The sequence below is a fragment of the Solea solea genome, chromosome 3, assembly GCF_958295425.1.
Source record: "Solea solea chromosome 3, fSolSol10.1, whole genome shotgun sequence".
Classification (NCBI taxonomy): Eukaryota; Metazoa; Chordata; class Actinopteri; order Pleuronectiformes; family Soleidae; genus Solea; species Solea solea.
In genome coordinates, this window is record NC_081136.1 from 9,448,018 (window position 1) to 9,736,375 (window position 288,358).

Genomic DNA, 288,358 nt, shown 5'->3' on the forward strand with positions numbered 1-288,358 from the left:
TTCCTTTTTCTAATCTCACTTGCTACCCTGATCTAATCAAACTAATCTAATTAGCAGTAAGGTCATTAATATGAGTATATAAAAATATATTTTTATAAAATGCATTGTATGCAGGTTATGTATCATTTTGAACGATGACGAACAAATTCACTGTTTGTGTCAGGAGAGCGGTATAGCAGTGTTATGTGAAGACTGAAGTTCTGATCCGAAGTCAACATACAAGCATACTTATCATATCAACGCGGCCATGCACATTAGAAGTTTGCGAACCCCGACCCCTCATCTGGTTTTAGCATATAAACCCTTACAAACTAACACTATACACATAGTAGAGCTGAGGGCGATGGGAATTAAATTAGATTTTCAGTTGTTAATTGTTAAAGCCCAGTAAAAATAAACCTGATGGTTGCACACAAGGGAAATAAAAGTGAATAAATGTATGTAAGTTTGACAAATGTCCTTTCATTACAGTTAATCCAGTAAAGAGAATTTGCTATGAATCAATAAAATGAAGAAACCAAAATTAATGCCAACATACATATCTGGATGTAGTCATGTCATGGGAATTTTTCAGGAAGGAACCTAAGTGGACTAATGAATGGAAAAACAATCAAATGCATCAAGATTCATTGATCATGCCTATTTTGGACAGTAGATGGCAGCATTTTGCCATCTGTATAAAGCTGTATAATTTTTTCAGAGATAAAGATCAAGGATTAGTTAGTGTAAGCTGCTTCCTCTTACTTACTTTACTTAACTAACTAATATTTTACCTCAGTGTTCTCCTTTTATTTAGCGTGAGTGTTTCCTGCCTCTTCAGCTGAAGATGTAATTTGACTGTTGAATGTCATGACCTGCCTCTGTAGCAGTTACAAAAAAGAGGCAAACGCATGTTGAAACTGTAAAGATGGGATATTTATTAACTTCATATGACATTGTCCAGAGTTCACACACTTGGAATTTCATTTCATTCTCATTTCAACTCTTAACAATGCATGTTGACAACACCCCACATGAAGTGAATAATCTTTTAAGATAAAAATTAAAATTAAAATATTTGGTACGAGAAGAAAAAAAAAACAGAGATCCTGCATTTAACATTGAAAAAATGCCTGAAAAATTCTGATGTTACGGCATCCATCCATCTATTGTACTAAATATGTCTCAATAATTATGATGAATAACACAGTACAAACTTTATAATTTTAAGAGATAAACAACACATGTACATGATATATCACAGAAACAAAAAACATCATCTTGCATAGGATTTATAAAAAGAAACACATTTTCCCAACAATTAATTTCTTTGAATATCTGGATTGATGATTTCACTGGCAGTATAAGGAGGATCTATCACATAAAATCAAACTTTGATGTGCATGTGGTCTATTTCTCAAACTTTGTACCTCTAGTTTCTTCTTAATTCTTTAGTGACTGTTTCAGACTCTCTTCTGCCTGTGCTCGTGTGATCCATTTCCAGGTGGAAGGAATATCAGCAGGCTCTGCACCATGTGCTTCTGCAAACTTGTCATTGAACCTAGCCATTACATATTTCCAGTAGTTGGATGCCTCAAAGGATCCATCAGGAGGAATTTTCCAGTCTGGAAAGAAATCTGTGTATTTCTTGTAAGGATGTCTTTTTGTTTCAGTACAATGAAAATGTTTGTCACTGTTCACTGATGATGTGCATATGTCGGTCACAAGTTTTCCTGATTTCACCCGTCTGTATCCGCTCAGACCCTGTGGCCTATGTAGTTTAGCCATGTGCTCAGTATGGGAACCTCCTCCTTGCACACAAGCCACTGCACAAAATGGACACTGTTTACCACATCCAATGATTTGACTGAAAAGCTCCAGCTGAGGCTTGATATCAAGACATTCCAGTTTCATGCTGAAGTCTGTGCTTTTAAACTTTTGTCTCAGATTTTGTTCCATGTCCTTCACAAATCGTGTGAACCAGTGAGCAAATTGTTCTTGGTTTGCTTTGTTCAGGATCATGAAAGCACCAAGTGCATCCTGGGGAATGACCAGTGTATCACCAAGTTCCTGACAGAAGTTTTTGATGAATGTTTTCAAGTCATCACTTGTTTTCTTTTTGGCCTTGCTGATTGCGTCATGTACGCTGCCGATGCTCGTCTCAAGATGCCGATCCTCAAACTCAAATGCCTTTGAACCTTTTGTGAAGTGTTTCACTGTTTGGTTGAGTATCCAATCCTTCACATAGCCCTCATATGAGCAGATGTACCTCAAGTAATCTGTATGGCTATCCTTTGAAAGCAAATCCAGTAAAATTTCATACTGGGTGTATATTCTTGCAATGAACTGTGGTTGAGCCTTCATTTCGCGAATGATATCAGGACCCAGTTTACTGTAGACAAAGTTTTCAACTGCAGGCTTCAAGCACTGGTTGGTGAATTCCTCAGCTTTTTTTTCAGATTGGTCTCGTTTATTGAACACATCTTTAAAATCTTTACAAAACTTTTCTTTGTGTTTGTTCAAACATCTGTAGGGGTCATTCTCTTGTAAGAAATTGTTGTGCATTTTCTGAAAGTCTGTGGCTGCAACTCCACAGATGTGTTGTTTGAGAGAAACTTCAAACTCTTTGTCTGCCTTAATGTTCTGATTGTTTTCCAGCCGCTTATCAATCATGTGAAGGATCTCCTGGATGTAGACATCAGAGTAATTGTTGAGCTTTTGAACTTTGGCATTCACATACTCGGTGCATTCAACTATGATGTCGTCGGCCAGGTTTTGTCCCACAGTTAAAGGATCTTGTACAGGAAGAATATTGCTTGCTACATGTTTCAAGGCCTCCATGAATCTTGTGACCTTGTATTTGAAAGGAGTTTTGCCACAATCTTCCAGTCTTTTCTGGCTTAACAATTCACATGCATGACTCCCCTTAAGAAACAGATTTAGTCTCAGGTAGTGAGAGACACTGGTGAAGACATCTGTTGGTCTTTGTTCAGAGAAAGTTAGTTTATTCAATGTTTGATCCCACATCTTTTCAAATTCTTTGTCCAGCTCTGTGTCTGACATCTGGACTTTTTTCTTTCTGGACTTTCGACATTTATCAATCAATACACACACTGCCATTTCAATTTCTTCTGTGTGATTGCGCCTGATTTTGTCAAGTTCTGTCATTCCCTCCTTAAGTTGTTTCACTACTGTGAGCTGACTGTACACAGAGCTCTCCATATCTTTTCGAAGGTTCTTTGCACTATTGACAAATTCCTGCTTGTACCTCTCCACTAGATTGACGTGGTTGTCTCTTTGCTTGAAATACTTCTTTATTTTTTCAAGAAGCTCATTTTCCAACTTGGACAGCTTTGTAGAAGCTTCATTCTTTAAAGTCAAAACAAGTTGATTCAAGTCAGTTATTCCAGATTTTGTAGCTAGTGTACCAAAATTGGAAATTGTTGTTTCAGCATATGTTCCCCACTGGTACATGGATTCTTTGACTTCCCATTCCCATTTGTTGAATTCTGTGCATAACCTCATGTATGCCTCAGCAACTAGACTGTTTCTGAAGCTGAAGATGAAGTTTTCATGCTTTACTGCCTCCCACAGGCTTGACATCCAGCTTTCAAACTTTGAGATGTCATTAGGAGAGGTCTCATGATTTCCCAGTAGTTGGATGATGTTTTTCTTGAGCTGATACACAGCTTCACTGTACCCTGCATTGACTGGTGCCATTGGTGGGTTTCCATTCCACAGCCCAGGAATGTACCTGTTCCCAGTTTCTGAACTGTAGTCCATCACATCAGTGAAGCACTTGTTCTCCTCTTTCTTTTCCATTTTAGCTGCTGCTCGTGTCATTTCGTTTAACTGCTCTAAGAGCATATTCCTCTCTCTCAAGTTGTTCTCGTCAGCTGAAACATCTGACACATTCTGGTGAACAAACTGACTTTTAGGCTTTTTGCCCACCTCTTTCATCCTGAGAAAAGCATGCACAACTATTTGCAGGATATCCTTCATTTGGGTTGAATTTTCCATTGCAATATTGATAATGGTGATGTCACTCAGCCCCACAACAAGTGTTGCAAGCTCATTGTCATGCTCATGGCTGTCATCCAGTTGTGCCAGCTCTGGTGACTTTAAGCCCTCAGTGTCAATAATCACCAGAAAGTCACAGTTGAGGACTTCTTTGACATCTTCATCGACTCTGATGAGTAACATGAAAGCACCTCGAGTGCATCGACCGCTGCTGACTGCAAACTGCACTCCAAACATGGTGTTCAGAAGAGTGGACTTCCCTGTGCTCTGAACCCCAAGGACTGTGACTACCAGAATTTTGTTATATGGAGACACCAATAGGTTGAGCTGAGCGAGAACATCCTTCACCCATGTGAGAGGTATGTTGGATGCATCTCCATCTACAAGCTCAAGTGGAAATCCATCAAGCAGTAATCCAGCACAGATTTTAGGCAGATCCTGTAATTGTTTTCGTGACTCATCAGTTACTGGAAGGAAAACTGAAGCTTCATAGATCTGACCCATTTCACGGAAAAAGTGTTCACTTCCCAGTGAACTGTTGGAAAGTTCTCTATCAATGACTTTGATTGCATCTTTGTTCTTAGAATCTTTGCATTTGTCTTTGTACTGCTTTCTGAGGTCAGACAGTTTTTCGCGAGACTGGTTATCAAGGTTCATTCGCAGCCACTTTAGGAAATAACATCTCTCTATTCCTGGGCATGTTATTGCACTGATGAAACACGTCATGGCATCTGATATGTCATGCGAGCTCTGTTGTTTCCTGAGTTGTTCCTGCTTTCTCTGAAGGCCACCTTTGTAGGTTTCTATGTTTTCAGATCCAAGGTTTTGAAGTCTAAATTGTTCTTTCTCTAATTTTGTCAATTCCTTCCATATTTTGCCTTGCAGTGGAAGCTGACTTTCTTTGTACTTAAAGGTGTCTTGAATTTGTGCAGTAATTTCATCTGCATTTCTCTTGGCAGTCTGGCACTCTCTGCAGTCTTCATCAACCAAGATTCCTAGTTCTTTGGAAATGTCAGCCATCTGCTCAATTGGCATCCTCATCTTTGTGTTCTCAATCACATTGTTGACTGCTTTGCGCAGACTTTGAATAAAATCTGCATCATTTATCTGTTTTGTCTTAATAATGATGTTCTTGTTGGTTAAGTCCAGTTGTGTTGCCACCTTTTTTAGAGCATGAATACTAAAGTTTTTGCTTTGATGGTTGCCTACCAAAAAGATCTGTGCCTTGTGGTTTTTGTTGGACAGCAGTTCGCACTTGTGGTCCAACTTGTCAAAAAAGACAAAAACTGCTGCCGATGTCTGACACAAAAAATAAAACTGAGTTTCAAATGAGGCAATGTCCCCACGAAGATTAGCCACAGCTACTGGTTCACTGAAAATGTCTATGTTTTCGTTTCCACATGGTAGGTACCAAGTCATTTCAGTCAGTCCATTAGATATTCTTCTTGGTCTGTCACCACATTGCATGTCATTGTGTACAAAGGTATCATGGTATTGTTGAGAATTACTCAATATCATGTTGAGGATCTTTGACTTGGACAGGGAGCATTCCCCCAGTCTCACAAAAGATATCATTGGAAGTTCAGAGCGAACAATTCTGGCTTCAACAAAGCCTTTGGATTCTAAGACTGACTGAGGTCTGTACTTTTTAACAATGTCTCTCATGGCCCACAGCATGAGTGTGCACACATTTGTGTCACAATTTGGAAGCAGCAGTGGCACAGAAAACTGGCACATGGACATTTTGAGTGTCAGTTCCTGTTGCAAAAAAACATCAGAACACAAGAAGAGAGCAGTGATGATGTCAAGCGGGTTAACCATGTTATGTGTGTTTGTAATGTCCAGCAGATTATCAAAATTCAATTCAGTATTGTCTGATGCTGGGTTTTTGGCTGATTCACATTCTGTGTTCACATTTCTTGCTGTGACATTAACCATCATTAATTTCTTCAGAAAGTACCATGGAAGATCTGACTGGCATTTGGGAGGTTCGTCACTAATGGTCCTCTTATCAATCTGAAGTACTTTGCCCAGTGAAATCTTCTCTGTGTAGTGGTCCTCCAACCCCAGATCCTTTAACAAGCTCTCCAGTTGTGTCACTGTAAATAAGATAATCATAATTTAATCTTTTTTTCTATTAAAGTGAAAGCTTAGTTAGTCATATTCATGCTAATTGGTCATTTAAGGATTTTAGACTGCTTAAACACAAAAGGACAGTACAAAAGGACAGTTTTTTGATCCATGACACCACTGTCTAAATTTATAAGAACATCAATTGTAGATGATTGGCAAATGCATAATATGCACATGGCGATTTTCATGAATGTGGAGTATTATGGCTGGATGAGTGATTAAGTTATATAAGTGTTGGCTAATGAATTAAGGACTATATAGAGGTAAAGTATTAGGCAGCAGTGTAGTGTTTGAAATGTGAGGACGCCAGCACAACATTAAAAGACAGATGGCAGACAGCGTTTGCTTCTGGCCTGCACGTTCACTGTTTGTCCACTAGATGTCCTTAGTAACTTGCAAGGGAGTTAGTGTTTTCTTTCTAGTTTTACTTTTCTCTAATGTTGCAGTAAAAATGGGGTGGAGTGGCTCAGTGGTTAAGACCAGTAGCCTGTGTGCCAAAGCCTTCATGGTCGCAAGTTCAACTCCACCCCTGGCAGGTTGTACTCAATTCCCTTGTAAGTCGCTTTGGATAAAAAATGTCAGTATTTTCCCAGATACAGATATTTAAAGTAAAGCAGCAGTGGTGGTACTGGCTTGTATGCTGACCTGGGCAGCCTCCCTGGTGTAAATCTCCCCTATGTTTACCTCCCCCCAAACACACGCACACACACACACACCTGAAGTTTCCTGCTCTGGAGAAGCAGCAGGCTCCACAGAGGTGGATGGCTCCTCATCCTGAGGGTCCGAAATCATTTCTGTGGTGGCCTGTGTGACTGAGGAGGACGTAGATGGCTCTTCATCCTGGCTAGCTGCAGAAGGTGCTCCACAATCATTCAGAAGCACCCCTTAATTGGCATTGAAAATACAATATATTAATTACACAATTAGAACTTCCAGTAGAGAAAACAAATGAACAGCAGAGTAAGAACTGTTAACTTATTTTATCACATCCATTACATAATATGGTCTACATAAGGATGACATGGTTCTAGACATTTGCCCGTTTTCCTTTTCTTTCCCTATTTCTATGAAATTGTGCACCTTGATGACCTTATATTTTCCCTGTTTGAGCACTTTGACAAACAACTATCAAAGGATCATTACCATGATCCCCCGACACCTCAACCAACAGTCAAGACTAAACCAAATGAAATGTGCTTGACTTTTAAACTTCTCATTAACTTCTCCCCACCCCTCACCATTTTTGGTTTTATCCTCTACATGTGAGCAGTGACGACGCCCATTTGACACACATAACATGATGGCCTGAGCAAGTGAGCACTGAGCACAGATACATATGAATCTTTTTTTTTCTCATTCTCATGGCGCCCCTACAGAATGCCGCCCTGGGCAATTGCCCAGTGCGCCATATCAAAAATGGCCACTGAAGTAAAGTTGCCTTTCCTGGACATATGATTAAAAATTACTTTTAAATACCACTTTAGCCATATTTCATATTTTAATTTGCATTGGTGGGAAAAAGTATCATTGTCTGTCATTTAAGAAAACAGTGGAAATTTCACGGAGCCACAGCATCCTGTATGCAGTCATTCATTTGGATACAATATTCTTTCTTAATAACCACAAACCATAAACCCTGCTCTTCAGGATTAGTTTATCTGAGCACACAAGCACCTATGTCCTCCCCTCAGATTAAATGTCTATTAAGATTTCATGAAATAAACCTCATCAATCAGCTGAGCCTTTACAATATATAGTAAACATAGGGAAACTATAATTATAGTGTTGAATGCTGTGATTTAGAGTCAGACAATTGACTATACAACGCACAAATTGTGTTTAAACTACATCACTTGCTTTTAATTGGCTGTGCATTGTAGAAACAAATCCACAATAGCTCTGAAAAATTCTCATTGGACATAATCATTAACCACATATGTGTTTCTTTATTTTATTTTCCTTATAATTTGGATTAATTATTATAATTACTTACTTTCATGACCTTGACCTTCGCTCCAGTCAGCCATGCACTCGTAAAATTCATCATCGCTTTCCTAGATAAATAAAAAAAACACACATAGGCACAGATGGTGAATCATGATCAGACATGTTAGTTTATTTGAGAAGTGTTTCCAAATTCAATTGTATTTATCATCACAATTTGTAGGAATTAGTCATTTACCTCCATTGTGGGGACGCGCAGTTCTCTCTCACTTGCTCTGGATTAAACAGCTTCTCACTGAAAGTAATGAGACAGTTCTGTAAGGTTCTGTGGGACTTCTGTCGTATTCACACCAGACTTTCTTATTCAAATCCTAGTTCATTTGCTCGGAATGTCCGGTTCATTTGGGGAGGTGTGAAGCACAGAAAAACCAGTTTGAGCCGGTCTAACTTTCAGATGTACAAAGGCGACAGAGGGGTGACAAAGGTTATAAGGATACTGAATAGACAAGTTTAAATTTAAGTAACTGTTGTCAGGTAGATTAACTTTAAAATAGCACTGTTGTCAGGCAAATTTGACGTCGTCAGGCAGATTATACGTTTTATGACACATGGCATAGTCATTTTCCATTCCACCTACAATTTACAATTACAACAATTTAGCGTGTCCAATTTACCTAATCCCCAAGCTGGAGAAAACCCACGCACACACATTGAGAACATGCAAACTCCATGCAGAAAGGCCCTTGCTTAACCAGGGCTCGAACCAGGGTCTTCTTATTGCAAAGGCAAGAGACAGACAATTAAAGTGAAATAATACAGCTTTTACTATTCATTAGCAAACCTACCTTTGCAGATCTGCTGATGACATCACAGCAAACCTTCATCTGAGAATCTGTTTTCTCACTGATGCAGTGTCCGTAGGTTATCTGTCCTGTTGCTGGCAGAGCAGTGCCTAAGAAATACTGTACTGCAGAACCCTTGTGTTATTCTCTTTGTGAAGCAGTTTCACTTTCACTTATGTGGTCATGTGATTTCTCAGAAACTGACAGATATTAAGATCCCCACCCTTAACTGACAGTGGTGGTGAATTTCACCACTAGGATACGCACCACCATTTCTGGGAAATCACATGACCACATAAATGAAAGCAAAACTGCTTCACAAAGAGAATTGTGATTATAGCCAATGTGAAAAAGTGACTTTTGTCAGGCCGATTGTGCCCTCCGCAAAAAAAATGAACCGTCCACCTCTGAATGTAAGAAAAGGAAATGTGCTTCACAGCGGGGGAGGGGGTTAACAGAGGATACATTAACAGATGATTTAGAGCTAAGAAGCAGGAGAAAAAAGTCCCTGGTCATGGGGTTAGTACTTTTGAACTCAGAACAGAACGTACCACATGTTTCTTCTATCTCTTGTTTCAGTGTATTTATCTCCACAACGTTTTAAATTTTTCGCTGGGTTAATCTGAAAATAGATAACAGCAAGTGTATGTTTCTGCTTCACTTCAGCATGTCTTACTCCATTTTTTATGTAAAAAACAAGGCTAATTTGGTAAATGTCGACGTACCTCGTACACCCCAATCTGTGTCTGTAACATCAGTCTTAGTCTTTGATTACTAGTAACAGTTTGAAAAATGTCTTCACAAAAATTCAAGCAGTTGAGGTGTTATGAATTTTAGAAATCACTCCGGGAAGCAAGATTTTTCTGAGCTTTTAATGGCCTTTAGGAGGGTTTTACAAATATGAAACTCCATGAATATAGAATATAAAGATGTCTCGAGGTGTCCTGTGAACAGTGTTACAGGCGTCTCTTTTACTATTGTGGTCAATGGGAGACCACAATAAGACCACTTGGGGGGGGCGCATGAGTATTTTTTCTTGTAGTACCACGAGTGGCCACTGGAAAAATGTCTTCAAGGCAGAGGGGGCGGCGGTCTATCCAGTTGTTATAGTACATCAAAGGATGGACACTGTGTGCGTGGAAACGCGACCATATAACGTGAACGATATTACCCCTGGAATTACAGTTCTGTGAAACGTGAGTGAGGTAGAGAGGCACCGGAACGACCGTTTCAAGAGAACCGACTACGAATTTTTACTTTTCCGAAATAGGGTAATTTTAAATACCAGTGGAACAAAGCCATGACTTCCGTCAGCATCTAAAAGAATAAAATAAAACAGTTTCTCAGTTTTGTGTAAACACTCTCATCCTCTCCTGCCTCTGCAGTGAAAGCGCGGTGTGAAGCCGTGTTGGTATTACTTCCGGAGCACCAGCTGAGCATAAACACTGCGTTTTGCTGTGGCAACTATCGCTGTGCCAGGTGAAACCATGCACCTTCAACACTTGTGAAGCGATAAAGGCAAATTACAAAAACCTTTGGACCCCTTAATGTGCAGGTAAGCGAGTATTTACACGGACTCATAAAACCATCGACGCTTCAAAGTAAGAAACGGGGATATCGAGCGGAGCCGCGCAGCTAATGCTAGACCAGCTGTCGCAGTGACCTCATCTAGACACTGAAAATTGTACCTTTTAAATGTTTCGCTGGGCTAATCTGAAAATAGATAACATTAAGTGTATGTTTCTGCTTCGCTTCAGCGTGTCTTACTCCGTTGAACGTAACAAACGAGGATAATTTGTTTAATGTCTAGGTGTCTGTAACATCAGTATCATAGTATCATAGTCTTCGATTACTCGAACGGCCTCCTGCTACGGATACCCTTACTCATTTTGCTAGTGATGGATAAAATACAATTTAAGCAGTAGTTTTCTGGTCATTTGTGTAGTACATCTGTGTGTCATTGTTAGGCTGCAGCTCGTTTTCATTTGACTGAGAGGAAAATAAGCAAACCAAACCAGAATGATTTAAGAGATGGAGATGAAACTGCATTCTGCATTTTTACCTTTTAAAGTATTTACATTTTTTCTGCATTTAAATGTGTTACTGTATCAGGGTTCTTAAATATTTGCCACAGCAAATGTGTTCACTTTCTCAGATGTGAGGTTCCTTGTGTGCTATTAACCAAAATGTATGCAAATAGATCATTTTAGCACTAAAATCTCATAAAAGGTGCTTTCATGCGCAGCAACAGATTTGAAAAGCCAGACACTCTTGTTGTGGATAAGTTAAATGTCTTTCACTACAAACTTTACAAAAAGATGCACCAATACATTGAGCAAATGCAGGCCATCATCAGTGTGACAAACCTGATGTGAGGTGCAAACAGGTTCTGTATAGAGTAAAGACAAGTGTCCCCAATTGTATTTGGTATATATCCTGTATATATCCATAAGTTTCAAATCTTTTGAAAAAAGTTTATCAATAATTCATGAAATGTGAAACAACTGGCCCAAAGACAACTTCTGAATGTTCTTATGACCTCAAACCATGACTGGCTCTTTACTTACATTGTCCCCCAGCTTCTTCATTTATATACACCAAGAGACACACACCAAAGGCAAGACAGAGCCACGCAATACTGTGATGTCTTCAATCCCTCTGGCAGCTCCACTGCATGCTGACTCTGCTTCCCCAGCTGTAGAGATGGACCCGGTGGAGTACACTCTCAGGAAGCGCCTCCCCCGGAAACTCCCAAAGAGACGCAACGACGTCTATGTCAACATGAAGACTGATTTCCGGGCTCAGCTGGCACGCTGTCAGAAGCTTCTGGAAGGCGGTGGTCACAGGGAGATCTGTGTTCACGGCCTGGGCCTTGCCATCAACAGAGCTATCAACATCGCCCTTCAGTTACAGGCCAGCAGCCAGGGGGCACTACAGCTGGCAGCAAACACCTCTACTGTGGAGCTGGTGGACGACCTGGAGCCTGAAGATCCTGATGAGGCGGGGGAGCCCATGACACGAACACGCAACAACTCAGCCATTCATATTAAGGTGTTCTACCCTGACCCCCAGTAACCTAAGCTGTGCTCAGTGGGCGTCCCCGGTCAAGAAGAAGACATCATTTCTTTCTAGTTTTTTTATGTGATGACCTTTAATGGCAATGACAGAACACAATAGAATGGAGCAGACAAGCAAGAGTACAGCCTATGTCTGTGTCAACAAACATTGGAAATGGACAGCCGTATTTTGGATGTTTTCTGCTCGATTTCTTGATGTCCTGTAGCCTGCCTTTTAGTTTGCATGCATCGATGCCGCCTTGGCGTTCATCTGCAGATGAAGCAGCAGTGTTCTTTGGGTGAAACCTCAGTGTCATTTAATACTTGAAGACATTAAGTGTTTTTGCCATGCATCTTGACATGGCTGTGTTTAAAAAAAAAAAAAAAAAAATACACATTCAAGTGTCTTTTTAATTTTAAGACCCACAGGTCTGTGCTAGTGTTTGGTTCACGTTTGTGTTTTCATAAATAAATAAATGAGAAAACCTGTTAACATTTCATGCAGGTGTTATTGGTGTCCACTTGATGTCAGTAATGAGCTGCACACAGACATGGCAGGGTGTTACCCATCTGCAGCTAACTTCTATGGAAACATCACAACTGGCTTACAATAGGGCTTTGACAGAGGGTCAGCGATATTTAAAAGTGTATTTACTTTTGGCTTTGTATCATTGTAATTGTTGCTGTATACATTGGTCAAAATGGTGCAGTTGATTTGTGGACACAATAAAATCTGTGGCGAGAATCTTTAATTACCGTTTCTGTATGAAAGGCAGATAAGTCTGATCACGGAGTGTTGCAGAGTCTGAGCTAGCAGCTTGTTTTCAGCTTTTCAAAGCCACTGATTTGAAAAGACAAATGTAATGAATCAACTGGGCAGACTTGCATTTGTTGTGGTTTCATCTGTCGCTTGTTTTTCCAAGAATAATGTTTTTGTATTTAAATATCAAATAAAACATTATGGGACAAAATAACAGGAAAGAAAACACGTACAAACATCCTTAAAAACATCTTGTGCTTCCTCAACAAGATATAAAAATAAGGAAAAAAACAAGGAAGAACACTGAAGTAGTCGGAAAAATATAGAGCTTCCATTTTATAGAAAACCTTAAGTTCCCAGCACTAACTGATTGCCTGTCTGCCATTTGACAAACAACAGGCAGTGAGACGTCACGTTCTGGAAAACTATTTGTAATTAGAGCCTCACAGGATGTTAATTGTAAAAGCCAAACACCATATTTTTTTTCCCAGGCAGCGGTTATCAGTGTGTTGTGACTGGCCGTGTGTTGGTCAGGCAGCAACAGTGACACGGATCATGACGAAATGGCTTCACGGTTCTCCTGTAGCCCCCTCGTCACTGATCGACTGCTCCCTCACTCACTGGAACTGAATGTCGGCGTCAGCTGATCAGTCTTTTGCCCCGTTATTCAGCAAGAACATGTCGTGAGAAACGGTGACTGTTAGTCAGGTACGCACAGTCTATAAAAAGGAAGACAGCAGCATGCCAGTGCAAATGGTGTCCAACACCATTGCAAATGTGTTACACATGAGAACAAGGCAAGGAGCCCAACTAAAATCTTCAACATCTGACACAAAAAAATACAAAGACGTGAGTTTTGAAGTAGAAAATCTGTATAAATAGTAATTTGACAACAGTTAAAAATATATTAAAAAAATATTCACTAAAAAAAAACTGAGAGAAGACCTTCTTTGAGGCACAGTTGGAAAATGTTGCTGTTGGGAGAGGCCTCTAATTTTGTTTGCAGTGGTATTGAAAACGGGGTAACCTGTTACAACCTTTCAGTCCTCCATTTATCCTGGTTTCACTCCACTATTCTTCAAAAGACATGAGTGTTGGGGGTCAGTCTGGCTGGAAGCAAACACATGTGCATTATGTGCATATTTTAAACTCACAGTCTTGATTTACACAAACAGAAGTACATCCAAACACAAAGTGCAAGAGAGTGCCAGTAGAAGAGCTATTGGAGCAGTGCTTCCCAAAGGCCTTATTTTGGTCAGTCCTTCACCATGACCATTTATCACATCTATGTTCCAGTGTGCAATCGTCCCCTGTCCATCCACAGTCTAGCTCGGACTGTCCTTTTCTTACAGCTTCCTCTCTGTATGCGAGTATAGCTGTATCTTTCTTTCCACACCACGTACGCCAGCCAGGGTGCAGGTCAACGGTGTCAAGTCCCTCCTTTTGCCTTTGGGAGCACAAATTAGCTTCGTCCTTCGGAGAAGGGAGATCGGCTGATCAGCTGACATCTGGCTGACAAGCCTGTGCACCCGAAAGGAGGAGGTGCACTTTGCCTCGCAAGAAATTGACGTAGACTTGAAACAGATCTGTTGCTGATGATGTCCTCCATGTTCCCTCAAGCCCAACTGCACTTGGGGGTGGGTTATATTCCTAAAAGAGGCAACAAAGGAATATATAATGCTCTTATATTCATTTGAAAAATTAAGCAAAGCTGCAAAATATATGTACTTTCTTAGCTTCTAAATAAAAATAAAAATGTATATCCCAGATGGCCACATGGTGGGAATATTTCCTTTCCATGTTTTTTCTTTTCATTCACCATTTGTCTTGGTTGACATGCGTGTCCAGAAATGTGTTGACTGAAAACATTTATTTGGAACCCTAACACAATTGAGCTCAGCTCAACTGTGTCCTCAAGGCTTCAGGCTTGGACCTGAATGACTTTAAAGGCTGTGTTGCCATAACCTCAGTGATATGCAAAGCTTGTTGAGCAGCTTCCGTGCCCACAGTCTTGTCACAAATAGGCTTATGGTCCCATGACATCCCTGGGTTTCTCTGTTACTAAAAAAGCCCGCCATTCTTTCAATGCAATAAAGTCGTCTCGGCTAGTCAAGTCAAGTATGACCTGAGGCCTTTTTGATCCTACGAAAATATAATGGGTTCAGGAACAGCGTGTGAAATTTAGCAGCATTTATTGGTGACGTTGCATGTTGCAGCTGAAAACCCATGGTGGCCTTCGTAGAGCTGACTCTCGGCTCCTGATATGAATATGAAAAGCTCATTCTAGAGTAATATGCTGTGCTGGATGCTTTAGTTCTGCAGCAACGGTTTCAATCAACTTATACTTGCTTTGGCAATCAAAGGGATTTAAACTGTTAACCTTTTTTTTGGCTTTGTGCAAACAAATACACATTTATATTATTATTATTATTATTGTTATTATTATTAATAATATTATATTATAATTATAATAATATTATTATTATTATTATTATTAATAATAATAATAATAATAATAATAATAATAATAACAAAACAAAAAGATAAAAGTATGCAAATTTAAGTTGCAAATGTAACACTACATTTGGATTCCTCTTGGTGGAGATTACCACAAGAGTGAGGGTGATCTGAATGGATGCTAACTGGCTAAAGAAGATGACAAATCCATGCCTGGTTTTAGTGGGATTTTGTATTCTTCAGTAAGACCAAGAATTCCTGTATTGTGATGTTATTGCATATTGGGCAGCCCGTGGACAAGTGGAAAGGGAACTTGGCTTGTAACCAGAGGGTCTCCGGTTCAAATCCCCACCTGGCCAAAAAAAGGGCTGGGGTACCCCTGAGCAAGGTACCCAACCCCCAATGCTCCCTGTGCGCTACTCAGTGTGGCAGCCCACTGCTCCTAATTCTAGGATGGGTCAAATGCAGAGGAATACTTTCCCTAAGGGGATTCTAATTATATTGTTACTGCTGACCACATATCACATGAGTTACACCCCTAGTTTTTATGATCTACTTTTCATACTGTTGAAGTGACAAAGATGCTCACCTGAATGTTGAGACTACGCAGCACAGCGTTGATGGTGAGCAGGTTTCTAATGGAGTCATCTATGTGGCTGTGCAGTGCTGTGTTGGTGACGGAGGTGCGTAGCAAGCCGAGGGCCTGTTGTAGAAGCCATAAACCAGACTGCACCTCCTGGGCTTTCTGCAGTGCCTTGACAATTCAATGAAGACAGAACAAGAGTTGAAGAGTCTCACCATGGGAGAAATAAGGAGCAAAAGCAGCAGGTATATGCACGTTTGTGATTTAAAAAAAAAAGAAGAAGAAGGAATACATATCTTGTAGAAATGTAGCTACTTCCACACAAATCTTCTGTGATTACTTACATTTTTCTTCTCCCACACATCCAAGTCAACTCTGGTTTGGGGAACAGTGACCGAGTCTGACAGGCTGCATCCTTCTCTACATGACTTCTATGAAAACAAGACGGTGAGAACGCTCAATAAATGTCCACCACGGGTGACTCCGGCAAATTTCGCCTGCTCCGATGTCTCACTGCATGCATACATTTTTCTCTCACCATAGCGACTTCTGCGTCTCGGGCTTCCTTGATGAAGTGGTTCAGGACCCTCAGGTCACAGATCGGCCTCAGCGGGGACGGGAGGCCTGGCCGGGTCCACTCCAACACTACCAACAGCAAGGCAAGCAGTCCTGCACGTCACACACACACACACATACACAAACATAAGGTGTTCAATAGCTGCATCAACAAGTTAGCAACAGCTGTGAGGAAACAGTACGAGTATTGATAAAAGTATTGATGACACGATCTGGAACTGGAAAAAGCACCCGCAGCATAAACCTCTGCCAAGGCTGTTCAGTTCTCTAGAAAATTGCATGAATATCTGTCGTTTTGGTGTGATGCTCACTCGGGTTCTCTTGATTTTCCGTACTTCATTTTGTGCACAGGCGTCAAAGATGTACACCGAAGAAGGCTTAAAGTTTCATGACAAGGCAGAAGTGACTGTCACCATATTTAACCCTGATTCACAGTTGGCAGTTGAGTAACTGGGCCGTCAGATGCTAGTTTATTGCTGAGGATTAAAGAAACAAGAGTCCTAGCACGCTCTGAACCTTTCTGATATACTTGGCAATGGGAGAGGCTCTGCTGTTCATTTAATTTCATGTCATGTGGGCATCCAGCCTTGTTCCCCTCCGTGCCACATGTTGAATGCAGCCTTTCACAGCCGTGAAGTGTGTGACGCAAAAGGACGAGAGAGAGAATGAAGATTGGTCAGACTCGGGCTAGATTAAGTTCCCAGACTCTGATAACAGCACAAATTGAGGTGACTGGTAAAAAGGTTTAGACTGATATTGCAGTATCAGTAGTGGCCCTTTCAACTGTTGAAATCAATATAAACTCCGCACTCCACTCTCTGCAGTCATTGACGCAACTGCACATCCAACTCCTACAGCATAGCATGACCCGTACTCTAAACTGATTGTACTCACTAGTCATAGTGTGCTCCAGTGTTTTGCAACTGCTCCATGCTTATGATAAACGGCGATATAAGCTCTCCTTGTTCCCATGAGTGATCATAGTCCTTTCAGGCTCGTCATTCCGTAAATATGAACACTATTACATAAATAAACAGTGCATGGTATCATCAAGTGTGACGTGCTGCTAGCTCCTTAATATCAGTATCTATTTTTTTTTTTATCAAAGCCTTTGGGAATATGTTTTAATTGCCATTTTATTTGCTTTTATCTATATATTTTAATTTCATTTTTAGTGTGGCCATATCCCTCATGTCAACTGCTTGTTATGCTCTTCATTGTTTCTTCACTTTGTTTTTATTGAACTTATTTGGTTTGTAATTTGTAACTTATAGGGTCATTGAAAAAAGGCTTATAAGTACTTACTGTCAGTATAAGCTGTGACTGCAATATAGACACGACACGACAGGTAATGAAAGCTGAATTGTGATAAATAAATAATAATCTCTCAATCTCTGCACGTCTGGCCTTTTTGCATCATCGTCTCATGGAGATTTGTGAGACGTGCTCGCTTAACTCGCTTGCGGCATTATAGCAGAGTGTAACGACGTTTCAAAGGCAGTGATGTCTGCGCAGAAGAATGGCCTCCTTTCTCTGCACTCCGACATGTGTCTTGTCCAAATTGCGGTCACTTTGTTAAATCTGGGAGTGTGACTGAGCTTGTGGATTAACGGTGACCTTTTCACCTCCTCCATTGCCTACGTGAGAATGCATCATTCTGATCTGCGTAGGCATGCGCATGTGCGCTGGAAACCATGCCAAAACCATGTTGCTATTTTGAATTGGAAGCAGTGGTCCACAAGTGGTAGTGCTTTGGAAAATGGCAAGGTCCAATCCAGATATGTGACGGACGCTTTGGAAAGGTGACCAGATGCTCGCGTGAGATGATGCCTTTGGCATGTGCTATTTTAAAGGTCCAGTGAGGAGGGTTTCTTGGCGTAAATTGAACATACTACCCATTATATTGTTCTTTAAGTCCTTTTTGCTACACCAGCTCTCTGCCCTCATCAATGTGACGCACAAGTCAACGAAAAAGAGCTGCGACAATGAGGGTGGGAGATTGACATGTGGAGAGAGTTGTGTTGAGTCTGGGCAATGTCTGCCAGACTTTTTAAATGGGCACCCTTTCTTTTTTCAACCCAACCCTACACGGAAACATTTACGACACTTTTTACTTTTTATAAACTACAGATAAAATATAGGAAAAATAACCTCAGCAAGTTTGTTTGGTGACCGAAAAAACGCTGATCTGTGGGACCCGAGTGTGGGAATGGCTCCTCTACAGTAAAGGGGTCACAGATTCTTACACACTAACTGACACATGTCAAACAGGTGCACACAAACTGAGCCCAGCAATTTTAAACTGAGTGATCAGGGAGGAGATGACTGAATGCTCCCGCTTTTTTGAACGGGTCTTCCCCACTGACAAATTACAGAGCTGTAAATAAGTTGCTATTAGATGACACACGTGTGACATAATTTCCTGTTCGGCTGTGCTGGAATCAACCTTGTCAGCCTTGAATAACCTTTTCTCTTTTCTGCTGACATCATGACAGTGCCTAAAACTGCACATTCAGCTGTTGGCGCACAGTATCCTCGACTTACCACTCTGCTGTGTCATGGTAGAGGAGAATGACTGGAGATGATATTTTCCCAGTGAACGTGACGGCAGAACAAAAGAAAAACTCAGCTCATCAATTCTCGCAGGGGCCAGAATCTTCAGTGCCTCACAGGAAACACATGTATCATGTGTGTGGGAATAAATCCTGTCGCTCCAAAAACACTGAGTGCTTCGCTCCACTCAGCCAGGTTCAGGTCCAACATGATGCCACGCACCAGCTTCATCAGCGAAATAAGAGGCTGAAGTTCCTCTGTCCTGTTAGGTTTGCTTAATGGCTTGTTTTAAGAGGGGAATTCAATGATTTGTGCACAGAGAAGAGTAAACTTTTGCAGTCTAACTTAATGCGCAGCAGTTTTCAAGGAAGTGGAATTTCCATGAACTGTGTTTAATAAATTCAATTTAGTGGCATGAGAATTGCTGCAGGTCTCAGCAGAAGAATGTGGAGCTGGGCAGAAAGTCGGAGGGAAAACAGGCACAACGATTCAAAGACCCACGATCACAAGACACAAACACACAGGATGTGTCTTTACTGAGCTATACATCCACACATTCATACACTTCCACTAATGCACAGCGCATGCAGCGCGCAGGTAATGTACACTAAGTCACCACGCAGCTCACAGGGGTTGCGTGAAATTGCTCTTACCTCTACCCGATTTCTGCAACATCTACAAACAGGCGCCGCATCTTTTAAAAACAGCCAAAGGCGCTCCGACATATACAGTACAACATACGCGGCCAAGTGCGCGGCACCCAGAGCTGCTCCGGTCCGCGTGTGTGGGTCCGTGACCAGGACAGACGCGTGCTGCCGGTGAGAGCAGTCACCCACCAGAGCTCTGCATCACTGCTGTGCTCTGGCGAAACCTTTTATTTACCTCCCATGAGGATATAGCGACAACGTGATAACCCGCAAGTGCGCGGGCGCATCGCTTGGAGCGATTAAACATCAACCAGCGCATTTGCGTAAAGCGTGAAAATAGAGTAATGACTAAAGGCAGGGTACAGAGGGGGGAAAAAAAGTTATGAAGGCAAGTCTATAACTCACTGGGAAACTCCATAGCAGTATCCTCATAGCCCCTCACTGGCTCCTCGCGCTTTGGCCCATAGGTCCGTCTATTGCCCATTAATTGGAAACGACGCTCTTTTGTGGATCTCTTGCACTTATCCGGTAGGTGTTTCTAAAAACTGATCCTGTTTGATTTTTTTTTTTAATTAATGACTTTAAAAATAAAGTTGCATTGTTTTCTAGGATGACTTGTCTAAACTGCCCCCCTCCCCTCCCCCAGGGTAAAAAAAAATGTTTTCTTTCATTGTCCAAATAATAGGCAATCCCTGTTTATAAACCATTTGCTCTAAAAAGTAAATAATGTCTCAAAAAAAGCCGTGTGGAGACTTCCCATCCATTGTTCGGATGACTGGTCATAACAGTAATATATCAAAAGAAAAGAAAAAGAACTCATTGTTGAATATTGCTGATGTCAACATTCAGAAAGATGATGGAATATGATGGTGCATTCACTGACCACACGCACAATCACAGTCTGTAATAATAACCTTGTACAGGATTTTAAGAGAGTAGTTGATTCACAGCACATGTGTGGATCGATGGACTGCAAACAATGTTTGCATCCTGAGCCTGATGACATGCCAACTTTTATTCCCCCACCCTGCTCCGCCCTCTTTTCCCACAGTGACATCCTCACACATCCTGAATGTCTGTGCCCAGACACTCCTGTCATGTTAAGGTCAATGAAGCACCATGGATGTTGTTTACTATGCAGCTTTCGTGTTGTGATTAAAGGAAATGCCCCTGCAAAATAAATAAAACAAGGATGAGGAAACGGGCAATCAGATTGCCACTTGGAAACTGATAGACTGATTGTCCATGTCCAGTTTTACCGATGGGGGGGGGAAACAGACATTGGTCTGCAGACACCCGTACGTCATGGCAGTGCATTTCTTAATTTGTGTGTCTGGTATATCACAGTTGTTGTAATAATATACAGTGTAGTGTGGATAGAGGCAAAATCATGAAAATGTAATATCTAATATCTGACTAGATAGGAATTGCAATTATTTGATGAAGAAGTGCTTCAGGAATTCACCGGTGAAAAGTTTTGCTGTAAAGTGTTGTATTTGTTCACGGACCCAAAAACAACATGAATTGGACACTCGGTTTATGATGAAAATGACAGTAAAGATTCAAAACTGATTAGTTTGTCATCCTTTCTTTTGACCATATTGTGCAGCGTCAGTGTGAGTGAGTGCAGGACATGAGATCAAGAACACTTTATGTCTTGTAACCCAGCTAATTCACTTTGCATGTGTTGCTGGCAACCTGTGGGACAGTTGCAGCTTCATGCTAGTGCGCTCCACTACCTCCATCCCAGAATGTCATTCACCTCATCATCAGAGTTCAGTCGTAAATGGCAAAGAGCCCTAAAACTGGATTGTTCATGGTGGAACGCACTTCAGGAATCTATATTTATATTTATATGAAGAAACATTGCAAGTCATCAAACGTCACTTCACTTACCAAGAGCTGTCTCCATCAGCCGAAGGCAACACAAATGTTAACTCTCGGTTGCTTCTGTTTCCATCAGCATGGTCCGTTTATTGAGATGATAAATTCTTAGGGTCCGTGAAGTGAAGCCACTGTGGAAGTACCTAGAACTTGTATTCTCGCGAATAGCCATCCATTTTCCTTAGTTTCTGATCTCGCAGTGGAGCGTCGTGCACGGCGACCTGCCAGTCTTTGTGCTCTCTTCTCCCTCGGCTCCACCCTCTCATCCAGATATGGTCTCTTCAGATGATGCTCGTCAAACTGCAAAACCTGAGTCTTCAAAGTTGGCCATTCAAAGCAAGTGGGTTTAACCAGTCCGTTACATCACTTGTTTAAATAGAGAGTTACTGTAGCATCCAGTACACCCTGAAGGACTTTCACTGCTCACAGGCCGTATCATAACCTCTTAAACTAATGATGAAACTAAATCATGATGGAAGTTCTGGGAAAGTGACATCTACCACCCACTGAGCCTATCAAGAAATAAAAAAAAGTTTTAAAACCTTTAAAGTTACTCTCTTCTGTCATCTTTCACCCTTTTCCTTTTGCTCATACAGTCGTGCTTCCTCTGTACTTGCTGCGTCTTCCTCAGTGTATTTGTTTCAGCACCCATAGTAACAGGCGAGAGTGTAACGGCAAGAAATGGAGTGTCGCTGATTGGACAGGGAATGGAGTATGGTGGTGATGATGTTGTCGAGTTGCCCTCTTCAGAATATACTTACTATACTGGAAACGAGGCACACATTGGCTGCCAAATATGCATAAAAGCGATCACATTGTCAGCAACAAAAATGCAGTGTGTTTATAGATCACAATTTTGAGCATTCATTCTTTTTCTACCATTTACCGAGATTCTTGAACTTTCTAGGTTCCTCATCCATTCTCTGTTGGGAGGATTTTCCTCCCACGACATCCTGTGACTCGTCCTAATTGTCAGAAATGCTTGAAACAAATGATAGTGTCAGATGAGCCAAACTTTGCCTCTGGCTGGCATGAAGAAGTGAATGCTGGATTATGCTAGATATCCTCTGACAACCTCTAGTGGATGCTTGACCTGACTGACATTGGCTCTGTAACTAACAGGATGATACCAAATCCTTATAGAGGTATAGTGAAATGAACTCTGAGACTCTTAGGAAATCACAAAATAATACACAAGACTTAAATAAATAAATGGATCAACTAATTGCAATTCATTTTAAAAAAAAAAAATAAATAAATAAATAGTTACGTTAAAAAAAGGACATTTCAGTGAACTTACTGTGAGGAAATGGCATTGACCTTGTATCGGGTGTATGGAGGAACACAAGGACTTACGTGTCATCATAAATTTGCTACAGATGAATTGAGGATCAATCAAGGAATGCGAGTGTTTTCCTCCTAAATACATGTGATTATTCTTATTTGATTTTGTGCATTGCATCATGGTTTATGAAATATTTGTTTATCATACACACAACATCATGGTAATGTGGTTCAACAGGTGGAGCTCTGGAGTTCTGTAAAACCTAGATGATGTGTTGCAATGAATGTATTCATTATCTATAGTGGTGGGTGGACAAGTCTGTCACTCGTTCTATAAAGTAAATAAAGTTGTACAAATAATAAATTAGTTAATTAATGACTAGTTAATGTATGGTATGACTTAGTAATAAAACAACTTATTATCCTAATTACTTTGAGGGAAATACATGAGGGGGGTCCCCAGAATATTTTTGACTTGTTGAGAAAAAAATAAAAAAATCAGGATCCCTGTGTTAAAATATCCCAAAGCATTTCTATTTACTGCCCTGACGTGCTCATGTACTCATCCTGGCCTCTGACAGCCCCCATGGAGCCAGCACAAGGGAAATGTATTGTAATTTCCTGGAAGTGTGGATGTGTCAGTGTGGGTGGCGACATGTGGGGTGGGTGTCTTCCAGTGGTTACAGGAGCCTTTTACGTCAGACAGGAAGTAGAAGTATGTGAGCATATGCATTATCAGGACAAATATGCAACAGCAAGTGACACACTTCTCAAATACAAATTCTTGGAAGCACTGATAAACGCCTACACACTGTTGCCTTTTCACAAGCCCGACTGCGTCGCATGTATGGCACGCACACAGTCATGTGCACACAAGCATGCACACACACACACACACACACATCAAGGGAAATCACTGCAAATATGTAAAATACAACAAGAGAAACAGAAAAGATTAAGCAATCTGTGTCAGCCAAGGAGGATTCGCTAAAAATATAGTTGAATGTTGATGAATAAGGATTTCATATAGAAATGAAATGACTCTAAATGTCTATAAACGTATATCTATATGTTAACTTTTCCTTATATGAGTCAGCTTTAATACTTTATAGTTACCGCAGCATGAAGACAATGTTGACATATTGTTGCAGTGTTTGCTCAAAGGTTTGTTTGCTTTTGTCTGAGCCAACATGAGTGAGAGAGGAGAGAGAAACAAAGGTACGTGCTGAGAGCCATGCTTCATGACCAGGGCAGGGGATTGGGGTGGGAGGTCAGGGATGTGTGAGGAGTGCGGGGGCAGGGGAGTCCAGTCACAGTGACTCCTTGGTTGGAAAGAGACACCGTTATTGAATTAAAGGTGATTTAAAAGACGCTAGAAATGAACCCATATGCCCTTTCCCTATACCACCCTTGAGAACGAACAAAGATGATCATTGATGATGCAAAGAAGCAACTGAGGAAGAGTGTGAAAGTGTGGGGAGTTTGCTTTCATGTATGTTTTGTTTTCTGTCTCAGGTTTTGGGCTCACAGCCAAACAGGTCTACCTCTCTGGCGCGACCAGGGACTGTATATAAAAAGGGCGCGACACAAGACAGGAAGTTGACATAAAAGAATGAAGGACCAACTCAAAGGGACACAGGAGCCAAATCGGGAGCCACTGTCGAGGTCGGAAGTTATTGTTTCAGCTTGCAGGCATCCACAGTGACAGGAATCTTATCACTCCACTGAACTTACGTTGCTCCCGCGGTGATGGCCACAAGTGTGGAGAGCATTCCAGGACAGGAAATATTTAACCCTCTGAATACTCCAGTTAGGCCACTTGCTGGCCACCAACACATCATCGTAGACTACTCCTCTTACAGTTCTTCCTGATCACTGGAAAGAGACATGTTTCAACTTCCCTGGCTAATTCGCTTAACAAGAATAAGGGTCTATCCCTGTACTTAAACTTAAGCACATTTAATGTGCCCTCGAGGTTGAAGGCAAGTACGCCATGATTCATGACGTGAGTAACTGAAGGCAGGTGCGTCATAGCGACACTCAGGCTCAATCCCATTACTTATTTTATACCCCTCTATCCCTAGCCACTTGGAACTAAGTGGCAAGCTGCAGCAACATATTTTTGCAGAAAGATTCCACACGCCACCATCAAAAAAGAAATTGGTTGATGCAAAGAGATGACAGGACATAAAAAAAGTCTCTTCATGATGCTGTATAAAACATTATGGTGCAAGATGGCAGCTTCCATAAAGGAAGGCCCTCACTCAATCCCACCAACACACCTTCCACTGAGGAAGAGTATAGGGGATTTGGAGTTGGGCGCTCCTATCTCTGGGGCTGAGGTTGCTGAGGTGGTTAAAAAGCTCCTCAGTGGCAGGGCCCTAGGGGTGGCTGAGATCCACCTGGAGTTCCTTAAGACTCTGGATGTAGCTCTGTAGGACTGTCTTGGTTGACATCGCCCGGACATCGTGGACAGTTCCTCTGGATTGGTGGACCAGGGTGGTGGGCAGGTGGTGTGTTCCAGCTTCAGGGGGATCACACTTCCCAGCCTCCGCGGTAAGGTCTATCCAGGGGTCATGGAAAGGAGGGTCCATTGGATAGTCAAAACCTCAGATTCAGGAGGAGCAGTGTGATTTTTGTCCCGGTCGTGGACCAGCTCTACACTCTCAGCTGGGTTCTGGAGGGTTCATGGGAGTTCGCCCAACCAGTCTACATGTGCTTTGTGGACTTGGAGAAGCCTTCAACCCTCAGGGAGTTCTGTGGGGTGTGCTCCGGGAGTATAAGGGCTGTTCGATCCCTGAACAACCGGTGTCAGAGCTTGGTCCACATTGCTGGCAGTAAGTCAAATCCATTTCAAGTGAGGGCTGGATTCTGCCAGGGCTGCCCTTTGTCACTGATTCTGTTCATAAGTTTTATAGACAGAATCTCTAGATGCAGTCAGGGTGGTGAAGGATTGGGTGTCTGCTTTTCCCAGATGTAGTGGTCCTGTTTTCTTCATCAGGCTGTGATCGTCAGCTCTCACTTGATCTGTTCACACCCGGGTGTGAAACAGCCAGAATGAGAATTGGCTCCTCCACATCTGAGACCTTAGCCGGAAAAGGGTGGAGTGACCTCTACGGGTCAGGAGTGAGATCCTGCACCAAGTGGAGGAGTTCAAATATCTCGGGGTCTTGTTCAAGAATGAGGGGAAAAATGGAGCGGGAGATCGACGGGTGGCTCAGAACGGCGTCTGCAGTAATGCGGGCTCTGCCTCCTGGGCTTCCCTGGTGAGGTGGTTAGGGCATGTCCCACTAAAAGGAGGCTCCAGGGAAGACCCACTGGAAGGAGATTATGTGTCTCGGCTGGCCTGGGAATGCCTCGGGATTCCCCGAGAAGAACTGGACAAATGGCTGGGGAGAGTGAAGTCTAGGCTTCTCTGCTCAAGCTGCTGCCCCATCTCGGATAAGCGGCAGAAGATGGATGGATGGATATTCAATAATGTGTTCTCTATATCCTTTGTCATTATAGAGCTTTCTTCTTCATTGATATTCTTCCTGTTGCTGAGCTGCTGCTTGCGGTATTATTTGTATGGCTCGCTGCTCCTAGTCCCACACCTTCAGTTAAGCTATTGGCTTCTTGTCACTCTCATCACACTGACTGCTGGAGAATGCAGGTTGAACATTCTTACACAAACTTTCACCTGTAGAGTCAACCTAGACATGCACCAAGTGATTTAGACCTTCTCATAAGTTTGTCTGGTTGGGTTGTTTACATCAGTCAGGGCAGACAATAAGATATTTTTCTGTAGTTGTGATAATCTGATTACTTCAGGAAATGTGTACTTTAGACATTTGCACTTAAAAACAATAGCACATTATTCCAGGCTTAACGTCACCCTTGGGCTTTGCTCCATTTGCACCAAAACAAAAACAATAAATACTGTATTATTTCAATGCAGCAGTGGTGAACGTCCAGCTTCTAACCCATATGACCTGGGAGATTCTTACAATTCATAAATACAGAATAAAAAAAGATAACATAAAACAGCCAGCTACCCTTCTGGTTGTTTGCCCAGGTCACATTGGGGTTAATGTACTTCATGGTAACATGTCGTTGCTAATAAGCGCCATGGCATCTGTCCAAATATATCGGTATTTCTTAGCGATGCACAAAAAGCCAGTCATGAGTGTGGCTACTGTTGCAAACAAGCTGAAAAATGGAATCAGTTATCAGAACAGTGCTCTTGGATTTCTTTTAATGGAATAGTTTGTTTCAAAAACAGCTGTAATACAGATTGTGATCTGGTGCAGGGACAGAAGAAATACAGTTTTTCTGTCAGGCCTGTGATGCCCACAAACCACCCTGGATTCACCCTGTTTCTTGTTCAGCCTCCTACTTAAATGTCACTTTCTTATCTAATCCACCTTGGACTTTTTTTTATTCACAGTATACACGCCACACAGCAGCCCAGAGACCATTGTACTTGCCACTGAGTATGTTATCAACAAAAGTGTTGGGACTTCTGCCAAGAATGAGAACACTGTGGATCACGTTTGAAATGACCTTAGGATTGATCTCAATATTTCAAAAAAATTGCTAAAAGGGTCTGCAGAGACTGTGTTTTTCCATGTCAATTGTTTTTAATGTTGAAAGGAATGTGGTGGTTTTATTTAACAGATCTATTATTGAGTCAATTTGAACCTTTTGTTTGATTGCTTTTTATGACAAACCTATCTCTGCACAACATCATATCCACTTGTGATCATCCACTTCTGGTTGAAATCATTCTTCTTCCTTCTAGAAGGAGATGCAGGCTCCCCAGAGTCAAAACAAAAAAACATTTCCAATCAATGCCATCAACTTGCACATTTCTTGATTGCACCAGTTCTATTGTATTGGTATAGTTGCAGTATGTATAAGGTTTTCAAGAACTGTGAGCCTGGAGTTGTCTTTGCATCTGTACATCATTGTGCATCAGTGGTTCCCAAACTTTTTAGCCCCTAAAACAATGGTGCCAGAGACTCTGGACCAGAGGAAAACATTTTATTTTATTTTTTATCTGAAATTTGACTCTTTTAAATCAATCGTTATCTTGACCCCTACTTTGAGAATCACTGTTCTTGAGTATAGCATAACCTGGGCAGCCGAGAATCTAAGATTTGTGGGAACAACCTTGGTTTTGTCTATTTATATCTTTGTATCTAGTTGCCAAATATGTATTGAAGGGAATGAAACATCATTGCATCCTTGGATTTTACTGTGTGTAGACACTACACAGGAGTATTAGTGGTATTAATGTTATTGGGTGGATTCATAGGTTTATAGTCATAGACATGTATTCATATACTGAGTGCTGGGAAAAATGATGATACTATAGTAATTGTATGTCAATAATTTTGTAATGGAGAGGTAATACTATTGTAATCTAATTTTATTCAGTACAATTCCCAGCTTTGTCATGGTAATGGTGTTGTATAAAGTAATATTCAGGTATAAGCTGAGTAATTACAATTACCGTCATCATTTTTTACACATTATGATTACCATTACCACTGTTATTGCCAACCTGTTAATTGATGACCATATTATTACTTCTTTATTACATAATTATTACATATATCATGCTATTACTAAAGCCTAAACATATTTTGTGTGCATAGTCATAACCGTTATATTCACACAATCTGTGGATGAGGGAAAGATCAGCATACTCTAGTTCAAGAAAAAAACCTCCTCCGAAAAAAGATTTCGAATTAAATTAACACAATGGCTGTTTTTTCGCAGATAATGATCAAGTTATTGTTACTGATGTCATGGAATAAGACACACTGCGCCATGAAATTGACCAGGTTTCCCATTTGGTCCTTCACATTTCCTCTCGTGGGACTAGATAAGTGTTGAAGACAGTGGACCCAAAGTACATAGCAACAGAGATGTTGTCCCATTGTGTGGAATCAAAAACTACACATTCCTCTGTCTTTAAAGATTAAAGGTTTTTTTCCCAAGGATTTCTGTCAAGTTATGTCATTGACATTTTTTGTGGCGCTCTAACCAAATAAAAACAGGTTAAAGCCCCTCCTGTATGTGGTTAACGATAACTTCAACATGAACATTTAAAGTTATTGTAGTGTAGTGTGTAACTTTTAAATGTAAACAAAGGTCTGTTACATTGAAACCATTGCCTATGCACCATAGGGAGTTCATTCAGCGGGTTTGATGAGATGAATGCTTCTTATTCCTTTACACACAACCGCTCCTGTCAGGTCTGATAGTATTGCTTGACAGTGCCTGTTTTCAGATGAAAGACGCAGCATACAAACACTGTGACATCATTTCTGCTCACAAAGACTAAACACGGGTAGAATAATATCAATAACCTAAGGTTTTAAGTAAATAGTCCCAGTGAAAAATGGCCTGTAGTGATAGTTACTGTATACTGTATGTAGTTTACAGAAATAAAATAATGTACCTTTTAAACTGACACTGAGATGATGAGAACTTCTCGTACTAATGCTTGACCTTTCATCTCAACTGTATACCATCTGCAGTGGTGTATGGCAAGAGTAAAAACACTGCTGTGAACAGCCTCCATGATTGGTTTTAGTTTATTTATTTCGAACATAAAGAACAAATCAAAGCATTCACATTCATGTGTTTCTTCTCATGTTTGAAAAGGATAGAGAAGGAGTTTAAAGCTTACTTAATCTCACCCCTTCTCCTTGAAACATGAATTAATTAATCAGCATGGCTTCCTGTAGACATCTTTCTACATTTCATCACATCATTTGTACTTATATGTACATTATATACATATATACAAGTATATATATATATATATACATATATACATACACACGCTGTATATACACCTATACCAACATACATAGACATCATGTTTTGACAACCTCTTCTTCTTCTTTGTGTGAAAATCACGTGGTTATACCTCAATTTGAATTGGTTCATGTCTGGACGCTGCTTTTATTTCACACTCATACTGTTTCTGACTTTATGAATAGTGAACTGTGTGTGTTCCAGATATCCAGCACTGTGAATCATTTATATCGCTCTCTCTCTGATTCAGAGTAATCAAAATAATAAATCCTCTCATGAAGTTAGTGTATAGAATATGTATTTCTTACATTTATTTATTAAGATACACTTACTAAAAAGAGAGACGTTTCGACCGGTTCACAGTAGGGAAAAGCACAGGTGTCAAATGAATGATGGCTGAAGTCCATTTAGCTTCCTCTCACTAGCGTCCTGTTTTTCGTGGCACCAGTTACGAGGAGTACTAGAATGCCTTTCAACTTCCATAATAAGTCATGAGGAAAAACAGTGTGAGATAAATGCTTTATTGGAAAACTCCCTTGGGCTTGATCTCAGCAGTGTCTGTACGGTTGGGAAAAGCTTCTTTAGTAACTGACTGACAGACGACCTGTCCAGTGGTGTTGCAGGACATGAAGTGGCCCAACTGTTGTGTCGCCCTCATGATTATTTTCTGTCAGATACACATATACAAATAATTAATCATCAGGTTATCAGTTTGCATTAAACTCTTTTTCTTTTTTTTTTAAAGCTGTAAATGGCTGTGGAACCTGTATCTGATTGAGTCATGTGCACAGTGTGGCCACTGCTCTCCTCTACGTTGTGTCTTGCACAGTCATCAGAGTCACAGCACTCACACAGAGCATCGTCTCCCTCTGTGGCACGCCAGCTGAATGACAGGGAAACGGGTCCTGATTACACACTTTCACACAACATTCACGCTCAAATGAAGGGATTCGAAGCTGAGACAGATGTGAAAATTAAATGAGACCAAATGGCGATGATGACCCGATATAACGTCACAACCAAAGAGGCGGTCTAACCTGAATGTGGCCCTGTGGAAGAAACACGCTTTATTCAGATGACTCTGAGATTTTTGTTTCAGTGTGGCCCTCAGGTGGCAGCTGATGAACATCTACAAAAACAACCATGCCACAAGATGTTTGAATTGTTATGATGTGCTGTTGTTATTATTATTATTATTCAGAATGTAATAAACTGGCTACTGTCTCCACAGACCTGCTCCACAGACTCCTGCTTGAAGTGGAAGGCTTTGACACTGAAGCATAACCTGTTATCCTGCTGCCTACGGAGGAATTTCGACGATGACCCCGGTAACACGCTGTCCACGAGACATCTGCAAAGGAGGAACAACACATGATTATTCGACATTTGAGTCCGACCTTGCTTTGTTTCAAGTCTGATCACTTTAAAACAGAGATGATGACTGAGGATTACAATATCTGAGTCTGAAGTAAAGACTGACCCTTGTCGGGTGATAAATTTGTAGCTGGGCGTGGAGAGAGGGTCAGGCTTCAGTGTAGCGACACAGTGGTCCACAAACACAGTCAGTGGAGGGTGCAATGGAGCTTCCACACTGGCCTCCAGAAACACTGCTTCTCCCTGCTGGTAAACTGAGGTACTACGTAGAGAGGTACAGTCATCTGTGAAAGAATGGAAAGTTGAACAAGAAAAAAATAAATCTTTTCCAGTTTCATATTTAATACAGACAGAATACAACTATATCCTGTTAACCTTCCTCTAGACTACAGGTCTCAAACTTGCGGCCTTCCAATCAATTTCAGACGGCCCAACTTTGGGTTATTTATATGTTTATTTTATTAAAACTGAGATTCATCAAATACATTTTTATTGTGAACTATAAATCGTTCCATAGCCACACAAATGCTTTTATTTTGAATGTCTGAGAAATATCATCACAGATCATATATATATATATATATATATATATTTCTGCTATATCATGATGGGACATTTTAGTTTGAGACCCCTTGGGTCTAGATTGAGTTAGATAATAGTTTCACCTTCCACAGTACGAAGGGAAAAGTGCAGGAGGCCAAAAACACTGACAGTGGATGTCATGGGTAGCCACGTTGGAGTTAATGGTTGTGCACTCACTATCTGCTTCCTGTGCACATACAATAAAAAAAGGCTCAAGTTAAACAATTGCAAAGTGCAGCTCAACCCTCGAATTTGCTCCAGTCAGAAAGGTCACAGCATAAATTTGACCCACTTTGCACGGAGAGTGCATGAAAGGTTATGCAATGACATGGCATTAACTTTACCTCTTAAACCGGCACTCAACAGGTATGACAGTTGTTGGTCCTCTAATAATTAAACTACCCGAGGAGGTAGAAGCCAAGGCAGGAAGTAGTAATAGCTGGTTGGAATATACAAGCCACTCAACATGAACCTGAAGCACAAACAAAGAGGTACATATACATATATTGTATGAAGTAATGCATTTTTTTATTACAACTGTAACCTAAATGTGGCAAAGCCAATGTTTGTGAAACCTATATGGATAATCTAATAATGCAGTAATATGTGGACACGAGTGTATTATCTGAAGGCATAAGACATGAAAAAAATAGTCAGTATTCAATTTCTATGTCTGACATAAATTCAGAGGAGAGGTTCTAAACAACTCAGCAACCAATCAGGTTATGGAAAAGTACTTAACTTTAACTTCAAAAGAATATATTTAGATGAAATGTTCTGGGGATAAGGCTAAAGATAGAAATGACTAGATTTGATGTAGAAACTGAGCAGCCTCGGTGGAGGTTTGTGCTCTCCTAGGGTTTTTTTTACAGTCATCTATTTTTTTAAATGATGTGACCTACTAATTAACTGCTTTGATTTGTTTGTACTATTTTAGGATTGATCTAAAACAATGAGTGCATTTATTTATAGATTGATGAAAAATTCTTTGTTAAGAAACACATTTATGAATAGTATATTGTAAAACTAGGACAGGTGTTGTGATGTCACTTGGACTTGTTCTTACACTGGACACAGTGCCACAGTCCTGAAGCCCTGCTGAGATGACCAGTGCATCGCGGTCAGACATTTGTTCGCTCGGTCCACACCGTGGCTCCCGTGTTGGGTTTGCTCCAAGTTGCAGATGCTCGCGTCTGAACGGGATCCGCCTCTCGTCGAAAAACCGTCGCTTTACTGTGATTTTTATTTGGACCTCTTCGCATTTTATTTCAAGTCCGGTTCTTTCCAGGGTTTTTCCAGACAACGAAGCGCGACACAAACACAGCGCGGCCACCACATGGTAAACAAGTCCTGTAACTCTGACCATTTTTAGTGGAGTGTTTAATTAGCAGTGTCAGGTCTGTCAGGTGTGCACAAATGTGCCGCACCGACTCTGGACTGAACCAATATTAAAATGCAAAAGGCAAACATTGACAAGGCTTACAAGTCAATGTACTATTGTTAACCAAAGATTCAAATGATGAAAAAGTAAAACGACTAAAAAAAGAAATGAAAACGAAGCAAATTACTACCGTTATTTGGCTGTGGTCAAGGCGGAACTGATATTGTATTGCACGTGTTCCGCGGGGACCGTTACTGCGGTTGCACCAGACGTTAACGGATGTTTCACAAGTGAGAAGTTGTTTTCGTCCTGTTTCTGTCAAGTGTGTGTTCAGTTGAGAGCAGTTTTAAATATGGATAAGATGGATATCGCAGCGGGACGCGACGAGATAGACTGGGGAGGAAACATGGCTGAAGAGCGGGGGATTAAGAAAAACACAGTTTTATTAAAAAATGTCCACACGGATCTTCCAAATCCACTCCCACGCCATGTGAAGTGCACTCTGGTTAAAGGAGACTATCGCTACTTCCATTATGGCTGTGATGGACAGGATGACAGAGGGTGGGGATGTGGCTACCGCACCATTGAGACACTCGCTTCCTGGGTTTGTCATAACTTGTCTCCACACAAGCACCAAAGTAGACCACCACCAAGTATCCCAGATATCCAGCAAGCTTTGGTTGCAATGGGGGACAAGCCAAACTCCTTCTCAGGCTCCAGAGAGTGGATTGGGACATTCGAGGCCTCCCTGGTCCTTGACTATTTCTACGATGTTCCCTGTAAATTGGCTCACATCAGAGGTGGAGGCGCCCAGTTGGAGCATGATGCAGTGGAAGAGCTCCATCAACACTTTGAGAAGCATGGCTCTCCAGTCATGATGGGAGGGGACAGGGACAATTCCTCTAAGGGGATTTTAGGGGTGTGCACCGGGAACAAGGGAAGTTACTTGCTTGTAGTTGACCCTCACTACTATGGATGTCAGCCGGAGAAAGCAGAGCTGCAACAGCGAGGATGGGTGTCGTGGAAAAGAGTCTCATCTCTGGATCAGACTTCATTTTATAATCTGTGTATGCCTCAGACTGCCAGGACGGGAACATAACTAAGTGGCAGACATTGTGTCTGTCTTGGACTTAAATGTGTATTATTATTATTATACTGTGGCATTATTTTACTTTGGTGCACTGTAAGCTATCCAGATGTGTTGTCAGTACTGTCAGTCATTCTGAAAATGAGCTGCAGTGCCACTCTGTGGTGAAATTAACAATCTGTTGTTTCATCATCAGTTATGTTTATTTGCATCACTTTCTATTCTTTCTTAAGCGTAAAGATGTGGAAATCGAGCCAAATAATAAAACAATTATACACACATATTTGACACTGATTTTATTAGACTGACCAATCATTTAAGTCACTACCTTTTTAATTTTCAACAATACAGGTTACTTCTCTATGTTGCAATTGTTTTATGGGATATAATGTTAGGCATTTTTAAATATATTTATCTGCAGTTCATCATTTATCCCTTATAGTATATTATTTGACAACAGCATTCAGTTCTATATATATTGTATGACTTGCCATTTCTAAATTGTAATATACTCTAACCTTAGATTCCATTCAATATTAGTTATCTGGCACACAGTCCTTATAGAAAATCTGAAAGTTTTTGTCCACATCCATCCTCCCCTTGAGGAACTTCTCCAGATTCTTAAGAGGAACTTCCACCACATGGTTGTTGATATGACCGTTTAGCCCATAAGCCCCGAACACTGGGAACTTGTAGCGCACAAAGTATGGTGCGTTTTGGTCAAACTCAGTGCAGCAGTAGGCCGACCATATGTATTCCGGTACAGCGACCCGGTCCAGGTTGTCTCGACGTATCGTGTGCCCGGAGGTGGTCACCCCGGTTACCACAAAGGCTTTGCCTCGGCAGTAGTTGTTGAGGCGTTTGCGGAGAAGCTCCTGGTGTTCTGTCCAGGGACCTACGTTGAACTCCCTGCTCTGAGGCACCACATTCGTCAAAGTGTAGGTGGCGGCTTTGTCTAGAGGGTCAGCCTGATGCTCGTCGGGATTTAGTTGGCCACGTTCATATTGAACCACATCAGCATAGTCCTCAAGGACTGCTTGGGTGTCCTCAAAGTTCATATGCATGTTTGAAGATTGTGGGAAGGGCTTCATGTTATTGCTGCCCTTTTCTGAGGCCAACTGTTCAAGGAGAGAGCGAAGAAGATACTTCATAACATGTTTTATCTTTCACATTAAGACAGTTTGCTATATTCCCAAAAACTACACACTATAAATCACTAAGTACTATTTAAAGTACTTTATCTCAAGCTCATTGTTTTGGTTTAGATATTAGATATTTCCTACAGCTACATGAACAGTCAAAGCACAGTTTACCTTGGATTTTAATTCATACAGACCTTGAAAGAACACTCACCTGGGGCTCAAACATCCAGGGGAAGTCCACTTTCTTCTCCCCATCTGACTTCTTGAACGTATAGGCAGAATAGACGGGGATGCGTATATGGGGGTCATACAGGGTGACATAGCGGGGTTGGTCCTCATACCGTTGACAGATCTTCTTAAAGGAGTTGCCGAGGTAGCCTCGAGGTGGAGTGCCCATGTAAAGGGAGTCCTTGCAGCGTTCCTCATGGTTAAAGTCCTCCACCACACCAGCCTGGGCCTCCTGTAGCCACACACAGACCAGCATGCTCATAACTGCTGACACATGCAAGGCACCGTTTGCAGATTTGATTAACATCACAGCAGCTCCTTTTCCCTCCATCTTTCAACGTTTACGTCCGTTTGGATGCCTCTGCTCCGTCTTATGTGTCTCTTTTTCACTCCACTGACAATCCACTATTATCTATGAAACAAACTTCGGTTACAGCTCTATCAGACCCAACATTTCCCTTCTTGCCTCAAGTGAACTGGTCTCCCATTGTCGAGTACTTTGCATACACAAAGTGCCACAATTGCCTTAGCAGTAATTTGATGGTGCGGAACTATATCATGAAGAGTATTTTAGTACTCTGCAAAGTCAATACGCAGAGGAAAGAAAGGGCTCTAACTTTTGAAATTTTGAAAATTAGACTTTAAAATGATTATGCTCCCCTTTTTCCATGCAGTCTACAAACTACACACTACACTGCTGCTGCTGACATAGTGTAGTTTTTCACATTTTGTAGTAAAATATAATACCTTTATGACCAATTTGTGAATTTTAATATTGTAAAACAAAGCTTCACAGACCATCCATTTAATAACACTTCAATCAGGTTTATTATTGCAAATAAGACAAAAAATGACCGGCTGTTTCTTAGTCATGCATAAAAAGAGTCAAACATTTCTGTTTATTGGTGCAAATTCCACATTTTCTGTGACAAGCTTTTTTCCAGTGATTTGGCTGGCGTCAGCTTTGAATTTGTGCCCACTGGATCATGTCTGAATTTCAATTTGAATAACTCGACTCCAAATCGCAGACTTGGAGTCAAATTTTTTTATTTAGTGCACTTTCAGTTGGACAAACATGTTTTCATGCATTTTTAAAAGTCCTGATTGTCTTCTTGGGACACGTAAACAGAGCCTCTTTTATTGAAACCAGTGCCTTATGCAATCATCTGATCAAGGTTTGTTAAAACAAGAAAAACAGAACATGACCAAAATAATTTATGGCACTTTCATGGCACCTTACAAAAACATTTTTATCTCATGTGTTTTAAATTTGAAGCTGGTGGTAAACAGTCGCCGACAAAGATCTGAAAATTCTGGTCTACGAAGTTGGTCTTCTTCAGGAACTCCTTCAGGTTCTGGACAGAGATTTCCACCACCTCGTTGTTCTCCTCATTGAGCCCATAGTAGGCAAAAGATGGCAACTTGTAGCGCTCATCGTACGGGGCGTTGTTGTCAAAGTCAGCACAGCAATATGCTGACCACACGTATGTGGGCACTGCGATGCGATTGATGTTTTGTCGGCGGATCATCTTCCCCGAGGTGGTGATGCCCGTGATGATGTACGCTTTCCCTTGGCAGTAGTTGTTGAGCCGCTTGCGGATGATGTGCTCTTGTTTGTTCCAGACTCTGTTGTTGAAGTCGGGCACCACCGGCACAACATTAGTCATTGTGTAGGTGGAGGCCTTGTCATCAAGCTCGCCCTGATGCTCTTCTGGGTTGAGTGTGCCACGCTCGTATTGGATGGCATTTGTGTAATCATCAAGCACAGCTTGGGCATCTTCAAAATTCATGTGCATGTAACCACGTGGGAAGGGTTGCATCTCCTCTGTATCAGAGGATGTGGAGAGCTGTGGAGGCAGACAGACAGTGTCAGGACGAGGATTTCTTTATGCAGTACTCACTTGACCTCAGTGCAGAAACAAATGCATGCAAGTCTAACCTTCTAGTTGCCTTTACCTGAGGTTCATACATCCAAGGCACATCAACACATTCCTCCCCATCTGAGCGTTTGAAGGTGTAGGCAGAGTAGACAGGTATATGGTCCACGGTGTTGTACAGCGTCACATAGCGTGCCTTCTTGTTGTAATGTTGACAAATGAAGTGTGGGGAGTGATGCCCCAGTCCGGTTGGTGGTGTGCCCATGTAGAGGAATTCTCTGCACTCTGGAGATAGCTCTTTTTCCACTCTCCCTCTTACTGCTGATAATAATACAGAGAAAAGCAGGACAGCCATATGTGCCTGAAATGCCATTAGCCCGATGTCAAATATGTTTCTGTGAGCTGCTACAAATGATTGACTCTGTCTCTGTATCTGCTCGCGGAGCTCAGTGTAATCCACAGACTTGACACTCTACGCTCTGTAATCAGGGTTCAGCATGCAAAACAATGTACACCTTTCACCTGAAAAGATCCACCCACAGTGACAGACATGCAGTCCAGCTCTCTATCAGTGTGCTACATTCTATGTACAATTCTAGTCATGACTAAAGTCATTATACGTATGACCAATCAATAACTCAGTGAGGTGAGCACGTAAATAATATTCTGATATCACGGAGTAATGTGGGAAAATGACATGCATATTGGTGCTTTTATGCTGCAGTGAAGCATGAGCGGTTTCACGTCTACAGAGAAGACTGAAGGCCTGTTTGTAGCCTCTTGGTTTGTTGGTTGTTTTTCTTTTTTTTTTTACTTTATATAAAATTGCAAGATATGGTGTTCTACTGAGTGCCATTCTAGTTTGTAGGAGACCTGACAGAACATAGGTTTTAGTTTTATGTCCTGTAAAACCATATCATTTGACCAAATAACAAAGACATAAAATGAGACAGCAGTTTGCAGAGCTCGGGTTTTTTAGTTGCAGATGTTGATGCTCCACACTATGAATCCATCACTCCATTTACCATCAGAGGGACATAATGTGGCCCTTCCTTTTGACTTGTTTTTGAATAACACACTGTTCTACAACAACAATAACATCAGTTGCAATAATATGACACTTTATTATTATTGTTGTTGTTGTTGTTATTATTATAATAATTGTGAGAAAGAATAAAAAAGACATTTTGATTTATTCTATTGAATTCCAATCTTTATTTACACATTTCACTATTCAGAAAGATATGGTGGCCCTGGAGTGCCAAACACTACAACATTTAAGAAAACGCTGGAACATTACAAAAACACAGAAACATGAAGAAAACACAAAATGTTACAAAAACATTAGGGAAGCGCAAACACATTTTCTTAATATTTTTGTGTTTTATTAATATTTTTTGTTTTCTTAATACCTTTGTGTTGTCTTAATGATTTAGTCTTTTCTTAATGTTTTAGTGTTTTCCTAATGATTTAGTGTTTTCTTAATGTTTTAGTGTTTTCTTGGCCACCATAGAAAGAAGCACTTAAACCCATTTATTTTTTCTTTCATTTTTTATTTATTTATTTCAAGAGTCAGAACTATACATAACACTGTCTTTAAAAAAAAAAGAAGGTTTATTTAAGTTAGGCCTGTTTCTCAGGACTTTTTCCACATACAGTGAATACAATCCCATTCATTCACTCGGAGTCACTGGTCATGTCGCTCCTCTTCTTCTTGAAGGCATTTTCGGACACGCAACCTTTATAGAAAATATTCATGTCATCATGTTGGTCTATCTGTCTCTTCAGGAAGTCCTCCAGTGTCTTCAGAGGAACTTCCACCACACTGTGGCCTGTCTGTTTATTCAGTGCATAACCACCGTAAGTAGGGAACATAAATCTCACTTCATATGGTGAGTTATGGTCAAACCGTGGGCAGCAGTATGCCAGCCATAAGTATTTTGGGATTGCTAAGCGGTTCCTGTTGTCTCGCTGGATGGTCGCCCCTGAAACAGTCACTCCTGTCACAATAAACGATTTACCATGGCAGAAGTTATTGAGGCGCCGGCGAACGGTGTCCAAGTATGGATTCCAGGAGGCATCCAGGAACTCTGAGATTAATGGGACTACATTGGTCAGAGTATAGGTGGAGGATTTGTCGTCTGGCTCGGCTTGGTGTAAGTCAGGATTGAGTGGGCCACGTCTGTACCCCACAGCGTCTGTGTAGTCCTCCAGCACAGCCTGGCTGTCCTCAATCAGAGGAGGGGTGGCATCAGTCAGGGGAAGAGCTCTCATATTTCCACTCTCATCATCAGAAAGCAACTGCAGGGAGGAAAAGGAGGCATTAGTCACTTTGTAAGGTCATGACTGAATACTGCGATAATGCAGAACGACCCTAATGTGCAATATCACTGAAAATGTAGAGCACCCATAACCTAATCTCACTAATGTTTTTCCAAACAAAGTTATGATCGCAGCAGCTTTGTGCGTAGAAGTGATGTTAATAATATTGATTTTGATTCAGCCAATCAGGTCGTGGTTGCTGTTTAGTTTGTCCTGTTTCAATTCTGTACATGTCTTCTTAAAATGTCCCTCTCTTTTTTTCTAAATTGTGTGTCTTCAATAACATTCAAAAATGGCTGATCAGAAGTCACTTCTTCAGATAAAACAGCGTGCAAAAGAGTCATGAACTCTGTACCTGAGGCTCATACATCCAGGGTGTATCCATCCTCCTCTTCCCATCAGACTTCTTGAAGATGTAGGCTGAGTAAAGGGGAAGGCGGCAGCTGCTGTCATATAATGTGGTGTAGCGTGGTTTGTCTGCATACTTCTGGCAGATCCTGCGCAGGCTGGTTCCACTAATCCCTGCAGGTGGGGTCAGCATGTAAAAAAAATGGCTGCACTCTCTGAAGCTGTTGGACACAGTGGCGCTTACCGGGGCGGACACCAGCAGCAGCAGGGAGAAGGTGCAAAACAGGTGCATCCTCACTCAGCTGGCGTAGGTGGAAAAACAACAGGAATTTTCTCCAATTTGTAGTTTGACATGCACCACCCGTGAATAAAGAAGAAATTCTGCATGACGATGAGGAACTTTCAGTTTAACATACCACACTGCGCTGCTGGTGGTGTTGCCAGTTGTGAAGACTGTTGATAGGGAGTCAGTATGCAAAGCAGCAGCAGCTCAGAGTAAATTTTCTTATATGGTTCCAACAATGTCAGTACAATCATGTCTTTCCCGGGCACAGTCACTAAAAACAATAGACTACTTTTTATCGTTATATAATTTACTTTGTCCTTGAGATCCTGTTGTCAGTGTCTGCAACAATTAATACAGCTGCAAATGTTTTGTCCACCTCAATCTCATTAATATGAGAGGGCAAAGTATTGGAAACACCATCATGTAAGAAACACACCTGCTATATGGACCATGGGGCTAAACCTAAAAGACCACTCATTGTACATTATGTGTGTAAATAAAATAATAAACTGACTTTTGACAGTGGAACCCACCTCTTCATCCATAATGTCTGTTGGGTTAATTTTCTCCATTTTTAATACACCTGTTTTATATATTTTATTTTATTTTTTAATAAACAATTGCTAACCTTACAAGACAGTGGAGTAAATACACAGTCTGTGAGACTGAGCAACCTTGGCAGATGTCGGCATCCATGCTCTTTCACATGTGTTTATTATTATTATTATTATTGTTATTAAGAAAACATAGAAAATTGCTCTTCATAAATTTGGATTATTTGTGAATATGAAACTTCACTAAAAATATAATGTAATAACGTATATTATAAAATACTCCTTTTGGTATTTGAAAGAGGTATTTAAAAGAGTTCACAGATGATATTATCCAGAATAAATGTACAAATGTCTTGCCACAGTTTACGGATGTGTGTAAAAACTTCCTCAACATGGGAATCACATGAAGCATCTTAATATCAATATCAGTTTTGAATTTCACCTATTTTCTCTTTGCACAAATGTAATAAACAGTGCCATCTGCTGGTCAAACTGTACAGCTGCCGTTCACAAACGCACCGCGCATGCGTAGTTAATTTAACCCGCTAAACATCCACTTCCACTCAGTTTCTTGTCAAAAATAATGAGCTAAAATGTTAAAACACGACACTTATCCCAAACTTGAAGCGAATAACTGTAGAGTTCATGAATACACGTTTGTGGGAAATAAACATGTTTGATTGTGTCACTTTATTGCAAACATGGGTGTGTATGTGTGTGTGAGAAGCAGTTTTCGGTGCATCTACGCCTTCAATACAGTCTCTCGCTGATGGTGGCTCACTCCTATAGTTTACCGAGGTGGAACCTTTGCGTTTGAAAATACCGTTTCAAAAAGAGTAAAGTCTCTGCCCTGAGAAATCGGTGCTGGTGCCTCGCCACAACATTGGTTAGCCGCTTGTCAATGTCCAGTCACGTGGTGTCACACGGACGGCCATGTTTCCGAAACACAAACAACAAGAAGAGTAGCGACTGGGAGCCACAGCAGACACGTACTGATACGCAGCAGCGACCGTTGGAGGAGAGGGGAAAATAATAAATAAAACACAGAGCACGACTTTCTGAAAGTGCGATTCTGTCGAATGAATACGTTTACAGTGTTTAAAGAGACCAATGCAGACGACGTATTGGCCGTAGACGCACCGTGCAGACAACCAGTCTGGTAGCTAAAAACAGTAAAGGTAAGCCATGGTTCTTTGCAGATGGTGTTTTAGCTAGTTGGCTAACGTGAGCTAATATGCTAACCACGGCTTTTGCTGGTCGGCTGCTGGTTTCCCTCGTGCTTCAAAGCGCACATACAACGAGACATTTCGTGTGAAAACGTAGTCTTTTTAGCCACCCTGGTTGCTTTGTTGGCGTCGTTTTAGGCCAAGGTGTGCTCTATTGTACGCGGAGTAGAGGTGGTCGACGCTCCGCACAGTGGCGGAGCAGGCCGGGCAGTCTGATCCAACACACCGCCCCCTCCGCCATCATATCTGGTATCATTTGAACTTACAAGCCAAGGCCTTAAGTATCAACGCGTACTGTGTGCTAGTTTGGGAAGCAAGCTAGCAAATCTCAACTCTGTTATGCAAGTGAATTACGATATACCGAGCCACATGGGGTTCAACCGCGATTCAATCTTACATTTCCAACACATTTCTGTGCAGGAAAAGGCTTTGGAGGCGAGCGATATGGTTGCAAATGTGGTCCGCAATCACTGACGGTAGCTAATGTCAACTTGAGCTATTTTGTCAATATTTTAGCCAGTTTTACCCCCAAGTCGTTTGCTCCGTGCAGTTTGTGTAAGTTAAAATGTGTGTAAAGTTAGCATTAGCATGGCTTTACAAACTGCACTCTGACAAACCACGCTGTCCCGCCACGTTTTGAAATACATAACGGGTAAATAATCAATAAATTGCTTCTCGTTAAAACTAGAGACACTCTCTGTCAATGTCAATCCGTTTCCGACTCTCACTATATTCTAGTGATACTTTTTGTGCTATTGCAAGAGAGGTTGTTTATTCACTTTGAAAGCAATGGTGTTTCATTTGATATTGGGAACTGTTTTCTCAAATTAGTCATTTTGCTTCAGATCTGGAAATTGATCCATATTGGACAAAACTACACAGTATCTTGAAGGTACTTTGACATGTTTTTTTTTTTATTGCTGCAACGATTGATAATGAATCTATTGTGAAATTGCTTATCAACAATTCTGACGTTAAGTCATTGGTAGAAATGATTACAACTAAACAATTGTGGTTTGTAGACAAAACGAGACATTTGGTATTCGTTTCAAGGTTCAGCAGTCAATTAATTAAATTTTTCAATAGAGTAATCAATGAAGGAAATAGTCAATGTCAAACATATCTCCCAAGGTTAACTATTGTTTATAAATGAAATAATGTGTTTGGATCACCACAGAATTTTCATTTCATAATTTCTTCCTTTGATCGTAACCTACATACCCAGAATGTTGTTTTTTTGTGTGTTTTCTTTAACCTTTTTGCAGTATACTTTACAGTATACAGTGAGACAAATGGATGATGCTGGTTAAAACAAACAAACTTAACCTCCCAAGTGCCATTTTAACTTCCTGACCATGTCTCGGTTGATGGGACACACCAATTATGAGTTTTTTTGCATGTTTCTACCAGAAGTCTACAGCTACGTGACGAAATAGCATCCTAAATATGATGCAGATAAAGTTGTGTTTCTAAGTTATCTGCTGCAGTTTCCTAAGTATTTTCCTCAGTTGTTCTATCGTAATGCTTATTGTAATTTGTTTGGTTTGTATGTGTGATAAATATGAAGTAACAATATCAAAGTAACAATTTTCTCCAGATGATTCTAGTCCGTGTTATTTCTAATATAACGTAATTCCTGGACGTGATCATTGTTGCCATGATTTAGTTTACTGTGGCAAACTGGTCTGAAGAGACTAGAAATTAAAGGACACAGAGTGATAACCAGCGGATAGGGAAGTTACATAGAAACATAAGTATGAAATGATTTAGGGTCTGAGTTTGTATTTCTTAAAATCCAAATTGTTAATATGAATCACATCAAAATAATTTCACATTGTACATCATTTGTTACTACAGTCTTATTTCCCTTAAACTTAACTAATCTCTGTTCCTTTAGGATTTGTAGTGAGAAAATATTCACATTAAAGGAGCTGAAAAATAAAAACCTGTTTCAATTTTAAAAAAAGCAACAGTCAAACCGATTGATCAAAACAGTTGACAAATGATAGAGTAATCAAATAATAAGAAAGTTAATGATTAATTATTGTGGCCATAGTTTATACCAGGCCAAAGAAGTCTGCAAGATAAATCAAATCTATGCTTCATTACTGAATTCTATGAATCAGGGAATGCGTTCACAGGGGGGCATGCTAATTTACAAGGCTGACACACTCACTGAATATTAAACTCCCTATCATCTCATACTGAAAATCACCATGTCATCTATCTATAAGTGAGATGTTAAATTTGTTTTTAATTGTTTGTAATGAGCTGCCCATTTAATGTCAATAATGTGAAATGTATGGTACCCCAATACCATCCAAATATTATTCCTAAGAATGAAGAGGCTGAAGTTCAAATTCAATACAACTGATTGGTTTATGGTTTGATTATAATGTAGACTATCTTGTGCTGAAGTTATATTATCAGCTTATTTCATTCAGAAGAGCAATAGAGAGAAGAAAAAAACACTAGTTTCTCCCTCGCTGATTTTATACCCGTAGTTTCCTATGATACAGCCATGCACATAATTCTAGAGCATAATGAAACAAATGTTCAAAATCAACAGCCATAAATTCAGTGGAAGTCTGAGAAACACTATAAGCTAATTTAAGATGGTGATAAGGAACAACATTGTTGTCACTGCAGCACATATGATGGCACATTTCCCACCCCAAGAAGTTGTGTAAATCGCACCTTCTATTAAAAGCAGTGCTCCAATTAAATTAACACAATCTGTTTGTGACTATGCACAAAAACATTTTTTTATGTTTAGTAGATACACAACTATCTATCAAAGACACCAGTGTAACTTGAATGAACTGCACTCAAAGATGTGACGTGTTGACTTTTGAACGTAAGGATGCAATGTTCATGCAACAACGCTACTGCATTTATGTTAGATGTTGAACTGTACTTTGCTGGTAATTGATTTAGTTACCATGGGATTCAAGAATTGTCCCCCTCCAGCTGCATGTATTGAGAAGCAGCTGGTTCACAACATCATTGAAATAGACTGTACATATCTGGATGGAAAATCAACAGTGAGCAGCTAAAACAATGACCAATGATCATTACTAAACTAGAAATAGTTATGCTCTGTGCTGTTGATCGAATTGGGCCTGTATCTTTCAGGCTGACCAATGTATTCCAGCTTGAAAATAGTTTGTCAGTGCTAAACATCACAAAATTAAAATATATTTCCATTCCAATAACAGCAGAGGAAAACTGCCAAGCTTTTAACAGTGCATCTTAGTGGCTAATTTATTAGTTGAACACTTGTAACATCTTCCTTTTAACTATCCAGGTTCTCTGATACTGTTTCTCAAACTTTTTTCCCCAGTGGTGCAAAGGGAGGAGGAAATAAAGGAGTTACCTGGAGGTTGTCCGTCAATCCACATTTCTGTTGGAGTGAGAGAAAAAGGCCCGGCTGGAGAGAGGGAAAGGAGACGGGGAGTGTGTGTCGCGTCTGCTCTAGGCAGCTGTTCCAGCAGCCTGTTTCATTGTTTTGGCTGTTATTTAGTTCCTGCGTTACCTTTTTGATGAACCAGCTCATATTTTTAACTTTATTGTGAGATATAACTGCTGTAGTAAAAAAACAAAAAAAAAAACAAGAAAAGAAATATAACAAAAAAAGAAAGGAAATATAACTAGCAAACCTGTTTTTATTTTGTTCTGTCGTTAATTTCCAAGTTTTTTTTGTTTCTTTTTTAAGTTCAACAACCCTTTTCAGCTGTGAGTAGCAGGAGCTTCCATTCTCCAAACTATCGTTGAACCCCCTTCCTTACTTAGTTAGGACCTGATAACCTGATATTCCTCAAGCACCTGAAACTGGCAGCTATTCTTTTTGTGTCTGTGTGTTTGGGGAGTTCTGTGACCACAGCTTAAGCACCACTCAGCCTTCTAGTCACCTAAGCCTAACTAAAGCCAGCCAACTCTCGCCTGGTCCAGCCCAGTCCAGCCTGCTCCGATCTTCTGGACAGGGTAAGGCAGGCACATTAATCCCTCTGGTAGCTAATATTTGTTTCTTTTCTTAAATCAAGAAAAACCCCACAAACTAATCATTTTCCTCTTCAGATACTCAGTTCTGTGTGGACGTGAGGAATATGACTGCTGAGACTCTTAACTTCGGCCCAGAATGGTAACTTATCTCATTTCTTTTGTGATTATTAATAAATACTACTTAAAGGAGAAATTTCCCGAAGGAAACCCAAACGACTGTTCTCACAGTAGATTTTTGGCAGTGATGTAAGAGTGTGAAGATGTAATTTTATGAGTCAACACTACAGTCACATCAGATTTCCATTGTATAGAGCTGGACCACTTAAAAATGATATACTATACCGTATATTAACTACAGTACTTGCAGCTAGATGGGGACAATCCAGTTTGTTGTTACCCAATTAACTGGCAACAACTTCAGTCACTAATACAAAAATTCAATTTGTTTGACTTTCAAATGTTCATCTTTTTCTACCTGACATTTTACATCTACTAGCAAATCGAAATGGTGAAGATTCACTTAAAAATACATGTTTTGTACTGCACGAGACCGACATGCACTACTACTCCAGTCCACCAACACAGAGGATGTTTACCAACAAACTAATGATAACTATCCATGTGGGAGTAACAGTTTTTACCTGCCCTTCAGTGGGTCTTTATTTGTTGATTTTGATAAAGCGTTTCCTGAGTCAGAACATTGATCCTATTCATCACTTTCTGTTCTGTCCCTCTGATGTTTCTTTGCGTTCTAGGTTAATGTTTGTGTAGTACTTAATTGAGGGGTGGTGGGTTGGTAGCTCTCCATCTCTAACGGCTTGTGAATGCTGTGTGCATTCTTGGTGCAGTTCCAGTCTTGCAGAATATTTCTTTCTTTACACATCTGCAGCTGCTTTCCTCTGTGTGGCCCCTGCAACCCACTTTTATCCTTGTGCCATTTGAACAAAGCTGTAGAGAGCACCATATACAGCAGCAGGTCTTTTGAATACCAAATTATTTGGTCCGTTACAGGTATGTTGACCGTAGAGTTTGGTACAAAAGTATGGTAGACCAATATTTGCTGTGGAAGAATCTGACACAGTGAACACAAGCCTGGATAACCTGTTCGATTTCATTCTTGTCTTCATCAAAGAGCAAAGCTAAATATGGCTTTAGTAATACAAATTTAGGGACCACAAATGTGCAAAAATAATTCTCCTCTCTCCCAGACTGGTGTGCTTCTGCAGCATTCCTCTTATTATGCATATTAGTAGCTGCTCCACTTATTTGTGCCCTCTTTGAAATGGCACATGCTACCAACTGCTTTTTCATGATGCTTTCCTTTACCTCTTGCGTCTCACACCCACCTCTGCATCTCTGCCTTACATATGGTTTTGATGTGGGTCTGTGAGTCAATGACACCCTTTGTAGAGGCATGTGAATGGAGTCATTGTTAAGCACCAGCTTTGGGTACTGGCCTGCTAGTAATAGCTTTTAAAAATGAAATCTTGAGATTGGAAAGCTAATGTATCATCTTTGTCGAGCCAAGTCTATTCAGGGGGACCTGCGTAGGAGGATGAGTGATTTGTTACAGAACATTTACTAAATTCCTTTCTCCTGACTGCAAGATGGATGCTATTTGATTTTTTTCACTCTCCATTTGGGATTAAAATTAATTTTATGGTTGCACAATAGCCTACTTTTCTGTAGTATGTGCCAACTGGGGGTTTAAATGAAGTTATAAATACATGATGATATTTCTCCAGTATATGTCAGCTTAAGTCAGAAGTGCTGCAAACATGTGGCTTTAAAGATTTGATCTTTAGCTGTCAAACAGTTGTGTTGACATGTCTTGTTGCTGGTCATATTCATACACACTAGCATTTTTTTTTTTAAAGCGGCAAGAAATGCTTCACATTCCACCCAGGTCTTGCAGTGTGAATCCAGCACTGTTTGTTTGAAATTCATGCGCGAAACATTGATTTCCAAAGTGCCCAGTCTTCATTTTAAAGGACCTCTGCGATCTTTTTCACGCAGGCTCCGTGCACTGTCCAGTGGGGGGAGTGTGACGTCCCCCCCTCCTTCCCCTGCCATGCCAAAGTACAAGCTGGCCGATTACCGCTACGGCCGAGAGGAGATGTTAGCACTTTATATCAAAGACAACAATGTGAGTAAGCGTCTCAAGAATCACAGAGTAAGAAAAACTTGGTACATAAATAGCTATTCTGTGTATTTTAAAACTTCCAGTCACTTTCCTGTACTCAATTGTTTTAAAGATATAGTAAAAGGTTTAGGCATGATTTTGTCCCTTTTAAAAGCATCTTTTGTTATTGCCGTGTTTAGGTCCCAGAGGACATGCAGGATAAGGAGTTTGCTGCTATTCTGCAGGATGAGCCCTTGCAGCCACTGGCACTGGTTCCTCTAACTGAGGAGGAGCAGGTATGCCATACAACACACTCTCTCTAATACACTGGTACCTGTTCATGTGAAGCAGTCCCGTGCTGTCAGTCTCGGTGTGACTGACAACACGACCTTGCCTCAAAAAGCCAGCAGCTGTTGATTGACAAATGTGGCCGTTTTCACTCACATGCCTCACATTCCTCCCTTTTGCTCTTTCCATTGTCTCTTTGCAGAGAAACTTCTCCATGTCTGTGAACAGTGTGGCGGTGCTGAGGCTCATGGGAAAAGGGGTCGGTGGTGGGGCTGCCCCGGCCGGAGTGGTCCGGGGGCGAGGGGCCACACGAGGCGGTCGAGGTAGAGACCCTTGAAAACCTCCCCTACATTTATTAGAGGGGGGGAAAAAAATAAAAAAACAAGACTGTACTAGTTTAGCCTGGGAGCACTCATGATAATTCCACAACCACTTGTACTGGTACTAGCATGGGTCCAACAGCAACAGAAATGCTGCCCAAATGCTTGGCTGAAACCACTGTGGCTCTTTTCCAAGGGGACGTTAAAACAGTTTATTCAAGCCAACCACTCAAGTGTTTATTTCCCCCTTTTCTTCCACCATCTTGATGCTGCACACTTCCTCTTGGCCTGTCTAAATAGTCCTGCTTTTGTCCAGCCACACCTGTGTGGAAACTACTGGGCTTATGAAACCACCTAATGCATGAACATCGCTCTGTATTTGAAAAGCCAACATCAACACTCACTGTCCGGTTCAGCATAGACAAGGAAACAAATCAATGTGTAGGGTTCGTGTGTGTGTGTGTGTGTATATGTATGTTGTGTGTTTGTGTATCTTGGTTGGCTTGTTTGCTGCCTATTTAAAAAAAAAAAAATCACATCAAAACAGTGTCTTTGGATCAGATGTTGATTGTATTTAATATCAACACCCTTGTGTGTAAAAAATCAGGACGAGGTCGTGGTGAAGGTGGATTCTACCAAAGAAGTATTGAAGATGTGGAGGTTGGTTTCGGCCGCAGCGCCAGAGAGATTCACCGCAGCCAAAGCTGGGATGACCGGTAAGAAAAAACATTGCTTAAACTTTATTTGACTTTGGAGGTCAAATAAAGTTTGACTGCAAAGTGTTAAAGGTAATATTTTCATTGGTGAGAGGAACTGTCATCAAGTGTGGTAATCTTTTATAATCTGCTCTGGTATTGTCATTTTTTTTTTTCTCATGTAGTGAAGTTGCAGGTGTCTCTGCCCACACAGAACCAAAGTATGTTTACATGGTAGTCTGGATAAAATGCATCTGTCTTGACAAGATGCAAGATAAAACAGGATGTGTATAGTGAAAATAAAAAAAGAAGTCAGCCTGTTGGCATTTTCTTACTTAACTAATGCGTTTTCTCCCCATTTCCTCTCTTTCCTCAGGGGTGAGCGTCGATTTGAGAAGCCGCTGCGGCGGGAGGTGGGACGTCCTGGCTTTGAAGATGCTGTAGCTCCCGCGGGTCCAGGGAGGAAGGAGTACACAAGGGCTGACAGCGATAACTGGCGTACCCTTCGGGAGGAGCATGAGGAGGAGGAAGGGGAGCCAGGCACCAACTGGAGACTCACTGGACCTCGCAGAGATGGTATGATAAATACAAGTGTTTATTTATTGTTGTACTGCCTCTTGTTTGTGTTAGGAATGTGAGCTCTACACGGGAACAGGCTTCATAAATGAATGTTCTTGTAAAGCCTAATGCAACATAAGAAACATATTTCTCCAGCTGTGACATCTGCCTTCCTCACCCTTCTGAGCGGCACAGTCTGTGATTCTTTTTTTTTTTAACCATATGGCCAATGGGGGGGGATGTATTGTGGTTTGCTGAGACGTGCAGGTGAATCACACGGCAGAGATTTTAAAGCAGTTAAGTGGGTCAAGATGATAGTGATGCAGTTTAAAACAACATGGACTCATGGACAAGTTTGGACAAGTTTGAGGAAGTTGACCTGTTGCAGTGCCAGGACCAGTTTTGTCAAGTTTCACATTTCTTTTGGTATAATCAGTAAAACTCTGTGGTTTTACAGCAGGTGTGATGACTGAAACTGGTTTAATTTTATATGGTTTACAAAAGGCTGTAATGTTACACATCTTTCTGAAAGTAATGAAATGACTTGAGAAGCAGTGATTTGTCTTATTTCTCATCTTACTGTTTCCATAAAACGATGTCTGCAGCACAGTGTGATTTCTAGATGACAAAGGATGCAACCTTTAAACTCAGAATATATTACCAGTTTAAATGTTGATGATGTCACTGATTGTTGCACATCAGTATCTTCTCTGACTTTGTTCAATCGCCTGCTTGTGTCAGATGGCGGTCCTCGCTCAGCAGGCTGGCGGGACCACACTGGTCCAGGCGAGAGTCGTCGGAGGAAGTTTGACTTTGACTTCCGGGACTCAGAGGGTCATGGTGGCAGTCGCCGGCGTGCAGGCAGCGATGGGCTGGAGGACGGCGACGGCCTGCCTGAGTGGTGCACAGATGAGGAGGATGGGGAAATGGGCACATTCGACTCCTCAGGAGCTTTTATGCCGATGAAGGTTTGTAACTGTAATTTGTTTTAATTGTCTGATGACATGCTTTTGTATCATATAGTCTTCATTTGCCTACCCTCATATGCAAGTACATTCACGCTGGTTAAAATTTCCTCTACTAACGTTTTTCTCTTGTTTAGAAGGGGGGCAAGGAGACAATCCTGGAGGATGAGTTGGAGTTTAAGGGGATAGAGGAGGAGGAATATGACGAGGGCTTCCCTGATATAGAGAGGAACAGTGCCGAAGGAGACAAAGGTTAGGAAATATTTTCCTTGATCAGATTATTTTAGAATTGATGTACAATGTGTTGTATACACTTCTACCAAGTTATTGAGTAGCACTTATTACATTTTCTCCAACCCTATTTGCTGTCACCTCCCAGAGAGTAAAGAAGTTGCCTCTGCTGTAGTTGATAGTGAGGCAAAGCCAGCATCACCTTCTTCTTCTCCTCCAACACACTGTACCCCTCCATCTGTGGAGCCTCAACCCAGCAATCCAGGCCCGGTGGTGGATAATTCTTCTCTGAACAACAGCCACCCTGTCAAGGCCAACGCTATGCCTGGTGAAGGTATATTCTAAAAACAAACAAATCACTCAGTATTTTCTCGTGCCAAATGAGGTGTTTCCTGCTTCTGACAAGTTATTGTATATGTAGTACATTTCCATCTTGTCTGGGCCACATTTACTATGCATATATAATACTTTTAAGTCTTACTGTGTTTTGGAAGGGAGGTTAATGAGTCAGAAAAAGAGCTGCATGATGTGCAGAATATATGATTAATTCAACAGATGAAAGCATGAAAAGACAATATTTAAATTTAAGACAATGATATGGGCCAGCTTTACTTTTACCAGAATGTTGTATGATTCATGCATCTTTGTCAAACCACAAAAGGCTTTTACCATTCAAAAATGTATCTTGCCAACTAAGTATTAGTACTATTTACTTTTTTTTCTAGTTAAGCATCCTGATTTGAATCAGTTGGATCCTTGTCCTGGCTCTGTGATCATGTTTATTTTGGTTTGATATACGATATGTTTTAGCCACAGTTATTTGATATCTTGTTTACTAAATCTGCTGTTCCTGCTGTATCAGTTACAGAGCCAGTAGGTGGCTCTACCACCCACATCCAACACCATTACTCCAGAAATAGAAACACTAAAAATAGGGTCCATTGTTTTGCTAATCTTTGTTCTTGTTGTTTATTTTTCTCAGACATGGCTCCAGTAGGGGGCTCCAAGACTCAGCTGAACCCTGGCGCCACCACCTCTGCCAGTCTGCCTCCCCCACCCCCATCCTCTGCTGCTCCTCTCCTCCCTTCGTCTGGAGGAGACAATGAGGATGATGAGGGCATGAAGCACCTGCAGCAGGTAAGAATGACGGCTGTGTCTGTCCCTCTGTGTTACAGCCACTGACTTTTTTTTACTTCAGATTTCTCTCTGGTCATTGCATTGTTTATACAATGAATCTGAATGCGTGTGCGTTTGTATAGGAGGCAGAGAAGATGGTGGCATCACTGCAGGACACCTCTTTGGAGGAGGAGTGTTTCACCCAGGCTCTGCAGCAGCAGCAGGAAAGCAGGAACACAGCTGCAGCTCTCCCACTGTCACATGAGGCAGCCATGAAGTGGTTCTACAAGGACCCACAAGGGGAAATTCAGGGTACACTTTTATACAGTAGCATGGAATAATAATGAATTAATAACTTGGATGATGAATACAGTGTTGCATGCATAATTGCAGTGTTTGGATTGTACAATCGTCTTTCTGTCCTGCCACCAGGTCCATTCACCACGGTGGAAATGTGCGAGTGGTTCCAGGCTGGCTACTTCACCATGACTCTGCTGGTGAAGCGGGGCTGTGATGAGGGCTTTCAGCCACTGGGGGACGTCATCAAGATGTGGGGCCGCGTTCCCTTTGCCCCAGGGCCCTCCCCGCCGCCCCTGCTGGTGAGACCGCCACCACCAACGCAGCGCCCGCAGCCCAACCGGGGGCCCTCCGGGACTGTGAGTCAGAGCTCAGCCAACAAAGAGGGTGGGGAGGGGAGGATGCAGACTAAACGACAGGTTTTTATTTTAAAATAATTCCAAATCAATGAAATGAAATGAAATGAAATGAAATGAGTTTTGAACTGAAAAACAACACAATGTTTCCCCATGACACAAAATCTACTGCTGTGCTTTTTTTGCTTTTTGTCTGTTTATCTAGTGGCGATGATTTCATAATGCCATGAAATTTACATTTTGCAATGCCCTACTGTAATACTCACTATACCATATTAGCTTCAAATATTTTGGGGCTGGGGCAGAGCATTGTAGGCTCCAATACATATGTAACACTAAAACATAATCGCTTCATATGTGATATAGTTTATGATTTTGCAGCTGACACTGTGCACCTCATTTTAAGGAGATTAACTGTTTGTTCACATAAAAAAATCTAGTTTGTGTTACCCCAATTCCCTTTTAAATGATTGTACATAATAACCATAGGAGAAACCTAACAATGTGTGTGTTAAGTGTGGAAGGGGCATTGGGCTGACAGAAATATCTGTCACTCTTTTCTTTTCAGGGAAACCTAGACCAGGAGCGCCTGAAAAAGCAACAGGAGCTGGCAGCAGCAGCTCTTTATCAACAGCTCCAGCAGCAGCAGCTATTCCAGCTCATTAACAGGTGGGCCTTTGGAGTATGTGTGATGGTTTCCCTGTGTATGTCTGGACTAGTTTATATAAATGTGTGCCCTTATTTCTGTTATTTAATTGGAAAGGAGATTTGACTAAAATTTCCCTGCCTGTGCCTGTTTGTGTCTGTTACAGGTGCAGTGAGCAGGGTATGATGCCTTCGATGAACAGGTCGATGTCAGTGCCAGATACAGGGTCCATGTGGGACATGCATACCTCAGCTTCACAGCCGTCAGGTACAACAGAGACTGCTGCTGGTCGCCTATGCACACACATGCAGCAAAAACAACAAAAGTAATCCTCTTAACTTTCCGTGTAGGTGGTGAAGCCAGTCTTTGGGACATAACAATGAATCCTTCTACTCAGGGTCCAACTCTCGAACAGCTTCAAAAGGTGGGTTCAGTCCTCGAAACTAGAGCTTGTTATTATATTGCTAACAAGGCGTCATCAACAGGAGTCATCTCATTGACTGTAACCTCAGTTAGTGCTTGTTACTTTGTTTGACTGTTGTTTCCCTTTTAAGCTCCAGCAGGAGAGGCGAGACGCTGAACTCAGGGCGAAGCGGGAGGAGGAGGAGCAGCGAAAGAGGAGGGAGGAGAAGAGGAGGCTACAGGAGGAGCAGAAGAGGAGGGAGGAGGAGGAGCTATTTAGACGCAAGCAGGTGAGACAAGCAAAGGTGATTTTTTTTTTTTTCCTTTCCATATATTTATATGATATGGCCAATGATAATAGAAACAAAATCTAACATTGTTTTATGTTAAAGCATGGCACTTGATAAACCGGAGTTGTACTGTATAACATGCTCTTTTGACACTATATGACATTATATGTCCATTTGGCATTAGTTTAGACAGACTATTCTTAGTCATCACTGTATCAAATGCATATTCATTACGGGTGTGAAGTTTTGAGGTGCCTCTTGGTTTTAAAGGCAGGTCACCAAGTATAAAAGCGTTTACAAGTGTTGTATTTTCTTTTAGTGTCGTCAGCAGGAATTGATCATGAAGTTGCTGCAGCAGGCTCCCCAGCAGCAGGCTCCAGGGGCAGGCAGCTCAGGCTGGAGTGGGGGTCCTTCCTCTGGGCTCTCTAAAACAGGAAAGTCCCCTGTTGTGGCTCTTATGGAAATGCAGCAGGAGGCAGAGAGACTTCTGAAGCAGCAACATCAGCAGAGAGCCCAGCAACAGAGAGAACGCGTGAGTTAAATTGATTTCATACTGTGGTGTTTATACATTTTTCAGGAATGGACATAATAAAGCTCATATCTTCAATTGTCATAATCACAGCCTGATTCATTTTTTGTGTTTCTAGCATACCGGCATGTCAATGGGGAGTTCCTCCATGGGTGGGCAGTGGGCGGATGGTGTTGGCATGTGGGGTGGACCTGGAGGTATGGAAGGTAAAAGTGGCAGTGGAAGCTCTTCGGGCAGCATGGGCATGTGGGATGAGGCTGTGAAGAACCAAGCCGGCCTGCGTGGCAACAGCAACAACAACATGGGCTTGAAGAACAGTCGCAGCAGCCCATCACTCAGGTACACACAGATTAAATAAACAGAACTGAAGTGTTAGATGGCTCAGTTAAAACTACAGCATCTGCTTGTCTTTGATTAGATCACTGTTGTTAAAATGCTTTTATTACTGTGTGTGTGTGTGTGTGTGTGTGTGTGTGTGTGTGTGTGTGATGTTCAGTGATCAGTACATGATGCGTCGTAAGCGGACAGAGGAGGAGGAGAAGCTGCTGAAGCTGCTGCAGGGCATGAAGCCCCAGGACGGCTTCACCACCTGGTGTGAACAGATGCTGCACGCTCTCAACACCTCTGCCAACAACTCCACCTCCTCTCTGGATGGTAGGCTAATCGGCTTTTATGTATTTAGCAGTGGCGAGGATGAGGGAAGTTCACTCTCTACTAACGTACTGTTGTTGGGAGCAAACCCTAATTCTAAGATGCGTGTGTCCCAACAGTTGGCCATTGCTAAACATTTAAACTTTTATTGTGTCTTTATTTAGTTGCCACGATTGTGGCGTACCTGAAGGAGGTGGAGTCTCCCTATGCAGTGCTGGACTTCATCCGGTCCTACCTAGGGGACACAGTGGAAGCCAAAGAGTTCGCCAAACAGTTTCTAGAGCGACGTGCCAAACAGAAAGCCAACCAACAGAGACAGCAGCAGCAGGTAAGCCTGAGATCAAAAGGTCTTTCTCCCCTTGTCCATCAACAATCATTTTGGTTCCACTGCGAAACATCAAAATCATGTGAATCTTTTTTATTTTTTTATGAAACAATAAATACCAGGTTAACCAGGTAGTGAATTGGTGCCTTTTTAATAGTTGGGTTTCATGGCGTTTTGTCTGTATCTTCATTGCAATGAGTTTTTCTCAGCCAAATTGACAGTAACTAAGAAAAAGATACAGCGTTCTGTGTACATGAGATCGATGTAAAGTTCATAATAACTATGATGGTACCAGATCTGCTCTTTTGTTGGTGAAAGAATCAATGTCGGCTCCTGATGACTTCATGTCAAAAATGGCACGTGTCAGAAACAAATGGTGCACTACTAATCACTCTAGAAATGCTTATCATAATGAAATGTAAGTGATCACTGAGCTTGAAATGACTGAAGTAGAAACTGTGTGCTGTGTGCTGTTACAGTCTGACCTGTATGAATACATTCTCTCCTCTTTATGATCATAGTTATCAAAGGAAGTGGCTGGCCTAAACATGAACTTCCCTCTACAGGTAAGCTCTAATGTTTCTGTATTGGTGGTGTTGTCTGTCTCCTGCTGGCGTGTATAAATAATGCCTTTTAATTATCTCACACAATGGAAATTCACTTGGTACAGTAGCAATGCAGGTTAGAACCCTAGGAATTAGTTAGAATTTGAAAATAAAACAATATTTATAAATATTAGGATATACAAGTCACTACAGAGAACTAAAGTGAGAAGGTGAAGTACATTATTTGGCCTTAAAACTCATGCAGACCAGGGAATCATTGTTGTTCATCTCTTAGTTTCCATTTCAGTTATTTTTGATGTTCTATTCTACAATTTATTTTTTCATAGTTCTCCTCTTCTCTGCTTTATCCCAAGGACTCAATGCGAGGTATGAACCCAAGCACCCTGCAGTCCATGTTTCAAGCCAACCACATCGGCAAGGCTGGTCTCTATGACAACCAGGGGGGAAAGATGAAAAAGAAACCGCCCATGATGCTGCACTCTGACCCCAGCATCTTAGGTATGTGACTTCACCACAGCTTAATACGCCTTCTTTTTTTTCTTTTTTTTTTGGAAAAAAACCTTCATCTTTTAATTGCCAAAATCCGTCTTCATATAGCTTGACCAATGATTAGCACTGTGATTATGCAGAACACAACCGTGAGATAAGTCACCCTCTACACACTCCCCCGTCAAAAGTAGAACTTACTCGCCAAAAAAGACAGTTTGCACTTAGCCAAGCTCGGCTTATGTCCAAAATGTATTTCTGTAGCCGATGGGGCTGTCACATTTTCTTGAAACAATGTTCAAATTAATATTTCATGACACGCTGCTCCTTGTGTGAAGCTAACCACTTGGTAAAAGCTGAGGCTGCAGATTTGTACATTACTTTGAAGAACAAGAAATAACTTTCCACATGCTGCTTTGGTGTCGTGACTGTCCGCCAAGGAGAATGTCTTCCATTTTCACAGCATAACCTCACTTGGTTATGCTTATGTTTTTTTGGCCAAGAGGGCATGAGAAACAGCTTTGATCTAACCAAAGCTGTGCCCACAGCGCCCTCCTCTGGACAATACAGTAATTACTCCAGACGGTCTTGTGTGGTTCTAGGCTGTATATTTTGAACTCATAAGAGTTGAGATTTACATTTGAACTCCCCCTACTTAAAACTGCTTATTTGAATTTTCAGATAAAAAGTCACAGATGGTATATAGTTCACTTATAAACTAGATGAAAGCAGGTGGTCACACCAATGTGTATCTGTACTGGAATTTAGAACCACTGGTTAAAATAAAGCAGTGTTATTCAGATTTAAAAAAATAAATAAATAAAAAAAAGCAATCTACAGGCTTCTATAAGCTCTGCAGTCATTTACTCTCACAACACCCAATGATAGTTGTTTTAGTCATAATGTGTTGGAACCGTGCATTTACAAATGTAAATATTTATAGCTGTTTCTTACATTTGACAAACAAGATGTTCACATTTAGGCTTCATTTTGTCCCATCCTCCTCTGCTCTCTCTGTACCCTGCCCTCCCCTCCTCCGTGCAGGTTACTCATTCCACAACACGGGCGATTGTCCGGGCCTGAATGAGATGGAGATGGTGGAGGATTACTGATGTGACGCCGCGCAGCAGCAATAGCTACCTGAGGCCTTCTGTCTTTTAATCAGACAAACCTGATGACGAATGTGCACTGCTGGGGGAACCGGGGGTGAGGGTAGGAAGGCAGCGTGGGAGGGGAGGTGCAGGGTGGAGGCGCCTGGATCTGCGCCTCCTGACCTTGCCTTCCCTCTAGAGAGAAAAAAAAAAAGGGCTCCCCGCTGCACCAGTTTATCACTTAAGCAGGGGAGACTGGGGTGAAAAGGGGTGAGGTTAAAAGGAAGATGGGTATCCTCTGGCACTCAAAAGATTAAGCACCTTATACTGAACTAATGCACTTTATTGAGATGGGATTTGAATAGTTTTTTTTCATGTGTGTATGTATGTGAGATTGTCTGGAATCAGTGCACATACAGTATGTGTGCATACACAATCTGTGTGTGTGTGTGTGTGTGTGCGCGCGCGCATGTGTGGGGGCATCACAACTGGAAGTGGGTGGTGAAAAAGTCGGTGGGGTGAATGGTCGGGTTGTGAGGTTTTCAAAGTCAGGGGGACCTTTAGTTGAAACCTTATCAGAGAGCAAATCCTTTCTCGAAAGACAAACACTGTTGATATTTCTCTTGTTCAGCATTTTTTTTACGTTTTATATAAAAAAGTAAAGCTATTGAAAAATGGATTATAAAAAGACTTGAAGATTTGCACTTGCCTAAAAAAAGAAACGATAAAAAAACAACAAAAAAATCAAACAAATGGGGTTAGTTATAGAAGTGAATATTTTTTTGGTGAATGTGTATGAATGACTGATGTGAGATGGTTGGTTTTTGTCCGTAATATACCAGTCTGCACAATGTTCCTTTTTCTTTTGTTGCTTACCAAGATGTATGAAACATAAGAGGCCATCTTTGTCTTTTTTCTTTTTTTTCTTTTTTTTTATTCTAGAGATGTTCAGAGTGAATGTGTGTCTGTGTCCCTTCTCCAAACAGGGACTTGTTTTGAGAGAGTATGAATGAGAGAGAGAGAGGGCAATTGCACAACACATCCTTTCTCTCACCAGCTCTTCATCCCCACGTAGATGAATTAGAAATGCACACATTTTTAAATGTCAGCTTTCGCGCTCATAACATGATGACCACCACTAGTTTATTTCCCTTAGCTTTTCCCCATGGGGAGCTGTCTCTGGACCCGCGAGGTCTCGTAGACAGGGCGAATCATGAGGGACGTTACTGTGTGTGCATCTGAATGAGACTTGTGTGTGTTTTCAGAGTGCATGTTCATTTACTGGTCATAGAAATGAGTTAAGAATACAGGTACTCATTTTGAATACATGTGCTTTTTTGTATGTGTATGAATGCACATTTGTGCCTAAGAACTTGGATAGGGTGTGTGGCCATTGAGACATTAACTCTTTTTTTGAGAGCAGGTGTGACGTGTCAGTGCTCAGCACAGTGTATGTAAAGTATGTACGTTTGTATCGTAAATAATTCTAGTTCAGTCTAGGGGTGATCCATCAAAAAGGTTAGTCCAGTCTGTTTTCCTGGGGTGTGATCACATTGCCTTTTGTCAGCTCTCGAACTTGTGAATGAAAGGTGTCGAGTTTCTGACTCTGAAAAAAAAAAATAGCATCTTAATGTGCAAGTGCACAGAACGGTGCATGAAATGTTAGCATATTGTGTTACTTATTCGTTGTTGCAATTTGATAATGACGAGTTTTCTTTTTTAATGAAAAATATATATGAATATATACATTATATACAAAGTTTAAAAAGTATTTGGACTAAGATAATGAGCACTTGGGGCTGCTATTTTTGTTTTTTAATTTTTTTTTTCATTAATTTGTTTTTTATTTTGTTTCATTATTGCCATGTGAAGTGTGTGTATTTCTTTCTTAAGAAAATATTGAATGTATTCCAAAAAAAATGACAAGAAACCCTTGCTGATACCAGATATTTTTTTCCTCAGAAGATTTCAAAAATGGAAACAATACAAAAAAAAAAGCTTCAAAGAGTTTAGCGAGGTCTTTTTTTATTTTCACAGTAGAGAAGAAAAAAAAAACTTGGGATGGAAACAGTTGAACACACTGCCTCTACAATCCTGGTCGTACAAATAGTGACTAAGAATTCAAAGAAAGGACTTTTTCTATTCCATACTGGAGTTTTGGTTGTTTACAAACCACATGGATATCCGTGGGTGCAGTTTTTTTTTGGTTCATTTTTGTTTGTCTCAAATTTGTTCGCTTCTAAAAAAAAAAAAATGAGACGGGTGGGGTTTGCAAGTGCGCTTCTGCCATATGGACATTAAGTGGCGTTGGATTTTTTTTTTTCTCTTTCTTTTTTTTTTTCTCCATGAGAGAGTGGCAGGCATCACAACAACATGGACAAGATCCTCGAATTGGACCGAAGTCTGATCATGGATCCTGACACTCGATCGTCCATGGAGCAGAGGCGGGAAAATCAAGGATAAGACTCTGTTTTGTAGAGAATAGAGTGCAGGGCTGCGTAACCCTGGAGGGAACTGAGGGCGAAATGAGAACACCTGGTTCACGCACTTCGTCTTCACCTCAACCCTCACAAGCACTCACACCCTGCCCTCAACAACTCACCTATGCACTTTTGTTCATTCAAGCTGTGAGGTACCATTTTGGGGATGGGAGCACAATTACAACAGGAGGATTGCAACGACTTTGACTTAGTCACTGAAAAGATATTCCCAAACCGAAAAAAAAGAGACTTGAGAAGCATGCCTTCTCCCACCTCCTGTATATATTCATATTTTTGTATTACCTTTCAGAGTAGAGAGAAAATTTACAAATGGATGAAGGAAAATTCTTGAGACACTGATTATATGGAGTGAATGTTCTTTAAGAATACCAATCTTTTTGAAAATAGTTTGAGAGACTCGCTGTGAGTTTCCCGTAGTTTGCCAGTAGCCCTGAAATAACCGGGGATGGAAGGGAAAACCACATGGAACATGGACTGAGGTGCTAGATGTGCTACAGCATCTGCGAAATGACTGATATTTACTTATCCAAGTGGATGTTGCAGCGCTTGCAAAGCTCCACCATGAATGTTTGCCAACATGTGCAGTAAAGAGGCAGACTTTTACTTTGAAGAACTGTCGACAAGGATGCTTCCACTTCGTGTCCCAACCTGGTGACTGCCTTGAGAGCTGTAGCATGACCACAGAAGGGGAAGTTCTTGGAGTTGGTGAGACACGTTTGCCCAGTTTCCTGTGCTTGTATATTCATGACTTTTAATAATTTAGTCACATTAACTTTTGGCTCTGTTTCTTAAAGGACTGTTCAGGCTGTGTGGGAATGACTCACCTGTGCTCTTTTTTTGTTGTCTTCTCGCAGGTTCCTGGCTGTGCTTTATTTGCTGCCCTCTGCAAGGAGGATCTAATCTACAGCCGTCACGTGAACCAACCAACCCAGAATATTTCCTTTTGAACTTAAATCCTAAGAAACTTTTCTGTCTTGACCTTGGACTCGGCAGGCCATTGGCATTATCAGTTGGACAGTTACCAGATGAAGTTACAGGTTTATCAACCATGGATTCCATCTGTGTTGGAAATGTTAGCCTGGGCATTGGATCGGCGCTCTCCTGCGATAGTATAAAGAAACACAAATTGCCCAGGTGTCGTCATCCACCTCAACCTGAAACTCTTGGGTGGTTCCGTGGAGGTCTTCTTACGGAGCGGTTAGAAGACCTGCCCTCCTGCTCAGACGTCTGTGTTGGGTTTTGGTGGATGTGGCTAAATTACATCTAAGCCACTACAAATCCCTGCAGCTGTGGAACTGGATGAACTGATAGAATTGTACAAAAAAGACTGAAAAACATGACAAAACACAAACACATGGATACACGTCTCATAGATTCTTAGAGTCCAAAGGAGTGGCAGACACTACATGCACACTTAGAGCAAAAGCATTGTACACACAGTTACATTGCCTCTCCTCTGGAACTGCGTCTGCTCACGTAATAGGGCTACATCAACATCACATCACACATACATGCAGACACAAGCATCAGTTCTCAGCACTATACAAGCTGAGCTTTGTAAATAATGTAAATGTTTGTGTTTTGATTTTTCTCAGTAGGATTTGCTTTATTTCTCTGTTCAACATGCCTTAAATTGTATAGTTCAGTCCTGAATGGCTAACTGAAAATGTTCTAAAGATAAATTTAATTTGGAAACCACCTGGTTTACTGTCCTCTAAAGTTAAAGAAAGAGAAGAGCTTTTAACAAGACTGTTTCCTACTGGCTAACAGAAGTGTATATTCTCTATTACCTTCATATTCTTCATCTGATCACCATTAAAATAACTAGTTAGCAGCAGAATAGAGCAGCTTGGTGGCTTTGGTTCATCAGACTGTGCCGGTGGTTGTTTTATGTTGCCCTTTTGGTTTACTTCAAATGAAGAGTGGATTTGTTTAGATTTTCTTTGTCGATCATTGCTATAGATGCAGGCTAAAATCTGTACCGAGTGGAGCTGAGCTGATGGGCTGGATTGCACAGACTTGTGCTGTTTGATTAATGTTGGTTGCACTGCTGCAGGCAGAACTGAACCTGAGTGGCAGGTCATTTTCAAATTGAGATACAAGCTCAGGCTTTTCTTTTCTCTCTTTTTTTTTTTTAAACACTCCAGGGACTTGATGATTTGGACGGTACATGGTACTTTTTACAGTTATGAGATTATGGCTTGGACTTGTTAGAGAACGCTTACCTGATTGTGGGTCTTGACACTAAACCTGGACGTGGGTCATATCTGGGCCCCAGTTGGCCTCTGTTCTGTCTGTGACCCTGGTTGTGCTGCCGACTGTCTCAGGAGGCACTGAACAGAGGACTCAGTCTTGTGTCTTGTTACGTGTGTATCTAATTGGATTTGAGCGATTGTTTTTAGTCAATCAATAGATTTTTCCTTGTTTGTATCCTTGATTGCTTAAAAAAAAAAAATGCTGTTTTTAAATCTAAATGGCAACTGATCTTCGTAGTATACAATCAGCTTAGATGTGTAATACATTTTGATTAGCTGATATTTTGGTGGATAGTTATCTGCCATAGTTAACTATGTAAACTGGGGTAGCCATGGTAGCTGCCAATATATCATAATTGTTGAATTGCTCCTGAACTAAACAAAAAATAACTAGGTTGGACATTTTAAAAAGCAGATACTGTGTGGAGTAGGTGTTGGTCGGTCATTCAGTCTTAAAACGATAAACAGTAGTTGTTTGCAGTTTATTTTACTGAACTTCAAAGGCTTTTATGATGTGATAACCTGTAATATTGTGTTGTCAAAAAGCCCTGGATGTTTGGTTAATGTTTTGGAAATCATCCTGTCATAGTTTGTCCCCCAACGGTGTCACTGGCCTAAATATCGAAGGAAAAAGTATCCTCCAGTCAGCTCAGCTCCTATGTCTTTGAATGTTGTTAAAATAACAGCATACATGTAATGAAACTGTTTTGGAAAAGAACAACTAAAAGATATGTAAATAGTTTGGCTTTTGTTTGTTTGAAGAACAAAATAAATACTAAATAAATGGCATTCAGCAGTGAATGAGTCTGTTCATTGTATTGTCAATTATAGAATATATAGTATATGCCTTCTTTTTTCACTGTAGAATATGTTGTATGTTTTAATAATTACATCAATATTTTTGTTTTAGTTTAATATTTTACAATAATAGTGAAAATGCTATTTGTGTTATGAACCTTTGGTCGTACAGAACAAGACATTTCCTCTCAAAAAAGGCCATGCGTGATGACGTATTCGAACGTCATTACCTCAATTCTCGCGATATTTTGAATCACATGGCCGCCTTCAGTGTTTACAACTCGAAATGAGTTGGTAAATGAAAACAAAGTCCTGAAGTGGAAGGACGTTGCGTAGTGTTGTGTGCTACCCGCACTCCCTGGCATTAGTTGAAACTCTGCTACCGTCGAAAAGAAACGTGTGTATAGCTGGTAACTGCAAGCAGAAACAAAGAAAAAGCCAGCCACAACACAGGTATGTAGCATCAAACTGCTAGTATAGGCTAATGCTAACGTGAGGTGGTTGATGTGCCTGTCGGTTAAGGACGTTAAAGGGGATTGAAGCATGTTATTTGTCCATCTAGAGACGCTTATGATTGATTTAATCGGGCAACAGCATACATGGAGATAAATGTTCGAAGCGTGGTAATATTTTTAGTCCCTGTTGAGCTTTGAGTTTGCTAAATGCTAGTTTGTATTGTTTGGTAAATGGCATGTCACTAGCTACAGGTGTCTGTTGGGGTTTAGTCATGTGTTACTTTGAATTTAAAAAAAAAAGACCGTTTACTTGCATTTATAATGGGAAATGTTTTGTAATAAACAGTATTAACAATTGGAATAATTGGATGCTCTTGTTATACTTTGACCATGTGTGTTTTCCATCTTTTGTGCTTTTTGTCCATATGATCTCACCTGTTCTGTCTCTTAACCTTAATTTCAGCTGTTTATTCTAGGATAGTGGGTGCTGTGATGTCCTCAACCCCCAGCAGACTCAAACACCCACACTGCAGGAAGAAGCACTACCCCAGTAGCACATACCTCACTCACGTCTGACAGCCAATTGTGTGACCCCGGAAGAGGACTTGATAAAATACTTTGATACACATAGAGAGATGTCTGACTCCGCTGGAGGTGGTGGTGAAACTGGAGGGGTGACGGGCGCAGGGCAGGACTCGGAGGCAGATAATGAGCCCCCTCAACACACCTCACTTCTACCTGAAGATGACCACTTGGAGGTGGTAGGGACCTTAGAGGAAGGGGCACCTCCAGATGCTAAGCGGCTGAGGATGAGTGGGGAGGAACAGATTCTGGAGCAGGTTCCTGAGCCACTCAAGATGCATGGAGAAACACCAGCACTGTCTGGCTTGCTACTTGAAGAGCCAGTCACACCAGAACAAAGTAAAGTACTTGTTTCAATTAAGCTACATTTATAAATGAATATTTTAGATGTCTGGATCTTGAAGATAAGTGAGTTAATCTGCATAAATATACATTTTAAACCTTAACACAGGAGAAACACCACAGTGTAAAGAAAAAGGTCAAGGAGGGGAAGAGCTGCCTGTCATTCAGGGAGATGAAGAAGAATGTCATGAGAATGGAGATGAATGGCATGATACACCCTTACAAGAGGGGGAGGCAAAACCAGAGGAGGGGTGCAATGCTAACGGATCTGCAGACAGTCCCAGTGAAGGACAGCAGTAAGTGGAGAAAGAAGTCAGGTTTATTTTTAACCTCAGGCTGCACATACCCAGGGGTCATGATACTGCAGGAAGACCAAGTGAGCTATATAAAACGGAGTTTGTGGGGTGTTGATGATGTTATGTACTGACTATGAAGATGAGAAACGCATACGTGATGAAAGAGAGAGCACTGCAGAGCAAGAGGATTTGCAATATGCAAGATGATAGTACAGTCTAAAGAAGATACAGCTTGACGAAGTACTGACCAGAATGTCATAATGCGAGTGTGTGTGTGTGTGTGTGTGTGTGTGTATATATACATATATGGTCAAAGGTCGCCTCAGTGTTTAATCGTTACATTAAACTCCAGAAATCACTTTAAAAATCACAATTTCTGCTGTTTGTAATCAAAAATTTGATTTATGCCATGCATATAGTCAGTTTCTTCTAATTTTAGCAGGGCAAAATAAAGAGTCTGAACACTATATATTATTGTAACTGGGCAGTTGCAGCAATTTGTACTAATGTAATTGCTTCGTCAGTGTTGGTTGTTGTGTGAGACATTGCTCCGCATACCCTGTACATTTGATAAAAGTGCTCAGGTTGAAATGAGCCATCAAACAGTGCCACAGCTTCACAGTATTAACTGATTAATTGGGTAATATTATCAATCAAACCGTAGAAGAAGAACGTGACAGGGAAAATGATGGAGTTAAAATGCTGAAGTGAAAATTTAACATTGTGTCTAAACAGATCAGTTCATAAACTGCTAGACTCCGATGTCCACAATAATTAAATCAAAGTTTTGTTGGATATATTCACATGCCTGAATATATCCTGATAAAATAGGAAATTAAAAATGTTAGTGTATTATGAGACTGTTGAATGATTTGTATTCACTTTAAAATTCTGTCCTTCAGCCTCGGTTTGGAATTAACCAAGAATCCCCAGATGCTGACTGGTTCATGGACTGAGTACTCAACTTTCCCAGAGAATTACCTGAAAGGCTGCAAATGGTAATGTATTTGAATATTAACATAATTCAGCATACACAAAGGATGATGGTTTTGAATACAAATACAATAATACCTTATTGTGAGACATTTTCCTCAATACCATAAATCCGTAATGGCCACTATAAGGACCGGTGCATTTTATATTTTGTGTCCTGTGGCTTTTGATCTCCTGGATTACAGTGAGAAAATATCTTCATGTGCAAAATGAGTCAAAGAGGCAATTCCATTTATTTTATCCTTTATAAAGTCAAAGTGGTAACAGAAGTACTAACACTACTTATCCATTACACATCTTTCTTTCCTCTTTCCTGCTCTGCTTCCCCAGGGCCCCTGATGGTTCTTGTATCCTAACCAACAGTGCAGACAATGTGCTTCGTGTGTACAACCTGCCTCCAGAGATTTACAGCTATAACTGGGACTTGCTACCAGAGATGGTGAGGACACCAGTAGTCTCCCATCAGTGTCCCTCCTGATGCTGGAGTATAGAAAAATAGCTGGACAAAGAAATACTCAGTAGTATATACCGCACATACATCCTCCTTTACTTGAAAGTCATGTTTAGCCCTCACTTAAAGCCTTTTAACAATTTTAATTAATCACTTACTGTAAAACACGTGTGCAGCAAATGCAAGCTGTTCTCTTTCACTAATGGGAAAAAATAGAATCAGCTGTGTCTGTGTAGGTGTCGTCTAGTTGTGCTCCATAGTAAATGTTTTTAATGTCTGTATTGTGGTTGAGGCATTTGATTTGTCTAACACTGTCTTGTTTGTGAAGCCATGAAATTATGCTTAATAAAAGGTCATTGACTTGTTGTGTGTAATCTGACCTTTTGATATAAATATGGACAGTTGTTAGACTTCATTATTGAATGTGTTCGGTGTAACAGCAATATCCAAAAATTCAACAAAACAAAAGCAAATGTCAGCGATCAGGCTACTTTTGAAATGTGTAGAATATTAATCGGTTGAGTATTCCACGTTGAATATTTTAAGTTGGAATGAAATAACAGTCTTTTTGCTTGTGGAAAATATTCCATATTTTAAATCGGCCAATCTAATACGGGCTGGTAGATTTGGAATCGTTGAATACAATAATTAAAATATAATACATTTCCTTGTCTGAAAATAAGACTTTTCTTACAGTGTGCTATTGACTTTTGTTGAGAAATATTACTACAAAGACGTAGTGTGTGATTTTGCAGTGATTTTTAAAGTTTGCAGCATTATAACTAATATCCCATTGTTTAGTTGAGTGACAGTGTCTGACTGTCGTCTCCTTTGCGTGCATCTTTGTTGCAGAGTCCAGTGCTGAGGATGGCAGAGGGAGACACCATCTACGATTACTGCTGGTACCCCAAGATGAACTCGCTGGATCCAGATACTTGCTTGTGAGTTGTACTCTATCCAGACTATTCTTTTAGCCTCTTAACAGGTGAATAGATGAGACATTTAAAAAGGTTCTATGTCAACCACAGAAGCTAAAATCTAGATCATTGATGCTTAGACCAGGATACTGTGTGTTTTTGTTTGAGACCAAATTTTGTTGACCTGTCGATAGCACGTTACCTGAATATTGTATTGAGATTTGGTATTTGCAGTCATTGTGGGTACCAGCTGTCAGCATGCAGAAAAGCTGTAAAGGCTTTCTGATGTCTCATTTAGAGCTGAGACGATTAATCGATTACTAAATTAATAGACAACTATTTTGATAATCGAGTAATCGGTTTGAAGCTTTTTTGTTGAATAAAACAAGATTTCTGGTTGTTTAAGCTTCTTAAATGTGAATAATTTCTTCATTTCTTTGCTCTGGATAACAAAGAAATAATTAAAAGTTAATCATTTTGGTTTTTGGAAAGAACAAGACATTTGAGAACATCATCATTTCCAGGTTTAAAGAACGTTAATATTTTATGGACCAAAAGGTTATTCGATTAATCGAGAAAATGGTCGACAGATTAATCGATTATGAAAATAATCATTAGTTGCAGCTCTAGTCTCAGGGTCTCAGGGTCGAGTCATTCTTGCCGTGATCTGTGTCCTCGGAGAACCGCTTTGCAAGTACGAGTGCGGGTCAAGATCGAATACCCACCCAAGAGAGTTGTGTAAACGGCAACAACAAACACTTCAACATCAACAAAACACTTTTTTATGTGTGGACAATAAACCACTTCAGGGCCCTGTGTGTTTCTGTCAAAGCTTTTCAAAGAGTCTTTTGTGAGGAAGAGGATGGCAGTAGGAGCTGACAGCGTATACAGTTGTCTTCATCTGTTTTAGATCACTGCCGCATATCAGAGTGGAGTTCCTGCAGAGCACATCCATGTGGTCAGTCAAGCTCAGAGTAGCTTGTTAAAGAGAGAAGCAGCCAGATGAAAGGTTATGGTTGTGACTGTAAAACACTTCAGCAAACTTGTTTTGCTAGTACCTTTTCTGTCTTCCAACCTCCTCCCACTCTTTTCAAATCCCCCATTTTGTTTCTTGTTCTTCACCAGCACTCCTTGAACTCTGTCTGCCAAAAGCCATTTGTTGTTGATGCCCCTCCTGTAGAGAGGGAATAAGGGCCCCTGTTAGAGCTTGGTTAAGTTGCACTGAGTTCTAGGCATTGCTCCAAGCTAGCAGCAGTCTAGCATTATAATTGGGCATTTCCCTGCTCTGGAATAAAGCTGAGGCTCAGAGGGGTTATAACAAAACCCAGCACCTCGGGTAGGGGCTAATTTCCTTTGTCTAATTGAGCCACAGTAATGTTTTGGCATTTTTTCACTTGCCAATAATTAGAGTTTAAAAGGCACGATTTAGTCTTTGGTCCGAATTTAAATCGATAAGCACGTGCCGCGGTCTTGTGTCCATAATAGTTGTATTGATAGACTCAGGTGAATGCAACATAGCTGAAGGAAGCGACTGAGGATGTGTTTTGGTCGTATACAATTTATAAATTGATATCTCAAATGAATCTCCGCTGCCTGTTGACGGTTTTGTTCATTTACTGCACAGTAAATCTGATCTTTTAGATTAAGCCAAGTCATCTCTAGCTGTAAAGAAAAACCCCTTGGGGACAATAACAGTTGACTAAATTATGTATCCTTTATTTTAAATATTATTTATTCAGTAGGTTCATAATTTGCATCATTCGCTCTCTTCCGCAGTCTTGCCAGCAGTAGCCGTGACAACCCAGTCCACTTATGGGATGCATTTTATGGCAAGGTGCGAGCCAGTTTCCGACCCTACAATCACCTGGACGAGCTGACGGCCGCTCACTCCCTCTGCTTCTCACCTGACGGCACGCAGCTCTACTGCGGCTTTGACAAAACTGTCCGAGTCTTCTACACCGATCGTCCAGGCCGAGACTGTGAGGAGCGTCCCACAGTAGGTCAGTTATCGTCCAGCATGTCCCAGTGTCTCTGTATAAAGCATCCATTTAACAAAGCAAACAATAAGGAAACAGGAACATTGTCACTGTCAGTATCTGTGTGTGGCTGAGGTCTCCTTGAACAAACAACAGTTTTCATTATGTTCTTCTGGAAAAACAGTTCAGTGTCACACACTTTGAACCAGGTTTGAGTTTGCTGCAAGGTTCTAATGCACTGAAATGAACTGAATAACTCTTTCTTATTATTCTGTAGCACCAAAATAACCTTTGTCAACAAAAAGCTTTTTCGTTTCGAGTCCAAGGTTTGTGTTCGTCATCTTTTTTGTTCTTTTGTAACTTTCCAAGTGGCAACAAACAACCATGGTAACACATGAATGGAAAAATGTTTTTTAAGGTCATGAGTAATCTGCAGCTCTGGCGTGCTGGCAACTCAACACTCAGCTCTGGTGGATTACTGCCGTCTATGGTTTCTTGTGTGTTTGGCTGCTTCATCTCTACTTGATAACTAATAACTGCAAATTATGCAGAAATGTATGGTCGGTCTCAAAACCAGGTTATGTGATCCATGTGGGGGCCGTGCCAAACCCTCACTTGGGTCTTAATGTTCCAAAAATGTGTCTTTTTGTAAAAGTTAGAAAGAGGATGATTTGGAAAGGAGTGCGCCATAAAAAGAAACAGATGATTCAAATCTGACTGAGTGCACGGCTGAGGAATATTTTTCTCTTAGAGAAATAATCAAGAATGTAGGAGTTGCCACAATGTCAACTCAGGAGCAAAACTGAAAATCCCCTCTTACAAAAAAAGCCCTGTGAAATGTCACTCTCTTGTCTTTGCTGCAGTGAAGAAGCAGGGCCAAAGTGGCATCATCTCCTGCTTTGGCTTCAGCCCTTGCCAGTCTGTTTATGCCTGTGGCTCTTACTCCCGCTGCGCTGGCCTCTACTCCTGCCAAGACGGCACCCCGCTGGCTCTGCTGCCCACCCGCCATCACGGGGGCCTCACCCATCTGCTCTTCTCCCCTGATGGCTACTACCTGTACACCGGCGGGCGCAAGGTGAACACATTCAAGTACAGCACACAAATAAACAACGCAGAGAAGAGATAGTAACTCAGCGACTTTGCATTGAGGAAGTGGGCTACACTTGCAATGCTTATTGATAAAAGCGTTATAGGCCAAGTTCCACACTCGATGGCAGAATGTGGCATGTAATCAGTCTGATTAAACATTAAGGCCGTCCCTAAAAAAGGGAGCATTCAGGATTCACTGATGAGCTGCACAGCTTTGGTGTCACAGAAGCCCAACCAGCGTTAATGACTATTCATTTTAAAGGGTCCACGTCACACTTAGTTGATGATTGTTGTGTGGAGCGTGCAACTGTAAAAAAAAAACCTGGAGTATGATGTGACTTTGATTAAAAAAGATACTGTAGGTCGATCCCTTATTCAGTGAAATGGATCAATGGATGAAATAATTCTTCTGCTAAAGGCAACTGAACTGAAAGTGCACGTGCTGTTGCATTAACATTTCTGAAGTAGACATTGTGTCACCTCAGGCCTGTTGCACTGCTTTTGATCTCAATGACTGAAATAAATCTAAAAGTCAAGTTTTTAAAGTATTATTTATTTGATTCACAATCTAATAAATAAGATGGACTTAAAAACTGTGGTCAATTGCAAAATAAGAGAATTTCAAATGTGATTAAAATTGCAATTAATCACAGTCCACTACGCAACTCCTGCACTTAACCTCTTTCAGGATTTTTTTTTTTTCTTAATTTAAGCTCGATGTTGATACTTGGATAATTACTGTGATGTTATTGTGGGCTGTATTGTGACTTTGTTATTCAGTATCCCGGTCAGATTTAATATACATTAGTTATAGTTACGCATATACTAAAATTTGAAGGTCCCACTGTTTCTGTAGGATCCAGAAATCCTGTGTTGGGATTTAAGAGAGCCGGGGAAGGTTGTGTTCTCACTCAAGAGGAATGTTGCCACTAACCAGCGCATCTACTTTGACCTGGACCTGTAAGTTTACTTTTGTACTTGATGAAATGTGTGTGAGCTTGAACAGTGATAAAGCGGTGACTCTGCCCCTGAAATCGTCATGATACAGTTTCTACAGTTCAGGGATGGTGTCAGTCGTCCTCTGCCTGTCTGCGTCCTAATTGTTCGCCTGTTGACTTGGGCTGACCACAGTAGGACATAAACATATAAATATCTATATATATTTATATACAGTTGCTCTGTATTTGCTGTGCACTGTAGGTCAGGCAGGTTCCTGCTGAGCGGTGACACAGAGGGAGTGGTGACAGTGTGGGACACCCAGACAGCTCCTCCTGATGGTAATGAAGCCCTACTGCAACCTCAGCTGACGTTCCAGGCCCACTGGGACTGCGCCAATGGCATCAGGTATGGTTAAGTCGGACCTATTCTAGTTAGGCCAGTCGTATAACTGTGCTTTATCACATTAAATTCAACAAAATGCATTTTAAAAAGGTACAGAAAACCTTGTTGTCAGTAGTCAACTAATGTTTCCATGTATTACACTTGCACAAACGGTGTAATATGAAGTCTGAGTCTGTAGGTCTAGTTGTAGCAGAGATGATATTGAACCTTATTTATTTACCTCTATTCTAAATTTCTTTCGTTATCATGTTCTGTTGGAAATGGATGGAAAAATCCATCATCTTGGCAGTATCTTTGTCCCCAATGGGTAATGATCAAACTGAATGTGGTTGAGACGTGTTCATTGACTGTTGTCTTTCTGCTCGACTGTGCTGTTGTGTTTTCCTGGCACAGATTATACAGAATAAACAAATCGTCCAAATATTGTTAGAGATGATGAAAAGCAGCATCCAGTCACTGAGCTGTAATGTTGCACAAAATGGAGTCTTTCTGCTTTGCGCAATAACCACAGCCTGTGTTCATGAGAAATCCAGTAAATGGCTCTGTTGCGAAGAAGTGATTAATATGTTAGTGTTTTCTCCACCAAACAGAAGAAAGTAGCTGGTAAACTAAAATATTTAACTGTGATACAGATCAAACTTGATGTATATTCCCTCCCTGTGATGTGGAAAAAATAAATTTGATTTTTATGGGTTATGGAATGAATCCCTCCCTTGTTTTAAGGGAATTCATCTTAATATAAATGTGTCTCATTATCTCCTTGCCCTGCTCTGTTCTTCCTTCCCACAGTGTCCATCCCTTCATGCCACTGTTGGCGACCTCCAGCGGGCAGCGGCAGTTCCCGTGGCCCAGCGACAGCGAGGGTGAGTCGGCTTCTGACGGTGAGGGAGGTGAGACTGTGATGCCACCACAGGAGACGCGACAGGACAACACTCTGACTCTGTGGTGGGCCGGACCACTCGGCGCTGCCACGGAGGAAAACCAGGAGGAAAACCAGGAGGCAAGCACAGCAACAGTGGAGGCCTGAGGCTCTCTGAGTTCAGCCAGCTGACACACATTGAGTTGCACCTGCATGAAGTCAGAAACACTGATTACTGGGGTGGAAACATGTTACAGGAGTCTTTTTTTTTTTTTTTTTTTAATCTGCTTATTCATGCATTAGCACATTTACACACAGTCCAGATAAATTGAATCTTTAACTTGGCAAGTTTACAAGTAGGTCGTTTATGGAATTAAAATAAAAGCATTATTTAACAGCACTCAACATTTTTCCATGTTTTGCTAAGACTAGTCGATGATAAAAGCACTGGGCCTTTATTATTAACTATTTTGTTATTGAACCTGTGAGAGAACATTTTTTTTCTCACAGGTTCAATATAACAACTAAAAAGAAATATAACAACTTTACCCTTTTTTTTTTAATGTGAGACAAATTACAATCTGGTTGGCTGAAAATCTCAACCACGAGGTGTCCAACCACCGAGCAAACCTTGATTTTCATAAAAGTGATAATTAACTTGTGTGCGTGTGTGTGTGTGTGTGTGTGTGGCTGTAACGCTGCCCCAGAGATTCTTAACTGCTATCAATCACAGGAAGTGCCATTTGTTCTCGAGCTTTGCTTTTTGTAAACCGATGGAATCTTCTGTTTTTACCTTCTTCTTCTTCTTCGTGGACACACTTCGTCGTTGTGTCACTCTGTGCATGCCCATAAAATGTATATTTTTGTAAAGCCATGATGTTAATCCTAGTTTGTGAATGTAGACCCTCAAAGCAGTCTGCTCCATGACTGTAACCTCAGAACATTCTGTGAAAGTCTTGAATTAATGGGTACACATGGAATATGAGCCTTCTTCAGGATGTACTCTGATCACATTTGAAACCAGTATGAGTGATGGTTTGCTTGATTCTTGCATTGCCATCAGTGCGTTGTGCTTTGCTGTTTTTTGTTTTTTTTTTGCAGGTTTTTCAACCAAAGCCTTATATTTTTAGAAAAACAGCAAAATATTAATATTGAACCCTCTGATGGTTGGAGTCTCACTTCTTGGAATTCATAACTAGTGCCAAGCAATTGTAGCTAGAATCTGGGAGCTATTATTTCACACTATAATACCAATTTATGCTCTGCCAGGAAATGTTAGGCCTTGATGTCACTCAAGTCTTTAGATAGACTCGCTATGTCTGCAACAGGTGGTTTTATTCAAGCTGGTGTGAATTAAAAGCGCATCTCATCACCGATTCCTTGCGTGTATTCACTTTTTGTCCTCTCTGTTAAAGAAGCTTCACAGTTAGATGACCTGTAATGAATATCAGACGAATGCTACACTCGAGTCAAGAGGCAGCGCTTAACGGCTGAAGAGACTATTGGCTTTCACTTATGAGATGGAAACTATTCATAGCTTTCACCTTTCTCTCACATATTCTGTATGATGTCGCATCCTCTCATATGTTTGATTTTCTCAAACCACAGGGGCTCACTGTGGAGAGAGCCAAGTTGGAGAGCTGCGGTGTTTTGTTGTGCAGGTTGCTTAGCGACCGTCTCCAACTTGGGAGAGGAAAGTGGGTAGGGAAGATGATGGGGAGGAAAATGTGGGGCAGAAAATGAGAACAATAAAGCCAAACAAGTGTAATTAATAATCCAGTGGTGGTGTGATTGCTACTTGTTTGTCTGATGGTCTGCACTCGTCGAAATCTCAGAAGTCTCGCTGATTAAAGTGTGTGCGGTGACTCAAAGTTCCTTGGGCTTGAGGTTCTGTTATATAATTCTGTTAGATTTATGTGACATTTATTGATATTTTATATGTTAAACTCGGGCCACACGGTTGGCGTAGTGCTTAGCACTCTTGCCTTTGCAGCAAGACTTTTTCTGCACGTTCTCCCTGTGTGTGTGTGTGGGTTTTCTTCCGGGTTCTCCGGTTTCTTCCCATAGTCCAAAAACATGCAGGTTTGAGTATTAGGCTCTAGGTGGCCCTGTGATGGACTGGCGATCTGTCCAGGGTGAACCCTGTCGATGGCCCCAAGGCCAGCTGAGATGGGCACAGCACCCCCTGCGACCCTCATGTGGAGGATAAACCGGTAGAAGATAGTTGGATGGATGTTGAACTCGGGTTCCACATGAGGGTCCAGTGGTCCATTGTTGCCTCAACAAACTCACTGGTTGAGATCCTGTTTTGAGTGAGCCTTAGACCTTTCTGTGTAGAGTTTGGTTTGTTAGTTTCGCAGTGTTGGCCTGTGAAGGACTCGCGACTTGTCCAGGGTGTGACCTGCCTTTAAATCTGTGTCAGCTGAGAATGGAGGATAAAGTGGTAGAAAATGGATAGGTGTTAAACTTGTCAGTTTATAGCATTAAAACCTTCAGAGCCTCTTGATGTGAGGACTTTGTGCGCTGCAACATTACAACTTCACATCCAACTTGTATACTGTCCTGCAGGAAAACCAGATGCGCTTCACAACACGACAAAGTGAGAAGATAAATGGTTCATGTGCTAAGAGCAGGAATTAGTGGAGCTTGAGGGAGAGTCAGCCCTGGGCTTTACACTTTCCTTGTGTCCAGAAGTTCAGCTCCACATAAACACGGATTACCCGTGTCCTTTTTTTTTCTTGCCATTTTGGGCATATGAGATGTAGATGAAAACCAACATGTCTCATGGACTTAGGCGTTATTGTCCTGTGGGCTTTCAGTGTCAGCTGTAATATGATGCTACAGTGTTTGCGCTTATCGACTTCTTTGCCTCAAGGCTAACCACCATTTCTCAGGCCAGTTGTTCCACATCAGGCTTGCTAAATCCATTACGTTATGCCTCTGAATTGCACAACAATCCCCAAATGTTAAATTAAGCATGTATCCCCCTATGTCAACCCCCCCCCCCCCCCACACCCACACACACACCTCCCGGGCTAAAACCACAAATTGCATTTGATAGATATTGATTTCAATGTTGTATTTTCAGTGTTCAACTCCCATTATCTGTAACAGAAGCTGCAAAATATGTCGTATGTATAGAAAACACCGCGTCAGTGCTGCCTTACTGACGCCATGTTGACAGAATGTTTGCGTTGTCACACAGATCACAGCACGGCCATTATCTTCATCTCAAAGGTGGTTGCAGTGCCGTCTTTCCACTTGTGCGGTTAATGAGCCAATTTTGTGTGTGTGTGTGTGTGTTTCTGTGCTTGTTGCATCCTCAGTCTGTCTCCATGCTCTTGCATAAGTACCTTCCATTAGACACACAGACACGTTCTCAGTCCGCGCACTCCTCACCAGAAAAGTGTGCAGAACGCCTTGTAATTGGATCCCGATATTAAGAAAGACATTTGAAAACAATTATTCAAATGGCCGTCTACCTTCTGAGTCTTTCAATCTCAAAATCTACCCCCCCCCCCCCCACAGCACATGGAGCTGGAGATGCTAAAATGTCTAGACTGCTCTCGCTTTCCACCTTTGAGATGAAAAGGCGCTTTCTGAACACGAAGCAGAGGGAACAGATGCCCTGTTGCTTTTTTGGGGGGGTTTGTTTCTCAAAATGTCAAAAAGAGACGGCTCCTTTATCGAACGGGAGGCCGTGAGTGTGTTCGACAGGCCCCCGACACGCCACTGTTATACAACTAATAGATTATATGCTGCATTGTGCCTGTATTCTTTAAACGGGGAGATGTGGGCTGTGGATTTGTAGGCAGCTCATATCACCCAAAAAATACCAAAAAATCTATATCATCTGAGTAGATGCTAATGCTATACATTCGTTTGTACCTTTTAAATCAAACTGACTTAATTTTTGAAGGAATTTGTACACATGGTCCTGATCCATATTGCCCTCTGTGTGACCGTGGGGACCACTGAACCTAATGGTGCATCGCAGAAGCTCCAGCATGGCTTCATTGTAGCTCTCTGGGCTTTTACTTTGGCCACTGTCCTGGAAATAGTCTGTGTTTATATCAAACTTTTCTATTCATCCATTCATTTTCATATTAAAGGAACACTTCACCGATTTGCATTTAGCTTTATTTTACTAAAATAGGGCTAGTATTTTTAAAAAATTGTGCTTCCCAACCTCCATTTCCCCTAAGTTGAGAAATATCTTCATTCTTTTTTTTTGTTACGTGCCCACCAGTGACACTTGGAACTGCAACGCTAATTCCACACTTTTTAGACCCACTCGTGGGGGGGACAGGACCTCATACCCAGAATGTAAACACTGCCATCTTTGCTAACAGTTACGCTAACAGGAACCAAGTGGCTTCTCCTGCTAACACTCGTTGGGACCAAAATAATGTGTCTCCATGAGCACCTACCAACCATGAAGCTTTGTGCTGTGTCTTTTTCACCTCACCATTTTATACTATATATATATATATATATATATATATATATATATATATACACACACACACATACATATACTTCGTCTGAAGTCCATAGGACTTGAGGTTTACGTCACAAAGCTTGAATGTGGGGATATTTGTACAAGTTCCAACCAAACCATTTCATGGTCTGCCAGGATAGCCGCGCTCCTGCGAACGCGTCCGCCGGTTTCCATTCCGCAAAAGGCGGCGGCGGTGATTGACGCGTCCTTGTTCTCTGGTTTACATTAGATGTGGAAATAATTGGCACCTGTACTCCTGCACATGCTCTGAAGCAGGAGGAAAGTGCAGCACCAAAAGGTTTCATTTCACTCTGCAGTCTGATGCTTTTACGATTCATCCCAGATGTGCAGGCGCACACATGGACGCCTCCCCCCAAAATGGCTGGGAAGATTAAAACAGAGGGGGGGGGGGGAGTATTATCATATTCTGCTGTAGTGCGCGGATATGTCTCGCACTGGTTTGTCTCTTACATATAGAAGAAAACAGTACTTGCACATGTGCCTCGACCATGGCTCTACCCTTCACCTCGTCCGTCTCTCATCATCTCCATGTCTCCTCCTGCTCTCCACACGTTCCCTCTGGCCATTCTGCGCTGCTAGTTATCATGAGGTTGAGCCTATTGATGTACACTAAGCATTCAGAACCCCAGCCAGCCATGACAGATTGGATTTGATTTTGGCGCTTTAGTAGGGCGCGTGGTGCCCACACTGAGTAATTGCTCGTGTAATTGCACTCTAGGGAAAGGTAGTGCAGCAAGGCCTAAATTCATCCATCTACCTGCCCTCGGGCTGCATGGACAGATCTTGTCCTATCATCTGTCCAGTCTTTACATCTCCCCATAACCCTGCCTGATTCCCCTCTCTACAGTGGCCGGAGGGAAGGTTTATGGAGGAGTCAGCGGCTGGGTGGGCTGGAGGCAGATCGGTGTCAGGGGGGGCAGGTGGAGCGATGGGACAGGTCAGAGCAGCTCCGCAAGGGGCCGAGGAGACAAATGCAGGAGGAGATTAGAAGGAGCAAGAAGGCGCCCTAATGATAAAATGAAAAGGGGGCGGATATAAAGACATGCTGAGTCCATTTACTGGAAGACGTGTGTGTTTTTCTCAAGTGGACACATCACAAGTGGACTTGCAATATAAAGGAAATATTAACACGGTGTAGTTTCAGTTTTTTAATGTAAATTTACTTTAACAAACACTGTCGTTTTTAGCATTGTTTCATTTGTGTTTCTGTACCATCGGTTCTTTTTTGGCTGTGGAAACTTTGCGAGTGTGTTTTACAACAGGAGACAAAGAAGAGGTTTAAAAATAACACTAATTTAAAAAAAAATGAAAACAAAGTTCAAACATGGTACTTGTTCACAGTAAAAAAAACAACATGTATTTATAGATTTTCACCAGGTGTTTCATTGAGATTAAGATCAAGGCTGTAATTTTAGTCCCAGTGGATTAGTTTCGTACTACATGTTTACTACACATTAGTTAATGGTATTGGAATCCACGTGTTTGTGTTTAGGTCCACAACAGGAAACAAGTGATGAAGATTTTAGAAAAATACTTTCTATAAGTCTTTGTGAGGTTTAAAAAAAAACCTTGGGGGACTGAGAATAAAAACCTAGAGCAAGGTTATGCATTTTCCAACCAGTCACCATAGAAACACCCTGAGTGAAAGAGAAGTGTGGTGTGGTGCACTTACTCTCAGGTTAAGGATCTGATTCTATGATTAAATTTAGAATGTGATCAGGTTTAATGACTTGGACCGTGATTATAGCCAGTGGAGAAAAAAAAAAGTATGGCTAAAGTGGCACAAACACAGAGCGAGTGCAAGTGTGCAAATGTGAGTCAACGTGTGAGAGGGATCGGCCGTCAGGTACAAACTGTTCACTGATGCAGAAGCGACGAGTCACCGCGAACGATCCATATGTGTGATCGCAACATCCTCACCTCCTCTCCTCGTTTATTTTATACACCCACCCCCACATCTGTCTGTGTGTGTGTGTGTGTATGAGAGAGAGGAGAGAGGAGGAGAGGAGACTCACAGGAACAGACTGATGCTGAAGGAAAAAGCTTTGCAACTGAGATCTATCACCTGCCAGTCGGGCAATGGTGCTATGATCTCTCTCACACACACACACACACTTCTGTACCACCCTGAGTGTGAATTTCATCCTCATCAGGGTGCATGTTTACCTGCCTGAGGTCTTTGTATTGCCTCCCCTGTGGGAGTCTGTGAACGTGTGTGTGTAAGTGTGTTGTTATACCACATGCATGATGTTAAGACTGTGCATTTAGTGTACTGTGTATATGTCAGCGGTGTCCAAACCTTTTTCCATGTACATTTACAAATGCGCTGTTTTATAGTCACAGTTATCGTTATCTTAAATGGCAATGTAACCCAATCTAAGCCACGCAGGAGTGACAAAATGTCACAGGAGGCTTCTGAACCCAGGACTCTGTCTAAGTCCCTTCAAGGCCATAAATAATACATTATAAAACCTCTGACCGAGGGCCGTGATTGGCCCGCGGGCCGTGTCTTGGACATGCCTGGTATGGTACGCAGTGTCAAAGTGATGCTTGTTTTGGTCCAAATGTGTGTCCACATGTCAGCGTGTATTTATAGTGCTCTGTGTGTGTGTGTGTGTGTGCGCAGACTGTAATCAGAGTCACCAGGGAGAGGATTCCATGATGTGAAGAAGAGTTGAAGGTCGGTGCAGTGAATGAGGTCAGTGTAAATAGATGAGCTCTAATAAACACAGACGTGGCAGCTCTGTCTGTGTGTGTGTGTGTGTGTGTGTGTGTGTGTGTGTGTGTTTTATGCAGACGAATGCGTCTCAGACCTGCTCCTTCCACGGATACATCACCTCGGATTATGCGTTTAGTTATTCAGCAGCTTGGCACATCCCATGTAGGTGGTATCTTATAGCGCTGCACTTTTAGAACCTGAGTCATCCTCGACGCACAAACACAGCGAGGGCCACAAAAAAAAAACAACACAAAAACGTTCCCACACAGACAGATTCCCAGACAGAGCGAGGCTTGTTCCTTTTCGTGCCAGCTCTACCCCTGAACTGCTCTTGTCTCTGAACCAAGTCTGCCTTCCTCCACTACATTTAGCTCTGTCATGTGCACTGCCAAGGTTTCCAGAGGTCAGAGCGGAATCAGCAACATCTCTGCTCTCCGCTTTCCTCCGTCCTCTGTTCATTCCTCTCTGCCCAGCCCTCTAAAGTCTCCCTGCTGCATTTGTTTCTTGTTTGGATCCTAGAACCTGCAATTACGCTTCTCGTTTGAAGCACGCTGTAATTTTGCAAAGCAGAAAAAAATGTCTGAACTTTCAGACGCACATGCAGATTATCCCTCGGCCTGAAGACCCTGGTTTTAGCCCGTGTCGGATCTCTGCTCTGCTCTGCTGAGGTGTCTTTTTAAATAAGACACTGAATCCTTGCCAGCTTAAGGTCTGTTATTCTTGCAGACGTGTCTTTCCAATCGTTTTTTTTTTTTTTTTAATCCAGCCTCCTGTGGTGTCCTCTATCTTTGTCTCACTTTTATTTATTTGCTGTGTCTCTCTGGCTGTGCAGGAGCAGCAGGAGGTGTTTGTGGGGTTTTTTTTTATTTAAAGGAAATGTTTTCAATGAAAGCTATTACGTCTCACTTCTCGCCGTCTGTGTTTGCCTCTCCTGGTATGTGTCTGTGTACACTTTTTGTGAGCTGATGGATTGCTTTACTTTAGTATTGCACACAGTGCAGGACGCCATAAGAAGACAAAGGATTATTGTTTCACTGACAGAGTTATTGTCAGTGAAAATCATTAAAAACTAGTACATTTTTGCATTTTCTTTAAATAAATGAGCAGCAAAATGCAATGAATCTCATGCAATGACACCAAAAAGCCATGTGACATCGAGCTTGATCCTCAGGTGCATCATGGGACAAAGGGTACGACTCCCCCACACTGAGGACCTCACAGTCTACTCGAGTCAGGGACTCTATTCGCCACTTGGGGGCAGTACAGCCACAGGTTTGGTATAGTTTTCAAACGTCTCATTGCATAAATGTTTCTGTGTCTTTATAGGGGTTGTGAGGACAGGTTGATGTGAGTGTCCTCACAACTATAGAGAGACAAGTGTGTGTGTGTGTGTGTGTACATGGCTGTTTGAGATTGTTTATAGATAAATTAGTGTCAGTGTGTCTTTGCCTTAGTGTAAACACACTGTATGTGTGTGTGTGTGTGTGGCCCTCAGCGCAGCCTGTCACCCATTTTGTCCTGCACACCATCAAACTCAATGGGCCACTTTGAACTTTGAAGTGCTGCTGCTGGGAATCTTTTCCTTGCTCTGTGAAGAGAGGGTCACATCCTCACACACACACACACATAAGGTCCTCGTTGTTTAGATGGAGCCGCAGACTAATGAGCCGACTCCAGTCCAATGACCATGTGTGACATCATGACTTTTGTTCCCATAATTTCATCTAACATGTTAAATACTGACACTAACATATTTGACCATACGTTCACCTAAGTCTTACATACTGGGCCTTTAACTGGACAAATGTCACCCGCAAAATCACTTGGATTGGACAGCCACACGTGTGGCAATATTACAATAATATTAAAACACAAAAATACGTAATAGAATTGTAAAATATCAGCGTTAAAAGCCTGATATTGGCTTGGGGCAAATTGTTAGAAAGACATGATTGTCAACACAGGGAGACAGAGACAAGTGTTCTACATTTACAGAGAATAAAAGACAATAAAACGCATGAAGTGACGGGACACAGTTAACTTGCTGCAATGAATCAGACGGTCACTTTCACGTTTGCTCGTTTTTCTAATGTCTGCCTGAAAGGAACTGATCACATTGATGAATAATGATGTCAATTAGTGTGACATTTACGCTTAAAGCCTGTGAAATAGTGGAAATAATGTATATTCACACTATAACCACAGGAGTACACCTTGAAAACCTCTGACATTTGTTTGATAAAAATCCAGCTGATAATTTATACACATAATATATATTTTTGCTCTTCTTTTTCTCAGTGCAATTCACTTCAAGCGCCTCGTGCAATGCTCTGTTAATACTTTGGGGGCGCTCTTGCTCTTCCGTCATGCAGTTGAGCGAAGGAGCGCGCGCGTTGACATGCGTCGAGGGAGGTGAGAAAGCGAAGGGAGGATTGGGGGGGGGGGGGGGGGGGGGTTGGTTCTTCTTCACCGTTTGAAAGGAGGCAGAATTTACCGCCAGGGAGTCCAGAGGTCCGAGTCGGGGGCTCCTCCTGAAACCCAGAGAGGCGGCGCTAAAACAGACTCCATCCCCACCCCCCCGCAAAAACCTGGAAGAATTGCGCTCCGTCAGTGCGCACCGCCTGCCAGTCAGAGGATGGGGATTTTTTTTCCCCTCATTCATCCACGTCCCCTTTTTCCCTCCTCCTCCTCCTCCTCCTCTCAAACAAGCCAGTCGCTCTGTCAATGTGCTGCGAGCATTAGGTCAAGTCAAAGCAGTGGGATTCTGAGGCAGAGAGACGGATGAGAGAAACGAGTGAAGCGCTTTTCCTCTGGCGGAGACGCGACACGTCCACTTCTCTCCAAATGACGCGCTCCACCTCACACTGATGCTCGCACCTCGCGTCGTATATTTGCAGCAGCATCTTTTTGTTTCTTCTTTACCAAGTTTCACGTTGTGCGACCGACATTATTATTGTTGGTAAAGTGGAGACGCTTCTCTGGCTCTTTGGGTTTGTTTCGCTCAGTTTTTGTGGCGTTAATTAATTCTTGGATTTATCCTCGATTTGGACCTTTTTGTTTGATTTTTTTTATCTTAATAAAAGGAAAGAAAGAAAGAAAGAAAGAAAGAAAGATCAATCTGTTGCTGGAGGATTTGCGGATTTACCAGCGTGTTTGTGACTGAGCATCAACATGTCTGCACGAGGATGGAGCCGTGGACGCGAGTGACATCGTTTCCATTTTAAAACGCTTTTCCTTCACAGCTTCTTCTTCTTTTTCTCTCCTCCTCTTCGCGCGTTTCCATTCCACAGACCGTGGACAGTGAGTGTGCCGAGTCCCGCCTGCTTCACGTGTTTGGACGCGGATCTTGACAAGAAAACAAGGTAATGGGAGAGGAATCGCACAGACTCGGCTCAGAGAACAAGGGAACATTGTTCGGGAAAAGACAATCCGGGCGCACAGAGAGGCGACAGAAATAAAAGCGCTCCTGTGTGGCGATCCATTTCACGACTTCCACGCCAATCCGTGGAGTTAAATATTTGCGAGTGGAAGAAAAACAAGGACTGATGAGAAATCAATTTGGAAAGTCATGGGGTTTGAACTGAAATAGTAGCGACGACCGTGGACGCGCAGAAAAGCCGCGGATTAACAAGTTCCATCCTGCACATTTGACTCAATGTGGGCTTTTCTGCTGTGAGTCTGTACAATCGGCACGATTTTGGATCCATGAGGTTGTTCAGCAGCAGCAGCAGCAGCACAGCAGCAGCAGCAGCATTTCTCCCCACACTGTGACTGTGATCCGGCTGTGCTCGCACCTTCATTGTTTTCAGAGTCTGCGCTCAGCAGCAGTGGTTCCAAAGCAGGAGACATATCTGGCCTTTTTTGTTTTTTTAATTGTTGTTATTGTTTAAATGGGGCTACACATGCTGCAGGGTGTCACGGTGGAAATGGCGAGGCGAGGAAGTGGCAATGGATTGGGAATCCTGCTCGTGTTCTTACTGGATTTACTGGGAACGGCGGCCAGCAACATGGAGCCGATCTACTGGAATTCCATGAACGAAAGGTAAGAGCAGTTGACTTGTTTCTCTCTCTCCCCACTGTTTGCTCAGCTGCAGGTTTGAACTTGACGCTGGAACCTGATCAGTGTAAACGCTTGTTTGAATGTCATTTGGCGACAACTGGTGGCTGCAGGTTCCTCTCTTGGTGCCTCGTGGTGATGCAGTCATAATAATCATCATCATCATCATCATCAGAGTGATAACAATATGGAGGACCAAACACGTTGCTGTAACCCCCCCGAGATTATCATGACGTTTTATTATTATTACTTTGTTTGCTCCCCATTATTTGCAAACGTGTCACAAGTTGGAACCAGTGTCGTCTGATAAATGCAAACACCTGGCTGCTCTGTCCCACAGCTGCTCCCAGTTCCCATTGATTATAGTGGTTTATTCAGCTGTAGCGTCTTCTGATTGGTAAAGTCCCAGGAAGCTCTGGAGGTGGAAGGTGTGTGTGTGTGTGATGCTCTTAATTGCTGTTGGATGACCTTGATTAAATTCCAGGCCTTGGCCCACAGGCCTCTCAAACACCCACTGTCCCCACTAGGCCTCTCTCATTTGCATTTTTGTCCCCCCTTGCTGTCCTCTGGAGAAGGTGTCAGGCATTAGCCGAGGAAAATGTCATTTTAAACACCTCCATCTTAACGAGCGACCACACATTTCTCTCACCTTTTCTTTTCTTCTTCTTTCTGTGAACTGCCTGTCAGAAGAGAGAGAGAATGAAGAGGTTTGTGTGTGTGGTGTTGGTGAGGAGGACCAGGGAAACCTTACAGCTTCTACAATGGTCTAGGCCATAATAATTAGGATACACAGAGTTATTGGAGTAATTTATATAAAAAAAAAAAAAATATGCATTTAACAGCCCTTAAAATGAATGGTCATTTTGGTCAAATAGGAAACTTATGTTACAAAAAAGTAATGCAATATTTTAAAGTTATGTCAAGATAGATGGGTTGTAGATGGATTGTGCTTTAAATAGGTTGGAGTAAGCCACAGAAGCACCCATTTTTAATGAATTCTTGTCTCCACCTGCCGCCGTATACCCACAAATGCTCCCTCAGTCAGGTCTGATAGTATTGCTTGACGGAGCCTATTTTCGGCTCCGTGAACAAGTAATGACACGGCCTTTTCATAGATAATCTCTAGGTCTGTATGTTTCTGTGTAACCTGATGGTGAAAATTCACCAATGAAAACTTTATCGTGAGAACTTTTTTGTCACGCGTCGCACACATCGTCCCTCGTGGAGACAGAACTGGAGCCGGTGTGTTGTTTTTTTTACGTTTGACAAATACAGACCATCATTGTTTTTTTGTTTTACCTTGTTGAGACTATAATCCTGAATAACCGCCACCTTTTCCATTTGTAGCTGCTTTTATTATTGACTCAATAATCTTTAAGCATATTTGCTCTTACTCAGGCTCACTTGTAGCTCTGGCAGCCAATCACCCCCACCCACCCCCCAGGTCACACCCACGCCAGGAGATTTTTCAGAGACTAACAGGTTTTTAATGTGTCCATGTTGCTGCTCCAGGCTATGTCCTGCCCGGTTTCTCCCCTCTCCACTGATGTGACTGTGCGTGAGCCCCTGCTGTGGAGCCAGGCATGAAGCCCTTAATGAGGGCTTATTGTCAGCAGTGGGTGGATTCACCCAACAGGGAGTTGGACACGGGAGGGTAATTTTCTCTGAGAAGCTAACAGCCCGGGCTTTTGAGGCCTTACAGGTGATTCCACGCCATTGTCTCCTAATGGAGTTCAGTGTTAGGTGGGTGTCAGGGCTTAGCGAAACGGGTCTGGCTGGCAATTAGAAGGGAGGTAGCTTAGACACTAGACTTGTATAGTCATTTTCACAGATTTGCTCACTCATATATTCAAAATAGAAAGGCTTTTTGTATAGTGTGAAGCTTTTTTTGTGAAGCTAACTATTCACAGTTAATCAGCTTAGTCATTCCTCCAGTTCATTTTCTTGGCCATTTACACACTTCTTTTTCTTTGCTCTTGTGTCTTCTTGTGCTCGACAACAGTACTTCGGCTTCAGCTGCCTTTAGGGCAAAATATGGATTGGCCCCCGGGCTGAAATAAGAGTCATAAAAGTGTGCACATCCAGGCCAATGTCTTGAGCCCACGTACATACATCTGGTTTGTACGTGTGATGTGAGGTGATGAGTGCGCAGGAGCAGTTGTGTCTGTATCAGTCAGGTGCAGGAGCGCATGTGTGTTCCACATCTCGTCTGTGGAGCAAATGGACTGTCACAGTGTTAACCTCTGGGCCTCAGCTGGATGTGCTGCTTTGATGTTCAGGCCGTCCACCTGCTCTCCTCCACGTCTCCCTCCTATAGTTCCTTCCATGTCCGTGAATAACCTCCTTCAAGCTCCTTCAACTCTGTTTGAACCGGTTTCATTCGTCTTTCTGTTCTCCTCCATCCATGTCCTCCTCTCCCTCCCGTCACCTCTCTCTATCTCCGCCTGTCTCCACCCCCTCCCCCCGCCCATTCCAGCGCCACGACCAGACGTAGCAAATTGGAAACATGTGTCACATCCAGCCACTAATTGTGACACTGCAGCAGCCTCTGATGCACCTAAAGATGTGCTAGGACTGACAGGGTTTAGGAGGAATAGGAGGCATTCAAAGGTGGAGAGGAGAAGCACAAATCCTCAGAACCATCCGTCTGTTTTATTCCAGTTCTTGTACAGGCAATAAAAGGACCAGGCTGGTGTAAGTAAAATAGTCAAATACAGTATTAGGCTCATCAAATTGTGCGTTCACCCTTTATCGGCTCCTTCATCAGCTGAAATTACCGCGGCCTTAAAGAAAAGGGACAGAGGTGTTCAGGGAGGAACTAAAACAGAAAACAGGTGCCGGGAGGTGAAAGAGAAACACAAGTAGTGGGGGGGGGGGGGGGGGAGGGAAGACAGTGTCCTAACCCTAAGTAAATCAATACCAGTTAAGACTCAAATGCCAATACAGGTTTTTCTTGAGGAAGAGAGAAGTGAACCAGAACAGTCACCTTGGGAAGATCAACCCCCCCGAAGAGTTACATTATCCTCATCTCAGCATCTCCTATTATTGGACTTACATGGCCGCAGTAATGAAAGATCGAACCTTTCATTACTGTTTTGGGGTGACGCATGGAGGTGTGGGTGAAGTGAAGATGCAAGTAGCAGTTAACCACCAGGGGGCGACTTATCCGTTTGCAAAACAACTGTGTTTGTAATGGAAGGCGTTGAACCTACTTACTCACTTGATTTGATGTCGGTAAACGTAATCCTGAAGAGTCTCCATCTTTAGTTTTAGGTCTTTTCCTGTAGAACGTGATGTCATTCGTGTAAATTATTACGTTATGGCGCGTGTGAGTGAACGCCAGTGTGATTGACAGCTGGGGACACAGACAAGAATTGAACTCCGAAATCTCTCGGCTTCACAACAGAAGTCATTTTGGCAACCTGAAGAAAATGACCTTTTTTTATTATTATTATTATTATTATTATTGTTATTTTATATAGAGTCAGTGGCAATGCACTGTAAGTGACATTGATTGACAGGCAAACACACAGACAGAGAAAATGAAGTACAGTGGAGAGAATGTTGGCTTGGGTCAGTCAGTCTGATCGCAGCATATGGAGTTTTGTAGTTTTTGGCCCTTTTGCAAGCTTGATTTCAGTGTCTGTTCTTAAGGCCAAAACCTTGCAGCCACCCCTCCCTGCTCTCTCTCTCTCTGTCTCTCTCTCTCTCTCTCTCTTTCTTTCCATACTTAAGTAAATGGCTGTAGATTATTGTAAACGGCAGCCGAGGGTGGGCGCGTCCTCGCCCGGCGCTCGCGGTGACTTGTAATACAACTATTCCCCCTAAGATCCACATTAAAATTTAATTCCTCCCCCCTTCCTGTTTCTCAATAATTCATTAATCGCCGACTAATTGGCGCCGGATAAAAGACTAGCTAACTGGGCTAAGTGTTCGGCTACAAGAGAAGAGAGAGAAAAGACCCTAAAAAGTGTTCTTGGTGAGAGCGTGCTGGGAGTGAGCGTGCAGAGTGGGATAAGTGTGTGTTAGTAGGTCAAACGAGGCGCCGTACCAAAGGAGCGGCACTCCAACACCCGTGTATTGGTTGCACCCAGTTTCACCACCTGAGGTCGAGTATGCGAGGTCTTTCTAGGCCCCGTGAACAAGTCAGCAGGAGCTCCAGAGAAGATCCAATCACTCGTTTATTTTAATGTCAGTTTGTTTTGGGCGATGAGAAGTGTGGAGGAGGGAAGAAGAAGAAGAAAGGGAACAGAATATGAACTGTACTGCCTGCTGCCTGTTGAAGCAAGTGCCTCCCCGGTCCCCCCCTCGCCTCACTCCCTTTCTTCCTCCCCTCCTGTGTGTGTGTGTGTGTGTGTGTGTGTAAGTTTATGAGCTGAGAGCAACAGGAGCTGTGAAAAGAGGTTTCAGCTGATGTGGCAGAATGGGGAAAGGCCAGGGGAAGGAGAAAGGAGAAAGGAGCCAATCCAACCAGAGGGTGCATTCCTTCTCTTTCTTGCTTTCTTTCTCACTTTCTCACATTTTTTTTTTTCTTCTTCTCTTTCTTGCTTTCTCTCCTGCTTCCTTGCCTCCCTTCCTCCCCTCTGGCAGATGGACACAGGTATGCAGCTGCAGAAGGAAAATACAGACATGTGAACAGACAGGTCTATTCCAGCCACACATTCTCAACAGATGTCTGCACACGGACACATAAACCGGCCTCGGGGGACTTGACCTCCCCTCCCATCTCTGTCGGACACGTGTGTAAAGAGTGTGTGGGCCAAACGTATCTCCTCTGTTGCATGTGCAAGTGAGCATTACACACACTCTGCTCCCGTTAGATGGTAAACAGAGGAGGGCAGATGTACGCACACACACACACACACACACACACACAGAGGAGAGGTGAGGAAATTGGCAGGCGTCACGGACTGTTGTTCCACCCGGAATTCATTCATTATTTTATCACTCGATTATAAGTTTATTTGGCAGGGGCAGTGTGCATTCATCAACATCATAACAGCCATAAAGAGGCGCTGTAAATATGCTGGGGTTGGCTAAAGAACTAATTTACTTCCCCAGTCCCCCGGGGCTTCAGAAGTGACTTTGGGATTTTGGTAATTGTTAAAAGTGCTGATTATTTAGGAACAAGGAGATTAAAGCGCAAAACGAAACACAACTTCTTTTTTTTTTTTTTTCGCCGCCGCTCGTGCATGTGTGTCAGTGCGCACACATTCACAGTGGTAGTCTTAGTCCAGGCCTTTGGACTGAAGGGGGTCACATGTGTCCTAGCATCACTGGGCAGATTGCCCTGGGTGGCTGAACCCAGAGCCCCTGAGCAAAGCCAGCTAACACACACACACACACACACACACAGAGTGGCCCCTCATTAGCTTGCTTCACAGCACACCCTGCCTAAGCAGGATCATCCAATCCTCCTGGCAGCGTTTGGACTGGGCCAGGTCAATCCTCCTCCCCCCGGGTGACACAGAGAATCAGACTGGTGCCGTGGTGAGATGCCAGTAACCAGTGGGAAGTCTTTGTGGACTTTGTTGGCCTTAGGCCTTTTCTAACATAAGCTACATCCATGCTACCACGTCTCAATTTAAAAACGGTCTCCATCCAGAGGAGCGTTTCACTTTAGTTTCATAGTCCGCATCCATGCTGAAATGCCCGAGCACCAATATCACGCAGCTATACGACTGCCAGAGCAGGAAGTGGATTCTCTTCTCTGCAGTTGTTTGAGAGTATTACTACTGAGAAACATCAGTGGTGAAAAGTAAGAAGAAGGGTTTCTTTTATCAGCTGTAGCGACAAGGTGAAAACTGAAACTGAAAGTCAGCGTCGGTGCAGCTTTTTTGTCACAGCCTATGGAAGAGTCGCAGCCGATAAGAACCAGTCAAAAAGTCAATGCAGGTAAATGAGTCATCGTTTCCAAAGTTCTCGGGTGCTTTTTTTTGCCCGTCTTCTAAAACGCAGCCCCGGAGCTTTCCAACGAAAACTGAGCCAGCAGAATTTTTAAACTTCTCCATATTTGGGGCTCTAAAACGCCAGAGTAATGCGGATGACAAGCGTATCCAGAGCAGAATTTATGCGTTTTTAAGCCAAAACAGAGTAGTATAGATGTAGCCATAGGGTAAGCTCACTGCAACTGTCTTCATCAACCTTCTCTTTCTTTCCTCCTCGCTTTGCTGCTGCTCTGCACATCCCCACTCCCATTGGGTTGGGGCTCATTTTGCAGCTGCTGCTGTGGCTCCAGCATCCTTCCAGATAAATGCGATCGCAGTGGGAGGGAGTTTGACGTTGTTGTCATTTTGTGTGTATGTGTATTCCTGGGCTGCAGAGGATGTGCTGGCATGTGTGTCTCTGTGCCTTGAATACTAAACTGCGTGTTAAGCTCTGAGCTGTTCTGTGTGTGTCATGTGAACTTCCTCTGCAAAACAAAGTACTTCAAACCGAACCGCTTTTGTGTGTAATTGAGTCTTTTAAAGTTGTGTTTTCTCAAAACAAGTGAGGGAAGCGTAACAAGATTACAACGAGATAGCGCTATTTTACATACATTTCCAATACAAATGGGGCTGGGCAATAATCCAATAATAATATGCATCAGAATATAATTTTTTATTATAAAAACCGTTCAATATACATTGATTTATTTGCGGTGCTGTGCAAACACGCGACGCGACGTGTTTTTCCTCAGATGCGAGATTAACAAGCGCTCCTGTCTGTAATGACGTTCTAAGCAACAATTAACTGCTTTCTTCACCTTTCACTAAGCAGCGAAACTCAATCTTCACTTTTCAATTGTGACAGTATGTTGCGATAATTGTTGATATTGACTGATGCGTGACGTCATTGTCACCCAACCTTACTTTCCATAAGAAGCAATTGTGAAATAAGGCTGTGTTTGATCTTGTCACATGGGCTTCCCACCCCGAAGCAAGTTGTCCTCCTTTGCAAAGAACATATAAGGATATGCTGCGTTGTAAAATTAAAAAATATGAGTCAGAAACTCCCAAAAAAACAGCCAGAGTCCGACCCACTTTTTTTCAGTCGTGTTGCCACTTTGAGCAACGCTGAGCCTCCATCATTTTCCTCTCGTTGGTCTGCCAGTGGACGTCAACGCGCTGCTTTGATTGGACGCAGGCCGCGCTAAAATGTGAAAGAGAGATTGTATGTGTGTGCGTGAGTGTCCACACGGGAGACAAATGAGCGCTTCTGCTGATGGACAGCTGCGCTGTGTCATGGCTGCACTTTTTGGCAAACGTCTCGGGACCGCTATGAGCGAGAGAAGAAGTGGGTGTTGTCAGGGCGAGATGGGCGCGCGCGACAGAGAGGGGGAGCGGAGGGATGACGAGGAGGAAAACAAGAAAGCAGGAAGGCGAGCTCAAAGAGAGATGGATTGTTTCCCCGGGAGCGCGGCCGGGGTTTGACAGCGGCACTGGCTGACGTTGACGCGGTGCAGTGTCACCGAGTGACTGATGAGCCACAGGTCACTGCCATGACGAGCTGCTTCCTGCTCACATACAACAGAGCTGGACCCTCATTCCTCATTAGTGACACGTCCCATAATATTTATGTCTGTGAAGTCCATCCTGAAAAACCTGGAGAGCTTTAAAGGAATTCATTGACTATTTGGGCAGAATGAGCTCTTTGATGAAGTTAGCGCACAGCGATGAGGAGACTGGCAGCTGGTTCCCCTCTCTGTCCCTGTCGCACTTCATATAGTAAGAGGAGATGCTGCGCTTAAAACGAGAGACTCGGGACGTGGACCTCACACAGGCGGAGAAGATGCCAACGGAGCAGAACATGGTGATGATTGATGTTGTTTGCCAATAGCTAAACCATTGCCTTTTAAATAAGAGCTCCATTGTTTGACCGTGGAGTAATTAATGTTTTCTCCTCTCCCACTTAAGTTTCTGACTTTCGTAAAAAAAAATATTGATGATGTTACTTATTGAAAATGTAAGGAAGTCTATACTGTTGTCATTTTTTTTATTGTGGTTGTTGTGGCTTCTTAGTTTTGGTCTTAACGTGCTGAAGGCAACTTACAGTCAGTACATCTGTTTTGTTGCAGTGTCAAAATGTCCTTTATAATGTTTTTTTTTTATCATAGTTTTGTGGACACTGACGAAGAATCTGCTTGGAATAAGCAATAATCAGATTTTATGTTTGTGTTTTATTTTTTTAGCACAGATTTGTAGCACGTAGAAGATAATATGAATGGCATATTAGCTGCCGATGTATTCAGAATAGATGTGCTCAGTAATCAGATTGTTATTGTCCAAACATTTAGTTTTTGAAGGATTATATCCGTCATGATTGTTGATTTTTCCATGCACCTGGCTCTTTGACTCTAACAGACCCTGATATCCGCGGGGTCACTCTCCTCGTCTTGTGTTCCACATGAGGTGGAAGTCACTCTTTTTTTTGAGTCCTGTCAGACATAACAAAAAAACATATCATCAAACAATCATTTTGGACTTACGTATGCAAAGGCTCACAGCTGGTAGCCATTTTTGTAAGCAGTGAACGTCAAGGTTTTTTGGACTTTTCCTTAAAATATCTCCTGTTATTTATGTTTTTGGCATAAAGAAGCTTTTATCCAGAGATTTACAGGAACACACAGAGCCGCGAACGCACGCACACATGCATCAACTCGCCTGTAACTCGCCTGATGACTAACTGCAACACGTACATTGGTTTTCATTTGCGTGGGAAGAGGTTGGAGAGTGGGTGTGGGTCCTCTCTCCGACTGCTTCGGTCCACGCTCGGTGTCTCGCGTGGGAGACGTGGGGACCGCTTACACCAAAGCATTGTAGCTTTAAGATAATCTTTACCCACTGACTTCTGTTAGTTCAGAGAGGATCCTAATACTAAGAGGCTTTGTCGGGAAACCCTGTCCCGCTCTGCCCTGCTGGGGCAGCAATAACAACCAGTCGTCTTGGAAATTGGCTTATTAATAAACGAACTCATTTATTACGAGCACACAGACCTGCTCCTCCACCTCAGATCCTTTGTAAATCACTCCATGCCCAACTCTCACCACCTTGATTACAATTCCAGACCTTCACGCTTTCTTGTCCTCAGTTGTGTGTGTGTGTGTGTGTGTGTGTGTGTGTGTGTGTGTGTGTGTGTGTGCGCACACTTCTAATTAGGAGTTAAAAGCCTGTACAGTGAAAATAGTCCATCTGGTTTTGGCATTAACCATCGTTGTTAGAGTCTATGGGGAAACTGACCTTGGCGAACAGTGCAGGGAAAAATCATGCTCCATTTCCTGGGTTCTGCATTAAATATAATTTAAGTAGGATGGACATGCAAGATTAACATGGAGGAAAAAAAAAAATAGACTGATATAAACCACATTGTTCACGACCGAAAATAACTAGCTGTATGTGCTGGCATGGATGGTTCCAGCTATAAACACAAACCTGTGTGTGTTTATGTATTATACATAGATACTACTGTAACCTATCGAGCCCTGGAGTGTGTACATGTCAAATAACCCGTGGGGTTATTGTGGATATTAATGTATTGATTTCAGTCTGGGAGCAACAGTTTGGCTTTTTTTGTAAGTGTCATTTTCACTTCCTTAATTTGAGTCGGATGAGCCGATCGATACCACGCTCTTGTTTTTGTGTGTGTCAGACATGCGGTGAAGCCAGGAAGTGATTAGCACAGCGACACAGAGCGGACCCCCCCCCCCCCCCCCGGTGGCTGTTCTGTCACTGTGCATGTGTGTCTGTGACAGAAATGCTTTTATACAGTAAACACGACATGAATGCAAAGCACTCTGAGGGGTTGTTACGGCGAGAAAAGCACTATAGCCCATAAATGTAGTCCATTTAGCATTTACCGTGCCCACGAGTGGCAATTAAAGGATAATAGTAAAGTGTAAGTAACAGAAGTAAACTGTGCCAGTTGTATAAGTTAGCTGATATTAGCCGGTGCTGCCAAATCAAGAAAAGCCTGCAGCAAAAAAGAGGCCTTCAGTGTTTTTGCCCTGAGTGGAGCAGGACGTCTCTTATTGTTGCGTTCCTTTGTTGTGTTTGTTGTGTCCAGTTCTTCAAAGCTCAAAACGTCATGGTTGTCAAACTAAACCAAGTACTATTTATACATAATTAATAAATAATAATAATAAAAAAAGTATTTCCACCTTAAGCGAGGATCTATAATGTGTCGCGGCATATGGACCGCAGCGCAGCGCTTTGTTGTGTGGGACAAGTAACTCCAAGAACAAGATCCATCTTGTGTACAAAGAGTGAAGTGGACTGTTGTTGCAGCGTCCACATGCCATCACCTGATACTCCACGCTGCACCAGTCTGTGCGCACATGGAGCGACACGGCAGCAGCTTTCTCGCTGTTACTCCATCTCACTGGCTTGCCTTTGTCCTTGTGTCTTGTATTTAACACACACCAGCGGTCATACACACTGGCACACACACGCACACACACGCACACACACACACACACACACACACACACACATACTCGTGCATGCACAGATGAAAAATGTTATTGCTCCCAGTGCTGGAAAAAGTCCAAGTGGAGGGGTAGGGTTTCTTCTGAAGGTACACCCAACACCCCCTCCTCTCTCTCTCTCTTTCTCAGTCAGTAGCCTATACTTCAATCCTTCCTTCCACTCCTCTCTTACTCCCTCGCTCTCCCTCCGCTCCCACTGAACAAAAGAGGCTCCCCTTCTCAGCTCCTCCGCTGAAAGCCCTCACACACATTCACAGCTCGCTGGCTTTCGCTCTCTCCCACACGCACTCTTACCCCTCTTGTCGTCGGCAAAACCAGTCCACTTCTCCTCCACTAATCCCCCCCTTCATTTCATTTGTCTTTTCTTTCACTTGCTCTCTCTTTGCTGGCTTACCACCAGTGTAAATTTTCTCCACTACATATCCAAGCTGTTATCATGTTTCAGCGAGTTGGCAGGCGGTAAAAGTTATTCCCTCTCTTCTTCTTCTTTTTTTTTAATTGCTCTCGTCTTCTTTTTTTTCTCCTTTCTTTCACCAACAGCTTCTTCTGTGTCTCCTCTTCTTTGTGGGTGGTTTTTGATTTCTTGTCATTTACTCATCAGCGTCCTGCAGTAAATAGGTCTTCTGTAGTGATGACAGGATGAAATAGCCGTGATTGCCTATCACTGTGGCGTCAAAGTCATTTGGGAGTGACTGTGAACCAGAGCCTACACACACACCCATGCTGGTTTTCCATCCTTTGTGTGGACACTCATAGACATAATGCATTCCCTAGCTCCTAACCCTAACCCTAAAACCATGTCTTAATCCTCAAAAGCCTGTTAAGGTTGTGTGGACCAGGAAAAATGTCCTCACAAAGACAGGTTTGCTTGACAATTGGTCCACAAAGCCTATTTAAGAAATGTTCACGCAGCTCTCTACATTGACGTCCAACAAAGAGTGATACCTCAACCATGACTAGTTGATGCCAGGACCAGGTTTTGGTCTCATGAGGACGACTGGTTCTGACAGGGTCCGTGTTTATGCCCGAAACGGTCCTGAAGAGGCAGCAAATACAAGTGTATGCTACGCACACACACACGCACACACGCGTGTTTGCATGAGCAGATGTATCACTCCACGTCCTCTGGAAATCAAGAAGCTGTTCCTCATTAGCAACTCCATCTTCTCACCTGCCTTCCAAAAATGTTCTCTCTGTCTTTCTTCTCTTTTTTTCCTCTTTCTTTATCAGTCTTGCTCTCCAGTGGCAAACAGCTGTATTGTAGCTCCCCAGCCACAGGGGGGAGGAAAACACAGATGTTGTTTCTGTCGTTCGTTCTTTCTTTCGTTCTTTCTTTCTTGGATGTGTCGCATGACTGTGGGTCACTGTGCCGAATATTTGTCGCCCTGCACCTTGTTGTGTAATTCTAGTGGCAGTGATAACCCTGTGGCTGTGTGGTCCCGGCTTTTGAAGAGTGTGTGTGTGTGTGAGAGAGTGTGTGTGTGTGTGTGTCTCAAATCTTCGCCCTGAACTGAACCGGTTCCTCAGAAATTAAGTTTCCTCTCATTAGGACCAGGTCTTTTTGTCCTGACAGAAAATGTCCCAAAGAGATATCAAATTCAAACGCCCTCTCTTTCTTTCACTCACACACACACACACACACACACACACACACAGAGATAGAGCGGCTTCAGCTGCTCTGGTGTTTGTGTTTGCTCCCTTATTTTGTGTTCTTCAGTGAGGCCACTCAGGCCAAACCCATCTGGAGCTCTGGGTGGCCGTTGTGTGTGTGTGTGTGTGTGTGTGTGTGTGTGTGTGTGTGTGTGCACAGCTGAGCATTGCAACATGTCCACTGTGTGAGGTGTGTACTTTGGCACTTGGTAAATTATGCTCGTGATCTGATTTCTTCGAGGCCTAATGTTCCGGCTGTGCAGCGGCCAAATATGGCCGTTCTCAATTCATGAGTGCTGTAATTCAGCTGTATATTTTTAAAGTTATCTCTTTTGCTTTCTCCTTATGTTTCCTCTTAAATTTAATCACTCCTGTGATGGGCGAGCTAACTCTATTATAGTGATACTTAGCCGGGACAAAAGAATTCACTCAAGGTCTTGTTTAAGTGCTCGGGTACCCTCATGATGCCCTTGCATGCTGAATAGAGATTTTATGTGATTTTGTGTGCGCGCCTGTTTGTGTCAGCGAGTGTTTGTGTGGCAAGCATGCGTCATGCGTGGGTGCATACGCTTGTGTACATGCCCTGCGTGGGTTTGTGTGCAACCCCCCCCTCCCCCCCGTACACACGTACACACACACACACACACACACACACACACACACACACACACTGCTTACCCATCATCATTGTGGTGTTTGCAACACAATGATGATGCGAGAGACAAAGCTTGTTTCTGGACAAGCATGAAAAGAGTGTGAAAACAACAGAAAACTGGCCTGTACCACTTGACCCTATCGAGGGGGGTGATGAGTCTGAGGGTCGGTGGTTGTAAGTCAGGGGAGAGATAATCCCTCCAGTCATGGCAGCCCCCCCCCCCCCCCTCTGCCCCTTTGCTCTGGCTCTACTGTGGCGCGCTGGGCTGTCAATCACTCAACAAAGCTGTTCGTAAGGGGATTATGAACCCATGGACCCTCCTTCCTCTGCTTCACTTCTCTCTTTTTCTCCTCCTCATGCCCTTTCCCCCTCTTCTCCTCTCCATTCACTTTTCCCTCTTTGGCCCAGACCATCTCTTGCACCCCTGACGCTGTTTTCCACCTTCAAACCTGCCTCTCTCTCTCCCCCCCCCCCCCATATTCACTGACCGCTCGCAACAAAGTGCATCTTTCTCCCGACACACATTTTGCTTTGCTGTTTGAGGCTTAGTTTATCTTCAACTTTCCATCCGCCTTCCCTCTGTTCTCTGTAAGCCCCGTTTTCTTGCTCTCTCTCCAAACCGTTTTTACTCTATCTCTTCTTTCCACCCGTGTGTGATTTCTCATCCAGTCAAGAGACAGGTGTTTCTCTCTGTGTGTGTGTGTGTGTGTGTGTTTTAGAGGTGACATATGTTCAAGACTCAACCCCAAACTCCTGCTGCTGTCCGCTGCCCTGAAACCAGAGAAGTTTGAAAAGGAGCAGAAAGTGAAAATGCATTAGCATCATTTGTATCAGCATAATCGTGGTCATTCTTCACACATTTATTCCGTTACTCCACATTGAGGTGGCTCTCTGCTCCATGAAGGGAAATTCAGCAGATTGACGCGATAATCATTTGGACACGCGCCGTCATTCCCAAAGATCTCACAATACAAAATAAAATTCAGAAGCCTCACAGCTTCTTTTTTTTTTCTTTCATTTCCGTGACCTTTGCACCCTCAGAAAAGCACACGCACGGCGCCGTCGTCTGGCTAAATGTCACCTCTCCTATAAATGTGATGAATAGCTTGCAGTCCTATCTTATCTCTGTCCTTAACCATGCTGTCTTAAAGCCAACCACCGACTCCATCGGCTCTTCCAGGTGGTGACAGACCACACACCCCCACACACTCACACATTCTCACACACACTCACACACACACAGTCAGAGTCACCCTCCATTAATTTCCTGTTTTTCCTCGCTCACTATCTTTCCATCCATCTGTCTGTTTAGTTTAAATGTCTGTCAGCGCTCAGACGAGCTTTCACTCTTCACCTCCCCTAACAGGTTTGCCCACCTGTGGTCCTGTTGTTATCTCACGCCGTCTCCTTTTGTTTTTAAAATCATCTCGCTCTCTCTCCACTTTGCATGCGGCACCTGACCGTCCGACCAGTTTGGCCGCTGGACGTTAACTGGTTAATCTGCCTCAATCGCACAAACGCCTCCCAACTGCTTTAATTCGACACCCAGCGCTCGGTTCTGCGTGTAAGAAATACAGTTTTGCTTTTATTCGTGGTTAAAAAGCAGATATAAGGGTCAAGGTTTTTTACAGCATCAAATGTTTTCTGTTTCATTTCAGGTTGTAATTAAGGGTTCCAGTCTTTGTTTTTTTTTTTTTTTTTAGATCAGTTTCAGTCAGTCAAGTATTTCTGTGTAGAAATAGTCACTTTAAGAATTCTGCATGTTTGACACAAGCATTTACACATTTTTTTTCCAATCATAATGTTCATTTGAGTTTATCCAGAAGCACTTTTCATGGCTACATGTAGACGTCATGTTGACAATAATCACCCTGAAGGAGACTATGATGCAAAGAGATGTCATTTTGGGGGTAAAAAAAAAGAAGAAAGAAAGCGATTTTATGCAGAGATTTTAACAACCATTCATTTTTCTATTAAGAGAACAAGATTAGGAAACTATGAAAAGTGAAAGACGGAAAGAGAGGGAGACAGAGAAACTTAATGTGGGTGACAGGGTCGTTATCTGGCAGGCGGCTGATGGTTTAACAGCCTTATTATCCTTGTGTGTCTCATATTGGATTAAGCGTCATTCTCTTACACTCTGATTGACACGTTGATTAAAGACATCAACTGGTAGAGAAGCTGGGGGGGGGGCAGCGGGGTTCAATTGAACTGGACTGGATCCAACGCGGTGCATTGCTGTGCTCAGAGAAGTCGTGCTGCATCATTGTTACTATTTAGGTATAAGATAACGAAGGATTTCATTTGTCAAGGTGACGGAGCATCATTTCGGTCCAAAAATGCACCACGTTTTTCTCCATGTCGTTTTCTTTGCCAGTGAAAGCCTCGGGGCTTTTCACTGACCCGAGTGTCATCGTTTATTAAACTGTAACTCGACTGTTTAATGGATGAATTCAGATGCCAGTCCTCCGTCTGCTGCGTAACAAGATGATAAAAGTTTCACTTTGACAAACATGAGGCGGCTCCGGTTCGGCAGATGTTGCTGTAGCAGCTTTTGTTTGTTTGCTGATTGCCGTCATGTGTTTTCCAAACAGGTAAACATGTTTTATTGGAGCTTTTTTTTCTTTTTCTTTTTTTTTATTAAAAACAGAGCCCCGACATTTATTTCAGCCAGTGATGCAGCCAATGTACTGACAGTCGGCAAAGAGTCATGCGGCAAATCCTTGCATCTCAACATCTGGTAAAACTCTGCGTTGGCCAACGCAGTCCTGATAGAGATAGCTTTATAATGTGAACGCCAAATTTCTCATGTTGAACTTGTAATTGTGACAATCAGCGTGCATCTGTGATAGCTTTGTCCGACTTGTGAAATCCTGTCTCCTCGCACTGCAAACCCTCGTAAACCAATAAACCCTTTTGAATGTTTTGAACCATCTGTGTTCTGTGCATAACGAGCACTGTTGTTATTAGAGAGACTGCGTGATTTATTCCCATGACTGCTGCATGTTAGTGGAAGTGTGGGAGGAGAGAGGAAGAAGAAGAAGAAGAAAGGTGAAAGATGTGTGAGTGTCGTATACCTCTTATTAAAAACTGCGACGCTGATCTATGTGGTCTCATCTCACACCTCCACCGTGCAACGTCAATTTCTCTCCCACCTCTTTTCCGACGCTCTCACTTTCTGTCTCTGTCTCTCTCTCTCCCCGTTCGCTACCTCCCTCCCTCTCCCACTTTCACCAGTGCTCACCATCTGCTTTTCCTTTGTCACACACTTGTATCCAGCTCTCCATTTCTCACTCATTCTCCCTTTCATACACTGCTGCAGTCTCTCACCAGCAGAAAAACTTCTCATGCTCGCTTCAGTGTGCAGCCTGTGTCAAGCTCGCTTTGAACACACACACACACACACACACACACACACACACCAGCATATACAGCTATAACTCTAGCATACAGCCAAGGGAATAATAGAGTCAAGGAATACGCTGAGATAAAGCGGAGAACGGGGGGAATAAAGGGATAAAGCACGTTGAGAGGGATGGAGAGCTTTATATTATTAATTTAGCCGGAGTAAAAGAAAGTGGGGGAATGTCTTTCAAACCCTCCAATAATGCTGCTTCCATACCGGTCTATAGTGAGACACAATGGGGAGATTGGAGTGGGGGGGGGGGGGGGGGTGGAGAGGTAGAGATAATCCATGCTGCTGTATAAACCGTGGAGTTAACTGTTTCATATCAGCTTGGTCTGCTTTGATTCCTCCATCATCATGCCTCTTGATCTAATTTCCTGCCGTCCCTCCCTATCTTTCATTTACTTTATCTCTCTTCCTCTTTCCCTCCTCCCTCGGTCTTCATCTCCATCCTCCCGTCCCTCCCGTAGCGACTCCATCAACCTCTCTGTGGGTTCTCTCCCTAATCCCCCCCCCCACGTTTCTTCCAGACCTATACACTGGAATAGGCCTGTCCACGTCACATTCATCCAAGACAGAGAGACACACACACACACGCAGGTTTTTGTGTGCTACATGTATGCATCACATGCCAGTGTGTGATTTGGGTGCATGGTTGAGAGTGTATGTTCACTGTTGGCAGCCCACTTGCCCGTCAAATTTGGCAGAATATCTCCTCATCTGGCACAGGAAGAAGGAAAGGGCGTCACACGGTGAGGGATTACACCAATTTACACACACATGCACACACACACACACACACACACGGTTATTGGCACATAGTAGCATATTAAGCAATGCAAAGCCCCGTGCTTTCCAGCCACAGTCGAGCTTATGCGCTCATTCAGACACAAACGATCAGTTTCTGTAAATTTATTAGCAAGTATTATGAGATGAGAAAGTTCCGAGAGAAAGCCCTGAAAGCGTATCCCTCCTCGAGGCTCAATGTGTCGGAGAAAGGGTAAATATTTTTATCCGCACACAGAAAGAAAGTCAACTCCTCTCTTTGCCGCTATAAACCGAGCTGTCTCAGCAGGATGAAGTCTGGCTCTTTTTTTTTTAGAAGCTGCTTTCTAGCCTCCCCTGCCCAACAAGAAGTGAAATGCCAATGAAATGCATTTCTGTAATGGGTCTGCCGACAGTGCAGCAGCAGCAGCAGCAGCAGCAGCAGCAGCAGCAGCAGCAGCAGCCACAAGAACTGCGAGGAAATAGTCTCCTGAAGCCTGTTACTGTTAAGTGTTTCTTTGTCTCAGAAGAGAGAGATGGAGGGAGGTGGTTGCAGAGCAGGGAAGGTGCAAGTGGCCAGACCCCGGCCTTTTGTCTGAACCTGATTGATAGGTGTGACTGACCCTTAGTACCTTGTGAGTAATCCAACAAGTCATTCTCTCGCCTTATATTTGGTCCCTTCTGGATCTGCTTCGCACGCGCCCACACACACACACGCACACACATTTACTTTCAGACAGGCCCTCGATGGAAACCTAATTCTGTCTCTTCATTCTCTTCCTTTCAAAAACCTCCCAATTACAGCTACTCCATTTTCAGCCTCCCTTCCTCTCTCCTTTCTGCCCTCCCTCCTTTCTTAACGAGCAATCTCGTTAATGTCAGAGAAGCTCCTTCACTCTCTCTCGCTCTCTCTCTCTCTCTCTCTTTCTCTCTCTCATTCTTTCATTCAGGGTTTTGGCCCATAGAGAGAGGAGCGGGTAAGGTGGGTGGGGGGGTGGGTTGAAGAGGTAGAGATGGAGAAGTCAGAGCACAGCTGAAAGGACAAGTGCTGGGTGAGAGAGGTTGAGGGTGGGCAGGGTGTAGGCAGAAAGAAGCCAGAGCCTCCATGATAATGTCTCGACAAGTGTGCGAGATTACTGCCCTGGTTTCAGGGGGGACATAATTATATGTTGCACAGCATGCCAGAAAGAATGAGATGGGGGGGCTGTATTTAGTGACGCACCACTGAGAGATTGGTGACGCAAAGGCAATGACTAAATCTGGACCACAGCTCGGGTGGTTCCAGACCTTTTGTGTGTGTGAATTCGTGGGATGACTGATGTACAGCCATTGAATGCTGTAAATTATTCAGATGTTTCATGCGTGGAAACATTATAATTCCATGTCTGAGTGTGAATTACCCTCCGTTTTACCCCCAGGCACTTTATCTCACTGTAGCCCAAGGCCTTGTGGGAGATTAAAGGGCGTAAACACTGTGGGAACTGGCCCAGCATATAGATACGTCCCAGCAGGATGCAGCGTCAGTGTGAATCCATCTGGCTGCTCGTTATCTGTAGTTCTGTCAACGCGCGTCTCAGGTGATCTGATCGCAAAGACGACGGCGCACGCGTAGCATTTACTGACCGATCACATCTCGCCTCTCTGCTCTGCATAGCAACAAGTAATTAGTTATTCATAAGTCACTTTAGCTTCATGATGATGTTTGTAGTTCAAAAATCACAAAAATCAGGTGGTAAATGTCAAGTTTGGACCATCCCACTCCTCATGTCTTAAAGCCACAGTAGGATTTAGCTATGGGTGAAGTTGCAGCTGAATATCTCCCACCTTGCCCTTCGAAACTATGGTAGCCTCCAAATTGTGTTTAGTTTGTCCCTTAAAAACATTTTTTTTCTAAAAGCACTGCCCCTTTAAATGTGAGCGTCTGTAAAACCCAGATACTAAGGATACAGAAATGTCACCGCTGCAGAGTTGCACGTGTGAGTCAGTGCTGAAATGATAAATAGATGACAGAAAAGTGACAGAACCAGCAGCAGCAGCAGCAGCAGCGCGGCTCTTAATAATCAAATAATTAACATTTGCTCAACAGATTCTCCGACATTCTCTGATCCCAGCATCTGAAACGTGTTTGTTGTTTTACTGTTTAATAGGACTGTAAATCCCATTTTGGGCTCATGTTCAGACAAAGAAAGCTGTTTGAAGACATGGCCTATATTTCACACACTGAAATGTTGCTCTCAATCATGGATCTGTTTTCTTATTTTGATGAAGAAAAAAAGAGTTAACAGCAGCTCTGACTGGATTTTTTTCCCCCTCTGGTTTAAATGAGAGTGGAAGTTGAAAACTAGCAAACTAGATCCCGGTTGCATTTATCACAAAACAGCACGAAACAGAAAATAAGAAATGGATGCAGCACTTCTATCTATACAGAGTGTTTTTAAGCTTTGCTGCAGTCCGGCACTACTGCGGTCCACACCTGCGGATACTGACTAATACAGTTCTACGGCCGTTCATCAGAGGCTGTCGAAACACAGTCAGGGAGATGGACTGGAACAAACCACTGACTTGAAACAATGGCTTCATAAACATGTATATACAGTGTATCGCAGCACAAGACATTGAACATCACACGCTGGTTACTCGGCGTCACGTTGAATCGGCAGCTGGCGGTCGTGTCTCGGTGCTGTCCTCCAATCGCGTCGTCACATTAAAGCTCTGCCTCACAAATGTGTGTCGTCTCCGAGGCGTTGGTCTTCGCTGCATGTGTGTGTGTGTGTGTGTGCGTGCGTTGGCGAGTGTCGGGTGTGAGTGGGAGGTGAACTCGCACGCAGCATTAGTTCGGCATGAGCTGATGTGTTAATCAGTCAGCCGGGCGCGTGGATAATTAATGAGAATCATGATTAATGACTGTACAGTATGCGTGGCTAAGGCAGAACACGGCCCTCTGATAAGGGCGGAAGGATGAGAAGGATCACTGGCTATTCACCCTCCGCTGAGTGCCCGTCGGGCGTGGGTCTGTGTCTGTGCAGCATGTTTGCCTCTAAGTGTTTGCACATGTGTGTGTGTGTGTGTGTGTGTGTGTGTGTTGCCAGGCGTGGGCATTGACACCAATGTGAGTTAGCAGACCTGGCATTGAGTCGGCCTAATAACAGACTGCAGCAGGTTGGGGGGGCATTTAACACTTCTAAACACACTGACAGGGCTGCCCACTGATGCCAGATCAGAAGGAGGACCTCACACGCTGATCAACAGTGTAATAAGGACATCAGAAGTCATCTGTCATTGTTCTCTGGGCTGCATTTTTATACATTGTTTGGACAAGTAATGCGGTCTGCCAGCGATTATAAAATAAGGATATTTTTCACTTATTACACAAAATAAAGTTACTCCTTTTGCCTTAATAGTGTCTTGTTTCGAGATCCTGACACAAATTTACTGGAAAATCTTCTTCATTCCAAGCTGCAAACAGGCTGAAATTTTGTGACTCAAATTACTTCAGGTTGATTATTTGATGTAAAAAAAAAAAAAGAAAGAAAAGAAGTTAGACCTTAGGTGGTAAATATTTTCATGGAAGGAAATTGTAGCTCTGCTTTCTTGATAAAGTGATTTGTCCATTGACAGAAAGTAAACCAGCAACTGTTCTGTTTCTGTGAGTCGTTTTTGAATAATAATCATGGAGAAGACATTAAATGAAAAGCATTTCTTGGCTCTAGTTTCTGAAGTTTGAAGCTTTACTTCTTTTGTCATTGTAAGTTTTATATTTTTTGGGCAAAACAAGAAAGACTGCTGTGAATGTTTCTTACTTTAATAAAAGAAACGGTCAATTAGAAAAATGGAAGACGGATAAATACACGTTTGTTGCAGGCTCACTAATATAATATAATATCATAATGAAAATGTCTTAGAGCGGCATTGTGTTCCTTTTGGTCTGAGGTTGGCAAAGGCGTAGGGCAATCTCCCACTAATGAGATATAAAATGATTTAATCTTATGGCATAAACTGAATTATAGCATATTAGGCAACAGCAGTGTGGTTGCACTGAATGACCAAATGACTTTCATTTAGAGTTAAAGACTGCCCAGATAACATTCTTCAGATTTTTATTGCGTTCGAAATTGAAGCGATTTCAGTGGAGCTCGGCCACCATCCGGCGTTCAGCTCCCTGCTGTGCTACATTACCGCTGGATAGATGTGGATGAATGTGGGTGAAAAAATATGAAAACGCTCTGAGTTGAACTGAGAGTCACGCCACAACAGCAAAACAATGCCCATTTTTTATTTCCTGCAATTAGTTGGCTATGAATTCCAAATCGGCAGTGACACGACGGCCCTGCGGCGAGAGGTGGTTTGACCGTTGACCGCATGTACAATGGGAGGCCTTGACCTCCCATTGGTGAAACCGGCAACATATGATACTCTGTAACCCAATGAGACCAAGGCTTGGGAGCATGCTGGGAGGAGGAGGAGCAGCGTGAGGGGCGGCGACATACCGCCGCTCACCCTGTATGTGTGTGCGTTTGTGTTAATCTGCTTTGTCTGGCTGGCTGCACCATCAGCATTCAAGCGTGACCCTTAACATCTAACCTTAAATAAGGGAGGTTATTCCCCCCCCGCACACACACACACACACACACACCCCCACCCCCAATGTCCAGCTATAGGCTCCCATGAACAGAGAGTGAGAGCCGTTTAGATTGGTGGCATGCAGAGCGAGAGAAACTGTGAGTCACGGTGTTTGTGTATATTATGCTATGTATGTATGGATGGAGACTGGAGGAGGAGGAGGAGGAGGAGGAGGGGGGGAGGAAGCGTGAGACGGAGGAGCACAGAGATGAGAAGTGAACTGAGGAGGAAGCGACACGACGAGCAGTGTGTTCTGTACTTTCTTCTCTCTCCTCTTTCTGATGAGGAGACAAATGGCTATTGTCATCTTAGAGATGCTAGAGAAAGCAGCTCACGCTCCCTTTGTCTTGTGGCTCTGTGTTTGAGAAGGGATGACAAAGGCCATTTTCTTGCTCAGCGTCTCTCTGCGTCACCTCCTCCTCCTCTCCCCCCCCCATCTCTCCTTCTACTTTTATCCTTCTACAGTCCCACTGGTGAAAAAACCTGTACCAGAAGGCACGTAAGACCTGGATGAACACTCTAATTTCTCCTTTATATTATATTATTATGACACACAAAGCTGTTGACTCTGCATGACTCTGCCAGGCCTGTACGTACAGAAATACACGGAGAAAGCATGTGCACTGTGTGTAAACTATACATAACGTCTACATTGCAGTGTATACACTCACAGACACAGAGACAGAATGAACCAAGCCGAGAGGAATAAGTAAAGAGTAAAGTAAGTTATCATAGAGCCAATAGTCCCAACACAGGAAGAAGGTGATGTAGACGTAGATAGAGGCGGCGAATGCCAGCGTAATAGAGAGCTGAGTCTATGACGTCACCATTTTCACAAAGTACCGTTTTTGAGGTTTTCCAAAAATATAGTATTTCCCTGTGACATCACAATTCACGCAATGCCGACACTCTGGGGGGGTAATAATCTAAACACTACAGGGCAGGACAACCGCTGGCAATGGGAATGGTATTAATTGCCCTTTTTTAGCCAGGTTTAAAAATCACGGGTATACACGCTAATTCCTAGTGTGAAAAAGGCTTTATAAAGCATTGTCTTCCTGGCTGCCCTCCTCTCCTTTCTTCTTCCTTCCTCCCATGCTGAGCTCACCATAACTTTAGTCATGCCTTCGCCTTTTCTTTCATTTTTCCCTTTTCTCCCGCTATGTCACCGCGTCCTTGCCTTCAGTCCTTCCCTCCTTTATCTCCCCACCCCACGCCACCTATCCATCTTCCTCTGCTGCCTCTCCTCCCCTCGTCCTTTCACCTGCCACACTCCGCTGCCGGGGGTCGGCCTAATTATTCCTCACGCATCTTTTCTCCCATCTCTCCCACCCTTCTCTCCCCCATGTGTCCCTGACACGCACACACACCTGTAACTCAGCGTGACATCGTACAGTCTTTCATCATTCCCTCATTGTCTTCCCGTCGCTCTCTGCTTCCAGCTCTGCATTCTCCCTTTTCTGCATAATTTCTCACCTCTGCACAAACGGAAATCATCCGTGTTTTTTCCCCCTCTAATTTCGCGTTTTCTCTCGTTTCCTGTTCTTGCTCTGCCGATCGCCTCTGTTTTTTTTTTTTGATGTTGCACCTGTTTGTGCGCCAGCTGCCTCTCTCTCTCTCTCTCTCTCTCTCTCGCCCTCGCCATCTTCCCCTCACTTTTGGCTGTCAATCAACGAGCGAGAGCACAAACATGCACCCAGTTTCAACCAGTTGTCCTTGAAGAGAGAAGAGTGTCGTGATCCAGAGATTTGGGAGGATATGGAGGAAAGAAAAAAACATTTTCTTCCCTTGACTTTTCTCTGTCTCGCTCTTTCTCCCTCTTTATTGTTCCCCCGAAACAAAGAGGGGAATAAAGCAGTATTTTTAGATTCTTTTCATTTTTTATTGCCATAATGAATTGGGCTTTGTGGTATCTTTTCATGTATATTTGACTGTGTGTGTGTGTGTGTGTGTTCAACAGGCTGTGCAGGGTGTTTTATTGCTGCACTGCCACTCTCCTCACTCGGCAGCCCAGGGGTTGAAAGAGAGAGAGCATGTGCACACACTCTCACACACACACACTGGCACGCACGCTGCAAATCAGTCATACTCATCCCCAGCCATGCCTCCTGTCTATTTATTCCTCGATTCATCTGATTCTTTATTTATTTTACACGCTGCTTCCTAATGCAAATAGGTTTGCGTGCTCCCTGCTGAACTGTGGGAGCAGCATGGGCCCCGGAGTGTGTGCATATGTGTGTGTATGTGTGTGTGTCTACATGTGAGAAAGTGAGTTTGTGTGCATGTGTGTGTGTGTGTGGGGGGGGACCCAGTGAGTAATAGAGCCAAAGTCCTTATCTGTCACCAGAGAGCTGCCTGGCTCTCTCTCAGCTGTCAATCATCCAGCCCTAGAGACAAACACTCTGCTTCAAACACTATGAGAGGCAGAGAGAGAGAGAGAGAGAGGATGAGGGATGGATGAAGTAAAAAAAAAGAGAGCAGGATGGAGGTGGAGGGGGAAGAGGAGGCATAAGACAGACAGACAGACAGACAGATAGAAAGAAAGTGGAATGCGGCAGGAAGAGGCAGGTGTGGGGGAACAGGAGGAAAGTGAAGGACAAAAGGATAGAAGTTGTGATAAAAGTAGAAAGAAGGAGGGGAGGGGAGGAGAGGAGGTGTTATTTCAACACCTCTGCTGTGTTCTTCAGGCCCCGCAGGTAAACGGGGAGTGGAGCTTTAAAACACTTCACCTGCATGAATTAGACGGGCCCCCTTGAAAATACCCCGGGTGACTTTTGAAAAATATATATATATATATATGTAGGTAAAGCTATCAGTGCAGAAATATTGCCATGACACACTTCAATATCCTGACAGGAGTGAATAGGATTTTTGATGACCCGCAGGCATTTCTCTTTCAGCATTTTGGTGCGAGTGTGTGCGTGCGCGCGCCTGTTTGCACATGATTGCATTTATGTGTGTCTGTTTGCAATTGAGGCAGACATCAGCAAGCCTGTCTGTCCTACTTTCACGGACGCAGACCTCCCTCCCCGGCTGCTCGGACTCTCCTCTCTAGCGGGCGGCTAACTGTTGATTTTACCGCGGGGCTGCACAACCTCTGGGTCGAGCTGGGACTGCTGCTCCAGCGCTTTCCCCTGAGCCCTTAAAGCTTCCTTCAGCTAGGAACGGGAAGGGGTGTGTGTGTGTGTGTGTGTTGGAGAAGCATAGAGGAGGGGGAAAAGAGAGGGAGCAGCAAAGGGTTTGAGCCCCAAATCGCTTCAAGATGCGTTCCACTGGAGACGGAGTAGCTGAGAGTCTGGGAGTCGGGTAGCGCTGCTCAGAGCCTGTGGGGAAACGAATGGAAGCCAGGTTCCCATTTCCAATGGTGGATTAAGAACTGCCACAGATGCATTAGGCCCCTATTGGGATACACACAGCAAACACACACACGTCTTCTCATGAAGGCCTTCTCTGGAGTATAATATTTCCTTTTCACATAAATTAACCTCATCCGTAACCTAAACATGTACTGTAGCCGTTTCTTATGTCACTCGCAAAAACACACGAATGAGCAATTGAAAAAACAAGCTTGACTGGAACAGTTCAACATAAGCAACCTCAGTCGAGGACAAGTTCCTCATTCAGAAAATATGCTTATTTATTTAGAGTCAGATGAGGGGAAAATGAATACCGTTCTCGTGCCTCTACGACAGTAGAGGATAGAGTTATCTGAGCCAAAGGATTTTTATTTTAACTGTCTGACTTTCACTAAACTTTTACCTCAACCTGACAGAATAAGTGGTCACCAACCAAAGTCTTAAAGAGCGAGGTGATATTCATCCTTTTCTATAATAAACAACCCACTAAAATGAATGAAATCAATGGAAATGTAATTGAAGTATATTTCTGTTCCCATTTATTACTTTGCACATCAGTGAGTCACAATGAAATGTTTCTTTAGTGTATATTGATTTTCATTACCCATAGCTTATATACTGTTTGCTGTACATAAATAAATTAAATAAATCTAAACGCTCCTTGTGTATGTGTGTGTGTATTAAATCTCTACTAAAAAAAACAGTCCCTAGCCAATTCACTAATTACTGCAGTTAATGACTGAACTAAATATTTGGGACCGATATTGGATTGACATGTGTTAAAGAAAGTAAATAATCAGAAAAGCTCTGTTGGTTTTTGGTGTTTGTATTGGATGTTACTGATCAAAACAAACATACACAGTGGAATAACTCGACACTCAAGTAGATGTTCAGACACAAACAAACACACACGACCGACTTGCATGTTCTTTTTCTCACTCACTCACTCTCACTCTCACTCTCACTCAGCAGCAGCAACACAGCGGCAACCTGGTAAAAGCCTACATGTCCCAGGAGTGCCGCATACTTTGCGGCCCCTGGGGGCCCCCTATGGATTACATTGCTCTCCTGACACTGTGGCCTTAGTGAGCTTAAGCTGAGTCACCTTTTAGCTAGAGTTTCAGTCTCACCCCCGCACCCTGTGGCCCCTGCAGAGTAAAGTTGAACCCACACACACACACACACACACACACACTGGCCCTCACAGGTCACAAGTGGGGAGTGCTGACCCTTGGGAGAGAGCGCCTACATGCATGGACGCATGTGGGTGCCGTCAAACACACATTCCCTAGCCCCTTACCCTAACTTTAGCCATCACCACTAAGTGTCTAACCCTAACCTTAACCTAACCCTTATTCTAACCCTAAAAAATGCCATTTTTAGGGGTGTCAGAATGTGTCCTCACTTTCTCAAAGTGTCCTCACTTTCTTACGGTTCCTGAAGTTTTTTGGCCCTCACAAAGATACCCATACAAGAACACACACACATACACTAGGAGCATTGGATATGTAGGTGACCCATACTGCAGCGGGTCAGTGTCTCACCTCACGCTTTCACTCCCTGAGGGGACGACTCTTAGATGGTTCTCTTTCTGTGCGTGTGCGTGTGTGCGTGTGTGTGTGTGTAAAGAATAAGAATGAGAGCCACTGCATGCATTATAACCTTCATTCCTCCAGAGCCCTGAGTGACCTAATTAAATTAGTGAAGTTATGGGAGAGAAAGAGTCGAAGCTCAAAGACTTTTTAAAGAGCAGACATAAACACCAGCTGCAGCTATCCCATGTATACGAGTGTGTATTTATATATATGTCATCATAATCTATATACTTAAACACACTTAAGACCTCACTGGGAGTTAAGTTAAGGGAGGGGGCATGTGAGCGTTTTGTGTCTCAAGTGTCTTTGGGACTAGAGTGGCTCTCAATCTCCTCTCTCTCACACACACACACACACACACACACACACACACACGGATCTGTCACGACCTGTAGTGCTCCATCACCGCACACCTCCACCAGACCAGCTTAATGGGTCCAATCCAGACTGCTGCAAATCATCGAGAGCAAACGCTGAAAACAGGGGAAGACGGGGGAGTGGGCAGGAGGGAGGGCAGGTGAGAGGGAAACAGATACAGGAGCGGGAAGAAGTAATGGTTTTAAAGAGTGAGGACAGAAAGAGAGTGAGACGGGGAGTTGTTGCGTGGCGTAGGGACAGGGAGGAGGTCAATAAGTACGATTCTAGGGTTTCGTGTGATCGCCCAGAGGAATGGTGTTGGGCTGTTTGTGTGGAACAATTTGTTCAGTCTGGAGTCCAAAAAAAAACAAGCCTCCAGTGTGGCTTCAAGGCCGCTGCTTTACAACATGTCATCAAGTTCATTTTCAGACAGAAGCAGGAAAACACTGCTGACATTAACCCACTGTGTTGAGAAACGGCGACAACAAGGAACATACCGCGTCCCTCCATTTAGCCTTGAACGCGGAGGAAAGGGTGAATAATCAATAAGCGTATCATTCCTGTCGAATAAAAACCACTTATCTCCAAATCTGTTTAAATGATTCACTTCCCTTATCTTTGTTACACCATATACTAATCTGTAAATTAATTCAGAAAAAGTAAAGTAAATGAATTTATATTTGTGCTCTTGAAGTAAGAAGACCTGGGTTTGAGACCTGTGTGTGTGGGTTTTCTCCGGGTTCCTGCCACAGTCCAGAAACTGGTAACTTAAGTTTATTAATCCCCTTAGGGAAAGTATTCCTCTGCATTTGACCTATCCTAGAATTAGGAGCAGTGGGCTGCCACACTGAGTAGCGCCCAGGGAGCATTGGGAGTTGGGTACCTTGCTCACCCGGCACTTTTTGGCCGGGTGGGGATTTGAACCGGCGACCCTCCGGTTACAAGTCGAGTTCCCTTTCCACTTGGCCACGGGCTGTCCACATACTCTATACAGTATGTGTCCCTGTGATGGACTGGCGATCTGTCCGGGGTGTGACTCCCATCGATCACCGCCGACCCTCATGTGGAGGATGAAGCAGTAGAAAATGGATGGATGATTCCTAGCACAGTAAGAGCGTGGGTGACAGAGTGAAAGAGGGAAGGTAATAAAGAAAAGAAATAGGAGACAGAGGGGAAGAAAGCAGACTGAATATTAGGCGGTGTCTGTCTAGAGCTCAGCTGCAGTGAATGTTTGCAGGAGTCGAAAGAAAAAAAAAAAGCTGCAAACAAAAGTTCTGAGTGAGAGATGCAGGAGCGAGAGAGAGAGGGAGAGAGAGAGCGATGTTTGCTGGAGAAAAGTTTGTGTTGACCTGAATATGGCTGCGTCACTCAGCCTTGTTCAAAGACGAGAATAAGTCTCTCTCTCCACAGTTGGTTCATTCGGGTTTCTCTTCATGGTGCAGCTACAAGTTTCAGCCTAATGTGATTCTCTCATCTGCCGCGTTCTATTGTGTGGAATATGCTGAACACAGCAGGAGCCACAACAAGGGGCGTGAAGGCAGGGTGGGTGTGTGTGTGTGTGTGTGTGGAAGAGAGTGTGCAGCTGTGTATTTGGTACCTCTTTAGCAACTTTTCTGGCATAAACATTATCAGGACCAGTCGTCCTCATGGAGACCAAAACCTGCTCCTAGTAAGACGGAACCTCATTTCTGAGGAGCTACTTAACAACACTTTATGAATGGAGCAAACAAAAATGAACCACACAATCAAATCAAACAAATTGCAAATAAAATGTGGATTTAATCATTCAAAAATATTGTATCTAAGTATCTAACGTTTGCCAGATTATAAACGTTAGATACTTACAATTATTTATTTTTTCGGATGTCATCGGGGAAAATTTGGAGAACGAGATCCAGACGGACAGAGACTCCAAGCCTGTGACTACTTCTCGGTCGCTCCAAAACTCAGTCGTGTGGTTAGGTTAAGGTTAGTTAAGTTAGGTATTGCCCAATCCAATCCAACTATATTCATAAAGCACTTTAAAACAACCACAGTGAACCACAGTGCTGGACAGAAGAAGACATGAAAGACACAATAAATAAAAGGCGTAGACACTCACTCACAAGAGGCCATAAGATGCATCTAAAACAACTGAAATAAATGAGAAGACTTAAAAAAAATGTGGATAAAAACAGATGAAATCAAGTCAAGTGTCAAAGGCCGATGCAAAGAGGTGAGTTTTAAGACGAGATTTAAAAACACTCTGTTTAGGGGCTTGCGTTAAGTTTTTGTCACAGTCAGGAGCAGCTGTATTAACTGGGTTATGGTTAAGGTTGAGGATAACGCTTGGTTTAATCTGAACAAATGACTGAAAGCCAGTGCAGTGCATTAAGAAGTAAGGCTGTGCACCACCCCCCTCCGTGTGTGTGTGTGTGTGTGTGTGTGTACATAGTCCCTGTAAATGCCAAGGCCTCTCGCGTGTCTCCATCCTGTGTCTCTGTGGTTACGCTGGGTGTGATATGTAGTGGATGTGACATCGACACAGCAGTAATCTGGACCACCTCTGGACAGTGTGTGTGTGTGTGTCAGTGTGTGTGTGCCTGTGCTCGCTCTGACAAGGACAGAGTTACCTTCAAAGTCCCATGATGCCAACTAAGGATTCAAACAACTCTCTGCATCCCTACCTGCCGACTCTTACCCCCCTGTCTCTCTCTCTCGCTAACTCCTACTAAGCCTCATCAATGTCACTCTACCTTTTGCCTCACCACCACCTCCTCGTCTCTCACCCCCTCCCGCCTTTCTTCTCCCTCATCATATGGAAACCATTACGGCTGTTGTCGTTTCTCACCGCTTACATTCCTGAGGGCTTTCCAGCATTCACCTTCTGCTGCTCTCTCCTTGTTCACACTGTTTTTCATACTTGCCTTATATCTCATTATTTCTCTTCTCTTCTCCAGCCCAGCCCATTATCACCTTGTTTTTCAGTCCCGCATATGCAGCTTTAAAGCCGCTTAATTGATTTCTGTGCCGCTCGGAGCCGGCAGAACAAATAAAAAAAAAACACAACACTGATGGACAGTTTTATCACCTTATTGTTATGGTGAGCATGTTCACAAATGGCTGCGAATTACCATATTCTGCAAAGACAGAGCCACATTAGCATTAATTTGAAGTCATGTTCAGTGCCGCCTCTGGCCAAATTGGGGGCCTAAGAGGAATTTACTTAATTCAATTCTCTTCTGTGGCGAGGGCAAGGGCTCGTGAAGCTGTTTGCCCTTCTGTTGTTATAACATAACATGAAGGATTTGAACTGGGTGCATGGCCAACGTACAAAATCACCATTTAACTTCAGTCAATCAATCAGAGCAAACAGAAGCAGCTGTCAGCTAGTATTGATTTAAACAAACAAAAAATAATAAAGAGTAGAAGCGAGAAGCTTCTTTGTTTTCAACAATTAGAATACGCAGGTGTTTGATGAATGGTGACATCACATCTGCAGACAGAGACTGAGCTTCTCTGCTTTCCTGTGAGATTTATGTGCTGCTCTTACATTTTTTTTACTTCAACACAAGATAACATGGAAATATTCGTTGCTATGGCAGCACAGGTACTACATGAGTAAAAGATAATAAATAGTAAACATGAATTATTGGCATCTAGGGATGTAGAACTATATGAGATTATTAAATGTTAAGATGATAAAGAATATAATGTTATTTACAGTGTGTAGAATACATACAGCAGCAGTGAAAATAGTGTGCACCTGGATTCAAAGCCCAAGCTTTCACTTGAGTATTTTTATTTGCACAATTGGCCAGATTACAAAGTAATGTAATAATGAGTTTATTTTCTGTCTTCAAAGTGATGTTGGGAACAGCCTGCGTTAGTTAACGTGCACCAGAAATGCAGTGACAACACATAAATGCTGATAATTGCAGTTTTAAGGTTACCTGTGAGAACTTCACGTCCTTCAACAGCATTAGTTTTCAGAAGTCGACAAAGAAACTCAAATTGAAGACTTAAAGCAACACTAATTTACAAAAGACTTGGCTTGTAACGTTCTTTCTCCTCCCCGCGCTCACACTTTGTCTCGTATTTCATCCATAATAGAAATGGTTCAGAGACACACGTGGGCCTCTGCCTCGTAAGAGACACTCAAACTATCATCAATTCACATTATAGCTTTGTCTCTAGCCCTGCTCTGCCTCCTCCCAACCCTGCAGTCTCGCTCCGTCTCCCTCTGTTCGCCAGTGTGTATGGTTCTTTAATGAAGACACTCGTAACGATTATGAATATATAAAAACAGGCCGTCTGCCCTTTGGACTAATGGAAGCAGAAGCCACATCGTCTGCAGAGATGAAGCGGAAATTGAAAACGAGTTATGGTCATTGGTTATTAATTCCTACAAGAGTGTATTGATGTATTAAAAGTATATTATTGTTATAGGAAGTAGGCTTTTTCATTCGATTTAAAAACACTAAGAGAAATATGCTTCTCGAGTATTAACGCAGTCAGATTTTACCTTGTAGCCTCACACACTGATAGAAGCAGACGATAATAGCATTTTCTTATGCAAGGCTTCAGACTTAACCTGTGAAATGGGCTTCAAACAGACCCATTCTATTACTGAGGTGATCAAAGATGGGGTCAAGATAAGAAGAATCCAGCATGAGAGACATTTAAAAGCTCCTGAATGGCTCATTGTAAACCCTGTGATAGTAGCAGCAGACAGGAGATGTAGGTTAAACTCAGGGGGCACAGACGGGTCAACGTGACGCTTCTGCTGCTGCGTTGAAGACGAAGAGTGAGTTGAATTTGCGTTTTTGTGCACATGTGCGCCATGTGTTTTACATTATGTGTGTAGTTTGGTGTTTCTGGGCCTGATTGCTCCAGCAGTTATACGGTGGAAAACGATCGCCAGTGCAGTCCCCTCTCTGCGAGCGCCCTGCAAAACACATCCATCCGAGCAAGTGATTTAATCCAGCGCTGCGGCTTGGAATAATATTTTCCTTTAAGTGGGTAAAACAGTCTGTCAGCGGGGTGATTAGAATTTTACGTCTAAAAATCTCCACCGAATAATTTTCTTCACAATCGCGTAAGAGTTTTTTTTTTATTATTATTGTTATTCTTCCAAGGCTTAAGAAACTCATTAAAGCTCATTAAGTGTGCGTTGGATCAGAGTTAATTAAGGCGCAGAATTTGCTGAAATTTACAGAAGGGAGGGTTTTTAAAGATTCCATGTGGGCTTTAATGACATCCTCAAAATGGAGGGTTTTTTTTTCCGCTGACTATGTGCATGTGTGTCTTTGCTCATTGTGGCATTCTTTGGAAAGCACCCACTCCAGCAAATGAGACCCAGCGGATTTACTTTGGACAGCTACTAGATGGCCTGCAGGTGTTGAAGCTCAGCAGGCGAGTGTGTGTGTGTGTGTGCGTGTGTGTCCGTGTGTGTGTGCGCACTTGTCCTGTCAGAGTGTGTACTCCTCCCATAGCCGATCGGTTTGCTACCCTTTACTTGTGTGGCCCCCCGCTGTGTGTTTGACAGTGTGTGTACATTAAAAGAGGATGGTGAGGGTTTGTGGGGGTGGGGCCGTGGTCTCAGAGCCCCTGTGTGTGTGTGCGTGTGTGTGATTACGCTGTGTATACCATGAGATTAGTGCAGACAGCTTTATGCACAAGGCCTGCCATAAATCTCAGCCCCCCCATCCCCGCCACAGAACCGAAGACCACTGTCGTTTATTATTCCTTAATAGATGAGTCCTTTGCTGTCTGTCCTCGGCTTCCCGCTCTCACCAGGTCGTGGTTAGCTCAAGGACGAACGCCCTCACAGGATGGAGGAGGTCAAAACCAGGAGAGCTTCGAGCTAACCTTCCTCACTGAATTCATTTCGGTTCAAATGAAGCTCTCAGATAACTTCAGTGTCCCTTTTTTTTTTATTCCATTTCATTCGTCCTCTTTTTTTCTTTTTTTTCCCACATTTGAGGAGTTACAATCTGTCCACACTCTTGTTCTTGTTCCCTCATCGGCCTTATGTGTTTGTTTCGATGCTTTATCACTTTGAACGCCACCTCTTCTTTTGGTTTCTTGCCTCTTTCTCTCCATCTTAGTAATTAGGTTTTTTCGATCCGTCTCTCGCAGACTCGCTCGCACTCTCCTGCACCCTCAACCCGCCTCCGCTCCATATTCTCATGTTTGCACAGATACACACACACACACTCTCTCTCTGTCTTGTCTGTCGTCCTCCCCTTGACCCGCCTCCCCCATCCACCCCCCACCCCCCTGGCTGCACCTGTGTGCCCGACATTGGTCCGGACACGGCTCAGGTTGCCCCTGTGGAATCTGGGAAATGTTTGAGCCGTCCGATACGCCGCACAGAGCAGGTACAGCAGCGGGCAACGTGCAAGATGGACAAGAGAAAAGAGAGACGCACACATGCCAGTCAGAGCATTTACATGACGTGAGGAATCAACTAAAGGTTCAGCTAAAACTTAAAAAATAAAAATGACATGTAATCATGTTAATCCCACTGAAATTGTACTCTGTGGAATGTGTTATAGTCAGACTATAACACACCCAGATAATGGGATTGGGAGTCAAATTACTACTCCGTGTATAACTTCAGACTCAGTTCCCGTCAAGAGACGAAGACCCAGAAATAATCCGAGCTGGAGCCAATACACTCAAAGACTTGGTTTAAATAATTAAATATTTTGAAGTTAATGGATGGCAGCATGTTGAATGCCATTCCTTGTTTTATAGGAACGGGTATCGGTCCGATACCGGTCAAAATCACGGGATCGGATATCGGACTGATAAAAATGTAATCTCATGTTTGGCCGGTTTATTTCTTCTTTTTGGGATATTTTTTTACACAGTCGGAGAATCGTGTCTTTGAAATGACTCCGCACAAATGTGCCATCGACAGCTTCATAGTTCATAAATGGTCTAAAATGACTGTATCGGAATAATATCGGTATCGGTAGATACTCAAGTTTTTGATACTGGTATCGGGACATACTAAATAACTAAACAATCAACTAAATAATGGAGTTTATATACTGGGACAGTAGTATACAATAAATAACTTAAGTGACTTTAGGACGAGACTCCACTGATAGTTTTTTTAATGGTGAATGACTAAAAAAACATGTGCTTTTGAATTCAATTTAATTTTTGGACGTTGATAACAAGCCATCACAGTGACATTTAAAAGGTTCACATGACGAGTGAAAGAAGTGGAGGCTCCATGGGAGATGAGAGGAGGGTGAGGAGCAGGAGGTGTGAGAGGTCAGCGGGGAGGTCACGGAGAATGACACTCGAGTCTTCTCAGCTCTGCTCGCGGGGTCATGGCGGGGCGATGCTTGGGTTGAGAAAATGATGTTTCTGCTTTTATAAAAGAGAAGAAAAGAGTGTAAAGCTCATCCTCCCCCCCCCCCCATCTCACCCCCTCAACTCACTCCAACTCTTTTACCTCCCCCCCCCCCCCTTGGTGTCACCTCTGGCCCTCTCCAACCCCCCACACCATGTTTCAAAGTGTGGCCGCATGAATGGCTCTATTGTTAACAGCTGAGGAAAAGGGAAGGAGAGAGAGAGCGAGAGAGTGGACAGCAAAAGAGGTGAGGGAAAGAAAACAGACTGAGCAAAATGTGGCTAAAAGGAAAGTGCAAAGTCAAAATGTGATGTGTGAATGGGATGATTTATTTAGATGTGGTCACTGATGAACTCAATAAAGTTCCCCTCACTTCACTTTTCACATCTTCTCTGGGAGTTACTTTTGCTCTCTGCTTCACCTTTTTGGTGATTTTTTGTTGACGTTTTTCCCGCCTCTGTTTGCATGCTGTGCCTCAAATCTGTCAAGCAATACTATCAGACCCAACTGAGGGAGTGTTTGTGTGTGTGTGTGTGTGTTCACTTCTTTGTGTTCCCAGTCACACTTTAGCCGAGTTTCTTTAATAACACAATGTTGCCGTTACCTGCATCTCTCAGGAATGTCACTGGACAACACATCAACTAAATACCGCAGACGTTTGTTTTATATTTAAAGTTATGCACGACACCTTTGAGGTGGATTTAATGCCCCAGTTGGAGAGGAAAATCAAAGTGTTTGAATGCAGTTACAGGTGTGTTGTCACTGAGGGTGTCACACACAGGATCCTGTTGTTGTTGTTGTTGTTTCGTTTTTTTCTCTTACACATTGGATTGGAATAGGGTCTACTCACCTCATCCAGTTTACAGTGGACACACTTACGCCGGCGTGCATTCACACGGCAGGTTAACCTGGGTTAAACGCCACAAATCTGACACCATGGACATGAAAAATTGAGTTCTACCTTCCTTTCTCCATTTTCCCTGCCATTACAACCTCCTCTTTACCCCCAGTGTTATAGTTTTTTAGGTCTCCACCTTCTGTGGAGCCTTTTTCCTTTTGTCTCCGTGTTCCCATTCTGCTTGTTCACCACTTTTCTTTGTTGTTGCTACATACCTTGCCTGACATGTTCAATATTTTTCCACTCCCCCCGTCCCGTCTCTTTCACTTCACTGATTTCTCACCCTCTTTCTCTCTCTCTCTTTCTCTCTCTCTCTCTTTTTTTTCAAGCACTGCACCTGCCCAGTGGCACTTTACTTAAACACTCACATACTCTCTCTCTCTCTCTCTCCCCCTCTTGTCTGTGCCTGTGTGTGTGCTCTGCCATTCTGCAATGCAGCTCGACTGTGACTCAGGGTACCATCAGATACCCCTCACAGAATGCATCTTGCAGGAAGCAAAAAGGGTGTGTGTGTGTGTGTGTGTGTGTGTGTGTGTGTGTGTGTGCGTGTGTGCGTGTGTTTCAGGTTTCATGTTTAGGAAAAAGCTCAACCTCTGTGTGTTTGAATGTGGGTGGATATGTTTGGGCAAACCTTTTGTGTTTCCAAATGTGTGTGTGTGTGTTTTGAATAGATGTTTCTGTTTAGGCTGTGCTGCAGGAAGCACCGGCATGTCTGCACTCCATACTCCTGTAAATGGTGTGAGCTCCCGTGCATGTGACGGGCGGACAGGAAGGTGAAATGTGTGAGTGTTTATGTGTGCTGAGTGAAGCCGAGTGCCTCCCTCTCCAGTCGGGAGTATGGCCTGATAACCCTGGGTGACCTGGGTAATGAGAAGTGGAACTGTGGCTTCCCAGCAGCCCCTCTGGGCCCGCCTCAGCAGAGGCGCCTCCACCGTTCAGTCTGCTTTCTGAAGCTGCCCTCAGTAACGCGCCGGCAGCACAAACACACCAACAGATAAAGCTTACGTCTCAATTTAGTGCAGGTGTAAGAGCTGTTGGCTCACAGTGCCGCGAGGCAGACGGAGCCTGCGCGGAGGTGAAGGATGTGGTCGGAGAGATGCGGGCACAACAAAACACAATCACAGAATCTGTCGACCGCCTTGTATTGATGCTCCAATTCCTGGTCTTGTGTGACCGCAATAGTAACCTCGATATTACACATATTACAGGAAACACTCGTGCTACCGCTCCGTTTTTGGGACTAGTGAGCAAAATGAATGACTTTTTTGTTTTTTTAAATCTGGAATACTTATCCGAGATAGTCAACATGGAAACAAACAAAGTTTTTGGCAGACTGGGTATTTTAAACAGATGGTGAAAAGCAATACATGATTTCAGTGTCACAGCTTGTAATCCTATTGTCGTAAATCCAGCAAAATTAAACATATAAACATGTAAAAGGGCCCAAATGTGGTCGGTTACAGAGATTAGACGATCTGCTCGACTCTTGTTCAGGTTACGATATCTCTCCTCTCGTGTTCACCGTCAGAACTTTATGGCTTTTATGTGTCAATGTATTTGGCAGTTTGGGTTCTGACTTGTGTTCAGACTATTTATATCTCAGCTCAGGCTTGGAATCCTTAATATTTAGATGGAAAGTGTGTGTTAAAAACCCTCTGGAGTGGAGTTTTATAGCTGTGGACATTTAAATTTCACTGTCTGTTAAGATGTTAGTGCTACGGCTGCATCGAGGGAAATGTTGGATCCTGTGTTTTTGGAGCTTTACCCACACTCTATGGACTCAAAGATATCTTTTTTCTCTCTGTCGTCTCAGTGCTAACTTATTTTTAATATCCGTTTCTTGCAGATTTACAGCGTTATGGAAATGTGATATGTACAATTGTCCTTGTGCAAATAACAAAAGAGCATTCAAAGAAAGTTATTGTTTTTCCAGAAGAAGTTATTACACTGAAATCGTGCTGCGTAATGAAAAAAAGAATTTCTTTTTTAGTTTTTGTCCGACTTCAGTGAGAGGCCTAAAGAAAATATGATTGCAGACAAGAGTAAGGGTGGACTGTTGCTGATATGACTTAAGTAGTGTCGGTATTTTTCTAAACAGCACAATTAAGCAGCAAAATTCTCAGTCTGTTCTCTTTGTGATGTTCTGTTGCTTATTTTTTTAATGGTCACAGAGGCGTCTGACAGCAGAACACAGAGAATTATTCAGTAGGTTTGAGTGCTGTAACTCCCATGTGTTCATCTGGGTTTGATGGACTTTTATATGCGACTATTTGCCGCACAAAAAGCTGCTATTATAAAGTTTCATCGATTAACTCCGGACATAACAGGATCCCATTTCCACATCACACGCTGTGACAATCGTTTTTTTTATTTATATATCCATACCCACAAGGAAGTGCATTGTTTTTCTGTCACTTGTGACATTGATTCACACTAGAGACTGGATTCTTTCTTTTTTTTTGTTTTTCCACTTATAGCCAGGCCTACCGGTCAAATTTAATTTCATCATCAACTTTAGGAGCAAAGTGTTTGGCTCATTTATTGTGTTCTGACGACACACTACAGCAATGTCTGTGATAATCTGGAATTCATTTCTTTACTTAAGTATTTTCAATATACAAAGATGACATCAGTAAACCATACTGTTTTGTTTTTTTCTTCCTTAGATTGAATTAAGCCGTTGCATTAAAACCGCTTCAGGCTGCAGACTCCCCGCACATGACGGGTCTCAAAGCTTCAGTTAGGCTGCAGATGAGCAAAACCACACATCCGTCATCTCAGAAAAAAGATGACAGACAGCTAATTAGCAAACTAATTACCTCTACATACCTGAGCTTTGGCAGTTGCAGCTTGGTTCGGGCTGATCTTGTCTGCCTCCGTCTTCCTCTGTGGACATGCCTCAGTTCTTCCTTCTAAAAATAAGAGCGGTTCGAAACTTCATTTGCGAAGAAAAAGAAAAGTTGCTTTGTTGTTGTTTACAAAATTTCACTTCCATTTTCCATGCACATCTTTTGCATACATTAAAGTCTTTCTGTTGATTCCATGAAGTCACATTTGTTCGCCGCGGTGGATTTTATTTATCCCAACCGCAGTCGTGTGTGTTCATGGCTGTGATATGCCTGTGTCTCATTTTAGTTTAATCTATTAAAACCAGATGTGTATTGAAATTTAAATGTGCATTTCTATAAAATAAAGGGGTGCACTCCCTGTGGAGCAGTTCCTTGAAGAACATAATGTAATGGCTTTAGATTGGTGCTTATTTTCCTCATGTGAATCATCAAGTGGTTGTTTTTATTTCCCCTCCCTTTTTCGTTGCCACTTCATTGCGTCGACGGGGGATCGCGGGAGCTTGTGTGGTAAAGATTTATTTGTGCAGTTGACTGCGCAGGAGTTTTCTCTTTGAAAGCACCTGTTCTCCTACGAAGGGGAGAAAATATTAATAAAGTAGTAGAAATAAGAGAGGGAAAACACCCATCTGTTGCTCATTCACTCGCAAGGACAGGTGGTTTATATCACTGGCTGTGGAAGCGACAGATTTTTGATCCTCTTTGTCTTTCTCTCGCCTTGCTCCAGGTTCAGGGACGACAAGGGCTACATTCTGTACCCTCAGATCGGGGACCGGCTGGACCTCATCTGCCCTCCCCTGGACACAGCCAGGTCCACGCCAGAGTACGAGTTCTACAAGCTCTACCTGGTGTCGTCGCGGGAGCAGGCAGACCGCTGCGAGGTGATGGGCGCCCCCAACATCGTGCTCACGTGCGACGAGCCCACCCGCGAGCGCCGCTTCACCATCAAGTTCCAGGAGTTCTCGCCCAACCTGTGGGGCCACGAATTCAAGAGCATGCACGACTACTACATCATCGGTGAGTCCGAGGAAGCAGACCGCTCAAAGTTTAGGATTTGAAGTGTGTGTGTGTGTTTTTATGGGCGTGTGTTGTGCTTTATTGCAGTGTGTGGGAGGTGATGAGGGGGTTGTTATGATTGCATGGCTGATTTTTGATTGTGCCTGAGTGTGTTTGTTTATTTCCGTGATGGAAGTGATGATTGGGCGGGTGTGTTTAGAGTAATTAGGTTTGAGAATTGCGTTTTATCTGGTCCATGGGAGGATATAGTACAGGACATTCACTGCAAAAAAAAAATAATAATATGACCAGATAGAAGAAGATAGAAGGTTTTTTTAATTTTTATTGTTATTTTCTTGATTTATAGTATTGGCTTTTTTGCCGCGTGTCCCTGGATTTGTCCTTCTTGTGCAAGGATTGTGTGTGTGTGTGCATGGTGAAGGCCGGTTTTCACGTGCGCGTCCCTGCTTTTGTCTTTGTCCTGCTCGGCTGCTCCTCTGGCCTCGGGCCTGTTTATTGTTACCACCCTCCTCGCGGTGACCGCAAATAGTGAAGCCCAGTTTGTTTTGGTTCGTTCTGAAGGTTTGTTTGGACTGGGGCTGTCTCAGGACCCGATGAGGTCATTAGGGTCGGCCAGGCCAGATGTTTGTATCGGACAGAAAAGGTTGTGTCAACCAAAACCTGCGGGTTGTTTTTTAAATACAGACCGAGAGCCAAGAGCATTCAGCTTACACACACACACACACACACACATACATGAACGACGTGGGTTTTTCCAGTGTAAACACAAGCAGCTTAAAACACCTCAGGAGTGAGAGAGCGAGCGGGATAGACAAAGAGAGAAAGAGACCCTGTTTGATTCCCACAGCTCTCCGCCCACGTACCTGCGAGCTGTATTCACTCAGGTGTGCAAATGCTCTTTTTATTTCTTTTTCATCTGCAAGTGGGGAAGAAAAAAAAAAAAAAAACAGGTTAACAGGAGGAGGAGGAAGGTGGGACAGAGATGGAGAGACAGACTGAAAGAGACAAAGAGAATACAAGATCTCTTGAAGTTTGTGGAGTCTCTCATGTCTGTTTGTTTTCAATGTCGTTTCAGCCCTTTTGAGGTGTGCTCATATTTTGCTATCAGTCCTCATGTGTTTGTAAAGAGAGGTGAGGCATTAGGCATATTTTCCCTCCTGCGCCCACTTTATTATCAGCATGAGATTAGATTTAAGGAGGTGAGATGGCATGGTAAAGTGTGTGTGTGTGTGTGTGTGTGTGTGTGTGAGACAGGAATTCTGTCCTGATAAGTAAAGAGGAAAACGTAAAGCCATCGTAAACCTGCTGATTCGTGAATCAATGACTGACAGATGTTGAACAGCAGAACAGGAAAAACTGTCAAATATGGCCTCAAGACTTCAGCACTTGTAGAAATGTATAAAACAGACTCTCTGAAAGTGAAATGAGGAGCTAAATGAAGCCATTTCTTTGTTTAAAAATAGATTTTTCCTTTTAACGTGTTGTTAAGTGTTTTGAAATTAAATCTCAACGTGCTAATGTTGCTGTCTTATATTACATACTGAGTGTAGATGTATCATTGGAAAACGTTACTGTGCAATTAAATGCTCTCTTACAGTGTACGGCTTCCTTTTATGGAGTTGCCGTGCATTTCTTCACACACAGATTTCACGTTAGAAAGATTTCCACGGTTCCATTTTCAGAATCCAGAAACTTATATTGGACAAAATGTGCTCATTTATTAAATCAAGCAACCTCCATAAGTGTCAAGATTTCAGATTTATTTTGAGTGGAATGTATAAAATGTATTGTAGAGCATGTACCATGTCCTACACTGTCACCACTGGACGAAGTTTCCTTTCTTCTTGGGCCTTCCCCACATCATTCACACCAGACCAGACCAGGGTTCACATTTCTAATCTTACACAACTGCACACAGCGATTACACATCCAGATGATTAGAACCCAGCCAGTTCACTGCATACTGTGCGCACAGCTCAGTCAGAGTGAGTCTCTTAATCTTGAAAATGTATTACCTTGCAGGAAAGTAAGAAAACTCCTGGGACTCATTTTGCAGCACCCCCCCAAAAAAACAAACTTGTAAGCAGAGAGAAATGCTGTCCACAGTTTCTCTCTTACCCGTCTCTCACCTGCCAAATGTGGTGTCCTGAGATAGAAACACCTTTATCTCCACACACAGGCCAGACTGATCGATTGACAGCTCTAGCCCAAATCGATGACAGCAACAAGGTCACACACACACACCTGCATCACATTTCTCTCCTGCACACACACACACAGGTCTGTTTACACATGAGGAGAGAGGGAAAGTTGGAGAGGCGACGAGACAAAGGAGTAGCTGATGGTTGAGAACATGCGGCACTGATTACTCACTGATAATGACACCAGATAGCTTTGTGTATGGCGAGCAGCGACTCTTTGATCGCGCGTCCTTAATGAAGAATTGTAGCCAGTCTTTTCACCGGAGCTCTTCTGCGCTCTTAACCGGACTGTAAGAGAATTAATAACAGTTAATCCTGCCATGAAGGGAGGATATCATACACATGTGTGTACGTTCACCATTGTATGCAGAGGCCTCTGGGAAATCTTGCTTTAATGAACCTGTAGCATATTGTGATGTAATGTGGTGGCGTGGTGTGGTCGGATGGCGGAACAGCAGGAGGAAACAAAGCACTGGAGGTTAATTTCAAAGTTAAACCCATTACAGATTGCCACTAACTCACTTAAGGTCCACCGGGCAATCGGTTTCTTGTCACACAGTTCTTTGTAATTAGATTTTCACATTGTGATCATCAGCAAGTGGTATCATAGATCATTGCGAGAGGGGAAAAAAAAAATATATTGTGTTTGTGTGAAAAAAAGAAGTCATCTTTTTAACAAAACCCAAAGTTTCTTTTTTGTTTTTGCGCTCACTAATGCCTCACAGCTGCCACTGTTAAGTAATCAGATTACTTGGAATCCCATGAAATGTAATTCAAAATTTCCACGTCCTGCGGAGAGGAGAGAAAGAGTGGGGAAATTGATTAGTCATAGTCATTGATTGATGTTTTCATTCAGAACACGAGGTCAGAGTTTACGTAAGCCCGTTTCTCCGTCACTCTGTTTTGTCTCAGTCTCTCTCCCCCTTTATTTTCTCCTCATCTCTTTTACCATTCACCCCCCACACACACACACACACGCACACACATACTCAGTACATCAACCAAAACCGCAGATCAAGCCTTTCACTGCTCTTAATAAATCCTTTGAAAGCAGGCACCAAGGCCTTTGTAACACACACACACACATTCACAGAGTGCAGTTGTGATGGCGTGTCTTATTAATGAGAACTGCAGGAGGAAACTACAGTATCACTGTGCAGCTGATTCTGCAGCGTAAGAAAACCTGTGAACACAGAGAAGTTGTTGTTGTCTATAAAGGGTCAGAAACATTGCAGTCTCTCATTTAATCCCATCACATTTTTGATTCGCTCGTGTGTTCAGCTTTGCCAGATGTGTGGTTTAAGTCACACCAAATATTGTGTCCTTGTCACCTTGAAAAATACTCATGAAAACATGTACTGTGGCTTATCCATTTGTTTTCAAATAATAATCTGGGTCAACATGTCTGCAGTTCTGGAGATTCTTGGAGCTTTAATTCCTGGTCGCACGAGGAAATCTGTTGGGTTTAAATACATTTACTTTTTATCTGTTCTAAATGGCACTTGGACATCTACCTTCCTGTCATTTCCTTATGCTAATTTGGTTTACTTTATGGCCCAAAGTGGCTAAATCTGCTCATGTCGTGCTAAAATGGGCTGAAATACTAAAATAAGTGGTTGGCCTGGCTCGCAGTCAAATATGTATCTCTTTCTTGGGAGACTGAATAATGAAAGTGGAAGCTGGAAATACACAGAGAGCCTGAGTCACAACAAGGAAGGAGGATGTGGGTGTGGAGGCCGAGAAAGAAGTGAAGTTAAAAGATGCATGAAGGGAAATGAAAGGAATGAAATGGATGGACACTGAGAGGAGAGAAAAAAGAGATGAAAGGAAATGACAACAGACAGGGCCGGTCATTGGCTGTGTGCGCTGATGTGAACGGTACGCGAGTGTCGGAGAAGTTGAAACACAGACAGAGCGTCGCATCTGAAGGGTGACAGTGAAACAACGCGGTCACTTTCAATCACGGCCGCCGCTGTCATGAGAGGGAGACACACGTATACATGAATGAATAAATGCAAACACACACACACACACACATGCCAGTAATCTTCCCTGGTGCCCACACTAACATATGCACGCTCACATCGCCATACACATGGGCTTTCTCATAAATATATGCACTTACACACACACTGGCCTACAAAGCTGGCTTGTGGTTGTAAACATGTTCCAAATAGTCTCAGAATAGCACACACACACACACATGCACACACACTCAAGAACACACACACCAAGATAGGTCAGATCTGTTGTTGTGAATGAGTTTGTCACGATGGGACTGCACTACTGTTGTCGCTGCATACTGGGACAGATGGTGGTGTGTTTGTGCGTCTGTCTGTGTGTGTGTGTGCGCACATGGGGTTCAGGTATGAAATACTGTCTTTCGTGTGTGGCTATGCGGCTCTTGTGCGCGCACGGATGTGTAGGATGGACGTGAAGGAAGTGAGTGTGCATGCGTGCGTGCGTGCGTGAGTGGATGAATGACTCCCAGTGGTGTGTTTAGGGAGCAGGGCCCCCGGGGCTTTGTGGAGAGCCCAGTGCTCGCTGTTGCACAATGGCAGAGATAAACAACCTCGCCACTGTCCCACCAAGCCCTCGCTAATATGAATAATGGACGAGCCGACTGGAGCCAGCACACTCAGGGAAATAACTTTGTGTTTGCACGTGTTTGAGTCTTTGGGTGAGGTTATGGAGTTGGGTGAATGAAACGCACAGTCTGTCATTTCTGCCGCTGTGCCTCTTTCAGTCCAAACAATAGCAGAACGCCGGAGTTTGATGACATCAGGAAGCAGCATGGGATCATGGGAATTGTAGGGGAAGTAAAGCACATTTCCTCACGTCATGGAGTGTTCGTCTTGGAAGTCGTCGCAGAGACGGACGATCGGATCATGTTGTCATTAGAAGGCGACCAGAATGAAATCTTAAAGAGAAATACAGATTTGTATTTGATTTAAAAAGTGTTGGGAAGGTTTTAGCTACGTGCAGTTATTTGTATGTCATGACATCTTGCTCTTTTCTGCTCAAGTTTGCCTGAACTTTTCTCTCTATTTTTCCTTCCCTGACTCATTTGGCTCTTTTGTGTGTGTGTGTGTGTGTGTGTGTGTGTGTACTGTAATTGTTGGACATCACGGGGGCCGCTGCAGCGTGTGCAGACATCAATGTGTTCAATAATGCAGGGGTACTCGCTGGTTTATTTATCAGGGTTAAGCTGAAATAAATGACACAGGATCCATATGAGGGAGGAGGGAAGAGTAAAGAGGGGTGTGGGTGGGGGGTGGGGGGGGTGAAATAGTGAGAGACAGATGAAGGGGAAGAAAAATAGGGGACGACAGTAAAACACAGAGTGAAACAGAGGTGAGAGGAGAGACAATAGAGGAGAGATGCACTGCAGCTGAAATGAGCTGCAGCTCCAGCTCCGCCAGCCTGTGTTAGCTTATGATTCCCCATGTACACGCGTGCACGGCTGCCTGTGTGTGTGTGTGTGTGTGTGTGTCTGTGGCTGCAGTCGGGGAGAGACATATAGTTTGAGATATGATGAAAGGATGGAGGGATAGAAAGCAGCTGAGTGGAAGATATGGGGAATCCAGGGACCCTGAGAAATCTATATCTGCTGAATATTTGATCAAGTTTAAGCCCTCTGATTTGAACCTCCTGCCAGCCTCTAAAGCAACTACACACACAAGGGAGAGAAGAGGAGGAGCCGCGGGGAGTGGGAGAAGAGAGGGTGAGGGAGGGAGGGAGGGAGGGAGGGAGACGATGACCACAGTGAAGGGATTAAGGTCCAGGTCGGGGGTTGTTTTATACACAATAATCCAGCTGAATTGGAATTGCCCGTCTGCCACGACGTACCCCATGCATATTTATGGCATAGAAAAAGAGTGGAGTCCTTGTTTGTAAAGGACGAGCACAAACATGGACAGTTTTATCTTTGATATTTGAGTGGCGTCTAACAAGCACCAGGCTTTTGTGCACCAGCTTGAAAAAGTCATCACCAAAACCAAAGTCTCTTTTACTGTCCTGCTCTCTGATCGAAATGACATCAATGTAGTATTTAAAAAAAGTAAAACTGAAAAAAATGATCCATGAAATGAGTTTTTTTTATCATTATTATTATTATTATTATTGATGTTTGGTATGTGTTGCAGTTGCAAAACAAACAAGGACTGATGTTAAGATAATAAAACCGTTGACACAGATAACATCGTTTGTTGTTTTGTGTTGTGAATAAGTCATTTGTTAAGGTTGTGTTTGGAGTCAAACAGAGGTGGTGACACATAAACCTAAATACTCAACTGAAATTCTGCTTAACACCAAACAACAGTCTTTTCTTTGTGTAGTTTAGTTCTTTTTTTTCCTTAACTGTAATTGAAACGTTAAGAGTGATTATTTTCTTCTTTGTGTGAATCAAAGTTCAGTAGTAAATTGCGTTTCTTTTCATGTGTGAAGATGCTACACATGGTACGCTATGAAAAAAACCAGCTCAGGTCGGGCCCTTAATTAATCACGATTAATGCGATCATGTCGACAGGCCTATAATTAAACGATGAAGGTTTTTTTTGGACCTGGTCCGACGGAGCTGCTCCTCCCCTTTCCTAACGTCCATGAGTCTTACTGTTGAGTGAAACACATAAAGAAGCTGTCACACGTCTTGTGACTTTAAAGACTTCCACATCTGTCTGTGGCCCTGGTGGGACACGGTCTTCAAGCCAACCCTTGACAACCATTCTGAGCTGGACCTGAATCTGCTTTTCTAGCCTGCAACACATTTTTCACACTCCACCAAACACATCAAATTCTTTGGGCAAACGGCCTCACTTAAACTCTCATGCGTGAAAATAGCCTCAAATAAAGTGCAAAAGTGGAAAATGAAATCGAATAGGTCAGCAGGGGTTTGGTGGAATGGATCCATCTAATTTCCCCCACTAGAGATAAAGCATATCTGCATTTTTCGATGGGTAAGAGAGAGAGAGAGAGCGAACGGAGGAAAAGATGACTCTATTTAAAAGACGAGCACTCAACTCAAGTGTCTGTAAATGATTAACCGGGACATTCTCCTGGGATGTGTAGCCTGTATCCTCATTGTATGCAAGAGGAAACTATACACACACATACATGATGGAGACAACACGCTTTATGTTGACATGCTCATTGTTGGACACAAATGAGGTTGGGGCATTTCTGATGAAGATAATAAGGGAGCTCGTGACGGATGCCAGTCAGCTGACATGAAGTGTCACCGCGAGAGAGCGAGGAATATTTTGGCAAGAAAGAAAAAGAAAAGAAAAAGAGAGAAGAGGGAAGAGACAGAGGAAGGCAAAGCTGAAGAAAAAAGAGATGTGTGCTGAGTGTGAGTAAGAGAAAGTGACACATTGCCTGGCCGATTTAGGTCAGCAATCAGCCGCACGACTGTCTGTGAGATTGGTTGTGTGTGTGTGTGTTGGTTTGATGCTTATATTTGAGCGTGTGTGTGTGTGTGCAGTTGGTGCATTTGTGCACGATTGCGTGAGTGCCTGTCTCTCTGTCTGTCTGTCTGTCTGTCTGTCTGTGCGGACGATTGACCATGCAGTTTGGGAGAGAGTTTGTGTTTGTAGTTGTCAGCGGGGGGTGATTGCGTGAGTGAGTGAGTGTGAATCTGTCCGTCCTGTTAAAGGTCGGACAAGAAGAATCCCTCCTTAATTGGATTGGTCCTGCTTAACATTGTATGATGCATTTAACCTTCCTACACTGTGTGTGTCTGCCTGTGTCGCACACACACAAACTTTTTGTGTTCCCCATCGCAGCTTGACACATAAAAGTGTCTTTGTGCTGCTGCCGTCTGCTGAGGAACCTTTTGCAAAGGGGATGTGTTCCCCGAGAGTCCGACATGGGGGAGTTCAAAACGAGCGCACCTCTCGGCTGACCTCTGGCATCAGTCGAACGCATTAGCCTGCTAATATAGCTCTGATTTAGTGCCCAGGTTCAAGCAAATATGACCCCTGATCAACATAATGAACGTGTTCACACAGACAGATGCGGAGACCCACACACACACACACACACACACACAGGCACACACTGACTAACATTTTCCAACTGTTCTCCCCCTTTTTTTAAATTTTTAAGTGAGCGTGGAATAAAAATTTAAACTCAAGCACATTTAATATGTATAGCCATATTCACAGATCACAGATTTCATCATTGGGCTTTACAATCTCCACTTGATGATCTGTCCTTAGACCCTTAGTGCGAGTCCCTTTCAGCTCAAATAAAGGCCTGATTAGTCTACCTTATTGTAAAGACTAGAAAAGGAGGGAAACCTGTAGCTTGGCTCTGTGAAAGGATGTATACGCTGAAGGAAGGACACATTTCTAGGGTGAGAGGAAAAGATAGCGAGGTCATTTAAACTGAAAAAGTCTCTTTTTTGTGCCGTAATTACACATTATATGATGTGAAAAATGTGATTTGCGAGAGCTAATAGTTGGAGATGTTTGTTAGAAACCGTGGACGAGCATGACGTTTGCTCTGCTGTAGTTTTGGCGAGCTGTTTCACTTTGCCTCCGGGCTTCACTGGAAACCAAACCAACCACACAGACTTGAAACTGCTGCCATTCTTCTTGTCTAACTGTCGAAAAGAAAATATATTGGCGTATGCCTCTTTCTTCTTTTTTCCTTTAAGGAAAGAGCGATCATATGTGCAATACGGATGCTTTCCATGGCGGCAGACTCTCTCTATGTCGTAGACTGTTGAACTGAACCGGGCAGCTGCTCAGGAGAAGGAGGAGTAAATAACAGCCGGAGATTTAGAGTAACTTTAGAAGAAGAAGAAGAAGAAGAAGAGCGAGAGCGAGAGACGGAGAAGAGGATGGTTTGGCTAAGTGTTGCTGTGAGGAGACAGTAAAAAGGAGACAGTGTTGACACTTGGCAGAGCAAGAGGGCCCATGGCTCGGAGATACGAGGACAAACAATCGCCTGCAAATCCTTTTTAACCACCATTTAAGCAGCCTTAATTACCCCAAAAAACCCCACAAAGAACATCATTATCACTCGCCGCTCGCTCGTGCGTGTGCGTGCATGCTGTGCCTGTGCGTGCATGTGCGCTCCACTTGTTTAAGGCCGATTCATTAGCGGACTGGCGGTTTACTTGTTCTTGATTAATCGGCATTGTTGTGAGATACTTTGGGTGCATTTCACAAATACAACAAGGATTTTTTTTTTCCCGTCAGAGGCGTATTGTTCCCACAGTCCACCTCCTGATTAGAGCGGTGTTTCCCAAACTTTTTTTTTAAATAGTGACCCACTTTTTAAAGATGACAAACCATCGCGACCCAAATGTTCAGCGATATAAAAGCAAGGCCGCTTTATTTCGAGAGCGCTCGTCGTACACGAAAGTGCAGATTCAAAGTGCTGTACACGAAAAAAAACACAACACAAGAGACAGAAATGTAAGAAATTAGAATTACAATTAAATAAAGTGTTTATATTTTCATTTTTATTTCATTATTTCAGTCTCTGGGATATATCTAAAACTCACCCCCAGCTAAAATAAGCCTTCATTTGGTCCATTTCATGTCCTGGTTTGATAATCATCACAAGTGCACGGGCTAAAAAAGTGTAGAAGTGGAGCGAACAGTGCAAGAAACAAAACAAAACAAGCCGCTGGAAGAAGAAAAACAGCCACAGCAACACACTGGAGCTCAGTGGCGACGTTACAGCCATTTAATATGTGCTATCTTTTCACTTCACTGGTTCACCTCGTTCAAATAAACACGTTAATATAGGTGCTAATAAATAGAATGTGAAAGTGAGCAGTGGAACACAATGATTGTCAGTGGTCGCTGTGAAGGTGAGACAGAGGATGGTCTCAGGTCTCAGTGGCAGCGTGGGCACTGAGTAAGTAAGCGATACAGCAGAAGACAGCTTCAAGTGCTCCCCGTTGTTCTAATATTAATCCTCTTGTTTCCCTCTGGGGGGGCTTATCGTCCATATTAGTCGCACACATCTGCTGGTGCTGTATGCGCTGATTATATATTGATGGGATGGGGGGTGTGGGGGTGTGGTTAAAGGGGGGGTATATAATTGAATACCCACATCGTTGAGGGGTGTGCTTGGTCTCGTTTCTCCACTTCAGACAACCTCAAGTGGGTGGGGGGTACGTGAAGGTGTGCGTAATGGCCTTTTGTTCTCCTATGCGCAACCCCCCACCCACCCCCAGCTCCGGCTTTAGATTCAGACCTGAACCGCGGCTCCAGCTCTGCTAACCGCTGGTTTAATATATGCAATTAAGAAGCTAATTAGAGTAATTAATTCAGCCAGGGCTGAGGCCCGGTCTGGCCCCTATTCACAGCTTTGGAACTGCCATAATCCTCCTACCTACACACACACACACACACACACTAACAACACAGACAACAACACACACACTCAGACACCACACTATGCCCTCATTATGAGCAGGGTCTTTGTTGACTCTGTTGTGTGTGTGTGTGTGTGCGAAGTCGGAGATGAAGAAAAGGGTGTAAATAAAGATGGAGGAAAAGTGAGGCAGTCAGTTCAGTGTAATGAGTGAAAACAGTGAACTAATTCATTGGCACCTCCAGCCTCGGCCCGTTGCTCTCTTGGTAGCGCCGTGAGAGAAGAGGGCTGCGCTTTGGCAAAAAGAGTGTCTCACCTCATCTGTAGCAACAGATCTGCCGTCAGTGCCAGTGGACATCAGGAAAAGACAAGGTTTAATGGTGAATGCCCGCTCTCTTATATTGGTTTAACCTTTATTTATCCAGGTTTGTCCCTTTTGAAGATTTAAGAACAGGTTTTTTTTTTTTTTTTTAACAAGCCCGACTCTGCCAAGAAAGCACTATTACATTATTGCGGATGCATTTCACATTATTTAAAGAGCAAGGTCCTGTTTTTTTTCGTCTTCTTTTTTTTTCCTTTGATTTTACAATATGACAAGGCGAACAGGGCAGTTTGTTGGTCCTTAGTGATTCATACGCACACTATAAACCTCTGACAGCACACATTTGGCTCAGCTCTCATTGTACACAACACAAGAGAGAGAGAGAAAGTAATTCCAGGTTTGTTATTTTTGGAGTGTGATTAGGAAACGTGTGATGAACTGAAGATTAGTGGAGCGAGACAGATTTACGGCACTTGGAGAACACTGCCGTAAAGGGATTACCGATAAAGTCATCGAAGAAGTTCTGGCAGCGGCAGCCTGGGAAGAAAAAGGTCGCGCGACCCACAAATATGACACAAAGTGACAAATTAGTCACAGTTTATTTCCGACTGGCGCATTATATGAGATGCTAACACTATTCTGCCCGTTCGCTGGTATCTGTGCTGCATTCTGATTAATCTGTGAATCCTCCTGTGGAGCTGGAGACATGGTTGTTCAAGTGCATCACACTCGGCACATTTACATAACATTATCGTGTTAAAATACATGTAAACATGTTTGTCCGACTGAAATTATACGAAATAGAATTGCCAAAGTTGGACTAACGCACTCGGATGATGCGACTGGGAGTCAAAGGACTTGTGTCGGGCCTAAAGCCACAAATAATAGAGGAAGCCAGTACACAGAAGAAGAAGAAGAAGACAGCAAACAACAAAAACATGGCAAACTTCAGGCTGGTACACTTTTTGTGAGAGATTTTCTGCTCTGTCAGCTTAAAATATTTAGAAGGTTAAAGTTCACGGATGGTAGAAAGACTCGAGCCCAGGCTTGTCAAACTCGAAATGACCTGGCGGCCAGTGACCGTCTGGTCTCTAGTGGGGGAATTAAACTACTTTTCAGTAGCGGGTGGGCAATATGAGCCGAAAATAACAACACAATATTCCAGCCATGATATCACAATAGAGATATTTGTGATGATAGTTCACAGAATTTCAAAGTAAAGGTGCTAAATTTGATACGGAGCGATAAAAACATGTTAATGATGCCAAAATAAATGTGGTCATATTAAACACAGAGAAATAAATCTACGATTAAGGAAATAATAACGGGACAACTTTTATTATTAGTAAAAAAAAACATCCTTGTTTCTTGTGACTACCAAATCAAATCAGAAGAAGAAGAGTTGGTAATGGTATTGTGTACTTGACACGATAGTTTCTGTCATTCATATGCTTCATCACGGGCTTAAGTGTCTTACTGAAGCACATATATGGACTAGCAGAGCCAGGAATTGAACCCACAACCTTCCAGTTACCATGGCTCAACCCTAACCCTTCACTTTCTTAATACTTTTACTTTTACATCTAAAACTTAAGCACTTTGATACTTAAGTACATTAAATGGCATATACTTTAAGACTTTTACTTAAGTAATATTATAAAAAGTCATTTTCTGCTTTTAGTACTTTTACTCAATTTTCCCTTTTAGGTACTTTATACAATTATACAATTTGAAAATGCAACAATTACAACCAAATGTTTTATTATTACCATGATAAAAATATTTGAGAGCAAGAGGAACAAGAGGTCAAGCTCGTCAGTCCTTACAACGCCACGTCACTTATTGTCATGAGAGGTTTTATCAGTTAGTTTATTAGTGGGAAATGTCTTTGTTTTGCTTGCTTTGTTTTGTGACAGATGGCAGTCTTTTAAGCCACCAGTCCTTAGAGGTAAGAGTAGTCGGCTCGTGATCCTGTGAGAGCTGGTGATGTTTTGTGTGTGAGCACACTGTCATCTCCCTCTCTGTGTGCACGTGAATGGCACTTTTAAAATATGAATTATCCGGAGCTCCAACTTGACCTTGTTAAAAGTTTTACCCCGGTGCGAAACTGTCGTCTGCGTCTCCCTCTGTCTTCTCCTGTTTCTGTCATTGTGCATGTCTGTCACACTGTCTCCTGCTCTCTGTCTGCGTGACACCTTTATGACTTTTTTTTAGCTGCTCTCTCACCCTCTTTCAGCTTCCCGCATAAAAAAGAGTCAGCCGTGCAGAGATTACATGGACGCTTTTTACAGTCTTCCATAATAAAAAAAGGAAAGAAATATCTGTCTGAGAAATACAGATAGTTAAATATGTAAGAAAACGAGATTTCGTCAATGAGATTTTTATTACATTGTCATTTTGATGTTAAAGCTAATTGCCCAGTATATTAAGGATATAAAAACAACATCATCCTTGCTTATATTGCTTAGTTTTACCTGCTCTGTTATTCTCTTTGTTACGAGGATGCAGAAAAAAGCAGACTCCATTTACAGGCTGTTGGGTTTTTGTTTGCCGTTAATAGTGTCTTAATTGGCCAAATATTAAATGTGAGAACATCTGATTTCTTACGTAAACTACAGGTTCCAGTGATGTGGTTTTAAAAACCCTCTTCTGTGATTTGGAGTGGAATTTAATAAAACAAAGTGTCATGCCAATGAGATTATGTTTATCAGCTTGACTTGGAGGGAAGATACAAGATAGTATAATAGCAAGATAAAACATATGTAATCACTACAGTGCATCATATCGTGCTGTCATGTTGCAGGCTGACCACCCATCTGTCCGTCCCATTGTCAGCAGTTTTCACTCCATAGATTTCTATGAGCCTGCAGAGACATGGATGTAAACCGCAACAGGTCGGTGAAAGCGTATGAAGTAGTAATTCTGGTTTTTATCTTCACCGAGGGCCGGCAGGTTTGGCTCGGTTTCTCTCCTTCAGGGACGCAATAGTCAAACGTGTGACAAAAAAACAATACTCTTCATTAGTAACATGCGATATGACAGTTAAAGCTGTCACACAGGTTTTCCGTTCTGTCAGACTTGGTGATGTGTGGTAGTGTGAGAAAGCTCTTATCAGGCGATACATCTTGTCGAACTTGAGGTGGCGCATATCTCTCCGCTGCCAAATGAAATGAACTAAATCAAACAATAGAGTATGCAAACAGACCTCTGGAAAGCAACGAGAGAAACCATGTCCTAATTAGCGCACACACACACACACACACACACACAGGTTTTTCCTGTCCCACGTGCACTCGACATACGAGGAAGATTTCACTTCAGCAAACAAGACGAGTAGATTAGACGCTAAAAACACACAGAAGGCATCTCGCACACATTCACACACACACACACACACGTGCGCGCTGACCTAAAGACGCACTCGTGACGTGAAATAAGATTCAACACACACACATAAACGCCTCCAAACTGATGACAGACTGATGTATACACCGTGCAAATACACCCTACTTTCTGACAAACATACACGAGCATGAGCAGGCATGTGCGCACGCACACACACACACGCACACACACACATTCAAAGTAAAAAAAAAAAAAGCAGACAGACAGACTGCCATACAACTAAGCACACAGCTTCTAGCAGGCTGCTTTAATCACAGAGGAGCTAAACAAACAACTGTCATTGCTGCCTCTCCCTCTCTCACTGTTGCACACATATAGAAATGCACAACACACACACACACACGCACACACAATCAAACAGTATATAATTGCCCTATGCTTTCTGCTGTCCATCATCTTCCCCTTCATATCTCACCCTTCTTCCTTCCACTTTCTCTCTTTCTCCCTTCTCTCCCTCCAGCAGTGTGCAGGCACAGATGTCAAGATGTATTATTTCGGCTGGCTGGCTCCCGTGTTCTCTGTGTGTGTGTGTGTGTGTGTGTGTGTGTGTGTGTGTGTGTGTTTCCCCTGCTTTCCTATTTTGGAAACAAGCAACAATGATGGGGGGGTGGTGAGGAAGACAAAGGGAGCTGTGAAGATTAGTAAAGCTTTTCAGAATTCCAGCACATACGACTCTTATAGGATAAATCATGCATAGTGGAGGACACACACACATACACATGCACGCACACACGTGTAGATGGATGACTTTGGTGTCTTGGTATTACAGTCATGGTTCAAGGACATTTAAGGCAAGTGTTCCCTCCCTCTCTCTCTCTCTCACACAAACTCACTCCGATGCTATGTCGTGAATGTGTGTGGATCCATTAGGAGGACCTCCACGCTCGTCAGGATTGTGTTAAAGCCCAGTCTTGGCTTGTGCGTTTAAACACTAAACCGGAGCCAGGTTTAAAGTGCTCTTGCTCGCGCGTGCGCACGTGCATGCATGCATGTATGTATGTATGTGTACATGATATATTGTACGACAGACGAGAGAAAGGCAGGCTGTCGGAGAAAAGAGAGAAAGAAAAGAGGAACTGTTTTTTGTGGTCTCCAGTGTTTTTCCTTGATCTATGAAATGGAAATCGTTACAAAACAACTGAATTATCGTGTTAAAATACATGTAAACATGTTTGTCCGACCGGAATTATACGAAATAGAATTTCTAAAGTTGCACTAACACGATCTGGGAGTTGAATTACTTCTGTCGGGCTTAAAGCCACAAATAATAGAAGAAGCCAGTACAGAGCAGAACAAGACAACCACAAGAAAAGCACGGCAAAATGCAGGCTGCTACATTTTCTATGAAATGGAAATAATTAATGAAAGCAATGGTTTTAAAAAACAAAACAATAATAACAGTTGTCTGCCTTTACAGATAGCAGTAACATATAAATAAAAGAGCGTTTTCACAGTACTACTACAATCTGTTAAGACAAGTAATAACATATTAAAGGCGTCATGCTGGTGTTTTAACAGAAAATCAAAGCGGAAATAGACAACTTCTTGGCTTAAGCTTGTAATTATGATGTTAAAACTGATTGCACAGCGTAATGACAACAGAAACACAACACCACCCGTGCTCATATTGATCCTCTATAAGTCTCGCCTGCACTGAGTTACTCTCTTGGCGAGCAGGGGGTGGTTTTCACAGAAAAATGCAGACTCAATTTACAGCTTTATTTTCTGCCGCTTCATTCCAAAAATGTTGGCACGGGAGCCAAATGATTATTACGAGAAAGAAAAATGGCTCCGAGGGAAAGTATCTGCACCCTTACTGGCATCATAAGCGACCAGAAATTAATAACACCTCAAACTGTTAGGGACAGGAAAGTTGCCTTGTCTTGACTTTGTAAGATAATTAGATTTTTTTCCCCCTAATGTTCCTCACGAGTGTGATAATACCTATGCTAAACCAAATCTCTTGGAACATGGAGGTAGATTAAGTGTTGCGTCAGTGTTGCTGCATATAGCATCACTACCCCCCGCTGCTGTCTTACATTAATATGTTTCAGTGCTGCCAGAACGACTTGTGCAGTTACAGTAGCTCGTTTGTGCGGCACATTTACAGTACACTCACACAATGGCAAGACAGTGACCTCTGCATTGATTGACAGAGTGTTCTCCGCGTGTATATTATCGCGCGCTCGCACTCGTAATCAATCTTTTGCGTTCGGTTATCGCTCTTCATCGACCACTAAATCAAGACCCAACATTTTTCCAGTCTTTGATTACAATCTATTTCCCTATACCTGGCCAAGCAACCACAAAGTGCTGCCAAGAGTTTTAGTGGCCAGGCCTAATGATGTATAATGTACTTTAGGCTTTTACCGTGAAGAATTCCGGCTAAACCTTAAATAAAGTTTTTCTTAATGGAAAATCTATTGTTTCAAAGGTCTCCCCTATTGGTCACGATTCTGCAGTGGGCAGGACGTTAACACTTTATCACTGCAGAGGGCATGACAGGAATAATTAGTTCTCTCTCTGTCTCTTTGTGTCTGTGTGTGTGTGTGTGTGTGTGTGTGTGTGTGTGTGTGTGTGTTGCAGTAGGAGACAAGAGACCCTTACAGGTATGCATGTTTATTAGATGGCGGACCTCAAAGCTGCACGTAGGCTCATTAAAATGTTTGATTGTTTTGGCGTTTCTGTGCATGTCCAAGCACATCATTTATCACTCGTGCACACGCACACACACACACACACAGTCTGGTTTGCATGACTTCAGAGGACGTTACATTGACTTGCATTCACTTCCTGGAGACTTACCCTTACCGCAACCATTAGTGTTATTTTTACACGCACGCATAGTTACTGCTGCTATTCTTTTAAATAAATGGTCTGTGATTTTTAAACCATTCACCCATTCACAGCCATTCACTCACACTTTCATAGCACATTTTCTATCACTCATCTTTCATACCCATGCATTGACTCATTTAGGCAGCGTAAACAAAGCCCACATAAACATTAAGTTGACTTCCCTAACTTAGTTAGTAATGCCTAACCCCGACCTTAACCTAACCACCATTCAACTCTTAGCCCTAAACTTAATTTAGACCAAGTTTTAGGACTCCTGGTCCCAACAAGGCCAATGTTGATGCCACAAAAGGTCCTAAAGAGTTAACAATTAGAAGAACACACACACACACACACACACAAACAAACACATACTTTCCAGCGGCTGGTAGATTTTGTCCTTTCTAAACTCTCCTAGAGTTCATTAAAAGCCTTAATTAGACTGACAGTTACGTGTAATTACAGTCTTTAAGTCTTTAAGATGTACAGCTCCTCTGCAGGCCCACTTCCTTTCAAAAGTCATTTTCTGAAGGGAAGAAACTGTGTGTTTGAGCGCTCCGACGTGTGCCTGTGTGTGTGTTTAGAGGACCTAACCTCCTGTAACTTCTGAGTGTTTGACATTTGCCATTAATATCACCCAGAAGGGAGTGACATTTATGAGGCCCTTTCCTTGAACAGCTCCTGCCTCCCATGGTTTCTGCTTTTTCCCATCTTGCTCATATCTTCACCCTCTTTCCTTCTCCTCCTCCTCCGTCTCACCCTTCTGCTTCCCTTCTTCTTAATTTAGAAACCCCTCCTCCTCCTCCTCCTCCCCGCCGCCATCTTTCCACTTGCTTTCTGTCACAGATCGCTCTCACGTTCCTCCCTTCAGACTGCTGACCCACTTCCCTCTTCTTCTTTTTTTGCATCGTTCTGAGCTACCTGTGTTACCAGACGTTTGTCCTTCACTTGAGCAACTCGTCTCCACCTCCTGCTCCCCTGTTCTCCCGATTTCTATTTTACCTAAAGTTGCTTAGCCTACATTTCAAACTCAAAAGCCACATTATTTGACAGCCTGTCCTTCAGAAAGGTCTTAAAATAACTGACTTGTGGTGTTTCAACATGATGGTGGTGTTTTTTTTTTTAGGTTTTCTGTGTGATCGATGCAGTGAAACTCTGATGCTATTCAGTGTTGGAGGAATATTAGTTTAAAGTGTTTGAAACGTTATCGGCTCTGTCAGGCACGGATTGTCAAGGCTTGATTTAAAAATAAACAAAATATACATAGACCTAAAATAACTACGGGAGTCAAACTTTTAATACGAACAATACTTGAACAGTATGCCAGTTTTATTTTTGTAATATCTCTATTCTGTAGCTTTTCTGAGTCGCCATCCACTACCAAGTTTAGCGAAAGTCACTTATATTAAGGCAGTCTGACAGCTCGGTGTCACAAACACGCAGTGTTTTCATGAGAGCTGTTTCTAGTCGAGGGGTTTTTGTACCCAATAGCAGAGCAGAGAGCACGCAGCGAGGGTCGCCTCCTCCGCGTCTTTGGCATGTTGGTGGCGAGGCGCCAGCGCTGTAATCCTGCAATGACAGACAATGTCACAGCTAGGTTCTGCCTGAGAGGAAGCCCCTACAAAGATGGGGACGGCAGGAAGGCAGGAAACATAAAGGCAATAATTGAAAGGCGAGGGAGAGGGAAATGTCGGAGAGTAGAGAAAGCAAGAGCCACTGGTGGAGAGAGTGATTGCTGCAACAGACGGCTTATTCTCTCTCTCTCTGTCTCTCTCTGTGTCTCTCTCTCCCTCGTGATGAAAGTATGACAGAGTGACAGGAGATGTGGAAGTGCGAGTTAGGTGTAGTTGTCTTCTGTTTTCCTCTTCACTGCACAGAATTCATGCTTAAATTGAGGCAGTAAATCAGGCTAATGTGAGACCGAGGACTCTTATTCGGGGACTGTGTGCTCACACAGGTGTGTAAATGTGAAATCCTGTGCGGGGTTGTGTGAGTACACTGGTTTCTGATGGTGGGGGGGGGGGGGGGGGGAGGGCGTAGTGGCCCCAAAAAGACAATAGAGGATGAATGATGGAGGCATTAATGTAGGAGACTGAGAGGGACACATCGTCCCAGTCTTATTATTCATAACTATGGTATCCTGTTACCTGTGTGCGTTGTGTCTCGCCGGAGGGGAGAGGCTGTTTTTCTTTCATTTACAAAAGCGTTGAGACACACAAATCATTTTCAGACATGAACTCTGGAAAATATGAACGTACTAAGAGACTGTTCCCAATAGCAGGAGAATCTCTGAGCTATGCAGATGAGGGGTGGAGCGTTGTTTGAGCATGCACGAAGCAGGACACTCACTCCATTCACTCTCTGTGAATTATGCAGAGCGTTTTCCCGCTGTGTTTCTCATATGAGCTCGTTCCAATATTATCTGGAAATTGAACACGACGCGGGGCCGGAGAAGTTTGAGAAAATGTCCGGGGTGACTTTGGCAGCGTGGATGACAAACTGCTCATGTTAATGAGGCCGCTTTACTCATTTCCTCTTCTGAACATCCGCATCATCACAAAACACCGTCTCTGTCAAATGTGGTTATAAAAACACACAAGTTCAGATGTCTTGAAATCAGAGGGAGGACGGGAAAAGGGAAAGAGGAAGGAGCAAAGGAGGGGGACAGAGTGAGTGATGGACTTCTCTGGTTTAACCCAGATCCAGGCAGCCGCAGGAGAAGTGGACAACCAGAGGTGTTTCGTTTTTATTCTGGGAGCAACTTGGGAATAAGACGCGCTGTAATGGGGAAAAAAAAAAAAACATGAGTAAAGAGCAGGAGAGACGGTGAGAAGGTACGACAAGGCTGGTGCTGACCCATTTCTCCAGGCCTCCAATCTGGTGGCTGATATAATGGAGGACAGCTGATGCCCACATGCACACACACACACACACACAAACCTTGAAGCGGACACACGCTGCACAAAGACAGATGCACGCACACACAAACACACAGGAGTCCTCACACAGCCAGATTAGCCCCACCATGGCGTCAAGTGCTTCTTCTCACCCTGTGAGGCTGCAGCAAATCTGGCATTACCTCAGCCAGCACTGGACACCATCACATTCATAAATTCAAATACGACCATGAACTCAGTCTCCTCTCTCCCGCCTGCACCAGTGGGGGTGGGGGGCGGGTGTTGTGGGGTGGGGGGGGGGCGCTTACATACTGCGTTAAGTACTGAAAACACATCTGAAAAAGCTCTGCAGACTTTTTTTTGTTGTTGAAGTCACTCAGGGATTCGGCGATAAGTATTCATTAAGTATTGATATATTGGACGTTTTCTCTGCACGGAGGTCCACTTGACAGGGATTGCAGGGACGGCAGTTTCCAGCAGGTTTGTGGAACTTAATGGGTACACAAACACACACTCACACAAAAGAAAACACGGAAAAACACAAAGAATGCCCTTGCTGCCCCAGGATGAGAGCATTGACCCAGTTGTAAGGAACATTGGTCATGACTGTCCTACATGGCCAGCACTTCACTGACATTACACAAGGCTTATCCTCCCGGTCACTAGGCCTCTTTTAAATGGCCCAGCTCTCTCTTTCTCTTTTGCCATTTTTTTCCTTTTTCCTCTCGTTGGTTTTGTCCCTGCTCATCTTTCTATAGTCCATTATGCATCTCCATGCTCTGGCACTTACATTTCTTTAGCGTGGGTTATTTTCAGGAATGGGCAGTCATTCTTATTACATACTCATTACATTTAATTAACGAGAGAATGGCCCCTGTGTTTTATGCCCACTCTTGACCTTATTTACGCCCCATAGGCTTAAATACTTATTTATCTCGTATATAGAGTCCATAAGCCGCTTTGAGACGTTGTGTGCAGATCATTTATTAATGTGCGGAGACACACCGTGCCTATAGTGTGTTGTCGCCGCCATCATTAACCCACCATGCATCACACCAGATTAGTGACTGGATGATCCCTCTCTCTGTCTCTGTCTCTCACACACACACATTGACACATGGGAACATCCTTGACCTTTGCACATGTACTTGAAGCGTTCACATGAACAAGATTTCACAGTAAAATTAAGGTCATACATACAAAATGGCGATACTTCCCTGGATGGTCTAAGTAGTGTGTCTAATAAATCATGATATGGATTTTCAACGGCAAACGAGAATGTGACAGCAAACCGCAGCACTGTCGGGCCTTCGACACAAAAAAAAACACACACACTCACGCTCACAAACTAAACCATAAAATGGCAGCAGGCCTGTCACAAGCATTCAGCCTCTCACTCTGTGAGGCGTACATTCATGTTTGTGTTTGTCAGATGCAGGGATCAGGTGCGTCCTTCATTGCAGTCTGCTGTTTGGAACTCTGATGAACAGTTGGAGGAGGAGGAGGAGGAGGAGGTGGAGGCTGCTGAGCAGTGGCCCAGTTTGTTGTGTGTGTTTGGACACTGGAGGTTAATACGAAGTGATTCTTAGTCGCCCACCCTCCGAGCACAAAGGACAGCAAAAGACGGAGGGAGCGGAGGGGAGGATGGGCAGAGGGGAGAGGGAGAGAGAGAGAGAGAGGGCAAATAAGGTGGCGGGGGGATGATGGTGATAGAACAGGATGGATGGAAAGAGAATAACTGCTGAGAATTAAAATGTCATCGAGCAAAGAGGAGAGATCAGCCACACGCAAGTGAAGACACTGAGATCATTCTCTCCTGTGTGTGTATGTTTCTGTCTGTCTGTCTGTGAGCCTGTCTGTCTGTCTGTCTGTGTATGTATTTGTCTCTCTATACTATATACCAGTGTTTCTCAATCCGGATTCAAATGAATGGGTCATTGTCAGGCTTTTGCAGAGCTCGATGAAGAGCTGCACATTTGAATCAGGTGTGTTGGAGCAGGGCAACCTAAACACACAAACACTGGTGTATACAGCATAAACGGTGTTAGTCTGTTCATTACCGTGCACATTTAACCATGACAGGACTTTGCTGTTCATTAGGACTAGTGTCCTTGTTCCAGTGTGTAAGCACTAGCAGGAAATCGCGAGCACAGCCCCTTTCAGCTCGTTAAAATTAGATGGTTAGATGCTTTTTCTACTGTAATATAAATGCATTGCGTGTTTGTGTCTGTGTGCGAGCTCTCCGAGTTTTAAACTGTGCATCTCAATCTGTTCAAGGCACGTGTCAGAGGGAGGGCTTGCGTGAGATCCTTCTCTGTGAATGTACAGTATGGTCACCATGTGACCCACCATGTGACTTCAACCTGTGACCGTGACTTAAGTCCCACCGTTGGCCTGTCCTGATCCTATCGCCTCCACTTCTCCCTCTTTCATGCACACGCACCCTCCCTCGCACGGCGAAACTCACAATAAAAGCTCTGAAATGACCTTGACTATAATAGTAACTTAACGTTTCTTTGAGCGTGTTTTTACCTAAATGTCACACTCGCATGCACATTATTACAGAATACAAATTACGGACTATTCCCCTCAGAAATCAGACCATTTTTTTCTGCCTCTGGAAATGTGGCTTTAATTTGTTCATGCACATTAGGTAGTTAAGTAATTTCATTTATCTCACCCTTCCAGTTTTGCATGGGTCTGATTAAATGTTGTTTTTAAAGTTAGGTTATAAACCAATAATTAGATTCCATAGTCACCAAAATATTTTAAAACGCTCCGTCTGTGTTATCTTTCCACTCAGAGCAGAACAGGCCAGAAACAACATTACAGGGGAGCCTTTGTGGCAGTTTTGTGAAAAAGTGAAAGCTCTTTTGGATTAAACACGCCAACATTTCACCAAAGAGAGTCTTTATCAGCACCAATCTCTGCCTATACCTCGCATTTCCTCTTGTGACAGGCATGGTCTCAAAACCACTCGCATACCATCACGTCACCGTGCAACAGAGGCGCCAAACACGGCCACATATTTGTGTTGTCCTTGTTTGTAGCTGGTGGATCAAGTGTTACCACAGCGCAGTCAACAGTGGGCCTTTGTTTGCGACAGTTGAACAGAAAACTTTGCAGAAAAACAAGCATTGGAAACCGTAACGTTGGAGGTCGTGGACGTATTGCGAATTTGGAGGTAGAAAAGTGGTGAAAATAACACTCGACTGGTGTTTTTTGTTTTTTTTTTCCAAGGGGGAGCTAAAATAATGCCCGTTCTGTTTCAGTACACAACTTAATGCCTTTTCCCCTTCTCGCCGCAGCAGTCAGGTAATGGCTTGTGATAGCTTCGTTAATGCGTCACAGCCAGGTCATAAAAGCGCCCTGGCAGATTTATGAAGACGTTTTTAGTTTCAGGAAATTTCAATGGTGAGATCTAGTTTTTTTTGGTGGCCGAACAGGCGAGCGGAGAGTAGAGAGAGAGAGAGAGAGAGAGAGAGAGAGTGAGGGTATGAATCCTTCAGTTCAGCATCAAGGGAGAAGGGATCAGGTTTTATGCTCTTCTTTGTCTAGATGACACACATGGAGCTCATAAAGCCTCTGGAAAGTGAGGACAACAAATTTAAACAGGAAGACTTCAGTAAATCCCACCCTGATATCCCCTCTGCACCTACACACACAAACACACACTTCCAAGTCCACCCAAGTGACAGACAGTTGTGTGTTTCCTTCTGGAGAGTGCGGTTCAAACTCCAAACATCCACCCCTGTTTCCATTTTCTGCTGCTTAGCCGTGGTCGGACTGCGGTAGCAGCAGGTTAAGCGAGGCAGTCCAGATGTCCTGCAGCATTTTCCAGCTCGTCCTGGAAGATTCCAGATAAACATATATATAATCGCTCTTGTACATTCTGGGCCTAACCTGGACCACTCCGCCAGTTGAAAGTACCCGGAAGACCTCCAGCAACCCTGTACGTCTTCCAGAACAATCCAAACAAGCGGAACTAATAGGAGGATTTTAAAGGCAAAGCTGCTGTGAGGCAGCGCTTTGGTTCTAGGTTGATTTGCACAGATGGGAGCACTTTGCACGTACACACTGTCACGAACACACACACACACACACACACACACACACACACTGAACCCACTCCAGCCTCAGTATTTCTCCAGTGTGCTTGCAGCAAAACAAAACGCCCACTCGCGTTTATGTCTTTCACGTTGCATTTGCATTTGTGATTATTGCGTTTTTTTAACCTGACACTCTCATTATGTGGATAACCTCCCATCACAGACCAGAGGCTGGTGTGTGTGTGTGTGTGTGTGTGTGTGTGTGTGTGTGTGAAGCCTCCAGATATTGCCGTGACAGTTGTTCATAGATGTCAATCCCACTGGTGTCCACTCATATGTACCATGTTTTTTATCAACTGCTTCCCTCTTAATGGGAAAATAATTGCATCATGTGCTGTTTGGAGAAGACCTCAAACTGGTGATTGAAACCATTATCTCTTCAGTCAAATCTATATTAGATGTTACAGATGAAGTAATAAAGCTCATGTTCCCATAGAATAAAACTTCCGTTTCCAACCAGCAGAGTCGCCCCCTGGTGGCTAACACTCAGCATGTGTGTGTGTGTGATACACTAACTAACTTGTTGCAAAAATGTCCGCCAACATTGACAGTTCCTATACACAGCTGCAGTATAGATCACTCCTCGCTCCCTCTCATCATAAAAACTGCAACTTCATAACTTCAGCGGTGACATAGGGACATTAATCTGCCTCGGGCCCTGAGAGGAAACTGAGCTGTGGCTCTCTGTTGACCTCCTCTTCCCCCTCACTGCATCTGTGTGTCATCTTCAAATAAAACACACATCTTTATTTGGCAGTGTTTGCCATATAAAATCAGATTTGGCACACCTCAGTTCATTTTTTTTTTAAATAAAAAAAAGAATGATCTTACTATACAGCATCATTAAAATGAGTAGCAGAGGAGAATGTTGCCTTGCTCATCCCTGTGTCACTTTAACGTATTGTTCCTGTGTGCTCACAGCTTAAAGCTTCTCCAGCAGTGGGAAGTGATTTGTAGATCTTCCCTTATTTCTGCCTCAGGTGTTGCCTTTAAGGCCACATACAGGTTATTGCCCTGTACTCTGATTTGGAGGAGGATGTAGCTACAGCCTGAGAGGAAGACTGCAGGCACAAGTCTAGGCTAAAAATAAATACTGTAAGCCCACACATTTATTTCATTATTGAGTCAGTGTTATACAACAACAAAAAAAAGATAGAATTGTGCACCAGACAAACACAAGAGGCAAGTAGAAATGCTAATATTTATGGAAATACTAATTGGGGTATGTAAATGTGAGTTATTAATGTTATTAATGACACCACTTTAATGTGTGGGGCTTTAATCTTTATTTATCTTTATTTATCTGGATTTAACTGCACTCATTGTGTTTAAATGCCCTAACATACTGCATATACAACATATTGCACCAAACCTATAATACAGTATATGAAAGCCCACAGTACATGATGTCTTGCTGCAAAATCCCAATTTAGATGAGACAGTTTTATTGTCCACAAGGGAGATTTTTTGTGCTCAGATTAGTAGCCTAGACTAACAATTGTGACCGTAGAATAAATAAATAAGTTACAAAATAGTACCAAAAGTATGTGAAGTTGAGCAATATTTTATTTTTTCTCTCCTCCGGACTTTAAAGCCGAGCGAAATGTGAGTCGTGTTCCAAACCAGACCGAAGGATGTGATGGAAATAACAAGTTCAACATGTAATAATTTCACATCACTCAACAGGAGCAAGTGTTTTGCTGCGGGAGGCCAGCTGTCACTCAGCATGTGTGGAATATATAACCAGAGCTGATAAATGCAGCGCAGGAGCGGGCGGGTGGGCGAGTGGAGTGGAGTGGGAGAGCAAACACTGAGGTGCAAGGCTGCGTTGCGTCTTAATGCAAATGAGACGACGGCGCCGTCCACTGCAGAGAGCGCTGAAGCTCCTTAATCACTGTGGGACACCAGTGGTGTCACTGTCCACTTTTACGTAATGGCTGGCCAACTTGAGCAGTGATAATGAAGCAGAGTAGAAGTTTGCCCCCCCTGCACTGACCTTGGTAATAAAACACAGAGAAAGGACTCTCATCCTCTCTGTGATCTTCTCTATGGACTTTACATACAGGCTCCTCCCCCTGCCTGCCTGCCTGCCTGCCTGCCGTTCATTAAATAAGTTTTTCCACTTCTTCCACCTCTTCCTGCTGTCTTTCGTGTCCAGTGAGGGTGGCAGAGCAACGCCCTTCCGTCTCCTCTGTCCTCTGGCGCTTCACATCCCCCCATCATCGCTGATCATTGTATCAATTACTCATCCCTCCTCTCCCTCTCACATCTCCCCATTTCTCTTTCATTGCTCATCCTCCTTTCTCCTCCTATCTCGTCCCAGAATCGCTCAGCGCGGCCCTTCCCACTTTCCCTTCTCCCTCTCTGTCCTCTGTAACAGTGTAGTAGAAAAGATTTGAGGCGCATCGTTTCCTGCATCTATCCCACATTCATCTCTCTCTCTCTCATATTAGGATTTCACAGATGTGCTGAGATTATTTCTTCCTTGATGCGGCGATATCTCCTCCTTGTCAAGTGGAGGGATTTTTTTTTTTTTTTTTGGAGGGTGGGGGGAAGAAGCGTCAATGATCCAGTTGCTCGTTCTAATTGTGTGAAATAGAGATTCACAGGAAGTTTGGTTCATGTAACATGTCTCCTGGTTTTTTAGAGGATTCACTCTTTGAATGAAAATAGCCTTTGTGATATTTGTGCCCTGTTGATGATGATGTTTTAAAAAAGTAGCTTGCATTTGTAAAATCACATTTGTGGTGTCTCTCTGGCTCTCCGTCTCGGTTTTTGTGTCTCCCTCCCCGTCTTTGTATCCATTACTACTCCACTTTCCTGTAATGGAGACATTAGACTCTTTTACCTCTCTGCTATCCATCATGCCATTTAAACTCGGTCCTTGTTTTAAACTTTTCTACTTTCTCTGACGACCCTTTTCCTTTTTCTATGAATCTCATCATCCCCTCTTCCTACACTTCCTCCTCCTCATCTCTGTGTCCACTGAGCTCTAGGTCATCCCCATCGTCTCACTTAGTCTCCTGTCCCCATCATATCACCAACAGCTTGTCACAGGCAATCAGTCTCTCTGTCTCGCTTCCCTGCACGACCTCCTCCTCCTCCTTCTCCTCTTTTCCCCACCCCTCATCTTCCTCATCTCCCTCGTCTCGCGTTACCTTCTTGTCCTCCTTCGTGTGTCAGTAGTTATTACCCTGAAAAGTCGTAGCCCACCCCTTTTCCTCAGCACCATTTAAGGTTATTTATTAAATCCTCCTTTATTCAGAGCTCCTATATTCTGTTTTTGCCCTACGGCCCGTCTTCATCACATTTTGTAACCCCTGTCCTTGGATGGAGTAGAGGGTAAAACCGTGTAATCTCTCTTATGTCATCTTCTTAAGTTTCTATTTAAGGTTCCTCATATGGTCTCATGTTTTATTAAGTAGACGGAAAGGCCATAGTCCAAGAACATTGTTTAAAATGAGAACAATCTATTTCAAATAGTATTATTATTAGAAATATATACCGTTTTAAAATGTTTTTTCTTACAATTGATTACAATTAATTTTGTTATTCATTTTCATGAAATAAATTATTTTGTTGCCATATTAGTCTTCATATAGAAAATAAGATGACTTTATATTTGGTTCACTATTGTCAAAATATGAATGATTTGCATAATTTATGACCAGGTTGTTAAAATAAGTGAATTCCCAGTGTGCCTGAGAATGTTCGAATGTATCTACTAATGAAATATCTTTAAAATGAAAAACAAAGGTTTCACAGTGGGTAACACTTCTGTTGTATTGTTCCTTGAGAACAGACGTGGTTAGGACCTGTGGACCTGTCGCTGAAGCATCCACTTTGTTGTAAACGTACTAAAATTCCCTCTGAAGATAATTGACAAGCATTAAAATAAACTTCAAAAATCAGAGAATCAACTGAGACAGATCATTAGTGGACTGTAAAAACCCATCAGCATCTAAAACGTCTCCTTCTACCGAGAATATCTGAATAATATTCAGCACGTCTTGCTACAACCTAACGTGACATAAAACTGTTTTTTCAATCTTACAATCAAGCTCTGATGAGAGGAGCTGTATTTGACTTGGCACGCTCATTATAACTTTAACGTCATTAAAATAAATCAGATTATCCACCTACATTAGTGTAACTGAAGAAGATACATGGGGTAGAGTGAAATTACCAAAGATTTTTAGCTCAACAAATAGAATAAAATGTGCAAATGTGTTCTCAGCACTTTATTTTAAAACCTTCTTGATACATTCCTTCATCTGTCCCCGTCTCCCTGGCTCCTCCACCAGACTGCTGCTCGCCTTGACCTCCGCCTGCTTCTCTCCTCCTCTTGCTTTCACACTCTCCATCCTGTAGGGATGGAGGTAAAGAGAGAGGGAGGTGTTTTTCACACCTTCCTTCCTCCCTCTCTCTCTCTCTCTCTCTCTCTCACTCTCACTCTCTCTCTCTCTCCTGAGCCATCCACCATGCATCCTCCTCTCTCCGCTTCACTTCAGACTGGCTAATCTACAGCCTGAAGGGAAGTGGCGGGGGAAATTATTATTTCATATATATACTGTATGTGTGTAGGAGAAGGGGAAGAGGTGAAGTTTGGCTCTCAGGCTTGTGACGAGGAGAATCAGGAGAGACGGGCAATGTGTCAATATTATATCAATATCATGAGATGAGATATCATCCAGATAATTGTCATATATCGTGACATGGCCTATGTGATGTCTACAGTCGCTTGCAGACTGTAGACAGAGAAGCCGCCCGTGTCGAGCTTTGTGTGGACACATTTCCAGATAGATTTCACATAACAGGACGTAGCCTCGCCTAAAAATATAGAGAATTTATTTATAAGCCGTATCACCCAGCTCTAATGGACGGTGTTGGCTGGGTTTTCTTGGTGGTTGGAGGAAGAACGCCTTAATGCATAATATTGCACACGAGTTCCTCCTCTAGATTGAAGTGAACGGACAAATATAGATGTTTGTGTCGAGTCACGCGGCCCGCGGTCTGCGGCGCTGAGTGGAGATTGGCAACATTTGTATATGAATGATTGAGACTGAGCTTGCGGTTTGCAAAGGTGTGATTCTGTCTTTCGTCTCCCGCCCCCCCCTCAATCCTGTCACACTGTCACTGCATCTCTTTGTTTTATTTATATCCTTTTATTTCATTTATCTCACAGATCCTCTAATCCCTCTGTCCTGATTCTGTGCATAAGCGCTCCTTCCTCCTCCCGACAGCCTGCGTGACTTACCGGCCACTGATCTTTAATGCATTGATTGACAGGGATTCCTGTGTATTCCTACACACACACACGCACACACACACACACACACACACCCTTTTCCTGCCTGTACACTCTACCAACACCGCTTCACCTCTTTTGGTCCAATTAGACAAAAACCTGTTTGATTCCTGCAATGTTTATAGCTAAATGCCCATTATTATTAAACCACTTAATAACATAATCCTTTTTTTTGGTTTCTTTAAAACATGATGGCGTATTAGTCTGTATTATAACCAATCAGGTCCATATTCTCTCAACACGCAGCAGGAGTCCCATTTTATTTCATAGGCTCACTTGATTGGATCACCATTCCTTTTTCTTTTTATGTCAAGCAATGTCTGCCACTCAATCACCCCCTCTCCCGCTATTTCTCCAGACCCAGCAGCAACTGCAGTTAAATGAAAGTGGTTGAGTCCATGCGGAGCGGTAGGGGTGTTAATGAATTCCAGTGGACTAATAAATGAGGACGTCTTAAAGTGCCGCCTGCCTCGTAGTATGACATTTCAAGGCTTCTGGTGGAGTTTTAAACCGCCGCCTCTGCAAATTTCACTCACTGACTCTCTGGAATGGCCGAGCATATGAATAGAAGCTTTTGTTGGCGCGGACTGTAGAGTTTAGAGAGGCTGGATTTGTGTGGCTTTAAAAGATTGTTTTTTTTTCCCAACATGTGAGTGTTTTTGTGTACCACCCAGCTACTTTGGGTAATTGTGTAATTTTGTTTCCATCCCCGCAGCAACGTCAGATGGGACGCACCAGGGCCTGGATAGCATGAGAGGAGGAGTGTGTGTCACACAAGGCATGAAGGTGGTCCTGAAAGTGGGACAGAGTAAGTCCTCTCACCATTTTTGTCTCTCGCTGTCTTCTCTGTCACCCACGCACATGTGCCCGTCCCATATGTACAGCCACACAGAGACTCTCACACATTTTTATTCATGCATCACACACACACACACACACACACACACAATCGCTCACTTAACGCACGGTGCGACTAACGCACATTGGCTCCAGTCTACCGCGCCTCGCATTATCTCCCGTCTTTGCAGCGCAGAGCGCGCCACTCATTAGTTGCTGCTCCTCATCTGACATGCAGCCTCTTTCACATTTGAACTGTCACTCTTATGTTCATCCGTCTCACACACACACACAGAGCAAAAAGTGTGTGTGTGTGTGTACTATCTGAGCATATTAGAGTTAAAGTGGTGAGAACAGTGGAGAAGTGTGGGATCAGTCATCTCTAACGAGCCCTGTTCACTCTCTTCTCACTTTGCCTTTTAACTCATTCTGACTCATGCTGGACACACACACACACACACATAATCTGCACAGCGTATAGGTTACAGTCCGAACCATTCGCTCACTCATGTGTGGACACGGACACATAATATGAATAATATGGATGCAGGCGTAAAAAACCTGAAAGGTCTGCTTGTGTGGTGATACGGACACGTGAGAACACACACGCATTTCCCCACAGAGCAGACCTGCCGGCTACAGCACGATAACAAAATGACTCCATTCAACGTTAAAGCACACAGTCAGTGATTTTTAATGACTCACAGCCACACACACACACTTATAATTTGTTTGGAAAAAAATATTCACAGGTAATGACCCTTACATACAGGCTTGTCAAAAAAAATAAATAAATAAATAAAAATAGGCAGCGGAAAAAAGGCCAATTTACGCATTTTCACTGACCAGTGCATTCCTACACATATGAGGCACCTGTCCTTCACTCGACCCCCTCACACACACACACACACAAACACACACGCTTACTTCACTTTCTTTAGCCTAAGCTGTGCTATCAGGCATTCTGTATTGTAGCAGCTCTACAGCAAAGAGCCATGTGGCGCTGCTGTGGCTCTATCAGCCGCTAACATCAGCACAGTCAGCTCAGCTCAATAGAAACGCCACCGCACACACACACTTTGTTTCCCCCGGCTCTTTGACCAAATGGGCAATGGAAATGCTACCTTGCTCTCTCTCTCTCCCTCTCTCTCTCTCACACACACACACACACACACACACACACACACACAGAACTCTATGAAGTTCCACATCTTTTTATTTCCCTTTTTTCCTCCGTCCCCATTTTATCTTGCCTTTCTTATCTGTCCTTCCTTCACTTATTCCCTTTTCACTTTGCATTTGTCTTTCCTTTTTAACCCCTTTCCATTCCGGTGACATTGCCTGTTTCCTTTTTAAATTCCCCTCTCCCTGTCCTCATCACATCCCACCAGCACCACCACCACTTCCTTCACTTTGCATGCTGGCCATCTCTCCTCACAGTTCTCCCTCTCAATCCCTCTTTCTGTTATTTTCCCTCTTTTCCCCCTGTCTCTCCATCTTATCTGCTATGTGGCTGAAAGGTCACGTCTGTGTTGTTTGCCGTCTAAATAAGCGCCGCGGCGCCTCATAGTGATCTCTGAAGAGATATGGCGCTCCGCTTTGCTCCGAGGAACACACATATAAGTCACAATACACACCATTTCCTCCGCACACTCACACAATGACCTGTCTGCTCTTATTTTATTCTTTATCCATCTCTGTCTCTGTCATACACTCGCGCTGTGAACCTCCCACCATCAGCCCATACTGACCACACAGCAGTTCCTATTGATCCAGACAGCACCCCCCCCCTCACTTCTGTCCAGTGGGGCTGTCATGAGGGAGCCACCAGCCAATTGCCTTACACGTCTCCAAATGTCAGTAAATGCATAGGTTGATGACTGTGCAGGTGCGCACACACACACACACAGCAGTTTGTGCCCTTGCTGTGACGCAGTGCGTGTCACCATAAACACCCCCATTGTCTTGTCCATTTCGCCCCCCCTCTCCCATTACTGTAACGACCAAACTGCTGGATCAACAGCGGAGATGAAAAGTCACGTCCTCGCACCAAAGTCTCTCCTTGCAGCCGACTGTCGAGCAGATGGCCCGGGAGTGAGCAAAATTAGTATTTTCTGAACCATCTCTCTCAGCTGTGAGCGGTGGCACCTCTACAATGGCTGTGTGTGTGTGTGTGTGTGTGTGCATTTGCATGTGTCACATAAAGGCGCTTTAATGCCACCACCATTACTGAGGGCCTGCTAGACAGATGGCCTGATTTAGCAACCACAGATTACAAGCCGTTATGGCCTTGTGTAAATTCACTCTGGCCAAAACAACAAACTGCCACTCTTTAGTTTCCCATTCAAACAAATGGAAAAGTGCTTATACACAGTGCATTGAAGCCCAATCAATATGTGTTCTCCTGTAATGGGTATGGAAGGGAGGACAGCCTTTATTAAACCTCTTCTCTTTCGACTTTCTGGCTGACTCTCTCTTTGCTAATGACACCCATTGGTTCCAGTGATGAGAGCCCTGGCTGTGTCTGTGTTTCTGCTACTCTGCTGATATTAACTTCCTTATTCCGTCTCCTTCAGGTCCATATGGGCTGCCCCCGAAGAAAGAGCCAGCAGGACGCACCACCAGCAGAAACCCAGGTAAGCAGCAGACCAAATGGAGATAATCCACAGTGAATCCATCCACAAAATGGAAGGAGGAAATAAGCAAAGACGGGTAGATAAAAAGAAAAAGCAGTGGGGAGAGGGAGGGAGAAGGCGACAGATGGAGAATGTGCAGCGGTGACATCTGTGGATCTCTCTATTTAATGCCATATCTTTCTCTCTCTCTCTCTTTCTCTCTCTCTTTCTCTCCCTGCTCTATATCCCTCTTCTCATCTCTGCGCCCGGCCCTCGGAGCTAAGTGCTGCAGGCGGGGAATGGATGGCTAATAGCTACCTTGGGAGAAGGACAAGAAAAAGAGAAAGGGAGGAAGCAAGAGGCATGAGGAGAAAGAGAGAAGGAGAGAGGGCAGCGAGAGAAAAGGCTAGTCCAGCGGCGACATTTCGGAGAGTTATTACTGTCATTAGTTTGGGCGGTCTGGATTCTGTAGTTCTGTCGATCGAGACAGACAGAGAGAAAGAGCGCCAGGGAGGGAGACTGAAAAAGACAAAGATCAGAATTACAGAAAGATGAGGGGAGAGAAAAGAGGAGACATTGGGGAGTAATGGAAAAGAGTGGGTGGAAGTGGGAGGCACATAAGGACAGAAATAAAAGAATAATTGAAAAGCAAAAAAAAAAAGGAGAGGGGAATAGAACAAGGAGATGAAAATGGAGAGAGGCTAAATTCATGCTCTATCTCAAATTCATTCAGTGAAGGAGAGAGAATGTAAGTCGGTCTCTCCTTTGTTCTTCGCCGGTGAATCTGTGTACGATACTAAATGTGTGAATTGGAGCATTTGCACAGTATCCATGTGTCATTTGTTCATACCTCACATATATGCGTGAATGACAACTGTATGTGCGAACTGCACTACAATAGCCTACATTGTTTTCTACTATACATAACACTGAGCACATTATGAAACTGATTTACACGACAGCCACACAAGGACACATTAATACACACTTTACCACTCATCTGAAATCAGTGTTTTGACTCCCGACACACGCAACACAATCTCTAATCCTACTGTGAATGCACTCGAAATCATCTCTGCTCGCGGAGAGCGCCGCTGCTTTATCCAGTTGGGTCCGCTCGCCTCGTCTGATCTCCTCGAGGGACGTAAACAAATATCAGAGAGCACTTCTTCAAGCTTAAGACGGAGTCGTACAATCATTAGATACCGCCTGTTTTCCTCATTATCAAAGAATTCCAGCTGATTGAGTTTATTGACATTTTGTGATCCACCGCAGCACTCGCTTGTAATTCCAGTTGATTGTTGCCTGAACAACGACGGCGATAATAAACCGAAGCAGCGGGACTTTTCACGCAGACTCGAGAAAACAAAACTAATGTCCCATAGATCCTGGCACCATGTGTACTGTAAGTTCTCAGAAATAAGGCGATACTATAATTGCCACAACAACACCCTGCAAATGAAGCAGTCAAGAGATGTTTATGTATATACATATATATATATATATATACATATATATATATATATATTATACTTATATATATTTTACTTTAGAGCTGCAACTAACCATTATTTTTATTATTGATTAATCTGTCGATTATTTTCTCGATGAATCGCTTGGCACATAAAAATGTTGACGATGTTCTCTCTTGTTTTGTCCACAAACCAAATGATTGACTTTTAATGATTTCTTTGTTATCCAGAGCAAATAAATGAAGAAAATACTTACATTTAAGAAACAATACAATCGGAAATCTTGTTTTAATCATGAAAAAAAAGCTTCAAACCTATTAACGATGATCAAAATAGTTGTCGATTAATGTGGTAATCGATTAATCACTGATTAATCGAGTAATTGTTGCAGCTCTATTTTAATTATAGTCTGTCAGAGCTACTTCTATTTAAACCCACCCAGCAAGGGTGACAGGTGTGTACAGAACCACTCCTGTTACTCCTGGTGTGAGGGGCATGTGAGGGGCATGTGAGGGGGGCATCGTAACCACAGCAGCTGACAAATCAGACTTTTGCATCAAGGAGAATAACAGCCTAAGAATGCTCGCTGTCCGTAGAGCATCTTCCTGAAATATTACAGAAAAAAGGGTCGAAATGATCAAGTGGCTACAAAAGAGGGATACAGTGATGTCATCCCTGGCCTTGTTCCTTCTTCTCCACCCCATTTTTTAAACTCAGAATTTAACCTTGGAGGAAGTAGGTCAGAAAAGAAGGCATCAACTTCTTTGAGGGGCGACAAAACAAAGCTGAAGGAAGTAAGACGTACAAAAAAAAGAGAGCTTTTGAAAGGCGGAGACCATAATGGAGATGGAGAGTGAGGGATGCTGGGTTAATGGAGGGATGAAGAAAGCAGAGTTGGAGCAGGGAGTGTAATCGACATCCGGCATTAGCACTTTGTTCCCCAGTCAGTCCAGCACAACAGGGGGCCTATAGCAGCAGGGGCATGAGGCGTGTCCGTCTGCCTGCTTGTGTACATCTATATTTTAATGTGCATTTGTCCATATGTGCATCTGAGTTGCTAAGCGCTGAGCTCAGAGCAAGGTAGGTCATTATGGCTAAAATAACCCGAAGATAGAGCAAGGAAGAGGAGGAGACACAAGGGAGACGGACAGACGGAGAGAAAAGAAAAGGAAGTGTGCCAAGAATAATGATAGACCAATCCAGACGCTCTGTATAGCAGGGACTCGCATTACTGGCCTTAACCAATTCACCACACAAATGCACACGGTCCGGTGCCAGAGAGCCCCACCCCTACTCCCGATGCTACAAACACACACACACACACACACACACACACGCACGCCGACGCCGACGCACGTACACACATCCAGACCATCATCAACCTGCTGAGTTCTGACCTGACCTCCTGCAGAGAGAGCTGTGTGTCAGGAGCCTGTGAGGATTTTAGGTTTCAGGCAGACAAACAACAGTCAGAGAGAGCAGGAAAATAGTTTGACGGACAGTTTGATGAACAGACACACCGATAAAAAAAAAAGACAGACAGACGGGAAGGCCAGCGGGCAGTGAGACTGTGTGGTCTGGTGGTCGAAACAGAACGGGGAGGCCTTCTTTATGTGGCTCGCTGTAATGCTAAGTAAATATAGTTGTTAGGGTTAGGGAAATAGAGTGTGTTACCTTGATGCATAACTGTGGCCGTCCACAGGAGTATATGGCGCACACGTGGAGTCTGCTGACATTCTTTCAGTTTATATGCACTCTTGTCCACTTCATCACATCAATAAAAAAAGCCACATATAAGCTTCTGTAAGATTTGTGCATGCATACTGCATTCCACTCGGGTATAGTCCCTGCAGTCTTCACCAGCACCGTTACTCATGTTATTGTGGTGCAGAGCCATAAGGATTGCTATGTTTATTTAAAGGCTCATGAAAACACAAATTGTGAAAGCCAACTGTGTTATTACCCCGCTGTATTTCTGGTCATTAATATGCATATAAAAATCATATGGACCGCTAGGGAAGCGCCGTGCTTAAGCAGCTTGTAATAATGTGGATATTGGATTAAGATAGTTTTGTGATTTCTTTCAGGCGCCACCGGAAACTCCACTCAGTCTCAAAGACCCAACAGCTTTGGGGGCGAGGGCGGTGGCGAGAATGGGCCCCTTCAAGCGTCAAACATCGCTGTCATCGCTGGGGCCGCGGGAGGCTCCACCTTTCTACTCCTGGTCACCGCCGTGATCTGCGTCGTGTGCTACCGACGGCGGCACGCCAAGCACTCGGACACCCACCACCCTCCGCTGTCGCTGTCCTCGCTCACCAGCCCCAAGCGGGGAGGCGGCGGGGGCATCAGCAGCTCCAACAACAACGGCTCCGAGCCCAGCGACATCATCATCCCCCTGCGGACGTCGGACTCTGCCTACTGCCCACACTACGAGAAGGTGAGCGGGGACTACGGACACCCCGTCTACATCGTCCAGGAGATGCCGCCTCAGAGCCCGGCCAACATCTACTATAAAGTATGAGACAGCCACTGCTCCGGCTGATTGGACTCACCCACCTCCCTCCACTCATTACCAACAAACCCCTTGCTCCAAATGAACCCACAGCAAAGTTCGCCATCTCAGCTTCGACCCTGAACCCCTCAATACTGCCAGTATTGTACCACGGACCCCATTCACTGCCCCAAGAGCCCACACCCCTGGCCACAGTTGTGTTCCTCGCTGAATAAACCACCCCTTCCCATTCTCACACAACTTGGCCACACAGTGTGTGTCGAGGGCGATGTCATAATCATACATAGCCCTTCTTAACAAGGCCCTCACCAATGGGCAAGAGGCTCTAAGTGCCCCCTTCTCGTTAACTCGGAGCTAAGCGCCCCACCTTTTGATGAATAGAAGAGTTGTCCCCCCCCCCCCCCCCCGAAATGCCAGTATGTATGTACCGCACACTCTTTTTCTAGGAGTATGGACCCGGCGTTGGGACACGCGGTGTTTTAAAAAAAAAGAAAAAAGGAGAAGAACTTCTACGGCAAGCGTGAAAAAAAATCAAAAAACACCCATGAACCCATTTAGCGCCCGGAGAATTCTGACTCCCAGAGGCCAAACTTGCCTATTCCACCATCCTGCCCCTCGGAGCTCCATCAGCCGACCAGAGACCGGCCCCTGCCACTAACTCATCAATAGGTTTCTAGTTTGTTAGTGTGTGTTACTCCTGAGTAAACAGGGGCCTCAGGACTCAACCAATCAACAAGCCTGGGCAGCGGTCACATGACCAGGCCCGGGCCTTAGCCTGAGGTGGTCTGACCAATTGGTGACACTCAGAATCTTGTATATTTTAATAATGTGTGTGTTTGTTTTGTTTGTTTGTGTGTCTGTGTGCGGCTGAGAGAGTGTGTGTAGGACTTGGATAATAATTATGGCGCCGTGCTCCACATTAGATGTGTGCGCAGGTGCCGTGCTTCAGTACAGCAGGTTGCATACGCGCGTGTGTTTAGTTGGTGTGTGTGTGTGTGCGCGTGTGTGCGTGTGTGTAAGCTTTGTGTGCAAGTGACACTGTGCGTATGTGTGTGTGTGTGTGCGTGCGTTCTTTAGACTTGTCTTAAATACCAAAACACAAAATAGTGAGCGAATATCAAAAAAGTGAGATTTTTTATCGCTATCAACACTTATAGATTATATATATGAATATCCAGTAAATAATTTCTAGATGTTTTCTTCAGTTTTCTATTGTTTTATTATTTTTACCCACTCTGATAAACTACACTTCTGTTGATAGACATTTTTAATCTGCTGTTTTGTTTTTCACAACTTAGAACAACCTTGTTTCCTTTCTTCCCACCTCGGTTGCATATTAATTTAATCCCTTTTTCCAAATTTCCTGGCGAACAGAGGTTGTTTCTCTCTTCCTCTCTTCCCCTGCTCATTCACCACCCCGCCCTCCCTCCCCCTTTCCTCCCCCTCCCTCCCCCCTAGGGTCTCTGAACTCTGTGTATATTTTTATAGCTCCTTGTACTATGCTGTAGTTTTGAAGTTTAGACCTCGTTTGTGGAAGTGTTGAGGTAGAACCATCTATGAAAGTTTTTTTGTTTTCAAATCCTTTTTTTTTTTTATTCTGAAACACAGAATTGAAAAGAAGTGAGGGGCACGGGGGAGGTAGCGATAGGGGGGTGTGGGGGGGGGGGGGGATGAAATAAAAAAGAAGAATAAAGGAAAAAGAACAGGGCAAGAGAGAGTGCTGTCTGGGGAGGACGAAGAAAGCAGCGTCTGAATGCAGAACTTTAAAAAAATAGAGGGGAAGGGAGGGAGACGAGGAGAGAAAAGACTGTGAAGGAATCGCACACTGAAGACAACGAAGCATAAGGGCGGAGAGCACGGGAGTGGCAGCGAGAGCGAGACATGAAGGATCCCAAGGAAGGATTGAGAGAGACTCCTTTTCTTCAAATGGAGGGGTCTAAGCGTCCTGAACCAAGGAGACGGAGGAGTTTTGGAGTTGAACTCTAACTACGGAAACGAGAGATCCCATCACATACTCTCTCTCTCTCTCTCTCTCTCACACACACACACACACTCACACTCACTCAGTGTTGAGCTCGGGTCAAACTTTACGTTAACAAAGCATTTGTGTTGAAAAATGCATCCCTGTATGTCACATACACACACAAGTAGCACACAGAGTACGCTGCTCATTGCAAACACACTCAAGAGAAAAACCCCAGGCAATCAGTATTCTCTATTTCTCTCTGTTTGACTCACACACACACACACACACACACATCCGAACACAAATTTCACACCTTTTAATGACTGTCACAAATGCATACTGATTGCTCTGAATGGTACACATTCTCCCTCTCTCACACACACACACACACACACACACACTCTTTCACCTTCACTTGGCGAAAAAAAAAAAAAATGCTGATTGCTTTCATATGACTCTGTATTTCTGTGATTAAGACTAACCCAATGGACATGGGAGGGATGAAAGAAGGCTTGTGTTCTCTCCGCTCTTTTACACACACACACACTCACATTTCAACACACCAGTGCCCAGCGCCTCAACCTCAGAGGGCAATAACAGCGCTGTGTTCAGAGGTGCAATATCTTCTCATGTGCATACTAATGAAGCTCTGTTTTGTGTTGCTCCAACATGTTTATGGCTTATGTGTTAACTGGGTGGCAGTGGCGAGCTTAAGCTTGTGTTCTCTTCTTTTTGTTCCTTTTAGTTTTTTTCTCTTCTCTTAGACAAACACACACACACACAGACACATACATAAGGTTTAAAGTGTTGTAGCCATGTTTTCTGTGTGAAGCCAGTGTTAAATCTGGACCTTTCGACATTTCTCAGCTGTGTTTTGTATCAGTAGAACATATAATGAGACATATTTCATACTTAAGTGTCACATTCGTCCAAATTGACTTTGTTCAACACATGATGATGATGATGATGATGATGTTCAGATATGTTTTTGTACCATGAATACGTTCGGATTGCATTTGACTGTATCAATCAATTTCAAAGGCGAAATGAGAGAACACCTCGAGTTCTTTTTTTTTTGTTGTACAACTACCGACTCGTGTTGCTGTTTTATTTCTGGTTTTGTTTATGTAAACTGTTAAGTATGTGTCTATTTAAACATGCTCAGAGAACCTAAAGTAATCCACCAAGCCAAAATGAAGTGTCTGTTACTCTCTCTTTTCAACGCCATCCGCGACTCCTCGGAGCACTCCAATCCAAAATGACAGTATTTTGCTCTTAAATATGGCTGCTCTACACACGGGGGATAGAGCAAAACTTCTCTGACTTTGTGGGCGGCGGCTTGCGACGAAGACGCCACAGCCCTGTTTTCAGTCCATTCCGCTCCCTCGCCCTCTCGGCAGAAGTGTCAAGTATCTTTTGGACTTGGTTGTTTTTATTGTTTGATTTACATGTCGATGTTTTTTTTCAAAGTTGTGTCTGTGGTTCTCACTGTTTGTGTTTGACTGGTCGACTCAACATGTTGGCTTTTCTTAAAACCATGGACATGGCCGCCGGACGTCGTGTTGAAAAGAGAAGAGAGTGCTGTTTCTATGGAAAACATGGGGGAGAGAGAGAGAGAGAGAGAGAGGGAGAGAGGGAAACAAAGCCGCTCCCATCGAGCTCCCTCACCTCCACCGGTGTGTGTACATGTGTGTGAATGTGTCCATGTGTGTTTCTTTGTGCCAATAGCCAGCGAGCGGAGGCCATAGAGCAAGGTGACTCTCATATGTGACGTGTTGAGACTTTGTATTTGGGACATCTCTATGTGAGAAGGGTTATTTTTTGTGTTCCTCTCCTCCTCTTCCTCTCTCTCTCTCCTCCTCATCCCATGTCCACTCATCATGACCACCCCAGAACACTCTCCCCTCCCGTTCCTCTGCCTCCCCATTCTCTCTCTCTCCCCCCCCCCACCCCCCATTCCCCTCTCACCTCCTCCCAAACACACCTCTAAAGAGAGGAAAAAAACTAGTACATTCCTGGTTTGGAAAAAAAAAGGTTGAATAAAAAACAAACAAAAATGTTTAAGCACCACTCTTTTGGTCATGTGATTCATTATTGTGTGAGGGTCTGCTGAGGTCTTTCTTCTGTGTGTTTGCATGTGTGTGTGTGTGTGAGTGACTACGAGAGAGAGAGAGAAAGAGGGAGAGTTCCTGAGGCCCACTGGTAACCCTGCCTTTGATAGAAGGTCTCTCCCCTTATCTCTGCTGTGGGCTTGTCTCAGCAGGGGCTCTTTCATTGCCTCTGCTAATAACACTGCCATTTCAGACACACACACACACACACACACACTGGCTCTCCCACTGGTGTTATCAACAAGTTATCAAACCCGGCTTCGTTAGTGTTGAGTGTTGCTTGGCAACGTATTGACAGAGCTGATTTTGTTCGCTGTCTGCCTCTCCACATCCCTCTTCCTCCATTTCCCCCCCACGCTCTCCATCTAGCTTTGTAACATGTTTCTATGGTAACCGTTAGCATCCTTTCCAAAATTTGTCTCATCTGTGTGTGCGCATGTGTGTAAGGCCCTCCTTCAAGAGCATTGTGTGCCACCAGGGTGGCCTGTGGGTACGATGACTAGGTGGCTGCCTTTGCACTTTGATCTGTGATGTGTGAGAGTAGATTACATTACACACACACACACACACACACACACCAACACTCACCAACCAACTCAACAAACGGCAAAACAGATACCAAATGTGACCTTATGCACTGCCACAGAGACTCAGTGCCACTTTGATCTTGGTAGAGACTTGTCAGTGCCTCTACCATGACAACCTGTCACTGTGACTGAGGCCGAGCACAGTGAAGACTGGCAAACAGTAAACAGACAGAAACCTGCTCCAACTGCTAATCCACCTCTCGTCAGTCATCGTCGAATTTATCATCTTCACATGTTCTTGCTTTACTGTGTAGATTTATGTTAATGATGAAAAGTTACAAAAAAATGTTAAAAGCATTTTTTTATCTCACAGCCCAAAGACGTGCAGTTTAGGGTTAGGTTAACTGGAGACTCTAAAGGCTGTTGCCAGCAGGTGGAACGGGTCGGTTTGGTGCAGTTCGGTACCTTTAGGTTTGATTTAGGGATAGTACTAAAATACCCAGCCCCAACCGTTCCATTCACACCCACACCCAGAGTAAATGTACTCTTCTCACTTGAAATGCAAGTCTGACCCAGGGCTGTACCATTCCAAACGAGGTGGGACTGGCACCAGCTGCCCTCACAAACCTTAAAGGCAAAGCGGCACAGAGTTGTGTTTTAAACTTTTTAATCCACGGACCCGGTTTATAATTCTTTACAAGCACCATATTTACTGTAATTTCTATAACATAAATATTATTTTGAATAGGTAATCCAGCCATTTCCAAGAGATACATTTGATTTAATTAATTACAACTTTGTATGCATGTGTTATTTGATCATTCTTAAGAGAAAGGCTGGAAAATAATGGAAATTTTGATTTAGCGATCGTGAAAATATCTGCAACTCTCTCAGAATGACTGGTATAGAGGATGGATGGATGGGGATTTTCCATAGCTATGCAAAGTGGTAATATTTAAGGTGATCCTGTTTGAGGCATTAAGCAACTTATATAGCTTCAATAACATCGAGAAAGAATGACAGTCTCACAAAATGTAAACTGTGTGCAGTGACTCGTTCTCTCGCTATATAATAATATAATCCATGGAAACCAGCATCCATATTCCTTAAAAGAGGAACTAATGCTAATCTAGTGGCTGTATTATGAGTTGGCTTGCTTCTTCTAGTTGGGTTTAAAGTAGGCCTGTTTTGATTGTCAGGATCGCTGTGGTCCCCTTATCATTACATGCTCATCATTACTCCTGCTAATCTGTTCTGCTCAATGCACACACAGATGAATATTAATGCCACAGAGGATGATAGCCGTGTGTGTGTGTGTGTGTGTGCCGCATGGACGCACACAGACAGATGCAGATAGGCACCAAAAGTTGGAACGGCACACGCACAAGCACACAGAGATGAACGCGCACACACACTGCGAGCGAGAGTGTGTTACCAAGTGAGACGACTGAGCCTCCCCCTTCAAGTCCATGGAGGAAGGAAAGCTTGATAAGTTGCACACACAGAGACGCACACGCGCTTCCTTCGCTGATACTTTATCGCAGCAGCAGAGGGATGGGAAGAGAAAGGAATCAGTTTTAAGTGAAATCAATAGAGAGATAATCCCTTAAATTAGATTTTGAAAAGCTTTGTCGCTGATGCGCAACTTAAAACCCAAGGATTGGCCCACTTGACTTACCATCAGAACAATCCTCAAGTAAGACACAGTTACCATGGGAATGAGCGAAGGTCAAGGATAAGAGAAGAGTGAAAATGGGAAAAAGATTTAGACAGCACTCTAAATCAAAGAAATATGCCCAGGAACCTGCATATTGAATAAGAGAAAAACTGCTGCGATTACAATGTCTCCATGATTAATGTAGTGCAGCATCTTAACACCCTTAGGGAGGAAGAGCAGCCCAGAGTGCAGGGATGGCTCACACCTGACAGACCTGAAATGTCATGTCATGATTGGAGAAGAGATGAAAGGTTAGAAGGTCAAACTGTTTGATTGGATGCAAAGACCTTTCAGTGTGTGGTCAGACCTGGAGGCGGACAGTTAGCTCTGCCAGAGAGTAATTAAACCTCAGCCGGGGACAAATTATCAGCAGAAAATCCATGATTTTACTGTGCACATGCTGGCAGACGTTTTTTTTTTTTTTTTCTGCACCTCCAGTCTCTTACTAAGACCTAATCCAATCTCTCATTTGGCCTCTTTTTCTTTGAGTGGTTCAAATCTTGCCTGACAAAGAGAGACATCCCTTCAAGAACATGATATGTCATTACATAAGCAGACCCAACCTGTTTTCGCCAGAGATTCAACATTCTTGTGAAGAAAGCCATGGTCAGCTATTGTTATATCATTATGGCTATTGTGTACTGGGGGACTACTGAAGCGTTGGTCTGCAGCAAAGCAGACGTGTGTCGGAAAACATCTTCAGAGCTTGGGACCAGTTTAAGTATGTACAAGAGACTAGAAACAATGTTTAGTTGTGGTCAAAGGTTGGATTGGCCGCACCTTCTATGGGACCACACTATAACTTCATGGGAACCCACAAAACGGAGGCGTAGAGCTCAGTGGAGGGGGCAAGGGGTGAAATGAGAATTGAGTCTAATTCAGTCTAACTCCCTTCTTTCCTTTCACTACCTGACTCTCACTTGTCTCTTCTTTCATTTTCTCGCAGTAAGAAAAATATTCCATTTAATAAGAGGCCTGATGACAAGTGCAGCTGCAGTGTGCAAATGCAAAGCTGATGGAGGGAGAGAGAGTGGCAGAGGGTGGGATGTAGTGGAAGACGGTTAGGAAATGGCTTGGTCACACAGTTGGGGGGTTGGTTTGGGGTTGGGAGGGGCGGCGGTGCTGTGTATTGTGTCCTCGGTGGAGGGGGCAAAAGTTCTGCTTGTGGCCTTTTCATATATATAGTGTTGTGAGAGTAAGACGAACACGATATCCTGTTGCACAGGGGCAGAGACAGCAAAGGTAACGAGGCACGGCGGGGACTGTCATGCTTCCTGAAATCAAAAAACGAGAGTTCAAGAGTTGAAACGCCGTGTGCTTTGCTCCAACATTAGCTACATGTCCGGCTAATTAGTTTACAATGCTGAGACTAACTGGAGCTGCGTTATGTTAGAAAGCAAGTCATTAGTTAATGTTGCATTAGTAACTTGAGAGGTTGCAAACTGAACTGAAACTGTCTCCCTCTGGAACCACACTTGCTTAATGCAGTGAGGAGTTACCAAACGACCACTAAAAGCATTGTTTCACACAGTGGTGTGTAACGTTTCTTTAACATCTGTAACATATCTAGAATTCAAGAGTAAACTCTGAAAGTAACCCGGGTTGTAGAGCCTCAATCTTGGACATAGCTTTGTCAGTGATTCAGTGATGTTTGTATCCTGGTAACAGATTACACTGCTGTGAATGTAGCATCCAGGCATCACTGTCACCTACACACTCAATCTAACCCTAACCCTAACCCTAATCCAATACATCAATACATCACAGCATGATATTGCACTCTCCGCCCTCACACACAGGCGCACGGAGACAATAAACAAACCCAAGTATGACTTTACATAAACCACATTTTCAGATGAATTCCAATCTAGCCAAGCAAAACAATCTTGGTGTACTAATATATGGGTCTTTCATGACTGAAGTTTATTTCCAAAACACTTTTCTATTGTTTCACCCGACACTTTACCAGGAATCCCTTTTATATACATATGTATAGATGACTAAAATCTTCTTAGATTTCAGGTTCATGGTGAAACTGAAGGAATTCCTTTGCCTTCTAACAAAGAGTCTGTGTGTAGCTGGTGCCAGGGTGGTCTTGTGGTTAGCGAGGAGCCACAATGCTTCAGCTGCAGGATTGTGGTTTCTTTGTTCACAAACATCCACCCTGCTGCAAGTGTCCTTGAGCAAGACACCAGGGCCTCGACTCGATGACAGTATGTTTAAGGAGGAAAATACACAAAGTGGCCAAAATCAGAAAGTGAAGACATATTTGCGTCAGTCGAGAAGTTTCTTGTGTGAGAAGAAGCTTATAGCTTCTATTTGGTCTAACAGCTTCGCTTTACATTCATTGTAGAGGGACACAAAGCTTCAAAGCAATGCCGGTCAGATAATGATAAATGCACATTGAGCAGAGTTAAAGACATAGAATGTACTGCATATGATTTACCTTTTACAATAGAAAATAATCATAGGACTGTATAATTATGTGCAGTGGATATGTAACGTGTACTTAGTGGGTTTCTACCTGCAAGTCTTTGTGGGTGAGAAAATCAAGAATTAAGAAAGTATTTCTTCATACATCTTCATTGCTTCATCTGATATTTACAAAACAACCCCCTTGTGCAATGCGACTGTTTGGAGCAATTCATATAATTGCAGGCCCACATCACTGACAGCTAAAAAGGAGAAAAGCTTTTCCATCTTAGATTTTCAAATCAGATGAGAAAAAAGCTCCAGTTACATCGGGGCTTTAGGGTGTATGGTGCCAGACTTGCTGGATTAGTCTTAACAGCTTTGCTGTTGCAATCGGTGATGAAGGGGGCTGCTTTTTGGATGAGCAGTGCTCGTCTTTGAGGGGCTTGTTTGTGCCACAACTTGATTTGCATACATTTCTTAGACCCGAGATGAAAACTCTCCTCTTACAGGCTGAGCAACTGAAGCACAAAAAATATGCAGATAGCCCTCGCAAAGCGTTCTTGGTAATTCTGGATGTGAATTTCCTCCAGCTGGGTTCAGTGTTTCTGTTGCAGAACTTGATTCCTGACCGACTCACGGACGAGGAGGAGGAATAGACAGAATTGACTCGCCAATACTCACTGCTGCATTTGATGCGTTTCATTTCAAGTGCACCTGGGATTTAATAGAAATGTGCCACAACTTTATGTGCTGTAAAGCCAACCCAATTAAGCCTTAACAACTTGTTCTGTTTCGCAAACATGTAAGATACAGCGTGTTTTTCATCATACCAATTGGTGCATGTCACACCGATTTCAGGTCTTTAATGCATCATCACTGCCGCCAGGAAGCGTGTGCAATAACAAGCTGACAGGGTGCATGAAGAACTGGGAAGTTTTTTCATGTTCAGTTCAAAGTTTGGGGCGAACCATGGGGAGGAGGATTTCTACCTGCACACATTTCCACGATCAAATTGTGTCATGAGACTTTTCTTTAAATGATGCCTGGGCAGAGTTCAAAGCACACTTCGTTCAAAGGAAATCTGATTTAATTTTCACTCAGTCGAGTCTGAGTGTGATCATGCTGAGGTCGTCCTGGTTAGCACCACACCCTTTGACATGATCAAGAAGGTGAGCTTTTGGTTCCCTAAAGACACGTTTGAATCCATCAAAGAAGGCTTTCACACCACTTGTGCTGTGGGAGCCTCCCATTAGCTCCTGCAGGTATAGGAGCAGTTGGTGAGAGCCAATATTTTACTCATACCATATATCAGTTTCTCTCGCACTCTGTTTTTCCTGGCTCGTTCCCTGATTTTAAAGTTTGCCGTCCCTGGACACCGACTCTGATCCAGAGTCAGGTATTTTAAAGATATTAAATCAAATATAATATACTTTCACCAACACCCAACTGTGTTTCTGATATTAAAAACATCAATCCTTATACGAGAGTGGCAGTTTTGAAAAGGTTAATGTGTCAGTTTCAAACCGCTACAGATCCGCTGTCTCTCCCTGTAGGAATATTACATTGACAAGCGAAAAAGCTCCTTCAAGATAATGGTGCATACTGAAGTGACACAGCACACCTCACTCCCAGTATCTGTTGTCTTTAGGCTATAATTTATACTCTTATTAAGATAAGTATTTAACTATGGTTCATCACTCAATGGGAAGGATGACTGTCGCATGATGTGGGGAGCAGATCTGACTCATTACCGGGAGGAGAGCTTGCGTCAGGAGGATGCAGAGTTGAGCCACAAAGAAGCTTAATGGGATTCATTATTTGATTCACTCTTCTGTAATGTATAACAATTCACCAGAGACCTTTTTTTTTATGCACCAGCTGATCTATAGTCATGAAAAACAATTGATACAATCAGGTGACATGTCATTATTTTATCTTCAATTTATGCCAAATGAAAAAAGTTAACAAAATTTGACACACTGGACCTTTAATAACATAAAGGAATAACGTAAGGAAGCTGTATTCTGTTCCAGCGTCCCATATGACACTGTGACAAATAGGACAATAGACCTTATCGGCCCTATACGTAAGTTGGAAAAAATCCAAGCGGTGGAGGATTTTGTCCATTAGCCAATCATCATAAATACAAAGAAGACACAGCCAAGGACCCTTTCTGGTAAATAGCTGTAACCATTCGCTTGTGTTTACATCTGCCGCAGCCAAAGAGAGTACACAGAGTGTGAGAAAGAGGTACAACAACTGCTATTCCAAATGCTGGAAAACAAGCTCAAAAGCGAGCCAATCCCCCCCCCCCCCCACCCCTCATCCCCCAAAATACCCCCCCAAGCCCAATTCTCTAACTCCTTCTGCCCACTGCAGAATGGGACAAAACTAAATGAGTAACTCGTCTCCCTCTCCATCTCTTCCCCCTTTTGCCCTCCCCCATCTCTTTATTGAAGCAGCTGCACCCTTTGACCTTTACGCTTTTGGAATGTGAGTGTGTCTGTGTGTGTGGACCAGTAGTGGTATGGGCCAATGGTAAAAAGGAGAAGAGGGGGGATGAAGGCAGGCAAGAAGGGGGTAGACGGTGAATCTGGGAGATGGAGGGAGAAGGGAGGAGGAGGAGGAGGGAGAGGTCACTTTTTCTCCCGACTACAAAAGCTGTCAGGGGGAACAATAAGCATGGAGAATGGTGTGTGTCCAGGGAGGCACTGAGCCGTGTTAGTGTGCGAACTGGGCAGAGAGAGGGCATTGGAGAGAGGATGAAATAAAGGACGGGGGGAAAAAAGAGAGAACGGCAGATGATGGAGAACAGGTCTAGGTGAGAGGAACATGGGGGAGAGAGGGAGATGCTGAGACAGGGAAAAACATACAGAGATATAAGAATAGGGGGTGAGAAAGGAGTGAAAGGCCGCAGGGTATTTGTTTTGTCTAGCCGTGCTCTTAAATACTGAACTTCCGTTGCCAAAGGAAACAGAACACAAGGCCTTGTATCTGGTGTGTGTGTGTGTGCGTGTGTGCGCGTCTGTGTGTGTGTGTGTGTGTGTGTGTGTGTGTGGCCAGCATACCAAAGGGGCCCTGCTCATCACTGTACCAATGACATCAGTAAGTTTAGGGCCTTACAGTCACCAAGCTCTTATTAAGTCTGCATGTGTGTGTGTGTGTAGTATGTCTGTGTGTGTCCTGTGTTCAAACTGCACACTTTTTTCAGACTACACACCAAACAGCTGGCTGCAGACAAAGGTGTTTGCCACGCTTTGTTTCAAAGATGCGGGTGTGAGGGTGCGTGAGTGTTTGAACAGTTGCAGGAATGGAAAGGGAGCAGGGGCGCCTATAGCTGAGAGAGTCTGAATGTGTGTGTGGAGGTGTGTATGAGGGGGGTTCAATGATAGAGTGTTTTGCTTTGAAAGCAAACTAGGGTTGATGGCAATCCCCCACCACCACCACCACCACCACCACCACACACACACAGGAAAAAGTATTGATTTTCTCACTGGTGAGCGAGGTGCTCGGTAAGTGGTGGGTAATAGCAGAAGAAGAGTGTTGTGAAGTGGTGCAGGTTAAGAAGTTTTGGCGGCTGGGTAGACTTTTTATCTCTAGGACAGGGGCAGTGCTGATGGGATGAGAGGCATGAGGGTCAAAAAACACTCCAGCGTCTCTGAAAGGTGGCGAAGAGATGTGAAAACACACACTCACGCACACGGGCTCCATACATGTATCACGTGTACATTTCCACACATGCGGTAATGTACATGCCCACATTATACATGTACACACACTCAGAGAGGCAGTCGTTCACTCATGCAATACATTATGCACTGACATGCACACATTAGGTGCACTTACATATGCACATACACCTTCTCTCAGTACTTATGCATCCTTAAATCCTAAACACACATACAAGTACACTGGCATGTTGGTAATCACACATGTGTATGAATGCACACAAACACGTATGATCTGAGCACACATGATATACACGGTTAAAGGAAGGGGACACATTATGCAAAAACATGGAACACATTACACAGACACTTAAGGACAATGTGCTTGTATAATTACTTAGACACACTTGCAAATGCTGTACATATACACATAAACACCGGTGCACATGCTGAACACACGGTGGGAAAATGAGCACTTATACATGCCCATGCAGACAGGCATAATTATGCACGATGAAGTTTTCTCAAGCAAATGACATGTGAGGCACATTAAAGCCCCTTTTCCACCCATGGTCCCAGCTCGCCTCGACTCGCCTCAGCGCGGCACAGTTTAGGTTGGTTTTCCACTACAAAATAGTACCTACTCAACGTGGGCGGAGTCATCACTGCACGGTTGCATAAGTGACTAGTGGCTTATGAAGCAGATGTTTTCAGTGTAACTGAAATTAGAACCAGTGAATTAAAAAAATTCAAAAAATTCAAAAGTACTGGACTGAAATACAGAGGCAGGGTTTGTGATGCAGCTCATCAGTCGCAATCAGCAGTGCTGTCCCTAAATACACCAGACTCCCTACACATTTCCCTGGTAATTGTTGGAGATTAACCCATGTTTTTTAAGATTGTTAAGTCTTTTTAACTGATCTGCATATTATGCATTACTTGCATAATGCATAATATTATGCATTATGTACTCTTAAATAAGATAAAGTCACTATTTATATTACAACAATCAGGACACCCCCAGTGCCAAGGTGATGACCAGTTTACAATTAAATCATTTGTATTTATAGTATTGACTAAAGTGCGAGAATAGATAATAAAATAAAGTGAATTAACGTGGATGAAAGTGAAATACAATATGGTACAACAAAATGCAAAAGAACTTAACAGATGTATTACAGTTATATTAGAAGAAAGTATTCACTAGGTAAATGTTAGGAACAGAGTTTTTACTCGTGTTATCAGGTTGCAAGAGTTGCGCTTGTGGATAATATTGCGCTGGCAAAATTTCCACCTGGTTCGTCTGTTCTTGCTGGAACCAATTTTTGTGTTGTTTTTGTAAAAGCAGAGCTCTCTGCGTTGGTACCCCCACTGCGTCAGCAAACTGGCCTCATTCAAACAAATAAGGGGGCTGCATTTGTTCACGCAGGGCTAATTTCGGTTTGAACACTGCTAATTATACTTCCTGGGTTGATCCGTTGAGACCTCATGATTGACTTTTACTAATATACAAAATGAGTGATGATGGAGACGATTGGAGGTGACAGAACCCTCGCCTGACATGGCGGCTACGCAAACACGGCTAATCATGTCTGCTAAAGTTTACAGCCATACGTCAGCGTTGTCAAGGATCTCTGTTTCCCATCACTACAATGTGAATTCATCCATTGTGAGGATTGATTTTGGAGGGGAACGGAATGGGAGAATGCCAGCCGAGTGTGTATGGCATTCATTCATTCAGCAGAACCGCTGCCAGTGCTGGTTAACTGTTGCCTATAGTGGTGGAGGACATAGAGGAATAACATCCTTAAGATCTGTGAAATCCTTTGCTGCTTCTCTGCTTGTTTATTGTCATGCTCAATCTATGTTTTTTTTCTCTCTGATGAAACAGGTGGTCTCTGTATAGATCCGACAGGCCACCACCCCACACACACACACACACATGCTCCTACTCCCTTTAGGTTTTCCTCATAATAGCTGAAGGATGCTTTTCCTCCCTGATGCTTTCATTGCATCCCCGTCTCCCCAAATCTCTCCTCCCTTTTCTCCTGTCACTCCCTTCCTTCCTCCCTCCTTCCATCTTCTCCTCACCCTTCACAATTACACACAACAGCTGCCGGTGTCCTTTTGGAAAAATGATGCGTGTCCAAAAACAACTGATTTCCCTCTTTCTCCCTCTCTCTCTCTTTACCTTCCCCTCCTTTACTCGGCCTCCTTCTGTGCTCTCGCCTCTGTCGGCCAGTTACTCCCCACAATGGCTAACCTCACCCCACCCCCCTCGCTGTCTCTCCTCCCTGTGCGTGCAGTTGAAGCATGTACCACATTACATTCAGGCAGGCAGGCAGGCAGACAACAGTGGTGATGGGAGATTTCCTGTCTACCAAGCGTTCACATGTGTACGTCCCTGGTTGTTCTTGGCTGACAGATGCACTGATAGCATGCACACAGACACACAACTGACATGACCGAATGACCTGGTCAAAGTGGATTGAGTATGAGTTGTGAGAGAATCATATACCCTCACATCACAATAGCTTTTGAGATACAGCTCTGGGGAGAAGTGGAGTTATGAAGCAGAATGTCTGTGCCTGGCTGCAGACTGTGGTTATTGTCACGTGGAGACAAAACAAGTGTCATGCATAAGAGACGGCACACACACTCAAGCGCGCAGTGATGGCACCTATAGCAACAAACTTTCAAAGCCTCTTGTGAGGCTTGAGGTGGAATTGATGCTCGGGAAGGATAAATGAGTGCATGTATGTGTGAGTGTGCGTTTGTTGTCTTCATCTAGGTGTTTAAAGGGTTTGTTGAGGGTCTTGTTTTATTTTGTCCTCTGTGGCGGTGCGATAGAGGGAATTTCATTATGCAAATCTATGTCTTTGCTGATGAGCATGCCCTCAAGCTTCTGTCTCGCACACAATGGATCTCTCTCTCTCACACACACAACACACACACACACACACACACACACACACACACACACAAACAGTCTGTCTTTGTCTCAAACGCACACTTGCGCTTATAAATACTTGCATCCATGCAGTCTGTGTCTCTTTCCCTCGTGCACACATGCTCAGACACTCATGGAAACATGCGTGACACTGCCTCACAGACACAGTCACGCATATCATGTCTGAGACTAGAGACACAGTGGGGGAGTATGTGCATGTGTGTGTGTGTGTGTGTGTGTGTGGTGAGGGTGAAAAGGGGAAACTTTAGGTTACAAACCATTTCCCAACATGGCTGCACCCCATTACACACAGGCACACATGCAGGTTGGCATTGCTATTCTTGTTAGGACTCTATAGTGACTTCATTTGGACAGCCTGACCAAAGCCTTAACCTCTAACCACAATTCACATCTTAATCCTAACAGGGGGTTAGGGCCAGGTTTTTGTCCCAATTACAACAGGGCCAGCAGTTGTATTACACACAGACACACTTTTTTTTCCTTTACTAATGTATTTCAAAGAGAAGGATCCACCCAATGTGTTCAGGTGAGGTGGGAAGTGACATGAATACAATGAAACACTCAAAAATATGAAATACAAACACAATAAAACACATTAGAAAGCAAAAAGTTGCAAATAAAACATGCACCTTAGTACACACACACACACAGAGCGGAAAACTAACATACAAAAACATGTGTGTATGCAAAAGGTCAAATTTCACACATACACACAAAGGGAGATCCCTACCCCATGTGGATGTGACCCAATGACCCTTCTGTCACACACAGTGCCCATCTGCCACAGAGAGGCACAGAGGGAGGGGACAAGGGGTGAGTGAGTACTGTCTTGAGGGAGGGGAGGGTTACATTTTGGGGAGGGGGAGGTTGCACTGTGGGGATGGAGCACTGGGGCAACTTTGAACAACAACAGAGCATAGAAAGAATGAGTCTTCATGGTAAATTTTAAGTTCACTTCAGCACAGATGTGTTGTTTGGTAGGTTTGAGTGATGTTAGACCTCTCTCTCTCTCTCTTTCTCTCTCTCTCTCTCTCTCTCTCTCTCTCTCACACACACACACACACCTCTGGAACAAAATATATTCCTGTTAGCCTGGGGCTGATCTATCGAGAACCTCCTGTCTGCTGTCTCCTTTAAACTGGAACCGTCTCAGGCTTCCTATGATAAATAAAGAAAATACCCATGGTAGCAGGAGGCTGACTACTGTCCTGAATGTAGAGCAGATGAGGAACAGCGATGGAACTAAGAGATCAGAGGCTTGGGAGTCATGACGTTAAAAACAGGAACTTGGCGTCTCCACACCGTTTTAGCGTAATTCTGCAGGGTTATTATTATTCAAACAGTTCAAAAGATTTGTGGATATATGAAGTTTCCCTTTGATGTGAAAACACAAGCTCCTAACAGAGGCACAAATGCAGAGGATGGCTCTGTGGTGCAAATATGGTTATACTTAGGCCGATATATGACCTGGAAATAGTTTGTGCTTCTTTTTTTTTATCATGTAGCATATTGGCATTCACTGCCAACATGATATCTAAAACCAGTCTGTAAACCTGCTGTAAATTTCTATTTTATCTGCCAGCTATGCTCCATTATTTTATTGTTTGGTTATATTTGTCTGAATTATTATTTTGTATTTAAATGGCCGCTGTAACCACACAAAACACTGGAGGGAAACGACTTGAGGTGAAACTCGTGAGGTGAGGTCTTGAGCTGAAAAACAGATGATGGAGGAGGAAGAAAGGCAGGAGAAGGTGACAATAGGAAGAGAGGAGGATGAGGAGGAGAGCAGGGAGTGGTATCCAGAGGGGATCAACTGTAGTGGTGTCAGACAGAGGGGGTGCTGCCAGCTCACATCCTGCCGCGCACACCAGGAGCCAGACGCACACACGCACACTCAGGGCCAGGCTCAAGGGTGTGTGTGCCAACCCTGCCAACTGTATTCCACCACCACCACCACCACCCGCACTCACACCCGCCACAACCCCTGAGGACCCAATCTGGAATCAGTCTGTAATGACAAACGTGGTGCCAGTCTCTTCCTGCTGCGGCTGCTGCTGTCACGGAGAGCTCGTCACTGACTTATTTGTTTATTTACTAGAATCTCCATTAGCTTTACTCTTATGTGCAGCTACTCTTCCCGGGGTCCACCTTAAAACATGCATGAGACATTAAACACATTTGAAACCATACAGTACCAGAAATGTAGGAAAACAATAGACATATTTTAAATCATGCAAGCAAAAAAGAAAAGTGCTTTATTGCACTTCTGTAGACTTGAATTAATTGAATGACTCTAAAAGTCAAGTATGTAATGTTGCTTTCATTGCATTTAATTAATTCCTGATACACTGAAAGTGTAATTCCTGAAAGTTGCTTTACATTGTCTATATGGACTTTAATGTTTTGATTTGCTATAAATGCCATGATTGCCTTTACCAAAAATAAAACAAAACAAAAGGACTCAAAATCAGAATTATGCAGTTTTTCTTTTAGTGACAAACTGAATCTATCTTTGATTTGTTTTGATGCATGTGCTGCATGTCCATGACAACTACTATTAAATTTATACTAGTTAGTATTAATTAGTTTTTACAAAACAATTCTGGAATATTGTTGCATATCACAGTTTGCGTGAACAACAGGAGACTGAACTTTAATTTATCATCTGCAGTAATTGTTTATGAATTGATCAAATCTGGCTGCTTCTGACTAATGTCACATCACAATGCTTTGACACGAAAATGTATTTTAAAGCGGTGATAATTACTGTAACAACACTGTGTGTAGTACGTTGTATGACGCCTTGTAAAGACACGTTCTCTCCGTAGAGCATTTGTTTACATCACCGTGATTTATTTACTTCCACGGGTGAAGTGGTGGTTCAGCCAACGCATGCAGTTTAATTTACAGCTGATGTTGTGGACTTAAATTCCATTCACAACCTTTGTGCCCTCCCCTGTTTCCCCCTGTGTAGTATCAAAAGCATTCTATATAATGAGAAACGTCTCACCGTTAGAGAAACGTCTCATCGTTAGAAATCCCATAACGCATCTTTAAAGCTCCTCTCATCTTAAACGCCCGCCTCCAAGTGTCACTAACCCTCTTAATTCCCCAATCATGTTTATGCAAATTCCATTTGTATGTACTGAGTTGACATAATGGAGGCTGCTATCACCTATGGGACAGACCTGCCTTATATAAATGCATATTTCTCTGGAGGTTGCGGATGGGAAGAATGTGTTTTTTTATTCACAACATGTCAGAGAAGCCAGGCTGATTATGTAAAAACCTGCACTGCAACCAGGCTCATCATATGCAAAGATAATTCAGCAAACAAAATCATACTTCAAATGTGTGGGCTTATTTTGTGAATGTGTGTCCTCCTCTCCCTCACAAGTGACTTTGTTGACAATGTTAAGAAATATTTCCACAGCAGTCTCAAACGGTGGTCTGGGAAAGAATTGAGGGGTGTGGGTGTAAATAAAGACCAGGCTGCATAAATACATGCAAAAGTACCCAAACAGAGTCAAAGTTTTTGTTTTGACTACTAGACTACAGTTAAAGGAGCACTCCACAAATTTAAAGACATTCAGATAAATGTGATCGATGCACACCTATCATAATAGAAAGCTTGCATTACAAACTTGGGTTTGAACAAGTGAGTCTTTTTATGGTATATCATTTTACAAATTTTTTTAATTATTTATTTGATTCATACCAATTTAATAAAAAGGAGAATATCTAATTTATTTAATGTATTGCAGTGTTTTTTTTTAATCAATATCTTGTGAATCAAGGAAGTATTAAACTGCACAGATTTTCAGAATATGTACCTTTTACTGAAATGAAAGCACTAAAATGATTAGCCAAGTCCAAGTCCCTTTGAATACCACCCGGCATTACATCTACTCTCTAGGCTACAAAGAAATGGGATATAATTGCTTTGACATATTTTCTTCAGTGTGTTGCAGTTGCATTTAGACAAACTGGATTTTGTCGGCCAAGATACCATAAGGTCTCGTTGTATATACCTTAATATATGTATATTTTTTTTAATTATATGGAAAATGCTTGTGTGCAAACTTGAGATGTGTACTGTGCATTGAAATGTCCAAACGGCAAAACAAACAAATCCCTAATCACTTTTACACTGCCATGAACATCAGAGCAAGCATCCTACAATTCGCTAAACAAATTCCTTCCCCTTTTCCTATAAACAATTTCCTATTATAAACACATGTTGGAGATGAACCCCTCTTTAGCTCAACTCTCGGTGAGGACATTTTAGACGAGATCCCCCTCCTGTTTTTCATTTGGCTGTTTAATTGTCTCAATGCTGTCAACAGACTATCAAGGTAATTAGCCATGACTGCACAACAACACAATCAGACAGACAGGAATGAACTGCAGCCTCTGAACATGATACGTACACAGGGAATGGGTGGGAACGACTTGACTGTGGGCACATGTATGCACACTCACGGGTACACACACTCGTCCGGCCACATGTGTACGCCGACACACACAGACTCTCATATACCACCATTACCGTACCCCCAAGTACATACTTCTATGGCACACATTATATTTACTCCACCAACCATAACCCTCCACCCACCTTCTCCTTAATCCTGCTACTCTCTTACAACTCTCTCTCGCCGTCTTACACACACAAACACACACACACACACGCGCTCACACACACACATAACCAAAACCTCATTTCCCCCGTGCCTCAAGCTATAGGAGCAGTGTTAATTGCAACAAGTGGGGAGTGAGAAAGGCTGTGCTTTTTTGTGTGTGGTTGTGTGCGTGTGTGTGTCAGTCGGTAGGAACATAAGCTTTAGAGGTGTGTGTGTGTATGATGTGTGCATTTCTATATGTGTGAGCGTGTTCCTGCTCATAACTTTTAAGTGTGTTGGCAGTCTCTCTCCCGTGCCAGTCTGGGCAGAGCTCCAGGGGTTTCCTGCACCACCTGGACATCTGTGAGTCTTAGTGTCTGTCACTGGGTACTGTCCCAGCTGGAGTGTGTGTGTTTGTTTGCGTATATACATTATTTGTATATATATATGTACACAAACTGCCTATGGAGAAAACATGTCGTCCAGGATGAGTCCTGAGGATGAGCTTTCAGTGACCTCTTCTCTATAAAGCCCCCTCCTAAAAAAAGAAAGACTCAGGCTGTACATCTGGTTCCCACCTCGGCCCTTATTCTGAACACACTGAGTGGAACCTTCCCTTTGAAATACCCTAGTAAAGGAAAAAAAGGCACAAGAAATCACTGTGTGTGTGTGTGTGTGTATGGGTTCAATTAAACAGCCCCCATTAAGTAGCCAATGAAGCTCTCTGTACTTGCTTGCTTAGACTATACATACACCATTAGTTGTTCGGGCCATGGCAGACTTGAAAGTAGCCTGACACAAAGGTCATCTAACTCCATTGAGCAGAGCTAATATTACATTAGCTCTATAGCACTATGTGAGTTTAAAAAAAAAAAAAAAAAAAACCACCCCAAAAAACTGGGCATTCCAGGTAGAGACTTTATTGACTCCAGGGCAGGCATTTTTTCTGTCCTCTTCATCAAAATTGAATATACAGCTATGATTTATTTTTAAAGAAGCATTTTGGCATGAATAAACAATAATAAGGAGTGGTAAACACATGGCAATTAAGTTTTATGGGAGAAAGTTGATAGCTGATGGAGGGAATTGTCAGCAAAGATAATAAGTGGCAAGGTAATAAAGTCAAGAGACAATAGAGCTAATATATTATATCGTGTTAATATTGCTGTCAGTTGATATGGGCAAAAGTAACAGAGGCAAAATTAATGACACACAACAAAGAGGACCGGAGATAAATAAAAGGGAATTGAAAGGACGTCCTTGTTCCTCTCTGTTGCTGAAATTGCCCTCAAAATGATACATTCTCTCTAAGTGATTGTGGGAGAGAGACCGCCAAAGCTTTGGTGGTGAAAACAAATTTAAGAACATTCAGGTAGGGGTCAACAGATCGCTGTGTACACAAACACTTCAGGGCTGAGACAATACTCCCAGCACTTACAGTTATGCTCTCACACACTTACACACACACACACACACGCATGCACACACTGCCCACTGTTGCCCTGAGGATGAAACTCTAAACATTATCCCTCACTCTATATTTAGGCCAGCAATTAATAATTGTTCTCATGATCGGTTTATCTGCTAATTCATCAATTAGCAGTTATATTCATTAAATCGAGATCACTGTTTTCAAAATCACAAAATGTCTCATGTAAATAAAAAACATTTTGTTAACTGTCATAGAGGAGCAAATTAACATTAAAATATTCACACTTTTGATTTTTCTTAAAAGAACATCCTCTCAAACAGAATCATCAGTTATACAGTTAGCAATTTATTCGGTCATTCATTATAAATTGATTCATTGAAGATGATGATCTATTGATTTCAACATTTAGTCCATTATTTCTCACATTGAAATAATTGAAATTGTTCAATTATTAAGTAATTGAAGTAGTGTACTCTTGGAAAGTATTATTCCGGACAAAACTATGGGCAGATAACAATAATCACAATACAGCAACAACATTCGAGCTGTTAACTGCAATAAAAATGTGCTTCTGGTTCAATGGATTTTTAATAACATGCTTAAATTAACTATTTAATGCAGTAATCACAGTCATTTGATCTCAATATGTAAGTACTTTCTTCATGAAGAGTATTTCATGTTCAGTATTCTTATAAAACGTTTTAAGAATTGACTCTATTTCACACCAAATAACTGACGAATTCACGTGCTTAAAATAAAGTTTTTGAAAAAAAATAATAAACAAATCTCCACCCACAAAATGGCGGCGACGCCAACAACGTACAGTGCTGCTGCTCGTGAGGCTCGGCGTCTACGTTATTTATGTGACGGACGTACGTTGTCACCGTCAGTTTAACTTATATACTGATAGTAGTGAAATGTAAGAGTGAAACAACACGCCTGAAAAAAACGTGTAAGTGTTTACTTCGTCTTTGACGCTCCAGCCGCTGACACACCTGAAGAACATGGAGCTTAATGAAGGGCTAATGAGACGCTGCGCAACGTCAACTTCAACTGTGAATTATGTGAAGCTCACCTGGACGCGCCTAGTAGCACCGAAGGTAAGTCAATTATTTAATTAAAGTACTAAATGCTGTTTGAACATTTTAATTAATTGATTGTAGACTTCAGGATAGCGTGGGTTTTTAAGTGTATGTTTTATTTGTGAAGAGGCAGAGGAGGAGAGGAGAGGTCAGCATGTGGCAAACACCTGTATCCATCCGCGGCTCTATCTTTTGGAAAAGTCTTTCACCTGCCACAGTGAGTCCCTCACTATTTACTCTCTCTGTCTCCATCCTGTCCTCCAGTTCTCAGTGCTGTCTGTTCACTCTACAATCTATACCCAGGTAGAACTCAATTATGATCATAATTATGTCCTTTTTGTAAACAAAATATGTTTTCCAGTAAAAATCAATTGATCAATTATTGCAATATTCAAATGGCAGGAGGTGCAATATTTGTTAAAGCCAAACTTTGTCTCAAAATATAATGTTAGATTAACAATTGTCTTGATCCATACACATCTTGTTCTACAGACTTACTCACAATCGTTCAGCCCTATAATCTATACCCAGGTATCATTGAGCAAAATATGTTTTTATAAATGAGAACATTCACATCTCAGCCTTACACCAAATGATTTGCAACCAATTTTCCCCAAGCTGGAATATACTAATATACAACTAAAAGATGAGCTCTAGCCACATATATTGTATATATAAATATGAATTGCACATGGTGGTTTGACACATGTCCACTGACTGGTTTGTCCTCAACCATTAGGGGTGTTGGAGTATTAATTACATTTGTTTTTAGTAGAATGGTGGAGAAAAAAATAAGTTAATTGTCATTTTAAGAATCATTACAAACAAATTTGCTTTTCTTCCAAACCATTATTGTGCAATGACATGAAATGTACCAGATTTTAGAGTCACCCCGTTGCCAACATTGGTTGTTGATACATGATTGTGAGGTACAAATAATAATAAAAATAAGGAATACAACCATTCAAAATAAATGAAACAATTATTGAAAATTAAAAAAAATCAAGACAGCACCAGAAAACGTGTATGTTCATTGTCATGCTAAAATCCTGCCCTGCCAGAATATAGTGTTCAGCAGCCACTACTGGCCGTCAGTCTGGGGAAAGGGAACTTTCTTCACACAGAACGGTTTCTTGTCTAATATTATTTTCACTTTTCTATAAAGGTACTTGACAGTATTAGTATCAATGTGTCTGTGAATGATTACCTCATTATCCTGTAATCTGTATGTGAAAATATCACTGAATGTAAAACACATTAGGCTGAGAAGTTCCATTTGTTAGAAATTATGAAGAATATATTTTATAGTATTTGCTAGTTTTTTTTGATGTGGCTCCTAAAAGAGAGTGCAGAATCCAAATGTCTCCCAGTAAATTAGCTTTTCAGACGACGCTGGGTCATAACACAGACAGAGTGGTTGTTATGTGTCATTTTGTGGCGAAGGTAAGACCTGAATAATGACTCAACCCCTGGGCTTCAAACATCTCAAGACCCTCTCCGTGTCTGGGTCTGCTCATTGTGAGTAGTATGTTCACATCAGCCTTGGGAAGACAGTTTGAAAATTACTCTATGTATTGTTGCAGAGCATACACAAAGGAAATGCGTGCGTCCTTTGTCTGTATCATCTTGCGTGGCAGCACATCCTTGGATTTTCCAGAGAACATATACAGTGCCTATACTGTATGTATATACAAAGTGCATATGTGTATAATAGGTTTGGGTTGGGGGACAGCAGGGGTCCATGGTGTCCCGCCAAGCTGATTAGTGGAGCTTACCAAATAACATTTGGGTGAATTGAAAAAGCAGCCCTGGTGCTCATGCATAGTAAAATGAATTGGCTGTTACATTACCACAGCGCTCAGACTTGCGCCTTTTGGCACATCAGCACGTCGTTTGGTTTTTAAATATGTGTGTGCGCATGCATGTTATGTTGCAGCACACATGCTGTTTCCATCATTTTTCTTTGAAAAGATGATGGAAACAGCTTAAGTGCTGACGAAGGCCCAACATTAATGTATGTGCCTATATGAGTAACACAAGTTCTCGACTATAAACATTGCAAAGTGTTGAAATAATTCAACTTGTAAAAACCACAACCTGAAAACATGAAATGTAGCCAAAACCTGGAAATGTTAAATGTAAAAACAATGTTATAAAAGGGAGATTTAAAAGATGATACAGAGATTGACTGTCTCATAGCCAAGGAGCCTGAACAGCAAAAAAAACCCTGTCACTGTGGGTGATGAGCCTGATTGATGTGTGCATACACCGGCCAGTGTTTATTTATAAAGACATGAGTGGTGATGTCACTGACTTATGCACATATTTAGATATCAAGCCTGTCTGTCAGGCTGGGGCTAAAGGCACCCATGGGGAACGAAGTTGCAAGGGCACCTTTTAGGGCACTGTGTCACGCTTCTCCACTAGAAAGGCACTCCTTTAGGAACAATGAATTTTTTAAATTTACATTTTGCTTTAGAGGCCACATATGACACTTCCTCATGTTTCTGGGGGTACTTTAGAGCTGTGTTCTTGTCCATAGTGGCACCACGGATCGGCCCCCTCAGCTGCCAAGCACGCCACTGGTTTGAGCGCACTAATGTGCATCAAAAAGTTAATGCATATCCAAGTTTGTTTGCTGTGTTTGTGCGTGTGCCCTTGGCTCTGTGACTCCATCTACATTTTCTGAGAGTAATATCAGTGGCAGTGCTGAAGAAAGTGCTTTCATTCAGCGCTTGATAAAGTAATCACAGTGAGGGAGCAGTAATAACTGTCTGCTCTGCTGCCATTTAACTACTGCGGCCTTGACTTTACTATTGACTGCAATTTGACGTGGCGTGTTCAGCTTTGTTACACACTTTTGTGCAGTGTTATATGTCTGTGTGTGTGTGTGTGTGTGTTGTGGTTATGTGTGTGTAGTGACTGGTTGCTTACTGTGCCAGCTGTTAAATGCAGGAAGTGTACAGAAAAGCACTGTCGCTCTGAAACATTAAACGGCTGTCTGTCTTCCTTTTTCTCAACAGGGACCACAGTGAAGGGTGAGTGGGGATGTGTGTGTAATCCATTCATCCTCTCTGTCTCTTTCTCTGTGTCTGTCACGGGATCATCTCTTATTCATTCCCTCCAAAATGATTGAATATTTACTCTCATTTAATGTTACTGTCCAAGAGACACACACATACACATTCTCACACACACACACACAGCCTAGTCTACCCATTTAATTAAGCACTCTATGAATAATTCAGTTTGAGCTTCTGGGCTGAAGATAATTATAACGATCAGGATAATAATGTTTATTTTGCTTTTTATTGTATTAAGACATCAATATCTCAGCAGTGCAGCGTGGACAGTTTGCAGCGACACGTCGAATGCCTGAAGCACCACCTCTAATATAGAGTATGAGAGGAAAATCATTGTCATTAAAAATGTGCTTTCCTTCTGATGCCATAAAGAAATAAATGCAACTGTTTTTTGTTTTTTTTAAACATTTTGTTATTTTTTATCATGGATCAAACTAAGCAGACTCCTCTGCAGCTCTGCTGTGTCTAACTGTGACCTTGAAAATTGGGAATGTTCTCATTCCCAGTAGAAATATCTGAACCTCTAATCCTGGGCTTAGCAGATCAATAATACATAATATGATTACAGTTGGACTCACTGTGCACAGCAGCTGTTCTCCACACTAGGTGGCTTCTATCAAGTTCTGATTAGTCAATGATTGTCTATTCTTTGCCAGGCATATGGAATCAGCAGTCTATTCGCCGACTGTATAGTCATTGATTAAGCTCGTCAACAGACGTGGGAACTGTGATTGCACTGTATTGTTGGTCTGCACCAAGGCATATTGCAACACACTGAGTAGCCTTTTCAAAATGGCTGCAATTTGCTTTTCTTCCAAACCATTATTGTAAATCTTTTCTCTATTCTGCAGCCGAGAGGGGAAAACGGAATGACACAGAACTGAGTCATGGGCTAAATTTGATCTGGTGACGTGTTCAGGACGTACTTGTCTTTCAGCTGGTGTTTATTATTTACTGTGGAACCACATTTAGTATGCTGTATATTGCCTTTTTTTTCTTTTTTAAATGATCATCATCTTATGTCATGGATTTTCCTTCAAAGCTCATAGTTATCTGTCTTTACGATATCCATCCATCCACAGCCATCCCCTATATGCACATACACATATTTTATGAGCCCTGAGATACTCAAAGTCTACTATTGATCCTTCTCTGTGTCACCCCTCAAAGCTCCAGGGCCTCAGTCCAGACGTGAAGCCTCTCACAGAGGCATTGGCACAGTGATGGTTTCTTCCCCCGGGCTTTAGAGGCAGGGAAAAGTCCATCTGCGGAGCTGGACCCACTGGAGTTATCAGTCACTGGGGCTGATGGATGGCCCAGACAGACAGGAAGGTTGTTTGGGTATGTGTAGTCAACCCCCACCACACATACACACACACACACACACACACGCGTACGGGAAACAAACTGAACAACAGATTGACAGACTGCCCGTGTCTGTGGGTCATGTACAAGCCTAAGAAACTTGAGAAACTTTCAAGTGGCTCTTGTGCCCCCTCAGCGTCCGCTTCATTTGATTAGTAGCTTTAAGAGGCCGAATGGATCAATAACTGACTTGTGTAGCCCCCTTCGGCTCTACACACACACACACACACTCATACACAAAGCTCTGTAGTAGTTCATTTAGGCCAAGCCGTCAATCATCAGCATAAGGACAGGGCCAGTCTGGTCCAGCCGATCTGGGACGCCGGAGGGGGGCTTACGTGTTTGTGTGTGCGCTCGATGATATGTGGATGAGATATTATGCCTGCAAGGTCCATCTGTCTTGTGCATGTGTGTGCATTTATATGTGAGAATACCAATTAGTTCATGTTCCTCGTTATCCCTGCCAATAGTGGCATGCCACAATCAGCAGGTGGGTCGATGTCAATAATTCTGAGTGTGGTCGGATTATTTAGTTTAGTCCTGAGTTAACCAGACATGATAACTTACTTATAACTTTGTACATAAACACACATGCGCGGATGATGTCATTACCCAATGCAACCTCAGTTACCTGCTACTGAATATTGGGTTAACTGCTGTGCTCAAGGGCACTTTGACATTAATTGTGGAGGGGGGTTAGAGTATTTTATCATCTAAATTTTCCCATGTGGTCCAGTAACTGGAACAGTTGGAACAAAAGAACCATTAGGTGACCACCTGCAGCTTTATAAAGTGGATAAAAGACATTAAATAATGAAAACAGCAGGTTTGTACGGACCATGTTGCATCCTGAAATGTTAATCATCCTCCAACTCGTGTTTGCACTTTTCCGAAAGTTTTGAAAGTTCAAATATTTAAGCCCCGGCACAAGTCGTGTGACCTCAGCTCAAATCTGAACCTCCTTGATACAGATGAATAGCAACATCCTGTGTTTTGTGAAAGTGGTGCTAAAAGCACATGTTGAAGTTTGGTGGAGCTTTTAGCGTACAATCACTCGCAATCTGTTAAATCTAGGATCAATCATCTAGGATCAATCATTTGTTTCTAAGATACTTTTGTTGCTTGTTGTTGAAATCCCTACAGCCCCACACGAAATGACTGGCTGTTGAACCTGCCTGTCAACCCTCAGCAACCTGGCTACCTGCGCACACTCTAATGCTACTGCACAAGCCGGAGAGGCAAACAACACTGGAGCAGGGGCGATGGCCAGAAGTAAGTGAGCGATTCACGAAAGAGCAGCAGGTAAAGTGCATCCAATATTCCCATTTCCACTTCAGACAATGACCTCCGGTGTTTTGGAGCAGAGCTGTGGTCGATGATGGGAAGAGTGGGATGTATTGGTTGCATCTAAAGTGTAGGTTGGATGAGGTACTGACATACCTCTCATACGTCACACAGGCAAACCGGAACTATCACTACATTATATTTCTACTAAACTCTACTAACGAGTTAAAAATATTCATTCTTCTCTAAAAGAGAAAACTGAGGGTGGACATTTTTTTTCTGTAGAGCCAAAAATGATAGGCTAAACTGGTGATTATTCTGTCACATTTCTGAGGACTGTTTTTCTTCTATAAGTTTGACGTTTATATTATATGTGAATATAAAAGTGCTTTAAAATTGGAGCTTAACAATTTAGGCGAAAGTTTTCGCAGTTCAATCGCGTTTCAGTTAACATTTACCATTTAGAAATGTGAAGATTTGCCACATGGGACCATCAAAATGTCATTGACATAAAAAGACGTATCTGCTTGCTTACCTAAACTAAATACAAAAAACTGTATTTTTCATCAGGCATATGAACGTTAAAGAATAGTTAAAGCATTTAAGATAATTTAGAAAATAGAAAATACATGTATTACATTTTGTTAATTTGAACAAAAATAGAAAATAATAATAGAAAGTAATTTGCTAATTCTATTGTTTTTGATTGCAGTTTTAAATTAAGACAAACTGATCAGCCTGTTTTTTTTTTAATTTACATTATTGATCACATTTGTCTGATCTAATGATGAGCTCAGGTCAAGGAAGGGTTGGCCCGCCTTCCTTGTGATCATTTCAGTGTGCTGTGTGGTCCACTTGTCCAAGCTTAATGGAAACAAGAGTGTTTGACAAACAGCTTGTCCACCCACTGGCCTTTTTTCTCTAACAGCCTTGTAGACGCCACCGCTGCTGACCACATTGCCCTACACTCAATTTCACATAGACTCACATTGTCGCCTTCCCTTGGGGTTTGCTCTCTGGCCACCGAAAACACAGTCCACCGCCCACGCCACTGTCACTCACTTGTAGCTCCGCCCATCTGCTTTACCTTCCCACACACACAAACACACATCATTGGCCGCCCACACGTGCCAGTTAACCTTCTAATGAGGTGGCACGGGTCATACTGTGTTCCGTTGCCCCCGGGGGGGCTGAACTATTCTGTCTGCATGTCTGGTTTTTCTTCCTGCCCACGCTGACTGTCTGATGGACTGCCTCGGCGAATCGACTGACTGAATTACTGACTGACTGTCAGGATGACGGACTAGATAAACATGTAGCTTGTCGGGATGGCGTGGGCGTGGGAACTTGAATCGAAGCACGTGGCTGCGCACTGGCGCACAAAAGAATGGAGAGTGACATTGAAAGGCTTGGCCAGAGCAAGGAGTCATGAATTTATTTATTTATTTAAGTCTTTAACGTGTGTAATATTGCTGTAGAACCAAATGATTTTAAACCTTCACACCCATGAAAGTATTTTAAGTCAAATCCACTCTATTCACAGTTTCAGAAAACAACAATATAGTGTTCAAAAAATATGATTTCAAAGGTCAATTGTCTAACATTGAGAAGGGTATATTGGTAGAAATAAATTATACTTTTAGAAAAATGTGATTGTATGAATGTATAATTACTTTAGAGTAAAAATCGTTACGTTTTTGTATTTTTGTTAAAGGCCTTGCTTTTTGGAGGCCGCCATCTTGCAATGCTATGTTTCTACAGCAGCTCCAGTGGTTGTTTTGAAGCAAAAGTCTATGACATAAATGAAAAGAATGACATCCTTTCTGTACGTAAAGGTCACCGTATAGTTCCCTGACTCATGTTGTTACAATCTGCATCCTTACTATTGAATGTCACTAGTTCTGCATCTTGAATAGTTTAATAGTTTCTGAAGAAGGAGCTGGCAGAACTGGGGGTGCAATTTGTTTCTGAGATGCATCGTGATGGGCACATGGAACGATTCTGCAGTGATGCAGTGACTGCACATGGTCGATTAATCAACATAATCTACAGCCAGCCTATTCCTAGAGTTATTTCTGTAGGACCACTTACCAGAAACTCTTGAGAAAACTGTCTTTCAAAGATTCCTACATAAATTCCTGCAGTAGTACTGACCCTGAATGCAGTACACTGCACAGCCAAATAGGTTTGATGGCATTGATAACTCTTTTGAATTCAACCTGGGTCAAATATGGCACACTAATTTATTTTTAATTTTAAAACGGAAACATTTAGTGAGCTTTTGCTTTTGTGTGAAGGACAGAATGACGGAAATGAATAAACAACATTATTTTCTGTAGCTCAACTACAGAAGCATCAATTTTGTTTTCGATTGTATTTGTATAGAAATGTGGAATTAATGTAGAAAAATTTAGTACATATCGCATCATGGAATTTAAATTAATTAAATTGACGTGATCATTGTACAGCCCTTTGGCGGAGCATTTTTTTTGCACGACTCTGCACTTGATGTGATAGTGAACACACTGTCAGCAGGATGTGATGGATCAGTATGAAATATGGATTATTCAATTAATTTTCCTCACATTAACATGTTACACACCAGCTATTCCCACCCTGTCAGAAAATTGGTTGGGAGTGCTCAGGCTAAGATGTAACAATTAAAACCAAATGGAAGTTTGTTGTTTGCTTCACAAAACTGACGGACAGTTATTTCCGTGCCGTTTGGTATGCAGCACCTGTCTTGCATTCTCTTTTGAGTGAATGTATAATATGGTGTTCAGTGTGTATTTGTGTGTGTGTGACTCCTGCCAGTCCCTCTGTGATGATCATCTATTGTGAGCGCGGCAGCAGCCCAAACACTTGACTGCACCACTGTTAATTTCTCTCTCGGTGCATAAATTAATAGTTCATAAATAAGCAAATAAATTAAAGAACGGATGGGAGGAGAGAGAGGGAGGAGAGAAATGGGGGCAGGAAAAACTTTCTCATCAGAAAAATTTAATTTCTCACTCCGACACCCACGAGAATGGGGGGAGAAGGGAGGGGTCATAGATCGGAGTTTGTTTGTGCACGTGTGTTTGTGCTAGAGGGATTCATTTTCAACCTTTCTATCACACTCCTCTAAACACTGACATTTTGCCATGTTTTTTTTTTTATCCTTCAAGATTCACATTCATGCCTGTCAGTAGTTTTTTTTTTTTTTGTTTTTTTACGAGTAGCTGTGATGTTGATGCTGCAGATGGGCACCGGTGCACATTAAAGTAGTTGAGTGTACTAATGTGTTATTAACAGAAGTCCACCAATTGGATGGGTGGCAATTTGACAGATTTTTAGAAAGGCCAGTGTACTGTAATAATAATTTTGGTTTGTCATGCAGACTTATGTCATTATAGAAATCCAAACCAGCTTTCCTCCTCAGTTAGTGACTTGTATCTTGCCTGAGATCAAAGGGTTTGTGGAGGTTGCATGTTGGAATGTAATGTCACTACAGTCGGTGTAAACAAGTGTATTACACCCGACACCAAAATACATCAAGTTGGATTTAGAAATAAAGAAATTGTTTTTTTCTTTGCTGCTGATTTTAGTCTTAAGATTTACTTGATAACAAATAAAACCAAGATAGTAGTTTGTCTACATCCCAACCACTCTCGTACAAGTCACTATCAGGCAAACAATCATACTGTGGTTGTGTTCTCAGACTCAAATATAATGTAATTGTGCATAATGCACTGTTTTTGCAGACTTTGTGTGGTAGTCATCCACTACCTTGCATGTAAAATGCACCAAAGTTTGCCCCCCCCCCTCTCTCTCTCTCTCTCCCTCTCACACACATACTGTACTGGACATACAGGGAGTTAATTAACCGTTCTCTATGTGTCAACACTGGGGGCGTTCAGGTCCAGTACTAAGCGTGGGATGTTTGCATGTTAGAAGTGCTTTTGAGCACAATGACTGCAGTTATTCATATTCACAAAGGGACGAAAATGAACTTGAAGCGATGTGAGTGCAGTAAAGTTATTTTGTGTAAAAACTCTTGACGCCATTATTTGCAAAATGGCCTCAGTCTTGAACTTGTGTAACCTTTTCCAGTGTCTTGACCTTACAGACATCAGGGGAGTGTCAAGAAAAGCAGTTGGTTTGTAAGATGTGGAGATAAAAGGTGTCGCAGTTGTCTACCATCCTATTAGACACATTGGATTTTCTTCTTAGCCACAGGAACAGTACACTGCTAACAACGGTGCTGCTTACAACTGCGGCAAATACAGTTCACCTTGATAAAACGGCTCCATTCACTGTCAAATCACAAGGCTATACTTTACTGCACAATACAACAGCGCTGTTTAAATGAAAGTCATTCTGATGATGAATTATGTCCTCAAATGTCTGGAACAACAGTGCTCTCACTATCCTAAACTGAATAATATGGCAGATGGTTTGTGTTGAATTTATTCTTTCAGTTTGTGACATATGACAGCGTATTGCATAATGTACTATATGACCTGCCTGAACCAGAGAAAAGAACTGCCATTTAGACATCTAGTCTGATACAGATACAAAGAATCAGACCAGATTTTTTAAATAGTTATTATTATTATTATTATTATTATTATTATTATTATTATTTAGCAAAAAATATAAGGTTAAAAGAAAAGAAAAAACAAATAAAGTTAAGTGCATCAATTATTGTTGGGCTAAATAAAATGGCTGGTATTTTGTTATAAACTTTGACTGTGTTTATTAAATAATCTTATCAGGCTCGGGTAAGCATGCATTATACGATGCACGACACGATACAATGTTCAGTTATCGTACTGCTTTTTAGAAGCAAGACTCCAGTGGATATGTCACACCCAAGCACCTTTCATGTTTCAGATGGAAGCATGTTGACTGAGCAGTGAAAGCTTTAATAAGAATTTATTTTAATAGCTGCATATCCAAAAGTAATATGTCAGAGTCCTCAATGTGCAATAATATGTTTGGTTGAGTATCTCTAATATGTAAAAGCTGATTTCCCTTGCTAGTCATTAGCGTTTTCCAATAAACCATGGATTGGCGCTGTGCAGATCCTTGGCCAGCTATTTGGGCTTAAGGATGACTCCTTTGGGTTGGAACATAGCCACTGGTGAACAGCTATGTTGGTTTGTTTTGATCCACAACTCAGCACAGCATGTTGCTGGGAAGACTTTCTTGAGGATTACATATACCATGAAAAGTAGATTACTACACTCACTGGATTCTGACCAACGACTGCTGAGAGATGAGGCCTGCTAAGACTACTCTGATTCAATTATTTATTTTGGCGGCCTGCTTTTGGATGTAGGTCCTTGCAACTGAGTGCGTTTCTGGCAGTGGCTCTTTGACTCCTTGTTGTCCTGAACCAAAGATGCCTGTATGCTCAGTGGAAAAGAGCAGGCCAAACATGACACCTTGAATCAGTTACCAAGATAAAATAAAGGAGCCAGATTACCCAGTTAGCCAGGAAGCTGTTGAGGACTCATTTGTTCAAATCATTTGTTGTGGATGTTTTGCAGCCATGCTTACGGATGACCTCGCTGAATCACACAGAGCTATCTTTGGCTTTTTTGTTTGTGTGTGTGCATGTGTGCAATGTTTCCAAACTTTTTTTCTGTGTGTGTGATTGTCCTGAATGTGCCCTTGAAAGGAGCAGCAGACACCACAGAGATCCTAAAGTGTTTTTAATTATTAATGCTGGCCCTCAATATTGGCAGAACTCCAGGGCTTCCTGTGGAAGGCCACCATATTTCACTCACTCTTTGCCATGAATTATTCTCACAGAACACGCTCACACTCGCAATTACATTCAGACGCAACACAACACATAAAAACAGTACATCCTTGTCCACAAACATGGGTGCAGGAAATGCACACATTGAAGGTTGAAACCCCACGGTGAACATTTGTAAGTGCACTCACCTTGCTAATAAGAAATGTTTATCTTCACACACACACACACACACACAGGCCATTTGCAGTAGTTACTATGTAGGTAAACACAAAGAGGCTCTGTAATTATTCGAGTGTGTGTCCACCGACAAACCTGTGTCCAGAAGCGAGTGTACACACTCCCACACACTTCCATGTCCCCGCTGTATGTTATCTGACACATGACACATGCACACACTTCACCACGCATACACAATGGAGCCCCGAACACACTCGGGCCATTTGCAGTATTTCTTCTATTCAGTGTGTTCCGTCCAGCTGTCAACATGCTGTCACTGCGTTCAGTTGCCAGGCAAACGACTCCGCCTCCCAATAATAAAATATACCTTTAAAATGTCACTCGCTCCCAAAAGAGCAAAAGCAGAGGCAACAAATCGATTCACATTAGTTGTTCAATTGACTTTGGCTTGAACTCCCCCTTTGTCTCACACCATGTTCTTTCTTTCTGTTTTTTTTTAATGTCATTCTGTCTATTTCATACTGTCTGTCTTTCTGTTGTACTGGCTTAGAACTTCCCTTTGTCTCACCCCATCTTTCTTTCTTTCTTTCTTTCTTTCTTTCTTTCTTTCATTGTATTTAATTTTTTTCAGTCTTTATTTTGCTGTGTTTTTTTGCATTGTGCTGTCTCGTGTTATTTGTTCTTTTTTTGTCTTCTGTCCTCGTCTGCTGAACTTTCTTTCTTTCTTGCGGTCTCTGTTTTTAAGTCTTTCTTTTTCCTTTCTTGCTCTGTCTTTCTCTCTGTTTATCTCCACTTGGCTTGCTTTGTCCGCTCCTCATGGTTTACATGTTCACAGATATTCCTCCCTCTATTCTCCCTCCTCTTGCTTCCTTCTTTCACACTCCCTCCCTTCTTTCTCCCCCAGCTAATCTAAGTGAATGAATGTAGCAGCGGCGCCAGCGGCCTCACTCACAACTCTCATTCAGTCTCTTTGCCGACCACCGCCGTGGTAGCACTCATTTCAATTTTCACCTCGTTTTAGACTTATCGCATTGACATCATTAAGGCTTCCTCTCAGCAGCGCACTCATTTGTTATCCTCTCCATTTTACACCTTTCTATCTCTCTCTCTCTCCTCTGTTTGTGTGTGTGTGTCTTTTCTCTCACTCCTCTCTCTCTCTCCCTCTCTCCTTATCTGTCTTGCTCATTGTCAGAGGATTTAAAAGGCTCTTTATTTGAGAGCGCTGAGTGTCTAGGCTTGGTTTTTCATCCCAGTGACAGAAACCTGTTGAGTCTCCTTATTCAGAATGAAAGAGTTGGACATTTTTTGCCTTTTTAAAGGGGAGAGCAGGGAGCATGGTTGGAGTTGTGAATCTGAAAAAGTGACACGCAGCTCATTCTGTTTGCTCTTTCAGATGTGATGTTTCTTTTGCAACCTTGGAGGGATATTTTTCATTTCAATTTTGAGAGAACCATGCATAAGAGAAAATGAAAGGAATGATAATTCAGCTTCAATCAGACAATCAAACTGATCTGAAATCGGAAAGCAAAAGTGGATTCACAGATTTCAGCTTCTCATATGTGAAGATGCACCGTTTTGTTAATGTTGTATTGTATATTTTGGGTCTCACTTTCTTGACATTTAATAGACCAACTTATGGCTCGAGATGGAAATTCCTTGAAATGCACACAAGAATAGAAATTTGAACCTTTACACCTAATTTTAATCATTCCAACACCTGCTTTTGTGATGAACCTTGCTGTGAGATAATTTTGTCGACAACATAATCCCCTGTCTCAACACTACAGAGTTCTGCTGAGACTTTCATGACCTTACTTGAAGACATCAAGGAGAACCTAAAGCTCTGTTTAGCTCTGTTGAATTTCTTCTTTAGAAAATCCTTTTGAGTTAAACAGTGAAGTGGAATCCAAAATATTGATTATCTTTAATGAAATGCGTTGTGTCATGTGACTGGCCCAGAGCTGCTCCTGCAGCGCCCTACAGTAGTCGGGGTTTGTGCATACAGGCCTGTAGCTGTACAGTATGTTTGCTCCAGCTTATCTTCCAGCCAGCAGCATCTTGTTATCTCTGACTTGAAAATAAACACAGTCATAATGTGTGGTACTTTATTCCCTCTTATCTTGGTGTAATGTTTTCTCAACACTGATTTGGTCTGGCCACAGTGTTGATACTTGACAAAGCGTATCCCGTTGTGTTGCCGCTCTTTGCCACATCTAAATGTTGTCTTCTGTTTGGCCCGGCTCCCTCTTAAGCTTATCTGTGCAGCAGTGTTTTCACAGACGGCGTTTGACACACAGGACCCTACCACTGGCTGGGTGGAGCTGAAAGGTCAGGGGTCAAGTGAAGTGAAACTGGCAGAGGGAGAGGTCAGGAGAGAGTAGAGAAGAGAATACAAGGAAGTGCGATGGAGGTGGAGGAAGGTTAAGACCCCACTGAAAAAGAGCCCACAGTTAATATCCCCGGTCATTCCCTTGTGCTTTAACCTGGGGCTAAACTAATATGGCCTCTCCTAATGAACAAAAGTGGCTCACATCTGCATTGTTAGTCAGGAATCTGCGCTGCCATCTTGGATCAATTTAAGGGTAAATAAAATCTGAGTGCCAGGGCCTTTTCTGGGTCTCCAGTGTCTCGCTTGCCACACCACAGGTTTTCACAAGCTGGGAGTCACAATGTAAGGCTGTGCCCCGAGGGAAGAAAGTGAAAACTTCTCCACACACACACACACACACATATATGAAAATGCACTCACCTCCCTTCTATAAACAGAGGCCGAGGGCAGGGTGCGGTCCTGTGGCCAGCCTTGGGGTGGTGTTTGGAGGGAGAGGAGGTACAGGTTGGAGGTTGGTGGCGACAGTGGCAGCGCCGCGGTGAGCCTTACGAGCTTGGCTTTATGCACCCAGCGCGTCGCACCTCCCTGCCATGAGAGCCTGTAAAGACGTTTTTAAAGTCCAACAGTCCTTCTCAACAGGAAACTGAGGTTTGCTGATGGATTTTTTTTTCTGTCCCTTTTTATAAACATCAAAACCAGCATGTCCTAATTAGCATCCTGTGTGTGTGTGTGTGTGTGTGTGTGTGTGTGTGTGTATATACGCATGTCTGAGCATGCACGTGTGCTTGTGCGCACCTAAATGTGTCTGTCCATCTGTCTGTGTGTCCAATGTGCATGCGTACACTTCCACAGATGCACGCTCACACCTCTGTATTTTGATTGTGCATGTGTGGGTGTGACACTGTGATAAAAATCCAAATAACAGTGCCACATGGGATCATTTATCTTGCGACAGACCACTTCTGTCTAATTAGCGTGAAACACGGTAAAAAAATAAGTATAAAGGCAACTGTAATTGAAGCAGGGTTTCAAGATGTGTGTGTGTGTGTTACACATATGGTGCATGTGTGTGCCTCGCTTGCAATGTGTCTGAATTTCCCGTAGTTTTGCAGGTGAGGCTATCACTCCTGTCAGAGTTAGCCTGCATATGTTCATTTCATTCACACCTTGTGTTTCCTGTTCAGGGTAAACTGAGAGATTAAAGATTTCCTGTTTGTGATTAAGACAGATTTTCTCATACGGGTGAGTTGGTGAGATGTTTGCAGCCGTTTTAATAAACCCCCGTGCCCTTTGCTTCACTCATCTCCAGGTGAGAATCAATCCTTGGGCCCAAATGCAGCTCTTTCTGCACTCCTCCCAGGCAACTGCAGCATGTTGTGGTAGCAGTGAGAACATAATATGAACAGGAAATTGCTCCAAAACGCAAGGGTTTATGGGTATATGGGGATAGATTATAACGTCTTAAAGCCAAGTCACTGATGCTTGGAAAGCATAACAGAAAAAATAACCCATGGCAGTTTGGAGACTGGGCTGATGCTCAGATGCTATTTTTGTATGTATTTTTACAGTAGAGAAGGTTAATTATAAGAGCACAAACCCATTATGCTAAACTGATGTTTAAGGAATTAGATTTGTTTTATGCCCCCTCCCCCCCCTCGGGCCACATTTAGGTTTTATATTTGGTCATGGGTAAGGGAAGGTACCAAGGTAACAGTCTACAAAAAACACCTTAAATATCCTATTTATTACTCATCTATGAACTTTGGTTCACCTATATTTCACCTGTAACTGATATTTGATTTTTCTAGTACAGCCTTTACCTATTTTGGTTGGTTAGAGTAGATATTTTGAATGGCATTTTTTTTTTTAGATACATATTTTTGTGTTAATATTGGTTGTTGGCTATTTTGTAGTGGAGATGACAGGATTGGCTCTGCTATTGCTGTTCATTTGCCCAAGAACTATGAAAGGAAATGAGTTTGTTGGATGAAGTTTGTGTCTCTCTGAGATTATTTTGTTTTCATCATTTCATAATTAACTCAAAGCGTTTCTTTGATATTATGTTCTGTAATATTGGCCTTATCTCAAACAAGCCAATATCATCCAATCAGATTTTGTAAAAAAAATAAATAAATCAGGAAGGAATTCTAAATTGGACTTCCGCCAAATGAAATAGTCTATTTTACAGTATGTTAACAAACCAAGCTTGATCCGCTTGATGTGTTTTTCTCATGTTGTGACATTACTTCTTTACCTCATCTTTAGTGTTCTTGTTGTGATGGGCATTGAGATTTGGGAAAACAATTTGTCATTGCATAGAACATGAAAAATGAAAGCCATATGTCTTTGTGAGAACAGATTGAGCTCTCTGTGTGTTGACAGTACATTTTGTCCCAGTGGGGCTTCCATCTAAGCCGTGACATTTTCAGACAATATTGCGATGTTGAGCCTCACTTAGGATTTCATAAGAGAGATATGTGCTTGTGCTCGTGTGTGTATATCTACTAACATTACGATCATCTCTCTCGCTGTCTCAGTATCTATGCAACAACTCTATTATTGTCTGCAGCATGTGTATGTGTAGGTTACACATGTCCTTTTGTTTTATTAAGATGCATTATTTCGCCATATTGATCTGTCGTCCTCCGGTTTTGTCTTTTATGAGGTGTCTCTGTCCCTTTTTTGTCCCCCCAAGTATTGGTGCCATCATGGTGCGAGTCATGAACTAATGCTGCACTTTTGCATCGTCCCTGGTGAAAACGTGGTTTGCCTCTCTTTCAGCCGCCACAAGGAAGAAGGCTGAGGACAGCCTCAGTTTTATATTACAACATATTTGTCTGCCCCCGCTTTACAGCGCTGTAGCAAGAAGGGCCTGCAGTCCTGATGCATTATAGATGCATGACGAATGCAAAAAGAGGTTTCATCCTCTGTGTATATGACTTTGCATCTTCTATTAACAGACTTGTAGCTTTGTTTTGTATCAAACTTATGTTTTAAATCTGAGTCAGTACTCAAACTTTGCTTGAAGGAAGCAACTTGTATCATATGTAAAATATAGCTGCGAGGAAACACAACCCAATAAGACACTTGCATGCACAACACTCGAGGCAGCGCGGGGTGCTTGACTGCTTTAGCAAATCTAACTTTTGGCAAAGCTAATGTTTCTGTTGCTGCACCACTTTAAAGAACTGTACGTGCAAAATAATCCCAAACTAACATTTGGAGCTAACTGCTGCTAACAGCTGCAGTATTCACTGTGCAGTCTCCCAGCTCCCTACACTGAAGGAAGGCTGAATGTAAACATGTAGCTGCTTACTCCAGATGCTGTTGGTATCATTGTGAGGAAGTAAGATTATGTAGTAATCCCAGGGAATGTCAGTCAAGCAACAGTCACAAGTGCCTGCCCTCTGGTGGTGAGTGAGATAAAAAAAAAAATGTGTCGGGATCAACATACAAACAATTTGATTTGGTCATTTAGTGCAAAACAAACACAATAACAAGAAAATAGAATAAAGATTAAAAGGGCTCAGGATCAATAAGGATTAAAGTAGCTACTTTACAAGAATTAGTAAAAAATTTAAAATAATATATAATATAAAATGTAAGATTAAATGCTTCCTCTAAACTCTCCATTATCTCACAGCCTAAGCTTCAGATTATAGAAAAGTATCTTTCAATACACAGTATTGATGTTAATATTGGTCATGGTAAAGTCCTAATGATTACCGGCTGTACCCCACACCACTGACTATTCCTACAAAAAAGAGGAAGATGTCGGTTTATGAAAGGATTTTTCTGTGGGACATCCCGCACGTGTTATGGCAGAGACTCTGAGAAGTTTCAGTGCATCACTAGAAACTGTACAAGTCTGGATATTAATGCTAATACTAAGTTTCATTGTTTCTTCAGAATATAGCAGCATCACAACACAAGCTCGCCATACAACGTTTTGATGGAAGACGTTTCTATTTCACTATTTCACTATGAATGCTGTCGTCCGTCCTCTCTCTCTCTCTCTCTCTCCCTCCTTCCTGCTTTGTTTCTCTTCCTCCTCTTGGATTCCTGTGTGTCTGCTTGTCTGCGCCACCACATCTGCTACTTATCTGCACTCCTGTGCAAAGTGTGTTTTATGCACGTGTATATATATATATACATATATATTAACTGTCTGATTTCTATGCTGATAGTTGGGCTTAGCGTGTGTGTGTGGATGTGAATGCATCCCCCACTGCATGTCTGTCATGAAATTAAATGGAATGTTTCGACACACATAAATCTCACGCATATGTGTTTTATCTATGTTTCCTGGGCTATAGTTCTCAAACACACACACAGAGTTCTCTCTTTGTGTGTGTGTGTGTGTGTGTGTGTATTGTCTATGAATATAGACATATCTCTTCAGATCTTTTATCTTTGTTCAGCTTTTCCGATTTGACTGCATGCTGTTAATAACGTGTGTGTGTGTGTGTGAGAGCATGTCTTCATATACCTCATTACAAATCTGCATTATGCAGTATGTTACATGACTTGGATGGTTAATGTAGATTATATATGTCAGAATTTTCTGCCTGTCTCGCTAGATTTTTGTCTCCACAACATGAGTTTGCATGTTTGTGTGCTCGTGATTTAATATGCAAGAGAAACAGCTGGCGTGGCTAATGGCTGTCCCTCCTCACATCCCTCCCAGGTCTGTCCTCTGTTGCACACTATGCACACTCACACTCAAAAACACTCCTGCTGCTGCTGCTGCTGCTGCTGCTGCTGCTTCTTCTTCTCCTTCTCCTATGACTTCTGCATGAGTTTTTGTTTGTGTGTCTTAGTGAGTCCTACTGAGGCATGGGAAAAAAAGGTGGAGCAATTGCAGAAAACGAGAGAAGGTCGGTAAATAGGTGAACGTGGGATTAGAGCTCAGAATTATTTACAGTAATGATGACAAAGAAGCAGCGATTGTTTAATCCTACAGAAGAGTAAAATAATCAGCATGCAAATTTAAATTAAAGCTAAAAGCATGGTCTTGAAGTCCGCAGAGAATGAAAGTGGAGTGGAGGAGTGGGAGGAAGAGAGAGGTTCAGCATAAGCGAGTTCAATTAGCAGAATTTAGCCTATTAATTAGTGCTATTAGCAACATCACGCTGGGGTGTTACCTACTGAGAGTGTGTGTGTGTATTTTGTGTATTTGTGTTTGCACGTGTGTGTGTGTGTCCGTTTGAGATTTGACATGAAAGTGACTCGAGAGCCATGAACAAGTGGCTTTGAGATGCACGCACGCACACATGCGCGCGCGTGTAAATGCCGGTTATGGAGATGTGGTTTGCATTAGCATATTTGAGTGCATTCCTGCTCCTAGTCGCACAAACACACATACAGTACACTTCCACACCAAGGCTCAGAGAAGTCATAGGGTGTGCAGTGGTGCAGGGCATTTTACCCTGGAGTGTGTGTGTGTGTGTGTGTGTGTGTGTGTGTGTGCGCGTGCGCACGCCAGGCTGTCTTGAAGTGGGCACAGTTCAGCGTCCTGGCTTGCGTGTCTTTTCTTCATAAAAATGCCACTCAACTCCTCTGCTGAGGAGTCAGGATCAGCTGGCGGCATTTTCTCTCTCCTTTCCATGTCTTTTCTCTCCTTCTCAGGCCACTCCAGTTGCCTCTTCATGATCCTCCTCCTCTATTTTTAGTGTCTTGCATTCATTTGTGCATTCTTTGGTTTATATCCTTTTCTTTTTTTCTTTTATTCTTTTTCCTTATTTATTTATTTATTTATTTTTTTGCCCGGTACGCCAGATTCTCCAAGTTCCAAGGCCAGGCACTTCACTTTTCACCAACCCCACAACACATGAATCATTTTTATTCATGATCAGACAGGCCTGTGAATGATGCTGCTGGGGGCTCCAGGGGCCAACTGTGCGCCTGAGTTCTGTGCGGTGATCGATGGTGAGAAACAAGGCTTGTGTTTTCTGTAACGGACGTTCTTGAACTGTTTTCAAGTTCAGATGAAAATCATTTGCGAGGGTGAGGTCATCATCCAGCCGATGCACTGCCAACACACGTACGAGCATACTGCGTTTCTCTACAGTCATACACACATTGTAGTTGAGGGAGTGGGGAGGATGATTGGGGGGGGGGACTAACAAAGGAAACCACAGACCACCCTCTTCTGTCCCTCCACTGGCTGGGAAGCTCACCAGCGCCCTCTGCTGCCAGGAATTGTCCCCTCAGCCAGCCACTTGTTGCCTTCCTCTCACTCAATTGGTTTAATTGTGTTTTTATTTATATATTTCACCATTGATTTGTCTGTTGAGGCTGACATGGCTCTAATCCACAGTGACTGGCTGTCATGGCGTGATGGATGGAGCAAAGCCAGTAAGCAAACAAAATGCAAGATGAGTGTGACATGCTTGTGTGAGTCAGTGTGCGTGTGTATTTGTTTAGATCCGTGTCTGTGTTTATGAGTGCGTGTTTGCACTTGTGTCTCATTCAAAGTGCGACACTGCCTGACTCTGCGTGTGTGTGTGTGTGTGTGTGTGTGTGTGTGTGTTTTCGTGTGTACACATAAAGAGCATGTGGAAGCTGTAGGAGGAAAAAAGGCAAGAGGCAGGACAATGCGTCACCATTATGCTTCGGATGTCACCATGAAAATGGTGTTAAAGCGAGATGAGGTGGTGTTTACCAATACGAACAGACAAATAGAACACCATATTAGTGTCAGCTACCATCCTCTCTCCCTGTCTATCACACACACACACACATAATTCTCTCTTTCCATCCCTTGTGGCTATGCTTCTCTTCTCTGTCACTTCCTGTGTGTATTTGTGTGCGTTCGAGTATAGTAAATGTATGCAGTGTCTGCCCCATTTCTTTCCCTTGCTTTAGATGTGATAGAGAGAAGAGGGGCAAGCAAATTAGAAAAATGTCCTGTAATAGATCCAGGCTTGGAAAGAAGGTCAGTGTTTGAGGAAGAGAGAACAACATGCATTTTGAATATGAATGCCATATTGCATTCATTTAGGTGTAGCTTTTAATAGATAAATGGCAAGCATGTAAACTTAAATGATTCAAAATACATCTGAAATGACCTGCTGCTGGCTGAGAGAGAAACTGGTGCTCTAATTATCACCAGCAGCAACAACCTGGACAACAAAAGATATGACGATATGAATTGTGTTGAAACACTGTTATGTCCAGATTTAGGCAACATCCATTCATGTTTTTTTTCTATCAAACTATGAAGTGTATTTAGCCACTTTATCAAGATAGTATAAATAAAGAAATGTGTAAATCAAGTAATGGACAGCATTAAATTATAGCTGCAGTGTGCAACTTTTGGTGATCTTTGTTTTTATTCTCCCTCTTTTCATGAACTGAAACAATGTAACATTATTAATATGCTGCGTCATTCATCTGAAAATGGGCTCTGACAATCAGTACTATCAGTCCTGACTGAGGGAGTGTTTGTGTGTATACAGCAGCAGTGCAGGGGTGGGCGGGAACAATAAGCATTGGTCCTGGCAAACTGCTCAACGACAGTGGACCACTTCTGTCACGTGTGCCTTTCTTTGTGTTTTCATTCATATGCTGCCATCTTGCTTTACTAGCGTGATGCAGCTCTTGCCTCCTCCTGCTTTCTGAAAGGACAACTCCAGGTCCTTATTCCAACCGGTCTCACTAGCTCACTTATGTTTCTGAGAACCGGTGTTAATCCCTTCACCTGGAGTTTGCTGCCGTCTCCCTTTACTTGCACGGCTGTTATGCTTCTGCGTTTCCTTCATCAGTCGTGATGTAAAACACATCACTTTGTGTCACCACAGACACGAAATCAGTACCAGAGTATCAGTGTGTGTATCAGTACTGTGAACTCATGTGACGATGGTTGTAATGTAACGGACATTGATTTATATTGAAAAGTTAAGCACTGGATATTCTATTGTTATCCTTTAAATGCACACATTTTGAACCAGATCTAAAATGGAGATATTTCTCTAAAGTCCAGCCCACGGATAAGTGAATGAAGACCTTGTAGAGTGTAGAAATGCTTTAGTGAAGGACAGTGAAGGGAGAAAGCAGACAAAAAAAGGAGATAGGAGTCTCAAGGGATAGAGGGAGGTCTGAGAAAGAGAACGAGAAGACAAACACAAGATTCAATTTCAAACATTGCAACTCAATCAGCATGATTCCTCCCGAGGAAGCAATAACCACAGGAATGCACCAGAAACACATAAAAGCATCACAAAGAGTATGTTATACAATCTAAAGGTCAGGATTGATTCAAGACATTCTGCTCCACCTATACTATATCATGTCTGCAATGCAAAATGTGTAAGTGTTGAGCAGAGTGGGCTGACGATGAAAGAAGAGAGAAAAAGAGTGTCTGATGTCTTTGTGTGTGTGTGTGATGACTGAATGAGAGTTGACAAAATGGGATGATTGACAAAAAAAGAGAGAGGCCGTCGATAAAAAAAGGCTACTTAGCAAAAGGAGACCGGAAAATGCTTGTTAAGGGGATGGAGCGATAAAAAAAGCTGATAAAAGCAGAGGACTGCGCTTTAGCTGGAGCCTGTGTGAGCAAGGAATTATCTAAAATGATATAAAAGAGCTTTATGCATGTCACATAAAGGGACGAACAAGCTTAATGTGTGCTTTGCACTTTTCTTTCCTCAAGTCTCAAAAAATCTTTAAATGTCCTTCTCTTTTGTCATTTATTTTCAGCCTTCAAATATCATAAAAGGTGCGTGCGTATGTCTTTTAAATGGATGTTATCGTTTTTCAGATTCTGTCCCTGTGTATGTGTGTGTGTGTGCGTGCGAGTGAGTGAGTGAGTGAGTGAGTGAGAAAGAGAGAGCATGTTTTCCGTAAGTGATGTTTGCTATGAGCACTCAGACGTCCATGGCAGTGAAGTGGTGTAGTCCATCCAATATCACCCTAATTCCACTATTGAGCTACATGGCTGCCAACTAGTGCTGAGTAATACTAGGCACAAACACACACACACACACCTAAGGCCACAGTGAAAGTTTCAGGGTTTTTTTATACATTGCAAATAAAACAGTTGGATTCTCACATGTTTGTGTTTAACTAAAGTAAATACACTGTTTAATTTACTCATGAAAACTATCCTCACACTTACCTTGTACACTCCATCCTAAAAAGAGACAGTTTTCTAATAAACTGCAGGATAAAGGGCTCGCAGGAGACCACTCTTTTAGGGTAATCTACTCCCATGGGGGCACTTTTTGGCGTCGCAGGATAGGAAAGAGCCGGTCCACTCACACTTAGACAAACACCCACAGACACACCACAATAAAGCAGATTTACAATGGCTCGGTTTATGCCACAGTTCCGTGCACAGCCACACACAGCTCCACGAAGGGTCATATTTGTCCTATACTTCATCCCATTGCACTCACTTCACAGTTTGTAGAGGAGTAGCTGCATAAAATGGAGCCATAAAGTGAATCAGTCTCTCATGTCGTCCTACATGCACTCATAAACATGGTGAGGTGGAGCTGAATCCGGCATTAAAATGCCGTTTGGAGGTTCAGCTGCGGAGGGAATGCAAAGGACTGGTCCTTTTTGTCGGTCGTGATGCTATCATGACTTCACGAGGCGAGATGGTTATCTCATCGTGCATATCGTAATGAATCAAAGCTCTTGTGTCGGTCTAAGCCCACGTGAGGCTCATGAGATCGCACGGCAGTCTGGATCATAGTGAGAGCTGCTCTGGCCTCAGCCTCTTCTGTTTAGTGACAGCGTCGTCCTGCAGTCACATCAAACTGTTGCCTCAGTACAAAGCACAGAAGAAAACCAATATTATATAGGTTTGCCTACTGTGAGTGGCTTGAAACCACATCTGCACAAATCAGAAAATGTTTTTTCTGATTACCTGCTGTGCAGCATGTACAGGATGTCCCGTCTGATCTCTTTTTTCTTTGTGGCACAAATGTAAATATTTTGTAGGAATCATCGGTAAGCTTGATTTTTTTTTTTGAAGTAAAAAGAAATAAAAACTCTTAAGTTGATTTCTTGTAGCAGGATTTATACAGTGATGTGGAAAAATCAACAAGCCTGGGCGTCATGAGACTAACAACAAACGGTGTAACACAAATTCAATTTATTCCTTTTCCCTTTCGAAACGGCCTGTCTTCATGTGACTTGCATCTGTTTGATGATGCTCACTGTGATGCCAGTGATGAATTTATCTCGTAAAGTTCTTTTTATTCTCTTTTGCTAAAATGAAGGTGTGAACTGAGATTAGCAGGGTTATCGTTCTGGAAGCAGAATAGAAGAAGACACTGTTGTTGGGTTTTTACAAGGAAAATTACGATTTAAAAAGGCTGCATGCAACAAGACCTTTCTTTCTGTGTGATCTTTTCCCTGATTGAATAGTGCCATTGCATGGTGTTTTAGACAGAGCCTGAGTGGCTCCAAAAAAACCCACCCCACATTGTATGAGTGGTAAAAGGGCTGAGAGATGGATAGATTTGCACACATCTCTCTTTGGCCTTTAAGAGGCGAACGCTGCCTCTGGTTTGTCATTTAGTGATGAGTTCGTGAACAGAATAAGGTCGTGACTTAAAGAGAATACTAAGACGGATTGAAGAGCAGGGGGAGAGGGATGGATGGGTGCGAGGAAATGTGGAGAGAAGGAGAGAGTGCCGTGGAAGGGTGGAAAAGAAAGATGAGGAAAGGGCAGGACTCACTCATTGTAACGGGGGAAGAGGAGAGGAATGGGTGGTAAACAAAAGGATAGATGGTGTTGATAGGAGAATGTTGAATGGTACTTCTGATCATTATATTTCACCACCACAACTCTGTTGGGACAAGCTTGTGTGTGTCCATGAGACAGAGAGAGAGACAGAGGCTGATAGTGTGAATTAACCGCTTGATGATTGATCAATAGAATCACCAAGAGACAGATATGAGTTGACATCTATATACTGAAACGCTAACATATGTATGCCACACATGAACACAAAGGCGCACACACACATTTTTAGTGACAACATGCACTCCTTGTGCACTTCTGCTTTCTGCTGGCCCATGATTAGAATGATGATTAGATACCTGTGACTAAATGTTTTGTGCCTTTGTAGATCCAGTGTGATATGTAAGTTATAATACACATGTGTACATGGCAAACCTAGGCATAATATTGTTAAAATTGCACTTATTTTCTCAAAAGATTTCAGGATGTTCATTTTATAAAAAAGATTCATTAAATGTAAAACATTTTTGAGTTGGTAATTATAGTTATTATGCTATTATGTTACTGGCCTGTCCACTTGAGATCAAATTGTGCTGTCTGAAATGGGTTTGACACCCTTTAGTCTAACCAGTGAACACAATTCAAATCTTTGCCCTAAACTTAACCAATTCCTCAGAAATGAGGTTCTGCTTCATTAGGACTCCATGAGGACAACTGGTCCTGACAAGATCAGTGTTTATGCCAGAAATGGTCCTAAAGAGGGAACACGTACAAGAAAACACACACACACACACTTGTAATCAAATGAAAGAACACTGCCAGTGTCCCACAGCTGGGCACTGATGAGTGTGAGAATAAGGCAAAGATCGAGAGCGATAGAGAGAGAGGAAGTGAAAGGAAGCTGGCGTTGAACCTGCTGTGTGAACAGACAGTATTTTTATACAAATCAATGGAGCGTCAGACTAAGCTCGGGGACACATCAGAGGACAAGCCTGGTCACACACGCGATGAAGCTTCACATACTCTTTACACTGTGTCACACACGCATGGAACACATGCAGTCAGCCTGACGGCGTGTACACACTTGGTTACTGCCATAGTAAAATCTGCTGCTCTGATTACTTTCTAAAAACTGTCAGTAAACTCATTTATATATACACACACCTTTATCTGCATGCTGTGGTGTTTTTTATATTTGTATTACTAAGGTTTTTTTTTTTTGTCCTAATTGATAAAATAAATCATAGTTTTTGGGAGGAAATTAATTTCTTCTACTGTCCAACTATTTTGTGGAAGTCTTAGTTGAATAGAATATAGTGATATATTACACACTAGTGTTCTTCCAATTTTGTTTGCTTTTGCCTTGCTGCTGAGTGTAAGCCAGGCCTTGTTGTCCAACAACAGTGCCCAACCCCATTAATCCTCTTTTTACAGAATGTAAGCAAATAGTTGACATGTTCAGCCTTTACAAAATGTTTGGCAATTTAAAGTGTATGTTTAGTTCCCAAAGAAAAACTATCTAATATAGACTCATGCACATACAACTGGCCTTTACTGGTTTTATTCCTTTTAAAACGTATAGTCATAGAGTTCGTATCACACAGTGTTCCTGTATCTGGCGTCATCTCGCTGTCTGGTGCCCACTTGCTTTGAACAAGTACATCATCTTACTGAGAACCAATTCAGGCCTTTTGAGATGAAATATGAGATATGATTTACACTTTAATTAACTTCCACTTGTGTGGCTTGGAGTCAAATTTCGTGTCACATCTTCACAACCAAAAAACACAAGCATTCATGGAGCGAAAGCTTGGTCTGTGTAATCTTTTTTTGGCCTTAGGATTGTCGGATGTAAAATGAATTTCATCTCAAATAAGGTCTAATGAAAATGGAAATGGAAAAAAAAAAGAACACCTCATCAGCAAACCCATAATGTTAAAGCCTTACTGCACACCAATTTTATCTGCTCCAGCCTTTCTTTGTGATGGCGAACAGGAATTAAATATCACATTAGAGTAAGCATATTAAAATAATAAGAGAGTCACGACAAGACCATCAGAATGGTCCAGTGATGAGGAGGGGAAAGGACAGAGGGAGCACGGAGGGTGGAAAAAGGTGAATGCTGTAAAAATGATGAAGAAAGGAGTGGGGAGAAGGAGAATAGGAGAAGGATGAGATTCAAGACAGTTGAATTACCCCCGGTGCCAGGATGAACAAAGACGAGAGCCCAAGTGAAGGCCATTCATGTGCTACTGTTTGGTAAAATAAAACGGAGGGATGGAGAAAGAGAGAGTGAGATAAGGACTAAGGAGGGGTGATCAAACAAGTGGGCAGAGAGGAAAATGAGAAAGAAAGCAGACGACTCATCATTAAACCGGACAGATGGGACAGTTAGAGTGGAGATGGATGGAGGGAAAAGTAAAGGAAAAGGCAAAGATAGTGAAAGTGACACAGGAGATGAAAACAAACAGGCTACCATCCATCCCATCCGTCCATTGTTGCTTAGTTCCCCTTAAAGGTCGCCATGCTTTTCTTCTCCTCGTGTCAACAGGAGGGAAGGACGGACAACGACGGTGCAGAGAAAGAAGGGAAAAAAAATAGTCAAGATTTATCTATCGCGGAGAGGTGGAGGAGTAGTGGCAGCAACGGCAGCGCCTCAGAATTCTTGATCATCGCCACAGCGACCAGTCACCTGGCAACCGGGTACACAATGGCTGCGGTAGCCTTGGCAACAGCGTGGTCTCCGTCGGATACACGGGGAGGGTGATGAGGCGGGCAGGCGGGGAGACAGGTAGACAGATGGAGTGATAGGGAGAGAAGTGTGAGGTGGAGGAGAGCTAGAGGGTGAGATGGAGCGGAGGAAGGAGGAGCAGGTGTAAACACGGAGCTGGTATATCACATCTCAACAGGTGCAAAGGATCGCGGGCAAATGTGTGTAAAGACATAATGAGAAACGCAATGTAATGAGCCACTGACCACAAGAAAAGCCCAGCATATGTGACCCTGCATGAATGAATGAATGAATGGATGAATATGTTTGTATAACCCGAGATGTCTTGCTTTCCCAGCTCGCACACAGGCACACACCTTGCGATTTTAGCAGTTTCCCCTTTTCATGTTTTGTGTGGTGCATGTGTGTCCCTGATCCCCCCCCCCCCCCCCCCCCCATGACGTTAGCATCAGCCACAAGCTTTATTGTCAGCTTTGTTAGCAGCTACCCTGAACTCCCACACATAATGATTCAGACGTGCTTCGGGAAGGATGCGAAAACTTGATGAGTCATGTCAGCCCGAAAAAACTCTGAGTAATGCATCACACCCGATGCTGTTCATCTCTGAAAGAGCTCTACGGTGCTTCACACATCCATGGTATGATTTTATATAACATAATTGTGTGAAACGCCCACACGTGTGCGTACGCTCGCTCAAGTTGTGGCGACGTACCAATGGGAACCGTGAGGAACAAACATGTGGCAGCAGCAAGAACATGACGGCGTACCTACACACATACGCGGGAGCATGCATCTAAATGGATTAAATTGATTGAACACATCTATGCTGATTAAAAACCTAGTGGAGCAATTCATCATCTGACACACTCCAACTCTAAATTAGTTAGTTTTTAATTTCACATTTGGCATAGACCTGATTTAATAGTTAACATTTCAGACAGAAATTATTGAGGCCTTGGGGCCCAGCACTACAGGAATGTAGTTATTTTGTGCATGCGATAGTAAGGACAACTGAGATTGAGTTTGTATCTGTGTGTGCCTGTGTGCTGGAGTACAGCCTATAAGCCCATTAGCCCCAGGTTAAGTGATTTACAGCTTCAGCTTTAAGACTCTCCTGCAATCCCATCCCCAACATCCCTGTCTATCTGCTCCGTCTATCAGTCTACCTTATATGAGAGATTACACACACACACACCTGTCCGTCTGCTTGTGTAGATACACTGCCAAACACAATTCCAAACACAGATGAGCTCACGGTGTACAAAATAAGACATTTAGGACAAGATTGATTCACTAATGCACATACATGTGCACACAGTTCCTCATTAGAATGTGTTCTGCTGCTAGAGCCAAACACAAAGGAGGGGTTTCATCTGCTCTGTGTGTTTGCTCTCGTTGTGGATTCTCTTTGATACGGGCGTCATCGTCAGTGCATCTAACAGCACCATACACTTTGTCTCGGTGAGTGTGTGTCTCATCATGTGTATGTGTTTGAGAGAGAGAAAAAGAAGGACGTACAAGAGAGAAAAGTGCGCGTGTGTGTGTGCGCGCGTGATCAACCTAATAAACTTCACAGCTGCTCTCTCACAGCCACTTTTACGGGAGCGGTGAGCAGCCTCTAACCTCGGAGACAAAAGGAAATGTAGAAAGCTGCTCTAAGGATGGATAAAAGCAGGAGAGGGAAGTGCTAAATGACTGCTAGAGCTTCTGCATCACCAACCCCCCCCATCCCTTCCCTCTGCATCTACCTAACGTACCTCCTCCTCTTCTCTCCCCCATCTGTCGGCCCCCGTTTTTTATTCCCTATTTCAAAGGCACAAAGAGAGAAAAGGGAGAAACCAACAGCGGCAAAGCAGCAACTCCACTTACAAATGCGCAGGCATTATAATGAGGCGGCCACGGCGTTGCCACGACAACACACAGGGAGGTGAGGGGGGGGATACGGCGACATCGAGGCAAAGATGGGAGTAAGGGGGAGGCAGAGTAGTTGGTAATAAAGAATGAAAGAGAGAAGAGAGAGATGGGAGTTATCGTGGACGTATTTACCTGTAGCTCTTATAATGGCTGTTTGGCAGAAATGTTTCACCGTCTTGCCACTCATCTGCGGTGTCAGTCAGCGAGCTGATGCCTTTATCCTCATGTAGTTTGTCATGTGGGGGGGAGACGGGAGATGAAGTGCAAGCAGCCGACTTAGATGTGCAGTGTGTGAATTTAGGAGGATCCAAACACCACCTGAACTTCGGCTTTTGCTGTATTTGTGGTGATATTTTTAGCTCGGGCAGAATGAACAATTGTCATGCAGTTACTTTGTCGCAGCTACTTGTTGAAGTGACTCTGCAGTGTTTGCCAGGAAATAATTCATGTGGAATTAAATGCAGATGACAGGCTGCACCAATGAATTGAAAAACAGGCATTGGGAAATGCACATGCCATATGTTAGGATAATCTTGACCTACATACTGTACAAATGTGAGTTTCAACAATTTTGTGAAAAGTGATCCACAATCCTGCAGCACATAACTTATAGCCAGTGTTGAGTGCCAGAGCAGCAGGCCTTGTGTTCTCCTGAGGCTCATGTAAGAGTGTGGAGTTTGAGCTCTGCAGTGCAAAGGTGCAGTGTTTGCTTCTCAACATCTAAACCACATCTTCTCATAACCTTAAACAACTGTTTTAGTGTCGCTGACCCAAACCTGCAGTGTGCAGTAACTTGAGCGAATGTTTGCATTAAACAGCGTGTCTGGTGATGTGTTTAGTCTTCTCCAGCCGTTACACAGCAGTGCAAGGTTGCATCATGGGGCTGTTTACCGGTTGTGTTGGCTTTGTAGAGTGTCATGACTTACTGTCTGTCTTAATACTCACACAACATTTAACAAAAGCCACCAAATCCCTCAAGGATATTTTGGCTGAAGGTGAAAGAAGCCCACGTGTTGCAGCCTGTTACCTTTGCCGCTCAACACTGTGGCTGTGCTGCTTGAGCTGATGATGATGTCAGTCAACAGTGTAATGTGGGAGACGGTTGTAGGTGGAGAGTCTGAGTCACTGAAGTCTCTCATTTTTCTTCTCGGTGCACAGCTGCAGTCGGGGAAATAATCCAGCAAGACATAAGAAAAATGTGCTGCTTTTAGTTCATGTCTAATTCAGTGTGTAAAATTTCAAAGCCTACTTTAATCTCGAGGAAGTTAACAAGATATTAAAGAGTATTTGCAGCTCAAGGAATGATTGAACAACGTAATTTAATTTATTAATATCAGAATATTGTCTTTTTCACTCTGTTTGATGGTGCAGCATTTGTCTGAAAGAATATTTGACAAAAGAAAAATGGAAAAGATTTTTTGCATTTCAGACTTGATATTTCAAGTCAATGTAAAGCTGAACTAAATTGGGGAAAGATTAGTGTCTTTAAGCGCAAGGAGAAGAAACTAAAAATCAAGCCGAAATGTTGAGAATGAAGTCCTGTGGTCGACGAAATCCAGGTAGTGAAGTCACCGATATCTTAAGGTGCACACAAACACAGTGGCATTGCTGTAGCATTATATGTACCTTATAAATAACATACATAGAGCCTGAAAAAGTCCTCTGGCTTTAATCCAATGATGATTGTTCTTAATACTCAATCACACATGCTGTAACAAATGAGTTTGTACCTATAATAAAAGGTAAAAATGGTTTCATCATGCTCATCGTCAGTGAGAGGAAGACGGGTGGAGTGAACGTGCTGTGTTGTGTATTGACAGTCTGTGCCTGGATCAAATGCCGAGGGCTGTGTTGACAGAGACAAACAGGAGATGAGCACGATGTCTGAATGTCAAGTCAAGGCTGTCAGCAGGTCAGAGAAGTCAATGATGGAGCCACTGGAATCAATGGAGTGAGGAGGAAGAAAATGTGCGGGCAGCAGAGACCGACTGCATAAAGGCATAAACATACATGGTACACTGACACACACACATGCAGGAGTGGAGAAATGATTGCGATGGGGAGTTTGTGAGTGAGACTCAGTGGAGTGCAGGAAGAGGCAGATGGAGCTGGTTAAATCCTTGTCCTGACTATTGTACCAATTGTGGCTGAGAGGCAGACACAATAGCTGAGCGGTCTCCTGTCGCTTCCATAAACAAGATAAATTGATGGCACTCTCCCGCCCACTAACTTTCAGAGTTTGTTGTTATTGCCTTCCAAGAGATCGGAATGGAAACCAACTCGGGTTAAACAAAAAGAAGCCCATTGCTAAATATTCCTTCTCCTCCCTCTCTGGCTTTCTCAATAGCATCATGGATGAGTGGCATCATTTGATGCCATTGTCTCATATGAGTAGCTTTGGCTTGCATTAGGAGTAGACGCTCTCGCTCTCCTCAGTCTGGCTTCCATGTTGCTGAGAACAAGCTCAAAGGGATGTAATTCAATGAGTTTGAAATGCTGCCTCTTTTCAATGTTATTTGATTAAATATCTTTCAAAAATCATATTAGACAAAACATGATGGAGCGACGTCGGTGCTGATTCTGACTGAATTTCTCTATCTTTGATAAATCCTGTTTTTCTTTTTCTTTAGAAAATTGTGTTTACTATAGACAGAAAAGTTTTGTTCAAACACAGCAAACTTGGAGGAAGACAAAGCTTAATACTCTCTGATATGCTTTAAGAGAACGAGAGGAAATCTAAAAAATAAAGCAAAAACAATCTCATCCAAACATTTGATTGACCTTTCGAGAATGACATTTTTGCAGGGAGAAATCAAAAACATGTTTATTAAAGTCACTCTCTGTCTGTCTGTGGTATTTATTCTGCGCTTGTCTACTTGTTGATGCAGCGCAGTTAGTGGTGATCTATGCTGCCTTCAGCGGAGTCTGTGATTTACTATGAGCTCTGACTCTGACACGGGCCGGGTAAGGGAGGGGAGGGTCACATTTAATGGCTGTCTGACCACCATCCATCTTCATGCCCAATCAATGACTCCATTCAGGCAGATATTATCCAATCAAACGAGGCCCATGTGTCATGTTGGGAGGTGAATGATGCGGAATGGTTTGAATAGAGAAGTCGAGTTCATATTGCAAACATAGTAATATTATATATATATTATATATGTATATATATATATGTATATATATGTATGTATATGTGTGTGTGTGTGTGTATATATATGTATATATATATATATATATATATATATACACACACATATATTTTAAGGACATTTAGAGACCATCTAGACAACACACACACACTGAAATATACCTAGTAGTAGTGCAAACCAAAACAGCTCCACAAGTGATCAGAAAGAGTGCACTAATTCATCATATCATATTACATCCTATTTGAATGTTATAATTCATAATTCCCTATATTCAGTCCCTTTCTAAAGTCCTATACTCAGACTTAGACTTAGTTTATGTACTAAAACAATGGCTTCCTGTTCAAAAATATCATAGAGCAGGGTTCTCAATTTATTTTCTTCAATCAGAATATCAAGTGGAAATAATCAAATCTGTTTCAACTTGGGTGGGAAAGTTCAAGAAGCCGGTTTGAAAATATACAGCCTACAAGTGTTTCAGACTGTGTAAAGCAGAGGTTTGAAAATATACAGCCTACAAGTGTTTCAGACTGTGTAAAGCAGAGGTTTCAAGCTTACGGCCCGCGGGTCACATGTGGCCCGTATGTTTAGATTCATTTTGCATCAAATATGTTTTTATTCTTAACTATTTATCATTCCATATCAAAACTCACACTTTTATTTTCAAATGATGTGAAATATCATCATAAATGTATCATATTATTATTTCGATTTATTTTACTTTTATTTATTTTAAAGTTGGAGCTGTTTTTCACTCGAGCGGCCCCCTACTGAGCAACCTAGACACTCAGTGGCCCCAGGTCATTTGAGTTTGAGACCCCTGGTGTAAAGTAATTAGCAAGTTGTTCAGTGACGTTGTTTTGCTGTGACGAATCGAAATCTTAAATCTTAAGCCAGTGGCATGTAGAAGTATTTCTGGTTCTACGCCATAGCTGGCAAAATAACAAATGAATCTGTTGATTGGGCTATACAGTTTTAGAAAATGGAGAAATATGTGGATTGGTGTTTCCCAAACCTGGAAGTGATGATTTACTCAAATTTCCCGTTTTGTCCACAAAACAAAATCATTAAGTTTTAATGGTCCCTTTGTCATATGGAACAGAGAAAATATTAACTGTTAAGAAATCGAGGAGCTCGTTTTCATTTAAAAAAAAAACAATTATCAAAATAGTTGGCAAAATAGCTTTTCCACTCGTATCACAACAGTGACGTCAGTCTCTTGCCATGTCACAGAAATGTGCAGCTGAAGAAGTGACTTGTACGTATTTATTCTGACACCAACAAGTTTGCCATGACATTTAAATAACAAGGTCTGAAAATGACTAATTTGCATGTCTCGAGTACAGGCGCTGGTATACACAAATGTGATTGATTTGTTTATCATCTCTGAATATGTTGGGAACTTTTAAATGATAGTTTAATAATTATTCTGGGAAGCATTATAAAGGGCTAACTTGAATTGTATGTATTAATGATTTAAAATACAAGAAAAATAACAACCACATGGATGATGGGAATGATTAATAGTTGGAACCATAAAAGATGCATTCATGTGCATTTTAGCTGTGGCTTAAAAACTTCCAAAGAAGCTTTTTTATATATATCTTAACGCTGCTAAATAATACTGTTGAAAGCCAGAGCCCAAAATGCTTAAAAATAAGCATGTGAGAGCATTTTTAAAAGATGCAGTATAAAGGTTCTCGCTGTTTTCATAGCCTACACTCAATTTTTCCGAAATCAAAGTTTCTCTGAACATACCAAAAGGGATAATTATACAAGCAGAGCTGCGTGTGTGGAGAGGTGGGAAATCAATCTTCATCCCTACAGTGTTTATTGGAAAATGGTCAGCACTGATGTGATATATGTGATTTACAGTTAATGGACTTAAATGTGCAAAAACTGCCAGTATGGTCTTTTAGGCTAATAACCCCGCTGAAAGACGCCCTTGTCAGTCTTATGCCTATAATTTCAAGGCTTCTACATTAGTGATGGAAATGATTCCTTGTTCTTCTAAGGTAATTCCACTCACTGTGAGTTTCTGTTTTTTTTATTCGTGGCCGCAGTGGGAAATATTTCAGCAGGAAGACGCAGTTTTTGGATGTCTTAATTGTTTTGGGATCTGCAGTGTAAAAAAAAATATGTCCTTACACAAAGTCTATGGAAAAATATGTCATAATAACTGCTAATAATCATGCACTTCAGAATGACTTCTAAGATTTGCCAAGTACAACCCAGGATTGTTGCCCAATTTTTGAAAAAAAGAAGAGAAAAAAAAATCCTTCCCTTTTTAAAGTTGAGCATAAACCAAAGAAGCACATGATTAGAATTATAAATAAATCATCAAGTTTGGGTCCAGACGTCCCACCAGGAGGAAGCCACACACACACACACACACACACATCTAACGGTAAATGATCGGTGTGCGTCTAAGCCAGGCTCCTATAGAGGAGGTGCTCAGACTGCTGATGAATGAGAGGCTGTGGTTTAATGAAGTGTGTTTATTACCTGGTGATCAGTGGTTAACAGACAGATCTCCCCTGGCTATATACTAAGAGCACATGACTGTAGACAGACAGACGGACAGGGAGGAGGAGGAGGAGGAGGAGGGACACAGATGGAAGGAAAACATATAATGATGGAAAAGGTAGAAAGAAGTGATCATAAAAATAGTGGCAAAAGGACTAGAATATATATTTATACATTTTTAGGATGACTGTGTTTGTGTACAGCATGAATGTTGAAGGCTTCCATTTCACATTCACTATATGAGATGCCACTATACTTACAATACAATATAACCCAACATTACAGAGTTGCAAATACACACATAACCAATCTGTCAGCTTGCTACTTTCAGTTTCATTGCTAGTTTATGTACAAGCAGTTCTGGGAGTTCCTTTCAAGGTCATCTTAATAGACTTTCTCTCTCTCTCTCTCTCCCACACACATACACATACACACACACACACACACACACACAACCATATAATACCCCAAGCACCATAAATCACATTCACACTCACACGCACATCCATCACTGTGAGCAAGTCAGAATGACAAATAATACCTCCAACAATAGGTCCTATTCATCAATATGACCATATGTTTTTCAACAGTGAAGAATTCTGAAATAATGGACCAAAACCTTTTCAAAAACAAACACTCATGACAAAGGTTTGAAAAACTTCATCAGCTTAAGTTGAAGCCGACTTATTTCTGCCAGTGGGAAGCCATAAAGATTGTATTTCAAATGCAGTAGCTGTGGAGTGTGTGTGTGTTTGTGTGGTGTGGTGTGCACACTTAAATAAAAGAAATTTACATTGGACATTAAAGTTTGTTGTTACACAAGATGCAACGAGCGGCTTTGCATCATTTAAATCTGTCCCTTTTTAAAGAGAACACAACGGGTGTGGAAATAATCTTAATTACAAATAACAAACAAAAAAAAAGTTTAGTTGAAGATGGATTTTGTTTAATTTGTTTAACTTAGCTGCTGAGATGGCGGTAAAGAAGTGACCTGAAAAAGAAATATGAGCAGTTACAAAATTCCAAACCTGTTTTGAATGTATTAGGAAGAGAAAAGCAAAGGAAACTGTTAAATTATTGCCACTTTGATGGGCCCAAATTATATGAACCAGTATTTTCCATAAGGATTCAGAGCAGATGCTGAAATTAGTGGTCTGGAAAAAGCACTGTATATTAAGGGATATGAAGCCTATAATGATATCTGAAGAGTGGCAGATCACATTTATGAAGCTCTATTGATGAAGCCTGGTCAATTCAGAGCCCTGTCACTCGACTGCACTTTGTTATTATCACCATTGTACAAACCAGACATGTTGTTATTATGTTCATCCTTATAGGCTCTGTAGGCTGGATTTTCTTGTCATTATTGATCAACAATTTCATAATAACCTTTCAGCATGATGTAACTCAGCATGAAGTGTTCCCAGAGAGAATGACACCTCTGCTTTTGCCCCTCGAGGCTCTGATTTAGCAAAATCTGGCTCTTGATTGGAGGATATGACCAATCACATGCAGCGATATGAAGCGTGCAACTCCAGCACCATCAATTACTATGTCTACCCTGCAAAGACACCTTATAAAATTAATAATCTAGAAAGTATACGTTACATACAACTTCCTTTTCATCTTTATTCTCTCGAATCATGTTTTTTTTTGTCAATTTCCAGTGGTTCTTCTCTGTGCAGTTGCTCATTGTTAGCATGGATGATGTGACCCTAGAACAGACATATACAGTTTATTGTGGCATCCGTTGACTGACCATGTGACCTCCTATTAGAATCTATTTGAATAAACTGAAGCAGAAATGTATGAGGCCAGATGAGGGTTAGATTTGTGCTCTGATGAGGACCGTAGCGTTAAGGCCACCTCGCCATCCAGGCCTGTTAACAATCTGTATTCAGCCACAATAGCCACTGATTACTAATCAGAGACGCTGAGAAACAGCCAGCTTATCACAGCTTTCCACACACACAAAAGTGGAGCACAATACACGCAGAGCGCCAAAAACCTGATTGCATCAAGGTAAGGAGGCAAGAATAATGCACGTGGCGTATGCATCTGTGCACACACACACACACACACACACACACACTCAAGATGTGCACACACATACTATTTCTTACTTTTTCACACACACACACACACAAACACACATACGTGCGCACTCACAATTCGCTAACAGCTTCCAATCAGCAGCAGTTCCATGCAGAGATGAGAGGGACCACACCTCGTTCTGAAAACAACTGAAATCAGTTTAAGGACACGTATTACCACAGCAGCACTCCTTGTTTACCCCCCCTTTCTGCCTCTAACTCCTGCTTTTTAGTTTTCATTTTGTACCACCTGAGCTCTTCAAGGTTGCTGCCACAATTTGGGTCATTCAGCTCGGCCCCATTTCATTCGACCCTGCACAGAGGCGTGCACGCACACACACACACACACACCCCTACCCCCTTGTGTATTACCTGACACTGCCAGGTGGGAGAGACTCTATTACCAAGTTGAACTCTGACCCCCGTTCGACTGCCCGGCCAGTGAGACTGTGAGTGTATGTGCGTGAGTGAGAGACAGAAGAAAATGGAGAGAGGCAAGCAACTGAAACGAGGCCAGCCGTCATGTTTGTGTGTTGTTTGTGCATGCGTGCCTGCGTGTGCACGTGCAGTGGTGTCGGACGGTTGTGCGTGTCTCAAATGACACCCCTGGCCATTATTAAGTCCATTTTACTCTCCAGTGTCTGGCGTATTTTTCTTCTCTCCATATGTTCACATTTTTCTCCTGAACCCAGTTCCGTAATGATGCTTGTAGAGTTCACACACACACACACACACACACACACACACACACACACACACACACACACACACACACCAACATCTTATTAATATTCAGGAACTTTTGAAGTTGACTCACAATACTGCATGTTGGCATCAAACAAAAACCTGAGAAAAGTATCAGATGCTGATATTTGGCAGTTTGACGTTTTCATCGAATTGTTAATGTTTTGTGATAGAACTTGCATGACTCATGCTTGCATGACATGCACTTGAACAAAATCATAAAGAAAAGGTATTTTCTCTTAATCACTGGTCACACCAATACAGTTTGAAGGTGAATTTTTTTTTCTCATCAACTCCAGCAATAGTTCTTTAATAACTAGCTACAACACAAAAATAGATTTATCATAAAATAATATGATATAGATTTTTTGGATACATGATACAAAATGATGAATTGACAGTATGTCAACTAAAAAACCCCCCCAATATGTTTTGACCATTATATTAGAGTTCAACTCCATTTAAATTAAAATAAATCTCCTAAAAGTGAGGGCACATCATTGGTTAATATGTGTTGTACCTGTTGCTTGGCTCTATGGCCTCCTAATTCATTATCAAGCTTGTTCACTTGATATTGGCAATACAAAGATGTTCACAAACCTGTTGAAAGCGAGTGTAGCGGTTTCAGATTTATTTTTGAATGAAGAAGAAATAAAAGGAAGGAAGGGAGGGAGGAACGAGTGGCAATAAATGCCTTGGCTGAACAGCAAACAAAAAAAGTCTTTCCATACAGATTTCAGATTTCACGAAGGCAGACAACTGCCAACACTGTGTGACTGACAAGAAGATACTGTAAGGCCAAAACACCGCAGCATTCTTTATTTTAGTGCCACGGATAGAAAAAATGTTGGCAAAAACCAAACAAAACAAAGATATCATGTATTACCAATCTAATCAGGACTGGAGCTGCGAGCCAAAATGTTATGCCTCTCCGTGTAACGCAGCACTACTCAACACTGTTTACAACAGAACCCCCCTAAGCAGCACACTATGGAATCGGAAAGAGAAGACAAGACAAGTGGAATTTTGGCTAATGTGTACTGAAGAATGTGGGGGAGTTTCTGCTCCTCTTTCATCCTGGATTTCGCATTGAAGCTGCAGGCATCTCCTGGTGTGAGCTCTCCATCGAAGCAGAGCAACAGCCCCCTTCTGTTTTCTAAATGTGGCCTCCTGCCTCTCTGTAAAGCATGCCAAGGATGCTGTGGTGGGCGGAAAGACGGAGAGGGGTTTCCTGCGTGTGTGAGCATGTGTCTGCAAGGAAAAAAGAAAGGAGATATCCTCTAGAAATTTATCTATCTTTGCATGTTTTTTATATTATTGTTCTGCATCTATGTGGGTACACGTGTATATATATGTGTGTGTGTGTTTGAGGTTGAGGAGGCAGCTGTCACAAAGTGCATTTGACAATGGTAGTCAGATCAGTGGCAGTTGTAATTGGGTGCTATTGACATTGCTATTTGCCATGCCTGGAGTTGCTGTGTGTGTGTGTATCTATATTCAACATCAGTGTATGTGTGTGTTCTATAAACAGTATGTTATGACTGTTGGTTCTCATCAGGTTTAAGTAAATCACCCATATACAGTATAGAGAGCTTTAGGAGGCCTGTGGTGCGTTTGTGTGTGCACACATGGTGTTCTGTTACATAGTTAACGAGACAAATGCAGTGTATCAATATTTAATGATGACATGTGTCACATATGGAGCACCCACTCACCACACACATGTACATGCCATGGATAAATTCCTCATCCCCTCAAAAATCATGTTAACTTCACTAGGGCTGGCCAATGGAGGGGAATAGTTTAGCAGAATCAAAGTAGAACCGAGTTAAAGAGTTAAAGTTTATTTTTTGCTCTGTTTTAATTGTGGTTCCAAACATCTTTGTGAACGGACAGTTGGGGAAAAAAGTTGAGAAATAAGTTAAAACTATTATATATATATATGAGGATATACCATGACTAAAGTAGGGATGGGTATTTCAAGCAAAAAAGGGTTATTCAACAGTCAGAGAGTGAGGGAGAGAAATGCAGGGTCCACGGCTTGTTGAGGCTGTGACGACCAGCAGCTAACGAGTTGCATTCATTGACCCTGGTAAATTTAATCACCTCTGCCGGCTGGGTCCATAGTGTGTTGAAGGTAGAGTTGTGGCTTCAAGATGCATTCAAGAAACCTACATTTCATCACTTTTAACTGCTTGCTGCTGCAAACTTGTGGTAATATTTGCACCACAATTTAGATTAGTAATGGGCAAAGATTGATAAAAAATTGTTCACTTTTGGCTCTTTTTAACATAATCATAATCAAAGGAATTCTAAAATATTTATATTGCTAGCTTTACGCTATCGCTCTGTAATAATGTTGTTCGTTGTGTGTGCTCATATCCGTTTGAATGACATTAAGGGTTTAATCTATTTGCAGACTTTGACCCCATTGATCGCCACATCAATTTTCTTCCCTCCTCGTCACTGTGTTCGGCTGCTTCCCTTGCTGTTTCACCTATACCGTACACAATGCACACAGTGAAACCCCAGCCACATACTAACATTTGCACATAAATATATATATATATATATATTTATATATACAGTATGTGCCTACAGACACTGACACATATACTAAGACAGATACTCTGCACTTTCAAAAAATCCCCCCTCTTTCTGGCTCTCTTCTTCTTCTGTACTCCCTCCATATACCTGTGTGTTCTATAATGTGTGTGTGTGTGTGTGTGTGTGTGTGTGTGTGTTGAGTTGACATTTTACTGTTCTCTCAGTGGCGGCCAGCATCTCTCTCTCTCTGCACCCCTCTCTAATTTCCCCACTGACTGTCTGCTATCTGCCGGTCTGTGCCTGCCCCTGCTCTCTCCCTCTATCTCTGCTCTCCTATATGAGATGGTATGCCTGAATCACCTCCATTCTGTCGCCCTGACCTCAATAAAGTTTGTCCACCACCGATATTTCTTCTGCCTGTATATATATGTGTGTGTGTTGTCCCTCCTGTTTATACAGTGAGCCTGTCTGTCAGTTCGGCTGGCTGTCTCGCCTCTCCCTTTGTCTCTGCTAGTAATGAGTGTTCATCAATTTAGTACTTCTGCTGACCTTTACAGACACAGACTGTTAGTCTGGCGTCACTGTATGGAAAGGAATCAATAGTTCTCCATTAATGTTTGAATACTCTGAAAAAGCAGGGTGCAAATGCGCTCTTTACTGGGAAAGCAACCGACACTAAAGCGGCTCTGCTTAACAAACTTGGGTTAAACAGGGGATTAGAAGTTTTTGTTGAGCTACAGATGTAGAAGGCAGCATGTATTACGTAATTCTTTGCATTTCTGTGGTTTCACAGGGACGTGTGTTGAACTGCAGTGGTGCAACATATTCAATGAATGTGTTGTATTCATTTAAAGTTCAGTTAGCGAAATGATATTCAATGAAGAACAGAGATGTAACTATGTTGGGGTAGGGTCTGTGCTGCTTTGTGTTTGTGTTAAAGGGCTGTAACAGATGTTTATCTTGACTTTTTTGTCTATTTTTTAGCCAGCGTACATCATGATGTTAATTGTTGCTGTTTGCTATTTGACAAAAAAAGTGTTTTCAAAGTTTTTCAATTGATTTCTGCCTCATTTTTCTTGAGGGAATGGACATTGAGATGGGGCAGATAAGGGGGAGAAAGCAGCTACAGTATGTTTCTATGTCACCTATTGTTCCTTTCTGTTGAATCATCTTCAAAAACAAATTAAATTAAAAGATAAAGTTCTTTCCATTGCAAACAAAAGAATTGTCACTGACAGCAGATGCATAAATTGGGCCAATCACTCATTCAGTTGACCTGCGTCATCGGAACATAACTGCTGTATGAATGTGCTTTCAAAGGGCTCTGGCTGCTTCTTTATAGCCCATCAAGACACTAAATGAGCTGCTAGGCTATAAAAATAAACCTGACTTGACAATGTTGTTCTCATCAATACAAATGTGTAATCAATTATTCAACCCTCTAATCAATCAACATGCTCCAGCCTTTGACAAAAAGGTCATTGACAGGACTGACTCATAACAGCAAACCGATAATCAGTGTAACCTCAGCAGAGTGGCGCTGTCTTACTTCTTGTCAGTGATTACCCTTTCTAGTTTAGGCATCAGCTCCCTTTTCTGTATCCCAGAATGTCATAAACCATCAAGTTCCCGTCTTTCCCTCCATCTTGTTTGGCGTATTTGCTCATCTGCCCATTTGTCTCCATCTGTTTGCATCCTGCCATTCTTACTCCCTGTTTATTGACCTTTGCTTTCTGTCTGTCTGCTCATCTGTCTTCCACTCCAACATCTTACCTCCTCTTCAGTCCGTCTGGCTCCAATTTACTTTCTATATCTGCACCATCCAATCGCACACTTTCACATTCACACATGCCCTACACCTATTTTCCACCGGGGATGAACAACACACAGGGCGTCTGTGCTGTTGGGTGTTTGTGTGCTGGTGTGTACGCGTGTATCCATTGTTAATTAACCCCTTTCACCCCACCCAAAGCCCCCCAGGAGTGGCTGAGCTTGCTCCCTGAGTCCCCAGCCAGCTAATCCACACCTGAGTCTTCCTCAATCTCACACACACACACAGAGATCTCATCGTGAGTGGTTTAAGGTGTGAAAATATGTATGTAGCTTGTATAAAGGTGTCCTTGTGTTACAACACAAAAGCATATCAGCACTGCAACACCTGTGTGACGGTGGGTGTTGTGCCGATCTTTGCGTGATATCATACAGTCTGAACTGGAAAACATACACACCTGGGAGGAATTCAAACTCTTATTCCACTTTGCCGCACACCCAATCACACAAAAAGTAGACATACACACACACCACAACTATGCAAACACACACACACACACACACACATGCTCAGTTCTGGCCAGGTGCACCTCTCCAGGGCCCCCCGAGCACCAGTTGTCTGGCTTTCATTGCGGCATGTTGCGCCAGTGAAAGCGCGAAGCGACGCTCAGACGTGCTATTGCACAACCCACTCAGGACGACTGTGTCTCTCTTGGTGACACACACTCACTGCACACAGACATGCACACACACGCAAAGTCACCAAGGGCCGGGTCTGGATTACAGCTCTCTCTCTTTGTCTTTGTGTGGACACCAGACCTGGTTGTCATTCTGCCAATGCAAATGCCAATCCAAATACCAAGCTGTGTCTGTTTTCTTGTGTATAAATCTCTGTGAGGACCCAAAAAAACACAGCAAGTGGGGACATTTTGGCTGATCCTCGCATTCCATTCTGTCACAGTTTATTAAGACCTGGTTTAAGGTTAGGTGAAGGTTAAGGTTAGTTTACCGGGTGAGGCATTTAGTTCTGATGGTGTCGTTTAGGAAAGGCGCCATGTCTTATGAATGTCCCCACTGAGTGAGCTGTACAAATATCTGTGTGTGTGTGTACTTGTGTATCTTTGTGAAAAAACTTCTGAACCATATGAAGTGAGGATATTTTTGGAAAAGTGAGGACAGTTTAGTAGGTCATGGGGGGCCTGCTATAATGTAAGGGGGATGTGGAGTGCATTATTTCTGATAATTGACACTTAGACAGATGTACAACAATGTGTGTGTGACGCCACAGTGCACGCACAAGTGGAGTGTGTTTGACTGGTGAGCAAACAGATAGACTTTCATGCATGCTTACGTGCAGCTTGCTGCAACGCATGCACAGTCTAATAAACACACATGTATGCACACTTATACATAGCAACACATAAACATGAATGAATGAGCGCATCAAGTCGTGTGTGTGTGTGTGTGTGTGTGTGTGTGTGTGTGCACACGCACAGACATTCCATTGTGACTTTACATTCAGGAGCTAATTGTCTCTCTGGTGCTTTTTGTTTCGCCATTATGTGCTTTCTGCCTCTACTCCCCTGTTTAAATGGAGATAGTGTCCAGTGTGTGTGTGTGCGCCTGTGCAAATGAGAGAGTGTGTGTGTGCACGGGTGCACGCATGTGTGCCATTTCAATCCCCTTCACTTGGACGCCCACAAAAACGCTTGTCCTGAAAACACTCCTGCTGTTGACGTGATTGTTTTATGGCTGTTTCCATATTTGGCAGGATTCAATATTCTATTCCACTGTCTCACGTGCCAGCAGCTTTGACCATGCTATTTGCCTTTCCCCCGTCATTCAGAAATGCTCATGCCCCGTTCAAACTTAAACACCGCTCGTGTTTATACCAGCCGACTCCTCAAACACGGGGCCTGTTAATACACTTGAGAATTATTCTAAAACAAATAACTTTCAATCATCAAGGTCAGGGGACTATGAAAATATGTGATCCCTACATTACTCAGTTCTCCCAGTGGCGATGTCGAACCTTATGAGCTGGGCCTGCAGTGGAGCATTTTATAGAGCCCATATTAGGGTTGGACGGTGATCAGGATGTTATTGAATGTGTGTCTGGCGTGCTAAATCCGTTGACTGGATGAAGGAGCCAACACCGTCAGAGAGGGCTAAACACTGCTCAAAAGTAGATCTTGCTGAGCGAGCCATAGCGCTCTCTACACTCAATTTCACTTCATTTTAGTGCTGCGCCAGCACAACTGCAAAGTCACTGTCAAGAGGGAATAGAGGGGGGTATATTCCCGCAACCAATCTCATTCCAGAGTGGTTTCCACAACTATCAGCACAGTCTGTGGGAAAAGATCCTCCACTGACCGGACACAGGTGACCAGCGTTTAATTAACACAGTGTGACTCTGGTGGCTGCAAAAATACACAATGACACTAAGCAATTTTGTATTCTTTCCCCAAAGAGCACACATTCTTCGTTTTATTTATAAAAGGATACAGGGAGACAATAAATGTCAATTAATCTGGATCAAGTAACTGTTAAGTTTCTAATTTTAATTGATAGTTAATTGTGCTCCTCCATTATCTCTTACCATCTTATTTACACATATGAGCTGTGTGCGTTAAGAGAACATAACCATAAAATTAAAGTTGATTGATTTCCAAAAGCCTCCAGTGATGATCAAATGTATTGTTTTGTCTTTGTTGTGTGGAGCACATTAATTTAAGGATAACATGTAAGAAGCTGAAAAATCAGAAACTATCCAAAAAATAACACTCAAACTGAGCCGTCATTTATCAAAATTAGATGGCGATTAATTTAGTAATTGATTAATAATCGGCATATTGCAGCTGTAATCTTTAATTCTTATACTGAGTAAGTAGTGTATCTGACACTTTTCATGTGGTTGATTTTTTTTTTCACAACTAAATATGGTGCAAAAGTATTCCGTTTATAAGTTTAAATTTTAATATGGCATGAATCAAACTGTATTTGACAGTAATATGATGCAACCCACCACAAAGACAATGTCTGACTGGGTTTGATTTACTGGAACTGCAGAAACACTCGGTTCACTCGTGGTTGTACAGTGTGTTACAGAGTGGCGGTTCTTCTTCTTCTTCACAAATTATCTTTGACAAGCACCAACAGTGGTATGCAAAGGGCACCCAAGCTGGGTTTAATTAGTGGCAGCTCATGTGACATATCAGCAGCACAGTCTTATCATATCTCTCTGCAACGACTAGGAGAGCGGCCGCAGCTGAGTGCTTTCCACACTGGTTTGTGTCGCTTTATATTTTTCTCCATCTCAGTGTGTGAACCCGGAGTAACTCGCTGCTGCACTAAATCTGAAATCTAAAAAGTGTGTGAGTGGTCCTCTTTCTTTGTCAACATCCAGCACACAGAATGATGTGTATTAGGGAGCACTTAGCGACTTAGCAGTAATAGATGACCGGCTTTAGAGCTCGTCTTTAACATAGTTACCAAATAATGGACAATACATTACAGAGAACGACAGTGACTGCGCTACCTTCAAATTGGTTCGGTTTAAAGTGGCAGCAGCTCGTCCTTCAAGTGTGGTAATCTTGTAAAAATGTACACAGGTTGTGCGTTCACACACACACACACATACTGTACATAGTGAATTTATGCATGTTTGTCTTTCTATTGTTGTGGTGACACTTAATGACATGCAATCCCCAGCTTTTGAGCTTATTTCCGCAACTAAACACCCAAATCCACCTATTACCCTAATCTCATTCTACACCTTAAACTAAATCTCTGCACTCGCAACTATAAAGACATGCTTGTACGTATTTGTATACAGCTAAAGTACCTAATATCATGAGCGCATGTGTTTTTCTAACATGCTAATTGCACGCACGTTGTTGTAATGACCTCCTCGATCTAGCTATGGAAACGCTTGTCAGGTCTATAGCATAACCCTTCATTACCAATGTGTGTGTCTGGCCCTGACATGTGGGTTAACATAATAACCGCTATGATAATGAAGCCGCAATTTCCCCCAGGACCTCATGCTGCTCTCAGGTAATTGGAGTGTTTACACAAAGAAGTCTTATGATGTACGCGTCCGCGTGTGCGCGTGTGTGCGCGTGCACACTGATTTTGGGTGAGTGTGTGTCTTTTGGACAGGTGGGTGGCTGTGTTTAGACAGTTGACAGTTGAGTGTGACAGATGACGTCTCTATCCTACCATTATAGAGAGATTGAGAGTGAAGGACAAATGTTTGTTTGTTCGTGTGATTTACTGAAGGTGGGAGGGAGGCTTTCAACTATCTGTTACACACACACACACACACACACATTCTAGTCAGCGTTTATCTGGGGATGCCTGTGCACACACTGGCGTAAATGTGCATGTTGGTGTTGCGAGGGGCATCAGCTGACAACTATGACAGATGATGTCTTTATCCAGCTGTTTCAGAAGACTTTGTGCTCCAATCTGTGTGTGTGTAAGTTTCGGGGTCATATCTGCCCCCCGGCATTTTGGACCTGATTCTACTAAGGCGGGATGAAAGGGAGGGGTTGCTTCATTTCACACCCAAGGAATGTCTGTACTCCCATCTTCCCTTCTGGGAATTTTCTCTTTCTCACCCCTTTCCCTTTATTCCTTACTCGCTCTCATTCATTCCTTCATCCCTGAGGTGACGGGTAGAGGGAGGAGGGAACGTCAGATGCACACCTGGTTTCTTTTTTTGTGAAGGCAGGGAAACAGACAGACAGACAGACAGACAAAGGAGAGAGATAGTCCTTGAGTTAGTCCTCTGCATCATAGGCTTATTCATTCAGGATTTCCGGTGCGTTTTTGTGTGTGTGCGTTTGTCTTTGTTGGCTTGTAAGTCACTTCACTTGCTTGTGTGTCCTTTATCTTGCGTGTTTATACGGTAATGTGCATAACATGTTATTTGATGAGAAACTTTCATCCATGGTGTGTGGTGTGCAGATATATGAACGCATACCATTTTACAGCAATTGTAGCATAAGGTAAAAAATCTGAGCTTGAAAAGAGAAGTATAATACATATTTAAGTTTATTCAGATTGCATTGAAGTGCATTTCCCTCTGATCAAAATTGCGACGCTCATAGATTATCGGCGCAGTATTATCACAATTTCCAAAGTGTGCGTTCAGGCCTAAATGGGCATGATGTGGATTTTACAATCCTAAAAACCTCCTTTCAGAGGAAACTACAATCAGAACCTTCAGGTGGGTGTTGGAGAAAGGGATCGGCTCATAAAATATTAATGACACAGAAAGACGTAGCGCAGTTCTCCATGACAGTTTTTTTTTTAAACCATATCTGCAGATAGAAACTGCTACTGTTCAATTCTCCAAAGTTGTTTGCAAGGTAGGGAAGGCGCCAAGGTGATATAGTATTCCTGCACTGGAATCTAACATGTCTCTTGATTGACAGGATGTAATTCCAACTACCGTTCATATGCAAACTACACCAGAGATGGAGGGGAAATGTCAGATATTTGGAAAAGTGCCAGCCACTGAAGCAAAATGGTTTTTTGCTCTGTGTTAAAGATTTGTCTGAGAAAGATGTTTTTAGTCAACGCCAGCAGCTTTGACAGTTAATGTGCTGTTTTTCATTACACAGTCGTCCAGCATACTGATGCCTACGTTACAACATACTGTATCTTTACTGAATATAATGAAGACAGGAATTCAACAGGTTCTCCAGTCAGACTCGGTCAACACAGAGCCTCATTTTAGTTTATATTAATCGTGAAGAGTAGACTGGCGAGTCACCTTTTTCTTCTTCTTCGTCGTCCTCCTCTGTCTTTGGCTTCTTCCTCTAGGGGTTGCCAGAATGGATCTTCCACCTCCATATTGCCCTGTCCCTTGTGTCCTCCTCTGCTACAACAAATGTCCTCCTTCACAACATCCATGAAGCTTCTTTGTGGTCTTCCTCTCCTCCTCCTCCTGCCCGGCAGCTCCATTACCAACATCCTTTGCCTTGCTTACTTTCTTTCCAGATGGTTCAACCTGAGCTGTCCCTCAAATATGCTCATTTCTAATCCTGTCCATCCTGGTCACTCCCAACGGAGACAGTGTCACTGTCTCCAAATCGTACATCATAGCAGGTCTCACTGCTGTCATGTAGACCTGTCATTTGCTGTTTTCTATTAAAACGATAGTGCTTAGCTTTTGAATATGAACCAAAGTCCATTACATTAAAACCATTGTCAAAGGAGATCAGACAATACAGATCAAGACTATTCACTATCTGGATTTATTTGAACTTCCGTTTAACTTATAGCCTGGCAACATACCTGCAGCAGAAACAGGGAGTTGACTGATGTAGGAATCAGTGTAACCTGTGATCAGACTTTCCCTGTGGTGGAGGCAGCACAGCACTTCCACTCAGCGCTGGAGACAACACTTTCAGGGTCAGCTGCATGACACCTGAAACACAGCAGACAATGGAAATTACACCGCAGCGCTGCTTGCCTCTGTGATTGCCTCCTCTCCTGAGAACACTGAAGCCAAGGAGCTCACAGTGCTTCCGTTTTTTATTTATTTTTTTTATCACTGAACAGGCGTCGCAAACTGTACATATTTTAAATCATGATTTAGTTGGTGACGATCAATTAGAATTTCATTTCATGGCACTAAATTAGGGTTTCTCTGGATCAAAAAAAGCATCCTGACAGGTGTGTTCACACATGGAACTGATTTGTTTGTAGCATGTTGGGAATAGTTTGTAGGGTGCTGAGGATAAAGTATGTCTATAGATGTTTCTGTGTTTTGCATTCGGGGAAAGAGGCATATTATATTATGTGTATATATATATATATATATATATATATATATATATATATATATATATATATGTATGTATGTATGTATGTGTGTGTATATATATATATATATATATATATCTATATATATATATATATATATATATATATATATATAAATATTTTCTAGCGTAAACTCTGACCAGCATGCTACGTTACAATAATTCATGCTACAGTTTTGCCAGGCAGGATGATTTACTGGAGACACATAAATGAGTCTGTGTTTATGGATTAGACTCTTAGAAAAATGTGACCTTGATAAAAAAATGTACAGAATATTCTGTTGGGCTACACAGTACAACAAGATTTACATTGTGATTATATTTATAGCAGAGGACATTGCATTTGAGCATGTCTGGCTGCATTCATGTGAAGTGGCTGAGTAGAGTCCCTGTGTTTTCTTTGTGCTGATGAAGTGGCCAGGCCTTGGGCACTTGTATTTTAATTAGCATCAGGTTGTGTGAATTGTGAATGTATGAAGCGCCGGTGTAAGATCTGTCCTTTTGCTGAATGCCCTGTGAAGAGGCTTTGTCAGAAACGACAAAATGGCCAGGGCAGCTGAACGAGAGAGAGCTTTGAGCGAAAGAAAGCAGGCTGAAATGGCGGCGACTGCTGGGTTCACGGCCAGAGCAAGAGTGTGTGTGTTCAGCATAAGAGGTACAGGAAAAAAGTAGTAGCAGGAGCAAGAGGGGGGAGTGACTAAACAAAAGGCTGCACAAAAATACAACCTGACAAACACAAGTATTGATTTGAATGTCCTCCGCCTGTCTCTCTTTCTATCTCTCTCTTCCCCCTTTCTCTCCTTTGCCCTCGCCATCCCCTCAGCTTTTATTCCCTTGTCTCTCTGCCTTTTTTTTTTTTCCATCTAGAAAGCCACTGGAGGACTTTATTTTCTATCTGTCTTCAAGTGCTGCAAGGATGGATGGAGGACAGGATGGAGGGATGGAAAAGGCAGAGGCAAAAATTAGCTGGGGAAGAAAAGTGGAAATGGAGAGACGGCCAGAGTAAGTGAGTGTGAGAGAGAGAGAGAGGGGAAAAATGGGGCCGGTAGTTGTTGACATAAGTGCAACCGGTGCAGTTGAAATGGGAAAGAGATGGCTAAAGTGGAATAGCTGGGGAAAAAATAGGAAAAGAAAAATAAGAAGTAGAAGAGGGGGTGGAGGTGGGGGCGGGGGGCATAAGATGGACACAGGAGAGGAGAAGGAGGAAGGAGAAGGAGGTCTAAAGCAGAGGGAAGAGTATCAGAAATGAGGAGTACAGGAGCAAAGGATGCTGGGAGAGGTAAAGTGGTCTTGTCCTCGTTCCCCCCACTCTCTCCTCTGTCCCCCAACACCCCCTTGTTATCTCTATTAGCACCTGCTGGGCTAACGAGGGCCTTGCTCCCCGTTACCAAGGCAACGCCTTGCCGCCAACCTTTGCTGATTCTTTCTTTGCTTCTGTTCTCGCCGGCGCCCCCCCATCCCTTACACACACACACACACACACACACACTCCTAACTCTTGCAAGCACTAACTACCTTCAATCTCCACCCCTCCCTCCTCCCTTCCGCCGCTTCCTCTCCAGGTAATGAAAGGAAGATATGAAGCGGAGGACATTGGGGGGGGTTTGAAGTGAACATGCATTATACCCACTTTCCCTTCCCTCTGCCATATAATCTGCTGCTGTATCCTATCAACTATTCAATGCATTCAGATGGTGCACTCACTGACATAATGGCTGGATATGGCGTGGACTGAGTTTTTTTTTTGGTTTTATTGCAGGAAACAGATGAGAGAAGCCCATAAAACAGGCATAGTGCTAATTCAGAACATTTTGCCTTCACCAAGATAGTTTTCAGTCCTCTGAGTTAGTGTTCTTTCACATAGAAGGAGACTTGAGCTGGGTTCTGGCTTCAGCACACAATTTGCAGAATTTTTTAAAAGTTTTCTCACAGCCGTGTCACTTTGTTACTCAACCTGTTAGCAAGCAGGGGAGAACGTGGAGAACCTTTTGCATTCTGGTCCCGGCAGGAAGCATCGTTTCAATTGGACGCACAAGTGCATGTCACAGCACGCACTGTCAAAGTTCAAGTTTAACGATGGTGCTCAAGTGGCTCTGTGCCTGTGCTCTGCTCGCCACATTGAAAACCCGTCCTTGTATTTCACAGGCCTTTTGGAAATAATGGGCTGGGAGCCAATTTTGCTTTGGATCTTAAAGGGCCTTTAGAATTTAGGTCTGATATTCTCTATTTTGTGGGGCATAGTTGTTACTTAATCTGCTCATTAGAGTTTGTAGCTGACCCTTTGTGTAGCCATGGATGTATTTATATACTGTGTTTATTAGAAGTAAAACTACTTTATTGCAATTGTGGGGCAAACAAGACTCACCACATCGTGACACTATGGGGCTGGGTTTTAAGCAATTCATTAGTGCATTGATAATATTTTCTGGGCCTGTATCCAGTCAATGTGATCAGAGTGTGTCAATTTAAGATGCTGAACAAGTTACCTCTCCTCTCTTCTTCACTGTTGATTGTACCCAGATATTTCTCTTCTATTCTTTTTATTAAGTAAAATGACGACGCACCACTTAATCATTGCAGAACACAGGCTTTTCTTCCCATGAGGTGATTTTTTTTTCTTATAATTTATTGGCTTAATTGTTTCATGCTTGTAAGGATGCTTGTGTTATGGTCTTTGTGCCTTTGAGCAACATGCAGAACCACTCTGATAAGGTCTCTTTTGTGTCTTCTTTTTCTGGCTGCTGTCAAGACTTTTAACAGTCAAAGTCAATATTCAGAACAAGTCTCATTTAGAGGCACACGCTCCTCATTTTGTCTTGGCGGGATGGATTACAGTAATCAGTGTCAGCAGCACAAAATAGCCAAACAAAATAAAGGACGTAGCATAATATCAAACAAAATAAGATTTTCTGTCATCACAAGATATATTTTTGTCATATCACACAGAATACACCAGAATTGATCCAGATGTGAAAATAGCATGTTATGCTGTATATGGACCATAATTTTGGTATCTGGTGGAGAGAGGCCTCACCGCTATTACTGTTTTGTTTTTTTTCCTTAATTTTATGGTATTTGTGTGTGCAAAATAGACTCAAACTAAACTAAAACACACATACAGTTGAGTCCATGTAAACACAAGATCACACTGAAAAAAAAAAGAAAAGATTAGCCCATTAATGCGATTACAAAAATAGCAACTTCATTCAGTAGTTTCTTGTACAGAGAGCGTATTTTGAAGGCAGGCAAACTGATGATAACCAGATGGAAAGTGTCTATTTAAAGATTTCCACCAGACACTGCTTAGAAAGAAATGCACTCAATACTGCGCCCACAGTCTGAGGCACACACAGCCACCCACACAGAGGAGGAAGTGGTTGTGGATTCACCATGTGTCCAGTAAGTGCTGATAATGAAGCTGTCTGTGGTGATCAATAGGGATCAGCTCTCGTCACTTCTCACTGCTCAGACCCTCTCTGCTTCCCTCACACATCTTATCTCAGTCCTCCCTCTCCATTCCCCTCTGCACCTCCTCACTCTCGCACACGTTCATGCAGCGCTCCATCATCGCTCTCTCTCTCTTCTCCTCCTCCTCCTCCTCCTCCTCCATCTCCACCAACTATTCTGGCTCAGAAGTTGGTCCCAACTGAAAAATAAATTCTCGTCTAAAGGTTATTTGAGGCATTTCTGGTGTGATATCACTCAAATCAGGGTTGTTTGGATATGAACCCAATAAATAATAGAAGCAAGGAGATTGTTGGTATGAATCCCACGTCACGTGGGTGGGTTTTCTCTGGGCTTCCTCCTACTGTCCAAAGACATGCAGATATGGTTTAGAATCAAAAATACCCTTTGGTGTGAACTGTATGTCTCTATTTACTATAATTGACATGCCTGCACCCTGCCTCTCACACAATGTCAGGTGGGAGGTTTGGCTGCCGTTTTCCTGCAACTCTCAAAACATTTTTCTTTAAGTTGGACCATTCAGTATTGTTAGCGTGAACCTGACGTGATGATATTTGAATTACGGCTGCAAATAACACAATTTTTATAATCGGTTTTTCCGATTGTGTTACATTTAAGCTGTAAAATATTAATTAGAATTAAGAATAAGTGTAAATAACTTTAATTCTATCTTCAAAGTCGGGCCTGTTTACTCTCCTCATTCACACTTATTTATTCCATGCCAGATAAAACTATTAAAAATATTCCTGATATCAAGTGAGATTTTCTAAATCTAAAATAAGCTTGAAACAAATCACTGCCAGAGATATCAGTGCCCAAATGTCCAGTCAGTTCTTGGCTTAAATGTCAAGCAGCTGCACTCTAATCTTCCTCCCTTTCTCCTCCTCCTGTTCATGCTCTCTGGGTAGATCTTGGTTGATTGCTGTGGTCGATGGCTGTGAGGACAGAAGCAAAGAGGCGAGATGGAGATGGAAGATGAGCGGGTGTGGTGGTGAAATGACAGGGTGCCGTTTGCCTCCGTCGCACAAATTTTGGATTTAGGGTTTTCAGATGTTCACACCGCGCAGCTGTGAAATGAATAAGTGAGTGAGATAGATAAATGTGGGGGAGAAGTAGAACAGAGAAGGGAGAGTGGTAGGAAAAATTATAACATTTATAGTGAGCACCTTGATTGCTGGAGGTAGTGGTGAAGGTTGGGGATGTTTCCTCTGCTGCTGTTGAAGTTGCAGCACTTTTGCATTTTTGTGGGCATTTTCTCCTGCTGGTGCTAATATTTTATGCAGATATGAGGCATAGTAAATGTTGCAGCAGGTTCCATTCTGGTTCTTGTTAGAAACTTTTAATGTCGTCATCGTCGCTCCCTAATGTTTCGTGTAATTGTTGGTGGTCTTTGCTTTTTTTTGTGGGCACATGTCTCGCTCGCTTGTTTGTATTCTTTGTTTGTTTGTTAGAGCAACTGTTGTCATAGTTGTCACCGCTGTGGTTGTTGTTGTTGTTGCTGCTGCTCTGACTCTGCTATTTTTCATCCATGTTGATCCAGCCAGCTGGCTCCTCATTCTGTGGCTCTGTGTCAATAGATAGTCCTGAGATGAATGCCCACTGGTCTTTTGTCGGAGGGAAAGAAAGAAAAGTGAGACCCCCCCTCCCCTTCCCAACGCTCCACCCCTCCTTTCATTTTCAGTTTTTTTTTTTTTCCCTGACAATTTTCCTCTGTCTCTTGAGTCTTTTTGCTGCTGTGATTCGAGGCAGTGGGCAGTGGTAGGAAAGTAGGTAACTGCAGTATGGACGTGTATTAAAGAAGAAGAACAAGGGATGGAGAGAAAGAGGTGCAGAGGGAAATGGGGCCCATCTCTTGGTAAATAATGGGATATGAGTTGGTTAGTTGCAGTTTCGCAGGCCAAACACTGTGTGTGTGTGTGTTGTGTCCTCTCACAGATGGACTGCTGCAAACACACAGCAGACCTCATTCATATTAATGAGCCAAATCTATACAATGAAAATTTAATGCCAACTATTTGTGCCCAGTAAACATCCCTGTGCACAGTTCAGTACAGTACTCTTAATTGTAGATCACACTATATCAAAACCCCCATGATGTACAGTATGTATAGTCCTTTACTTGATTAGTGTGTGTTGGGGCCGAGTAATGAGTTATTAAATCATTAACCACAATCAAAAGTTCTTTGATTGTCATTGTTTTAAAACCAACAAAAGAGCAAAGCATCCCTCTGATAATTATGATTAATATTGTAGCATTACGATAAAAAAAAAACAACAAGTTATTGAATTCTGCCCGTAAACCTTCTGTGTCCCAAATGAATAAAACCGACACCAACCAGAGTCCACGGATGACGTCTGCAGTCCTTTGCCACTTAACCTGTTTGTAATGCTGCACTCACTTGTACAGGTCCGCCGTTGCCAGGTGTACACTGGCAACGGGAATAGCGGCCATGTTTGAGAGCTCTGTTTGGACGGTGTGTGATTTGGTAGCTGGCGTCTGTGCTGAAATATTTACATTCTGTGATTTGATTGGCCAGGTTTCCCACTGATGTTCGATCATTTGTCAACTGCTGGCACATGCAGAGTGAGTTGCGTGCAGTCGAGTTTGGCAAAGCGTGACGCGGCCACAGTCAAAGTGAACGAGCAGCCTTTCAGTTGCAGCCTCCACTTTGTATGAATCAGTGCAATTATACATTACTGTGTTGTGTGTTTAACTTAAAGTTAGCTAAATGTACTGCCATCGTCTTGGACAGACCTGAATTTGTTCATATCATATGTCATAATAGATATTGTTTCACCCTGTTAATGTTTATAAAACACCAGTTTAATTACATAGACTTGCAAGCCCTCTGTTATAATGTAATAGCACTCATTGTCCATATATTAAAAGCAAGAATATATTAAATTGTCACTAGAGGCCAACTGCTGGTTTGAATAGAAGTCTATGGGATAATTAGCCTACTTTCCACTTAATTTATAATGTCAGGATACATTTTCCTGAGGAGTTGGTCTCCTTGTTAAAAGTTTCGAGTCTTATTCAAGAGCACACGATGTCACTTTCGGAATTAAAGTTCCAACCTGGTTACAGGTGACACCTGTAAACTTCTGTTTACAAAATTCTGAATGGCACCATCTTCTTTCCACTTGGTAGTGCAATTGTTTTGCTGAGCAAGTGGCTTCATTTACTCAGAGATAATAAGTATTTACACTATATTACACATGCACCCAAAGCTTTACATACAGTATATGTCCTATCTTATCTTATCTTATATACTTGTGTTTTATTAAGTGTAGATCTACTATACTTTTTCGACCACTCAGTTTACAGCCTGTGTGTGTGTGTGTGTGTGTGTGTGTGTGTGTGTCTATCTGCAGGTTTGTGCATGTGTTCATTTTCATCTGAGAATATACGAGTGCCGGGTTTGATTACATTTTCCTGTCCTTTTTTCCCCCATAAAGAAAATGTGACACTGAATACCATCTTTCTCACCAGCTCTATGCAACAATACCACTCGAAATAAACTGTCAGGGAATTGTTCAGATGAGGAAATATGAAGTGAAAATACTGTGTGTGTGTGTGTGTGTGTGTGTGAGAATTGCACCTGTGTTTGTTCAATCCAATGTGTCACACCATAATGCTCTTATGCAGTTATGTGGCAGTGATTGTCGCTTCCATGTCAAAACAGGCACACATGCTCAGATACAAAGACACACTCACACACTCTCTCTGTCTCTCTCTCTCTCACACACACACACACACACACATGTGCGCACACATATCTGATACCCAGTCCAATACCAGTGTAAATGAGACAGGAGGACCACACTTACACCTGGTGCACACAGCAGTCATTGTCACTGTCGCTGCGGGAGAAGAGAGCGGGTGAGGAAGCAGAGTCAACAAGACTCCCCAAACAGGGAAAAGAGGGAAGGACAGAGGCAAAGAGGAAGGGGAGGGCAGCGGAGTGGTGGATACTGCTCATTGCCATTGTTATTCCCCCCCCTGCAGAAAATGGCTACCTCCATTAAGCCACTAATGATCCCTGCATTGTGCCATGGCAGTGTTGGAGGGAAGGATCAAAATGTCTGCGCAAGAAAGAGAGAGCTGGGGTCTGATGCGGAGAAAAGGTGAAATTATTGAGTGATGAAGAGAGATGGAAACAGGGGAAGACAGAGGGAGGGAAAAAAAGAGAGTTACATGAAAGTGAGTGGAAAAAGAGTGAAGGGACGATAAGTGAAAGAAGTGGTGCAGGAGAGTGAAGGATGGCACTGCAGGGAGACTGAGTGAACGTGGATGTGACACGCATTCTCCATGTCGTGCGACCTCCTCATGCAGCTTCTATTTCTCCGCAGCTCCGTGCCAATGTCGGCGTCTGATCCATCCTGTCATATACTCAGCGCCGCTGGAGCGTGACATTGTTGGACATGCACGGCACAGACAAGGCACATGAGAGCAGACGCAGCAGAGATATACCTGTATTCTCATTCACACATCCAGTCAGAACCACTGAGGCACTGCATAAACAGGCATGCAAATAACAAAAAATGTTTTGGCAGACTCTCCCACACATGCTCACACGCATGACACACTTTCTGCAAACACATGCATCAGGATGGTGGGAGACCTGCGTCATTGAAATCTACTCTTGGAAAAAGAAGCAGTGTAGATGCAAACTTTGCTGCCAAAGTTTTGTGCACACAGATGCTCACCTGTGTGTTTGCAACTCCCCAAAATATCCTGAAATTAATCTCCTCCCTCCATGCCTCAATGAACACTGTCGTCACACGGCCCCATCCTCTCACCAATCACCAGAGTTGTGCCCGTTGAGGAGCGAGCGAATGCCACGGCTAGTTGTTTGATTTGAATTTGAATTTTAAAACATCTCCCTCATTACATTTTCCATTATTTAAATCAATTATTCATGAGTCCACAAGCGGGCAAGGGTGCTTGGATGCGGAGCGAGCACTTGGACAGCACTGAACTTGATTCACTGTTTCTCCTTCATAACCTCCAAGTGTATGAGCCCCTGCCTTGTCTACAAGTGTTTCCTAAGGACACTCTGATAGACTGGGGGGGAGACATGTCTGACAGAAGAGAGCGCTGTGATAGACAAAGAGACACAGTAAGAGGGATGGTATCAGAAGCAGAAGGGCATGTAGAGAAGGATGGCAGATGGAGGAAGATGAGAAGTGGGGCGCTTGGGAGAGGCAGAAGGATCGCGGAGAGGAAGGGAACAGCAGACACAAAGAGGAAGAGAGAGGCAGACGGCAAGACAGAGGGCAAACTGAGGCAACCGGCAGCATCTGTGATCAATAATATGTGTCCAGTCAGTGTGTGAAAGAGCAGCAGCAGGCTTTAGGCCTCAGATATATTTCATCATTCCCAGCCATAGTGATGAACTACGTCTACAGGAACAGGATATTGTGCTTAAATAATGAAATGAAATCACTTATTTTCCCTTCTCTTCACATCACTGTCTTATTGTCCCATCCCTCAGTCGGTGCTGGCAAGATAAATACAGAGATTTAATGAGAAATCTTACAACCTTGTGAGAATCAGCCGTTGTGCTCTTATATTACCAGTCGTGAATAGTCAAAGAGCCTTGCTGTCTCGTTTAAGTTAAGAATCAGTTTGGGCAAAGACAAATAGGCACTTGGATATAATAAAAGGTGGGACATTTGGGCTCAAGGATATTGAAAAAGCAACTAATGACCTTTTCCAAGTTTCATCTCTTTCCTGTCTTCCTTGCTCTGTGTATTTCATTCTCTGCCTGTTCCTCTGCCACCTCCCTCTTTCCCACTCACTCACCCACTAATGGTTATTTACCTTGTTGGAAAGGGCTTTGCTTTCTCACCGGAGAGATCGACAACAGTACGCCGGCGAAAAGGCGAGCAGCCTCAGAAGAAAGAGAGCGCACAGAAAGGAGTGAGAAGGAGAGTGCAGAAACGGGAGAAGAGAACGAAAAATGTATCATTCATGTCGGTCTCCCCGGTGACACTGAGCATCCCTCCCACTCTCCCTCACAGCTGTAATGGAAGTGAAGGTTTGGCCACAGACAGAAAGGGGAGAGGAAAAAAGAATTATATGTCAATATTTGTTCCCACTGGCTGCCTGGATAGAAACAGATACATTACATTCTCTTAGTCTTCTCCCCCTAAAGCCAATTCAAGAGCTCTACCTTTGTTTGGGATCTGGGGGTCGCCTGGGAGAACGCAGACATGGTGAGATAGTGAGCAAAGTGACCAAGGAAAGGTATGAGTGTTGGGGAAAGAGGGCAGGAGGGTGATTAAAGCAGACAAACAATCATTTTAAGGCCATAGAATAGAGAGTAGGGAGCAGAGAGTGGACATTTCCCATAGCAAGTTGTTGGAATACAAACAGTGAGGCAAACTATTGTCCATGGTGACTACTCCTCCATCTCATTGGCTACAGGCTGTATCATCCGTATGAGCAATTATTGCTATTGAACCACAACCCATTCATTTCTTGAAAATTCTTTTGGCTGCACGATATTTCTTTTATTCTAATCGGCAAGAAAAATGCCATGAGCAGAGTTGTTTGAGGAGCTGGATGTCGGGCTTTCAAACCTGCAGGTGCCATCTTTGTTCCAAACCTCAAAAAGAAACTTAGCTACATTTCGTTATTACGGCTGACAGGACCTCATTACCAGTAACCAGAAACATTGTACACCTCCTTGAGTTCAAGTAAACCCACAGACTTGCGTCCAATGCAGAGGCACAGCAAGAAGCCCCATCTCTTGTTGAAAACAAAGTTTTTTTTTAATTAGATTAGTTTGTCGTCCCAGTAAATCACAGGTTTTGGCCCGATTGCGTTCACTTGGCAGTGACGCCTGTAATGAAAACATGAGGAAACCTCTTGGCTCAAAAATAAGTCCAAACTTTGACTCTTTCCTGTTGGTGCACATGGGTCTTAATGTTTACCATCTTTACCATTTAAATCTTGTGGATTAGCATGCTGCCATTGGCCCAAACAAGATGTTAGGCTAAAGGAATGCCATTATGTACTTGAAGGTCATAAACTGGACTATTTATTGCAGTTTACTCCAGTAGGGATATTAATGGAGATCCTTCTCGAAAAGAATGCTACAAATTTAATGTTAGTACATTCAAAATTAGTGTAGATATTTTCTCAGAATCATAAAGTCAGCCTTATGGTAGTGCTAAAGGGTGGGAAGTCAGGGGATCAACAAAGTCACCAGGATTCATCGTCAGGAAACCATGAACCATAAAAATTCATCAACAGTAAACTGTATTTGATGTTGGTCTGCTGACAGGAAAAGTAAAAGATTGATTCCGCGTAATCCAGCTAATAGTTGTTGAGATATTTATGTTGGGACCAGTGGTGGACATCGTGAATGACAGAACAATTTCCCCCTCCCTAGAGCTTCACTTCTGGCTTGGCTGAAAGCCAGGGTTCATTCAGTGTGCGATGAGGACCATAAAACACAATGTTTGCGAGGAATTTAGCACCACCGGTGTTTAAGGCCAAGCAAATAGGACCAAAGCAATAAAGTGCAATGCTTTGGACTTGTTGTATCCAAACACATCATACATACGTTTACCAGCTTATTTACCAGGAAGGAGAGGAGTTTTTAATGGGGAAGGAGGCTGAAGCCTTTTCTTGCACAGCAAATTGACAACCTCCTGATGTCACACTCAATATTTCACTATGTTAATACACACTACTCTACATGAGGCCCTGGAGCTTGCAGAACAGAGTTTGCAAGTCGGTGTGTATGTCAGGATTGATGACGTGTGTGATGCCAACTAATTAATTGGCCAGAGGCAGTCAACCCCTCCAATCCGGCACCATTTGTAAATGCATTCTGTGCTTACAAACAGCACTTACAAATCAATGCAGTGCTATCTAACATTGCTTGAAGCCATTGGAATATTGAATGAGACACGTGTTGCGAAGGTCATGTGCACTTGTCCAGTGGGAACAGCCAGTGCCAGCTTTAATTGCGTGCCCCTCCTGCACTGAGCAAACATTTTGAAAGCTTAAGTTATCTGAACCAAAAGAAAAACATTGTAAGAAGGAAAACAAGCTCATTTTGGACCATTTTATGCTTCAGGCTTACTGTGAGATTAAAACTGTTGTCACACTGAAGACAAACTGGATTGGTTTTACATGGGGAGGTGGAGTAATTTTGTTTTACCACAGGACATCTGCATAAGAAATCTCAGTAAAACTAACCTACACCTGGGAAGGGTAAATTGGGTTAAATTGCACCCTCTGTTCCAGGAGGCCTTTTCTGGGCTCCATCGCTGGGCCCCTGCTATGACCATCATGGGCTCCAGTCCGGTTGACCAGTACTGTGCGCTCCCGCAGCGGGTGTCTCCTAGAAAAGGCACATCTTCTCTCACTCTACCTAGTAACTGGGGCGCCAACAAGAGGGCAAGGGGGGTAGCGAAACCAGTGATCCCTGAACCAGTGCCACTGCCGCCCCCCTGACACCTCAGCCAGTGCCAGCTCCTTCAGTGTAAACAACTTCATCCCGACTTCCCGGACACCGAGTGTCACTCAATTTTTCCAGACCTTTTTACCCCAGGTAAAAGTCACCGTAATCTTTACTGACACCGTCCGTTAAAGATTACTGACGGGGCACATTGGAATGCGACTAAAAACTCTAAAAAGCCCTGGTAATAATTACTTTACCCCACCTCCCCATGTCAAACTAACCCCATCCAAATAAGGCTTTTGTAGTATTAACCGCATCTTTCAGTGAACATTTTCTTGTCGTGATCGTCTTCCTACCATTTCATTATTCAGATGTCGAGTCTTTAGATTCAAATCAAGCAGCAAAAAAAGCAATGATGTTGATTGTCACAGAGGCAATGATTTTCTTGATTGTGAGATTGGAGTTGCATTTGACACAACCTGAATAAAGATTGATTAAGACTCTCGATACAAATTAGCCTGGCATTCACAGTAATTTGTTCGAAATAACTTGCCTATTTTGCATTATAGTAATTTGCTTCTTGCACAGGACTTGTATCGCCTCAACCCACCTCGTTATTAGTCATTTTTAAGACTTTTCATAATCCTGTTTTGATGCAATGTATGGAATCTGTGATGTTACATTGTGAATTATCATATTTTTGCTGAACCCAGTGATCATTTGATCAACATTCATTAATTTAACGCAATGCAGACATTGTTTCTTGGTTTAGTACTTTAGTACAAAGGCTTCTGGTAAAATTTCTAATAAAAACTTGACATCCATTTTTGCATGAAAGAGATAACCCTCTAATTAAATTAGAGTGAAACACAACCACACACACATATATATATATATATACGCTGTAAAGGCAAGATTGTGGTCACAGATTTGGATTAGATTCCTTATTATTGTGCAGATAGGAAATCTTCTGAGGCAGAAGAATTTAGCACAGTGATACCAATGTTAAAAATATGAGACAAATAATTAACAGAATGCTGATGATAATTTTTGACATGGAATCAGTTATTGGTTTGCGGGATTATATTGTGAAAGGCTCCAATTACAGTGAGTACCATGTTAGAGCCAGACTAAGAAAACTGTAGCCTTCAATTTATTTTCACCCTTTTAGGATTGTTTTTGTTGATTTCTAACAAATAGACTGTGCTGAAATATATGGTCATATTGCAACTTACAGTCAACAGCGTAAATCAATCAAATCTCAACCAATCAGTGTAAGGAAGGGCAACAAAGACGATACCTCCCGTTTGGGTCAGAGCGACAAGTTGAGGCTAAACGTAGAACCACTGTAGGTGGCATGCACTTCTGGAAGCCCTTATTACTGGGACAGGGTGCCCTTTTTCAATAATGTAACCTTCAGAGTGTAAGAGGTGACTGCTTGTGCTATCCACTGTACTCATTTGAAACGCTCACTTCAAAACATGGCCCCAGGGGCCTCATTTGAGTATGGATAGCGGTTCACAGTCAACATTTGACCTTTAAAGCCCCAAATGGTTTTTTCCTCCATTATTTCACTGTTGCATATGCACATTTTCCCCCCCGAAGAATATGGATTGCAGATGGCAAATAGCTTTTTGGATTGTTTTCATTTAGATTTTCCCCTGTGCTCTCAGTCCAGTTCAGAACTTGAGTTGTAACCTACTGTTTTCAAAATAAGACAAATCGAAAACAGACCTCACTGACTTCCAAAAATAATTGAAACTCATGAATCAGTTTCCCTTGCCGTCAGTGCTTTTGGGAAGCGGTGTGCAAATCATTCTGCAAAAGAAATCCACATGTTGTTTTTATCATCTGTGACATGGTCATGCCTTTGCTGCTCCCCGCACAGTATGTGCTACTTGCTTTTGGTCTTATCTTGTCTGTTCCTGTTATTTTTGCAGTTTGTTTCTGTAATTTAATTGCAGCTGTTCAAGAAACTCATAAAACAAGAATCAGTGTACCAACCACACACTGCATGGTTCATGGCCACACAGAGGCTGAAATAGGTTCGTACTGGATGAAAACTGTAACGTCTCTCGCAAAAATCATACTATCATCAAGCAGATCGACCTCCTTATCTTTTCCTTGCAGTTTTTGGAAGAAATAAAAAAATTTTGGCTCATCACCTCTGCCCTGAAGAGATTTGCATGCCACTAGGCCCTTGCAACCATATGATTTCAATCTCACCCTGATACATTGATAAGTATCAGCACACCCCCCCCCCCCCCTAAAAACCTCTGCATTACACTTAATATTGCAGCATCCTGTAGCAAACAACTAATACCCGAAGATGAATTTCCCCGCGCTGTGGAAAAAAGCAATCATCACAAGGGAATAACAAGTTCCCATCAGCAACGAAGGTGTTTATTACAGATCTGCAAGGAGGAAATGGATTTAAAACAGCTACTGCTGAATCTGTATGGTAATTTGTCTCGCATTATTAGCATTAGGCATTCCCACAGATTCTGTTAGACAAACATCCACCTCCTCCTGATGGCCTTGGTGTGTGACTGCACACAACAAATATAGCAACCTTTCACATCTCGGTACAAGCTCATGAAGGAAAGGACACATGAAGGCAAACACGAGATGAGTACAGTGTCACAGAGAATTATCAAACACAGACTGGAGTGTCGTTCTTTGATCTTAAAACGGATTTATTTTTTGGTATTAACTGTCATCAAGGGGCTTCGGCTCCAGCTGCTTGTCCATGGTGTGAGTTCTGTGTGGTGTTCAGGTAACAGCTCAGTTGTCAGGCAGGATAGATGAGAAGTTGTTCTGGTCAGTTCATGTTTTCTCTTCATTCATGTACGCAGACTATTTTAGCTTGATGTGCTGAGGGTTTAGTTTCAACAATTTGTTGACAATCTGGTAAAGAAAAAAAGAAGTTAATGAAATGTTGCTTTTGATAGTCGCTGAAATGAAAGATTTAAGGTTAAAAAAAAGAAGCAGTCAAAGGGAATATCTCTCTACAAATGACGAATCCTGGTTACTTTGGATAAGTCATAAATATACTTTTTAACAAGGAAGTGGTCCCATATGGTCTGTGGGTTGTCCTAAGTGACTAATACTATTTCTGGAAAGACACGTTGCTGTCAAGTTTTTTTAGTTTTTTTTTAGTCTTATTTTCAGAGCTACTGTCACCATTGAGCTGTAGTGTTGGGATAGGAGCTGAAATCTCAGACACATAATTCCAATTCAAAACACCACTGGGCTTCCCACTCAAGACAAATTAGATTATTTTTCTTTCTTTTTTTGTAATTTGGCTGCATTGACCCTTTAACTACAGGTCATTTACTTTCTACTGGCAAATCTCAGCTCAGGTGCCATGTGACAAATGACTGATTGCAGTCCTTCTGATAAATTTGCGACAACAAAGAGTTATTGAAACGTGCGGCCTATAGAATAACAGTGACTGGCAGACTTATTAAAAAGCTCAGGTGCGTGGCAGTGGTGTTTTTAATGAAGGGGCCCGAGTGTTGTCAGATGCCCATCAGGGTACAATAGGGGGTGGGTGGTGTGACAGGGCTGGGTTGTCCCATCAGTCACATTGCAGTGGGGGGTCAGAGGTGACCCTGGCACCCCATCTGGCTCAGACTTCACTGATAGAGGAGGAGAGCGGGGGAGGTGGGAGTTTGAAAAGAGCGATTGTGGTCATGTTGGCGTTTGAGGGTCAGACACGCCCACTGGCTTATAAAGATGGATACAGATATAAAGGGACTGATACAAGCACATGAATGCAGCCAATCTTTGGAAAAACGGGGCAGCTGATAGCTGATGTGTGATGCTGATGCATTGAATTATTTATTTGGTTGGCTGATTTTCTTCTCTTTTTTTCCGATTTTGATTTGAAAGTTTATTTGAACTTGGAGTCGACGAAAAATAACAAAAACAACGGCGAAAGAAAAAAAGAGGTATCGTGAATTCAACTTAACACAAGTTGACACGTGTTCAAAAGGAGTGGGAAGAAGTCTAGACTTATCAAATCCCATCCCTTTCTCCCTTATTTATAAGTTTACCCCACTTCCTTAATAATAATAAGTGCTCATACTATTTTTAATTAACAACCTGACATACACACATCACCACATAGTTAGGACATAGCAGAATTAATTTAACATAACATAAATTAAGAAGTAAATGGATACTTAGTGACATAAATAATGTATTGAACATATGTAAATGAACTAACACCCTCCTGAGATTTTCACACCCCCGTCTCATCCCTGTATCCTGTGAAAATATGATCTTTATATTTTGAGGTGTTATGTGTTTATGTTTCGACACTTGCAACACCGAATGAAGTGCAGAATCTTTTTAAGCTTGTACGTACGCGTCCTTCCCTCTTTATTGATTACCTGTAGTGTAAAAGTTAAATTAAGATATTAAATAAACATGAAACAGATCAAACAAATCAAAATCTAAACTTTAATGTTAAATAAATATTTGCGTGTCGAAAAGAGAGTTGCTTGATGCTGACGATTTAAAAGAAATGACACAAATAAGTCTGATTAATCTGCCGACCTCCAGAACACATGCTATATTTGGAGCATGCGAGCGCAGACGTCGACACACACATACATGCACATATTCCCTCCCACAGGAGGGGGGGGGGGGGGGGGGGTCAGGGGTGATCTGTCACAGGACGCACTTTGATTGTAACAGATGAACGCACACACGCTTCCACACGCATGCACAGTGTTGTGTCCCAGTGAGGCTGGCAGGGTCCTGACCTCTGTGACCAGACTCGCAGACCAGGCAGGCATATGGGCCAGGAGCCTGGGGGCAGCGAGATAGACAAAGAGCTGATTGGCACTGTTGGAGGATAAACACACAGTGTTTACCCAGCTTTAAAGTCCGGAAATGAAGTGAATGCACCCGTTTGTCTGCAGCAAGTTTTTTTAAGATAAGTTCTTTTCAATTGCTTTCAACCATATGTTTGCTACACACAATTATTGTTCTCTTTAAAAGAAAAAGTCAAGCATAACCTGATGCTGATATGAAAGCATTTGTTCAGGCAGGAGCTGAGAGGAAGCAGGTGCTGGTGGTAGTTGGCATTGTAAGCTTGGACGAGGAAGGACATACATGGCTAAGCATGGCTGGGTCCAAATTAACATGAGTTGGCTCACCTGACTGCAGACTGTGTAATTTATACCCCACATCACTGAGTCTAATTTTTCTGTACTTATTTTATGTATAGCCATTTAGTTTCTGCCGTGGGGTGCTAAAATTGGCAGATGGCTTAAAACAATCTATGCAAGGCACGGAATCTCTCTGTGTCTTTTGCATAAAGATGCATAATGTGCACAGACACACGACAGCACAGGAGCAGTTGTGGCCATTTGAATGCCTATTTTGCCTTGTTGAATATGTCATACATAAAAAAGTTTAAGATATAATGAAGATATATAACCAGTGCAGGGTAAAGCTACCGTTTACTGCAGTAACCTGCAGTGCTCGTGTTGCATGGATCTTTTTGATCACAAAAATGTAACAATACTAAGAAAGAGCCGTTGCTCTTTATACACTTTAGAGGAATCTTGTGATATTTAGGAAAAGCTTTTATTTGTTTTCTTGCTCGAAGGTTCGAAGACAAGTTATAATGATGAAGCTACAGCCAGTTCCATATTAGCTTTGCATGCAAATTTTAAACAGGGGAAATATCTATTCAGAAACTGTCCAAAGGTACCAAAATCTGCCAAATAGCAGCTGTCGAGCTCATTAATTAATATTTAATGTTTTGCTTTATGTGCAAACCAAACAAGATGCGATTTCACGGCTCAATGACAACCAGTGTAACCATGTCATACACATGCCTGATTTTCTTCACTGAGAAAACTTAAATTGAAGTAATTTTTTTCATGAATCCTTCTTTTGTTTGTTGGACTCTTCTTCACACCCAGATAACCATCACTACATAAAGTTCTGTTTAAAATAGAAGGAAAGCTGGACATTGCAGTACTGTAATGAACTAGACCCATGGTTCTCAAACAGTGGGAGCTTCCTCTGGTAGAACTTGGAGGAAAATATTGTCCCGCTGTATACACCAGGGTATGTGATCGGAGTGGAGCTGAGGAATTTTCTAATTTGCCTATACAGAGTATTTGAAGTGTATGTGAGGAAGAGTTGGACGATGAGAGAGCAAATGACCTCACTGGGGATAAATCTGCCTCCTGTGAAAAGTCCATCGCTGACTTTGCTCGGCCTATTTACACCACTGTATTTTAATGTTTTAATGTTCAATGTTGTTCAATATTTTCTCAGGTGCTACTTGGTCTAAAATAAAAAGTTTGAGAACCACTGCAGCAAATGAGTTCAACATTTTAAAGGAGCAAAACCAAAAACCCTCCAGAACAGTTTACCTTGCTTTAAATTTCATTTGATCTGGTTTCAAACATTAGTTACATTTCCAGCTGTCTCTCACTTGAATTGTTTTTAGGAAACCAACCCGTTGTGCATTCTGCCGATCGATTCTGCATCAGCAACCTCCAGTCTTTCTCGCTTATTGATGGAGATTAGCCTTCCCCTACTATTTACCTTCTATCACTCCTTCAATTCTGTGTCTCACTCACACACACACACACACACACACACACACTGGAGGCTACAGATGACAAACACGCACACATACACACACAGAGTCGATCAGCTTGAGTTGAAATCTCTTCACTCTCCATTTACTCCCTGAGTTTGCATGTACGCATGCATGCATGCAGACACACACACACACACCTGTGAGATGTGCGCAGGAACAAATCACCAGCTGCCAGTATTAAATGAAGATATAACCACTCCTGGTCGCCATGTACCTTCAGCAGTGTCACTTAATCCTGCCATAGGATCTAATGGGGAGGGACGCTCGGTGATAGAGAGGGACATGCACTAACAAGCACATCCACTCCAACTAACAGTGATTGACATGAATCTGGGTGGGTAAAAAAAATGTGTCTTTGACACAGACCCACACGCCAACTAAGGCAAACATGCAGATACACACACACACAAAGTCTATGCGACATATTATTACAGCTGCTGTCACACTTGTACTCAAACACCCGTTGTCTTTAAGAGTAGTTTTATGGAGAGGATTTCTATTTTAGGTATGTGGCATTTCCTTGTTTATGGCTCAAAGTATCTAAAAAACAACATTAATTCGAAACCATGGTAGATGAATTCTGAATATGTCAAATAAATAACATGGACAACTGTATTAGAAACAATGGCAATGGCCTTTGCCTAAAGTACATATAAAAGACACATTTTAACACTACCAAAACCAAACCATTTTCATTTAAAATTATTAAACACCTATATGGACACACTTACTGGTTGTGTACATTACAAGAAATTGATGAAGGAGGTTTTCAAAGTGATAACAATTCATTCTTATGGGAAAATAAATTGTAAATGGTCAGAATTTATAAAGCACCTTTAGGTGATAATGACTCAAGGTGCTTTACACTCCTGCATACATCAGTACGGAGACTATTGGAGTCCAGAATTGAACCCTGACCCTCCAGTCGGTAGAGGGCCCACTTGACCACTAATGCACAGCTGTGTATAGCCACATAATGTGACGCATTGTCCTCATACTCGATGCCTTACTGGTTGTGATCTATATTATTGTGGACCAGAAAAATTTAGACTGATATTTAGACACTGTCAGCCCTAAAGCCATGCCACTAGCTTGGCTGTACATGTAAATAAAAGTCACATTCATCATTTTACAATGTTCAATATCTCTCTTTGTCTCCCGCTGTTCGACTTCCTTTGTTCCCATCCTCCCTCTGTCAGGGGTTTGTCACCATTGCCTCCGTGTAGTGAGAGCAGTGATCATCGTTTATGACAGGCAGGCTTTAATTAGCCCTCAGTAAACAATTAACACAACAGCAAAAAAAAAATCAATGCAAATCACATCCTTCAATGACAAAATGCTGCAACAATATCAATGAATATGTTTGCCTGTAATTAGAAATACCTTCCAGGTTATTTCTCTATTCTTTTCTGTATCTCTTCCTCCTTCTAATTCTCTCTCTTTCTCTGTGTGTGTGTGCATGCAAATGATTTTATGTGCATATTCTCCTAATAAATTACTTTAAATCTATTTTCCTATCCAATGCTGGCCTTTTGTGTGAGTCACTCATTAATGCTCATGGAATTGCCATTCCAGTAATTGAAAGTAAAGCCACAGAAACTACAATCAAATGGGTCTGAATGGACTGCGGATGAAAAAGGAAAATAGGACGACGTGAAAAAAAAGAAAAGAAAAAAAAGCTTCCTCTATTTATTTATCCCTCTTTAGTTGACATGTTTTCATTTAAACATTCAGTTTATCTATTTTCAATGCAGAGACGATCGGTATCGGTGTCTGCACTGCATCAAATAGACCTGACAGTTCATAACTGAGTGCTTAGGAATACAGTGTGGCAGACTGCCAACAATAGCACAAAATGACACCAGTTGCGTTGTATATAAAAATACTTCCAGCCTTGAATTGCAGTCGTATTGTTGAGCGAAGGACAAAGAGTTACAGGCAGAAGGAATTAAGTTGTATTAGTCCATCTGTCATTTTCGGGTTGTCAGACTCTAGAGAGCGTCTTCTCTGCATTGGTGATTTGGTGTAGTGAGCCTCTCCATATGCATCACACTCCCCGGATTCCTCAGTCATGGATGAAATACTGAACACCATCAACCCAGCAGTGTAAAATGATGCCTGGCTAACAAATTAAAGCCAGACAAATGGCATCAATCCTTGAATGCATTGGCTTTGTGTTAATAGTCAGAGTAAGTAATAGGTCTTGGCAAAATCTCTGCTAAAGGCTATTTGTACGAAACTGATCAAAGTTCCCACTTGGGATGGAACTGCACTGGTGTTTTTCACATTTCAGGCTCTTTTTTAAACAAAGGGCTATAGTCAGTGGTATATGGAGGCAAAGTAGTGCTGTTGACATCATAAATAATTTGTCATCTTTGGTCAGTGATGCTATGTGCTTTACTCTGGGTAAACAGAAACTCCTCCTCTGCTGAAACCAGACACAGCGGCTGAAAGGCCTGTTGCAAAGCAGCCAACAGCAGAAATGTCCTTTCCCAGCAAATGTGGTTGTACTTATCTGGGTCAGCGGCTAACAAATATGTCACCTTGTTTTGACCTGTAATCACTGAGCCTCCCTTTGGACATGTCGCTGTGATATTAAGAAAAAAAAAAACTATTTGAACAAAAGAAACACCTTTTTTTTCCCGCTCCGAATCTGTTATTTATTGTTAAAACATGTGCATACCTTCACGCATGCTTTTCAACATGTGCGACACTTCATTTGAAACTTCTCTTTTCATTACATCATAGCTTCCACCCACAGCTCCGGTGACAATCACGGCTTTGTGAAAAATATTTTATTAAAGTTGCGTTATATTCCAGCATATGTAAATCATCACACTACTGTGGGAATAAGAAACTGATAAATCTGACCTACTTGTGTGATTAGTTTTATTTTGGGCCGTAATGGTACAAAACACACTGGTGCATATGGCAGCGCGTAACCCCATCGACATTGCCAGTGCCAGATCTGGAATGGAATGAGTCTGGGTTATGTTTAAACAAGATTAAACGAGGGAGTGTTGACATACATCTATGAATAATTTTGGAAATGGGCGTTTGGCCTGCGGACACTTTCACAATGACTCAGATGTGTAAATCTGCCCCGACGATTTTCGACTTTTGTTCATGTGCAGATGTTAAATGATGACTCTATATGAGGCGGTTTGAACATCCTGCTCCAGGATACTTGCAGTCTGTTTATGCAAATCTGAAAGCTGGATTGTGACTCGGTGAAAATGAATGTACTGTATAGGTAATGACTGAAAGGAAATGAGCGAAGACCATTTTAATGTGAAGAGGTGTGTAATGTTCCATTTTGAGCCAAACCTGTGTTGCCTGGGTCCTCAAGCCTCCAAATGGATTTCACATTGTCAAAATTACCACTTTGATTTCAGTCCGCATTGACTCCATCCCTTTAAGGGCTGAAATCACTCTCCCTTTCACTCTCTTGTACTTCCTTTTCCATGTTTTTCATGGCATCTCAATTTTGGCCCTATTCTCCCCTTTTATTCCCACCCCCTATCTCTCCTCCTTCCCCCCCCTCTCTCTTTCTTCATTCTCTGGAGTAATTGCATTGATAGTGAACAGTGCTGCTAATTAATTATGCAACAGCCGAAAATTGAGGTGAGAACGAGGGATGAGAGGAGGAGAGATGAGGTTTGTGCCAAATGGTCTACTACAGTAGAGGGGAAAGAAAGAGAGGGAGAGAGAGAGAGCATGAAGTACTTTTGAGAGGAAAAAGCCAGATGGGAAGTGGAACAAAGGAAAAGCACAAGAAAATGATGGAAGGAAGAAGATGAGAGGCGAAGAACGAAACAGTCGAGTGGTTGTTTGTAACAAGGATCTGTCAAAATGTAGAGATCAACAGTGCAGAGGCAAATCATGGCTCTCATGCAGAGGAAGATCATAAGGATTGATGCAAACACTGAGGGAGAGTCAGAGGGAAACATCAGCACTCCCTCTCTTTTCTCTGCTCAAAGCCACAGATGTGTTTCTCATACTTAACACTAAGTATGTCCCCTCACTCGGCAGAGGACATCCACGGGGACTCACAGATCTGATGAACTGGTTAAGGTCAAACTGAGAAGCACTGACACTCATTCAAAAACCTGGACCTAAACATATCGGAAAATGAATGACCGTCATTTTGGAAAATACCTTTTTGTGCCCCCCCCCCCCCCCCCCCCCCTTGGCTCGGCTGCCATTTGTACCAGCATGTGATGATTTAACTATTAAAGCTACTCATTAATTCACACAGCCCTAGCAGCGGAAATAAGCTTTTATTTTAATCAACTGTTTCACTTATGAGCACTCACACAGAAGAGTAATGCGTTCATAATCTAAAAAATGTATATTGGAAATTTCATCATTATAGTCTTAATAAAAAATATATGGCTTAATATGTGCATAGCCTTGACGTCAATACATTTGATCTATTTTTTAGTACTTGAAGGTTTTTCTCTTGCAGTCCTTGTGTTTTTTTCCCCCCATGATGTGACTCCAGCATTCGTGGCAAAGCACTCTCTTAACTTAAAGTCTACTACAGTCTGGCAGAGACACACTGTGAATCTGGTCCAACTCTAGTCCCACACTGGTTGCCCCTGACTAATGTTGGACTAATTTCATACTTGGGCCAAAACATCTGCCAGCTCAGTTGTCGTTTCACGTGATGTTTGAGGTGTTCTGTTACCAATACTGTTGGCGCCGACGGGATTTCATTACTGTAATTCCTAGACCGTTTGTGATATCTAGAAAATTCCAAAAACTATGGAGTGGCGATCTGTCCAGTCTTTTGCCCTATGTCAGCTGAGATTGGCACAGCAGCCCCCCCTACAACCCTCATGTGGAGGATAAAGCGGTAGGAGATGGATGGATACCTGAAAAGCAGAGAAATAGAGCTTTGCGCCCATATACTTGTCATTATGGTAGAACTTCAGGACTTCGCCGAACGACCGTCCAATCACAGACAAGATTTACCAGCGCGTCACACGTTTGTGACGTCAGCTTCTCAGTACCATCATTCCTAAAAGGTTCAATAACTGCCAGAAATGGAAAGTAAAAGTTATCTTGAAAAAAGAGGCAGAAGGAAGCATCATTTTTTTTGACAGTTCTACAGCCTTATAATTCAAATGGACCACATAGAGACAAACAACCATTCACTCTCACACTTACGGCCAATTTAGAGTGTCCAATTCACCAGATCCCCAAATCTGCATGTTTTTGGACTGTTGGAGGAAACCGGAGAACTCGGAGAAAACCCACGCACACACACGGGGAGAACATTCAACATTATTATTATTAATTCATGGAGCCTCTTTATTTTATGCTCTTCATAGGTTCTTGCCTGATTCCAACTTCCAATGTTATTTTATAAATAGTACTTGATCCTATAGTCTTGTGTTGTGTATGTCTACAGTCTACAGTTTACATTCCAGGCCTTAGTTTACAGCAGGTTGCATTCTTAAGATACTTCAATGTGACAACTTTTATAACAACTGAACAAACTAAACTGTTTCTACTCCTGGAGACTGCGAGATACAGTTACTTACATTTACACATACTTAGAAACAAGCCACTCCGCTGTTATGTCAGCTGCTGTTTTAAGGCTCAGAATGAAGCTTCATTTCAGCGTAGCCTTCACTGTTCGTCACTATTGGAATTAGTTTTCACAGCAGTTTTATAAAAACTAGCTGTGCCATGATATCATACTTTGCATTAATTTGCTTTGACATTGAACAGAGTCACCTTGTGCTCATCCCCGTCCAGTAATTGCTCTCTGAATATTATTTTAAAAAAGGATTCGTATCAGTGTCTCTCATAAGTCAATGTCAACTCTTTTAAAAATAGAGTGTACGCTGCTGAATCCGTTTTGTCTCAGCTTGAGAAATGTTCTTTACTTGAATCAGATAGTCTTCTTTAACTGTCCCCAGTCTCACCTCATGTGTCCTGCACTCCTTTCAGTGGTTTACTTCTCAAAATAAGACACAGTGTTGTCAGTCAGATATTAAAATCACACTATCCATCCATCACTCCTATTTGTTCTCTCCTAATCTTTCATTTGAAGCCCTAACTTAGTCCTTGCCAACGATTCCCACACTTTCCTTCCAAATGTTCTCCGTCTCCACCCACTGTCTTCTCCGTCATTGCTGCCCTCTCCAGCTCAAGTGCTGGGCTCGACTAATTAAAATCCTTAATCAGGATTCATAATTAGGTCTAATCAGTTCCTTCTTCATCAATCTTTTTTGCATTCTCTCTTTGCTGGTGGTGAAGGCCGAAATACTTAGGAAATCATTTAGGGAACTTAATGCAACCAAATGTGGAGCTGGTAGCATGGTTTCAGTGAAGAGGAAAGGGGGCGAATGTGATTAGGACTAAGCAGCTGATTGCTGCTGCTTCCTCTACTTCACACATTCATATTTGTTCTCTCACTTTTTCCATTCCCCTTCAGTCTCCTTTTCCTGTGTGTGTGTGTGTGTGTAGGGTCCTCATGATAAGACAGTGGGGTGATAAAGCAGACTGCCTCCCAGATTACGGCGCCCTCCTTTACCTCCATCGCACCCACCTGCTTCATTACAGCTGAGGCCACAACACGCTAAACCATGCAACAGCCTCCCCGCTCCTTACTGCCGTCTGTGCACCTGAGCTCTCATCTGTTTGGATTAAAACCAGACACAATGCAGTACAAGAACAGGAAATAATTATACTGTTCATTATGCAAAAGGCCACAGCACAGCTAAGACCACGGGCTCCTGCTTTATTACCATGTCTCATCATTTCTACGTAAAGAAGAATTGGATCCCAAGGAGTTTCTCCTTTTGAATGTGGCTGGTGTGTGCCATCGTTGCTCCTCAGAGTCCTGACTGTGCAGAACGTTCCTTTTGTGTGCCTGTGTGTCAGCCTCCTGCTGTCTGAATACGAGATTGTTAAGGAAAAGAGGAAAAAAAAATGTAAATCGCCTTTGCAAAGAAAATAGCAAACAGTAGGAGTCAGTGGGGAGGAAAAAAAAGCAGTCAAATGATTTCAGTATGACTCTTATTCTGCTCTCTTTGTTGTCAAAACCAGACCTTTGGGGAAAAGAAAATATCTACCAGGTTTCCAGGTACGTGTTTGCGCTGAAGCGCGCACATGTAATGGCAATTATGATGACAATGATTCTCTGACAAGCCATACAAGCCTTTGTCAAATTTATGACGTGCATTATTCTGTGCAAGCAATTAGGCTTATCATGAAGTGGTTACCTTGGCGACCGTAAATCCAGGTTGTGCAACAGGATGAGGGTTGTGGAGAGCAAAGAAAAACTAGATTGCGTGTGGGTTTTTTCAAAGGTTGCCTTTTAATCTACCGTGTGATGTGCTGCAAACTTGTTATGATGTTAAAAATTGATGGAGTAATAGGGACAGCATTCACATTTACATAAGTAAGTTATGTTGTTTTTCTCTTGGCTATTGCATGGGATGCCGTTTTCCAGAAATATGACAACTTGATTTATGGCACACATGCATTGTTTCTTTTCCAGAACCATAAAGAAGAGAATAGCGCTCATAAAGTTTTTAACGCCCCAGCCCCATTTGTGTGAAGACACTCACTCACTTGCTATGTTATTACTATGGAATGCACATTGTTACTAAAGCTTTTGCTGGTTCCCACGTTATATGTTATTTCCAAACTGGTGTTGATAACTTCAGTGCTTTGCCATAAAGTTGGGAGTAGATGTGCGTCACAGGACTAAGGAATGTTTTTCACATTCAAAACAACCCTTGACAGTCTGCGCCACCTTAACCTGTGTCTTGCTTCTGCACAATCTTTAATATGATACATTAAAAATCTGCTTTAGTCATTTTGTCAGAAACTCAGCAGCTATAATCCAACACGTTTGAACTCTCATGAGCCTATTTCAACTGTGTTGTGCAGTTACGGCAGAACATTGCTCTCCCATTTCAAATAAATATCACTTAACCAAATCTTCAGCAGGACACCTTACAAAACAGGGCAAAGCGGTTATGTAGAACAACATTTGCGGAAGTAATTGGAAACACTACAGCGGTAAAAAAACAAAACAGCAAGGAGCCCTGTTCCCAATAAACAACAGTCGCAGATAACATCAGTAGTTGGAAACTGGTTACAGAATTGACTGGGAGCTATTCAAGGTCGTTGAGCACGAGTGTGGACACACATGGGAAGATCAAAGCGGCTGAATCCATCCTTGAACCGAGATAAGGGTCACCACCTATCTGTATGGTTACTTTAGTTTTTATCATTTGACCACATGACATGGAAGATTTCCTGCTTTAATCATCCCCCCCATCCCCCCCAAACCCCCTCCATGCACACTGCCCATTTTAAATTCCTTGTTAATGTCTTTCAGATGCAAGAGATGAAGCAAAAACAAGAGAATTTAGTTTCTTACTTACTTTTTTTGTAAGTTTATGCCTGACACGACACACTGTACGGGCACATTTGTGTTGTTTTAAGACCGACTCAAATGCCTTTGTGTGTGTGTGTGTGTGTGTACATGCATGCGTGCATCAGTCAACTCTATTTGCTTGTGTGGAGTTTCCAGTTATTTAAATGTCACTGTGAAATGACATTAATCCTCCACATTTTTCAATCCCCGAACTTTGCACATGAAGACTTTTTTATATATTAAACCTAATTAAATATTCAATGAATCGCCCGTTTCGCGACAGTCATAATGTTCAGTTTTGGTTGACAGTGTTTTGTGTGTAAGTGTTGTTGTACCAGCATGTGTTTGTATTATTTTGTCATTTATCGTCCGTGACATTTGGCGAAATGGCAAACACTTCTATGTGTAATGCATGTTATAAACTTCATGAAAGGAGGATTTATTGCAGGACTGTACCATTAGGCTGCATTAGTTTTAGCTTGGTAGAGTAATAATAAACTGGCAATTGAGTGTAAAGTAGTTACACTTAGTTCCACCTTCACTGTTGCATTAAAGTGCTGCTTACATTTTATTTAAATGAAAATGTAATATACTGGAAGGGGCCGATCCGAAGTACTTTTGATGGAGAATTCAATTTTCTTTAAAATACGTCTCTGTATTTACTCAAGTGCTAGAGTGTTTTTGCATTGTGGTGTTTCTCTGAATTTCTTTTTTCCCACCACCGTTCTCTCCAGTGCTCTTGACAAGAAAATAAAAAGCAGAACTTTTTGAAACAATAATTGGATGGAGAACAATACTTGGGTCACTTCACGCTGACGACATTATTCAGACCTACTCAAACAGTACTTGTACTTGTCAAATCTGCTGTAGCTTCAATGAACAAACCAGATACAATAAAGTGGCTCTGAAATGATGTACTAATATAAATACATTGGAATAAATGCTATACTTAATTGAAACAATTGGGCACATAATTGCCTCTGTTTTACTAAATTAGTATATTTAGCATGTGTCCACATTTTCCTCAATTACCATATTATTTCTTTTGTAAAGATGGTGTGCCGCACAAATTAGTAGGTCACCATTGTTTACTCTGTTTTCGGTCCATACAATTATTGATGTTTAACTGTTTCCATGGGAATCTTCCAATGTTCAGCAGCAGGAGGGGAGACGGGGAGTGAATCTGCAGATCAGCATGACAACACATTGCGATTCAACAGTTTAAAAATTCAAATGTGCTTTTTAATAAATGCATGAGGGCTGCACCTGTGGCCACTTTGGAATTACAACGAAGTCATATTTACAAGCCTCTCGTTGCCCGTCTGTGGACCGCACACTGGGCGAGGTTGAAACTGAGGTAATTTTGATGAATAATCACTGAATTAATGCATGCCTGCATTTTCCCTGAACACACATGAACACTTTAACTAAATGCCATTAAATGTCATTTTTTAAAAGGGTGTTTGAAGTTGTTTAGAGAAAGTGAAGGGACAAAGTAAAGGTCAGAACGGTGCAGATGCCGCACGCCCCTTCTTTGAGTTGGAATCCTGCTTATGGTTTGAAAGAGCATGAGTCATGTGAGAGTCTACAAGGTGGTCTCACATCCTCATGATGTCACACAAACACGCGCTCGCTGTAGCTGTCTGAGCAGTCATTTCCAGAGGTATTAGAGGCCCCGTAACGCGGCCGGCCATTAACAGCAGAATAATATCACAAGTTGACCCTTGACATTCATAGCAGCTTATATCTCCTTGCTGATAGACGCTTGCTCTTTGTGTAGCTCTATGTACTGGAAATGAAGTGACACGGAGGGAGAGGAGGGCAAAATCCCTCCATCTTAAGCCTCGCCACGGCAAATAGCAGAGCGGCTTAGAGGAGGTGGGGGTCACGGGTGAAAAGGGAGAGAGCGGGAGAGAAAGACAGAGGTGCTTTGATACAAACTGGAGAGTGAGGGAGCGATAATGGGATAATGAGAATGGAGAGAAAAGATTTTTTTTTCCCCCTCCTTTCTTTTACAAGGTTGCAGTTCCCCCCCCCCCCACCTCCCGTCTCAACCCTGTCGCCCCAAACGCAGCATGACGACATTCAACCACATGATATCACCTGTTGATTTTAGAAGCACAGCCTCGGTGATATATTACACTCCTTTTTTTTTGTAATGTTTTTCTTTTTTTTAATTTTGCCTGTGCACGTCAGTTATCTCGTCTTTCATTCTTGATGCATTACTCATCCGCTCCTTCTTTTGTCTGGTGGTGCTTACCAGAAGTTTTTCGAGACGTCCTCGCGTCTGTTTTCCGAGAATCGCCCGCGCCGACCGTGACGCACCCGCCGACTTTCGTAAGCGCGGCGATTAATAAAGCAGTGACACTTATTCATTTGGATCGCTGAGAAACCCAAATCCCCTCCTGTGCTCCATATTTTGACCTTTCACCCTTCTCCCTCTGCCTTGCTTCCCTTTCCCACATTAGCTGGGTTTCCTCCCTCCGTCTTTGTGTGCCCTTAAGCATCACTGGAACCAGTTTCTCATGAGACTGAGTGGCAGCCTGACCTCCACTCTACCTCTACCTAATGCCATCTCAACCACCCCTCTCCTCCCAACAGTACCTACACATTTTCCACACCTCCCCCTCCCCCCTCATACACTCTCGGATGACTCTGTGGCCATGTGACCCACAGCAGTGATCTGTCCTTCAATCTGAATTGCGCACACACACACACAATGGATCTTTGTGTGTGCTCCATGGGACACACTCTTACAGTAACTGCTGTGAAGAACTGAAATGACAGCTTTCACCCTCAGGGAAAGGCTGAACTTCTACAAGCACGTGTGTGTATGTGCATGTGCACGTTCTCAAGGGTGTCCCTGTACATGTAAATGCATTTATCTCTATAAATATGGATGGGAATGCACGTGGAGGTGTTGTGAATAAAACATGGGAACAGGTGATGGTAGCTCCACTATACTCTTTATGGATGTTAATCTCTGAGGCTGTAATCTGACTGTGATTGTGAGAACCTCACCGTGTCTTGTCCAAATGTCATTGCAAAGTCTGGAGGTTATGCTAAAGTGAATATGTGCTCTATGACCCTGCTATGTAAGGAATTATATAGCACTGACTTTGAAATGTATGAGAAATCTGTCTGTATAAGGAGAAGTGGAAATATTTGACTCACTCAGCCAAAAACCCTAAATGGATTTGCAATAAAGTTTTACTAAAATGAAAGGGCAGCTATAAAAGTTAAGAAATGACTGTGAACATTTTTATATGTATGCACCCCAGCTTTTTATGGTTGTGGATGCATCTTTAACTTTTTTTAATGGACTTGTTTTTGGTTGATACCTGTGAACAGCATAACCTACTTATAATATAAGGTATTTTGTGATTATGAAAAATATGATTAACATACCTGGGTCACATTGTCTGGTTTAAATCTGATTTTCAAATACAGGCACAAAAACCACCAGCTGATGACCTTGAACATTTTTATTTTTTTTTACCTTTAAAGCGGCAGTTTAACAACTTAAGCTCTACCATCTTTTAATGTATGTGAGTGTATGTGAGTACTCTGAGTCTCTTAAAATAAATTAATCTGTGTTAATTAGCCACTGTTAGCAATTACCATACAATATGGTCAACTACTGCAAGATGAGGAATTTCAGATTTGACAACGACCACATACAAGAACTTTTAGTGTGTTCCATTAACAATCTCTACGTCCAGGTAATGAAAATGAGATTTACTTTTCAGCTCCTATCAATACGACCAGTAATTCTCACAAATGAATTCTCATATTGTGTAAAAGTGAAATGGTCTGTTCTAGTGGGAAATTCATTTGACATTGCAGCATAATCACACTGCTTAGTCTGAAGCCTTTTGGATTTCAAGTGTGAGCTTATTTTGACACATTGCTAAGTAATTCATCTCGATGTTACCACCCTCATTTATTTTCCCTTTGACTTTTATAAAAATGATTTAAAGTACAATTGTGCACTTTTAATTTTAAAAGGTCTGTAAAACCCAGAACAAAAAAAAAACATGTTATAAAGAGAAGAGAAGAGCTGCATGGAAACCAAGATGTCCTGTAGTTTAGAGGATGCTGCTGGATGGTGGAAAAACTCTCTATGGACCCACATGAGTCTGGGTCTTATATGAGTTGCCAGGGATTGATACAGTTTTCTCAAACACTCGCACACTAAGCAGACAGACAGGGCTTTTACTAATGCATTCTGCCGTAGATGCTTTACCAGCCTGCCTCCCTCCTTCCTTCTTCTCTCTTTCGGCCTCGTCTCTGTCTCTGTTCCAGCCTATCAGACATGACAGTACCAGCTGGCTGCTGACAAACCCACAGCCAGAGGATACTGTATAAGCTTTGTGTGTGTATATGTGGTTGCATGTTGAGCCGTTCTGTGTGTGTGTGTGTGTGTGTGTTCAGCGTGAGGCATCCGATGGCGCACGCGTTGATTTAATGTCGTGGAGTCTGAGCCGGAGTGATTTGATTCACAGGTGTGTGGCGGTTACTAGGGGTGTGGTTTAAGGGCAATATTTGATTCCTATAAAGATGGTTGTCAACACTCGCTTGAAGCAGCTGTGTACTCTTGTGGGTGCTTGGCATTTATTTTTTTTCCCCGTCTGACTCACTGAACACATTAAAAGCCACTTATTTGCATTTCTCACCGCGTGTGGATGTGCGCCCACAGAGACGTGTACCTCTGCTTTTGTACTCCTGCGCACGTCACTGACGTTTAGGTAATTTATAGAAACATGGGCTGAAAGAAAAGGTGAAAGACCACCTATTTATTCAGCCCCCCACCCCCCCGGCAGCTCTGAGCTCTGTACACTTTCACAGGGCTGCAGGAAACGTTTAGAGCTTATTGGAAACATTTGAGGTGAACAGCAGATGTGTGTGTGTGTGTGATTTTGGCAGTGTTCGACATGTTCACCCCGACCCTGTCTGTAACTCGCCCACCTCACCTTTTCCCCACTGCCCCCTCTTTTATCCCTCTGCATTGATTAAATGCACATATTCCCCTCTTTTCCATCTGTCCAGCCATACCTCCTGTTGCCATATCCAGTTTTGCCCTAGATTTGAAGAGAGGGGAAAAAAACATCCCTGATGGGGGACACTCATCTCCCTCTCCCTAAATCTCACCCAAATATGTATTTTTAGATCTTCAGCAGAGCAGAGCTAAGCATCCTGTTAGCTGTTGTCATCTGTTCTGCTCTGATCACAGATAATTGCTTATATTTGTTCTGTCCTTTTACTTTTGTCTTCGTTTATTGTTTTGTGCTTTTTCTTCTCTTTGACCGATTTGTGACTTGTTTTTCTTAATAAAAAGGTGAAGGTCATTTGGTGATGGCAACATTGAAAATAATCTGGTTAGACTATATTGTATTTGTCTTAGTCTATATATGGTCATGATTTTGCTCAAGTCATGTCCAGCCAGGATGAAGCTGGTTTGAAGGTAATGCTCAGTTTAGAAGCTTTGCCAGACGTTAAGTAAGAGCCTCAATTTGAAGAGACCACAAAGGAACTTGATGGAAACCAACAGCGCTCAGTGGTCCAGTCCAGACGGGGTCTAAATGAGCTCTCGACTGGCTTAAATGGCCAGAGCTGATGACAGAAAGGCAGGCCAAAACTGACAAGAAAGGGAGCTAAAATTTTACACACAGTTTATTCTGTACGGACTCCAAAATCAGTGAGACACACAAGGGATGGGGAGAGATTTAAATGACTTTGAGAAGGGATAAAAATCTCAAGGAGAGCTAGGAAACGAGTAGGAGTATGGGATGAGGAAAGGAGAGGAGGTGAGATGTGGAGAGGAAATTGGTTGTGAACAAGAGTAGGTGGGAGATGTTGTGTCGAGGTTAGATGTGGGAGAACATTTGCACATATATATCTGGGAGAAGTTTACGTTTTTGTTTAAGATTATGCTTTATGGTGAAGGAGCTCAGTCTGCTTTATGTCTGGTCTCAGACGTGTCACCTCTTTTCCTGCAGAGAAAAGGGATATATAGTGCGTGAGTGAGTGAAGAACCCCCAGAGGATAGAGTAAAGAAAAAACTACTGAGGCATCAGTTACAATAACGTGAAAGGATGATGCCGAGGGAGAGGAAGGGCGAAAGAAAATGAAGCCATGGAGTGAATACACGTCTAGGGAAGCTGAAATAATGAATATAAGTAAAGTAAAAGTCAGTCATCATCTACCGCTTTATCCTCCACCAGAGGGTCGCGGGGGGTGCTGTGCCAATCTCAGCTACATTGGGCGATAGGCGGGGTACACCCTGGACATTTCGCCAGTCCATCGCAGGGCCACACACAGATAGAGACAAACAACCATTCACTCTCACACTCACTCCTATGGTCAATTTAGAGTGTTCAATTTACCTATCCCCACATTGCATGTTTTTGGACTGTGGGAGGAAGCCGGAGAACCCGGAGAGAACCCACGCACACACGGGGAGAACATGCAAACTCCATGCAGAAAGGCCCTTGTTCCAACCGGGGCTCGAACCCGGGTCTTCTCGCTGCAAGGCGAGAGTGCTAACCACTACACCACCGTGTGGCCCTAAAGTAAAAGTATAAGTAAAAATAAAGCGAGAGAAAATGAGAAGAGTCGGACATTGGAGTGAGTAAATGTAGCTCTAGGCCAGTTGGGACTTGGCAGTGACCATAACAGCTTTTGTTGCGAGGTGTTGACTCCTTTTTCCCGAGCCTTTGAGCCACGGGCGTTTCACCTCCATAACAACCAGGAACAGTGACTGAAAGCCACATAACGAGATAACATGTGAGGCTACAGACGCTTGAATCCAGGTTGGAGATTTGGCCAAGGTGCAGGAAGGTGAGGTCAAGCAAGACAGCATGCAGGTGAGGCCTGATGGAGGTGGGATGTGGTAAAAGGAAGGATGTGGCAGTGCGCTGTGGTTAAAGTGCAGCCTTTTATTGCAAGTCCCTCGACGCACAATCCACAGAGTGAGCAGCTTCTCAGGTTCTCATCCAGTTCCCCGGGGGCTCGTTTAACCACAGCGCAAGCCCATCTTTTTATGAATCACCTGAACTGTAATGTGTGTCGCTGCTTATTACTGACGAGACCGACTGTGATGTGGAGCTGTGGGTCTCAGGAGTGGGTGGTGACTCCTCCGGTGAATGTCACAACCTCTGAGGTCACACGCAATCGACTCTTCACCACTTACATGAACCCCCGTGTCATTGTGTGCAGGCATCTGTGTGTGTGTTTCTGTGACAAGTCCCTGTGATGTGATTACACGTTTGCTGTGAATGTAATTTGACATATCCTGTTTTTATATTTGTCTTATCAGCGTCCAGTAATTAGATGATGTGTATCTTATTTCCAGATAACAAAGTGTCTGCTGGCTAAACGTGTGCATATGTGTGTGCGTGTGAGCAGATGAGACGGAGTGAGTGGCAGAGTGCGCAGTGCGTGTTCGTGCTTTTTGCTGCGAGTGAGTTGCAGATAGTGCTGTTGATGGCTATCTTTCAGAGAGCACTGTATTGATTTGGCTGGGGTAAATAATTGGTTGGGTCTACAAGCTGTCATGTTCGGCCTGATTGCTGAGCATTGGTGGTCTTGAGCAGTTATCTTCCTTCATATCCCTCTCTGATCCTTCTCGAGCCTCCTTAGTCTATCTCTACATTTATTGATTAGGACCCTATATGACCATTCTCCATCCTTCAATTTGGGCAATAATCCCTGTCTCGGAGCTCTGCGTTACAACTTATCTGCTCTGAACTCCTTGTTCTACTGTAGGGAGGGGAGGGGGAGGGCACAATTTGGGGAGGTGATAAAAAAAAAAAAAAACGGAGAATGAGGAGAATACAGAATGAGGACATTTGGAGGGGTCACAGGTAACAAAGGCTTGCATAGTCTGTCCTACTTTTCTTTGACAGTGGACTATATTATCGTTACTGCTCCACAGAGAGGTGGACTGTGAGAGTGGGACATAGGTTTAACAGAACATAAAGGTTAAGTATCTATAAGGCTATCTTAAACTGCCCTAAATAAATCAGATTTTTATTTATTTTTTTGCCTATCCAGATATTTAAGTCTGTTTTAAAAGTCTGTTTTTTCTTCAAAAATGTGATTCAAACCACATTTGGAAGTGGTTTGAAATTTAAATTGTACAGATGTGTCTCAGTCTGAAAGCTCTGGCTGCTCAAATCGAGCAAGGTATCCTTTATTTTCCTGCATCCGTGTTTGAAAGCTGCATCACAAACATGGGTACATCAACCCAAAGAAGTTCTTGTAGATAGAGGATAGATTGGTTATGTCTAGAAACAAAAGTCTGATTTGCTGTCAACAGTGTGAACAGTCTTCCTGAAAAGATCTCACTCACTAATCACCGGTCGCCAATCCGAGCTGACATAGGGCAAAAGGTGGGGTACACCCTGGACAGGTTCCTGAAAAGATCTGAGAAAGAGAACAACATAATCAGATTTGCCTATATAGTCTAAGATGGATCATGAGTGATACTTGTTTTAATTATTTAACTTTGTGTACATGCTTTCACTCTTTATGTTTTATTCTTTGTGTGTGCTTTTTACACCCTTTGATTGATGCTGTGTATGATAATGTATAAATAAATTCACCTTGCAATCTCCCTATCCTATTTATCATTACAAGATACATTTAAGAGATTTAAGAATAAATCGTCGTGCAGAAAAGAGGAACAGCTCTCAGTGTGCAGACTCTGTGGTGTACATTGTATGTGCGTCAGTGTGAGCGCTGCCTGTCAGGTGTGGGAGCACCTGTCCCTCATGCTGCCATGTCTCACAGGGTCACTGAGTGAAGGCGATGATGAGAAGAACATCAGTGACCCCGCTTGAGAGGATCAGGGAACTGCAGCTTATACTGAGCAAGAACAAGGAGGCTCATTATCAGGAGAACTCGAATGTTTCCTCGTTGTATGGAAGACATACTAGTGTGGTGTAGCTATAGCAAAGCAAAGATGAATAAGATTAAGGTGGCATATAATGATCAAGGTCTGATCTGAGCATCCAGGGTGGGGCAAGTGTGGGTCACATGTTTGCGACTTCCAATGTTCCCACCTTTCAGGCTATACTCTGAACTGTAAGTGTACATTTATGTGTAGGTTAACTGAGTCAAAGAATTGAATTACAGAATAATGCCCTTGACTGACCCGATGCAAAGTGACACACGATACTCCTCCATCTTTTGGAAATACTGGAACAGCTTATTTTGGACCGACATTGTGTGTGTCATTTTATGTGTGTATGGTGTTGTGTGTAGGTTTGTATCATTTGTGTGTATGTTTTTTGTTTTTTTTTATCTCAGGACCTTGAGTCTGTAAATAAATATAAATCGTCATCATCTGTGTGCAATAAAATGGACACTTTAACTCAAGCTTTTTGGCAAGGTCACGTTTACATTTTGGTCTCGTCGGAACTTATGATGCCTATTTCCTAGTTTCCCGGTCTTAATGCATCACATATTTTATATGTGATACGATCTTTAACCTTACAACATCTGGCTGCAACTGTTTAATGTGATTGTATTTGAATATATTTTCTTTTACATTCTGGTCATTTAGATCTTTCAAATTGTTGTTCTTTTTTTAGGAGCCTTGTCCCTGCTGTTATTGCTTTTATTGTCTTTTACTTAATGATGTAAATCAATGATTTCGTAAGTACATATAAAGGTTTTATGTATGTATGTGTCTTGTTAGAAATGATGTCCTTTACCTCGAACACAGTCTATGCTGTGCAGCAACCTGGCTAGACACAACAGGTGTAAATTAGCCAATAGAATAGAAAATCTTGATTGATTATTCTGATTATTGGTGCAATAAAAAAAAAAAAACAGATTGCAACACAAGACACACACAAAAATGAGCATAAAACACACCAAGAAATACAATATTTGCATGTTGATATTCATTATTCCGACTTCTTACATGAATAAAAGCTCAAGAAAAGCACTGTACAGTTTGCTTTTCACCACCCTGCTGTGAAAATAGGTTTCCCATAGGAGTATATCTTGTATGTTAAATAGTGATGAGGGCGCGTGGCTAATATTTGCATAATGTCCGTTTATAGACAAACTGTCTATAGTAGCGAAGGAAGTTACGGAAGAGAGAGAAACGTGTCCGCCGGTGAACTTCCTCCGTGCGCTGCCACGTCTGAGCCCCCGTGGTCCCAGCCCTACTTCCTCTGGAGCAGGAGCTACCAGGACAGGACAGGACAGCGGCGACGGCGGCGGCGTCAGCAGCGGAGTGATACACTTGAGTTAATAAACGGTAAATTTGAACATCTTTTCCTTCTTTCTTCTCCCGTCGCGGAGGAAAAACATCTGCACCAGCAGCGCGTGGAGCTGAGCAGCACGCGGACAGATGTTTCCACTCACGACTGTCAGCGCCTCGAAGAAAAAAAAAAAAAACATGATTCATTTTTTTCCGCTTTTTTTCTAACGCGAGTAGAAACAGCACCCGGTTTCCCCCTCCCTTCGAATCCACTTTTTTCAGCACAAAACTTCACCGAAGTTAATTGTCACACATCAGCGGGGGAGATAATAACCACTTTGCCAAGTATGGGAGGAATTTACTAATCAAGATTAGTGGTGTGGCACTGTAGGAGAAGGAGGCGTTTTTACAGCAGACAGGGAAGGGAAAAGCCTGTGGATGTGTTTATATGACTTCATTTCAAACACGAACAGGGCAGTGACATTGAGGGGGCTGTTACCCTGCTAAACACGCACGGAAACAACTCTATCGAGCAGTTTAGTCTGGGCTTTTTCAGCTGTGGCATAATATCTGTTCCATTGTGGCATTAAATGTACTCTCATTGGCCACTTTATTAAGTACACAGGACATATAATAAAGTGGCGCCAGTGTGGTCTAATGTTGCTGTACTGTACATTAAGAACAATTTGATAAAAGTTGAATATAATATATTATTTATTTTCCATTTTTATCTTACTCCCTAACTGCTATTCACTTCATATTTTCTCTTTTTCAAAACCTTCTCTGTGGCATGGTCCCAGTAGATCAGCAGTTTCAGAAATACTCAGAGCAGTCCATCTGTCACGTTCAAAGGAAAATATGTTTGTGACTATGAAATATGGAAATAAACAATGCCATGAATTTATTGTATTTTTTTAATTCCTGTAAAATATTGACTGTTAAAAATGCAGAACATTTATTTTCAAATGTTATATTTTTCGTAAGACTATAATCATCAGCCGCAACATTAAACCCAATAACTAGTTCAAATGTTTTGACTGATCTTAAAATGATAAAAATGTCACTCCTCATCCTGTGTTTTCCCTAGATTTGCCATGGTGTCCAGGTTTCCTGTGTGCTTCCTCATTTCTCTGCCAGTCCTCCTGGTACAGGGCAGTTTATCCTCAGCCATTCCTCCTCCCAACCCTCCTCCTCCTCCTGTTGATGACCCCACCTGGGCTCTTGGCCTGCGCCTGTACCAGGCCCTACGCTCTGACTCCAGCTCTGTAAACACCCTGTTTTCACCTCTGCTTGTTGCCTCCTCACTTGGAGCGCTGGGTGCAGGTGCTGCAGGCACCACCGGCAGCCAGTTCCAAGACCTCCTCAAAAATCCTTCCCCGTCCAAGGCCAGTGCACAGACTGGGGAGCTTCTCTCCACTGCGTTGAAGAGCTTCATCGAAGCCAATGCGACCACCTTTCACATGCACACATCCTCCGCTGTGTTCTCCAAGCAAGCCCCTCCGGTCAGCCAGGCATTTGTGAAGGACAATAAGGCCAAGTTCAGGCTGCAGCATCAGCCACTGGGGAAAGGAGGCTCCAAGGCTGACCTGAAGCAGCTTCATGACTGGGCCAAAGACTCGCTTGGTGGACTGGAGGCAGCTCCTTTGGAGGCAGAACTACAGGTCAACACTGGAGCCTTGATACTGGCAAATGCTCTATGTTTTAAAGGTAAGCAGAGACAGTGCAGAGCAGATACACAAGTGGAGTTGTTTATACTCTTCATACTATATTTGATCCATAGAAATAATGACATTGTTTTGGTAATAGTAACTAAGTTGTAACAAGATAATATATAATTATTGTTTTAATACAATCATATGGGGGTTTTGTGTCACAGTGCCAGAAAGTTTCCAGATTTATCCTTTAAAGTTGTTATGGTTTATATTAGAGGTTGACTGTTTGGGGGTAAAATCTAATCAAATATAAAGGGTTTATAATAACAAATGGAACACAAAGTTGAAACTGAATAATGTGTAAACGAAAAAATATAAAATACATGAAATGTATAAATTGTAAAAATACACTTTGCCAAAGTAATTGACCAATCAATTTAAAAAAGCCAAATATCAGCTACCTCTAATATCTGTAGCCTATATTCAAGTACAACAAATAACAAGTTTCCTTCTGTAATCTGAAATAATTCCTATAGTTGATAGTTACTTTCTAATCAATTTATGGACAAATTATTCCAAGGCAGTTGACAGAATATGTCTTTGGCAGAGAAAACAAATTGAGAACACAATTTTGTCTAGTGTGTGTCAAAACAGTCAAAACTGGCTGTGACAAATGAAAGGAATTATATAGTCAACTGAATATTTCATTATTGTGCAGATGCAGCGTCCTGCCAGGTTGGAAGTAGAACCACAACAGAGCAGCTTGGCTGCACTAAGTCATGCTGAAATAGACTGATGTGCTTTGTAATTGTGGAGTCATTTGGAATTATGCAATATCTCTGCACTGGAGTTGTTTACTGCTCTGAGTTAGATGTCTTAGAATATTAATATGGTGTGCGCATGTACAATATAGTGCTCAGGCTGCACAGAGAGTCTATGTGCCAGTTTGCCCAGTACACTGGTGTGTGCCAGCATTCCCACCTGTGTGCGGCGGCGTGCATGTCTGTGTGTCTGTGTGTGCGTGCACGTGCTGGACTCCAGCTGGTGGACACAGCAGATAAAAGATGATTCTGGGGTCTATCACTGAGAGCTTATTCATCTTCCATTGGGGGGTGATGTGTCATCTTAAATAATTGAGTAACAAGTGTCCAGACTCTCTTCCTCACTGTCATGCCTAACATCTGTGCTCGGAACGCTCCAAGTCTGCGGCAGCACAGCTTGGCTCAGATCTGTTCTTTGTGACAGGCAGCAGGGGTGAAAACCAGTCAATGTTTGCATGTGAATTCAGTCGGTTCGGAAGCTCCATCTGTGATTCAACACTCGCGTCCCAAAAAACGTATCCATCTAAACTCCATTCAAAGTTTATAATGGGGCTTGTTTTGCTTTAATTAGACTGTGAAACATTGTCAGTATCTCTGCAATTGGCTTTTAGCTTGTGATGAGTCATTGAAAACTCTACAGGTGGTCTTTAAGAGGGCATAAAACAAACAAGTAGAAAGGCTTTTAATTTTTAGTTTTTGTTACGAAGCTTAAAGTTAATTGAGCTTGCTATTAATTAACGGCGTTGGCTCATCTTTACCTTCAGCTACAGTACATACATTTAATTAATCTCATCTGTAATCTATGAGTTTTTTTTATGACAAGCTCTCGGATTTTTCAGCTTCTTAAATGTAAATTATTTCCTGGTTTTCTTTGTTCCATAAAACAAAGAAATCATCACAACCGATGAATTTTGGTTTGTAGACGAAACAAGACATTTGATGATGTCATCATGTTTTCTGACATTTCATGGACCATATTTTTGGTTTTCATACTCTTACTTTCTCAAAGCATAGAAAACACAAGTGTGGCCGTTGACGTTGAAGAGTCATTGTTTTGTTTGCAGTCGCCTGAAAAGATGAGGCTGTGTTGAGTACAGTATGTGCTTCTGTCTCTTTTTTGTGGCACTTGTGTCCTTTTTGTCTCCTGTTCACATCCTTATCTGTGTCCGTCTGCCTCCACTCCCTGTTTCCTTTTTTTTTTGTTTTTTTTTTGTTTTATGAGGTGCAAAGAAGGCAAGGCTGCAGATGTGAAAACAGGTTGCCAACAGATACACAACCCTTTTTGAAAGTAATATTCCCGGACAGACTATACATTGATAAGCAATTTAATTAATTTTCTTTGTTTGATGTTCTGACTTCATTACAAAATGAGTTTTTCTGTGATCCGACCCTCGTTGCTCAGTGCAGTAATTTTGTGGAAGAAGTATACAAATTAGATTATACAGGAGACTGCAGCACACAAATTAGATTAGGGAAAATTGGATTCCTTTAGTTTTGATTCATAATTTGAAAGTCGTAGATAGTTTTTCTCTTGCTTCTAATAGCCGCCTCTGGTATGTTTTAACTTATTTTATATTTGTCTTTGATTTCAGGCTCCTTAGGCGTTTCATAGCTTGTGATAATGTAACATAATGTGGTGGTTTCGGAGATGGTGCTGGAATTTCCTTCCTTCCTTTGCCTGTGTTTTTTGTTTGTTTCATTTTTCTTTCCTCTGGTTAATTATTCAAAGCTCTTTGCTGTCCCTCCTTCTTTGGGTTTAACACAGCATCCAGAGAAAGGGAAGGTCAGGGGCAATTAGTAGTGAAACATGTTTATAGCAGAGAGATGGTAAAAGCAAAGAGGACTGCAGAGGCAGAACAGCATAAGGGGAGATTCCTGGGTGGGAAGGGGACAAAGAGAAGCAGAGGAGAGAAAATTGGGAAAAAGTAAAGACTGACAACGAAGAAAAGTAAAGAAAGAGAGCGTGGCCTGCTGAGAGAATGAAAGAGATTGACAGATGGAGTGGAGGGATGTAAAAAGCCTTCCATGGGAGTTCCAGTCCACACTAGTTAATTAATTCAGGCTTTGTTCCTGTTTTAGACAAACAAACACTGGAGACGCAAGAAGAGAAATAGATTGTGAATCAAGAAAACAAAAACAGTCGAGAGACAAATTTACTCGAGATAACACAACAACTAGAAGAAGAACAGAAGACATGAGAGAGAACAAGTCCCTTCATATTTATCTAACCTCTAATAATAGCTTGTGTACAATTAGAACTAATTGTGATCAGACGCGGAGGAGACGGAGCGAGACGCTTTCATTGATTCTCCTGGCTGAAGTTTACAGTATGAATCGGTCAATCTTTGACTGATGGGATTTCTTCACTGTGCAGCTGTTTCTTGGTTTATTGTTGGACGGACAGTGATAGATTCTGGTTTCCAAGTGTCCAATAAAAGACCACAATTCACAGGAAACTCAAAGCTGGCCCGCCTGGTCCGCAAACATCTGCAACCGGAGACCTCGTGAATGTGCTGTGCAGCCCAGTGGTGAGGTCATCAACTCCGCCCCTGCTTGATACCATTTCACAGCATTTACACAGAAAGCGTTCACGCATCGTGACAACATTTCAACGACACGGCTGCCACTTTGGGTAGCCCTCAGCAGAAATTCCAGCACTATCACGTTTCTCCCGCTGATGTTACAGGAAGCGAAGCGAATGTCTGTGACTTGTGCTGGCATGCCAGGGAGGCAGAAGCACATGTCATTGTGCTTTGGCTTTTTGATTGGCCGGGGGTTCAAACAAAGCTGGCTGGTTTTTGGGAGAGCAAGCGTTCGTGCTGAAACTGTTAGTCGACCCCCAGGAAATGACTGTAAGGTCCAGTGTGTAAGAATTATACAAATCTCAAGCAAGGAACTACAGTGGCCTCTGCATACCAAAGAAGATGACTTTCTTCTTTGTTTGCACAGTGAGTTTTGGCTTCAAAGCTGGCCTTCTCCACTCAGGCTGCTGTAGAAACATGTCTGCGCAAGATGTTGACTAAAGAACTTTAGAAAATAACCAATTTTTTTTTTTTCTCCCAACATTTACGTCGAGGATAAAGCCTTACACATTGAATGAGTGAGGATTCCTGCAGTTTTTTTTCAAGCTTTGACCTTAGCGATCCAATGACCTTGTCTTTAGTGCCACTGAGTGTTTGTTTATGCAGTAACGTGTCTCCACCATCTTGTCCTAGAACCTGTTATACAGACACTTCAGTTTTCCACACAGTGCATCATACTGTACCGCCATGGGACTTTTCTGATTTTTGATGTGTCTTGACAACATCTTGCTGCATCTGTCACCCTGTCATTTGTTAGACATAGATTTTTTTCCCCTCAGGGGGAATTTGCAATAACTTAAATCATCCCTCATTTTCTTATTTTTTGCTTTTACTGGTCTAAATTGTGTCTTCCCTGTCCTTTGCTTTATGTCTTAACACCTGCACAACTAATGACATTAGTCATCAAAGTAAGATGTTGAATATACTAACTGGATGGTGATTTTGATTCTTTTTTTTTAATCTTTACAATGTTTAATCTGGAGTATATTTTTTTAATAATTCATCAAGCAACAGATTTGCTGTCAAATGAGGGGAATTTTCTGCTTTATCATGTTATAAGCTGAGTATTTTAATTGTGTTGTGACAAAACAATAATTTAGAAGGTGTTGTCTTGGACTCCTGGAACTTGCAATGGGTATTTTTGTTTTGTTGTTCTGTCATTTACAGATGAATCAGTAATTAATAACATGGAGGTGGGGGAAAAAGAAACCTCTGCACACTTTGTCCAGTGCAGGTATTCAATAATAAAGCCACACAAATTGGTCTCTAGACTTTCACCTGGATAAATGAGGCATTAGAATTCTTTTGCCCTCCTTACACCACAGCATTGTGTCGTGATTGCGGTGATCTTTTGAAAGCGATGGATCAATAAAATCATAATTAGTTCCAGCCCTCGCCGGGACCTCGGTGTCATTCATAAAGAGTGACATACAGTAAGTACAAGTCATAATCTGTCGACCTCCTCGCTCCGTCCACCGTGCCCCGCTCTATTCAGTGTTCCGGCAGGTTTGACGATGTGTTGTGAGGCTATTACGGCGGTAATTCCACTGCTCACACCCGCTCCTAAATTGACAGCTGTCAGGGGGTTAGCAGGGCCAAATGGGATGGGGTGAACACTGAAAAGGACGCTGCCGCCTGAAGGACCTCATAACTGGCTCAGTAAAGCACTCCACAGTGTTGAGAAGAGGTGGACAGTTTTAATTGGCACTTAATATTGATGATTTATGTGGAGTGTCACATTAGTCACCGTGTGTGAGGTCTGTATGTGTTTTCCTCAACTTGTTTGGCCTTGTTTAACCTTTTCACCCGTGTCCAATATTTAGCGTTTACCTACATCTTCTCAGTGTTGACTGCTCTGCGTTTAAAGTGTCTGTCCATGGCTGTGTGTTTGTTCAGGCCTGTGGGAGAGAGAGTTCAGCGATGACAGCGTAGACCGGCGAACCTTCCTGGGGAAGAAATACACCAAAGTATTGATGATGTACAGAGCAGGTAAAAACACTGTCTCAACCTCTGCCAACAATTAAATGCAGCGAAACTGAATTATACTTTTGAACAGCGTGAACATCTGTGAGGTCCAAACTGCCTCCCTTCTATTTATTATTGTGAATCTCATCATTTATTCAGCAAGCTTTTCATATTTTATGTATTAAAGCAACAACAAGGCAGAAAGAATTTCTGCTCTGCCAGCACTAACAGCCATGATTTTTCTGTTTGTAATGTTATATTGTAATGTCTTTTGTAATTCATGAAAAAGATTCTCCGTTGTCCCATAGACTACATAAAAGTGGACAAAGTCTTCTTGGGAAGCATAGGAAGTAGGAGAAAAGGGAGCATTTTCACTTGAATTATAACATCAGTAAATATTTTTCGGAAGACTTAATGGTCTCAATCACTAGTTTCAGATCTTCAACACAACATGATGTCATTTTTGTAAACGTTCTTACCATTCAGAAGAAAATACATGACAAACCACAGCACATATGTACAGATGGTACAGTCCAATAGGTCCCTGGTTGCAGGTGGCGTCTCAGAACTCCCTGTGTCAAACACAGACATTTGTATGTATACACTCTGTGTGTGACCCTCATTTTGTCCACAGATTCAATCACATTATGTTTGAATGGATGTCTTTCTAAGACCAGGCAGGTGAGAACCAAGGGTGGCATCTGCTAAAGGCAGAAAAAAAAGGCTCCCCTTCTTCCCCATCAGTGCCTCCTTCTCTCGTCTCCTCCAGGTTTGTACCGTCACTATGAGGACATAGAAAACATGGTGCAGGTTCTGGAGGCGCCTCTGTGGGGAGGCAAGGCCAGCGTGGTGTTCCTGCTGCCCTTCCACGTGGAGAATCTGGCTCGGCTGGACAAGCTGCTGACCCTGGATCTGCTGTCCAAGTGGCTGGAGAAGACCAACACGACCAGTGTGGCCATCTCGCTGCCCCGAGCAAACATTAGCAGCAAGCTCAGTCTGCAGGTTAGTGCCACCGAGTTTGAACAGCTGAAACATGCAGCACACACAGATCTGAAAAACAGCAGTACATTCTAATATAGTATATACATAACATGACTTTTTGAGTTTGCAACTGACATGCAATGTTTTATCGCTTTAATGATTGTTTTTATGTACCATCTGTGTCAAGAAAATGCTATAACTCTTTTACCAGTAAGCTTGTGATTTATAATGTCATATGAGTCTAATATATATTAATTTTTAATTCAAGCATGGTGGTAAATTGCTCTTAATTATTAGCAGTTGACCCTGACAGGGCTGTTTGTAGTCTGTTGCTCCGTGATTCACTCTAGTTCTTTGTTTAAAAAGCATTTTAATGCTCTTGTTCGCATGAATTATTTAGTCTATTTCAGGCTGATGTATTATGGTATTCCTGTGCACAAAGGCAGGCAGTGTTTTTGAAAAATTTGGCTGACATCAAATTCCTCACCTGATTGATAATCTCATTAAGGAAGATCCGAGAGGCTTCAGTAGCTTTCTTTAATCCGTCTGTGATACTGGTTCATTTTAGGTTCATGTCTTAGTTTGTGGCTGCACTCTCATTTGCTTCTCCTATGATGTGCATACTAGTCGAGCATATTGCAGCTCCCACGTGCTTCTCCAAATGCCTTGGCTGACAAACATAGTTTATGGTAAACTTAGTTTTAAGGTCAGGGGGCAGTTGTTGTATTTACTTTCTGAGGAATTTTGCAGGTGTTTGTGAGTGAGCAATGTGGCTTTATTCTTTTTAGTTAAGCTGGCCCCACACAAGAGGATAATTGACCAGATTTCAGTCCCGATATGGCCCTTCACACAATCGTGGGTGCCTTCCGATTTGAGGCTGGTTTTAACAGATTATCTGGCCAAATAATCCTGTACTGTGATGGGTTAACAGTGTGATTTCAACATCATCAGATGCATCAGAATTTATCCTGATTTCAAATCATCCACAGCAAATCAGAATTTATCCTGATTTCAAATCATCCACAGCTTTTTTTCTTGCATTTCTGATGCTAACAGTCCCCCTCCATGTCTGCTTATATTCTGAAGTCACGTTAAATCTTGCACGTTTCTGTGAGATCCCAAATCCCTGCAATCTCCTCCGTGAAATCGCTTGAGTGTGTGTTCTTGCGTCTTCCCTGGATCGTCTAGTCTGTGCCTTCTCAGGATTAAAACATTGAAAATTGGTTACAAACTTTGTTGTGTCTGTGGTCTCCCACATTTTTTCAAAGAAATCAAGTCAGATTTGAAAATCCTCTTGCATGTGTCAGGCTTCAGAGCCATGTTGCCTACATAATATGCTCAGCACCGTGAACTGGGGTCATGCAGTTTTTGTAATGCTGCGGTGCAGTGTGACAGGCTTGATCCTTACATACAGCCATAGTTATACTTGACTTTGTTCTCTCCCTCTTATTCATTTCCTGTTACCACACACTGATACAATTTTTCATACCTCCAAAAATGCATACATCACTCTCATATTTATTCTTTGTCACCCACATCCTCCTCTTTGGTTCTTCTTCTTCTTCTTCTTCTTCTTCTCTGTTCTTTTATTCTACCTTGGCCTCTTCTTCTCAGTGACATACATTTGGCTTATCTTTTCTTTGCCATGAAGAGTTATTTTTTTCCTCCATTCATGTGTCTCCCCTCTTTTGATTCCGTCTCCTCCTCTCTCTCTCTCTCTCTCTCTCTGTCCTTATGTGTTGCTCCTCTGCTTCCATGTTGTCTTGTGTTTCTTGCTTGTCCTTTCTTCCACCTCTTTGTCTTCCTCCATAAATTCCTCACCTGTGACTTCTCTTTTGTGCTTATGTTTCTGTCGTCTTCCTCCTGTGGCTCTTTACTGCTTTTTGTCAATGTAGCAGTGGCCTGACTTACTCTTTCCGGCTCATTGCAGACTCAGACTCAGGTGAGTTCAAATGTCATGCCTTCACACTCCTCTCCTGCCTGCCTTGAGATGATGGATTTCCTGCACTCACAGTCTCAGACTTTTTAAGCACACCCTGGCTGCTAAAAGGATAAAAGAGTCCTGAGGATGACCATGAAATGTAGCTAGATTTTGACCCCCCCCCCCCCCCACACACACACACACACACACACACACACAACATACTCGAACATCATGCCAGAGCTCAGCTATGGTCTCAGCTGTCTCTGCTCCTGTTTGAACATGCATGACTTTTGTTACGTTTACATCTGTGTCCCTTACCTACTTAAAACAGAGACTTCTGGAAAAGGCTACTGGCTTTTTTTCCTTTTGAAAATTCCCGGTTTATCACACAGATAATCAGACGTGTCTTCTTTAGGCTACTTCATATTTTACAAATTTATCATTTTTAGATATACTTATTTCTTCCTTTATTTAAGATTTAAGAGTGATTTTGTATTCATGAACATCCCCGAAATGAGTTCCACTTGTTAATAGTTCCCCTTAGCGTACCTTGTTCCCCAGGGAGTTTTTTTTAATTGCTGCACTTCTGGGTCCCACCTCAGTGAGTGCAAATGCATGGAGAGATGCTGTGATTGACGAGAAACGTGACACCCTTTTCCTTTATTCCCTTTAAAGGATTTAATATCACCAGATCCACAGCTTTAGTGTGTTTCTTTCTCTTTCTGTAAAATACACAACACAGAGCGAGTGTTGAAGTTTTTTTGGGTCTGTTCCAGCTTGCAGATAAGGATTAGAAGTCACCTGTTGCATCTGTGGACTATTCAAAAACACCATTAAAGAGGCTTGCTGCCGTGTTTCAGACTCTGCTCTGATTTTTTTGACCTGCTTGAAATCAAGCCTGACTGCAACAGCTCCGGCCAACTTTAGCCACTCAGTGAGCATGACCATGCGGCTGCAGCAGAAACAGGAATTCAAGTTGAAAATTAAGCCAGGTTTCATGTCCAAATGTTATTTTGGGAATAGATGTACTAGTCGGGGGCTCCTGGTGAAACGAACGTGTACTGTGTGATCTCACCGTCGCCAATAAGTCGTGTATCGTCAACTCACAACAGTGGCAAGACTCCCACTCACAAGACAAGAGTTGTGGAGTGCACATTTTAAAAATCCTGTGGTGTAAACTCCGCTTAATTGGGTCTTCTCAGTTATGACATATCCTTCCCCGATTTGTCATGTTTCATTACTCTCCAAAAATCTTTTTTGCGAAAAAGATACATGGCACCAGCTGAACACAACATATATTCTACATTTGATCATGCTGTGGCGTGGGTATGTCCAGTGTAACTTGAATGATCATGTAGTGTGATGTTTTAGGCATCTAGGTATGGAGGAAGAATATTTTTGAAATAAAAACACATAGCTGTGGATGGAGCATAGGTGGAGCAGCAGGCAGGCGGCAGGTTTAGTCGCTGCTGATGCTAATGTGAGCGCATGGGGGTTGCTAAGGTTCACGCAGGCCAAACTATAGGCTGCTGACTGGGAGATTAGAGAGTTGTCAGGCTGGCGGTAGAGCACGTACTTGACCAGGCCACAGGGTCTGTAGCGAAGGGGCCAGGGCACAGACAAGTTGCACAAATCACATGTCTCCTTGTCTTTGAGAATGTTCCTCTGATGTGATGTCGAAAACAGAGTTTTCCTCTTGTGCTACTGACTTTACCACAGGTCAAATGTTTTCTTTTGCAGTTGAATCACAGAGAATCTAAAGGTTCCATGAATATGTTTTAATATTTCCGACAAGGAGATTATGTTTTTGAAGAAATTATTCATGTTGGGTTTTTGTCAAGCCGGCTTTTTCATAGACTTCTTGATCTCCACACCAATGCTTCTGGTTCATAAATGTATTGATGATTAATAGATTAGACATTGTGATCATGTGACAGTGGCGTTAGTGAGCAGAGGTTCTTCTCTCAGTAGTGTGTGACCTTTAGCACAGGTCACACATCTTTCAAAGAGCTTACAGACCTTGAACGTTCTCCAGAATTCAGGTTGTGGAGCGACGGCTGATCACCCCCTCAGTGCAATGTTTGCCGTTTAAATCAGGCTTAAAAAAAAATAATGAGAAAACGCTGTTGTACTCTTCTCTTTGCTAAAGAGAGAGGAAGAACACGAGAGATTCTGAAACCATAATGTTGAGGAGGCTGTGGTGAACATGATGATAGTAAAGATAGCATTCGATGATCAAAAATCAGTCATTGTTACTCATTTGAAGGACACAGACCTAATGAACATGCAGAAGTGATGCGTTGCTAATTTGGCTTTGATCGGTTGTTTTCGCAGACTGTGTATAAACTTGACTTTACTGTTGTAAGTTGACTGTGGAGAGTGTCTTTGTGCTTGTTTGTGTCATCTTTTTGTTTTAATCCCGTCTCTGTTTGATGTGGTTGACTCACACAACCTTCGTATTATTATAATATGTTGAACATTTTCAGAATTCAGATGCATTGTCACCTTGGTTTCCCACAACTTGAAGGGGAATCACTGCAGTTAGAATCCTCTTCTGTTGGAAATAGACCCCGTGTACAGTCTGAACACGGACTTACAATTAGAGAGGTATAATATTTGGCGGCGCAGCGGTTGTGGATGAATAAGAAAGACATAGTAAGAGAAAGAGAGAGAGAAAGATGGGTTAGTTGAGCTTGACAGATTCAGAGGCCATGCCAGAAAAACCCATTTCCCTGGGGCATGCTACGCTGACTGGAACATATTAGCATGTCCTCTTTAGATGTACATCGTAACCTCATCATGGACTGATGAAATCCACTTTGCGTCTTTCTAGTTTAACAAAGCCTCTCTGTAGTGATGTACTGCCATGTTACTTGGCGAGCAACAAACTTTTGACATAAACATTGTCAGGACACTCTGGGGAAAAGGCTGTAATCTAGAACTAAGGCTTGGAACAACTGCTTTTGACATGGCCATGACTTTGCCAGTTAAAGGAAAAACATACTGTTGCACAAGCGCTTTTGTCTCTGCAAGAGATTCTGAAAGACAAAAGGAAAAGCTATTCAGTAAATAACTAAAAGAAGCCTTATGCTGCTCTCATTATTTAACGTAATTATGGATAAACACTTCAATGTTTTGGCGTCTGAGTCGCCGACCTGTCATGCGCTGTGCTCCTCCCTTTGCTCTCTCGAGAAAAAGAAGTGCGTTTGAGGAACCACTGTGAAAGAGCTTAAGCCCTGAACAAACCCTGACCGACCCCTCTGGCCACTGACAGCCAGACATTTTCTTTCTCTGACAATGATTTTTCCAATTGCATCAGGCAAATAACTGCTCATTACTGGGCGTAAATACTGTTTACCACACTTTCTGTCAGTGCTTGGGCCAACCGTGGACTCCTGGGACTAGAGGACAGCATCTGGACAAACAGAGGATCATAGTAGAGTGTGTGTATGTTGGTTCTTCTATTGATGTGAGGACCCGTTTTGTGCCTGATGGTTAACTATAGGGTGAAGTGCGAGAGAATGCATTACATCAACGATACAAATGGGTGTGTGTGTGTGTGTTTCAACTTAAGGTCTTGCTCCCTCTAACTGTAGCAAATGAGAATAATACATTCATGCATTCTGAGTCACATTGTGCTAAATTGCCACATCTAAAAGCACCTATTCCCTCCTTCACTTCTGTCCTCTCTGTCATCAGTCCCAGGGATCTAATTCCTTTTGTAGGCCTAACATCTGACTCTAATACAGCATCACTCAGTGGCACTGCCATGGTTCTGGTGACCTAAATAGGAGTGACATTCGGCAGGCGAGTGGAGGTGGAACTGGAGAGGTGGAGGAGGACGAGGGGGGTCAATGATTGCTTGGGGACAAGATGGAAAGTGTCACCAAGGACTATAAATAGCTGAGAGTTGTGCCTTTTTCCTTTCTGTCTGATTCCATTTTCGTGGTATTCTCCTCTGCTGAAGGGCAGACAGTGTTGTAGTCTGTAGGCAGAGATGAAGAACCCTCTTTACAAGCTTGGTCCAGAGATTACTGAGTAAACCTCCCTCGCTGCGTCCCCCCCCTCACCCCTTTTCCCTCTCTCTCTGACCCAGTGCTGACCAGGCCCCACATATAAACACACTAATGGCTGAGCTTGAGCGTCATTCGGGCCCTATCTCCACTTGGTGACTAAGATGTATGAGTGTGCACCGTAGAGCTCACTCAATCATGGCTAATGAGGTCAAAAGGCCATCAAATATTTACAAGAGCATACTCGGCAGTATACAGTGTCGAGAGGTGGCTGTTTTAACACAGCTACTACGGGCCTGCATTATATGTATTCATCAAATGTTTTTCATGGTCATTAGTTAAATATCTCTCTGAAAGCTACGGCTTTTTTTTTTCCCTTGTTTTCATTTGTAGCAAAGATGTCCTTGTGGAATTAAAAAATAAAAATAAACAAGTAAATGAGTGTACTGACTGTGTGAAAGTGGTAAAAGCCCATATAAATAAGAAACCAATAGAAGTATTGCTGATGAGACTCAATAAAGAGACGGCGAGGCTTTGAAGCCTTGAGAGCTGATGGTGAGAGAGTAAAATAGAGGCTTTTTTAATGCCAGTGTTGAATAGGTCCTTGAAATGGAGCTGTGATGATGCTTGTGCCACATACTGCATGCTCGAAACCACCCACACACAATGTTCAGGGCAGTGTTGAATTAGGAAGAACATGTCTGTAGTTGTTTAATGCTGCTCAGAAGAATAATTTGGGGTTGTAGGTCTGCCCTAGTGCAGTGAAGAAAAGGAGATATTTGTTTTCTCTTACTTTATTACAGATGTTGGGTTTGTCCTGATTTGAGCAGCACAAATTGAAGTATCACTCTCACCAAACTCATTCATGAAATTTCTTTCTTTCTTTCTATCCTTCTTTCTTTTGCTGTCTTTCTTTCTTTTCAGGATTCACATGGGGTATTGCGCTCATATCAGTGGACAGATTGGTTTTGCACTCAGTTTTATCACATTTTTTATTTTCTGCTCTCACAGTTCAAACAAAAATACTCCCAAACTTAGTTTATATTTCATATACAGTATATATAATCTACCAACCAGCCACTTAATTCACAGGTGCACAGGTCACCTAATAAAGTGGCACCTGGTTCGGTCTTTTGCTACGTTAGGTTGGACGTGATTGACTAGATACAAGTGGTGATTTTAGGTTCTGTTGCTTCTCTGTCATTGTAGAATATTGATATTTTCTCCTTTGCTCACCACCACCACCAGCATAGAAATGGTTGCTCCTGACACGCTCCATTTCTAGCTGAAATCACATTTCTTTCCATTCTGATTCTGAGCAAGTCATCTTTAACATTTCTACCTGAATACATTGAGTTACTCTTTAGATATTTGCTAATAAGGTTGGCTGGTGAACGTATTTGAGAATTACATTAAATCCATACCAATTAAGCATTATTATTCATTCATTTTGCCAATATGACCTCAAAGATGAATTTTGTTTGGGAGAGCCCCAGGGGGGTACCCTGTCCTTCTTCCCTTTCTTCCTTCTGCCTCAATGACTCCTCACTGACAGACCTGTGACAAAGCTGCCACAACCTTCCCCTGAAAACTCCCACAGGTACCAGCCGACAAGCTACTTAGTGGGCTCAACTATCAGGCTGAAATAATGTGATGCAGTGGGATGCACGCCTCAGGCTTGATGCCATCCTACCTCAGGCCTGCTTGGATTGCACTGCTGTAGGCCAAGTAAGCTACACACACACACACACACACACACACACATGCATGAGGAAACCACCAGCTGACAATGCCTGTGGCTCTCACTCACAGACAAATAGCTCATTGATGCTGTACGTGAGGCATCAGCAAAGTCGGCCCAGTGCTGTTCCATCTAAGATTCATGTGGTGTTTCAGAGAGAAAGGGCAGCCAAAGAGCATCTCCCAGAGGTTCTTCTTTCTGTATAATGCAGTGCCACACCTCTGCAGTGTCTGAGTCTTTCCTGGGCTCCTCTAACACTCCTGGCCTGTTTCCCAGCTCGCTGCCACAGGGTCTCTTAATTTTTAAAGACTTTATAGCTTGAAAAAAATAAAATAAACCAGGCGCTTTTGCCTTGACAAGCATACAATATTACAGAAGGGGCAGGTCATCCGGGGTTGGCACTTGGTGTCTTTAAGAATACTGGTGACGGAGTGTTAGTTACATAGAAGTACAGTAAGAGCTGCTTTTTTTCTCTTACACACATTTGAGGAGTCCACCAGTTTAAGTTTGTTTTTGTTTCTCCTACAGACGAGGAGCAAAAAAAACAAAAACCTGAAAGGAACACCAAGTTGAGAGAGCAATGGATACAAAGGCGCGTTGGCCTGTCAAAGAACGAGACGGATGTGGAAGGAGGGAAAAGACTGCGTTAGGAGCAGAGAGAGAGAAACAGCGTGGGATAAAATAGAGGCATGTTGGGCTGATGAAGGATGGGGATGCCAGGCGGGTGGCAGTGCAGCAGAAGAAGACAGTGATGTAGTGGTCGCGGGTGGAAAAAATAAGAAAGAGTGGGGGAATAATGGATGAGGACAACAGAAGTGCATTAGACAGGAGGTGGCGTGTGTGTTTCCGTGTAATGGGAGCTTTGCGTTAAAATACAAGAATGGGAGTGGCGGATGCCGGTTCATACATCCACTTGTGTAGGTTTAAGTTAACATGATCCAAGTTAACTTCCTTTTGCATGCACATCTCAAATATTAAGCAGAGGAGCAGATATTTCAGTTCAGTTCAGACCTCTATTCTCCCTTAATGAGGGGGATTTGGTTTGCAGCAGTGGTTAAAAGGACACAAAATATTGTGTTTGTTTTTAAAAACGTCCAACGAAATATCAGCAACAATAAATAAATAAACAAATAAGCATAATGATACAGGATTTGGCTGATTGACTAAGTGCATTAATTGCACTTGGAACAAAAGAAAACTTGCATATATTGCACTTTGCCTGTATGTCCAACCTGAGAGGAACAATTTCCTCCCAGGATGATCACTGCTGGCTAAAATAAACCTTTCCTTTCTCAATAATTGTACGTTCCAAATTTCTGACAAAGATGGCTATTTTTCATGGAAACTAAGCCGTATTATAAGAATAAAAAGAGAAGTCAAACTCTGTGATGCAACACCTGCAGAGCAATTACATTTACAGGCAGACAATCCTCAAAATGATTTATTTTTGTCTTTTGTCAGCCACTAGGAATATTTCCTACTAAAGCCTTTAATCAGCTAAACTTGAAACAATGCTACAGCTAAAAACAATACAGTGCACCCACTCGTCTGTCTCTGTTACTTTTCTTTTAGCCATCGCCTTCCGCATATCCACACACAAGTCCACACTCATACCCACGGATGCTCTCATCTGGCCCTCGAAGATGCCTGTCACTGTGAGTGGCCCTCTGCCATTGCAGGATAAACTACCTGTCATGATGACGCCTTTCTGTGGAATTCATACCTGGCAAAACAAAGGGGGTGCTGAGGTCATGGGGCATCACTCTTAAATTATTCATCCTCTGCTTCCTCCTTCCGTCTCCTCTCTGCCTGTCGCCCACTTTGTTCTGCCAGCTCGCAACAAGGGCATCTGTCAGGCTCCTTCCCATCTCGAATTCTTGAGATAGAAAGTAAATAAACATCATGGTGAAAAATTCCCCAAGCAAAACTCACGACTGACTGACTGTCCTGAAAATGCTTATGTTTACATTAATCCTGTGGAGAGGTTCGGTAGGGGCAGTGTACGGCTCACAGCATCATTGCTCTCTTCGCCTGCATAATTGATCAATTTTTTAGCAATTCCTTTTTTACATTCACTTGCTGGACTTCTCCATGTAGAAGACCTTAAGGCAGAACCTTAAATTCCTTTACTCTTGTGTTTTCTAATTCCAGAAACAGTTGCTCGCTCTGGGCTTGACTGATGCCTGGGACCAGAAGGTGGCCGACTTCTCTGGCGTGTCTGGCGGAAGCAAAGGTAAGCTTCATCTCAGTGGTGTCCTCCACTGGGCGTCCCTGGAGCTGGCTCCTCAAGCTGGGAAAGAAGAAGCAGATCTAGAGGAGGAGAACATAGAAAAGCCCAAGATGTTCTATGCAGATCACCCGTTCATCATCTTTGTTCGAGACAACGCCACCGGTGCCTTGTTGCTGATGGGAGCCCTGGACCACGCAGAGGGAGAAGCTCTCCATGATGAACTGTAGTGCCCTCCAGCCTCTGGCCCTTCACTTTCTGCTCTGTTTCATAGTCTGCATATAAATATGGACGTAGGGTTGTGGTTGAAAAGTGAGGCCTGGGAAGTAAGACGGAAGTATCAGTTAGCCAATGGAGGGACTATGCTGTTTGCAAAAGGAACTGTGTTTGAACAGAAGTCTATGGAAAAATTGTCTTGAAGAAGTAATGGTCTCGATTGCTAGTTCCATGTGACATCTGTGAATTTACTCTTTTGACACTGCTGTGGGGAATTTTGAGGCTACATTTTACAACCACACGATTACTTCCATTTTTATACACATTCTATGTTGTGTCTCTTACTCTCTTGCACTCACACGCTGGTTTCATAGTCAAGACGTTGCCATTCCCTCTGGTACAGTTTCATCAGACTATGTCTTGCTGTCATACATTGACACTGCATAGGCTCGCACTGACTGATGCTGCCACTGCCATACTCCCAACTCTGACACAGTCATAAACAATGACACCTACTTAAATGGAAATATTGTGTAAGACGATGACTGTTACATGGAAAACAACAGATTTGATTGACTTGATTCCTTGACCACACTCACTCTCATTCAAGGGCTTAGTGTACAAGTCAACACAAAACTAAATGACAAACACTAACATGCTGACAAGCAAAAGTGACATGACACAGCAGCGTCAACGAAGAACTTTAACAAACACAGCCTTACAGTGACACTTGAATATTCACAGTCAGACAAACACCCGGGCAATTTGTGTGGGATGCCCATGCGGTCGCTGCCAGCTAAGGCGGGGTCTCCTGGGCTGGATCTGAGGAAGACTGATGGGTCAGCCAAGTGCTTATTGATGAGCCAGCTTGATGCTAATAGCCATAATGAGTCACAATGTGTGTCAACAACACAGAGAGGACAGAGAACCTTTGAATCTCTTGAAACGGATTTGAGGGATCAATGATCCTGTCGTGTCGTTTTAAATAAACATGTCTGACATTGCTTGACTTAAGTGTAACAACTTCATTTTTAGGATGAGGAGTTCAAACAGGTACCAATTGTAACTTGTGTACTTGGTTTGTTTTATTTAGCACCATGATGGATGAATATGTTGCGGAATGAATGGCAGTTGTCACTTTTGGAATTGTATAAAGATACTTCTTTTTGAGGTTTTTTTTGTTACCCTTTTTCCGCGATAGGCGAGGTACACCCTGGACAGTTAGAGTGCCCAATTTACCTATCCCCATATTGCATGTTAATATCTAACTACATCTTTCTTGACCACATTTCTTTTTTTAACCCTGAACTAATTTTGTTGACATTGAGCCTCAAGTGTTCATGCATCAGTTATTTTATTTTGGAAGTGACACACTCACAGAGTGCCTCGAACGTGCGTCACCAACTTTTTCAAGATCCACCCAAGGTTTACATGAAGAGAAAGGTAAAATTTGTTCCTTCAATTTCTGCCAATGAATAGAATGAGAAATGAAATACTGTATCTGAATGAGTTCATTTAAAAAAAGAAAATCTGCACTGTACCTATTGAACCCATGTCAGTGGTTTGGTAGCTTCCGTGTTTTATACTGGGATATTTTTCAATTGTTGCTGGTTTTCCATGAGTCTACACACCTAATGGATTTTGTCCTAGATGTGGAACAAATTACAAAAAGAAGTGGTGCAGTGAAGGTGAAATCCAAATGTGTGCCACACCCGCCCCGTTATAGTGCCGAGAGTCT

General features: G+C 42.5%; 12 protein-coding genes and 1 long non-coding RNA gene across 22 annotated transcripts; 7 read left to right on the top strand and 6 right to left on the bottom strand.

Moving 5' to 3' along the window:
• Window positions 1-717: 717 nt before the first annotated feature.
• Window positions 718-11,605, bottom strand: si:dkey-85k7.12 (up-regulator of cell proliferation). Of its 2 annotated transcripts, XM_058625804.1 has the most exons (6): window positions 11,486-11,603; window positions 8,922-9,043; window positions 8,315-8,371; window positions 8,126-8,186; window positions 6,849-7,016; window positions 718-6,098 (listed from the first exon to the last, which is right to left on the bottom strand). In XM_058625804.1, the coding sequence occupies exons 3-6, from the start codon at window positions 8,318-8,320 to the stop codon at window positions 1,423-1,425; spliced, it is 4,911 nt and encodes a 1,636-aa protein (XP_058481787.1). In that variant the 5' UTR covers window positions 8,321-8,371; window positions 8,922-9,043; window positions 11,486-11,603; the 3' UTR covers window positions 718-1,422. The 2 variants fall into 2 exon arrangements, with proteins under 2 accessions (XP_058481787.1, XP_058481788.1); XM_058625805.1 differs by lacking the exon at window positions 8,922-9,043 and having other exon boundaries at window positions 11,486-11,605.
• On the top strand, window positions 10,094-12,726 carry pop7 (POP7 homolog, ribonuclease P/MRP subunit). The gene is made up of 3 exons (XM_058625808.1): window positions 10,094-10,189; window positions 10,304-10,473; window positions 11,498-12,726. The coding sequence occupies exons 2-3, from the start codon at window positions 10,466-10,468 to the stop codon at window positions 11,991-11,993; spliced, it is 504 nt and encodes a 167-aa protein (XP_058481791.1). The 5' UTR covers window positions 10,094-10,189; window positions 10,304-10,465; the 3' UTR covers window positions 11,994-12,726.
• Window positions 12,727-12,814: 88 nt separating this feature from the next.
• Window positions 12,815-19,731, bottom strand: epoa (erythropoietin a). The gene is made up of 5 exons (XM_058625807.1): window positions 19,557-19,731; window positions 16,313-16,443; window positions 16,119-16,205; window positions 15,781-15,945; window positions 12,815-14,384 (listed from the first exon to the last, which is right to left on the bottom strand). The coding sequence occupies exons 1-5, from the start codon at window positions 19,576-19,578 to the stop codon at window positions 14,232-14,234; spliced, it is 558 nt and encodes a 185-aa protein (XP_058481790.1). The 5' UTR covers window positions 19,579-19,731; the 3' UTR covers window positions 12,815-14,231.
• Window positions 15,930-16,428, top strand: LOC131457041 (uncharacterized). The gene is made up of 3 exons (XR_009239967.1): window positions 15,930-16,019; window positions 16,144-16,221; window positions 16,318-16,428. It is a non-coding gene; the product is annotated as an uncharacterized LOC131457041 (long non-coding RNA).
• A 9,611-nt stretch (window positions 19,732-29,342) lies between the features above and the next one.
• Window positions 29,343-33,074, bottom strand: LOC131455768 (zona pellucida sperm-binding protein 3-like). Its single transcript, XM_058623546.1, has 8 exons — window positions 32,551-33,074; window positions 31,829-31,956; window positions 31,568-31,671; window positions 31,009-31,186; window positions 30,762-30,879; window positions 30,566-30,657; window positions 30,293-30,411; window positions 29,343-30,195 (listed from the first exon to the last, which is right to left on the bottom strand). The coding sequence occupies exons 1-8, from the start codon at window positions 32,848-32,850 to the stop codon at window positions 30,110-30,112; spliced, it is 1,125 nt and encodes a 374-aa protein (XP_058479529.1). The 5' UTR covers window positions 32,851-33,074; the 3' UTR covers window positions 29,343-30,109.
• Window positions 33,075-33,086: 12 nt separating this feature from the next.
• On the top strand, window positions 33,087-34,233 carry ufsp1 (UFM1-specific peptidase 1 (non-functional)). The gene has a single exon (XM_058623548.1). It carries the CDS (start codon window positions 33,218-33,220, stop codon window positions 33,962-33,964), a length of 747 nt encoding a protein of 248 aa, XP_058479531.1. The 5' UTR covers window positions 33,087-33,217; the 3' UTR covers window positions 33,965-34,233.
• LOC131455951 (endonuclease domain-containing 1 protein-like) lies at window positions 34,228-35,584 on the bottom strand. The gene is made up of 2 exons (XM_058623842.1): window positions 35,306-35,584; window positions 34,228-35,070 (listed from the first exon to the last, which is right to left on the bottom strand). The coding sequence occupies exons 1-2, from the start codon at window positions 35,582-35,584 to the stop codon at window positions 34,489-34,491; spliced, it is 861 nt and encodes a 286-aa protein (XP_058479825.1). The 3' UTR covers window positions 34,228-34,488.
• Window positions 35,585-36,012: 428 nt separating this feature from the next.
• On the bottom strand, window positions 36,013-37,938 carry LOC131455769 (endonuclease domain-containing 1 protein-like). Its single transcript, XM_058623547.1, has 2 exons — window positions 37,279-37,938; window positions 36,013-37,169 (listed from the first exon to the last, which is right to left on the bottom strand). Exons 1-2 carry the CDS (start codon window positions 37,570-37,572, stop codon window positions 36,573-36,575), a joined length of 891 nt encoding a protein of 296 aa, XP_058479530.1. The 5' UTR covers window positions 37,573-37,938; the 3' UTR covers window positions 36,013-36,572.
• An 894-nt stretch (window positions 37,939-38,832) lies between these two features.
• Window positions 38,833-40,161, bottom strand: si:dkey-85k7.11 (endonuclease domain-containing 1 protein). The gene is made up of 2 exons (XM_058623843.1): window positions 39,877-40,161; window positions 38,833-39,500 (listed from the first exon to the last, which is right to left on the bottom strand). The coding sequence occupies exons 1-2, from the start codon at window positions 40,159-40,161 to the stop codon at window positions 38,877-38,879; spliced, it is 909 nt and encodes a 302-aa protein (XP_058479826.1). The 3' UTR covers window positions 38,833-38,876.
• Window positions 40,162-41,530: 1,369 nt separating this feature from the next.
• Window positions 41,531-63,416, top strand: gigyf1a (GRB10 interacting GYF protein 1a). Of its 5 annotated transcripts, none has more exons than XM_058624135.1 (26): window positions 41,531-41,887; window positions 45,279-45,919; window positions 46,013-46,076; window positions 47,954-48,083; window positions 48,260-48,355; window positions 48,550-48,670; window positions 49,275-49,383; window positions 49,739-49,938; window positions 50,662-50,888; window positions 51,026-51,137; window positions 51,265-51,450; window positions 52,099-52,253; window positions 52,376-52,544; window positions 52,665-52,948; window positions 53,454-53,554; window positions 53,698-53,798; window positions 53,882-53,955; window positions 54,086-54,238; window positions 54,543-54,755; window positions 54,871-55,091; window positions 55,249-55,406; window positions 55,568-55,731; window positions 56,250-56,294; window positions 56,648-56,792; window positions 57,825-61,077; window positions 61,227-63,416. In XM_058624135.1, the coding sequence occupies exons 3-25, from the start codon at window positions 46,042-46,044 to the stop codon at window positions 57,890-57,892; spliced, it is 3,267 nt and encodes a 1,088-aa protein (XP_058480118.1). In that variant the 5' UTR covers window positions 41,531-41,887; window positions 45,279-45,919; window positions 46,013-46,041; the 3' UTR covers window positions 57,893-61,077; window positions 61,227-63,416. The 5 variants fall into 5 exon arrangements, with proteins under 5 accessions (XP_058480118.1, XP_058480120.1, XP_058480117.1 ...); XM_058624137.1 differs by having other exon boundaries at window positions 41,540-41,887; window positions 51,023-51,137; window positions 52,665-52,888; XM_058624134.1 differs by having other exon boundaries at window positions 41,541-41,887; window positions 51,023-51,137.
• Window positions 63,417-63,671: 255 nt separating this feature from the next.
• Window positions 63,672-74,102, top strand: wrap53 (WD repeat containing, antisense to TP53). 2 transcript variants are annotated; one of them, XM_058625953.1, is made up of 11 exons: window positions 63,672-63,878; window positions 64,344-64,801; window positions 64,914-65,100; window positions 66,003-66,098; window positions 66,424-66,532; window positions 67,397-67,485; window positions 69,238-69,461; window positions 70,301-70,512; window positions 71,383-71,486; window positions 71,727-71,870; window positions 72,657-74,102. In XM_058625953.1, the coding sequence occupies exons 2-11, from the start codon at window positions 64,516-64,518 to the stop codon at window positions 72,892-72,894; spliced, it is 1,689 nt and encodes a 562-aa protein (XP_058481936.1). In that variant the 5' UTR covers window positions 63,672-63,878; window positions 64,344-64,515; the 3' UTR covers window positions 72,895-74,102. The 2 variants fall into 2 exon arrangements, with proteins under 2 accessions (XP_058481936.1, XP_058481937.1); XM_058625954.1 differs by lacking the exon at window positions 63,672-63,878 and adding an exon at window positions 63,909-64,048.
• A 9,675-nt stretch (window positions 74,103-83,777) lies between these two features.
• Window positions 83,778-163,882, top strand: efnb3b (ephrin-B3b). The gene is made up of 5 exons (XM_058624856.1): window positions 83,778-84,009; window positions 122,713-123,002; window positions 153,126-153,218; window positions 155,824-155,883; window positions 159,422-163,882. Exons 1-5 carry the CDS (start codon window positions 83,858-83,860, stop codon window positions 159,853-159,855), a joined length of 1,029 nt encoding a protein of 342 aa, XP_058480839.1. The 5' UTR covers window positions 83,778-83,857; the 3' UTR covers window positions 159,856-163,882.
• Window positions 163,883-268,401: 104,519 nt separating this feature from the next.
• serpinh2 (serine (or cysteine) peptidase inhibitor, clade H, member 2) lies at window positions 268,402-288,113 on the top strand. Of its 4 annotated transcripts, none has more exons than XR_009239945.1 (6): window positions 268,402-268,555; window positions 269,586-270,205; window positions 275,450-275,542; window positions 276,288-276,520; window positions 283,361-284,164; window positions 286,329-286,423. XR_009239945.1 is itself a non-coding variant. In XM_058625498.1 (5 exons), exons 2-5 carry the CDS (start codon window positions 269,593-269,595, stop codon window positions 286,632-286,634), a joined length of 1,245 nt encoding a protein of 414 aa, XP_058481481.1. In that variant the 5' UTR covers window positions 268,408-268,555; window positions 269,586-269,592; the 3' UTR covers window positions 286,635-288,113. The 4 variants fall into 4 exon arrangements, 2 of the variants coding, with proteins under 2 accessions (XP_058481481.1, XP_058481482.1); XR_009239946.1 differs by lacking the exon at window positions 286,329-286,423 and adding an exon at window positions 284,706-284,769; XM_058625498.1 differs by lacking the exon at window positions 283,361-284,164 and having other exon boundaries at window positions 268,408-268,555; window positions 286,329-288,113.
• The last annotated feature ends 245 nt before the right edge of the window (window positions 288,114-288,358 follow it).

What these genes read in the sequence shown, in the direction of transcription:
- wrap53 (XM_058625953.1), top strand. Translation starts at nt 64,516, where the DNA reads ATGTCTGACTCCGCTGGAGGTGGTGGTGAAACTGGAGGGGTGACGGGC. An exon ending in TGAGGAGCGTCCCACAGTAG is followed by an intron (nt 69,462 to 70,300) that starts GTCAGTTATCGT and finishes TCTTTGCTGCAG; the next exon opens with TGAAGAAGCAGGGCCAAAGT. An exon ending in GACTGCGCCAATGGCATCAG is followed by an intron (nt 71,871 to 72,656) that starts GTATGGTTAAGT and finishes TCCTTCCCACAG; the next exon opens with TGTCCATCCCTTCATGCCAC.
- si:dkey-85k7.12 (XM_058625805.1), bottom strand. An exon ending in CGAAGGTCAAGGTCATGAAA is followed by an intron (nt 7,017 to 8,125) that starts GTAAGTAATTAT and finishes ATGCCAATTAAG; the next exon opens with GGGTGCTTCTGAATGATTGT. An exon ending in TCCAGAGCAGGAAACTTCAG is followed by an intron (nt 6,099 to 6,848) that starts GTGTGTGTGTGT and finishes TCTTATTTACAG; the next exon opens with TGACACAACTGGAGAGCTTG.
- LOC131455951 (XM_058623842.1), bottom strand. Translation starts at nt 35,584, where the DNA reads ATGAGCATGCTGGTCTGTGTGTGGCTACAGGAGGCCCAGGCTGGTGTG. An exon ending in CCTGGATGTTTGAGCCCCAG is followed by an intron (nt 35,071 to 35,305) that starts GTGAGTGTTCTT and finishes CTCCTTGAACAG; the next exon opens with TTGGCCTCAGAAAAGGGCAG.
- ufsp1 (XM_058623548.1), top strand. Translation starts at nt 33,218, where the DNA reads ATGGATAAGATGGATATCGCAGCGGGACGCGACGAGATAGACTGGGGA.
- epoa (XM_058625807.1), bottom strand. Translation starts at nt 19,578, where the DNA reads ATGTTGCAGAAATCGGGTAGAG. An exon ending in GAGACGCAGAAGTCGCTATG is followed by an intron (nt 16,206 to 16,312) that starts GTGAGAGAAAAA and finishes TTGTTTTCATAG; the next exon opens with AAGTCATGTAGAGAAGGATG. An exon ending in ATGTGTGGGAGAAGAAAAAT is followed by an intron (nt 15,946 to 16,118) that starts GTAAGTAATCAC and finishes TGAATTGTCAAG; the next exon opens with GCACTGCAGAAAGCCCAGGA.
- si:dkey-85k7.11 (XM_058623843.1), bottom strand. Translation starts at nt 40,161, where the DNA reads ATGCACCTGTTTTGCACCTTCTCCCTGCTGCTGCTGGTGTCCGCCCCG. An exon ending in CCTGGATGTATGAGCCTCAG is followed by an intron (nt 39,501 to 39,876) that starts GTACAGAGTTCA and finishes TCCTCCCTGCAG; the next exon opens with TTGCTTTCTGATGATGAGAG.
- gigyf1a (XM_058624134.1), top strand. Translation starts at nt 46,042, where the DNA reads ATGACTGCTGAGACTCTTAACTTCGGCCCAGAATG. An exon ending in CCCACAAGGGGAAATTCAGG is followed by an intron (nt 52,545 to 52,664) that starts GTACACTTTTAT and finishes TCCTGCCACCAG; the next exon opens with GTCCATTCACCACGGTGGAA. An exon ending in CGCAGCAGCCCATCACTCAG is followed by an intron (nt 55,092 to 55,248) that starts GTACACACAGAT and finishes TGTGATGTTCAG; the next exon opens with TGATCAGTACATGATGCGTC.
- LOC131455769 (XM_058623547.1), bottom strand. Translation starts at nt 37,572, where the DNA reads ATGGCATTTCAGGCACATATGGCTGTCCTGCTTTTCTCTGTATTATTA. An exon ending in CTTGGATGTATGAACCTCAG is followed by an intron (nt 37,170 to 37,278) that starts GTAAAGGCAACT and finishes CTGCCTCCACAG; the next exon opens with CTCTCCACATCCTCTGATAC.
- LOC131455768 (XM_058623546.1), bottom strand. Translation starts at nt 32,850, where the DNA reads ATGGTCAGAGTTACAGGACTTGTTTACCATGTGGTGGCCGCGCTGTGT. An exon ending in GTTGAGTGCCGGTTTAAGAG is followed by an intron (nt 31,672 to 31,828) that starts GTAAAGTTAATG and finishes GTATGTGCACAG; the next exon opens with GAAGCAGATAGTGAGTGCAC. An exon ending in TTCCCTTCGTACTGTGGAAG is followed by an intron (nt 31,187 to 31,567) that starts GTGAAACTATTA and finishes ATTCTTTCACAG; the next exon opens with ATGACTGTACCTCTCTACGT.
- serpinh2 (XM_058625498.1), top strand. Translation starts at nt 269,593, where the DNA reads ATGGTGTCCAGGTTTCCTGTGTGCTTCCTCATTTCTCTGCCAGTCCTC. An exon ending in ATTGATGATGTACAGAGCAG is followed by an intron (nt 275,543 to 276,287) that starts GTAAAAACACTG and finishes CGTCTCCTCCAG; the next exon opens with GTTTGTACCGTCACTATGAG. An exon ending in GCAGCAAGCTCAGTCTGCAG is followed by an intron (nt 276,521 to 286,328) that starts GTTAGTGCCACC and finishes TTCTAATTCCAG; the next exon opens with AAACAGTTGCTCGCTCTGGG.
- efnb3b (XM_058624856.1), top strand. Translation starts at nt 83,858, where the DNA reads ATGGGGCTACACATGCTGCAGGGTGTCACGGTGGAAATGGCGAGGCGA. An exon ending in TGGAATTCCATGAACGAAAG is followed by an intron (nt 84,010 to 122,712) that starts GTAAGAGCAGTT and finishes GCCTTGCTCCAG; the next exon opens with GTTCAGGGACGACAAGGGCT. An exon ending in CACCACCAGCAGAAACCCAG is followed by an intron (nt 155,884 to 159,421) that starts GTAAGCAGCAGA and finishes GATTTCTTTCAG; the next exon opens with GCGCCACCGGAAACTCCACT.